At 43.9% G+C, this 208,661-nt stretch overlaps 1 protein-coding gene and 1 non-coding gene across 2 annotated transcripts; one reads left to right on the top strand and one right to left on the bottom strand.

Moving 5' to 3' along the window:
- Positions 1-18,617: 18,617 nt before the first annotated feature.
- On the bottom strand, positions 18,618-206,363 carry TSPAN5 (tetraspanin 5). Its single transcript, XM_066280732.1, has 8 exons — positions 205,913-206,363; positions 52,396-52,446; positions 32,813-32,959; positions 28,273-28,443; positions 25,955-26,080; positions 23,368-23,415; positions 23,156-23,272; positions 18,618-20,793 (listed from the first exon to the last, which is right to left on the bottom strand). Exons 1-8 carry the CDS (start codon positions 205,991-205,993, stop codon positions 20,728-20,730), a joined length of 807 nt encoding a protein of 268 aa, XP_066136829.1. The 5' UTR covers positions 205,994-206,363; the 3' UTR covers positions 18,618-20,727.
- TRNAV-GAC (transfer RNA valine (anticodon GAC)) lies at positions 118,067-118,142 on the top strand. The gene has a single exon. It is a non-coding gene; the product is annotated as a tRNA-Val (tRNA).
- Positions 206,364-208,661: the final 2,298 nt, after the last annotated feature.

Genomic DNA, 208,661 nt, shown 5'->3' with positions numbered 1-208,661 from the left:
TAGATTTCTGTTATCTTAAAATTATTTAAAAAGTTTTAAATTCTTAACCCACATTTTCAGTATTAACTTTGAATGTAATAATAGATATTTTAAAACTACATCTAACCTATTTTGAAGTTAAAATTGCAAGACATCACTTACTGTTACAGTGGTTGCTTTGTCACTGATTCCCAGGAATCCTGAAGAATCCTGAGGGAAAGAAACCTGGGTGTACCCTCAGATTACTGTCAGAAACATGTTCTTATATGAATGCTCCCTTTGAGTTTTATAACCATATTTACTTTAAAATAGGCCTCCCATCTAGCCAAAGGTAGTTTTGTCAGTCGGTTTGTTTCTAAGGGGCTGCCACATCCAGAATAGAGCCAAGCCCACGGGGATGCTGGCTGCGCCCCTGCCCTCACAGTGCTCATGCCCTCCAGGACAAACCCCTTCTGTTAGGGCATCTCACAGAGCTCTGACGGTCAGCATCGCCCTGCCACCAGGACCGGAGAAGGTCGCCCTCTTTGGCCCTTGCCCTCCATTCAGAGCTGTTCGGCTCAGCATCACAGTGCTCGGGCCCTCCCCATGTCTAGCACAGGCGCATCAGTTCATGTGAGAACCTAGGAACAATGAGTACCTGTAATTACCTAGAACTTACAAAGGTGGGGAAGGTTGTATCATGCTTTAAGACAGGGGTCCCCAAACTACGGCCCGCGGGCCGCATGCGGCCCCCTGAGGCCATTTATCCAGCCCCCCGCCATAGTTCCGGAAGGGGCACCTCTTTCATTGGTGGTCAGTGAGAGGAGCACAGGATGCAGATGTTGGAGTACTATATGTGGCAGCGCCACAAAGCATGGCGTCGCTCACATACAATACTACTTCCGGTGACACGGGATGGCTCCAGAAGCACGTCATATCACTTGTTACGGCTAGCAGTGACAAATATGGAACTGGACATTGACCATCTCATTAGCCAAAACAGGCCCATAGTTCCCATTGAAATACTGGTCAGTTTGTTTATTTAAATTTACTTGTTCTTTATTTTAAATATTGTATTTGTTCCCGTTTTGTTTTTTTACTTTAAAATAAGATATGTGCAGTGTGCATAGGGATTTGTTCATAGTTTGTTTTTTTTATAGTCCTGCCCTCCAACGGTCTGAGGAACAGTGAACTGGCCCCCTGTATAAAAAGTTTGAGGACCCCTGCTTTAAGATAATACAAAGCCATGTAGATTGCAACCGTACACAAGAAGACAGAGCTGCCCTAAGCAGAGTGAATAATGGGAGGAAATATTAACCAGAGTAACTGATTTCAGACCCATCTCTGCAGGGATCCAAAGTTGTCCCTGATTTCAAGTGAAGCCAACCATCAGTAGACAATTCCTTCACCTCACCCTCTCATTTTTAAGGCTCTAGACTGCAACCTACTCCCCACCGTGCCTCTCCTACAGTGACTTCCTTTTCCGTGCGGGTAAGAAAGTAGAAGAGTCATGAATGATTCATCCTCCACTCTTTTCACCCACACCCCTCACCCATTAGTGCCCAGCAAAAGTTAGGGGAAGTGACACAGCAGAGTGACCACTGAGCTTCAGAACACCAAGTCTAATACCTGCTAGGTCCTCTGCCTCCCCCTCTCCCACGTCGTGTCCTCTTGTTCCCCTACCAGGATACGTGTGGGAGGCACTGCCTTCCTGAGCCACAGTCACAGAAAATGTGCAGCGACCGAAGAAAAGCAGCTGCTGAGAAGGGAAATCGCCGGGACCGATGGGCGTTGATAACCTGAGATGACAGCGCCTGCCTCTGCAAAGTGCGAGCTCTGTTCAGCCTGGGACGAAACGCACAATGCAGGGTATCAGAGCAGTGTGCGGGGTGCTCTCCACAGCGCCGGCCTGTGTACCTGCACGTTTCACATGGTTGTGGCACTATGCCACATGCAGCTATACCCCCCCATTTATATAATAAGCCTTTCTTCCACATTACTAACTCTATTTCCCAAACTTCAGTTTTAAAAGTTGCATATTCTTCAACTATATGGATGTTTCATAATTTACTTGGCCGTTTTCCCACACATCGATATCAAGTTTTGATAAACAAAGCCCAAGGGCTAAGTTGTGAGCACGTGTAAGATTCCCAGGTAGTTCTTAGACTAAAACCTCTGACCTGTCCGTCACTCTGCTTCCTGACCCTAACCCTAACTCAGTAGCCCACTCCCTCCTCCTTCGGGGCCCCTGTCCGTGCCCCTGGGCAGCCTTGGCACCCTCATGATGGGCTCTGCCAAACCCTCCCTCCCTCATCTCCTAAGGCAGCAATTTTCAACCTTTTTCATCTCCTGGCACACATAAACTAATTTCTAAAATTCTGCAGCACACCAAAAAGTATATTTTCTGCTGATCTGACCAAAAAAGGAAAAAATTGGTATAACTTTGATTCATTCACACTGGACGACTATTGTTGTGTTGGGTGTTGTCATTTTTCAATTTGACAATCTAAGGAAAAGAGGTCAGTGACTCTGACTAAGCAGTCAGATACTGCATGTGTTAAAAATTCTTGTGGCACGCCAGCTGAAAATCGCTGTCCTAAGGGGACCCACCACAAGGGAAGGAGGGGTAAGGGGAGAGTGGCACACCTCTCTTCTGGGCATCTAGGCGTTACACCCACTCACTATTTACTGCTACCCCTTACTAAACGTACAGAGTGGGTCTCCTTAAAAAAAGGAGGCACAGAACACACCTCCAGGCACCCCTGGGGCTGGTGTGGAGCTAACTGGAGCCTATTGCCTCCCAGCGTCATGACCGGCAGCAGCGCAGTGCAGCTCTCTTGAAGCTCAAACGGCGCTGCGATGCGTGCCTCTCTGCCGGCACCACTCACGTGGAGAGTGGAGGAAAGGGGTGGAGAGCCTCTTCTTCCGCCAGCATCCTCATTAAACACTCCTGGGCCGCTATGGCCTGGCGAACCATGTCTTCCTATAGACCACAGTCAGCAAATGGGGGGGAGGGGGCATACATCTTCGTTTGGTATTTTGGAGAGAAAAAAAAAACCGGAGGAAAACAAACAGCTGTAAACATTTAAAATATGGATGATTTTGTGTAACAATCTAGTTGTCTGACTTTTAAAATGAACAGATCTGGCAGCCAGAGGTGCTGTATTTTAAGAGCAGCCTGTGGCTGTGGCCGCCTTAGGACAGGGCATGTGTCTGTAGGCCGTGGGAGTCCCCACCTGGCCCACCCTCCCCATTCCCCTAACTCCATAGCCACGGGGCAGCCTGTGTGTCTGACCCTGAGGAATGCTTGGGGTGTCGGCTGTCTGTGTCCAAAGCCGGAGGAAGAGGGATGGATTTGTAAGGGTGAGGGGTAGCACTATGGGAAAGGCCATGGCTCACAGGGATCCAAATATTTGACCCAAGGACATTTTTATGACTTGTGCAAACTTGCATGGTTTTTATCCCCTCAGAGAAAAGATGTCACATTCTGAGGGCCAGTGACAGCTGCAGTCTGGCCAATGTCAGAAACGTGGAAGAACCGACAGCTGCAAGCCACGTCCAGCTGCACCCACTCCATCCTGCCAGGAGGAGAAAGCTGGTGCTGGCCTTCCTGTCCCCTCCCAGGCTGGCAGCACCCTGTGGTGACTGCAGGAATTTAGAAAGCTCTTTCTTAGCTGAGTCAGGAACGCAGCCCTTCTCCTGAGGCCAAAAGTATCCTCAGCATCGCCTTTACCCTATGAGTCAGGAGTGCTTGCGTAATAGAGGACTGCTAACCACGCTGTGTACACATGCTGCTCTTCGGAAAAGTCTCCCTTTGGAGAATTCTAACACCTGCCAAACCCTCAGAAATGAGTCTCCTCATTTGAAAAGGTTCATACAATCACAAGTTACCATTCACTCTCGGCCAAGCCCCCTCTCGGGAGAGAAAGACCCCACTCCTGAGTGTTTCACTGACATCATGTACCTTATACCCCTGAGCGGTAAGCCCGCGGGCCCCAGACTGCCAAGGTCCACACAGACCAGGAGCTAAAATGCGACAACCGCACAGGAACAGTTGTCAAACGTTGTTTTCTCTACAGGACACTAACCCAGGACCCCAAAAATGCCAATACTCCCCATATCTTTGCCATATTTGAAGAGGAATATAGTATCAGTAAAAGACCCAAACAAGTAAACAACAAAAACTTCAGTTTCTGAGAAAATGAGGCAGAGCAGGGAAGAGGAAGAAGGAGGAGAAATCAGGGGCCCAGACATACGGTGCTAATGTCCACAAGCCAGCACACACAGGAACAGTGGACCTGGGCAAAGGGTCGTGCTGGTAGGACCAATAAATAAAGAATAATAAAAAGACAAAAACATTTTAAAAGATATTTTGTTTTTGTGACAGATATGCAAGGTAGTTGACGCAATATCCAACTCCCCCTTCTTCCTTATGGACAGAACATAAAATACTAAGTAACAGAGCTGGCGTGATGGCTCTGTGGAAGTCCCTGCAAAGGACATCCTTAGTGAATAAAGAGGCAAAGATCAGCCCTGGCCGGTTGGCTCAGTGGTAGAGCGTCAGCCTGGCGTGCAGGAGTCCCGGGTTCGATTCCCGGCCAGGGCACACAGGAGAAGCGCCCATCTGCTTCTCCACCCCTCCCCCCCTCCTTCCTCTCTGTCTCTCTCTTCCCCTCCCGCAGCCCAGGCTCCATTGGAGCAAAGATAGCCCAGGCGCTGGGGATGGCTCTGTGGCCTCTGCCCCAGGCGCTAGAGTGGCTCTGGTCTCAACAGAGCGACGCCCCGGAGGGGCAGAGCATCGCCCCTGGTGGGCGTGCCGGGTGGATCCCGGTCAGGCGCATGCGGGAGTTTGTCGGACTGTCTCTCCCCGTTTCCACCTTCAGAAAAATACAAAAAAAAAAAAAAAAGAGGCAAAGATCTGCAAGAAGGCCTTCACCCCTTCTCCTTTTCCTTTTCTTCCTTCTCCCTCCCCCAAACGTTGATGTGGGCTCCAGAAGTACAGCAGCCTTCTTGCAACCCTGAGGTCCAAACATGAGGATTCAAGCCTACACACTGAGGACAGGAGAACAGAAAGGTGGAAGGAGCCCGGATCTTCAGTAGCATCAGTGAACTGGAGAATCAGCCTGTGACTGAGGACCCTCAGGCTTAGCGCATGAGACATAACCTACTGTCTGAACTGCTACAGCAAGGTTTCCTGTTATGTGGAAAATAAAATCTTGATTCACAAGGCTAGTCATTAAAGCACCAAAATCTCCTAGGACAACTTGTTCTGCTTGCAAGCCCGGGCCACAGGACTCAGGAGAACAAAGCCCAAAGGATTAAAACAACTGGGGCTACCAGCTTTCGCCATCAAACTTCAGGAAAACCCCAAACAGCCTGATTCACTAACCTCACAGCCTTCCTTCTACACAAAGGCTTACTGAGCTATTATTGTATATGTCTGGCTTACTGAGCTATTATTGTATACATCTGACCCCACGCAGCGTCTCACTCCACGGATAGAGTGAGAAAGTAGATGGTCGTTGGAGAAGATGAGAAAACATATCAATCTTGATATTAAGCAAACAAGTTCAGTGTAACAGGAATAAACAAAGTTACAGGGGTTCTGCTGGAGAGGACTCTTCTCCGGGCAGCTGAGAAGGAGGGCAGGTGGGGAAGGATGGAAGCAAGAGGTAAGGAGGGAAATCTAAAGCGGACCAGGTGGGGCCGGTTTTTGACCATCCAGCTTGTTCTTATGTGATGGAAAACCAAAGTTTGTAAACCAAGGACTGGAATGTTTGCTTTATGTTTTGTTCTAGAGCCAGAACTACTGCTAACGAGAGAGAGAGAGAGAGAGAGAGAGAGAGAGAGAGAGAGAGAATGAGACTAAAAGCAAGGAGATCAATAGGTCATTGTGATGAGTTCCTAATGTTGGGAGACAGTTCCCCATGGGTGTCCTGTGTATTTATGCTTCTGTGAAGACCACTTTTGTCTCAAACTATCTCTTCAAGGACATTTATATAACAAACATCCTTGAAAGACAGGGTAATGTCATCCCTGGTGGGCAGATGATAATAAAAAGAATGTCCCCCTCAAGGGCCCAGGTGAGCCAGGATTGCTTACACACACCTTTATAGAACTAGGGTTTCCTAAACTGAGTGTCCCTCATTTCAAACCCACTGTATGTGCTTTATCTATCCGAGTCACTGTCCCCTGTGGGACTAGGGAACATGAGGAACTATTACAAGCACGAAACTCATGTCCCTGCAGGGCTGTAACGAAGCCCCCGTCTCTGACCCAAGAATCTCACGTTTCTTCTCGACATGGATGAAACTCACAAGGAGAGGAAAGCCTCAGGCGCACTGCGCCCTGACTACAGGAAACGCTCCATACACGACCCGTGCTGTGCCCATCAGCCTGCAATGCTCCTGAATTCAGCACTTCCTAAACCCGCACACACGTCACTGGGCAGCATCAGGGTCCCCAGGAGACACCCACAGCAGATCCAGGAAAACAAACAAAAACAGTAGAGGGTGCGCTTTACCCAAACTCAGGGCATCAACTCTCTAGAGCTGTAGCCTCGGCATCTGCATTTTTTGAAGCTGCAAGGATGACTCTGAGCTTCAGCCAGGGTGAAACAGTGTTGACCTGGTGGCACCAAGACAATCAAACTTTCCTTAGGGTCCTGAGAGAGGGGCTGACCTAGCCAATGCAAAGGTCATCATCCTGTTTGGACAAGCAGGGGGTCATTTACCACATTAGTGACCCAGGAAGATGATTCGATCTCCGTCTTTTTTTTTAAGTCACTGATTTCCGACCCACGGACTATGATCACTTGCCAAGTACACACTGCACTTAGAGCGAGCAGACTTCCTGAGCTGCTCCATCCAGTTCTGGTCTAAGGGGGACAGCTCATCCCCCAGGATAATCAGAGACCTGGCATCCTGAGCTGCCTGGACTAGCTATTCTGCTTGACAGATCCTGGATAGCCCCAGGCGACTTCTTTTTATTATCATCTGGGCACAACCACCCCCACCACAGCCTGTCCCCCATCACCTTGATGAGAAGCCCAGACACAGGAGACTTATCGACAGTCTGGGGCTTTGAGCCTCCAAAGAAGACAAAGGGAGTGACTGCCCCTAGAAAGCACGTAGCCTTCCTCTTTAGTTTCTCACGTGTTCATGTGTGCCTTTCAGCCCTTCCCTGTGATGACATGATTTTCTCTTATTTGGGAAGTGTCGCCCTTTCCCTCACAGGACAGCTGAAGGGTAGCCATCTAGTCCAGAACATGTACTCTCATTACTGTTTGAATCTAAACTCATGAGATTCATGAGAATCTCAATTCAGCCTGGCAATCCCACAAGTTTTTCTCAGTTTAACTTGATCTCACTTCTTGGTAACATAGCTATTTCAAAAAGTGGTTGACCCTGGTTAGATAACTCAGAGTATGGTTCCAATATGCCAAGGTTGTGGGTTCAATCTCTGGTTAGGGCACATACAAGAGTCAACCAGTGCATATATAGATGAGTGGAGAAACAAAATTGATATATCTCTCCTCTCTCTCTCTCTCCCTCCCTCCCTCCTTCCCTCCCTCCTTCTTTTTTTTCTGAAACCAATAGATAAAAATTTTAAATTGTTGGTTTGAAAATCCTTCAAGCCTGGGAGAAACTCAAAATTTATTAACAAAATAATTTCTTTCAATACTTTGTGTGTGTGTGTGTTTGTGTATGTCTGTGTGACAGAGACAGAGAGAAGGACAGATAGGGACCGACAGACAGGAAGGAAGAGATGAGAAGCATCAATTCTTCCTTGCAGCACCTTAGGTGTTCACTGATTGCTTTCTCATATGTGCCTTGACCAGGGGGCTATAGCAGACCAAGTGACTGCTTGCTCAAGCCAGCAACCTTTGGGCTCAAGCTGGCGACCTCGGGGTTTCGAACCTGGGTCCTCCGCTTCCCAGACCGATGCTCTATCTACTGCAGTGGTCCCCAACCTTTTTTGGGCCACGGACCAGTTTAATGTCAGAAAATATTTTCACGAACTGGCCTTTAGGGTGGGACGGATAAATGTATAAAATAAAATTATACGACCAGTGTAAAAACTGTGGTATTTTAAAATATAATTGTCGAACTTACGAGACAAGCGTCAAGAGTGAGTCTTAGACGGATATAACAGAGGGAATCTGGTCATTTTTAAAAAATAAAACATCGTTCAGACTTAAATATAAATAAAAAGGAAATAATGTAAGTTATTTATTCTTTCTCTGCGGACCGGTACCAAATGGCCCATGGACCGGTACCAGTCCACAGCCCGGGGGTTGGGGACCACTGATCTACTGTACCACCACCTGGTCAGGCTCTTTCAATACTTAATCCTCACCCCCATTTGTCTTCCCAGTTTGATGCTTAAACAAATTTGGGAGCCAGAAAGAGATGCCTTGGGAGGTTAGGCAGAGGGCTTGGGGAAGAAGAGCACTTTGACCCTTGTCATCCCATGATGTTAAGTATTACTGTATCCATTTTATAAGGAGGGCACTGAAGATGGGAGAGAGGAAATAACATGTCTAGGCCACACTGTAAGCAGTGGCCAAGCTCTAAGTGGCACTTGCTTCTAACTGGCACAGTCACAATCTGTGACTTTCTTACTTTATCACAAATAGGTTTCTTTTTTTCTAAAAGCAACCTAAGAGCTTTTCCACTATATATAGATTGCATAGTGTTAAAAGTAAGACAATAGACCCAAAATGGAGTCACTTATGCTAAGCCCCATTATCAAACCAAAACTTAATATTGCCGTTTTTTGTGGGTTTTTTTTTTAATCCTTTCCAAGACTTAATCTTAAACCAGTCTGTCAGGAATTTCCTGACCAGCACTAGTGAGCTCATCTGCCTGATAGGTCCCCCCATCCCCTAAAGGAAAGTGACCTTGCCACAACCAATCCACCTGTTGCCTAGTACATACTTCCTTGTTTTGTTTCCTTCTGCCTGTCAGTCTCTTTTTGCATAGCTCCTCAGAGCTCCATCTCATCTGCTCAATTCATGAATTGTTGAACAAAGCCAGTAAGATCTTTAAAATTTACTCAGTTGAATTTTTTTTTTTTTTTTTTTTTTTTTTTTTTCATTTTTCTGAAGCTGGAAACAGGGAGAGACAGTCAGACAGACTCCTGCATGCGCCCGACCGGGATCCACCCGGCCCGCCCACCAGGGGCGGTGCTCTGCCCCCCAGGGGGCGATGCTCTGCCCATCCTGGGCGTCACCATATTGCGACCAGAGCCACTCTAGCGCCTGAGGCAGAGGCCACAGAGCCATGCCCAGCGCCCGGGCCATCTCTGCTCCAATGGAGCCTTGGCTGCGGGAGGGGAAGAGAGAGACAGAGAGGAAAGCGCGGCGGAGGGGTGGAGAAGCAAATGGGCGCTTCTCCTGTGTGCCCTGGCCGGGAATCGAACCCGGGTCCTCCGCACGCTAGGCCGACGCTCTACCGCTGAGCCAACCGGCCAGGGCTGAATTTTTTTTTAACAACAATATCCTTCAGCTCAGCAAGTGACCAGCCTCCTAGAGTCTTTATAGAAACCTGGCCATGAAGGCATGTGTTCAGCAGTGGGATTCAGCCAGTACACAGTGGCTTGACAGAACCGATACCTAATTTTTTTGCTGAGTTCGGTGAACCGGTTGTTAAAATGGCACTTGTAATCAGGGTTCTCTCTAAGGTGGGCACCTGGGCGGCTGCCCAATGTGGAAATCACAATTACATGCCTGACTCTTTTTTAACATTCAGCTGCGCAACAGCGTATTCTAAGCACCTGTAGTAATGTTCATTCTGTCCATAGGTGAAAAAAATTGCAAGTGAGGATGCCAATCAAGAAGCAATAAGGAAATATCTTAAATAACAGTTTTATTGTTCTTTTGTCAGGTATTATTTAATATTTTTTCATTAATATTTTAAAACTCTTATGTTGGGCAGATAAAATATATTATGCTCACTTTGTTAAAGATGGCGCTGCCCACGTAGAGGCCGTTGCCCAGGTGATATTCATGTGTGTCTCTGTGGGCTGTGGGCAGGCAGAATCTTTGTAGCCTGGGGCTTGGTTTTGGGATTAAGCCTTTCCCACCCTTTTTGATGTGGGGTGGTGCAATCCCATCATGCTCCAGATAAGTGACTTTGTATTAGAGACTTCTCTATTTTGTATATTAGATTAAAAGGTTTGGATTTCTACACTATAAAATAGGGGCAGAAGGGGAGCTTGCGCTCTTGGTTCCTGAGATTAGCATTAGAGGAGAGAGCAGAGAGATCACAGAAGAGAGCAAAGAAAGGCCACGTGGAGTAGGCCAGGAGAAGCAGCCAAGATGGCGGAGTGTTGAGTGAGAAGGCAGTTTGTGCAGAGTTTGTGCAGGGAGAAGGAAGGAGATGGGGAACAGAGGTGAATAAGTCTGGTGAGCTAGAAATCTTTGATTCTAGGAAACTCGGATAAGTCAGTAGCTTTGTGAGCACTGAATGTGAATGGGTTTTGGAGCTCAGTGTGTGTTTTTACTTGCCTGCTGGGTGCAAGCTAGGATTAAAGATAATGGCCCATCAGTTTTTGGCTCCGTTGTTTCTTTACCGACTGTCCGAATCCAATGCGAACCTGCATGGGCCAGGCGGCTATAATGATGGCGGCCCTGGCAACTGGCTTTACATCTTATAATATCTACTTTTGTGTACTTTTTTTATTCTTATTTAAGTATTAAATGCACGAAATTATAAACTACCTTTCGGCATATCATTGTTTTTTGTTGTTTTTTTGGGGGGGGGTTATATTTTCTGAAGCTGGAAACGGGGAGGCAGTCAGACAGACTCCCGCATGCGCCCGACTGGGATCCACCCGGCACGCCCACCAGGGGGCGATGTTCTGCCCATCTGGGGCATCGCTCTGTTGCGACCAGAGCCACTCTAGCACCTGAGGCAGAGGCCATGGAGCCATCCTCAGCACCCGGATCATCTTTGCTCCAATGGAGCCTCGCTGCGGGAGGGGAAGAGAGAGACAGAGAGGAAGGAGAGGGGGAAGGGTGGAGAAGCAGATGGGCGCCTCTCCTGTGTGCCCTGGCCGGGAATCAAACCCGGGACTTCTGCACTCCAGGCTGACACTCCACCGCTGAGCCAAACAGCCAGGGCCTCGGCATATCGGTTTTTTTTATACTTAAAACAGTCCATAGGTCAGAGAACCAGTTGTTAAAGTATTTGAATCCCACCACTTCATGTGTTCCAATGTACAGTTTGACCCTACTTCTTTCCATAACGTCAATAAAGGAATCAACATCTCATAAAGGTTTTCCTCTGCACTGTGGTGGAATACACCTGGTCTTATTCTTTTACAGTATGTTGTAATCCTTACCTCTTACCCTAGAACTCAGTGGAATGCTCGATATACATGAGACTCAAAAATCCGTGTGTTGAGAGTCGTTAGGAATTGTTCAAGGAAGCAGTCCGATGAAAGCTTCAGCAGAAATTGTTAGGCCTTGAAGCCAGTCCTGAGATGATCCGTCCTGGGAAGGTGTGGCACGCCCTTGAGAGCCGTTCTCTTATTCCTGCTCTTGCACTCTAGGTGATGGGGAGAGGAGTGTAGCTCCCTGTTGATTGTCCTTGCCTTTCCAAGCATTGTCTGCAGATGACATCTGTGTCATCTGGGAGCCTGCTACAGCCACGGACTCCCCAACCCCACTCAAGACCGCTAAGTCAGACCCAGGTAATTCAAGGTGAACTGAGGTGACCCAGGATTCATGTACATTCAGGTTTGAGAAACGCTGGTGGCACATTAGAATGATGTGGGTGCTTAAACAAGGAGGAAGGATTGCAGGTGGGTTTTTGTTTAGTTTTGATGCTCCTGGCTGATTCTAACGTGCATCTAGCTATTGTTGAGAACGGCTGCTCTGTGCAAGGGCGCAGCTTCAACCAGAGAAAGAACAAGAGGGTCCCCTCTAACCTCCACCTGCTTTGATACAGTGTCCCTTCTGCAACTCGCTGGTGACCTCCCTGCCGGCACCCAGGTCACAGAAATTTCACAAGGACAGTGAAACTGGAGGGAGGAAACAGTTGGGTTCCAGAACAAGAAGGAAACATTCCCCATTGTTGTGCAGAGCTATAAGGCCTTTTGCTGTGCACAGTTGGTAAAGTTATACAGTGACTTCTTCAGAGGGCATTGAGTGCTGCCACCGGCACTTTATTTGCCTTCATTAAAGCACCACAATCTCCTAGGACAACTTGTTCTGCTTACAAGCCTGCATCACAGAACCCAGGAGAACAAAGCCCAAAGGATCAAAACAACTGGGGTTACCAGCTTTCGCCATCAAACTTCAGAAAAAGCCCCACAGCCTACCTCACTGACCTAGCAGCCTTCCCTCTACACAGGGTTTACTGAGCTCTCCCTGCGTATGTCAGACCCCACGGAGGGGCTATGGATAGAGTGAGGCAGTAGATAGTTCTTGGAGGAGAAAATGAGAAACATATTAATCTTCACATTAAGCAAACAAGTTCGTGTGTTAACAGGTATAAACGGTGTTCAAGGGGCTCTGCAGAGAGACGATTCAGCTCTCAGGTAACTTCCACACAACGCTTTGTGGGCAATTCTGGCAAATTGTTTGGAATGACTTTTTAAAATATTCCCATTAAATGGCAGGGTTTTTGTACCCACGGAGAGTCCAGCTTTACCCAAAATTCTACTTGGCATCAGTCATCTCTTCATTCCAGAATGAGGCGGCTACTGTTCACCTCACTTACCAGCCCTCATTGCTCAGCATGTTTTGGAGCATGTGGCACATGCTAGGGACTGGGCTACAGTTCCCGGACTCTCTGTCCTTGGCCTTCTCACTGCTCCTCAGCACTCTTGCCCACCCCCGCAGCTGGGTGCTCTGCGTCCCACCCCCCAGCCGCACTCACTCTCCCTCTGCTCTCCCCTGGGGCCAGGCCATTCTCCTGGAAGTCTCCTCAGTCAGCTCCCTGGGGAGGAGGTCGGTTTAACTCTTGATGAAGTCTAACTTTTCCACGTGGGCTTTTCTCTCCTTCAGTGTGTATTTCCTCAAATGTGCACGCAGAGGGCTTGCAGCCCAGGGCCTGGAGCACGGTCCACTTACAGTAAATGCGACCTGTTATCTCAAGGGACAGAGAAAGCATTCACCCCTGGCAGCCCGCATGGAGCAGGGAGTTGGTGAACCCAGGGGCTGATTCAGTGATGAAGAAATGGGACTAAAAGCAAGCACACAACATGGAAACGCAACTCCTTTATTTAAAAGATTATTACTCTAACAGGTTGCATTTAAGATCACTGAATTCTAATAAATATAGACTGCAGACCCAGTATTTTTTAATCATAATGTAATAAAGCATTCCTTATCTTTAAAATGTCCCACAAAAGGTGTCAAGAATGTTTTCAAGAGCTTAAAGCAGAAAAAGCGCGCCCCCTGCCATGTTCAGGGCAGCCATTCAGATCATCAGGAGATGCACACTCATCCTCCTTCCCGCGAAAAGTAGCACCTGGAGCTCAGAGCAGTCCTGCCATTTCAAGTCTGAAAACCAGCAACAGGGCATCAAACTCCGTGTCAGCTTCCTAGGACTGCCACAGCGAAGTACCACGGAGTGGGAGGGACGCTCCCACCACAGCCACCACCATCTCACAGTTCTGGAAGGTGAAGCCCAAGGACACGTGGTCAGCAGGGCTGGTGCCTCTGGGAGCTCTGAGGAAGAAGAGGCCCCACGCCTCCTGGACTCTGGCGGTCGTTGACCATCTTTGGCATCCCATGGTTTATAGACATACCGCTCAATCTCTGCTTTCATGTTCACACGGCATTCTCCATGTGTGTGCATCTGTGTCCAGTCTCCCTTTTTATAGGAACACTGGATATGACTTCATCTCACCTAATTACATCTGCAGCGACCCTATTTCCAAGTGCAGCCACATTCTGAGGCACTGGGGTTAGGACTGCAACATAGGAATTTTTGGAAAATGCAATTTAACCCATAACAACCTACAAGTTACACAAGTTACAATCCGTTATCCAGGCCACCCCAACACCCTACCAGTCTTCACCACCGTTAGAGTCAAGGTTGCAACTTCTCAGATCAAAGCAAACTCCCAGTGATCCATACCAGTGCTTTTGAAGAAAATCAATGGAATATTCTATTCATTGTTTCAGAAGAATTACCTGCCTGGCAGATTAGCAGTGTTAGATCATCCCCACCTCTTCCATAAACTGTGAGTCTAGGCAGAAGGGCAGTGCCTTTTAAAATCCTAGCAAGATCAGGATGTAGATTGTGAAGGGAGTTCAACACCCTGTTCCCTAACTCTCGAAAGCAAGCTATGTCATTTTTCAGGAGTGTATAAAAGGAATAAAATGCCTACCAACCCTAAGCACACAACATACCTCTGTATAAGCTTCAAGTTTTCTGCAAAGTGCAGGCATCTCCCATAGAAATCTTTTCAGCCCTGCAGGAACTTTTCAACACCAGTTTTACATGATCACCACTAGAGGGCAGGCCATTAAAACGTTCTGATTCAAACCAGTTGCCCTGCAAAAGCGGCATCTAACACCTGATAAACTCCAGATTTAAAAGGTTGTGTTTCTCCCACAGATAATGCAACTACATAGTCAATGAAGAGCAACAATATGGGAAGCACTATCTTGTCTGCACACTCCTGTTTTAGGAGTATATTAATAAAGTGTAAAGTTCGTGAACTCACCTGCTCTTCTTGCTGGTTTTCTTTGGCTCGGGAGTTCCTAGTAATGGAGGAATAAATTGTTCTGGCCAGCAGGGGTCCTGAGCAGGTTGGTTTGGGTTAAAGGATGACAGGAGTGGACTAACTCACGCATCCTCTCGTTGGTGCCCCGTGTACAAGAGAACTAACTATTCAGCATGAAGATGCTAAAGGAAGTGGTATTTAATTCCTCAAAATAAAGAAGTCCTAAAAACTGTAATTTTATAAACTCTACGTTTGTCTAAAAAGAAAGCCTAGAGATGGCTCTGGCCCCTCTTTGGAGTTCTGCTTCTCTTTGCCTCCTACCCCACCAGATACATCTGCCTTGTCTGCTGTCACTACAGCAGATTTTATCATGTCACCATAAGGTCTAGCTAGCCAATTTCCAGGTAAACAACGATGTTTTTTTTCTCATTCCAAGACTAGGCTTCTCACTCTTGAGAGAGCAGCACCTAGAAAGAGCCCCACAGACTCACTGGAGAATGCTGACCATGTAACCCTGTTGGCCAGGGTTTTATGGAGAGGTTCCCAGTTCTTTGGAAGTCTAAACAGGATTTCCCTAAAGAAGCAGAGCTTCATGGAATAAATGACCAAGAGAGCTGGGGAGGGCCAGCCAGGTCACTGGGCTCCAGCTCCTCATTGTTCAGCCCCCCGGCTTCCCAGGGCTCCAGTCCAAGCTGCCGGAAACAGACCCTGAGAGGAGCTCCACAAAACTGCAGACTAATCCATTCCTGCCCACACAAGCCCAGGGCATGAATGAGAAAACACTGTGCATAATGAGAAAAAGCCGAGACATTTTTCAGAATCGCCTTGAGAGAAGAATGGCTGGGACCTACGGCAGGAAGAAAGCTGAAAGAAGGGGTTTATTCCCTGGTAGAACAATGAAAAAACAATTTTTCTGAGTGTTTCATGATACAAAGTTCCACTTGTAAATTCCTGTGTTCGTTCTTTAAAACAGTGGTCTCCAACCCCCGGGGCCGCGGACCAGTACCGGTCCGTGGGCCATTTGGTACCAGTCCACAGAGAAAGAATAACTAACTTACTATATTTCTGTTTTATTTATATTTAAGTCTGAACAATGTTTTATTTTTAGAAAATGACCAGATTCCCTCTGTTACATCTAAGACCAGGGGTCCTCAAACTATAGCCTGCGGGCTGCATGTGGCCCCCTGAGGCCATTTATCCGGCCCCAGCCGCTCCCAGAAGGGGCACCTCTTTCATTGGTGGTCAGTGAGTGACGCAAAACGCAGCATCGCTCACGTACAGTACTACTTCCGGTGAGACCAGACACACGCATCACGGCTCCGGAAGCGCGTCATATCACTTGTTACAACTAGCAGTGATAAATATGGAACCGGACATTGACCATCTCATTTGCCAAAAGCAGGCCCATAGTTCCCATTGAAATACTGGTCAGTCTGTTGATTTAAATTTACTTGTTCTAGACACTTCTCCCAGGAAGAGATACAAATGGCCAACAGATATATGAAAAGATGCTCAGCTTCATTAGTTATTAGAGAAATGCAAATCAAAACTACAATGAGATACCACCTCACTCCTGTTAGATTAGCTATTATCAACAAGACGGGTAATAGCAAATGTTGGAGAGGCTGTGGAGAAAAAGGAACCCTCATTCACTGTTGGTGGGACTGTAAAGTAGTACAACCATTATGGAGGAAAGTATGGTGGTTCCTCAAAAAACTGCAAATAGAACTACCTTATGACCCAGCAATCCCTCTACTGGGTATATACCCCAAAACCTCAGAAACATTGATACGTGAAGACACATGTAGCCCCATGTTCATTGCAGCACTGTTCACAGTGGCCAAGACATGGAAACAACCAAAAAGCCCTTCAATAGAAGACTGGATAAAGAAGATGTGGCACATATACACTATGGAATACTACTCAGCCATAAGAAATGATGACATCAGATCATTTACAGCAAAATGGTGGGATCTTGATAACATTATAAGAAGTGAAATAAGTAAATCAGAAAAAAACAAGAACTACATGATTCCATACATTGGTGGAACATAAAAATGAGACTAAGAGACATGAACAAGAGTGTGGTGGTTACCAAGGGTGGGGGGGAGGGAGGACATGGGAGGGAGGGAGGGAGGGAGTTAGGGGGAGGGGGAGGGGCACAGAGAACTAGATAGAGGGTGACGGAGGATAATCTGACTTTGGGCGAGGGGTTTGCAACATAATTTAATGACAAAATAACCTAGACATGTTTTCTTTGAATATATGTACCCTGATTTATTAATGTCATCCCATTACCATTAATAAAAATTTATTATAAAAAAAAAATAAAAAATAAATTTACTTGTTCTTTATTTTAAATATTGTATTTGTTCCCGTTTTGTTTTTTTTACTTTAAAATAAGATATGTGCAGGGTGCATAGGGATTTATTCATAGTTTTTTTATAGTCCGGCCCTCTAACGGTCTGAGGGACAGTGAACTGGCCCCCCTATGTAAAAAGTTTGGGGACCCCTGGTCTAAGACTCACTCTTGATGCTGGTCTCGGTCACGTGATACATTTATCTGTCCCACCCTAAAGGCCGGTCCGTGAAAATATTTTCTGACATTAAACCGGTCTGTGGCCCAAAAAAGGTTGGGGACCACTGCTTTAAAACACTCAGGTATTTTTAAATCATGTTTGTGGTAACTGGTCAAACAGCAGAGATGTAGAGAAACTGAACAAGCATTCTCCTTCTAAGCAAGTCTACCTTCTAAACACAGAAGAAACTTCCCTAAGTTCTGAATTTTGTAGACATCCTTCTACATCTGAGCTGTGGTGTCTCTCTTCTGTTGGCCTAGAGTTTCCCAAGAGCAAGAAGGGCAAATGACCTCACATGCATAAAATGATCTCTACAGCACAGCTAAAAAAAACTCAAGAAATAGGGATTGGTGATCTCTCATTACCACTGATAAATTTCCCTAAAGTCAAAATAAACATTTTTGGTCTTAAATATCCAGGGGAATAAGGCAAAATGTTTCTCAAACAAGTCTTGGCACAGTGTAAGGGTCTAAGAATACTATATGAACCTTAAAATTTTGTTTTCCTTTAATCTTTGAAGAACATCTTTGATAGTTCTAAAAACAGAATTCTACAGTGATAATTCAAAGCAAGTTAATTTAGTTGGTATTTCTCAAATGGGTTAGAGATTCTTGCTCTGAGACTACTAGAAATTATTGTATTTTTCACTCCATAAGACTCACTTTTCCTCCAAAAAGTGGAGGGGAAAAAGCCTGTGTGTCTCATGGAGCAAAAAATACAGTATTTTATTAAATATTTTAACACAACCATTTGGTTCAGAATACTTTTTTATTTTCCTCCTTAAAACCCTAGGTATGTCTTATGGTCAGGTGCATCTTATGGAGCAAAAAATATGATATTTTCTTAGAAAAAGGTTCTGAAAATTAACAAGATTTACTGAGGCTCATGAGTCCTAATTCTCACTGTGCATTGGACTTTCTTAAAAATCTAGGTACTGGCTGCCTCACTACAGAATTGCTTAGGGGCAAGGCCTGATCATCTGTGTTTGCTATGGTCCCTGGGTGACTGACCAGCAGACAACCACCTTAGGATCAGATTTCCTACATACCTAGCTCTCTCAGTCAGCATCCAGTGTACAGGGACCTTTTGCTCTCAATCACAAAATATCCGTTCTCCTTTTCCCCCTTAGAGAATTGGACCAGAGCGGTGCCTCTCAAATTGTGCTTCCAAAACACATCACCACAGTGTCACCTGGGAACTAGTCAGAACTGCACATTCTCAACTTCCTCGTCCCAGCACTACTAACTGAGCAAGTCTGGGGATGGGGCAGACACAGTCATCTGGGTTTCGACAAACCATCCCATGCTTCTGATGTACGCTGAAGTTTGAGAACCACTGGATTCGAGAAGTTTTCAATTTCCAGAGAGAAGAAATGAAGAATGACACAACTCCATGTCAGGTAGAGAACCAAGTTTATTAATGACAGTCTTTATTACAACCACTCTTGAGTGTAAAAAATAAAGGGTGATTCATTGAAATTTAAAACTCCCTTGGACTTCCATTTGGCCTTTTCACTGGATGAGCCAAAGGGGCTGAACCTTGCCTGGTTCTGAGTCAACTGGTCAGATGGAGTTCACTGGAGAATGAGGCAGTAAACATAAAGACAGGAGTGCCAACCAGAGAGCTCAAGTCTTGCCCATGTTGAAATGACAGGACAGAAGGACAAGTGCTGTGGGCCAGAGATGGAATAAAACAACCTTACAGCTGGACTATGGAATCCACCTTGCTGACTAGAGACACAAAAACACACACATGCAGAGCCATACACACCCACACTCTGGAGACAAGATTTTCAAATAATTTTTGTCCCTGCTCTGAGCAGACTGACACATCTGTCAGCCACAGCAACACAACATGGGCTTGAAATGGGAAACCTTGCTCAATCTCCACAAAGTATGCAAGCTGGCTGCCCAGTTCCATGTTGGCAAATGTGTCATCACCATGAAGTATGCCTGTGGTTTTCCCAGCGTTCCACAGACTAATATCTGCTCCCCCGGGAGAACGACATCCTTGGAGACAACGGATAGAATAAAATCTGGGGCAAACTCATCCCTCCCCTGTGGTGTCAGGGCCCAGGAGGGTGGCAGCACCTGGAGGTGGTTTTCCACCTGTGACACAAAACAGCTGCCTCATCAGTGTTCTCCCCTCCAAAGTATTTGTGCTTTGTCACCATCCTGATAAGCAGTCTGCACCAAGAAAACAGAAGGAGTCCTGCCCATGCACTCTTTTTCTTTAATAAAAGAAAACTAAAACCAGAAGAGAGAAAGAAAAAAAACCCATTGGAAGCTTTTTGACTGTGTCAACATTGTTTTGGCATTGGGTTTAATTCCTTTCAGAGAGAGAGAGGGGAGGATGCCGAAGAGGCCATGACGACCAATACAACGGAGAGACTGAGTCCGGGAAGGTTTCGCGATGGCCCAGCTGGTCCCTTCCCAGGCAGGAAGGACTTGCCACGCCTCTCAAGGTCATGAAGCCATCAAGTAAACGCTGATCAAATCATACTTATAAACATTGCAGGAAAGATGGCAGAAAGAAAAGCTCGTGGATTCAGTCACAGGTCATGCAGGGAGGTTATGCACAAAAAATATTTGAGCTTATAAGAAAACACTTTCAAATTTAATTGAAACTGTAGCTTTCACCTTTGGGAGACAAAAAAAAAAAAAAAAAAGGCCAAAACCCCAGAGTATTCTAGAGTTTCCAAACAATCCAACAGCTAATTTGGTGGGCTGGGGTAAGGGAGAATTTAACTAATACCTCATCATTAACCTCATTTTCTTCTTGGAATTCACTGATAAATAAAGCTCAGGCCTACTTAGAAAAAAGATCTGTCCTGCTAAAATTCAGCATCAGGAAGTGAAGTGTTCCCATGTTCTTGCTCAGTGCACGTGAAATACACAACTTCTCACACAAGGAGACCACATGTGCCCACCCAAGTTACTTGTTGAATATGATCACAAAATCTGATCCTACAGACAAGCTGTTTTCTTCTTGGGATGAGAGATACCACCGTTCCTTGACACGGACAGCGAAGGGATCCCAGTGCCCCAGCCCTCCCAGGGAACAGGCTGAGTTTAGAAAAGATGGCCCCCTCAGGCCATGGAACCAAAGGCAGTCCCTTCGAGCTGTTAGGAAGCGCAAAGCTGCCTCTCTCAGCCCTGCAATTACTGAAGTGGAGAACAAGACTGTTCTCCACACAGTCAAGAACATCTGGGGTCGCTACCCTCCCTTTCTATCTTTTTTCGGTGAGTATCCAACCATCCATAACTTCATAGCTACAGTAGAGATTCACGGCGCAACAACTTTCATACTGGTTATTATAAAAATTCTGTCAGTAAGCAGCATTTCCCAGTGTTCCCTCCAACACAAGTTCTTGGCAGCTCCATGAGGTGGGACTGCAGGGTGCCACGGGGACTGGGGTCCGTGCAGCGTGGATTTGGCTGGGCGCCAGGTTCCGGGAGGCTGGGTCTGTCCAGTGTCTCAACAGCAGCTGCGCAGCGGCTCTGCTCTACCAGCTTGCCCTGACAGCTTCAATATCGCTAACCAAGTTCTGGGCCAGGCATATCCCAAAAATCTGAGAAAGGAAGAAAGAGTCAAACAGTGAAACTGAATTTCATCAAGCTTTTCCTTGGCCAGGGAATCCCATTTTTCTCATCTTGGATATTTGAAATTGAGATAGCATTTATATACCGTCAAAACCGTCCTTTTCAAGTGTGTAATTCAGTGGTTCTTCATATATTCACAAGGATCTGCAACTACGACCAGACCACCATTTCCAAAACATTTCATCCGCCCAAAAGAAACTGTTCCCATTAGCCGTTATTCCCCCTCCCCATCTCCACAGCCCTGGAAACCACTAATCGACTTTCCATCTCTACAGAGTTGCCCATGCTGGACAGGGCACAGAAATGGAGTTATATAATATCTGGCCTTTTGTGTGAGACTGCGTTCACAATGTTTTCAAGGTTCACCCAGGCTGTCGCATGGACAGGCCATTCAATCCCTTGACGGTTTGAACAATATGCCACTATATGGATAAACCACATTTTGTTTGTCCACTCATCAGGTGACGGACACTTGCAATGTTTCCTCTTTTTGGCTATTATGAACAGTGCTACTATGAACATCTGTGTACAAGTTCTGGGTGAACATATGTTTTCAATTCTCATGGGTACATACCTCAGAATAGAACTGCTGGGTCCTATAGCAACTGTTTAATTTTCTGAGGAATTGCCAAATTGTTTTCCATAGAGGCTGCATCATTTTCATCCTCTCAGTAATGTACAAGGGTCCCTATTTCTCCACACCCTCGACAACTCTTATCTTCCTTTTTAATTACAGTTGACCCTTGCGCAATGTGGGGGTTAGGGGTGCCAAACTCCCATAGAGTAAAAAATCTGCGTATAACTACAGCCAGTTCTCCCCATACTCAGAGTCCCAGCCAAGGAGTTTGAACCTTGAAAAACTCAAGTCAGTTGAACTACATAGGTCACCTGAACTATGGTCAGTTGGAAAAAACTGTGCTTGTAAGTGGACCCTCACAGTTCAAACCCATGTTGTTCAACGGTCATCCCTGTGTGTGAGGTGGTATCACATTGTGGTTTTGATTAGAATATCCCTAACAACTAATGACGATGAGCATCTTTTCATGTGCTTATTAGCTATTTGTACCTTTTTTAGAGGTACATCTATTCAAACTCTTTGCCCACCTTTAAACTGGGTTTGTTGTTTTAATTGTTGAATTGTTCTTTGTATATTCTACATACTTGATACTTATTAGATACAATGATTTGCAAATATTTTCTTCCATTTTGTGGTTGTCATTTCATTTTCTGGATAGTATTTTTAGCACAGAAGTCTTAAATTTTGATGAAATCCAATTTATCTATGATTTCTTTGGTTGCTTGTACTTTTGGTGTCATATCTAAAAACAATGGCCTAATCACTGTCATAAAGAGTTACATCTATACTATCTCCTAAGAGTTTTATCATTTTCGCTCTTATATTTGGTCTTTGATCTATTTTGAGTTAATTTCGTATATGGTGTGAGGGAGGAGTTCAAATCGTTCTTTTGTATATAGACATTCAGTCGGCCCAGCACCACCTGACGCTAGTCCACTGATCTGTATGTCCAACCTTATGCCACTATGTACTCAAGTCTGGAATTAGGAAACGAGAATTCTCCAAGTTTGTCCTTTTACAGGTTTGTTTCGCTATTCTGGGTTCCTTGACTTTCCATATGAATTTTAGGATCAACTTGTCCATTTTTGAAAAAAAAAAAAGTTGTCATTTTGATAGAGCTTGCACTGACTCTGTAGATCAATTTGAGGAGTGCTGCCACATTACAGTAGTAAGTCTTTCAGTCCATGGATATGGGGAGGCTTTCCATTTATTTAGGTCTTCTTTCAGTTCTTCCAGCCACTGTGCCCCATCTGTGCTCAAAGGAAAGTGTCATATCCCCACATGATGAAGCCTACCTCCCGGGACTGGCCGGGAGGAAAAGTGGGCTCTCCTTTCCTTCGCTAGCACTTTGAGAAGACGGTCCAGGGACGGAAAGGGCACAGCATGTCTGTGAACATCCGAAAGCCCTTAACCTCGCCACTTGGACCTCCTTCCGACCACTGCTGTTGGCCCGGCTGTCGTATGAAGCTTTATTAAAGCCCATGATTTAATGCTGGACTGTCAGCAGACAACTCCCGACCCAATTAATGTCTCCATCTTCAAAAGGAAAAAGGTTTCCTAAAGTGTTTTAGGATAGTAGTACCTAAAACCACAGCTTTATTAAAATACAAACCAAAAAAATTTGGGTCTGTTCCCCAGCCCTCCAGTTGTGTCTTAAAACTGTACCATTAAGGTGACTAAGCAAAGCTCCCGTCCTGGCGAAGGTTACCCCAGGGCACTGTTTCCCTGTGGCACCAGATGGAGCCTTGTCTTACCTGCAGCAACGCAATGCCTATGAATATACCAGCCACGATGGTTAAATTGTCCTGCAGCCACTTCTCAAACTGGGGCACACAGCCTTTCGTGTAGATTACAATCTGCTGATCGACTTCCTTCACAGGGAAGAGGAGAGTACAGCATCACCATGCAAGTTCAAAAGCTCTTCCAATACCCTTTGTGCTAAGCAACAAGATGATATTCCACTTACTGGTTTTTGCCTGGCATCATAGCCACACTGAGTGTTGATGACATCTTCCTGGTGGAGAAAGAAAACAGAATGGTGAAATTCATGCCTGTTAGAAAGCCAACCGAGGAGTTAGCAGAAGATCTCCATTAAATGTAGGTTAAAAAGTGTGTATTAGATAAGATGGATCAGGCTCCGTGGTAAGCACTTTTTTTTTTTCTGAAGCTGGAAACGGGGAGAGACAGTCAGACAGACTCCCGCATGCGCCCAACCGGGATCCACCCGGCACGCCCACCAGGGGCAATGCTCTGCCCACCAGGGGGCGATGCTCTGCCCCTCCAGGGCGTCGCTCTGCCGCGACCAGAGCCACTCTAGCGCCTGGGGCAGAGGCCAAGGAGCCATCCCCAGCGCCCGGGCCATCTTTGCTCCAATGGAGCCTTGGCTGTGGGAGGGGAAGAGAGAGACAGAGAGAAAGGAGGGGGTGGGGGTGGAGAAGCAAATGGGCGCTTCTCCTATGTGCCCTGGCCGGGAATTGAACCTGGGTCCCCCGTACGCCAGGCTGACACTCTACCGCTGAGCCAACCGGCCAGGGCAGTAAGCACTTTTATACATTATCCCATGTAATCACTAGAACAATCCTCAGTGACTCAGTGGATAGTGTTGTCTTGGCATATGGACATCCCAGGTTCGATTCCCAGTCAGGGCACACAGGAGAACTGACCATCTGCTTTTTTCCCCTATCCCCCCCCCCCCCCGTCCCCTGAAGCAAGTGCCTCGACTGGTTTGAGCATTGGCCCAGGCTGCTAAGAATAGCTCAGTCCAAGCATCAGCCTCAGGTGCTAAAAATAGCTCAGCTGATTCGAGCATGGGCCCCAGACAGGGTTGCCAGGTGGATCCTGATTGGGGTGTACATGGCAATCTGTGTCACTCTCTCCTCCTCTCACTTGGAAAAGGAAAAAAAAAATCCTCAGAAGTAAGTATTAAAATATGCCCTCTTTTCCAACTGAGGCTCAGTAAATAGCAGAAAGGAGAACAAGCCCATTATGTGGGAGGTACAAGACTCAGGGTTGATAATCTCAATAAGCTTATGGGCTCTAGGGAACTGGAGACATAGATAAAAACCATGACTAAAGGGCACAGTGAGTATCTTCATTTTTGCTTTCTTGGGGAGAGGGTGAACTACTAATTTTAATCTATATATTTCTGCATTATTTAAATGATTTTTCAATGAGAATACATTACTTCATTAAAACCGTAACAGCTTCCTAAACACATATCACATGGACAGATGCTCTGACACCTGACAGGTCTGATCAGAAATGAGGGTTCCCTTCTTTTCAGTTTATGGCTTCCCCTCTGCAGGGTATGGGTGGAATTCATTAGCTTAGCGCTTATGGAATGAGGTATCGCTACTCAGTGGGTCTGTAGCTGAAAGGAGAGACACAATGTCTTCTGAGAGTCTTCAGAATTCGCCAGGTGGAATGCTGACACAGGGCGCCCTGGGCTCTGTACCAGGCACTCCTGCCTGTGGCCTCGTCAGAGGACAGGGAGAAACAAACCAGCGGGAAAGGTCAGCTGTTCTGGCGCCACCCCAGGGCAGGAAGCACAGTCCTGACTGATCCTCAGTCTCCTTCAGAACAAGAGGAACAGCCCAGGCTGACACCCGCCCTGGGCAGTCTGCAGGGAACTTCCGCTTTTCCACCCCAAGACCACGCCCCCTTTGAAAGAGCCCACACCCTCTAGCTTGCAAGGGGACAAGGCCACTGAACTCATCCGCGCCCACTCGGATCCGCTTGATGCGGGGAAGGGCAGCTCTGAGGGTGCACACTTGGGGGAATGATAGGCCAAAGAGAGCCTAAAGAAATCCAGTAAAGACAAGTGCAGGAGCAACTTCCATGTGTCATTCTAACAATCAATTCTGGCTTTTCATTTAAAATAAGGGAGCTGCACTTGAAGTCATTCATTCATTATAGCAGGTGCATAATTGGACCCAAAATAATACTCTCAAGTCCACGGCAAAAGATAGATAGATAGATATAAAACAAACTGCAATTAATTGTAGTCATTACAGCTGAGAGTCTGGGCAGCTGTGTTCTTCCACATTCTAGCCCTATCCTGTCTCTAACTCTTCTATGCCAGTATGTCCCCCAGAACTAAATCAGAAGAACAGGTTTCCTAACCCCAAACCGAAGAGAGAGCTCTCAGGTAAGCCTGTCCTCATGCGGAAGGAACAGCAGGCTGCCTGCTCTGAGGCTCGGTGCCCACACTAGCTAACAATGCGCGCTTGGGATAGTAACTTAAACTGCACAGGCCTGGATGTCGCCTAAAAAGGGAGGATCATGGCGGTACCTGTTAGGAGGAATGTTCCAAACTTAAATGAGCCCAGGCACAAAAAGGACTTAGACTAGGAACCAGCATGTACTGCTAAATGAACGCCGGCGATGATGACTCCTACGGGGAAGGGCCGAGCGCTATACCCCCTGCAGGAGCTACAATTAAGACTAAGCAGGTAAGAGGAGGTTTCAAGGGAAAAAAAAATCACTCCGCTCATCCCACACAGCGTCCTGGGTGGGGCGGCGAGCAGGCCAGAGCTTGGCTGGCCTCCACTTACTGCGGGGTCTTTAGTGCAGCAGGAGAAGGGCACGCCGCATCGCTCCCGACTTGCATTGGAATCTGTGCAATTGAAGTAAATATTTAGGTTCCAATCATCAGCTCCAAAAGCCCCACAGCACTGCCACTAGAGCAAACAGGAGAGAATTAGAACATCTCGACTTGAAGGCCACCAGGCGCTTCCACTCACACCCGCCAAAATGACCGACACCCAGCTGCTGCCAGTTCTAACCCTCTCCTCTGTCTCTGAATTTATTTTTAAACCAAATTGAACCAAAACAGCCCCTGCAAAAGCGTCCAAAATAATTAAAACTGAAGGTTTGTAAAGGAAGTAAGTGTTGGCATGTGATTTAAAAGATTGATGAGACACCTGGTGTTAGGTGGGGGAAGGGCAGAGCCCGAGTTTCCAGTAGGGCCCCATTACAGCAAGATCGATCTGGTTTAAGTACTCATAGGAACATTCTAGAAGGATAAACAAGACACTAGCCAGTAGTGTCTGAAGGAGGCAGCTGGGGTTGTGGATGGGATATCTAGAGACTTCTTTTTTTATAATTTTGATCTCTACACCTTAACCTTTTAAAATCCGTTTTATTGAAGTATCATTGACATACAAGAAACTGCACATATTTAAAGGGTACTTTATAATTTTTGACACATGTATATATCGTGAAACATCATCACAAAGTCATGAACACTCCCCCCCAAAGTGTGAGGCTTACTTTCCATTATATATCTGTTAGTACTCTGAATTTGTTTTAAACAAGAGCATGTACTTATATTTACATTTTCAACTTAAAAAATTTCAATCATCCCATTAAACTATAATAAAACAAGCTGTTAAATTCTGTGGGTCTTAAGTGTGTCCTGATTCTAAAGCTGTTCCTAAGTCCCCTCATTACTCCCCAGGCCGTACTCCCATCCAATAAACATCACTCCTTGACCATTTTAAGGCTTTCAGGACCCACAGCTACATCAACACATTAGACTCCAGGGCAGAAAAAGAAAATCATATTTCCATATAAAGCAGACAGCACTGCAAGAGAACGTGGACACGCATGTCCCTCCGGCTCCCATCTGGTCCTCTGAGGGCTTGAGTTGTGCATCTCAGGGTTTGCCTACAAATCTCAATCAGATCTGTCATGCAAACTAGGCAGCAATCGTACTTGGCAGGGTATAAGCCTGCAACCATTAGGACCTAACCAAACAGTCAAGTCCATTGAGGAGATGAAACAGAGCTTAATTTCACACCCAAGGTACAGCTTACTTCAGGGCAGTCCTTGCTGCCCCCTACAAAACCAACACAACCAGGCTCAGCTCTGAGTGCTCAATGTGAGAGGGGGTCTCCTCAGGGCAAATGCTGGCACAGCCCCTCTTCTCTCTGTATCAAAGGGACCCCAGCTCACCCTGCCACATACATTAATATCATGGACACCACTGTCCAGATCTGCTCAGCTATCCAATTTCTCAGTGTATGCCAATAAACACCTATCAGTTTATAGGACAATAACACCTTAAGCCTGACATAAAACCATGCACATCTTATTAGAGTGTCATCATATTTCCATGAATTAAATGGTAGCATTTATTATTTCCACTGTACTGTTGGGGAAATAGGTCAAGGTCCTATTAGCCCAAGGTGACTTAGCTAATCAGAATTGAGCACTATACCTGTTTCTGAGCCCTGCATTTTGAATGAAACAGGGATTCTGCCACTTTATTTGCACAGCAGGGCCCTCACATGGAAATGCTCAGAAACCTGGGTGGGCAGCGGCTCTGCTGTGCAGGCTCTTCATCTGTTAGAGGCCACGGGGCTTAGAGCTTTCTCAACTCTCGCTATTAACTGCATGCACTTTAATAATACTCGAATAGGTATATTTCAGGTACTTTTGGACAAATATTCCATTGATAGTATCTTATTCTAAGATGTGAAGTGTGGAGGATGAGCAAAAAATGGGCAAGGAACAAGAAAGTATCCATATTTAATACCAAATTAAATGTTAAACCTATAGCAAAACAAGATTCTTTAAATGTCAACAGCAAAGGGCAAATGTGATTAGAAACTTCTTGCCCAAGAGTTTTCTTCTTTGTTCATCTAGGTAGAAATTAAGATAAGTGAAAAATAAGATATTTTCATTTAGGGCATAAGGCAGGTAAGTCATAGAATAAGTCAGAAAATAATAAAACAGACAAAGCAAACAAACCAAAAACCATGCAGAAAAGTCAGAGGTAGGTTCCAGCTGGCAGGTGCAGAAGCCAGGAGGATGTTCTCTGGGCTCCCAGAAGGCTTTCAACTTGAAAGTAAACCAAACTTAAACTTACATATTCCTGGGTGAAGTCTATGAGGTTTTGCAAGTCAATGTCATCCCTGTACGCTCTGATGTTGTTGTTTATAAAGAAATACAGCTGGTCTTTGATCCAGTCTTTGAAAACAAATGCCAGAACCCCGGCAGTGAGCTCCAGGAAGAAAATAATTCCCAGGAACACAGAAAACTAAGACAAAAGACACACAGAGAACAGTTATAAGGGCAATTTTCATCACATACAGTAAAATGCTTCCTTCTAAAATGGTCTATAATTACATTGGGTTGTTACAAATGTCCAAAGCAGATAACCTTCAGTTTCTTAAGATTCAGTAACAAAATATTACACCCCAAGAAAGGATTTTTAAAAATCGTTTCATAATTCCAAATGTTGGGGCTCTGGTTCTCCGTTTGGCAATTAACCAACAAAGCTCATAAGCAAATATGGATGTTAGGAATCTCTCATTAGACCTACCTTAAGGCCTAATGAATTTCTCCTGATTAATGTGCTGCCAAACACTGAACAATGACCTGCCCTTGCTTCTAGGAAGCTTTTGTGACATCAAAAGATAAATTCCAATAGTTTAAGATCACCTGACATTTGTTACTGTGGCCTTGACCCTGTATGCAATATATTCCTCTTACGGATGCAGACACTGCTTATTTGCCCTTTGCACTTGCTGGGCAGGGGTAGAACAGCGGACATGTTTGTCTTAGGTGAAGAGAGCAAAGAGGAAAAATGGGGGTGGCCGTGACATGAAAATAATTTCCCACCAAGAAAGCAAAACCAAACCATTGGGTTGAGGGCCTTCCCTTGGGAACACCAGTCTCAGAATATTTTAAATAACATCAACATATAGCCACTAGGAGACGTCTGGCTAAGGTAGACAAGGGTTAAAAAGGAAGGTGAGAACCCATGCTAATGTGCGAAGTACCATAAAACAGGAGAAAATTCCCTGCCATCTAGAACACTCAGAGCAGCCTCACCTTAGTCATATCAACATACTAGTCATACCCACGGTTCTTTCCGCTTTTCTCCATTCTTACCCTTTCAATTCTTTTCTTTTCTTTTTTTTTTCTGAAATAGATTATGAGAAATGAGGCGTGAAGGACCAGAGTACAAACTGCAAGCAAACTTCTGGCGACAAGGAGAGAAAGGGTGGCACCGGGGCCACCGTTGCTCAGCAGAGCTCCTGAGGCTGCAGGCCAGGCCAGTGGCTGGGAGGCAGAGGGGCTACAGCCGCCGCTGTCTCTATACTCAGCAAGCAGCCAGCCAAGAGACAACTATAGTGTGGGAGGGGTACAAAAGAAACTACAGTTACTTAAAATAAAGACAGCCCTGGCCGGTTGGCTCAGCGGTAGAGCGTCGGCCTGGTGTGCGGGGGACCCAAATTCGATTCCCGGCCAGGGCACACAGGAGAAGCGCCCATCTGCTTCTCCACCCCTCCCCCCCTCCTTCCTCTCTGTCTCTCTCTTCCCCTCCCGCAGCCAAGGCTCCATTGGAGCAAGGATGGCCCGGGCGCTGGGGATGGCTCCTTGGCCGCTGCCCTAGGCGCTGGAGTGGCTCTGGTCGCTGCAGAGCGACGCCCCGGAGGGGCAGAGCATCGCCCCCTGGTGGGAAGAGCTTCGCCCCTGGTGGGCGTGCCGGGTGGATCCCGGTCGGGCGCATGCGGGAGTCTGTCTGACTGTCTCTCCCCGTTTCCAGCTTCAGAAAAATAAATAAATAAATAAATAAAAAATAAAGAAAGACAAAAAAGTGTTTAATTAATTTGACAAATATCTACTGAATGACTTGTAACAGATCAGGCCCTGAGTTGGGTGGGCTCTGCAGAGAAGCAAGGATGAGTGGGACCACAGGCCTGCCTCCAAAGGGCTTACAGTCTTATGAGGGGACAGGAGCTGGGGGGGGGGCAGTAGGCTGGGGCCATTTCACATTGGATGTCAGTACATCTGACAGTGTTTATCCAGGTGCCAAGTGCTGTTCTGGGAGGGCGGCATGAGGAGAGGGGTGGAGGAGAGAAGTGCTCAGTAGAGCCTAGGACCCCGAGGTTTAGGCCCCACTCTGGGCCCTCTGGGAGGGCGGCATGAGGAGAGGGGTGGAGGAGAGAAGTGCTCAGTAGAGCCTAGGACCCCGAGGTTTAGGCCCCACTCTGGGCCCTCCGGTTCAGCCCCTCAGGTTCCATAGAGCTCCTGGTGATCTGCCCTTGAGGAGTTCACTAGCAATAGAATCTAATGAGTTCTTCATTATCATCAGTGGTACCACTAATTACAAAGCAAGCTTTCTTCAATCTAGAAAAAGGACAAAGAAATAGCACTTTGACTCGACGCCTGCCCTACAGCATCCAACTCCCCTCCCTTTATCGTGCCGCTCTCCACGACAGCCGTCACAGCGCAGGGACGAGCAAGGCAGCTCCCTCACCCGCGTCACAGGCAGAACACCAAGACAGACACCGTGCAAAGGTTTTAATTAGACTTTTGTTCTCACCTTTATAAAGGCTAGGCAAGCTCATTTTCTACTTACCCTGGTAAATTTTCTCATGTTATGCAATATGCATATCAAAAATTAAGCCAAAATTAAATTCTTATCAAATATTTGGCAGAAACCTGCATGCCCCAGGCCCTGTGAGCTAATTTCCCGAGAGATGGACTCGCAGGCTTTGTTCTAGGGTCTCAGCCGACAAGGAAGCTCCCTCCTATTCCACAGCACCTTTGCTCTTGGGTTTCTCTCAGCAGTTCTCCAGCCTCCCGGCAGCAGCGCATTGAGGCTGTTTGAAATGATGTTGATGTTGACTTCCTACTTATTTCAAAGACTTATTCTAGGCCAGTTTTTATTGTATGTACTAAATGGCAAAAAGGACCATTTAAAATATTCCCCAAGACTTAAAAAAGCCAAGAAACAACACAATTCTTTTCATTTCCAATATGGGACTTTATAAGTTAGGGCGACAATTTAGAGAAATGGATATATTTCTGCCTCTTCAAGTTAACTATAGTATAAAAGTAATAAAGGGATTACCCTTATACACTAACACAGTTCAAGTGAATCATATTAAAGGGGATCCCGCATTTAGGGGCATGGAGGCTAAAACTATGAAACAGTAGCAACCAGTAAGTATGATGGGGCCCAAAATGGCTACAGACAAGCTCAGTGAGATGAGCTCAAGCTTCAGAAATACCTCATGCCAAGAGGGCTGGCAGGCTGCGATGAGGGACAAAACTCTCTGGGGGGCTCCATAGCTAGGTGAGGAAGTGTGTGTGTGTGTGTGTGTGTGTGTGTAAGACAAGTGGAGTTTTGGGAATATATCTACTCGCACCAGAGATCTATGTATACAGAATGGAGATCCAACTGCTCATTAAATTGTACATAGGGCCAAGTAGCCTTTGGGTTGCCCTATAAGCATGAGCCATACGAGCATCCAGGTGAAACAGCCTCCAGACCTTGTCTGGGCCTGAGCTGCCCGAATTCGGCTACCCTGCATGGACAGTAAGTCTGCTCTTCTTAGGGATGGTCAAGAAAAAATGCCAGGAGAAGATGTGGCAGACGTGCATGGCCAGTTGGGACCAGTTCTGGTCCATGCTCTTGTTCTAAATGAAAATGGCCCTCAATAGTGCTGTGTCACTGAAGGTTGAAAATCATTTGAAAACCAGGTGATATTGCCCTAATCTGTTCTCTAGAACCCACCAGCTTCCCTCATCATAGGAGAGTGTGGTTTTTTTCCCAATCCTCTTTCTGCTTTTGGAAAGGGGAGTGGATGCTGCTGCACAGCGGACTGTGACCCGGCTGCCACCAGAACGCCGACATCCAGACGGGCACACTCGGATGACCCGTGGCCGCACTCACCAAACCACTTCACACACCACGCGGCACAGGCCACTCTGTTCTCCTTTGCCAGGAACCTTCACCGGAAAAGCTTTCACGTTCCCTTCTCTGCTTTTACATGTAACACCTATCTACCAATTGGGAAAACTCCTCTTCCAATATATTCATGCTGATACCAAATACCCTGCACGGATATAAAGATTATGCTGGTCATAAAAAGCAAATACTGTCTCTCCATATTCACCAAAACCTACTACTTAATGGATTTAATCTGGACCGGCCACAGCCACTGTGCTTATGTCTGCTTTCTCCAAAATAACCAGCTGAACAACTTACTGCTGATTCTATGCTTAAAAGAGAAAGCACAAATCACTTAAAAGAAAACTAAATATATATGTAACTATATATAACACTATATATATATATAAAACTATACAAATAAAACTATATATATCTATATATAACTACCTTACTCCAAATGGTATTTTAGGGACTGGAATGCAAAGTCATGACATATGTGTACAAAACCTCAATGGGTAACACGGGGCGGGGGTGGTACATATATTATTAAGGAGGCACGGGCGGGGAGAACAAGTAGGAGCAAGCCTGAAAGAAAAGCATAACCCAGGCCGTATTTTGGCCAGTGCTTTTGGTACGGCTTACTCTTGCCCTGAAGATAGGGTGTCCTCCTGATGTGGATGTGTTAGGTTTCAAACTGAGAGCAGCGCGTGATACTTACAAACTTGAGAAGGAAAGTGTTTTCCCGAAGAGCTCCAATGCACCCTGCAAATCCCAAAATGAACATCACTCCTCCCACCACAAGGAAGAGCCAGACTGGGTCGAAGCCGCCGAGATCGGTGATGGAAGAGATGTTGGACAGAACTCCCTGGAGGCAGAAGAGAACACACAACATGGCACCAGCTGCAGGGTTAGCTCTTCCACATGAAAAGATTATTGCGACTGTCTCTTCCCCCCCCTCCAAAGGAAAACTGTAGAGGTCATCTGATTAGTCAGTGTGATTAATACTCAAGAAACACTGAAAAAAAAGATGGAAAAACAGGAAACTACTTTCTTGTCAAGTCTGGATGAGTTTGGTTTTTTTTTAGTGAGAGGAGGGGAGGCATAGACAGACTCTCACATGCACCCAATCAGGATCCACGGGGCAAGCTCCTGGGCAATGCTCTACCCATCTGGGGCCCTTGATCTGATGCAACTGAAGCCATTTTTTAGTGCCTGAGGCGGAGGCCATGGAGCCATCCTCAGTTCCCAGGGGCAACTTGCTCTAATCAAGCCTTGGCTGCAGGAGGGGAGGAAAAGAGAGAGAAAGAAAGCAAGAAAGATAAGTGAAAGAGGGAGGGGTTGGAGAAGCAGATGGGCGCTTCTCCTGTGTGCCCTGATGGGGAATCGAACCCGGGACATCCACACACTGGGCCAATGCTCTACCACTGAGTGAACCAGCCAGGGCCGAGTTCATATTTTTTAAAAAAACTATATAAAGCAAAGAAATGACCCCAAGAAACCATCATTAGACCCTGTATGGAGAAGATGTGGAAATAACTTTTGCTTTCTATGTCCCCAAATATAAACGGTCTGTAGTAAAAAAACAGGTATATAAGAAAGACCCCTCCCCTGGACACCTGAAACTAATACAAAATCATACTGAAAATAAACTGTAATTTTTTATGAAGGGGAAAATAAAGAAAAACACCTCCCTGGAAGAGGAATCAATCACCCTTAAGTCCCAGCACACGTAGATGTCACACAAGTGCCTGCTTCAAGCCCTTGGCATTTCTCAGCAAATAGGGAATCATAATGCTAACACAGCAGCCAGGCCCACTGACAAACCCTAAAAGTTTTCCAGGGAAAAAGGACACCTCAAGATTCAGCCTTGAGCTTCACAGGAAAATCCTGTCAGGTTCAGATTCTCAAAGCTAAGATTGGGATTTAAATGATTTACAAATTCAAAGGTTACTCCCTGAGTCTCAACCTTTTTATTCTTCTACTAAAGGAACCCAGAATAATTTCATTTCTCCACAAACAATGCCATTTCTTTACTGAAAGCCTTTCTCCCTTAATGTGATACCATATCAAATATCACCCAAAACTATATTAGAAGTTATGAGAGCCTGACCAGGCGGTGGCGCAGTGGAGAGCATCGAACTGGGATGCGGAGGACCCAGGTTCAAGACCCTGAGGTCGCCAGCTTGAGCGCGGGCTCATCTGGTTTGAGCAAAGCTCACCAGCTTGGACCCAAGGTCGTTGGCTTGAGCAAGGGGTTACTCAGTCTGCTGTAGCCCCACTGTCAAGGCACATATAAAAAAGCCATCAATGAACAACTAAGGTGTCGCAACAAAAAGCTAATGATTGATGCTTCTCATCTCTCTGTGTTACTGTCTGTCTGTCCCTATCTATCCCTTTCTCTGACTCTGTCTCTGTAAAAAAAAAAAAAAGAAATTATGAGATTTTTTTTTTCCCCCTCTAAAACATAAGGTACAAATTTACTATTCTTTCCTATAGGGACCAGCTACTGTTATTTTGAAACTCAATGTCTGTAAGTGTTAAATGCCCAATATCATCAATATTTTATTTTCTTATTAAATTATTTTTGAACTCTCAAAAGAGCCACAGAGTATCATGGTATAGTTTGCTATAAAGCCTTAATATGAAATAGTTTGCTGTCACAGCATTCCCAATAACCTGGAAGAATACAAAGTATCCATCTGATTTTCTACTTGAGGAGAAGGGAAGCTAGAGAAGTTCAGTGACTTGCTGAAGGTCACTCAGCTATTAGTTTTTTGGACCCAGAAAAGGCGGTCTATTTCAGTGCTCTTTCTCTAGCACGTGGAAGCCAGGCACCTGCTTCCAAGGACTTGCCAGTCAGCACTAATCAACACCTGACTTAGGGAGTTTTAAGTTTTAGCTCATTTTAAGGTCACAGGAACACCTGGATAAGAGTGGGTTGTATGCTGGGTTTCTATTTCTTTGGGGTGGAGCAGAGCATCACCTTAAGAATAGGATATTAACTTAGACACATATGAGGAATTAAGAAGTCTTAAAATGTATAACTTAAACGTTATGAAAAAGGCCAAGGGTTTAAATAAATCACAGATGAAGGGTGGAGAGATTATTAAGGCACTTAGGAATGTAGGGTGTATTCACTAACTTCTGGGGTGACATCACAAAAGACAACCACACCCTTCACCAGACTGCAGGGACCAGTGGTTTGATGCTCTCTTGTGTTCTTAGACTGCCTAGATCTCAACTATCAATATTGGGTTGGGAATTGGGTGGGTAACCAATTTTTCACCTACACAAATGTGCTAAGAAAAAACTTCCAGAGAAGTCACACAAAATCTAAGCGACAGTGGTAAGGACCCAGTTTTGGAAATAAGCAAACCCCTGCCCTCAGAATGCCTTTAAACACAGGTGTTATGCTTTAGACCTCCTTAGCCAAACCAGGGGAACAGAGGTCTTTAGGGGTACATGACAACAGTCTTAAAAATTTTAAAGTCAACTTAATTATGCAAGAAGTAGACTCAATTTACTAGGCACCAAAGAGAAGAGGCCATAGAGGGGAAAGAGACAGAAAGAGATGTAAGTTCCACCATAAGGAAGTATTTCTAATACCAGCATGTCTCCAGCAATGGGTCAGGAAGGCTGAGAAGCATGGCTGCCCTCTGGGACCGATGCTGTGAGCTTCTGTCAGCCATGCTCCAGGAGGGGTTCCCAAACTGGAGGGGAGATTGAGACTTACTCACCTTTTGGTTCCTTCCAACTTTAAGATCATTCTATGGTTTCATCCATTTTTAATGGGCGTTTTATTTGTGACTTCACTCAAGCCTGAGCAAAGATCAGATTGCTCTCAAACACTCTTCCACGACCCATGGCTACCCACAAAGAGCTCTGTGAGCAACAAGGACAGTAATCTGGGCAACTTGGCAATCCAGGTGAGCTATAAACACACCTGTGCCTGAAACTCCGAGAGACCCTGCCCCGAAGCCCGGACAGTACGGTCCCAGGGGCAGGAGGCCCTCGGGCCATCGGGCCTCTCCAGGTTTCATCTGGGGGATGAGAATCTGGCTTCTCAGACAAACTCATTTTCATACTTTAACACTCCCCAGCCTGCAGGTTCGGTTTTAACTGCGAGGCCTTCCACTGTTTCCATGGAAACAACCATCACTGGGGGGCCCAGCTGGACTACAGATTCTACTCATTTAATCCTAAATTCCAACAAAAGACAGGGTGGGAGACAGACACTGAGCGGGTGTGGGAAATGACATTCTCAAAGAATGACCAAAAGCTTTATTTATTTTTTATTATTTTTTTTCTTTCTTTAGTTGGAAACGGGGAGGCAGTCAGACAGACTCCTGCATGCGCCCGACCGGAATCCACCTGGCACGCCCACCAGGGGGCGATGCTCTGCCCATCTGCGGCATGGCTCTGTTGCAACCAGAGCCACTCTAGTGCCTGAGGCAGAGGCCACAGAGCCATTCTCAGCTCCCGGGCAAACTTTGCTCCAATGGAGCCTCAGCTGAGGAAGGGGAAGAGAGAGACAGAGAGGAAGGAGAGGAGGAGGGGTGGAGAAGCAGATGGGCGCTTCTCCTGTGTGCCCTGGCCAGGAATCGAACCCAGGACTCCTGCACGCCAGGCCGACACTCTACCACTGAGCCAACCGGCCAGGGCCAAAAGCTTTATTTTTAATGGATTCAGAACATAGCCAGGTAGTTGTCAGTTGGAAACTAACTCAAACCTTAAAGTACGGAAGTCAACACCCAGTGCCCTGGTGGTTAGGACCACTGACCAGATGGAGATGAAAAAGCCTTTACTCCCGCACCTGAGCAATGCTGCCCAATATTCACTGAAGGGCAGGCATTCTTAGGGGTTCTGACTACGCGGGGAGCAAGGAGGACCTGAACAGACTCCTGGCAATGAAGATTGGATTACAAAGATGAAGGGGAGTTGACAGTTCAGCCCTCTGTTGTCTTCGAGATGCGGTCTCTCCTTGGACTTTGTAATTTTGTTAAAGCTAACTTTGACAAATGAATAAGAAGTGCTAGGACATGCCCACTGAAGAATAATTATAATTAAAGTTGAAGTTGACAAGAAGCCGGAAGGAACAATAAATCTAAGATTACAATTAAATCTGCCCAGTGATTTAAAACACATACTAATTCGTGCTAAATCCTCAGGAATGTGTAAGAACAGCACCGACAGACACCTTGTCTTCTGGGAACCTGTGGGCGCCACCCACTTCTTGGAAGAATTTCTTCTCCTCCAAATCCACTCCATGAGCCCCTCAGTGCTGCCAGTTCTCACATGACCCCACTGCCTCAGTGAGAGCCGGAAGCCTGCGTTCCCTTTCTCAGAAACCTGGACTTAGAACAGGCACCCCCCTCTCTCATGGCTGAAGCTGTAAAATGCCGAACTCAGGAGCCACATGCAGTAAGTTTTATACACTATGAGGAAAAAGTCAGTCTGATAAGCAAGAAACAGAAAGCCAGCACGTTAGAAGAAACAAAGAATTAGGGGAGGGAGAGAACATCCTGGCAGTATTATAATCCCTGGCCTGACTATGAACTCAGAGAGTGACTCCAAGACCCTTAGAATACAGACAGCCCCTTGAGTGGCCAGGCTGGTTCTATTCGGGTCTGCATTTGCATCTGGGGAGTCCTACACAATACAGCAGCAGCTCTGAATAAACTATACTTTAGTGCTGCATGCGTGTACACAGGCATGTGCTTGTGTGTGTGTGCACGCACACGACCAAAACTGGAACTCACACTTTATGCTGGAAACAAAGTACTGGGGGTAGGGTGGGAAGGAGGAAGGGGGAGAGGCAAGTGTTAATTGAATATATGGTGCCTCTACTCAGCTGGCTGAATTTCCAGTCAACATAACCATCAAGCCAGTGTAAACAGTCTTCCTTCATGTTGACTCCCTAGCAATTCAGCATCATTAATGACGTGAGTTCTGGACAGAACTTTTAGGTGCTTTGTCTATGTCACTGACAAATAATACATGATTTAAGCTCCAATTCTCTATGTCAACTTGAATGTTCACTTCTTAGGTTTAAATGTCAACTTATTAGAACTCAAATCTATTGAAAAATAAAATTTAAAATGTCATTTAGCTACTCTCTTCTGTACCCAGCCTGCTGCTTATGCGAGAAGTCTGCGCATAGAGCCTGGCCTTTGTATCCCAGGTGTAAGCGCCTCTCCTTCTCCACGAGACTCCTGCAGGCAAAGCGCTGGGAGGGAAAGATGACTAGGGCAGTGAACTTTGTGGAGGAAGTCTGAACATATCCTATGAAGCTGAGTCAAACTGAATAAGGACAAATGGATGAGAAGTAGAGCAATTAGCCGGGTGTACATATTCCTTTCACCATTACTCTTGGCTGACATAAAAGTAGAATTCTGAACAGTAGCAGCAAAGACAGAAAGGGAAAGAATAGGAGAGAGAGCCAGAGACCAAGACTGCAGGTCACAAGAAAAATATATTCAAATACGCAGACTCAAGAATATAGGAGGAATTCTTTCCCACACACATATTCTTTATTGATACATTATTAAGATTACATTAATGGGCCCTGGCTGATTGACTCTGTGGTAGAGCATCAGCCCAGTGTGTAGATATCCCAGGTTCAATGCCTAGTCAGGGCACACAGAAGAAGCAACCATCTGCTTCTCCACCCATCCCCTTACCCCATCTCTCTCTTTCCCCACCTCCTGCAGCCATGGCTGGATTGATTCAAGAGGGTTGGTACCTGATGCTGAAGATGACACTGTGGCCTCTGCCTCAGGTGCTAAAAATAGCTCGGTTGCCAAGCAATGGAGCAATGCCCTAGATGGGCAGTGCATCACCCCATAGGGGGCTTGCCGGGTGGATCCCAGTCGGGGCACATGGGGGAGTCTCTCTGCCTCCCCTGCTCTCACTTAATTAAAAAAAGAATATATTAATGAAAACTGATATAAATGAACATTTATAAGAACTCTTCATATCCATACCATATGTTCCTATATCTATATTCTTCTGCCCCTCCATCATCTAAGTCTACACCTGTTGCTACAGCAGGCACCAGAGGCAAAAACAAATCAACCAGAACATCAAGTAATGCTATAAAGACAAAATGAATACCAGTCAATTTTAAAAGTTGAGAGAAACAAACACATTCAGCAAATTAGCCATTCCACAAACTGGCATTTGGTCAACTAGCTCTTGACATATCAATTTGGAGCCTTGAAGAGTGATCCTCCAGTGAAAATCAGAGATTTCCATTATCTATTAGGTACTAAACAGTATCTCTCAGAACATAGCACATATCTAAAGAGGAATAGACACATTAATGGAACATGTCTAAAGCCATATTATTATAACCCAAGTTTAGAGAGCCGACTAACAAAAGTGTGGATGTGCGTCCATCTGGTAAAAGGGAGACTCCGCTACTCCAGCCCCTTGGACAGCCTGCTCTGCAGTGTGGCGAGAGCGCTGCATCCTGCACAAACCGCCCTGTATGCTGCTCAAGCCCACCTGGCTCACCTACCATTTACCCTGGACTCGCAGCCTGGACAGGGCCAGATTTGGGGCAGAGAGACTCTGTAATACAGAAACCTTGTCCTGAATCCCAGTTTCGCTTACAATCTGTGTGATTTGGGGTAAGTTACCAAACCTGCCTAAGCCTCAATTTCCACATCAGTGAAATGGTACCCTATAGCCCTGGTCAGCAAACTGCGGCTCGCAAGTCACATGCGGCTCTTTAGCCCCTTGAGTGTGGCTCTTCCACAAAATATCACATGCAGGCGCTACCTCGATAAGGAATGTACCTACCTATATAGTTTAAGTTTAAAAATTTTGGCTCTCAAAAGAAATATCAATCATTGTACTATTGATATTTTGCTCTGTTGACAAATGAGTTTGCCGACCACTGCCCTATATCATAAGGTTATTATGAGGATAGGAAATAGTCCAAGTAAATGAAAACATGCTAAGCTCCTGGCACATAATTAAGAATTCAGTCAAGTTTATCACCATTGTCATGAGCATCACTTGTATATTAGACCAACAAGAAGACATCAGCTCACAGAAGCACACAGCAAGGGTGTCTAACCCAACTGCACCAGAGAGGAATCTGTTTTGCTCTGGCATTTGCCCTGCCTGACCCACTTCTAGGAAAAACCCAGGCTACACCCAGTGATCGTGCCTAATGGAGATGGCGGTAACTGGGCGATCTTCTTTCTTGGTGAGTTGGAAGTCACCTAAAAGACACTCAGAGTAAAGGCAGACAGGAGAATTCACAAGTAAGCAAAAGTCAAGAGAAGAGATAAGCCATGAGTGCGTGGAAGCTAAGAGTACACTGAAGAGGAGAAAAAAGCAGCGAGAAGTCAGTCAGCAGCCGTGTCATTGTGATAGTGACACCCTGGACCAGGGGCCCAGACACTTCTGCTGTGGAGGAGCTGACTGGGTACACTGACCACTGAAGATTCATGCTCTCAAATGACCTGCCAGTCTCGCCGAACCATGTCCTAGCCACCCCCTCCCATGAGATTCTCTTATTCAATGGTTTGATGAACACTGCATGTTTCACAAAGAATGGAAAACCAATCCACCTTTCCTCCAGCCTCTGGCTCAAGAGCACCTCACGCATTCAGTTATCTCTGGAACTTAAGCAGCTTCTTCCCTGTGGTTCTGCAATAAAGACACACATTCTGAGCAAAACTATGTCTTCTTGGAAGAGGTTTCTACGCATGTGCAAAAACGAAAAGGCAAACAAAGCTCCAGAAGGGCTTCAAACCAATAAACCTCAGGAGTGTCTGTGGTTTTTTCCTCCACCAGCACAGAGCATTCTCTGTGTACCACCTGGCAAGCTTCAGTCCCCTCGCTCAACCCACACAGAAAAGAAATACAAAAATAGCAGTAGTAAGCCCCTATGGTCTGGGACTCTTCTCTGCTCTGGCAGATACAAACACATTCCTTCCACCGCAGGATGAGAAACAGAGACAGGCATGTGCTCAAAGCCAGACCAGATGAACCCCATTGAGATTTATGAGACCGGGTGTCTTGATCCTTCCCTCCCAAGACCTCACTGGTTTAAGGCAACAGTATTCCTAGAGGGAGAGAAGCATTCCCCTACTTGACACTGGGGGACAAACTAGGACATTTTAAAGAAAATGAGCTACTTGGAGAGGGGTGGTCCTGGAGCTGGAGATGAGACTTTCGACCAAGCTGAGACCACAGGAAAACATGCCCCTTAAAAATTCATCTAAGACCTTCAAAGGATGTAACAGGGCAAGGAAACCACTCTACAAATCCCAAAACACCCATCTGTCTAAGGAATTGCTGCAGAGCCCAGAGAAAGGGCTCGGAACATGAACCAAAGTGTGCTCGCTAGAACCTGAGCAGTCCAAGGAAGCGTAGGGGCAGGCGCAGCACCACTAGGGGCCCAGCAGGGAGGCGAGGTTCAGGGAAGATCAGCCGCTTTAAAGACACATGGTCTCCCTTTTTCTCTTGTCAAGAAAGGTCCCCAAATGAGTCTAAAAGTAATGCTTTCTTGCCACAAGTGGTTACCACCTGCCTGTGGGAAGAAGCAGGAGAGGAGGGGCCACCGTCCCCTGGGGGCCCGTGAAGCCTGCAGTCCAGCAGCGTGGGGAGCCACCGCACCAGGTCCCACCGCGGGCACCCTCAAACCGCGGGCACCCCGCTGTGAGTGACTGCCGCTGGGCATGGCAACACAGAGGCATGCAAGAGTGTCACTTTTCAGAAACCAAGCAGGTTCCTAGCCACGCGCCAGATATTTTCACCGGCACTATCAGAAGACACCATTCCCAGGAACATTCCTGTCTAGGTATAAAGTTTAAACTGAAATCAATGAGGCTCTGACCATGGTGCGCCCCCCAAACTAAAATGGACAAAAGCAAAGTCTTGTCTAGCGGCAGGTGATCATCGTGTTCTGGGGCCTCAGAGATACACAACTGGCTTAGCTCCTGGGCAAATATTTTCGTGGGGATCACCTGAGAGGTTCCAGGTACTGTGTTAGTCACGGGTATTCAGGCTGAAGGTGCGGTGACACCCTCAGCAACTAGACTAGGGGAAGACAAGTGAGTAGAGAGCGCTGGACAGAGGTATTATTAGCTCTGGGGGTCACGGAGGTCCAAGGAGAGGGGCAGAAGTCCTGTCAGCAAGCACAGAGACAAAGTGACAGTACCTGGCCCGCAGAGGGTCTATGTGTACATATGACCCGGGGCGAGAGGGGACTAAGAGGCTGGCAGGGTGAGGCTGGGTGGGAGTCTGAGGCATCTGAGCAGAAGAAAGCCCAGGTCATTAGTGCATGCAGAATGCTACCCCCTCGGGCAGCAGGTGGGTGCAGAGAGCAGCGGGTAGGCTTTGCAGTAGTGCAGCTGGCGATGCTGAGAGCTGAAACAACAGTGACATAAAGGCGATGCTACTCAACACGTGCTGTGCCAGGCACAGGGCAACCTGGCTTACCGCACCCTCACCATAAACCGAGCAAGTAGGGCTACTATTCATGGCAGGAAACAGACCCAGAGATGGAGTAGCCTGCCAGGCCACCCAGATAAGCAAGTGGAAGAATGGAGTTGAAGCCAGGCTGCCTGATCCCCAGAGCAGGGTTTTAACCACAATGTTCTGCTGTCTGAACAGAGTGAGCAGCTGTGGGAGTCTTACTTCCACTGCAACGTTATACACCTGCTTCTAAAATGCTGAGAAAAATATATAATGTGCTATTAGAATGATAGAGCACTACCTGGAGGACAAAGCCCTCCCCTACACACACACACACACACACACACACACACACAGCACAGGCCCAGAGCGCTGCTTTCTCTCGCACACCTCAGCAAAATCAGTGAACAGAAAGGGGTCAAGGGACCACTGGGCATGGCAACACAGCAGCAAGCAAGAGTGTCACTTTTCAGAAACTGAGCAGGTTCCTAGCCACGCGCCAGATATTTTCACCGGCACTTTCAGGAGACACCATTCCCAGGAACATTCCTGTCCTGAGTGAGGGAGTTGTAATTCTTCTGGACAAACTGGTGGCCGTGCCGTCTGACATGACTACCCGGGTCAGGGAGCAGCTTCCTTTGGACCCTAAACCTAATGGGGATTGTCTGGGAGACCACTGGAGAAGCTGGCACTTCTGCCCCGGAGCTCTATGGAGACAGGAGGGCTGCTCTGGTGGGCTGGCCTCGGGCAGCACAGGAGGCAGCTGGGGTGAGAAGAGACTCAGGATGCAGAGTGGAGAGGAGCCCCGGCCAGCTCTGAGCAGAGCCCAGGCAGCGGGTAAAACAGTGACATCCACCAAGTTCAAGGAAACCACCGGGCAGAAGAACCCTCTGCAGAGAGCTTCGAAGAGACCAGCCATCCCCCCCTTCACCACCCGCCAGGAGCAGAGAGCAAAGCCCCACCCCCTCTTCTGCTCTACAGGGAAGTGGGCGGAGAAGCACCTGGGGAGTGGGGGCGGGCCCACAGGAGGAAGCGGGGAAGAAAGGCCTGGCCCTGTTCCCCTCTTCAGGGCTTGAGGCCAGCGGAGCAGGAAGGGAGGGCATCATCGGAGCCCAAAGCGAGGCTCGGAGTTTTCACAGTTATCCAGCCCTGTGTAGGAACTTGGCTGGACTTGCACCTCAAACAAGGGTAGGACCGTGGCATCGGAGAGTGAACAACAAAGTCACTGAGTTTTCCACCCCACCTGATTTTCATTCCTGAGAACGCACTCTGAGTTCAAGTTTGGAGGCACACACCAAAAAAAGAACTTAGTAATTTCGCTGTTTCACACGCTTGGTGAGTGCAGCAGTGATGGCACGTGGGGTCACACGCTAGGACCCAGGCCCGCCTGCAGCCCGTTGGGTTCTGGGGTTCTGGCTGCCACAGGGAACCTGAGGGGATTACCTGGATGACCGAGGAAGAAAGACGCAGACAACCCGACACCTTTCAGTCAATAAAATAAAGTCTTCAAAAAGTATTTTCAGCAACCTAGAAATGTTTCCTTAAAGTAGTTTCAAAGAGGAGGCGTACCTTTTTCTGATCAGGTTACCTGGGGAAGCCCTTGCGCCTCCCAGGCACCAGACTCTGGACCCCTGCAAGGAGCTGCCTGATCACTGAATCTCATTGTCCCTAACGGGCCTTCTCCGGAAAATAGGGACTGTTTCCAAGGCGAGTCCACTGTGCCACTGTCAGGGGCAGCAACGGGAAGGTTCGGAGTGAGACAGTTACAGACAGGGGTCAGGGGGAAGGCCTGGAGGAAAAGAGCCCGCCTCACCCCCAGGGGAGCCGGGGAGCAGGGCTGCAGCCCCTCAGTGCGTCTCCCGCCCCTCAGTGCGTCTCCCCACCCCTCAGTGTGTCTCCCCGCTGAGGTCAGGACACAGCAGCTCTCCCCACCAGCCGCCTGCTCCCTACAGAGCCCACTGAGTGCACTGGGGGATGGGGGACAGCAGAGGGGACTAAGGGGGGTCACACTTCCAGTGTAGCCTCTCTGGGCCTCGGTTTCCCCACTTCCGAAACAGCCGGTCACCCTGCTCTAAAAGTTTAATCCTAGGGGTGCAGAGATCAAAGAAGCGAAAACGAAACCCCTGTGTGAAGAGCTATTTATCTTGTGTGGTCTTCCACAACGTATGAAGTTGGTCTTATTCAGTCAAAAACATCTTCTGAGCATCCACGGTCAGGGAGGCATGGTGCTGGAACCGCGCATAAGAGGGTGAAGGGGACGGGCTCCTGCCCTCAGAACCTCAGGCCAGACAAGCCAAGCTGGGGTACAGCCTCTGTCCTGGGCAGGGGGGCAGGAGGAGCAGCAGAACCTCAAACTCACGCTGAAGACCAGCGACAGGCACTCCGCTCGCTCGGAAAAGCCATGCCCCCCTGGCCTCAACACCCCTGCAGGCAGCACCTCACTCGCCATCTATCTGTGATACATCATTCTGCCTCTCGCCTTCACAGGAGAAAACTCAGAAGCATAAACGTTGTGCAAAATGGAGAAGGAAAAGTACCCCTAATTTTTCCACAAATGGAGACAATCATAGAGATTCTCATTTTGTGCCAGAAATAAATGGTTATTTTCTCTTGACATCTAGAATTAATGGATTTGCTGTTTCTACCACTGTACCACTATCAAACCAGGCATCAGAAACCACATGTAATTTTACTTCCTTTTATGCCGTTAATGTAGTGTGCTTACTAGAGATCTGAGGTAACTACTGACTTTATAAATTGACCATATAGGCCACAAAATAGGCCGGGGTTAAAGAAAGCTTTCATCATCCATTTGTTCACTGATTCTTTTTTCTTTCTTTATTTTTTTTATTATTAAGTGAGAGGCGGGGAGGCAGAGAGACTCCCACATGCGCCCGATGGGGATCCACTGGGGAAGCCCCCTACCAGGCGATGCTCTGCCCATCTGGAGATGTTGCATGGCAACTGAGCTATTCTAGCACCTGAGGCGTGGCCATGGAGCCATCCTCAGCAAGGCCAACTTGCTCCAACCAATCAAGTCATGGCTGCAGTAAGGGAAGGGGGAAGGAAGAAAGAGAAAGAGAAGGAGGAGGGAGAGGATGGGGTGGAGAAGCAGAGGATCTCTTCTCCTGTGTGTCCTGACTAGGAATCTAACCCAGGACTTCCACACACTGGGCCAACGCTTGAGCACTGAGCTAACCAGTCAGGGCCTCACTCATTCTTTCATAAGCAATATTTTTTGAAAACCTATTATGTGACAGTTAAGTTCCAGATACTGGAGGACAGAAGTAAACAAAAGCCTCCACCCTCACAGACTTTTTAGTGGTGAAAGACAGCAATAAACTTGTTAGCACGTAAGTGGTAAGTCCTATGAATACACAAAGGGAGAAACCCAGGGAAGGCGGGAAGGAAGGCTGAGGGTGGAATGGAGTGGCTACTTTAATAAGCCAGGAAGGCCTATGGACAAAGGTGGCATTTGAGCAGAGATCAGGAAGTAAAGGAAAGTGACAATGTGGATCTCTGGGGGAGAGCATACCATACCTTGAAGAGCAGGTGCAAAGGCCCTGGAGTGGTAAGTTATGTTTTAGATTTTGGAAGAATAGCAAGATGATAAGTGGAGGCTAGAATGTAGCAGGGACAGCACAGTGTGGAAAATAAGGTCCCAGAAGTAATGGGGCACCAAATGCTTCTTTGAGTGAGATGATAAGTTCATTGGAGGGTTTGGACTGGAGAAGTGACAGAACCTGCCTTACATTTTAAAAGGACCACTCTGAGTACTGTGAAGAGATGGGCCTGGGACAGAATTAGGGTTGCAAGAGCAATTCAGGCAAGATGTGGTGGCTATTCAGACCAGGGTGGAACAATAGAGAGGATGAGAAGAAATCATATTCTCAATTACACTTCCAAAGCAGAGCCAACAGTATTTGCTGATAGACTGAATGTAGCATAAGAGAAAAGAAAGAAAGGTGTCAAGTGGAAGAACAGAGTGGCTTTTTTTTTGCCACTGGGAAGAGCAGGTGGGGGTTGTTTTGGCTTGCTAAGTTTCAGAAGCCCATAGGCTATTTAAATTTGGAAGTTATTAGTGTTAGAGGGCACTTAAAGACCCAAGTCTGGATGAGAACTCTTAGAGCATGAATAAAAATAGGACCAAACCTGGGGCACTGAAAACTGTAGAAGTCAAAGAGGTAAGCTGAAATTGGCAAAGGAGTGTGAGGAGGCAAAAAAAAACCCCAAAACCAGGAGAAAGTGCAAGAGATCTCGGAAGCCAAGAGAGGACGGGGATGATAGACCATGCCTTCCTCTTGGCGTTAGTGATGAGGGCTTCTGGGTATCTGGGTGAGAAGACGACGTGCTCCAGGACCGAGATGAGTTCAAGAAGAAAGTGGCAGGCAGGTTCGTCTAAGTCCCTAGGCTGGTTAATCAGAGATGAAGCGAAGGCTACAGTCTTATTCATAGACAAGATGAGGAAAAACCATCTGATGTAATGACAAGTAGATGGATTAGAAAGTGCTTGACTGATGACACCCAAGGGTACATATAAGTGAATGAACGTCAACCCCAAAGGACATTTCTAGTGACATGTCACTGGGCTCTGTCCTTGGCCTGCTAGGCCTATCAGTGGCTTTGGGCAGTGATAACTAACCTGACAGCAATCAAAGCAATCTAAGAGGCCTGTGAAAACAGAACAGCCCGGTGTCCACCCAGACCTACTGCACCTGGCGTTCTCCCGGGGGTGCTGGGAGATGAGCCAAAGGCAGGCCTGAGCCGAAGGAACCGAGGGAGCGGGCAGAGCAAACCGTGCAGCTGAAGCCCAGCCGAGGGGAGCGGGGCGTGTGCCGGACGACAGCCCGCCAACGTGGAGTCCTGCACTGGACTCCCGAGAGTGTCACCCTAGTGGGATCTCGGACCAACTCGAATGCTCAGTGATCAGCAGTGTGATGTCAAACTGCACTGGCAGCAGAGGAGGGCAGAAGGGCCATGACACAGCCATCCCCTCTATGGGTCCTAAAGCACCCTCTTAGTGGTGCAGAGGACAGGGGGTCAGAGCAGCGTGATCAAGATGCTGAAGGGACGTCACCCAAAGAGAAGCAGGTGTTCAGCCAAGAAACACAAAAGAAACCAGGACTCCACCCTGAGAACCTCAAGAGCCAGCATGGAGGACTTACTCTGTGAGCTCCAGGAGGCTGGGTCCATCGCCAGTGAAAACTCCTAGGATGTGATTTTACATTGGTGGAAGGAAGGCCTTTGCAACAACAGGAAGAGTAACCCAGAGAGACAGAAGTGGTGAGTACTTTGCTGCAGGAATTGTTCAACTTAAATATACCACAAATTAGCACCGATTACAATGCTTTATGTGTATCTGTACACATTTTATATACTATGTGGGCACCCTTCCTAGACTGGACATTCCCTGAGAAATTACACCCCCAGAGTCCGGCACAAGCCCTGTCACATGCTATGTGCTCGATAAACGTTATTTGAACGAATAAACTGACCATGGCCGGAGGCCACCAAGCCTCTTGTACAACTGCAAGTCATGCCACATAGTTGTTCATGTTCCTTCTGAAACAGCAGAGCCTGTTATTTCTAGAAAACCGCACGGATAACAGTTTTCTCTGGAGACACTGTCATCCTCTGCATCTTCACAATCGGTTTGGAATTTAGGAATGAGTTATTTAATTATTATGTATTATAGTCAACAGTAATATTAGCCCTAGGTTTAAAACTCAGCCTGGTATGAAGTAAGGATGAGTGGTAAGAATTTTTGCCTCCAAAGTTTCTGTAGTTCACACAAAAATGTGTATTAAAAAATCTGATCCTTCCCACTGTGACCTGGTTCAGAGACTTACCCTCAAGGCCTTCTTTCAAGAAAATGTCACTGCATCTCTCTGTTGGGGGGGGGATTAATTTATTTATTTGCAGGCTGGAGTTACGGGCCCAGAGATGTATGCTGCCCACCACCCTTGGCGGGCTGGGCTTCGCCCCAATGTGTTCCTGCCCAAGACCTGCTCCAACCTAGAACTTAATTCAAAAGCTTCAACAGAGCAGCCTCTGCAGTTACCAAGGAGATCGATGCTCCTCCTTAGGAGCCCCCCAAATTAAACCAATCCTCTGGTCCATGAATCACAGCCTGGAACTCTCCTAAAACCTGAGGCAGCTTCCCAAGCCCCCAGTCTCCATGTAGGAGTGGACATGTGTGGTCCTGCATCCAGGGGAGGGAGCGTAGTTCCAAGAAGCATTTACTGTACTGCAGGCACTGTCTTGGGACATTTCATTTAATCCTCACAACAATCCAATGAGGTGATATTAGTGTCCCCATTGCACAAATGAGGCCAGGGTGTCTGTCTCAGAGAAGTTAACACAATTGCCCAAAGTCACACAGATAGTAAATGGAGAAGCCAGTATTTGTTGGTTTTTGTTTGTTTGGTTTTTTTGGGGGCAGAGACAGAGAGATTCAGAGAGAAGGACAGACAAGGACAGACAGACAGGAAGGGAGAGAGATGAGAAGCATCAATTCTTTTTGTAGCACCTTAGTTGTTCATTGATTGCTTTCTCATATGTGCCTTGACGGGGGGGGGGGCGGCTACAGCAGACCTAGTGACCCCTTGCTCGAGCCAGTGACCTTGCGCTCAAGCTGGTGAGCCTTGCTCAAACCAGATGAGCCCGCACTCAAGCTGGCGACCTCGGGGTTTCGAACCTGGGTCTTCTGCATCCCAGTCCTACGCTCTATCCGCTGCACCACTGCCTGGTCAGGCTAAATGGAGAAGCCAGTATTTGAACTCAGGTCTTTTCAGCTACAAAGCTGTGCTATTTTCCCACACAATAAGCAGAGCAGTCTTAAACCAAAAGCCAAGCCCTTGTCAAAATGCCCCGATGACTTCCTCTCACCCAAACTTCTGCAGGACCCTGCCTGCCTCTCTTGTCACATCCACTATCTTCCTGCCATTGTTCTCTCACCTCCAGTCCTCTCAGCCTTCCCCCTGTTCCTGGGAATCGCCAAGTCTCTGAGTCAGGGCCACCACACCTGCTGTCCCCTCTCCCCAGAATGCCACTCCCTCAGGTCTCTGCAGATCCCTCTTACTTCATCCAGCTCTCTGCTCCAAAGCCACCTCCTCAGGAGGCCATTCCCAACTGCCCTATCGAAAAGGGACCTCTTCCATCACCACTCTCTAGCCCTTACCCTACACCTCGCCTTTCTCAGCACTTCCCAGCACCTGAACACAAACACTCGGTTAGTTAACTGCTTGTTGTCAGTGTTTCCAACAGGGTCTCTGTGTCACTCACTGCCACACCCCCAAATCCAGGGCCCACGTGCGGCCAATGTAGACCACATTGGATTTGCTGCATGTCCACTCCCCTCTGCCACCTCCATCTGGTCCCAGCACACAGAGGTCTGCTACACAGTGGCTGGGTGACCTTGGCCAAGTAACTTCAGCTCTCCAGAGAAACTTTCCACTTGCTGATAGTGGCCCTGACAAAGAAGGGACTGATATTTCATCCCTCCCCGAAGACTGCATCGTCCCCTTGCTCTGTCATTTGCTACTTTTAGAATTTTTTGATTTTATCAGAGAAGAGACATTTAGTGCAACTGATAAAACAGAAAGATAATTATATTTCACAAAGAGAGGAAAAAAAACCTTTCAAAACAACCAATTGTCTGTTTACTGCTAGAATAGACAATTAGTTCATTTCATGCCTTCCAGCGTCTTTTCAAAGCCGAAAGAAATGAACTCTTTTCTTTTTTAAAGGAGAGTTATAAAAAGCTGTGTGATCCAGCACTGAACCAACCAGGGGGCTTCTACAGTTCTGAGATTCCACCAGTATAAATCTCTAGACTTCTAAAGGGACTGGCTAGTCATAACCCAAGACCAGCTGAAAACCAGTAGTCAACATGAAAGTTTCTAGAGATAACATTCTGTTTGGGGAACTTAATTTGCCTCCCTTCATATATAATCACCGCCCTAGAAAGTGGTTCATTTTCCAGTAAAACATTTTACATTCTGTAGAAGTATTTGGTAAGTAGAGGGCCATTTCTTCCAAAACTTGGGATTTACTTTGAGTTTTATTTGATGCAATCTATCTGAACATTGTTTTAGCTGTGGAACTTCCTAGAACAGCACCTGAGGAGCTTTTGTTTACTGGCCTTCCTTAGTTTCTCTCTCCCTTCTTAATACATATAACACTTCAAAGGAACTCTTGGCTTTAGGCCCTGGTCAAGCTCAAAGGGTGAAATACCAAAGAGATAAGAGAATGATGTTCTGGGAAAATTGGAGCTAACTTCTTAGTTTACAACTTTTAACCAATCTACCCACTCCCTCATGTTTACAAGGTGTGAGATGATAGAGCTTTACTGTGTAGCCAAAGACCAGGACAGGTAAAATGCTGCCAACGATTTCACTTAAAAAGAAGGGAGAAGAAAACAGTTTGTATTCATTTTTGAATTCCAGAGCCTATCCTCAGTAGGGAAAGCTCCACAGGAAAAATTAAAAGGTGTGGATGGGAAGTAAAGTGGAATGAAGTAGGGCGGTGGTGTCATGATTGTGTCACTCACAGGACACACCGCCCCGAACATTGTGTCTTCTCTGAGGCTCCTCCCTATTCCAGGTTGCTCCCTTTACGCTCCTGTATTTGATCATAAATTTTGAATATTCCTAAAGGCTTTCAATCAGTAGTCACGTATTCAAATTCTCATTAATGATAAGTGTTCATATTCTTTAGCATTAGTGATAAGTCTATCTAATATTCAAGTACAAATTATATCCAGCTTCCAGCTTCCTGCTTCCTTCACAGGACATGCTAACAGTTTATCATATAATGCTCACACTTAAAAAAAATCATCTTTATGGCCTGAGTGATCTTTCAAAAGATCAAAAAATAAATAAAAGAGAAAGAAAGCTGCAGGTGATTTAGTGATATTTATGAGCATTACTGAAATTCTTGTGCCAGAATGAGGAAATGTTCCATGAACATTCATATCTCTGGCTAACTGATAAAAGTCCAATACACAGTCTTTGCTGTACACGTGTATTGTTACTTCTGTATCGTTTTGATTTAGTAAATAAAGTTTAGACTCTATTCCTATAGAGCAGGGGTCCCCAAACTACGGCCCCGCGGGCCACATGCGGCCCCCTGAGGCCATTTATCTGACCCCCGCCACACTTCCAGAAGGGGCACCTCTTTCATTGGTGGTCAGTGAGAGGAGCATAGTTCCCATTGAAATACTGGTCAGTTGGTTGATTTAAATTTACTTGTTCTTTATTTTAAATATTGTATTTGTTCCCGTTTTGTTTTTTTTACTTTAAAATAAGATCTGTGCAGTGTGCATAGGGATTTGTTCATAGTTTTTTTTTATAGTCTGGCCCTCCAACGGTCTGAGGGACAGTGAACTGGCCCCCTGTGTAAAAAGTTTGGGGACCCCTGCTCTAGAGCCTTTGAAATATGTGTTTATCTTGCAAAAACACTTTCCTTAAAGTGTTTAAAATAACCATGTTATTTTTTTAAAAATTGAAGGTATTGAGGTGACGTTGGTTAATAAATGTATACAGGTTTCAGGTGTACAATTCTATAATTCAACATCTGCACACTGTACTGTGTGTTCACCACCCCGAGTCATGTCTGCTTCTGTCACCATTTATGCCCCTTTATCTTCTCCTACCTCCCCCCACCCTCTTCCCCTCTGGTAACTACCATCCTGTTGCCTGTGTCTATGCGTTTGTTTGTTTTTCACTTAATTGCTTCACCTTTTTGCACCCAGCGCCCAACCACGTTTATACTCTACGGTTGCAAAGAGGAAAAGGAGACAACATGTAGTATAATGTACAGCCTCTAACAGCCCAGATGTATGCACTTTCATGACATTCAACTTACTTTTTCATTCCATGCCCACAGTCCAATTCCAAGAAATGCTATTCCCAAAAACTGAAAAGAAAAAGAGAAAGCAGCGTAAATATAAGGGTAAACACTGTGTTTTTACTAATATAAATTAGAAAGTTTTCAATCCATTCTTTTGACACTTTAACTGGCTGAGAAATAGTTTTCTCTAAAATCTGAGTAACCATCTTTAACAAAAACAAGAAAAACAAACGAACAAAAAAACACACCAGAATTCCCTTGATTAAAGTTATTACAGCATTGAAAAGAATTGGGTTTAAAAAAATGTGGTGTGTATATACACAACAGAATATTATTCAGTCTTCATAGAGAAGGAAATCCGGCCATTTGAGATAACATGGATGAACCTGAAGGACATTATGCTCAATGAAATAAGCCAGCCGGAGAAACTAAATACTTTAGTATTGAGTTCTGATATTACTTACAGGTGGCATCCACAAATGAGGAAGTCACACTCGCAGAAACAGAGCGAAAAAGCGGTGCCAGGGACAGGGGAGAGCGGAAAGACTGGTCCAGGGATCCGCGCTGGCGGGTTCAAGGCGAATATGAACTGAGGAGCTAGTGTACGACATGGCGACTATAGTCGATAACAACATATTGTACGATCGAAATCTGCTTAAAGAGTAGAACTTAAATGTTCTTACCTCACCCCCTCACAAAAGGAGACCACGAGGTAACGGACGCGTTAACTTGATGAGGGGAACCCTTTCACCATGTATACGTGTATCAAAGCATCGTGCTGTACTCTTTAACTATCTTACAAGTTTATCAATTCTACAGCAGGAAAGCTGAAAAAAATAACATTTTTTTAAATTTAAAAATGGGTTGGGGACATGTAGGTGCTTAGAAGTCATTGAGGGTATGAATAATAAGTAGGTAGACTCTTGCACAAATCAAAGTCATCAGTATGTTTCCTGCTGCCTTTAAGGGTAGAGAGGGACCGTACTTGGCCCTCAAATCCAGGCCAGCGCTCACTAGAAACATGGAGAACCAGTGACCTGCATTTAGAAGAGCTGACGATTCTCTTTTCACCATCAAGCCATTCTAAACGGGCCAGGTCAGAGACGGCACGCAGAAACCCCGCTGGCCCTCAACAAGCTCAGCGTCACTCCTTCAAAAGGTAACATGAATCTGATCAAGTCCACTGTAATCCAAAGAAAATTCACAGATGCTTCTGTTTCTCAGAAACTTTAATTCCTTATATCATAGTTGAGAGGACTTCCATGACCTGGCCTGATGAATTCAGTGCTATAACTTCCTGGGTAACACGGAGTACAAATGACAAGAGACTGAGTTAGAGGAGAACACAAAGACACGCTCAGCCCTGAGGCAGAGGTGCCCCTCATATACACACGGGGTCTCCTGTGCTGTCTACCAGCGACGGTGAGTGTGGGGTGGGCGGTGGTGGGAGGGAAGCAACTGGTAACCAGGGGAACTTTCCATTTAAACTAATCCTTACTGTATTCCATCTGTTCTAAGATACGCATTCTCCCCTCCCAATATTTTCGTATCTCTGAAATTGGGATGCATCTTAAAATTCACGGTATCACATAGTTGTTTTGGTTTTTTTTTTCCATGATGGTACCAAAAATAACAGCATGGCTGTTAATCAGGGTGTCACAGGGTTGATGACACATGGTCCAGCACTGTCCACCCATTAAGGGCTCAGTGGTCAGCACTGGGTGTAACGGGCCACGAGGGAAGACTCACTCCTCATCTTCATTATCAATAGCAACTCAGAATTTCCTTTCCAGACCCTGAGGGAAAAAGAACAGGCAGGCTGATAAGCAGATGCAGTCTGTTTATTTTACTCATATTTTGGTTCAATGTCAGGGAGGCTGTCCACTGAGAGGGGTGCACAAAGCAAATAACAGTGAGGGTGGTCATTCTTCCCAGTTTCAGGGAAATCTGAGAACTGTCCACCTGGCGAGGTCATTCGCCGCCGCGGGAGTGACACTGTGGAGGGATCAGCTAACAAATCCGACCGGCCTGGGAAACAGCACGAGGAGAAGGAACGGGAACTGGAAAAACGCAAACAACTGACTGCCCTGAAAATGAGGTGGCGTGTTAAAAGCAGAACTTCCCAAATATCCCAACACGGACCCGACGCGGCAGCACGGCAATGAGTGTGCAGCCCGTTCGGAGCCCTACGCAGGAGAGCTCCAGCAAGTCCTGGGTTTGGCAAAAACCGAAGACTCTTTTCTTCCTACTTTTGCTCTTAGATGTTTGAAAAGTGTTTAAAAAGACTTCTCATTTTCAACATCCCAACAGAAAAACTAAGGTCAGCCCTTCTACTGCCCTGGTTAGAGCTCTATTTCACTTTACATTTCTGACCCAAATAATAAAAGGTACTGGTCCCCCAAAGGTACTTGAGATGCTCTAGTACAAAAATAAAGCAGTTCAGCATATTTCCCTTCCCCCCAACACACACACACTTATAAGTCCACAAGGTAACAGGTGACAGGTGTATACACAGGATCCCATCAGACCTAAAAATCATTGAGCCCTTGACTTCATCCATATTGCATCAAACTGCAGGGAGAACAGCTGTGCTAGGCTTGCTCACTTGCACTCTGCACGGTCAGTGCATGAGCATGTGGCAGAGCCACGTGTGCACAGTCTATGTAGGACAGGTGCTTTGACTCAGGGCAGATTGGGGACATCCTGCCCGCCACTGTGAGGGGGCATTTTCTGTTCATCTGCCTGCTGCCACGAGAAGCACTTTTCCCCGGCCTGCGTGCTTTGCTTGTTCGCAGTCAGGAGACTCTATTAAACGGGAATGGCCTACCGCTTTCCAGCTCTGCAGTGCCTCTACCATCTGCCCAAATTCAGTGTGGACCTGCCTGGCCTCAGCCACCGGCATTCCAAAACTCAACCCAGTGAAAGGCCTGACTCTCCAATGCTAACGCTCTCCATGGACAAATGTTCCCATCTCCCCGATACAGTATTTAATCACAGTGTCACACCAGATGGGGGATGCTGTGGCAGAGGACACTGTTGTCAACTGTCCTTGCTGCTGCACGGGGTGGACATATCACTCTGAAGGCTCTAATTGCTAACATTTATTTCCCTTTATAACTCAGCAGCCACGGTGCTTAAGCATCACAACAAGTTTATTTTGAAATATAGGCACAAGTTTAAGAAAGAGAAAAATGAGACTCACAGAGGCACCCAGCTTCTAAGTAGAAAAGCAGAGATTTGTACCAAGAAGAGTAACATTGAAGTACATGTCCTTACCCATCATGATAAATTCCCATTTCCCACACAGAACAGAAAGTTGAGGCATTCAGAGTAGAATCATATATAATAAACACAGGACATCATACATCCCTTCTCCAGAAAGCAAATGAAAATTGAAGTAGAAAGAAATGAAAACCTTGCTTTCACCTAAGAACTAGATGAAAACAGAAATGTCCCCTGCTGAGTTCAGAAAACAGAAATTCCACGCAGGTCAACTTTCTCCTCTTTGTATGAAGTTCTCCTTTCCTTGCCATTTTGAAAACCTTGGTTCTTTCACAAACCATATAAATGTGGACTGGAAACCAAGTTTTCCACAAAAAGAAAAAAAACCCAGGACTTAAAGAAGACTCACAGATAAATCCTTTATAATCTTGCTCCCATACTTCCTGCTTCAACTCTGACTCTCTAAACAATGGTTTAAGCACTGGAGAAAGGACGCTAGATTTAAAGTCCAGGAAAGCACACAATACCTAAGCAAATGGTGTGGGGCCCGGGCCTCAACATGCACATACCTTCGGCGCTACATCACTAGCACACGCCCCCCATTACTCTCAGCCCATATGTTTTGTTTTAAAATCAAGTTGTTCCAGCTCCAAATAATTAAACAGAGAAGAGCCAAAAAACAGAGAGAGGCACGCAGCACTTAAGGCACACCGAGTTTTCCCCTTCCCACCTCCCTAAGAAAAGAGGACCATAAACCACCAAACTGACCTCATTCGCAAACCTGGAGGCCAACCTGCAGGGAACAGCTGAGAACACTTAAAGGCAACTCTTTATTCCTTTGAAACAGAAAAACAGATCTGACACATCTTCCCACATGGCAGTGTATGCAAACATGTAGTACAAATGTCTGTCCACCCAACTTTTGATGTTCTAACATGAATAACAATTTTTCCAACATTGTTGAATGTAAGTATGAAGTAGGTACTTTGTTTTTTATGAATTAGCTAAAAGTGCACTGCCTAACACAGTAGCCACTAGCTACTAAGCCTCTGAAATGTGACTAGTTCAAACTGGGATGTGCTGGTAAGTTTAAAATATACACTGGATTTTGGAGACTTAATATGAATAAAAAGAATGTAAAATATCTCAAGTTATTTTATTATTAGCCCTTTGAGTAGTACGAACATTCATGTACGTATGTTCTCGTGCCTTCCGACCATCCAGAGTATGATTTATTTTAAAAATATGTAAGGCAACATTAAAAAAAAAAAGGAAAATGTATGTTCCTGTTTCCATAAATTGATTATCAAACAAACACAATTTTAAGGTAATAAAACTGGAACTGGAACTAACTTCATTTTTTGAAAAAATAAAAAACCAAACATAAAAACTCCCAGGGGTCAGCAAGCATGAAAAAAACTACTCAAAGGGTTAATAACTTTTCTTTTTTAACTGAGAGGAAGAGAGATGTGAGGCAGATTTCTGCATGCACCCTGACAAGGATCCACCTGGCAAACCCCAACTGGGGCCAATGCTCAAATCAACCAAGTTATTTTTAGTGCCTGAGGCCAACACTCAGACCAACAAGCTATCCTCAGCATCTGCAGCACTACTTGATTTGAGTTACCAGCTGTGGGAGAGGAAGAGGGGGAGGGGGAGAGAGGAGGGCGAAAGGAAGAGAAGGGGGAAGTGGGCAGGGAGAGAAGCAGATGATCACTTCTCCTGTGCATCCTGACTGGGAATGAAATCTGGGACATCCATACATTAGGCCAACACTCTATCCACTGAGCAAAGCACCCAGGGCCTAGTTACATGTTGAAATGACAATTCTTTAGATATATTGGGTTCAATAAAATATATTATTTTAAAAATTAAAAAATGTTTTGCCCTGGCCAGTTGGCACAGTGGTACAGCATCAGCCCAGTGTATATATGTCCCAGGTTTGATTCTCTTTCCGGGCACACAAGAGAAGTGACCATCTATTTCTCCACCCCTTCCCCTCCCCCTCCCCCTTCTTTCTCTCTCTTTCTCTCTCTCTCCCCCCTTCCCACAGCTATAGCTCAATTGGTTACAGCAAGTTGGCCCTGGGCACTGAGGATGGCTCCGTGGCCTCTACCTCAGGTGCTAAAATAGCTTAGCTGCTGAAAAACAGAGCAACGCCCAAGATGGGCAGAGCATCGCCTCTTGTGGGGCTTGCAGGGTGGATCCCAGTCAGGGTGCATGCAGGAATCTGTCCCTCTGCCTCCCCTCCTCTCACTTAAAAAAAAATTTCCATTGATTTGAGAATGAAAGGGAGGAATGAGGGAGGGAGAGAAGGGAAATGGAGGGAAAGAGGAGAAAGAAATGGGTGGAAGGGAGGGAGGAAAAGAGGGAGAAGGAGGGAGGTGAGAGGGGGGAGAGACAGGGGAGAGAGAGAGACAAGGGGAGAGACAGGGACAGAGAGAGAGAAGCATCAACTTGTTCCACTTAGTTGTTCCATTTAGTTGTGTACTCATTGATTGCTCCTTTTGTTCTCTGACTGGGGATGGAATCCACAACCTCAGTGCACCAGGAGGACACTCTATCCACTGAACCGCTCGACCAGGGCAAATATATAAAAATTAATTTCACTTGTTTCATTTTACTTTTTTTTTTTTTTTTTTTTTTTACAGAGGCAGAGATAGACAGGGACAGACAGACAGGAATGGAGAGAGATGAGAAGCATCAATCATCAGTTTCTCGTTGCAAGTTGCGACTTCTTAGTTGTTCATTGATTGCTTTCTCACATGTGCCTTGACCGTGGGCCTTCAGCAGACCGAGTAACCCCCTGCTGGAGCCAGTGACCGTGGGTCCAAGCTGGTGAGCTCTTTGCTCAAGCCAGATGAGCCCACACTCAAGCTGGCGACCTCGGGGTCTCGAACCTGGGTCCTTTCGTATCCCAGTCCGACGCTCTATCCACTGCGCCACCACCTGGTCAGGCTTCATTTTACTTTTTAAAATATTTGTCACTACAACATTGAAATGATATATGTGGCTTGTACCGTATTATTATTGAATAATGTTGTTCTACAGTATCCACAACAATCTCGTGCAGTAGGTAGTGATATTATCACCATTTTATAGATAGAGAGACTGAGATTTAAAAACTTGACGTAATTCTTCCAGGATCATTTGGGTGCCTGAGCTGGGATGTTCAGGAAATCTGACTCCTTCAAGCCCAAGCTCAAAACTATTTTAGTACTTTCCTGATATGCCTAAAATGTTTTTCCAGCCAAAAAGAGATGGAGAATTATACTCAAACTCTTGTCCTAAGACTCAAAATGACTCCTTTAATTCCAAGGTGTTCAAGGCAAAGATACGCTTTTCTGACAGGGAGAGAGAACAGCAGCAGGTGGAGGCAGAGCGGGCACGCTGAGGGGAGCTGCTGGGCTTGGAGGAACGAGAGCCAGCACAGCTGACGGTTAGGAAAAGCTGCAAAGGAAAATGGCCCCACGATGTGACTTGGGTGACTGGGCATCTTTGCCAGGAGGAACACATCGGCCCCCTTTTCTCTGGAAAGTGGATGTTCTCTTCTTCCTCCATCTGTTGTTTTTGCCTTTGCTGAGCCTCCAACTTATTGGAAATGAACCAGTGCTCTGTTCTAAATGGAACAAAAGTGGATACTTCAGGAAGCCGTTCATCCATCCATCCAACACTCCTCCACAAATATTCTTGAGCTGCTACTCTGTGCTAGTCACTACTTTTCTCTTGTGATAAACAAGGTAAGAAAACAGATAAAGTCTCTGCCCCCTGAGCCTGCAGTCCAGTAAAAGATAAATTTTAATGATCAAAGCATAAAAGACAAAATCACCCATGACAGTGCTATAAAGAAAATAAGGCCAAAACAGACTCGAAGAGGGGGGATTTGACCCAGAGAACATTCCAGTAAGGCTTCTCTGAATGAGGGATGTAGGAACTTGGGTCTGAAGGATGAGAAGACATTAACAGGCAAAAGAAAAAGGAAAAGGAAAACAGGAAGAGGGTTTCTGGCAGAGAAACAAGAATGTGTGAAGGCCCTGTGATGAGAGAAGCATATAAGTAAAAGGGTAGAAAAGGTAACTGGTGTGGCTGGTGCACAGATAATAAGGACAGAGAAGAACAGGGCAGGTATGCAATTAGAGATGCAAGCGTGAGCCAGCCCATGCAGGGCCTCGTAAGCCACCTTAAGGGACCCAAACAATACGCCAGAGTGGTCAGAAGCCCGTTAAGGGCCATCCATGTGTAGAGAGCTGTGGTGGGGTGAGAAAAAGGCAGGTCTTTATCAGCTTTGGGCTTTGGGAAAATGATGATCTTGACTCCAGAAAAGATTAGATCCACTAGGACTAGAAGGAGACAGAGTTTTGGTCATGCAGACAAGACCGGACTGTGTCCTGGACTGAAATGCGGCGGAGAAGTAAATGGAAGTGAGACTATTGAGAAGTAGAACTGACTTTTTCAGGGATAACTGGATATGATGAAGAGGGGCAAGGGTGAAGACAAGGGGGGTGTCCAGGGTAATGCCTGTGATTCCAGCAGCTTCTACACAGATGGCTCCTCAAAACCCACCTGATATCCTCTCCAACAGAAATAACTCTCAGGAGCTAATTTTATAACTACCTTGAGATCCAGTGGCATTTCTGAAGGACAGCTTTCTTTTAATGGGTACTTTGGCTGCCATGTGAATTCTCTTTGAAGCAAATTTCAGCTTGCCTACTTTAAAGAAAAATTATTTTAAATAGATATGCATGTTTACCACCACCTAACACTTTTATTCATCTAAGGAAGCAGTTATAAAGAAGTACATTAAAATTCACAGGCAACTCTTAAATACTTAAAAATAACAATTACATCAATGGTGTCTGCCCGGAATCCCATGAACAGTCTCAAAATCACAATGCAGCAAAAACACAATGGAGGAAAACAAAACTCAGCTCAGTCCTCTCACCTCAACTGGCGCCTCAAAAATATTATCTGAAATAACAATGGGTGGAATTGTTCTGCATCATTCTGATTAAGTTTATTTAAAAAAAAATAATTTTTTTAAGCTCTGCCTGAATAAACAGGAGAGATGCACTGAACACATGTGGAACAGGGGAGGGAAGGAGAGAGGCCGTGAGGGAAGATGTGTTTTCCTGACACTGCAACATGTGTGCTTTTTATTAGATATTTTCTGGTCCTTTTTTCAGTTCTGGCAGGGGTGGGTGAGGTGGGGCCATCCACTCAAGTGGATTATCATAAGCACACTTATGTTAATAAAATACATTTTGGCAGGGGCTGATTTCAGGAATAGAAAGCCTCTGGGCACAAATAACCCTTGCCACGTGTACGGAGTATGCATGGGCTGCTGAAAAATTCAATATACAGAAAGTCAATCCCCATTTTGCCATTGGGTCCCCGTGTCCCAGTTTATACATTCAAACTGTCCAGCATTCCCATGGTAGGACCATGTGACAGATAAAGCACCACCTTGTAAACAGGACATTCCGCGTCTGAGCTGGGTCGACCTCTCTCACTTCACCTTGCCCTAACGGCCTCCTTCCCGGGGCCTGAACACATGCAACCCTGGCTCCAGCGCAACGTGGTTCTGTGACCTTGAGAAGGACTCTTCATTCATTCAACACATAGCTAATAAGCATCTACTATGAGCTGGGCAGCCCACGAGAGGCTTGGGCAAACCAGGAAACCAAACAGACAAAGTGCCTGCTCCTATGGCTGACGCTCCAGTTGGGTGTATGAGGAGGCAAAGGCAATGAAAAGAAACATAAAGGAGCAGGTTACACAGACTCTCAGCAGATGAGAAGCTACTGTGGGAAAGGAGAGCCGCAAAGGGGACTGAAACGCGGGGCAAGGTGGAGGGCGCTGTTCCAATAGGAAGTAGAGCAGACAAGGCAAGTCTCCGTGAAGGAAGCTACATATATGTATATACGTAAAACAGGATGGAAATGAAGGAGTTGACTGGTAGCTAGCCGGCAAAAGAACAGGCCGGCTGGAGGAGGCGGTGTACAGTCGTGACTGGGGGAACAGCTGCCCGAGGGAGGGCCGGAGCACACAGGGCGGGGGCGGCAGGGGCCAGGCTGGCTCTGCCTCTGAAGGCCAGGGTGACAAGTGTGGTTTCTACTGGAAGAGTGAAAGAACCACAGGAGGGTTTCCCCACTGCCTAGAGCCCCCTGGTTGTCATTTGCCAAATGCAAATAATAAGGGCACTTTAAGGCAATGCACAAAACAACGGTAGGGGCAACGTGGTCACGTGAGGCCTGGGTGAGATCCGAAGAGCCCGTCTCATGCCTGGCACAGGCAGTCCTTCCCGCATATCAGCTCCCTCCCCCGTCCTCCAGCATTCCTTAGCCCGCCTAGCTCCCCACACCTGCCTGGGCCAGTATGAAGCCCGCCTCCAGCCCTGCCTCCTCCAAATAGAAGAAAACATCCCTGTCCTCAGGGATCAGAGGCCCTCTCTTCCCAACTGCCTTCCTTCCGAACCACTCTCTCCGCATTTCCCTTATTTGACATCTATGACTGTAAAGGTGGGATGTGACCTGGGCTCACACAACCGTGGTGGTAGGGACTGTGTTAACCAGAGGGCATGAGCCCATTTAAAGGGCAACAGTACCTGCCCTCCACTCAGTCATCTCCCTCCCCTGACACCAGCTTGAGGGATCCTTCCAGAACAGGGGATACAAGTATCCCCCTGCATTTAAAAGAAAACTATTAAAAGATATTCCAGTCAGAATATCAAGATCATGTTTAATTTCAAATCTTTTCTATTTCTTATTTTAGCTCTCTGGTTCAGGAATTCTGGATCTATTGGCCCCAGAATCTAAAAACCTATGAATTTTGAAAGTCTGTGTTAAAATAAGTTTCCTCCCATCAGGGCTTCTTGATGAATCTTCTAACATTATCGCTCCTTGTTTTTATATTACATCCTTTGTCAATAGGTTTTGGTTTTATTATACCTATTAAAAAAATCCAATTGGAGGAATGTGGAAGAATATTAACTGAGTTAGCATCTCAAACTACACTCCCCTTTCTGAAAACTGGCCCCCACCCTTAAGGGGAGCCTTGCAGCTGTTTGTAAAGGGGGCCCACCACACTCTATTCTCTCTAGAGCAGGGGTCTCAAACTCGCGGCCCGCCGAACAATTTTGTGCGGCCCGCAGACTAATCCACGATGAACTTCGTGGATTAGTCTGCGGGCCGCGAGTTTGAGACCGCTGCTCTAGACTGATGAATTAACTAAAGTGGGACATGTGACTCAGAGCCATTCCAGTAAAGACGAGGCTGGGAGAGAGTCTTCCCTCCCCAGGAATTGGGGAGTGGACACAGTGCCTTTTGTCAGCATCAGTCTCCCTTAGGCAATGACAGACGACAGACCGGGTGCTGAGGAGACAGCATACAGATGTAGAAGGCAGAAGAGAAACCACAAGTAACTCTATTCCTGACCACTCTCTGCTCCTTATCCACAAGACCCCTGGCCACATGTCCTGATCCTGGGTACCTATTTTACATCTCTCCCTGTTCCTATCTTGGCTCAAGCTACTTTGGGGGCTTTTTGTTACTTGCAATCAAGGTCATAAGACATAAATAAGAGACCAGATGACCTTCCTTCATGTTTAGTCCCATTAACAATAAAGCATGCAGAACAAGCCAGAAATTTCATGTCAGTCCAATTATGGACATAATAATAATAGACACAAAATTTCTGGTGGGCTGGCACCGTTCTGTGGACTGGGGATTAAAAACCACTGTTCTAGAGCCTAATAGTGATCTGGCAGAGGCTGTTCTTCCCAAGTAGCTGAGTAGAAACACTAGCGGTTCTGAACTACCCATAAGTTCTGTTGTTACTTGGTGTAAGAAAGAACACGGAATTCAGCCATGCTCCACCCAAAGGAAAGAGCTGCCCTCTGCTTGCTTGTGGAATTTTGGAAGAAGAATGATACAGCTAGAACCCAAGAAATGGTTTCCAAATCAAGACCACACAGCAGAGTCTAGGAAGAAAAAAGGGAGGAGGCTCGTCTGCATTCCCAAGCATTGCGGGACCCATGTTCTTTCCTCCTGCTTTCCTAGAGATGGTGGAAGGACGCTCTGGCTTTGAACTTGCTTTACATCAGATGAACGCCCGAGACTCCTTGAAGAGTGTCTACAATCCAGGGACCACCTCGTTCCTTTGTTAGAGTTTGGAGTTTTAACACTCAGGGAAGAACTAGTAATCTGAGATGGAAAGGGAGAGAAAAGGGGAAGGTTATGCAGGCAATAAAACCTATATTCTTCTTGGAAATTGTACAGACGATGCAGGCTCATGGAAGGGAACACGAGAGATCAGGTGATACAACTTGGGTGGAAACATGGAGGCCCACTAGTCTTTGTGTCACAAAAAGCAAGGCTTACCCTATGCAGGCTGTTCCATTGGTAACTCTTTGATTAGGTAAAACCAAGGCTAAGAACAAACCAGAGAGATGTTCTGATGGCCGAGGAGGACAGAGGGATAACTCAGGTATTTCAAACCACAGGCAAAGGACCTGAGTTATCTATGGACAAATGCCAGCCTCTGTGGGGATAAGCGCCTGCCGTCCACGGTCCACAGCCAAGCGTGCGGCTCCAGCTCACGGCAGGGCGCCAAGTGCAATGCTCTCAGATATATACAGTTTAGGGGTTGTAATATCTTAATGCTTTAAAAAAACATCTTGGGTAAAATTTAAAGGGTGATGCAAATAAAACTTAAAATAGGATTACTGTTTTTATAAAGCGCAAGTAGGGTTATATAATTCAAGTCATTTAGTAGGTATCTTCAATGTCTACTGGGCACGCATGGTGCTAGGTGCCTAGGACAGAAGGGTGAAAGATACAAGAGATGATCTCTTTCCTTAAAGGGCTAACTGTGGAGGGGCAGTGGATGAGGAACTAATAAGTAAGACCACAAGTGACTCACAGAGGAAGGAGCCTGCCCAGGGGCACGCTGGCATGGAGACAGAAAGCTGAGGCTACGGGATCACTGTGGGTCAGAGGAAGCTTAGTAGGAATTGACACTTGAACTGTGTTTTAAAGGGCAGGAAAAAGGAAAATCACTCCTGCAGAGGAAGCAGCCTGTGCAATAGGATCAAAGCTTGAAACAGCACGTCCCTGAGGACTAAGCGAATGCTCCCAGGGCTGCAGAAGGGACAGGCAGGCCCGCCCCAGGCGAGCAGTGCTCTGCACAGTGTGGGTCCCGCTCCAGCCACACCCAGGAGCTTGTTAGAAATACCAATTCTCAGGCTGCCTCTGGCATAGGGCTCAGCAAGCCCTGTGTTAATGATACCTGGTAAAGTCTGAGATCCTCCCGGCAGGGGCCTTGTCACAGCAGGCTGTGTCTGTCTGGGGGCCCAAGGCACCCCAAGCTACATGAAGCCAACCCAGGATTCTTAGCAAAACAATGACAGAATCAGACTGCATTTTAGAACAATCACTCCAGGACAGCTCAGAGAATGAACTGAGGGGTGGTGGGGTGGCAGGCAGTGAGACAAGTTGGAAGGCCACTAGCAACCCTGGTGACAATGACATCTGCCCAAAAAGGCAGTGGCAGTAAGATAAAGACAAAAGAGAAGACGGAGGAGGAGACCCCATGGGACCTGGTGACAGGAAGCAGAGAGTGTAAGGTTAAGATCATGGTTAAGATCTGAACCAGAATGTCTGGGCTTGGATCTTAAATATGTGACTGAGGGCAAGTCACTTACACCCTATTTTTCTCAGTTTCCAAATCTATAAAATGGGGATATTAATTTCTTCGAAAGCAAGCTCCACGGGAGTAAGGATTTTTGTTTGTTCAGTTCATTCTGAATCCTGCAAACTTAGAACAATGTGTACTTCACAGTAGGCCTTAGAAAGCTCTCTGTTGAATGGATGAGTGAATTACTTGGGGCAGGTGAAGAAGAGAGAGGAACCTAAGAAAATCCCAGGCTTCTAGCTTAAGCAACTTAGAAGGTTGTGGTGTCACTTTTGAAGTTGGGAAAGCTGACAAGGAAAAATGTTTTAGAAGAAGGATCAGTTTTGGAGTTCAGTTTTAGATATGCTGCCATTCAGATGAATGTCGGGCATGCAGGAGACAGTGCCCCGTCAAGTACATGTGAGGGCCCGGAGCTGGACAGCGAGGTAGCTCCAGAGTCAGACTTTGGTTAGAAATCAGGCTCCGCCACATACTGGTCGTATGACCTTTAACAAAGAATTTCACCTCCCAGTTTTCTATTTCTTCCTCTGTAAAATACAGAGGCTAGCAAGTATCTATCTACCTTTATGGGTCGTTGGGAAGACTAATGAGATAATGCATGTATGGTACTTCTTAAAGTGCCTGGCACACAGAACATGCTCCACAAACAACTGTTACTGAGGTTACTGTATAAAGAGCTTGCAGAGAAGGGGACCAAGGCATTGTCATAGAGAACACTCAGACTTATACACATAGAGAACTTGGAGTGGGCACTGCCAAGATAAAGGGGTAGACAAGTGTCCCCAGACTACAGCCCGCAGGCTGCATGTGGCCCTCTGAGGCCGTTTATCCGGCCCCCACTGCACTTCCAGAAGGGGCACCTCTTTCATTGGTGGTCAGTGAGAGGAGCACTGTATGTGGCGGCCCTCCAATGGCCTGAGGGACAGTGAACTGGCCTCCTGTGTAAAAAGTTTGGGGACCCCTGGTAGCAGGACACTAGGAAAGTGAGGTGTCCCCAAAGTCCACAGAGGGAGAGTCTATAACCTGTAATGATATATTAACACGGGAGTAATTGGGGCTGAAATTAGTGGAGACTGCTCATGTTCACTTAAATTGAAAATAAAACATAGAACAAAAAGAATTAGAGAAAGTAACTTTCCCTGTTTTAAAAACCAGTCCCTCACTCTGGAGACCATGGGCAGCAACACCACCAGACAATCCCCTCTGGTGTGGCTGGGCAAGACCCAGCATTAGCTGAAAGGGCCGGCAACCACCAAAAACAAACTCAGAACTGGACCAGGGCCACCCTTGTGGTGGCCAGTAATGTCCTTTGCCTTGTATAGGAGACAAAAGAGAGATAGCTAGGTGTTCTGAAGATCAACAGATTGGGTGCAGGAAACTCCAGGTTTAGTGCCACTGGGAACATAGTAACTAACCGGGTGAATTCAGTCAAGTCACTGAAGGACAAGTGTAAATGGAAAATACCACCACCTGGCCCAGCTACACAGCACTTGGTGATCCAACAGAAATGAAGGGGAGACATTTTAAAAAGGATATGCTCTATATATACTTGATGTAATTAAAATGTCACATTTTATCCATCTGTTAAAATGACAGAGTAAGATCATGCTGTAGCTACTGGCTATGTCATCTGGAACATACGTAGCCCTTAAAACTCAGTGCACATTAGTTGTTCACAGGATCTGTGCTTATATGGCGTCTGTTTCCAGAGCATTTTGTGTCGAAAGGTAATGTCCTCAAGTTTCTGAACTTCTATGAGAGAGGAACTGATTTAGAATTAAGAGTATGCTATTTGTTGCAGACAATCTTGTCAAAGAAATTTCTATAGCAGACAGTCCTGGAATGTAAAGGTAGCATTTCCTTACAAAAATCCTGGAAAGGGTCAGGCAGGCTTACTGCCCATTATAAAAGTTCTGGGTTTCCTAAACTCGGGGTTCCCCTCCTAGAACACAACTCACTAGTGTCAACTGGACCTCTCTGTATTGCCGTATAGAAACTGGGGCTCAAAGAAACAATGTGAAAAATACAGAGAAACTTGCTAGCTGGCAGGTAGGGCAAAATCTCAGACCCTTCCCAATTCTTGACATTTAGGTGACTGTTTTATAGAAGAGAGGTTGGTGCCTCCCTCCCACCAGCAGACTGTTCTCCAGCACCTACGGCTTGCTCTGGTCGGCCCTGTTGGAAGTCAGCTTGGTTAGAGCTGAGAAGGCAGAACAGATGTGAAGCCAGCTACTTCTGGTACTATTTTTTCCCCAACTTAATGTAAACACTCTGTGCCTGTGTGTCTGTGTGTTTTAAAGTTAAAAAAAAATTGTTTTAAAATGAGTTTGTTTGATCAACACCATCTTACATAAGGACACATTTTCTTGGGGGCAAAGTGTTCCTAATAGATATCTTTGCTATAGTGAATGTATAATGCTTTCATTTTAAAATGTCCTCATTTAACTGTAAATATGAAAATACTATGAAATAACTGCCTATTTCAGGTAAAATTTAGTAAACATGGTGCCTTAATTAAGAATAATTATAAAAAAAAAAACACACCAGGAAAATGTTACTTCAATTCTTCACACATTATATTGAATCAGTAGAATAGTGTTGCCTAACCTATGCGCCCAACACATACTCACTCACAGACACCAGTCAGGCAAAGCCACTAAAGAAAACAATAATCAGCGTCTGCTACACTGACTTGTTAGACTTCAGAATGTTTCTTTAAAATGAAATCTCATTGATAATATTAGTAACAAAGGCATCCAAGAAATCATCTTTGAAAACCTCAAGTTCCTACCAAAACAAGAGCTGAATTTTCTCCCAGTGGGCCTTTCGAAATGCTAAAGTCTAAGAGAAACATGCTACATCCTAGAAATACCACAAAGCCTTCATAGCTATCATAGAAGTTATAATGCTCATCAAATCAAGCAAGCACCAAAATACGATGGCAGATACCTTCATTTACAGCTCTTTTTACATGTCCAGACTCATGTTTAAAATCCCCTTAATATTTTCACTGAATTGACATCAACGTTTTGATGCTTTATATTCAATCAAGACCTAAAACATCTTGGAGATGAATGCAGAATACATGGAGCACACCCAGGAGATGCAAATCTATTGATTATCATGTGAAAGAAGGCCTGGAGGCAATTAGCTCTTTGTTGCAGGATGACAAATAAACCTCCACATAAAATGTTCTATACACTGAGGCATCTTTGATCGGTCTTACTGGCTCAATGACTCACAAAGGATGGGGAGGGGGAATGTCTGAAAACAAAAGGGCAGACTGACGGCACCATTTAGTTATTTATTCTGTATGTTCAGCTCAGTTTTTCCTCTTTCCAACTTCTCATGACACTATAAAAAGAAATGGAATGGATTCTTTTCAGCCAGAAACATCAGCACTGCATACTAAGAAGTATTGGCTTACCACAGAACCTGAGTAAACCACTACATACAGACTGCTCACTCTAGGTAGGTATTTTTAATAGGGGAAATGGATTCTGACAAATCACTCATTTCTATGTTCCTTTATATAAGAGTTTACTACACAGACTCTTGGAAATTAATTTACATGTAAGACAAGCTGTAGCCAAGCCATTCACAGCGTCAGGATGGAAGGCTGGGTTCTGAGCGGGCCTGCCTTGGAAACTAGCCATGTGCGTGCACTCTGGAATTTTCCTTTTCTAGTGGAATTGTCTGGAAGCCTCTCAAGATGAACAACAGCGTGAATAATGTGTGAATAAGGTGTTCCTATTTCCTCTGGTCCAAAGATGCCCACAACTTTCTCTTCTCTGCATAAAAGCTTTATGATATTAACATGACTTTAAAACATAAACTATGTTAGCGTGCTTCTAAAATTATTTATTAATTCAGGTGAATGTAAAAAATAATCAATATGGAAATAGGAATTGTATCTTAAAGACTAAGGCCATTGATATTTCTCTCCAGTTAAAAGGGATACTATAAAGGAACCGTATGAATTATGAATAGTAACAGAGTCAAATAAGTGTGGCCTTTGGTGACAATCATAGTTCAAATCTGGGCCCCAGCATTCACTAGATGTGACCCTGGACAAGCTGACAGACTCAGTTTGCTCACCTGTAAATGGAGGCAGTGATGACATCTACATAGTGACGTGGAAATGATGAGTAGGTATAGTATACAGAATAAATATACTTATTTCAATTTAAAATATGGAAAAAGCATGGCTCCCTTTTCCGATAACTAAAGGCAATTATCATGTCATCTGTGCGTTACTCTACTAAGCTAGCAGATTTTTACCGAAACAGAAATAGTTTCATGGTAATAAAGATTGCAAAGAGGATTTTAAATCTTCCTTTTTTTATTTTCATTGCAAGAAACTTCTTTTTATTCTCAATATAAGATCTCATTTAAAGCTGTTTAACCAGAGAGGGTCACCATGGTAGGTAAACCACTGACAGCATATATCAGGTTTACATTAATTTATAGAGGTAGCACAATGCTTAAGAAAAATAACCTGGCTGGAAGCCCACGGTTTGCCCTCGAACCTCTGCCAGCAGCCAAGTTCCATGTAACGTGATTAGAGAATGAGGAGACCCTGGGTGATTAATTAGTGTTCAGTCTCAATCCTATCTGACAGGCTTTCATCAGTAATGTTCAATAAGCCACCTGATTTTAACTTCCTCATCTCAAAACTGACTTTCATGGGAACATGACTTCGTCAAGCACTTTAAATATTGAAGGAAGATTTTCTCCAAATCTCTTTTAAGACAAATGCTGCTTCCTTTAACACATAGTTTAGAGCTAGTGAGTGGCAGACTGTATGTGAAGAAATCTATATCAGGAGGCTTGTCTGCCAATTCTCGGAGCGCCGAGTTAAACCAAACTCATTTCACAAGCCCCTAGAAGGGTTTGATTCCCAAGAGAAGAATTTCCCTACGGATGAACAGATTTACTATAAACACGTGAAGATCCATCACTCTCTTTTAAAAAAAAAAGGCATTATGAAAACTGTATATCAGTTAACTTTTATTCAACTTTACTGTGCACTTATCAATGTGTTTTTTACCTTTTCACTGTTTGCTTCATTAGATGTTAAGTAACTTGTTCATCTATCATTTCCTAGATATTTCTTTTCTTTATAAAAAAATATTTTATTCATTTTAGAGTGGGGAAAGAGAGAGAGAGTGAGAGAGAGTGAGAGAGAGTGAGAGAGAGAGAGAGAGAGAGAGAGAGACACGGAGGGGAGGAGCAGGAAGTATCAACTCCCACATGTGCCCTGACTGAGCAAGCCCAGGGTTTTGAACCAGTGACCTCAGCATTCCAGGTCAATGCTTTATCCACTGCGCCACCACAGGTCAGATTCCTAGATATTTCTGACATGTATTTTATCCATGTTATCATCCCAGGGTAGATGCTGCTGTATCTGGATTTGTTAGTTTATATTGCTGCACATGCTGTTCCCTGGTATCTATTACTACTTCAGTCAAGCTTCTTAAATTTGATTTAAAAGAGAGAGAAATAACTTTCCTAAACTAAATTGGTTCCTTTAAATGAGCTTGACTTCTCGGTAGATAATTTCTGTAAACATAAAATGGACCCTGCCCTGCTCTGAAGCTCTTTAGTCAGGATCTCAAAATTAAGCTCTGCATGTGAGATGGTGTGTCAAGCTATAAATATTCTATTCCGGTCAATATCACAGAGTTTCGTTGTGGATAAAGGCTTTACATGAATGAAATGCTGTGTATAAATACTCTCACCTCTAGCACTACAGAGCAGTACACACACACAAAAACATCTAAGAACATCTGATCCTATAAAATGTTAAGTTTCCTACAGTAAAATCATCTGTTTCATGATGCAAAGTCCAAAGTTCAATGATATCAGGCTGTGCTTACTCAGAGAGGAGGCTGTCACTGATCTTTGCTTACACACTGTGGGACCCGAAAGATCCTCTGAGATACAGCAAAGTCACATCAGGAAATAGGAAATTGAGACTCTCCATTTAAAAACTGGAATCCCAATCCCAACCTAACTTCATTCTTTCCCAGGAGTCCAAGGAACCCCAACAAATGAAAATGTCCAGTCTAGGCAAGTAGCTCCCTGCTCCCCAGAATTCACACACAAACTCTAACTTTATGGCTTTCAAATATCAGCACAAAGGCCGAGAAGCAGCCAAGACATCATGCAACTTCTCAGGACTGGACACCAGCTGGGCCCAGGCTGGAAAACGGCCCCGGGGCCCAGGTCCTGCAGGCACTTCAAATCCAGTCAGGAGATAAGGACTGTATCAATAGTTAACATAAAAGCCAATTTGCAGTAAATGTCATAAATAAGCTTGAGAAAAAAATGCGAAGTTCAGAGAAGGTGACAGGTGACCAGATGCTAAAAAGGAGGGAAGATCTTATGAGGGGCACCTGAGTCTTGAGGAATGGCTAGAATGTTAAGAAATGGTGATGGAGAGCCTTCTAGATCAGTGTTTCTCACAGTTTAATAGATCAGGACCCAGTATTTCTTCCTCAGTGAAAAAAAAAAAAAGATTGTATTTCATGTGGCCCGATGGAGTTCTGCTTCATGAAACTTTTGGTTCATATGTAAAATGTACTTCCTACTGAAGGACTTGGTCAAAGAGTCTGCAAGCTGCTGCGTTGTTTTATGGAAAACCATGTAGCCGTCTTCCCAGCTGGAAAACGATGAGTAAGGCCAGACTGTGGGTGCTCTAGAACACAGCATCAAAAACACCTGGGTTTGACGCTATAGAGACAAAAGGTCATTGCAGGTTCTTCACCTTTCTTTAAGTTTTATCAACACCTAGTGTGCTTAGTATCTCACATACATGACCTCACTGAATTGTAACAAGCATCCTTTGAAGTGGTATTATTATCTCCATTATAGAGGGGGAAAGTGAGAATCTGACAGATCATGTAACCACCCCATAAAATAAAGCCAGGTCTTTTGACTTCAAAGCTCATAACATCTTAAAAGAAACAGAACAAAATTATGAAATAATCGGAGCTGGCCTTTAGGAATAATAATCTTGCACTTTGAAACAGTGAAACTGAATAGACTTTAGACAACTATATTATTAGAAGGGCTTCTTTTGATCACTCAATTTCAAAAATTTAAGATCAATTTAAATATATTCCAAATCCTAGGCAAAAATCACCCCAAACCCAACAGTTAAACCTTCTATATAAATGATTCTAAAAAGAGCTGAGTAAAGGCTCTTATTTCTCAATAGCTACATTGGTACCCCTTTTACTGCATTACTGCAGAATGAAGCTAATGACTGTTATCACCTGAAAAATGCTTTGAAGAAAAAGATAGGTGTAAAAGCTTTAGTCTACCTAAAGCAGAAACGCTAACATGAAAGAAAAACCCCCACTGCTTTCCTCAGCCCCTCTGACTCCAGCCCTCTGTTCTCACAGCCAGACATTCTGTCTGATCCTACCTACCGCCGGGAACAACTGTGAGGGCCAACATAACCCGTGACAGAAACAGAGCTCCCAGGGAAGGAGGCTGAGAAAGCCCAGATATTATCCCTGGGTGGGGGGACCTGAGAACACGCCAGCAGTCAACTCCCTAATATAAAAATGGGACAAGGAAATAACATTAGACAGAATAACAGTGTGTCTAATTTAAAGGGGAAAAAATAGCAACTTGGAAGTGGCCATGTTTGATGAACAGAGCATGGGAGAGAGGAGTGTTGAACTAAGAAACAGATAGTCTTCTGCCTTTCCGCTAAAAGCACCTCTTCACACGAGTCAAGTCAAAGAAGCTCCTCCACATGCCAGAATAACCCGACTGCCCAACACTCAGAGAATCTGGGAGGGTAAAGTGCTCCTCTGTCCAACGTGTGAGCTGGACGGAAAAAATGTGCACTGAGTGTCCAGCAAATGAGAAATCTCAGCTGTGCACAAAATTCCGCCTTCTCTGCACACTCTGAATGCCGAGACCAGCTCAGCAATGGGTGTGCACGAAAGGAAGGTGCTGCTGGACTTAAGAAAAACACACAAGATACAACATTCAGAAAAGATGGGTACAGGGGACTCCCAGCGTCTAGGACTGAGAGCCCAGATCTCTGCAGCCTCATCATATTTATTAGTCTCTTTGCTCATCAAGCAAATGAGCAGAGCCTGGGTCAAATAAGTCTACAATGGATTCGGGTGCAGAGAAAGATGACCAACCAATGCCCCCCAGGCATGCAGAAAGACGGCTACAGGGATCAGCTGCTTCCTATAAACAATCATGGTAGTGCTGGCCGCAGCAGCGTTCTGCCCTGCAGGTGTTCCAAAGTCAAGTTTAAAGAGAGATTAAAGCCACAGTTTAATCTCTCAGCCATTTCCCCACATCTGAATGATCTAGTTCTTTCTCTTTTCTTTTTTCTTTCCTTCCTTCCTTCCTTCCTTCCTTCCTTCCTTCCTTCCTTCCTTCCTTCCTTCTTTCCTTCCTTCCTTCCTTCCTTCCTTCCTTCCTTCCTTCCTTCCTCCCTCCCTCCCTCCCTCCCTCCTTCCCTTCCCTTCCCTTCCCTTCCTCCCTACTTCCTTCCCTCCCTCCCTCCCTCCCTCTTTCCCCTTTCCTTTCCCTTCACTTCCCTTCCCTTCCTTCTTTCCTCTCTTTCTTTCAGTGAGTAGGAGACATAGAGAGACAGGCTCCCACATGCGCACCGACCGCAATCCACTCGGCAACCCCCCATCTGGATGCTCTGCCCATCTCACAACCGAGCTATTTTTGGCACCTGAGGCAGAGATTCCATGGAACCATCCTCAGTACCTGAGATTCACTGGGAAGGGAGAGAGGGAGAGAGAGGGAGAGAGAGGGAGAGAGAGAGAGAGAGAGAAGGGAGTGAGGGGGAAGAAGCAGACAGCCGCTTCTCTTGTGTGCCTTGAACCTGGGACTTCCACAAGCCGGGTCGACACGCTACTGCTGAGCCAACCTGCCAAGGCCTAGTTGTTTTTTGACTGACATATGAACCCTCTTTAAAATTATGACTTTCAATATTGATGTCACTTATTTTTATTAAAACATACCTCAAATGTGCAGAAACAGAAAACTAGTATAAAACCCCCAATACTTTTATAAGTCAACTACAAACACTATTAAACCAACAGAACTCAAACTAGTCACAATAATTAAATGTAACAGATGATGTTTTTTGCTGCCAGTAAAACACTGATGTGGCATCCAGCCTGGTCTACATTTCATGTCTTGGTATTTTGACTTTCATACATGTTTACATAGAGAACACTTATTTATGTAAGTATTTTGAAGAAAACAGCAAAAAAAAAAAAAAAAGAGAGAGAGACCAGAATGGAATGCTCAGACCTTATGCTTAATCCAAAATCAGCCAATTATAATGAGGTGACACATGATAATCTCTAAGGCTCTCGTACTTCAGAGGGAGCATTGCACCATCGTTGAAATCTGCCTTTTTCCAGATTTACTAAGGTGTAATTGACAAGTAAGAATTATATGTATTTAAAGTGTACAATGTGATGTTTTGATATACTATCTATATTGTGAAATGGTTGTCACAATCAAGCCAGTTAACCTCACAGGGTTAGTTAGCATTTGTGTGTGTGTGTGTGTGTGTGTGTTGAGAATACTTAAAACCTACTCTCTTAGCAAATTTCAAGTATCCCCTGGAGTACTGTTTACCTGAGCCACCATGCTATAACGTTAGCTCTCCAGGACCTAGCTAGCCTGCCTGCCTGTGTTCCCTTTGACAGACTCACCCCATTTGCCCCACCCCCTAGCCCCTGGCAACCACAGTTTTACTCTTTGCTTTTATGAGTTCAACTCTTTTAGATTCCACATATAATTAAGATGATGTACTAATTGAGTGTCTAATCCAATCACTGCTAATGTGAGAAACAGACCTTTTTCCATTGTGTATTTTCCAGCAAGGCTGCCTAGCAATGAACTAGACTGCAAGGTGTCCAGACAAGCACTGCACCTGCCCACATTCTGGTGGGAATGGGAGGCAGTGCTGGCTGTTTCCAGTGTGATAGGACCACATGGCAGATCACGTTTCATTGATCTCCTTCAGTCTTCACAGTTAACCCAGGTGGAAATGTACTTTACCCACATTACACAGATGAGGAAACAGTTAGGTTATGTGATTCACCCAAGGTCACACAGATTGAGAGTGGCGGAGCCAGGACGCAAACCAGAAAGCTGGTCTTACTCCAGACCCCAAGCTCTGAACCACAAACGCCTCTTGCGCACTGTAATAGCCACATGGCCCACATCTGGGCATTGAGTATACACACAGATTAAATGTAGGCACTGCCCTTACATCCACGCCCCTCGCTTAGGATGTGGGATAAGCACATGATCCGGAAGATACTGATGTTTCCATCTTCATTGGGTTATTCTGTATTCAACTAAGGGACATGCCTTCAAAGACATGAGAAACTTTTCCTGCAAACTGGTAGGATCGTATTTAGGATTTGAAAATGAGTACAACTTCTTCTAAAGGGTAAAAAACTGCCAGATGCGAGCAGTGAGTTTAAAAATATGCCCATTATAAATAGAAGCGAGCTAACATTTATTCGAGTTTTTAAAATGAACCTGGTGCAGTGAAGCACTCTGTTTGCACTATCTCACTGATATCTCAAGACAGTCCTCTAAGGCAGCAATTTTCAACTGTCTTCATCTCATGGCACACAGAAACTAATCACTGAAATCCTGCAGCACCCCAAAGAAACAAAAAACAAAACAGGGACTTCACCAGAAACTTACTTGTCCTACGTGGTCGGTCAAGAGTTATTCTGCCACAAAATAACACAGATCTGTAATAGTTGAGAAACTGTTGGCTTTGAGACCAAAAAGGGCTGTGATCATAAGAAGCAGCAGTAATTCAAGGTCTATGAAGTTTTCCCGTATGTTCGAGACATCTCCACTGACTGCCCTCGATGCACAGGACCCAGCTACGGGCAGAAAGCCAGCTCGCCGTTTCCTGAGCCTCCACCCAGAACTGCGAGTTGGGTGTCAATGTGGCACACAGCACCTGCCGGAAAAGGACTCATGAAACACCAGTGCTCGCCTCAGGCATGCCCACCCCTCTGTGGTCCAGCCATCTCCTCACTAATTAGGCAGATGTGTGTGATGGACGCATGCTGCCGGGAGCTGACAAGGCCACTGGATCAGGGTAGAAGACAGGTCCAAGGTGGACAAGGGTCACGAGCACATCCTGTGAAAAGGCCCGAGGTACCGAGGGTAAAAGTCCCCTTGATGCTCAGACAGTGGTAATAGCTCCCTCGTGCTGGTCACCAGCCTGTGCCAGGGCCTACCGGTGCCTTCTATACAGTAATGATTCCCATCACCTCTGCAGTAGACAATGTGCTCCCCATCGTATAAATGAGGAAACTGAGGCTCACAGGCCACACAACGCTAGCAAGCAGCTTGAGGCCAGAGCCCCCTACACTCACAGCTGTTTCCACTTTCCAGATGTGCTTCTGCTACACAAGTGGAAGCCAGGAGGTGGCTGGGTACCGGACTTGGGAAGACAAGAATGGATGCTAATCTGAGGAAGAAATATTTAGAACCAACAAAAATTTTAAAGATTATGAGATTCACACAGAATTACACAGCTTGTATGTTTTAATGAGAATCACTGAGCCCTTACTATGCACCAGAAACAGTCTGAGTATCTTTAAATATATTATCTAATTAAATCCATACCACAACCCCAAGAGGCAGGTATCCCATCTTACAGATGAGAAGCAAAAGCCTAAGGCGGGTATATGACCGATTAAAGGTCTTCACTGCCGAACGCTGTGCTCGTCACAGACCACGCTCGGGCCTCACAGTGCACTACTGACCGAGCCGACGTCCAGGTGCCGCTGCTGTCCCACACTGTGAGACGGGGCAAGGACCCCACACGGAGGTCTTCACAGCCACATCCCTCTGCACGGTCCCCCTGGTCTTGCTCTATTCTTTTCTGTGGCACTGTTATATGAAGCACTGCTCCCCATGGAGAGCGGTTGGGTTGACCTTCTCCCGCACTCTGAGCTGGGGTGGCTGGATTCCAGCTGATGGCAAGACAAAGCGGCTGTGTGGCCGCCTGTGAGAGGCTCAGCTGAATGTCCCCAGATGGGAGCCTGGGGGACCCTGAATCTTGTCACTGCCTGACACAGCTTGTTCTAGACCATGAGCAGCCACAGGGAAACACAGACTCCTAGGAAGGTTTGGCTTCTTTGCTCTCTCATAGGGGATAAATCCACACCCTGCAGAGGAAACAGACTGAGCCAACCCACAGAGCTCACCGCCTGAGGAAGAAGACGTGTAAGGGCTCCGATGTCAACCGTGCCTGTGAAGCTGCTCTAGTTTTACAACACCCCATGACTTGGAGGACTTCGCCTGTCAGGGTTCAGCCATGGAGCAGTGGTTACTTCATGGCTGTCCTGCCTTGGGCAAGGACAGGCCTGGCCTGGGGTGGGGAAATCCAGAGGCCTCCTCTGACTGAGGGAGGAAGGCTGGGGCGGTCATGCCAGTTCACTGCTCTAGCTCCTTATTCTGGCAGAGGGGCCCCCAACGGGCAGGGAGGGGGCCAGGTCTGGGCCAGCCCCCTGACTTCTAAGATTCATTCTGTACAGCTGTGGTTCAAAGCCAGCAGACACATGGTCATTAAACATTAGGTTCAAGCCAGTTAGGGAAAACTGATTCAGTTTCTCCCTGTTAATTGGTACGCACGTTACTATCCAATGAAATATCAGATTTTATTAAATGTACCAACATAGGAATTTCTTCAAAATCAATATTTTACGTTATACTTTGTATCAGCTTATATTGAAATACCTACCAACATATCCTGTGACTGCCTGTGCAGGAATTTATTCAAATTTATTCCATTTTGCTGCTTGTTGTGTGTTGGCTTTTACTGATAAATTTCCTTTCACTGTATGTACTATGAAAGAATCCATTCATATTTACTTGGTATTATAGTTAGCTTTTGCATTACTATTATTCACCAAAATACTATACAGGTATGTGCTATTTTTTTAAGATTAAAAAAATATTATTGATTGAGTTTCAGAGAGAGGAAAGAGAGAGAAAGGCAGAGGGAAGCAGCAGGAACCATCAACTCATAACTGCTTTTTTTTTTTTTTTTTTTTTTTTTTTTTTTACAGAGACAGAGAGAGAGTCAGAGGGATAGACAGGGACAGACAGACAGGAATGGAGACAGATGAGAAGCATCAATCATTAGTTTTTCGTTGCGCGTTGAGATTTCTTCTTAGTTGTTCATTGATTGCTTTCTCATATGTGCCTTGACCGTGGGCCTTCAGCAGACCAAGTAACCCCTTGCTGGAGCCAGCGACCCTGGGTCCAAGCTGGTGAGTTTTTGCTCAAGCCAGATGAGCCCGCACTCAAGCTGGCGACCTCAGGGTCTCGAACCTGGGTCCTTCTACATCCCAGTCCAATGCTCTATCCACTGCGCCACCGCCTGGTCAGGCAACTCATAACTGCTTCTTGTATGCGCCTTGACTGGGCAAACCTAGGGGCCCTCAGCATCCCAGGTCTGTGCCTTATCCATGGTGCCACCACAGGTCAGGCCGTGCTGTTGGGGGGTAGGGAAGGAAGAGAGAGACAAGCAGAAATGGAGAGAGATAAGAAGTAACAACTCGTAGTTGCGGCACCTTAGTTGTTCATTGATTGCCTCTCATATGTGCCTTGACTGGGGGGCTCCAGCTGAGCCAATGACCCCTTGCTCAACCCAGCAATCTTAGGCTCAAGCCATTGACCTTTGATTCAAACCAGCGACCACTGGGTCTTGTCAATGATCCTACGCTCAAGCTGGAGACCTCTGGGTTTCAAACCTGGGACCTCAGCATCCCAGGTCTTCACTCTATCCACTGCACACCACTGGTTGGGCAGGCTGTCCTATCTTATTAAAGCTCTGCATGTGTGATGAAAAATGTCAGCTATGTATAAAAGTACTGTATTACCTACTATGCACCAATTGGTTTCTCTTATTACACTGGGAAACAATTTTTTTTTCATTTTCTGTTGCATGAGGTTTTGGAACTGTTTGTATATATTTCTGCATCACTGATTCCAAATCTGAACTCCGTTTTTTGGTGCATGCTCTAGTTTTTATACAATTTTAATTTCTTTTTGTTACAGTTAATGGCACGCATTGGTTTTTCAATTGGAGTTAAAGGACAACGACTCTTGGATTGAACATAACCACAAGGCAATTAATGTTTTACAAACATCACTTTTACATATTTGTAGTTGTTTTTAAATGTAAAAAATTATTATATGATAAAACAGCCTCTTATATTTTTTTAAGATTGAATCATGGCTTCTTTGATTAGGCGTAAATGTAAGAATAGTCCTGACACCTTCTGTTATATATGTGACCATTACACACTTCAATGTCAAAGGTGCAATATTTCATCATTTGTGACACGTGCATATATTGCCTATTTTCAAATTCCCCTTGGTGATTAAGCCAAGAATTGGGTTCATCATATTGTGTGTCATAATTGTGAGAAAATGCTTCATGACTGGACAAGAGGAAAATGCAAAACAATGCCTTTTGGTATTCCCATGGTTTGGCGTGAACCTAAGGACCACAGCAGCAACTATTTTTTCTGTCTGATCCATACAAAGGGCATCGGCAGGAAAAAATGGCATATGATCGCACACACTGAGACACTCCCGGTTCCAGTTTTCAATGGTTTTATTTCTTCTAAGGACGAAGAACGTGAACATGGTGATCAACTGTATTTTGGTAAGATGCATGAGGAAATGGTTGTAGAATCTGAAGGGTCTTCTTCTGATGCCAAGCAGTCATTAACCCCTCAGCAGTTTAGCCAACCCGAATTGAGTGACTTAGTAAGAATGACATAAAAATTGTCCTCAACTTTCTGAAGTATGAGGAGCATAACTGGATCATTTGTGTGGATCTTAAAATGGTAAATTTCCTGCTGGGACAACAGAGAGGTTTCACGAAGTATCCTTGCTTTCTGTGTTTGTGGGATAGCCGAGCTCAGGAGAAACACTGGACACAGAAGGAGTGGCCGAAACATGAAGCTCTGGAAGTAGGGATGCAAAATATTGTGAATGAACCTGTAGTTAATCGAGACGGGATCATTCCCCCCCCCCCCCCACTTCACATCAAACTTGGCTTAATGAAGCCGTTTGTTCAGGCTTTGAATAGATAAAGTGAATGCTTTCAACATATTATTTCTGCTTTTCCTGCCTTGTCTTTCAAGAAGATAAAAGGTGGTGTATTCGATGGACCTCCAATTCAAACCCTCATACGTGACGAAGAATTTGCCAGGAAGATGAATAAGGAGGAAAAAGCAGCATGGCAGTCTTTTGTGGCAGTTACAAAGATCTTCCTTGGCAATAAAAAAGCAGAAAACTATGAACTTCTGGTTCAAAGGATGCTGTTGGCTTTCTGCGACATTGGATGTAACATGAGCGTTAAGATTCACTTCCTGAACTGTCACCTTGATAAGTTTCCTGAAAATCTTGGAGCTGTTAGTGATGAGCAGACTACTGCTGGAGCATAAATGTGATTGTCCTCAACAAGTACACAAACGCAAGAGCTACAAACACAAATTTTTACCTGAATAGAATTTAAATAAGTTTTAAACAAATTTTATGATTAAAATAGTGTTTTAATATGTTCTATTTCGAAATTGTAGACAAATTCTGATGCAATCATATCTTTTAGTGTATTAGTGTATTTACTGTGTTATATAAATTATTATATTTTCACAAAGATGATGCCCAAGAGGACATTCTACTTCATTATGTTAAAATAAATGTTGAAAATTTTACAATAAAATGAAAACCTAAAATCTTGAATTGCAAAAAAAACTGTAGCTTACAGAGAAAAACTAATGTCAGATTTGAGATCAGCACACTTGAATTAGTAAGAACAAGTGTTTTTGTGGATGCAACAAAAATTCTGTTCCCCAGTGTTATCTGTATGACTTGGGGCTATAGAATACTATTGCTCAGCCAGAGGTTATGCTTTCCTACTGGGCCTCATAAAACTGTTCTGGCATAAACAAAATTCTCCTCCCCCCCCCAAACAACCCACTTCAAGACCCTTTCAATACATTTATGATTGAAGTACATGATTTTCTTCAAATAATAATTTGTAAAAATTGAAATAACTCCTATAAATCTCTGTTTCTAAACCATGAGCCTTTCTCAAATGTCAGCCTAGATTGAATCCTAAACTCCTTACCCCATCTCAGAGGCAGTGGGGCCACTGGTTCCCCAAAACACAAAACAACCTCAGGACCAAGCACATCCAATTCAGTCCATCCACTCTGCTGCCACGAAGCCCCTCTGCCCCCCACCACACACATCTCAACACAGCAGACTTAGAATACAATCAGGACCTTCCCCTAGGATGCAAGAACCAATAAACAATTTATTGGGGTTTTCATTCCTCAACATTGCATTCCCTTCGGATTTTTTTTTCTAGTTATTGTTTATATTTTGTGATAATCTTGGGGTGGGGGGAGAACTGTGGAGAAAAACTTCCATAATTTATTCTAACAAAATTTTAGGGCCCTAGCCGGTTGGCTCAGTGGTAGAGTGTTGGCCTGGCATGCAGGAGTCCTGGGTTCGATTCCCTGCCAGGGCACACAGGAGAAGCATCCATCTGCTTCTCCACCCCTCCCCCTCTCCTTCCTCTCTGTCTCTCTCTTCCCCTCCCGCAGCCGAGGCTCCATTGGAGCAAAGATGGCCCGGGCGCTGGGGATGACTTGTGGCCTCTGCCTCAGGTGCTAGAATGGCTCTGGTTGCGACACAGCAACTCCCTAGAGGGGCAGAGCATCGCTCCCTGGTGGGCGTGCCGGGTGGATCCCAGTCAGGCGCATGCGGGAGTCTGTCTGACTGCCTCCCTGTTTCCAGCTTCGGAAAAATGCAAAAAAAAAAAAAAGAAAGAAAGAAATATACAAAATTTTAATTTACAAATTGTGGTATGCAGCCCTCAAGGTGGTTTCCGATTACCCTCACCTCACAGTACTTACACCCCTGTGCAGTGCCACCATCCTACAATATTACACTTGGGTTGGTTATGTGACCAACAGAATTCAAAAGAAGTGATGGAATGTCATTTCCAAGATTAGCTTATAAAGATTCTAGCTTCTATCCTAGTCAGCAGTGCGGTTTTTCTTTCTCTCGCATCGGCGTGCTGAGAGCTGCCATGTTGTGAACAGCCCTATGAACAGGCCTGCATGACAAGAAGTGACGCCTCCTGCCGACACCCGTGCGAATGAGTTTGAAAGCAGACCCTCCAGCCCCCGTCAAATTTCCAGATGACTACAGCCTCAACTCACAGCTGGACTGACACTTCATGACAGAACTAGCCTGCTAAGCCACTCTCAGATTCCTGACTTACGAAACCATATGAGATAATAAACATTTGTTACTTCAAACTGCGAAGTTTTGCGATACTCTGTTACACAGCAATAGATAACTAATACACAGAGGTTTTCACATTCCTCCTTCAGCTTTCTTCAGTTCTCAAAGTTTCTGTTATGAACATGAGAATGACTTCTGTCAAAAGAAATGAAAATAATTCCTGGGTTGAAAACCAGCTAGCACAGCCTAATAAAGATGTTTATCAGCAGATGTGAGCATGGCAAACCATGAGCTCAAACAGATTCCTCTGTCTGAGATTCACTGACACCCAAATACTCCCCATCTGTCTTCTTGTCACCCCTCAAGTAGAAAACCCATCCAAGATGCAATTTCACTCACAAAATGTAGGAATTATTACCCAAAAATACTGTGATCAATTGCTCCCGTTGCTGACGGAGGACTGCAGAAAGACATAAATTTAAGAGACATTTAGGATTAGCTTTAGGAAACCTGTGTTGCCAAGAAAAAACTATTGTTAAACAACTGTGCAGGATGGCGATTACTTGGCCACCGAGGGTGGCATCGTACAGTGGCACAAAAGACCACGGGCCTCAGATTCAGCATGGCGATTACCTGGCCACTGAGGGTGGCATCGTACAGTGGCACAAAAGACCACGGGCCTCAGATTCAGCATGGCGATTACCTGGCCACTGAGGGTGGCATCGTACAGTGACACAAAAGACATGGGCCTCAGATTCAGCAAGACTAAGTTCACATCCAGGTTCCATTTCTTTCTGGCTGTGTGATTTTGGATACATCACTGACCTCTCTGAGCCTACCATGTAGGTGCACAGCTGGCCTCATTCCTTCCTTCCCTAGACAGGATAAATAAAACCACATCGCTAGACCCTTTCCCGCCCTAAGATTCTCTGGTCTAAGCTTCATACTGGCTTGAGATATACAGACGTGGACTCATTAACATTCAGAAGTCCCTTTCTACTTGGCAAAGTCCAAGAAACTCTTGTTACCTGAATATTTCTCTCAGGAAGGTTCTATATTGGTGATACATCACTTTCTTCTAGAAGAAAGTGTGAAATAAGCCAGGACACTAAATCTCATGAAGAACATGACACTACTAGTTGGGTGCTTGTAAAGCAAATCATCTCAATAGGCCTCGCTTATCCTATTGGGATAAGTGAGGGATGAAATAAACGGTTATATAGGTTATTTCTACTGCTAAAAGCCTAGATCCTAGTTTTAGGGCACTATGTAGAATGTTTCAAAAGTGTTTGTTATGATAGGGATATGTATCTTTACATAGTTCCTTTCTCTCCCTTTCTCTCTCCCCCTCTCCCTCTTTCTCTCCCTACTCTTAATTTAACTCCATGTAAAATGCTCTCATTCCCTTTGTAAGACATACTGACTAAGCCCAAGGCAGGCTGAATGCTGGGAGTTAGCAGGTAGCATAGTTAAGCAAACCTCCTAACCTCACTGGGCTTCATATTCCTCATCTGTGAACAAGGAATAAAATCTTACCTAATTGAGGTACTGTGACAATTAGATGAGTCACTATTTGTAGAGAGCTTAGAACACACAGTAAGTCCCACATAAGTGTCAGCTACTGGTGATCATAGTGTCAACACACCTGCTCACACTGGCTCCCACCAACAGAGCTGTGTGCTTCTGCCCGGTGAACCATGTTTCCTTTGCAGGACTTTCTGTGCCCACAGTATTTGCTGTGCATTTATATTACTCAAGCATCACGTAAAAGCAATTAAATAGGAATGTCAAAAAAAATCAACTCTGAAAAAATTAAGTTAAATGGCCTGTAAAGGCTCTGTGAAGGTAAATCACAAAGTCCGCCGTTGAATTAGGTGCGGGAATGAAAACTAGAAAATTATGCAAGGATCCTGAACAAAGAGTAATTTGCAAACAGTATTGCTAAATTCTAGACCAGTCAAACAAACGTAAATGGATATTGTAGCCAATAAATTATATCTAAAGTTTATATAAGGAAGATACTTCAGTCAGAGGGTCCTTCCTTAAGGAAAAGGTTTTGGGCCAACATTGGAACATTTTTGGTACTAAAATTTTATAGCAAGTGACCGCTCCCTGGGAGAAAAATAGCAGGGTCTCCAGGTGTACATTATTGGCTTGGAAAAAACAAAATGCTCATCAACATGTTGCATAACAATTATGTTTTCATTTAAAATAAAATGTTTAAAGTATGCATTATTTGTCATGTGTCCTTGTCATTTCACCTGACTCTTTAGGGTAACCAATTTAGTTGGCCAGTAGGGCTTCAATTGTGCAACTGTGTGTGCACGTGTTCTCGCCCAAGTAGATGTGCTTGACGGGGTTACAAAGCTGTTATCAGATAATAAATTACACCTGTTCCTGGCCTAGTATTCAATATACTTATATAACACATATATACGTACACAAATATATAAAATTATAAATAAAAATGTTGAGACATCAAATATCTTTAGAGAAATTCCTAATTTTGCCCCCAAAATAATACATACTTTGGGAATAACTAAATTCATACATTTGTCTATACATGGACTTCACAAAATTTGGTTAATCAATCCTATATAGTCATCAAATATTAAGAGTATAATATTGAGCTTAGCCTGACCAGGCGGTGGCGCAGTGGATAGAGTGTCGGACTGGGATGTGGAGGAGGACCCAGGTTTGAGAACCCGGGGTTGCCAGCTTGAATGCGGGCTCATCTGGTTTGAGCAAAGCTCACCAGCTTGGACCCAAGGTCACTGGCTCGAGCAAGGGGTTACTCGGTCTGCTGAAGGCCCACAGTCAAGGCTCATATGAGAAAGCAATCAATGAATAATTAAGGTGTCACAACAAAAAACTGATGATATCTCTCCATTCCTGTCTGTCTGTCCCTATCTATCCCTCTCTCTGACTCTCTCTCTCTGTAAAAAAAAAAAAAAAAAAAAAAATTAAAGCAATAAAAATAAAAAAGGAGTATAATGTTGAGCTTAAAAATAAAGGAGTGTAATCAATAGATGACTGGATAAAGAAGATGTGGCACATATACACTATGGAATACTACTCAGCCATAAGAAATGATGACATCGGAACATTTACATCAAAATGGTGGGATCTTGATAACATGATACGAAGCGAAATAAGTAAATCAGAAAAAACCAGGAACTGCATTATTCCATATGTAGGTGGGACATAAAAGTGAAACTAAGAGACATTGATAAGAGTGTGGTGGTTACAGGGGGGAGGGGGGAAAGGGAGAGAGAAAGGGGGTGGGGAGGGGCACAAAGAAAACAAGATAGAAGGTGACAGAGGACAATCTGACTTTGGGTGGTGGGTATGCAACATAATTGAACGACAAGATAACCTGGACTTGTTATCTTTGAATATATGTATCCTGATTTATTGATGTCACCCCATTAAAAAAATAAAATTATTAAAAATAAAATAAAATAAAATAAAATAAAGGAGTGTAAATAATGGGCAAAGAATTTGAATAAATATTTCTCCAAAGAAGATATACAAATGGTCAATAAGCATATGAAAAGACACTCAGCATCACTAATCAATAGGAAAGTGCAAATCCGAAGTACAATGAGATACCACTTCATACCCATTAGGATAGTTACTATCAAAATCACAGAAAACAGCGTTGTTAAGGATGTAGAGAAACTGGAACATTTGTGCACTGTGTGTGAGAACAGAAAATGTTACCGCTACTGTGGAAAACAATATGGTGGTGCCTCAAAAAATTAAAAATAGGATTATCATATGATCCATCAATTCCACTTCTGAATAATGCCCAAAAGAATTGGAAGTAGGGCCTTGAAGAGATATTTGTACACTCATGTTCATTGCAACATTATTCATAATAGCTAAAAGATGAGAGCAATCTAAGCGCCCATCAATGAATGATGAATAAGCAAAATATGGTATACATGTACAATGAAATGCTAATCAACCTTAAAAAGGAAATTCTGCTACGACATGGATGAACCTTGAGAACATTATGCTAAGTAAAATAAGCCAGTCACAAAAAGACAAGGACTATATGATTCCATTTACATGAGATATGTGGAGTAGCCAAAATAATAGAGAAAAAATGGTGGCTGCCAGGGGCAAGAGGAAGGGGTGAATGGGGAGTTATCACTTAATATAGAGTTTCAGTTTTACAAGGTGAAAAGAGTTACAGGGCGCCTGACCAAGTGGTGGTGCAGTAGATAGAGCATCGACCTGGGATACCGAGGACCCAGGTTCAAGACCTCAAGGTCACTGGCTTGAGCACAGACTCATCTAGCTTGAGCATGGGATCATCAAAATGATCCCAAGGTCACTGGTCTGAGCTCAAGTCTCTGTCTTAAAGCCCAAGGTCACTGGCTTGAGTCCAAGGTTGATGGCTTGAGTCTCCCTGTCAAGGCACATGAGAAGCAATCAATGAACAACTAAAGTAACACAACTTGAAGTCGATGCTTCTCATCTCTCTTTCTTCCCATCTCTCTCTCTCTTGAAAAAAAAATCTTAAAAAAAAAAAAAAAGAATGCCCTGGCAGGTTTGCTCAGTGGATAGAGCATCAGCCCGGCATATGGACTTCCCAGGTTCGATTTCTAGTCAGGGCACAGAAGAGAAGCAACCACCTGCTTCTCTTCCCCTCTCCCTCCCCTTTCTCACTCTCTTCCCCTCCCAGAGCCAGTGGCTCAACTGGCTTGTGCACCAACCCCAGGTGCTGAGGACAGATCAGTTAATTCAAGCATCAGCCCCAGACAGGGGTTGCCAGGTGGATCCTGGTTGGGGTGCATGTGGGAATCTGTCTATCTCCCCTCCTCTAACTTAAAAAAAAGAAAAAGTGGGCCTGGCCAGTTGGCTCTGTGGTAGAGCGTTGGCCCGGTGTGTGGAAGTCCTGAGTTTGATTCCCGACCAGGGCACACAGGAGAAGCGCCCATCTGCTTCTCCACCTCTCTCCCTCTCCTTTCTCTTTGTCTCGTTCTTCCCTTCCAGCAGGCAAGGCTCCATTGGAGCAAAGTTGGCCTGGGCACTGAGGATGGTTCCATGGCCTCTGCCTCAGGTGCTAGAATGGCTCCAGTTGCAACAGAGCAACAGCCCAGATGAGCAGAGCATTGCCCCCTGGTGGGTATGCTGGTTGGATCCCTGTTGGATGCATGCAGGAGTCTGTCTGTCTGCCTCCCTGCTTCTCACTTCAGAAAAATACAAAAAAGAAAAAATGTAAAAGTTATAGGGATGGACAGTAGTGATAGCTACACAATTATGTAAATATATAAATATACTTAATACTACTGAACTATACACTCAAAAATGGTTAAGATGGTAAATTTTATGTGTATATTAACACAATAAAAAATAAAGGAGTGCTTACTTTGTTTCTAATTTAATTAGTGGGTTGACCATATCTTGCACATGGCAGATGAAAGGCTCTGGGATGTGTCTTCAACTTGGCTGGCTCGAGACCCACAATTCCCTTAAACCACCTGGCAGACAAAATTCACCATCTGGAGCCCCTACTGAAACCAAAGTGCCCATTGTCTACCACCCCATCTGTGTGTGTGTGTGTGTGTGTGTGTGTGTGAGAGAGAGAGAGAGAGAGAACGTGCATGCCAGGGGCTGTCCAACAACTCAAGAGACCCAACCTCCTATAGCAGGGGTCCCCAAACTTTTTACACAGGGGGCTAGTTCACTGTCCTTAAGACCGTTGGAGGGCCGGACTATAAAAAAAAAACTATGAACAAATCCCTATGTACACTGCACATATCTTATTTTAAAGTAAAAAAACAAAACGGGAACAAATACAATATTTAAAATAAAGAACAAGTAAATTTAAATCAACAAACTGACCAGTATTTCAATGGGAACTATGCTCCTCTCACTGACCACCAATGAAAGAGGTGCCCCTTCCAGAAGTGCAGCGGGTGCCGGATAAATGGCCTCAGGGGGCCACATGCGGCCCACGGGCCGTAGTTTGGGGACCCCTGTCCTATAGTCTGGTAAATCAGTGAGCATTTTTTGCTGCCAAAGGATGAAAAGGGCACTGTGTACATGACATGGTTCTGACACTCAGACTGGCCAGACCACAAAAGGGAAGGGAGTGACCACTGAGGAGGTGGGGTGCCACATCTCATCTAATCTGTGTTTTGTTATTCGTAATGAGATCAACCAGTGCCAGAAGTTTGGGAAAGCAGATTAGGTCTGGCGGAAGCATAAAATAAAATAGAAGGAAATAACTTTTAAGTGGCAACAAAAAGATGGGATGGCTGAAAAACAACATTTTTTAGCAGCGATCAGAAAATCACTTAGTATTTGACATGGCACACCTCTGAACACAACCCTACTATAAGAGTGAAACAGAATGCAATTTAGAATAAGAATACCTTCATGTTAACAATTCTCCCAGCGGATTATTCAAATACAACATCTCACACAGAAAGTCCTATGACATGAGAAGGAAAGGTAGCAGTATATAGTGGATATCTGCTGTATTGCAGCCCTCGCCCCACCCCCCAGCTTCTGTTCCAGTGCGTGCGCATGCCCGTGTGCCCGTGTGTGTGTGTGTGTGTGTGTGTGTGTGTGTGTGTGTGTATGTATGTTTTGGATGAGGCTGAGCCCGCAAGGTAGGAACATGACTGAGTAGACACTATTGCCTCTACTGGCTCAGCCACTGAGGTGGCAGAGGGTCAGGAAGGGTGACTTGAGTCCGTCAGAGTCAATGGCCCTGCAGTGCAGCACTAAGTTGAAGAAGGATATGAAACTAGAGCAGTTGGTAGCTGTTTCTGCCACTGCTTGGGGCAATCCCACCTGAAAAGGAAGCCAACAGGGAATGGCAGAGGAAGAAAATAAGAGAAAGGGATTTCTGATAACATTAGAGTAGTTGGATATGGCCAATGCCTAAAGCAATCCCCCTAGATTTTCCCATTATGTGAGTCAATGATTTCCTGTTTTTGATTAAGCCAGTTTGGGGCTTCTGTTACTTGTAACTGAAAGCATCCTAATTCAAGGTGTAAATGTCTGGTTGCAATACTGCTTCCATTTAAGCACAATCCATGCTTTGGAACATAAGGTTTATTCCTACACATAAACCCATAATTTTAAATGGGCTCGGTATGAATTATCCCATGGGCAGAAAGAAAATCCATTTGGGAGATACATGTAAGTACTAAGATAAAATACTAATAACATTAATAGGAAACATTGGTTAAACATACTAAGTGCTTACATTAAAGGTTGTTCATATAACCCAAGCCATAAAGGTAAGTATTGTTACTTTCATTTTAAATATGGAGAAGCTAACAAAGCACCAGAGACAAACAGTGATATCACAGTCAAGAGCAGAGCACTGTAACTATTGAATAGAATGCTCACATTTAACCACTATGCTCTACTGCCTCCAGATCACGAGTGCTTCTGGCAACACACAACTCAGTTCCACCGTGTCACATAAGGAGGCTGAGCTGCTCTGTGGTGCCCTGAGCTGCTCCTCACCACAGTGACACAAATGACAGTATGCCAGAAAGCATTCCTTCAGGAGGTGGCTTTCCAACTGCAGTTTGCAAACCATTAGGAGGTCATGAAACTGACTTAATGAGTGGCGACCAGAAGTCTTTTCCCCCACAGAACAGAAAATACACTATCAGGTTACAGAGTATAACAGTAAATGTTGTCTTGTGAAACCTTTTTACTTATACTGATACACATCTGCATATACATGTATTGGGTCATGGTGTAAAATAGATCTCACTGCATATTATTTCAAAAAAGTTTTAAGGACACTAACGTAGAACAAAAGGCTCTACGTGTGTTGAACCAGGACCCACACAATGGGGTAGGGACAGATGTATCCCTTAAAACCAAATGGCCTCAAAAGTGAAGGGAAATTAAAAGTGACCCACACTGCAACATTTTCTTGAGGAAATCCTTTCAGATAATCCATTTGACTCCCTATGAGAACTTTCTCTCCTTTACTAAATATTAGAGATTTTGAATCTTTACACAAAACTCTCAACATCTGATGGCTACGTAGGCATTCAAAACGGGGAAAAGCGATGGCAGTGATGTGAAAACAGTGTGCTGTGTGTGAGCTAACGAGGCCAAAGCTCTAGGCATCCCCGCAGGCATAAGGCTGAAGTTTAAACTCATTGGAAAAACTTGAATTTAGGGGAAAAAAATCAAAATGGACAAGCACAACAGCAGCCCTGACTGGATTATGAGAAATATCCGGCTCCTTGTCCCTCCATCTTTTCCTGGTGGTCCCAGGTAAATCAGCACCAAGAAACGCCAAGGGGCCGAGCGGCTGACCCTGGCCCCACCGAGCATCCTGGCTCCAGTCCATGCCCATACTTCTTAAACTTTTATTAAACTGTTGTGAAAAATTGCTTATGAGAGCCAAGCAGCATATTTTATCACTGTCCTTTTACTTCCAAATGGCAAGAGGTGAGCCTGTGCCTGCTTCAAAGCCCTGAGCCAGGAGCAGCTGGCAGCACATTTCCAGCCATTGCCATCTGACTGGCAGCAATGACAAAGCCTGTTTCATTACTGGCTCATCCAGAATAGCGTGTGTGTGAACTCTGTTTAGACTGAATTTGTTAACAGGAGTTAACCATTCACCCTAAAGCTTATATTCCTTTCTGTTTCTCCAAAGTTGCCCCACTCTTTAGCTTCTCCCTCCCCACCCCCACCCACAATAAGTTGTTTAACCTCCTAGAGTCAGGAACTATTTGTCGGAATATGAAATTTTTCATCAGAGGTCCTGAACCGTTAGTGAGTTAGGGATCCCCCCTTGAGCTTCTCATGGAAGCTACAGAACCTCTCTCAAGAAAATGCACACAGGTATACGGATGTGTGTGCAGACGCATGCACGCAGTTTTGCTAGGATTTGAGGGGCTTCCCAGACACCCAGAAAGTCCTCCCTCCATGGTCTCTTAGAAAGCATATGAACCCCAGGTTAATATTCTCAGTTCTAACTCCTATCACTTTTATAGTATTAAACATATTTTGTCAAGAAAAAGAGGAAGAGAGAGAGAAGTGAAAACGAAAGAAAGAAAGAAAGAAAGAAAGAAAGAAAGAAAGAAAGAAAGAAAGAAAGAAAGAAAGAAAGAAAGAATCTGTCCACTTATATAGTTAGGTATTTTCTCTTAAAACAGATAGCAAAAAATAAAACAAAATAAAACAAAAAAACAATGATGTCAACATCTCCTACTAAACTCTATTATACTTCAGAAATGGTCAATCAGATAAACATTTAGTGCTAAAAAGGGATATAAAAAATGTAGACGGCTCAGTCCCTCATCTTAACAAAACTACTGTGAAGATACAATGGTGGAAAAAAAGCAGTCCAGACAGTGATATGTTAAACCACATGGCACCAACAACAAGTATAATGGGAATTGGATGAGGCTCTTCATTGATCTTCACGGTGGACATCCAGGGGCTTTCCTGCCTGGTTAGAATCCACTTCCCTCCTTCTCGTTCCATCACCTTGATTTTTGCGGGGGCAACACGTTGGTGCTTTAGGTGAGATGAGAGAGATGTGACCTCACCTCTGGTAATCACAACATTCCACCTATCTTGCCACAACAGTTTGGGAATAGCAAGTGCTCAAAGCTAATCCAAAGAGACTCAATACTGGCACTTTTACCCAAGTATCTGGAAAGAGAAACTCTCATTTGCTCGAGTTATTAAACTGGGAGGACAGATGCTGGCAGCTGCTGGTGGCCATGTTGAAACCACATGGGGATACCCGGAAAGAAAATGAGGTCAACCCAAGGGGAAGCACATGCCATAAAACGGACATGGTTTGCTCACTGAATACAGCGATATGTGAAACTCTTTTCAAGTATGTGGGCTTCTAAACCCCAGCCTCATGGAGTACATCGATCACCATATCGAGTTCAGGTTCTGTACTTGTCCATCCCTTCCCCACCATTCATTCACTCACCTCTCAAAAAGCACTGGGAATTACTACATTGCTATATAATGTGAAAGATTTAAAATAATGGATGATCCATGTATTGTTACTTGATGCCATTACAATGCTGTTCAACAAAGCAATGATTTTATCTAATTAAGTGCATATATTTTCAACATTTAATTTAATATGTATACATGTTAAAAAAATTTTATGAGCAAAGATCTTAAAATACAACAGTAAGTAAAATATAATGTTAGGTAACTCCACTAGTATAAGATTATCTAATTTGTTGTCTAAAGAATTAGAGGAAATTAAATAAAAACTGAAACAATGTTATGGCATTTTAGGACCAACCTAAACCTCCAACAGGAAAAAGATTAAAGTCCAAGGCCAAAACACAAAAATGCATCTTGAAATGAAAACAATACAACAAGTACTAGACAGTTTAAAAATTGTTATCCGTAGGGGGCAGTATTACAGATAACAAGAACATAAATATCCCTGCACCTTCCTCAGATGGTCCATCCCGATCATATTTTGATAATGGGAAAAAACTGAGCTTTTAAAAATAAAAGACAAAATGATGTTACAGATGGAAAATAATATGCTTCTCTTTCAAAATGTTGTAAGAGTTCATTAAAAAAGTATTCATATACTTTTAGTGAAAGAACCTTTAAATAGTGAAATAGGCATTTATGTATTTTCAGGTATGTTTCCAGAAAGTTTCTCAGGATCACCAGATCAGAGGGTCAAAACAACTAGCCAATAGTTTGGACAAGACCACACCAAACAAAACTTCAGACTTCGACGAGTTCTCCGAAAGTCTTGAAATGAAATGTCAAAAGGCCTTTTGGGCGACCTGTTAAAAGCTAATAAAGTCTATAAATCAATAAGTTTTTCTCAAAGTGTAACTTCAATTCCATTTTATACTTGATACATTCAATAATAAAATTGTCCTTGCATTATAAAAAGAAACATCTAGTCCCAGCTCCCCAAAAGGAGATAAAATATCATCTGGTTACATAACTGCCTTTTTAACTTTTGAGCTGTGTTTTCAAAAGTTTGAAACTCATCTTGATTTGAAACATAAGCCTACTGATTCCAAAAGCCGTGCTACAATGGAGTGACCTTCAGCTTCACACTTTGTGTGTTCACAGCATGAACCATTTTGGAGAAAGCTTAATAAAAAGTTCTCATGTTACATTACAAGTCTATAATCTATCATACTAATTATATTCATTTAGTTACTGCACATCCATAAATGCCATAGATTCAATAACTATTAAAATTCACTGTGGAATAATAACTTTAAAATCTCATCTTGAACACAAATCTATTCAAAATCACTATATTATCTTTATTTCTAGCTTAAATTTGGTTAAATCTCCCCGCAGACTTTTTATAAAGAATCAAAGTATGATGAGGAAATAAAACCTAAAATATTCCATTACCAAAAAATATATAAACTCTGTTTAATATGCATAAATTCTTAATGAAAACAAAAGTTTCAGTTTGGTCTTAAAGGACAGATCCACAAATATTACGAGAAAAAAATCCTCTGAAAAGACAATTCTTATTTTCTAAAGAAAAGACTTGTGAAAACTCTCAGAAAATTATAAACTATTGATAAAAGAAATCAAGGAAGATACAAACAAGTGGAAGCCTATGCCATGCTCATGGTTAGAAAGAATAAACATCATTAAAATGTCTATATTACCCAAAGCAATTTATAAATTCAATGCAATACCGATTAAAATACCAATGACATACTTCAAAGATACAGAACACATACTCCAAAAATTTATACAGAACCAAAAGAAGAACATGAATAGCCTCAGCAATCTTGAAAAAGAAGAATAAAGTGGGAGGTATCACCCTTCCTGATACAAAGTTATACTACAAGGCCATTGTACTCAAAACAGCTTGGTACTGGCATAAGAACAGGCATATAGATCAATGGAACAGAACAGAGAACCCAGAAATAAACCCACACCTTTATGGACAATTGATATTTGACAAAGGAGGTAAGAGCATACAATGAAATAAAGACAGCCTCTTTAACAAATGGTGTTGGGAAAATTGGACAGCTACCTGCAAAAAAATGAACTAGACCACCAACTTACACCATTCACAAAAATAAACTCAAAATGGATAAAAGACTTAAATGTAAGCCGTGAAACCATAAGCATCTTAGAAGAAAACATAGGCAATAAGCTCTCCGACATCTCTCGCAGCAATATATTTGCTGATTTATCTCCATGGACAACAGAAATAAAGGACAGGATGAACAAATGGGACTATATCAAACTAAAAAGATTTTGCACAGATAAAGACAATATGAATGGAATAAAAAGACAAACCACACAATGGGAGAACATATTTGACAATACATCTGATAAGGGGTTAATAACCAAAATTTATAAAGAACTTGTAAAACTCACCACCAGGAAGATAAACAATCCAATAAAATGATGGGAAAAAGAAATGAATAGACATTTCTCCAAAGAGGACATACAGATGGCCAATAGGCAGATGAAAAATGCTCAACATCACTAATCATTAGAGAAATGCAAATTAAAATCACAATGAGATACCACCTCACACCAGTCAGAATGGCGCTCATTAACAAAACAACACAGAATAAGTGCTGGCAAGGATGTGGAGAAAAGGGAACCCTCCTGCACTGCTGGTGGGAATGCAGACTGGTGCAGCCACTGTGGAAAACAGTATGGAGATTCCTCAAAAAATTAAAAATTGAACTGCCTTTTGACCCAGCCATCCTACTTTTAGGAATAAACCCCAAGAACACCATAACACTGTTTCAAAAGGAGAAATGCACCCCCATGTTTGTGGCAGCATTGTTCACAATAGCGAAGATTTGGAAACAGCCCAAGTGTCCGTCCGTGGATGAATGGATTAAAAAGCAGTGGTACATATACACAATGGAATACTATGGGGCCATGAAAAAGAATGAAATCTTACCTTTTGTGACAACATGGATGGACCTGGAAACTATTATGTTAAACTATTATGTTAAGTGAAATAAGCCAGGCAGAGAAAGAAAAATATCATATGACCTCACTCATTTGAGGAATCCAATGAACAATGTGACCTGAGGAACGGAATTGAGACAGAGGAGGGATCAAAGGGACCAGAGGAAAAGACAGAGGGAAAGGGGATGAGAGGATGGGATAAACCTGAAGGGAAGGGGGGAGGGCACTATGGGGAGGGGAGGAAGGGAGATGTTCAGGGGAATACGAGGGGGGGGGAATGCATTCAGGGTGACACTAGAATCTATGTAAACACAATAAATTAAAATCAATCAATAAAAAAAAAAGACTGTGGAAATAAACACATGTTGTATTTACTAAACAGTTCCATGTACATGTCCATGGTGAGAGTTGGGGAAAGACCTGGGATTACTGTGAAACTCCAGAGAAAAATACCCAATGTGCTGCTGGAAGCATAAGACTTTGCATGGTTTTATATATACATATATACACCAAAAACAAAACAGCCTGGGAACCCAAAGCAAGTCCCTGAAATCCAACTCAACCAAAACCATACACACAAGTCTCTACAACCCAACTGGACCAACTGGACCAAACGGAGTAACAATGGGGGTGAGCTGTGGCTTCTAGCAGACCCCAAGCAATGCTTCCCACGTGGTAGAGATGTTCAGTTTTTTTAACCTGGATGCTGTTAACACAAGTATGTCCAATTTGTCAAAACCCATCAATATCAGCACTTCTCTGTAGGCACATCACATTTCTTGACTCATGTGGATCTCCACATTCTTCTTCCTGCCACTTCTCCACTGTCTTGTCACATCACCCTCTCCAGTCCTGTGGGCCTCCTTGACCACACCAAGCAATTTCCCACCTCAACCTTCATGCTAATTGAACACCCTCCCTCCACTCTTCACAAGGATGGACTATCACAACTCAGGGGCTCATCATTTGAGGTGATACTTCTTCCTTACCCACCCTTGCTAATCTCACTACATTCACCTGTTTATTTCTCCTTCCTCTCACCACCTCCTGAAATGATCTCTTCTATTTATATTTGTAGTTGTTTTCAGCTCTCTCCACTACTAGAAGGTATGCTTCATGGGAGTGGAAACCGTATACATCTTACCCATTGTGTTCCCCCAGCATGGTGTCTTGCACAAAGTAGGTGTTTAAAAATGAATTGGCTGAATAAAGGACACTTCACATCAAATTTTTTTTCCATTTATTATGCTAAAAGGTAGGTGTAAAAAAATAAGTAGTTATAAGAAATAGTTTGAACTGAGATAAAATAAAAACTGTATTTCCAGATGGCTTTCATGTATCTTGCTTACTCACCATCATCACAATGCTATGGACAAAATACTAAAATAACAGCCTCACAGTAACCTAACCTAGCTGTTAAATAAAAAGATCTACCACACTGTTAGGATATTATTCAGAAAAAAAGCACTCCCATTTTTTTTCTTTCTATAAAAAAAGTGGAAAAGCACTTTAGGCCTTTGCTATCACATGTACACACACACACACACACACACACACACCTTTGGTATCACATGTACACACACACACATACCTTTGCTATCACATGTACACACACACATACCTTTGCTATCACATGTACATACACACACACATGCCTTTGCTATCACATGTACACACACACACATGCTTTTGCTATCACATGTACACACACACAAACACACACACACACAATCACACATCCATATATTTCTGGCAGGAACAGCTCCCCAAAACCACACTGGTATCTCCACCCACAACCCAACCCACTGGGGATATCATAATCCTTACACATAATCCTTGGCCTGTGAAGCAGAGAAATGCTATGCCAAGTCTGTGGGCGGGAAAGCCCGCTCTATCCTTCCTGAAGAAGGAGATACAAACAATTATTACACAACTGCAGGATGACCCAGGCCTTCCTGCCTCAGGAAACTCCCAGAGGCTGCCTAATTGTCTCTCATTCGTCAGTGCAGTGGGTTTCAAACTGGCTCAGATCATGTAGCACCTGGAAGTTCTGCAGCCCACCACTCAAAAATATGTAATACTAAAATATTTTGTTTCTTCATCTGAACCAGGAACAATTTTTCTGACAGATGAATGTCATAGAAAACCATAGCCTAAAGTCATGTGTTCTCAACAAAATAATACAGAGACAGCTATTGAACTAATTGGCTGTATGACTGTTTTTGTTGATAGTATTTTGCTACCTATTCATCTATTCATGGCCGCTACTAATACTTACCAATTAGCACATGGCAGCTCGTGCCAAAGGCGTAAGATGAGCTGACAGGAGAAAAACTTGAAAATGAAAAAATCATTTCTATTAACTCATTTTTTCCCTCTGTGAATGAGCACAAGGCATTATTCATCTTTAACAATAAAATATATTTATTTATATATAATGAATAAACTTTTTATTCTTTAAAATCATATATATATAAATATAAGGAAATATATGTAAATATACAAATATATGAAAACATATATATATATATACACTGTATACTTCTATATAAGGAAGAAATTTCCAATTCTTACTAAGTTTATACTTAACAAAAATAAGTGAAATGGCTATTTTTAAATAAACTTGTTTAAAATAACAGCAATATTTTGCAAGAACCAAGAAACAACATGATCCCTACAATCACATTGTATTATAATGTTCACAAATGTTAAATATGAAGTAATCTGTATGCTGACTACACAGATCATCTTTAATTATATACTCTTCCTGGGAGTGTCAAACTCAAAGCCAGTTAATAGTCATGAAAGGATATCTTTAATAACTATGCCCTGAAAACACATAAAGGTGTTAAAATAGTTTTATCATAGGAGTACTTTTCTAAACAGGGTACATACTCAACACTAACATACACAGTACAAAAAGGTCCGTGGGCTCCAAACATGATACTAACGCAACTGAAACAGAAGAAAACACAAACAGGATTAACTCTTGACAGAAAAAGAGGGGCAGCATCTGGAACCCTTGGCATGCCACTAGGAACAAACACTGGCAGTGATGCAAATTTTACAGCCTCCAATCAATGCTGGGTGGCTTCTGTTTGGAAAGTTTATTTCACCTGCTCAGATATAATAAAACGCCCCTCAAAAAAAGTTTGTATATAACTAATGAATACAACAGTAACTGTTCTACCAGCCAAGAAGTTTTTAAAGCCACAGAATTAAAAATATGTTTGAGAACTCCAGATAGTGCAGCTGCTCTGCCCTCAGCGGGGAAAGAGTCATAACTCCTATTCTTTAAGAGTGGGTTGTGCACAGTTGTCACTTACTGTTATCAATAGGTTTTTGGAAACCATGACTTGAAGAGAATGACAAATAACAAAACCAATTTCACCACAGGCTAATTGATATAAACAAGAATAAGTGCCGACAGTATATTTCTGGTCACAAAAACATCACGAAACATCCAAATAAAGACCCAAAAGACTTCTAATATTAAACATTAAAGTAAATGTGAGCTATACAAGCATTTAAGAAAGATTAATAAACACAAGATAATTCTTTTCCAGCCCAATGATTCCAGTTCAAAGTTCTGGGTGGCCAAAGCCTCACTCAGCAGCTCAGGGCACAAGGTAGGACCCAGCTTGGACAGGACGCCCTTCCACATCAGGGCACTCACACACACCTAACTCGCTCAGACTGGACAAACGCAGACACGCCACTGTCACATGCACATCTTTGGCATGTGAGAGGAAACCAGAGGCCCTAGAGAAAACCCACACGGACACAGGGAGAACATGCAAATTCCACACAGTGGTCTCAGCCAGAAATCAGTTTATTCCCTCTCATCAACGTTATAATAAAACTATGTTGAACAAAACGACATTAGTTAAGGACCTGCTGTATAGTGTGGGAAAGGTGGCAGGGGAGTGGTGGGGACAAATAACTTTACAGTGGAGAAACCTGGCAACCCTTCAACAACTAGGTGATCAAGCCCAGCATCAACAGTGATAAGTCATATTGACAGTGATATAACAAAAATAGCATCTATGTGGTATTCCCCCCCAAACTGATAACACCAGTCTAATTATGAAAAAACATCAGACAAATCTGAACTAAGCAGCATTCTACAAAATACCTCAACAGTATTCTTTAAAACTATCAAGATCATCAAAAACAAAGTCAGTCTAAGAAACTGTCACAAACAAGAAGAGCCTACGAAATGATGATGATTAAATATACTGTAATATGATATCCTGGATGAGATCCTGGAATATAAAAGGGCATTAGGTTAAAAACTAAGGAAATCTGCCCTGGTTGGATAGCTTGCTCGGTTGCTCAGAGCAGTGGTCCCCAACCTTTTTTGGGCCACAGACCGACTGGTTTAATGTCAAAAAATATTTTCGCGGACCGGCCTTTAGGGTGGGACGGATAAATGTATCACATGATCAGAGCACACAGGAGAAGCTACCATCTCTTTCTACTCCCTCCCCTCTCACTCTTCTCTCTCTCTTCTCCTGCAGCAAGTGTAGCCCAGGTGCTGAAGATAGCTGTATTGGAGCGCATTAGCCTCAGGCACTAAAAATAGCTCGGTACTTAAGCATCGACCCTAGATGGAGTTGCCAGGTAGATTCTGGTCGGGGCACATGCAGAAGTCTGCTTCACTATCTGTCCTGCTCTCATCCCCCCAAAAAATGAAATTGAGGGTTAGTCACTTCAGATAAACACGGGATCTTTCTCAGCAGGCCTAAAGTTCCCTTCTAAGCTGATCTTCTGGTGACTTAATAAGAACAGCTGAAGAGGCCTGACCTGTGGTGGCGCAGTGGATAAAGCGTCGACCTGGAAATGCTGAGGTCGCTGGTTCGAAACCCTGGGCTTGCCTGGTCAAGGCACATATGGGAGTTGATGTGTCTAGCTCCTCCCCCCTTCTCTTTCTCTCTGTCTCTCTCTCCTCTCTCTGTCTCTCTCTCTCCCCTTCTCCTCTCTAAAAATGAATAAAATAAATAAATAAATAAATAAATAAAAGAACAGCTGAAGAGGTATGAACAGTGGTACATGGTGAAAACTAACGTTTTTCCACTTAAATGCATTTATTCTTAATTTCTTCACTAAGCAGTGTTGTTGTATGTCAGGGGTGCAGAAAGAGAGATCAGCAGACTGTTACATCCCAGGAGACAGACCACATCAAACCCAAAGTGAATTTTTATAAGTTTTATTGCAAACCTGCGCAGGGACTGCAGGTAACCCACGCAAGGGAACACTACAGCCCCGAGCTTCTAAAATGGCTCCTTTTTATAGGGTGGCTATCTAGGCTGAGCAAACAAGCAGCGTTTACAAGGGCAGGAGGGGTGCGGTTAGCTGACCTTATTCTTGGCTAAGTCTCTAGGGTAGGGGCTTCCTTGATCTGGGTACATAGAGTTCAGTGAAAAATATTGCTACATTTCTAATGGTTGTTTATCTTTTGCCTCCTAGCCATGTACTGGATGTACTCAGTTTTCATGGCTGGTGGCCTGCACCGCTTGTCCTAAGATGTCACACAGACGAAATCTTCGTGAACTAGCAAAGGGCCACCGCTCGCTCAGGCAAATGGCGCCGAGTTCGTGCTGTGTCCTATTTTTATTCACAAGACTTCAAAAAGCTTGTTTACTGAGAAATTGGCATAGCATCAAGTGTAACTTTTACTTAAAGATACATGGAATACATCTGCATGATAGCTTAATAACAATATAATATCAAAAGGCATTAATTGCTATTGCTTCTATGGTTCCCACAACATTCCTCTCTTTATCTCAAGGGATAACCTTGAAAGGAACAGAAATCTTATGAGAATGTTTTACTGAGAAAAAAGCCCAGCAACTGCCTTCAGTCTCATAGACCTGTTTCAGTGACCCACCTTCAAGTCACAAAACAATTCTCTTGGCAAAACATTCTTTTCTTGTTGGCTGTGTTCCCATACAAGGCCATGCAATGGATTATTCCACTATAAAACAGATTTTTATTTTTAAGAAATTAAATATGTATACAATGTGAAGTTTATATGGCACTCCAAAATATTAATTAGATTTAATTAATGTCAAAAGGAATCAACTTAATTCACAGCAGTTATATCTACAGTTACAACATAGTATAATTAGACTAAAATACATCAATCATCAGACATGGCTAAAGAAGTAAGGATTATATTTACCAAACTTTTCAGCTGCCTACATCTCTGAGGACATAGGGACCTACCTTAGAATCCTCTTTAAGTTGGGGCTATGTTATTGATCACTCTAATATCAGCTTTGAAACACAGCTGTTTGAAAGAAAGCTTACTAAAATAAAAGGTATGTTCTGTCACTTCTAGTAACAGAAAACATTTACTTTCTTAGCTATTATATGTGACAACTAGTTAACATTAGTTGTTCATATTAAACTGGTTCTTAACTGATGGGGGGGGGCGTTATGTTTGTGTCAGAGAACTGAGTATAAAAAAATCAAAAGAAAACCTAAAAAATTTCCCTAAAAATTTCATGCTAGAATAGTATAATGATTAAAAGCCACTAAATTAAAAGCATTTCAAATTTTACTGGGATCTAAGACTAAAAAACAAGAAACCCAAAAGAAAAGACTTGGAAAGTGCTTTTCAATGAAGCTAGCAATTAAGACCCATGTTTCACATTGCTTCTGGATCTCCATCTCCCGGCTGGCGAGCCACGCTGAAGGCAGACTGAGATTAGTAAGCGGAAAGCTGTATAAGCTGCAAAGAGGTAAGGGTACGTGGTTCTTGCACTGCTGCTGGCTAACACCCACAGTTCTCACCGCACCGGGGATTCAACGCGGGCAACTTCAGTCACCTGCTCTGCCGGCTCAGCTCCCAAGGCCCTTGTTAAGTTTACATGGAATATATTCCAAAGTGCCTATAAAGGGTCCCCGCCCCCGTCCTCTGAACACTCCAGAAGGCAGTTTCTGGATTGTTAGTATTTAATTTCAGCTTTTTCTTGCTTTCACTTGAGCCTTCCATGTTTATGATGATCCACTATTCACACTCAAAGAGCCTCAGAGCACAGGGGCTGGAAACCCACGTGCACAAGCTGATGGAGAGTGAATGGACCAGCATCTGGGAGAGAGTGAGTTTCTTCAGGTCGTCATTTAGATGACAAATTGGAAACGTTCAGTCCTTTTCTTTAGCAGCAGGGACAAGAGTCCCTGCCTACCCTGTGCCGTGCCATTGCCTTGTTTCATCGCCCAGCATCCTATGGGGTATGGTCCTCTAAATGTCCCCACCTTCATTAAGACACAGAATCAGTAATGAGAAATGACTCCCTCTGGGAGAGGCAAAACAGAATTTACCCATGCCTCTTTCTTTGTCCCAAACCTGTAGTTTTTCTGACTTGCACCTTCTCTTTCCTGCATACAATTCAACAACACAGATAGAAACAAGCCTTTCAAGAATTACAACAGCATCAGTAAAGAGAGGATGACAATGTCCCTCCTGTGTCCTCTTACAGCAAAAGGCCTCGCTGTTCCAGAAAATGTCTAACAGGCTAGCATCTCCCTTACCAATCTCTCAAACTGGGAAATCATATAAAGAATAACTTTAAACCTAATACAGTTGGCAAAACATGACCAGATATTAAAAATGAATGTTGGTGGCATTAACAATCTAATGGGGTGATACTAAAATGAAGGAGAACTGTTTTATATCTATCCTTATTTATCCCTGTTCTTTTCCATGAGAAGAAAAATTTACAAATCTGAGTAAAACAGGATAAAGAAATCAATAAGTAGGAGTTCACAAGAGAGTTTAAGCCTTTATATATGCTAAATTATTACATACACCATTTTCTTGAACCCTGTTTTCAGGTTTTTTACTATCATTAGATACTGATTTTGCTTGAATTACTTTCATAGCCACTAGTTGGAAATACTTCACAACATTAGTAGGCTCCAAAAGCTTTTTTTTTATTTGTAAAAATTGTAACTATAAACAAGCTATAGCGACACTGAGTAGCCCCTGTATCTTCAGAACCTGAGCATTCCGGTGCTCTTCAAATAAAGCTAAATTTTCACAATTGTTAGAAAGCAGAAATTTCAGTCAACCGACTGGTAGAGTGCATAGAAACTCAACAAGCTGTTTCAACGACTTCGCTCTCAGTGTAAATGAGCTGACTGTATGGCACTGTTTTTGTGTTTCCCTCCTGAGATGTCACCTCTTGAAGAATTCCTACCAACGCACAACGAATTCAAAGACAAGCAGTCCCCCTTAAAATTAATTTTAACTTTTTTCTAATCTAAAATATCTTAAGGTAGAAAGGGCAATTTTCCTCAGCAGAAACATACTTCCCTTTGTCCCCAAGTAGACTCTGAGTTCTAATCACATTGAGTCCAAATGCCACTCAATGATTATATGTTCCAACCCAGATAACAAGACATGTTGCTAACTTAGCATTTGCTGACAAATGCCTCTTTATTCAAGTTTCCCCCTCACTGGTGGTATTATTAGCAATGAAGAGAGTGACTTAGAGGCCGACTTTTTCAAAGGCTAAAGCAGAGCAAGGATAAATTTTCATCCAAGTTTAGCCCATGATCTGCAAAGCATTTCATTTAGATTACATTTCCTAAAACTGAATAACATGTTTACTACAGAAATTTTCAAAGTATGCTGCTAATAAATTTTTTCACTCCACAAACATATTTATTTTTATAAAGATTTTTATTTATGATTTTAAAAAGACAGGAAGGAAGAGAGAGAGGGAAACATCTGTTTGTTTTTCCACTTATTTATGCATTCATTAGTTGGTTCTTTTTTTTTAATTTTTTTATTTTTCAAGAGAAAGGAAGGGAGAGAGAGAGAAAAAACCCCATCAATCTGTTGTCCCACTTATTTATACATTCACTAGCTGACTAGCTGATTCTTTTATGTGCCCTGCCTGGGGATAGAACCCACAACCTTGGCTTATCAGGACAATGACTCTAACCAACTGAGCCATCCAGTCAAGGACTCTACAAACATACTTAAATGCTTCTAAATGCTAAGCGCACACACACACACAAAAAAAAAAACTTGAAAGAGATACTGAATAAACTATACATTCCAGCAGGGTAGGGGCCTAAATACCTTGTTCAGCATGTGTCTTCAAGGCCCGCCTAAACAAGGCACTACACATCAAATATTTGCTGAAACATGAATGACAAAACCTAGCTTTCAAGAAATTCATAATCCTTGAAGTGTCAAGCACTATTCTAGGCTCTCAGCAACAGCAAAAAGCAAAACAAAAGTTGTGCCCTTGAGGCACTTATATTTTACTGGTGGTGAGGTGGGGAGGTGAGAAGACAGTAACTAAAAATATATACAGTACATACAGTGTAGGTGACAGGCTCTAAAGAGAAAAACGGTGTAATGAACGGGAGGTGAGCTTTTCTTGTTTTGCAACCATATACTTGGAAGATCTTTCTGATAAGACTGGGATTTAAATGGAGTAAGGGAGCAAGTCTTGCAAACATTTTGGGTGAAAGTGTAACAAAAGAGAAATAACTAATATGTAGTCAACTGATGATAACACAATTCACAACCAGTGTCACAGGCATGTGGCTGGGTTTGCTAGCTACCTACCTACCAAACTCCACTTCTTCCCGGGCACCCAGTGAGACCGTGTGCCTCCACAACTCATGCAGTTTGGGGTGGCCTCAGGACTTGTCTCTGCCAGTGGAAGGTGAGAGCAGTGGTGCCTGTCACTTCTGCGACGAGGCTTTCAGAGCGGTGTGTGGACTCCACGCTCTCTTTCTTCCCGTCCACATACGGCAGAGGATGAAGGGTCAGCAGAGCCGTGTGGATGGGGCCTGGGACCCTGCGGCCCTGCATGGGGAACAGGCATCACTGACTGAGCATGCAACCGGCATAAACAAAATGCTCCTCTGTCCATTAGTCTGAGACCCTCGAAGACAAAGAGTAGGCCGTTTCCATCGTCATATCCCTAGAACCTGGCACAGCTCCTGGCAAACAGTGGGTTGCAATATTAACTGAATAAATACTACTGAACTAGTGAAAAGGGCAATTAGTTTTGTTAAAAGGTTACTAAGGAAAGGAATTAACAAGGGTTCACAGTCAGGACTTCTTAAGAACAGAGTGAGTGGTTTATAAGGGATGGTGGGGTGCAGGGGTAGATTCTTGGCAGAGGAGAGACCATGAGCAAAGAGAGGAAGAAGAGACAGGATGCATTTGGGGGAGGGGAGGAAGGAGACACCTCTCCACATATGCACTTCCCTGAACACAGTAACAATTCTCCTCTAGCCTTCAACAATTACAAGACTAGACTAAAAATCGCTTCAGGGCATTTTCAAATGGCTTTTCCAAAACCAGAAATAAACACAAGTAATGGAACACCTATAATGGCACAGAAAGCTGCTGACTTTTCATGTGAGATGCACTCATTGTGCCAAACCCATGGGTCTGAAATAAGGGTGATTCTGTTTCTCAGTAAGTGACATTTGAGGCTATGTGGAGACATTTCTGGTTGGCACAGCAGGGGATGGGGATCGGATGGGGTTCCACTGTCACTGAGTGAGAGGCCAGGGATGCTACTAAACATCCTATAATGCACAGCCCTCATCTCAAAGAATTAGCTGGGCCAAATGTTACTGGTGTCAAGGTTGAAAAAAAAAATGTGTTAAACTATAAGCTTCTTGAGGTCTGGGACCAATAAGGATTTCTTGACACAAAACAGATGTTCAAAAATGTTTCATAAGACAAAATTAAGTGGAAAACAATTATCACACTATATTGAAAAAATGGTCAACAAGTTCACTTATTTTTTTTTCCTTCTCCTTCCTTCTAGAAGGCTTCCAATTCAAATTATAAAAGAAGCCAATAAAAAGTGTTAGAAACCTAAATGATAAACACAGTTTAAGTACATTTTGATAAAGCAAATTCTGTAAGTTCTATCAAATTCTGCCCAAATTCTACTAAATTTCTGCCCAAAACAAAATCTTTGAAAAGACTATCTCTCCCCATTGAAAATTCCATTATTATTTTCCAAGAGCTACATAAATAACAAAAGTAGTAATGGTCTTCTATAAAAGACCAATAATTGTTCTACATATTGAGAAATGCAATTCTGTCAGTTAATTTAGACCAATGAAAAAGCAAACAGAATGAAATAAAACATAAACTAAATATCGGTGATCTAAGCTAATCTTACTGAGTCCTTTCATCCCGTCACTAATTACTGCTTCCCACGCCTAACCTCAATAGCCATTCATTTGTTTTCTCAAAATTTAAATGAGAGTAAATAACTTTCACACATTTCATAATGAGACATCTGATTTAACTTCCAACATTTGCTTGGGTTCTGACATTACAATGAATTATGTTCCTAGAATTTAAGGTCCTACTTTAATTTCCACTGTAACTAAATGAGAAAGGAACAAAACCTTTTTTTTTTCTTTTAAAAATCCCAGACAATTGTGTCCCTGCTCTTACTGGAAAATGAGACGGGATATCGCCATCCCAGAACAGCACCCTCCGGTAACTGAAGCCTTTTTGTCCCTTCAGAGTTAAGACAATGGCTCCCTTAGGCGTCAGATACCCTGAAGAGTGCTACCCGCTGAATGGATTTTCATGGAACATAAATCACTTTCCCACTACCTGCCATTTACAAACCTGCTTCTCATGAACCTTGGACCCTGTACAATATGACACGTCATGTCCCCTGTGACAGCGAGGAAGAAGGGGACTATTTGCATGAATGAATAAAGAGCATTTTCCCTTTTGACACTTAGGGATTTCCCCCCTTGTGCAATAAAATGTTTTATTAAAATCACAGGAACATCCAATTCCCACATGCCAATTAAATTTTAAAATACTTATATACTTGCATATTTCATAAAACTGTTGAGCATTTTAACAGGATTTTAGAAACATGCTTATCTGTTCATTTCCTAATATATTTTCCATGTGGATCAGATCTGCTCTTCTGATTTTGCATGAGAACTTTTAGGCAACATTTCATCCCATTGGGGGCATCTTGAAGGATTGAGGGTACAGACACACAGTAGATCCCACATTTAGTGGTTGAGAAATGTTTCCTCATATGTGGATTTCCTAAATTCATTTAATCCTCTTGAAACGGAACCATTAAAAAGAACACACTGTTGTCAATGTGACATCATTCCTATCCACTAATTCCATTGCTCTATATTACATTCAGCCTTACTTTAAAGTAGGAAAGTTGGAAATACTCCTTTAGGGATTGTGGTGGCCTGCTTTTTTGTAACCCTTATCACAAGCAGCTAAGGACCCCAAAGGCTGTTTGAAAGTCACACAAAAAACATCTCTGCTGAGTAAATCCCATCTGCCAAAAGTCAGCCTGGGCGTCTGTGTTCTCTCCTTTTCCCTGGCCCAGATCATCCACCGCCCCTGCGTGCCCAATGCAGACACAGGCAGATGCAATCACAGTAAAGGGGTCCAATCACAAAAGCAGCACTGCTCTGCATGCCAAAGGTTCTCCACACATGAAATACAAGCTGGATAAAAAGCCAAGGGGGGCCCTGGCTGGTTTGCTCAGTGGCAGAGCATCAACCCAGCATGTGGAAGTCCCGGTCAGGACACACAGGAGAAACAACCATCTGCTTCGTCTCCCCTCCCTCTCCCCTTTCTCTCTCTCTTCTCCTCCCACAGCCATAGCTCAACTGATCAAGCACAATGGCCCCAAGTGCTGAGGATGGTTCCATGGAGCCTCCGCCTCAGGTGCTAAAAATAGCTTGGTTGCAAGTACTGGCCCTAGATGGGCAGAGCATCAGCCCCAGATGGGATTTCTGGGTGGATCCCGGTCAGGGCGCATACGGGAGTCTGTCTATCTCCCCTCTTCTCACTTAAATTTAAAAAAATAAAAATAAAAATAGCCATGTGAGCAGTTTAGAAGCCAAAAGAAATACAAGGAGAAGCTGTTTGGCTTTAGTAAGAAGGAAATCAGCAAAGAGCATCTTGGATACATTTGAATGGGAAATGAGAGGAGAAGTGAGGCAACGGCTGTCAGCCCAGTCTGTTTTAGGGGAAATGGTAGAAACCAGTTTCTGTGACTGTCTGGCTCCTGGGATTATGAGTGCTTATCATCTGTACCAACAACTCCAGACGCTTTCTAGGGTCGGGAGAAGCAATGCCATTTAATATGACTGAAGAAGAACAAGAGTTATATGCGCCGATTGTGCTAAAAACAAAAAGAAGGCCCAGCATTTTTCTGAAAGTGACTGGAAATCGGTCTTTGACTTGGCAAGTAAAAGCTTGGGGAGGAAACAAGCCTAAACCAATCTCGTAGGAAAAACACGTCTATGAATGAAAAGACCTTTTGCATCAGAAAAAGATGGCAATAGGGATGTAGCCTGAGAACCTTGAGAATAATACCAAAGGCTAAAGCCAAACCATGTGATTTCAGTGTCAGACAAGCGCCCAGCTGGAGCAGCCAGGGGAAAGAAAGGTACCACACAGAGGAGAAGCCGAGTGAAGTGGGTGACAAATTGGTGCTGAGGCACCACAAGTGACAGGCTTGTTTCCTCCCGCCCGAAGGCGTGAGCTGTCCGAGGCTTTTGCTCTGGAAGCCTGGATGCTGGGGAGGAAGGCAGGCAGCACACATACAGCTGAGCTTAACTCTGAGGCAGAGGGAGGCTGTCAGCACCAGCACAGCAGGGAAACCAGGGTGCAAACAGCTACGCCAGCCTCTGGGATAGGTGGGTGAGTGGCGGAGCAGAGACACAGCAGGCAGAACGAGAGATTCGCAGTCCAACACAGCCCATCGCCCCGGGCCAACAAACGTGCCTTGGCCTGGAGAGGAGGAATCAAACACTGCAGCCAATTGTCACACAAACAGCTGTGCTGCAGCCCATACAGCCAAGTGCAAGAGGCCAGCGATGTCTTCAAGAGAGTGCGGGCTCCTGAGCACAGCAGAAACAAAGCTGCCCTCAGGGTCTTGCTGGATAATTCTTGTGAAGGGGCACTCAACAAATGACTGTGTAATTGGCTTAAGTCTCCCTCCCCCACCCGCCACGAAAATCCATCAACCAGAACTGACTGAGCATCCTAAACTGTTAGGGCTGTGAGGATACAGAGGATGAAATTCTCTTTCTGACCTCAAAGGGCTGTTGTCATACAGGATAGACAATTTTCTCCAAAATGTGGGTAAAGGGGTCAAAATTAGCATTGTTTTTAACACGCGCGCGCGCACACACACACACACGAGAAGAGAAAGGATAGAGTTCTCATGGAACTTTTGATTCAAATATGTGTGTTTGCAAACACCAGGTCATGACGTTAAAATATATTCCTCATTATGGGCAAAGTAAAAACAAATTTGAGAGTAGCTGACCTATTGAGGAACACAGGAACAGCCATTTATACAAAACTTTCACATATACTATTTTTTTTTTTTTGAAATCATCCAGCAACCAAATGAGGCAACTGTCATTATTAGGCTCATTTTTTCAGTGACTCAGAGAGGTTAACTTACTTGTTCAAAGCAGCACAACAGAGCCTGTATATAAGCCAGATGGCTCTGACTCGCATACATCCTCAAGTACCAGGGAAGTTCAGAGATGCTGGGGGCAGAGACAGCTGGAGCGGAGAGGAGAGGAAAGGAGTGAGAGAGAGTGTACAACCTATTGGGGGCTTGGAAAGGTGGGTAGCTCTTGGCTGGAATGGAGGGGCAGAAATGAGCAGGGCTAGTTTGGGGTAAGTTAAGAATCCAACCTGGCCCTGGCCCAGTAGCTCAGTTGTTAAGAGCTTCATCCTGATACAACAAGGTTGTGGGTTTGATCCCCAGGTCAGAGCACATATAAGAATCAACCAATGAATAAATAAATGAGTGGAACAAATTAATGTTTCTCTTCATCTCTCTCTCAAATCAATAAACAAATTTTTAGCCCTGGCTGGTTGGCTCAGTGGTAGAGCATCAGCCCTATGTGCAGAAGTCCCAGGTTCGATTCCGGCCAGGGCACACAGGAGAAGCGCCCATCTGTTTCTCCACTCTTCCCCCTCTCCTTTCTCTCTATCTCTCGCTTCCCCTCCCAAAGTCAAGGTACTGGAGCAAAGTTGGCCCGGTCACTGAGGATGGCTCCATGGCTTCTACCTCAAGCACTAGAATGGCTCTGGTTGCAATGGAACATTACCCCCTGGTGGGCATGCTGGGTGGATCCTGGCTGGGCACATGTGGGAGTCTGTCTCTCTGCCTCCCCACTTCTCACTTAAGAAAAATGTAATGATAATAATAATAATAATATAAACATATTTTTAAAATTTATAAAAATCCAGCCTGATGTAGCAAAGGCACTGGAAGTTCAGAGCAATTTAAAGGAGCTGAACAGACCAAAGCAGCCCCCATCGGTCCTGAGACTGAGGGCACAAAAAACTAACCTCTTTGGGCTTTACTTTTCTTCTTTGTAAAATGGGGATAAGTGAAATAATTCTGTAAAGTGATATGTTCAACTTACGATTGCTTTAAAACAAAAGTTGCTTCACCCATGCAGGATACTGCATGATGCATACCTGACAATAAACCTATGAGACAGACAAAACAAATTGTTAGAGTTCAGGAAACTCCAGCCCGGGCACAGAATGAGGGAAGCTGGGGCTTCCGCTCTGGGCCACTTATTCAACAGGGAGAAGAGCAGAAAATAAGGCTGGGTAGCTCCGGTAGGCTGACAGAGGACCTGAGGCAAGGCAGGGAAACTGACACTTCCAACCTGAGTCCGAGACTGTGAAAGGTTCCTGAAAAGAAAAGAACTACTGGGTGTGGGGGGGGTGTCAGGTAGTAAGGCTCTGAAATTAGGAAAATAATACTGCTCTCAGAGCTAAACTTTAAAAGTCAAGACAAGCAAAGTCATTGCAGAGAAACAGTTCCAAGGTCTACAAAATAGAAAGCATTAGTCTAAGGGCAAGAATGTCAGTCACACGGGCCTGGTCAGACCTGAAAGTGGAGGAAAGTCCAGATTTAAAGAGAGCCACCACGGCCTGGCTGCTCAAAGCAACAGACAGGGAGAGAGAGCCGCAGGCAACAGCCATAGCCCTTGGAGGTTCAGGACCTACTGGCAAAGTCAGCCCCTGATGGAGGAGACGCAGGCAGCCCATGCCAACTGCCTCTGGGTGTTCCCACTGGCAAGCCTTCCGCCCAGGAGTGTAATGGATGCCTCGGACTGAACCTGATGCCGTTTGACACTTCACTTCTCTGTATTTTTATTCCATGCCAGCCAACGAAGCATCTGATTATGATTTGGCTTTCCAGGGAACACAGGCCTGACTACAGGAAGAGAACGACGATGTCCTGGTTGTTCCCACACTAGCATCCCGGGCCATGCAATAATGGAAAACAAAAACAGTTCTCATCTCATAGTAAGTCAGTGAGCTGGCACTGTATCTCCTTCCTGAACTGGGCTGACACAGCTGAACACCTGTTACACTCATCAAATCTTTTCTGAGCCTACATAGCTGAGAGTCATCAAGCAACCAAGGATGTCCATTGGATTATGCTATTCTGCAACACTTCCCGGGAAAACCCACTTTGACCATCTACAGGATCGACTTAATGGAGGGATGCTGGAGGCAGCCCAGTCTGGCTGCAGCAGGGCACAGGACATAAGGGGACCACAGGGGACTCAGGCCAGCAAAGCCAGCTTGCAAGTGACCAAAAGTGTAAACTAGATAAGAGGCAATAAGAATGGGGGGGGGGGTAAGAATAACTTCAGGGAGCGAAAGAGATGCTTAAATGACTAAGATTTTCAATTTTGGGGAATCAGGGTGGGGCCTTCACCTCTAACACACAGGGAGCATTTGGATTTGACTTGAGATGTTCGTCTGAGACACTATGGTAGCTATTTCCAATGACTGGTTGGAATCATAAAAACATTATGTCGTGGGTCTTTTCATTCACAAAGATTTAATGAGTATCTATAATATGTCAGATATTACTCTACCTGTCACCAGGGACCCCTGCCTTCAAAGAACTTACTATCTATTGATGTTGACAGGTTAATTTACATTTTAGTAAATGTAGGTGCTAAGATGGGCATCTGTACAGAATAAAATGGGAACATCTAAAATAATGAACACTACGGGGGTAAAAGAACCAAACCTTTTCAGCCAAAAGAGAGAAATCATTTTTAAAGAGAAGAATTGATGTTATTTCTTTTTACCTCATTGAATTTCTGAATCTACAGAAATGTTGATTTTAAATCAGACAGTAAAGCATTTCTAATAGTACTTCCTTTCATTCTATAAGTGGTGAAAAAGGAATAGCAAGAGGACTGGACAGTGTGATTTTAGCTGAGAGACTGCATCAACATGTGTAGAAAACTCCCAATAATTAAATAAAGGTAGATTCTAGATGCGTGACAGCGCATGGAAAGACAAACACCGAATATTCAGGCCAAAGACACTCCCACAAGGCACCGCCCATGTCAAGACCACACACTCATCTAGTTTCATCATCTGGTATAAATTTCCAACTGCAATTCACTTTAACAACTTAATTTTCCATTCACTGAAAATTTGAGAGATCACAAAATCTCAGTTGATAAGAAAGGCAAAATTAGAATGCAAGACAATTCCTAGCTATTTTTATTCTGCAACCCAACAGACTTTCAAACAAGTAATAATGTCAAGTGTATAAACCAAAGAAAATATTCTAGAGCCATCAAAAATTGTGATTTTGGAAAGACACAGGATTTTCCTTAATCACCATGACAGGCTCAACAGAGGTACACAGGAAAAAAACAGAGCTAAGAGCACTGAATGACAAACATAAAAAAATGCAGAGATAGAGATCAAAACGCAGAAATAAAGACAGGCTTGGTTAGAGCTCATACCTCAGGCCTACATATTTTTCTCCCCCACCCCCTTTTCCACCCCAGCCTTAGTAAAATATTCTAGCTCTGTTTACCAAAGAGTAAGATTGAAAGACTTGGGAACATTTCCCTTGCACATTCTATAGAATACACCTTTAAAATTGTTTTGTCCCTGGTAAACTACTCTTATTGTGATGCCGTTTTTTGTTGTTCCACTGGCCAATACTGAAGAACATCGGAGGAAGCTGCCCTAAAAATTCCTTATTTTACGTACTGTAGGGACTCTGCCAAAGCTATTTCAACTTTTTCCCATAGTATCCATTTTACCAGGCAGTGAACTGTTCTAAATAGTATCATGTATTTTGTAACATGAAGCTGACCATGTTTCCCTTTTTGCACTGGCTAACAGGAAGCTCAGAAAACATTTGCACTCACTTTCGGCAAGTTCAACTGCCCACCGGTGTATATTTTGATCCCTTAGTTTCCCTTCACATGTTTTCCTAATTCACTTAAAAATGATAAACAAAATAAAAAATGTGTACTAGTTAATAGCAAATATTTGCGTGCTTATTATCATTCTAATGTCATAGTGTTCCCACATATCCCCTACCATATGACTTATTAAGCCATATAAGTGTTTTAATATATAGTATATTGTTTTATATAGATCATTACTTAAACATATTAAGTTTTGTTTTTGGAAAAGGTAAGAGTATGAAAAGATGGACAGATGGATGAATGAACTGACAGATGGGTGGAGAACTTGATCAATATCTCATATTTCTATGGTGGCTTTTCAACCAAATCATGGAGAAAGGGCACTAATGATGGCAAATGACTGGAGATGCAGTAGGTGGGACGTGGCCCACCTGGGCTGCAGTCTAGATGCCCTCCATTAACAGCAGCTTTAGTTACGATCTGTGTGATAAAGAATAAAAACAATAACAACTGGTCCCCTGTAGTAGAAAGGCTACAAATCACTGCAGCACCGTATCTGTACTCTAAATTTGCCTCGTTTACAGGGCACATATAAGACCTGACTGTAAGGTCCAACCCTCTGCAGGTCAGAGCAGGGAGAAAACATATTGAAAAGACACGGTGTCTGAACCAGCTCAGAGACGGGGTAGCTTGGGCAGAGGGAGAGGCACAAGGTAGAGAGAAGGGCTTCAAGAGCATCACCATGAAGCCAACTTTCCCCTCAGGACTCACTCTTCCTTAACAAGGTCAGTGCTCTTTCATTTCGACATTCATTTCTTTTTCTCCACTCATTCACCCATTTCTACCCCTCTTAAGACCACAACCTACCTGCCACAGAACCAAGAAAACCTAGCCAGTGCAATGACTGCCCAGGTGACACCTGGCAGCAGGGACTCTGAGAAGGCCCAAGAACTGTAGACATAATGGCCAACCTCCCAAATTTCTGCAGTCCGGTGAGGGAGAGAGGCAAGAAAAGGCATCAACAATGCACTGAGTTGAACACTAGAACCATAAGCACAGGGCCATCTGACCAGTGTGCAAACAAGAGAGGACAAAGCTTCCCCTGCACCACAGTCGAGAAAATTAATCAATTACAGGAGGTCCTCGGGTTAGGCCAGTCCTGACATACACATTTCGAGATTACGATGCTCACTCCCATAAAAACTTTAAGAAGATGAGACATGAGTGTTTCGGCTTACGCCTGTAGTGTCATAACTATGGATTACGTGGGCAAACTAGTTTGGTCGCACATGGTGGAAGAATACACTGTCCAATATTACAGCATATTTATGTCCTTTTCCTTTTTCTGTGACTCAGTTGTGTTTATATGTTCTAGATTATGATTTTACAACTGTGTGAGGATAGGTCAGTGGTCGGGAAACTGCAGCTCACGAGCCACATGCGGCTCTTTGGCCCCTTGAGTGTGGCTCTTCCACAAAATACCATATGTGGGCGCTACCTCGATAAGGAATGTACCTACCTATATAGTTTAAATTTAAAAAATTTGACTCTCAAAAGAAATTTCAATTGTTGTACTGTTGATATTTGGCTCTGTTGACGAATGAGTTTGCCGACCACTGGATAGGTAAGTAACTTAGGCTAGGGTGTGTTTCGACTTACACCAAAATTCAGGTTATGTCACTGTAGTAGGAACGGAACTATGTTGTAACCTGAGGACCCCCCTGTAACTATATCCACAAATATTTAAATGTCGCTGTGTGCCAGCTCTATTCCAGGGACCAATGTTGCAACAGAGAACAGTCCAAGACCCCTGCCCTGATGAAGCTTACATTTGGGGAAAAAACAGTAAAATAAATATTTAATTTAAAAATATATGTCAGTTAATTGAAAAGTGGATGAAGGAAACCCGTCAGGGAGAGGCAATGCCAGGAGAGGGATGTGATTTCACAGAGGTGAGACGGGTGGAAGGCGACTGTGGACTGTCTGCTCCAAGCACTCCAGGTCGAAGGAAAGGCAAGTGTGAATCTCCGAGGCGGAAGACAGCTGGCATGTTCATCCCAGAGGTTTACTCATGTTAAGGACGTTATGTTTTCAGAGGGCAACACAGACTGCAGAGAGACTTCCATTCAAAGGGATTAAAAGAGGAACCTTGATGTTTAACAGAGAAAACCCTCAACCCTCCAGAAAGCTAGCTAAAATAATGCTATCATGGTGTTAGCATGGGCAGCTAGTTAGATAGTAACAAAAGAGAAGAGAGGTAGACTGGGTGGGCCTGATTGAGTCTGGAAGTTACACTTACTCTGGCTTAAGTCTGGAAGTTACAGTTTTGGACAGCTGAAAAACTGGCTTCCCAATCTCCCTGGGGAATAACCGGACTGTCGAGGGGAGAAAGGAGGAAGACCTCTGCTGAGCACACGGCCAATAGAAACCAAGGTGGTGCGGGATGGGGGGGGGGGGGGGGGTAAGCGCATGTGCAATAGAAGCCAGGTGATGAGGCGAAACTTTGAGGCTCGCGCAATAGGAACTAAAACGGCACCATAAAGAGGCCGAGTCTAACCTGGGAAAATCTAGGGAAAGGATCAGATTGGATAGGGACACGGACCCCTGAAAGATCCAGAAAAGGGAATGGTTAAGGGGAGAGCCCAGCACAAGCCCACAGAGGATAAGGGAAGGGACTGGTTAGTTTGAAACAAAGCCTGCTCTCTCCCAGAGCAGAGATAATATAATCAAAGCTTAACAAGCGCTGGTCTCAGCAGCATGAGTAGCATGTGTTCTGTCTCCATAGCACCTGCAGGGGCCCAACCACAGTGCCAGCCGCAGTGCTGGTTGCAGCCAGCCGGGGCACCATCGGGCCTTGGTGGCAGACATGCAGATGGGGAAATGAGGCACAGAAGTTCTGCCTCTGGGCCCTGGCCCTCCTCCTGGGCTTGGTGAGGACAAGTGTGGCTCTGAGGCCGCAGGGGCTGGACTTCTTCCACAGTGGGACAGAGCTAATAAGCCTCCTGGTCATGGATGAGACATTGAGCACCTGGGGACAATTTGTTTTACTCCAATAAATCTTACTACTACACTTCACCCACCTATGTGTGGGTCCCCAAATACTTTTCTCGTGACTCTGTGGAAGAACCTTATTTCCATCGGCAACAATGGCTTCAGCCTGGGTTTTATTGTACTACCTCTTTTGATTTTTTTCTTCTCCTTTTTCCTTTAGGCACTAAAATGAATACAAAGATGAAAAGAAATTGTAAATAGATTTCCCTCATGTAGCACCTTACCCTCATTCACCTGTAACATGTTTACCTAGAGTGACAATAAACAGTTCCGATTGTCTAACTCCTCAGAAAGAGCCATGTCACAATTACAGTGATTTGTTTAAAGAATTCTGCCCACTGCATAATTAAGCCTACAGGCCACCATCTGTCACTAGGTCCTCATAAAACTAAACATATGTTGCTTTCATCACAGGCTGACCTGAAGTAACATACACTCCTCTCCACGAGAAAAATGCTACGAACCTATTTTTCCTCTGGTGGAGGGGCTGTGGTTGATATCTCTTTGTTATCACCAATCTTTTTTTATTTAAACATTTTTAAATTTTGTTCTGTTCATGTTTTATCCATAACTACCAGCCAAAAAAACCCTAACAATTTCTAGAAAATTCTGAACAGCCTCTCCTAGGAGATACTGGTTGAACAGGTTTAGAGTCCTAGTTCTCTCCGCTGTTGAACCTGGTGATAGGGAGAGAAGTGTACACAGCAAATGCATCCTACAAACAATTCTCCCTTCTATTGTCTACTGTATCAAAACTACAAGTCACCAAAGCAACTTTTCAATCACAGTAACTCCACTCTAATGTGGATAACAACTTCAAATGCACTAAAACCATAATCTGAAACAGTATAAAAACTGTCATCTAGTGCAATTTTGATTCATGATGACAAGAATTCTCAAACTGCTGAGAACTATTTTCCTCATCTCACCACCAACAACTAAACAATCTTAATAAGAAGCAGCAGTACAAAATGTTCTGGACTTTAGTTTGATTTAGTTTACTTTTTAAGCAAAATAGGAATAAAAATTATGCCAAAAAAATGTGCCTATGGCTTAAAATTACACTAAAGCATTTAGATAACTCAAGGTTAGACCCTCATGGTAGAAGTGGGTCATTAACACTCTGCTAAGATCCAAAAAAAACTAGTCCTCCATCAGTAGCTTCCTTTGGTCTACAGAGTCAAGCATAAACTATATTTATAAAACTGGCCACAATTTCTTCATTAAAAAAAAAAAAGCCAAGGCCCTGGCTGGTTGGCTCAGCGGTAGAGCATCGGCCTGACGTGCGGAGGTCCTGGGTTCGATTCCCAGCCAGGGCACATAGGAGAGGCACTCATCTGCTTCTCCGCCCCTCCCCCTCTCCTTCCTCTCTGTCTCTCTCTTCCCCTCCTGCAGCCGAGGCTCCATTGGAGCAAAAAGGTGGCCCGGGCGCTGGGGATGGCTCCTTCGCCTCTGCCCCAGGCTCTGAAGTGGCTCTGGTCGCGATGGAGTGGCGCCCCAGATGGGCAGAGCGTCTCCCCCTGGTGGGCGTGCCGGGTGGATCCCGGTCGGGCTAATGCGGGAGTCTGTCTGACCGCTTCCCCGTTTCCGGCTTCGGAAAAATACAAAAAAATTAAAAAAAAAAAAAAAAAAAAGCCAAGAGTTTCCTACCAAGCTAATGACTCCCTTTGGCCTGGGAAAGTACCTGACCTAATTTAATAATGCAAAGAAGAAAGATTATAACCTTGTAGATCTCTTGACTCATGCATCCTTAAGTGAATGCCTGTCACCAAAATAATCAACCTCTCAAATCTTTAAGGGTTTTAGTACATCATATTTCACCTCCTTATTGAACATGAGTTGCACTTATGTACTTTTTCTAAACTTACCAACTGTTAGCGATGGGCAGGTTACTCCACATAGATCAGATTTTGTTAAAGGCATGTTCCCTTCTGCACCAAAATCATTTACCTCACTCACACACATGTAATGTAAGACTGATTCTGGCTATAGTTTTAATAGTTACCCCTGAGAGATCTTGAACATTCTCCAGAAATCTTTTTAACTTAAAAGCATTTCAAGACTAGGTCTTATAATGAATATTTCCAAGGGCCTTGTTAATCACTAACATTAGCTGTGGTGGTTCATCAGATGCCCTGTCAAGATTCCTCCCCCTCCTCCCATGACAATGTCAAAGTGAGTCACAATTAAAGAAACAGAAGCATGATCTAAGGACAAGAGCATGAGGCAACTTCCAGTACTGGTTCACCTCTTATTTTACCTTCAGCCCTGATTTCATCTTTGTTACAATGAGAATGTCACCTCCCAACCAGAGTAACTGTGACTATTATGTAAAAACGTGAAAGGGCCTGACCAGGTGGTAGTGCAGTGGATAGAGTATCAACCTGAAATGCCGAGGACTCAGGTTCAAAACCCTGAGGTTGCCAGCTGAGCATGGGCTCATCTGGCTTGAGTATAGGCTCACCAGCTTGAGCACAGGGTCGCAGGCATGAGCGTGGGATCATAGACATGATCTCATGGTCACTGGCTTGAGCACATAGGTTGTTGGCTTGAGTCCAAGGTTGCTGTCTTGAGCAAGGGTCGCTGACTCAGTTGGAGACCCGGGGTCCAGGCACATATGAGAGCTAAAGCGCTGCAACTATGAGTGGATGCTTCTCATCTCTCCTTTCCTGTCTTTCCGTCGCTCTCTCTGTCTCTTTGTCTCTCTCAGTGAAGAAGAAGAAAAAAAGGAAAACATTGAGGGTGCCCTGCAAGAAGCATGACCCCCACAGGGCATACAATAATGATTAACATTAGTGAAGAAGGTAGAGATGGTTCTGCCCAACAAAGCTGAATTTCATAATCCAGCTAAAATGATCCTTGCCCACTTTCCAATGCATTAAAATCCATCCAAATAAAAAAAGAATAGCATAAAGATGAAGAGTTAGCTGGGGAAGAGGATGGAAGCCAGAATGTTCTAGAGCAAAGGAGAAGCACAGGGAATGCAGGAGCTGAGAGCTGCAAGCAGAGGACACAGTGGAGCTCTGCGTTCCCAGAAGAGACGGACAGATTGGGTTTCCTGAAGCCACGGAGTCATAGAGCTTACAAGTCCCCTTCCAAAGAGTATCTAGTGACACAGAGAAAAGCTCACTATACAGCAGCAAACTGAAAAAAAAATGTGCAACTAAATATGAAAAGATGTGGACACGTATCTACAAATATATGGAAGATACAAATATGGGAAATTATCTTTAAATATAAAAATCAGGACGGATCATCAAGTACACATACACACACTCATTTTTATATACAGGTTCTCTAAATTTAGGGAAGCTTTGAACACACAGTGTATCTATAACGGGGTAGTGCGAGTTTGTCTGTTTGTTTGTTTTAAAGAAAGAGCCCATACTGTCAGTCTCCTTCCCAATGAGATGACAGAAATGTTCATCTTTCAGATCTACACTCTTCACTATACATATTACCTGAGAGGTTGGTAACCCCCTCCTCCAATCCCCCCATGAATGCTGTTCCAGCTCTTTCTACTTCCTAAGTGTCAGTGATCCCTTACTGGGTGGTTTTGCCAGTCGGAGCCAGAGTGGTTTCTTCAGGCTGAAAAGGAGGGTCAGGAGTAATATCCAATCTCTTCTATATATCTCAATTAAAGAAAATGGTTTAAATTTTTTTCTAAATAATAAGCACCTTACACAATATTCACAGAATATTCTGAGAACTTTTTCTCTTTCATTAGAAACTATAATATCCTGAAAAAAATAAAATAAAATAGAAAGGTTATTGTATTTCCTTTCCCCATCTCTGAAGGATTAGTGTATTCTCTCACCTTCTGGAAAGTCACATTATTTACCAGAGGATTTTCTTATAAAATCAACCAGTATAAATTTTTTCTTTCTCCCTCAGTTTATATGCACGTATCCACTTTTCCAATGTTATTAAAACCTTAAATTATACAATCAACTCAAAACTCAATCTGTAATGCTACCAAACTTACTTACAGTTGCATTGCCAAGCCTATAATATTGTATATACAAATTCTGCCTTTTGTAAAAAGGGAGATATTAACAGTTGCACATCATCCAAACTAGGTTATCCAAATACATTGATTATCAATGATTATCTAGACACTTTGATTCAAAAATGTCATGACTAATAATGATGTCTTTTCTAGCATAAATATAGCTATTGCTTTTTATTAAATCTTCTATCCTGGTAGTCATGGAGATAGAAAAAAAAAACAACCCTATTTTATATTCTGCTTTAAAATAAAAGCCAAAATGTAAAACTCAATTTTAAAAAATTCACCCTCTTTTTTATATTTCTGTTAACACAGAAGAGTGATGAGGCTCATTCTCACTTATCAACCACAATGCTCACACATTATACGTAAGTATTGTGAAGTACCTGAAACTTCTTATCCAAAAATACTGATGTACTGGAGTTAAAATGTTTACTGCCCTTAAAATTTCCAAGAGACTGGCCAACCAGAGTCATTAATTCCCCTACCCCCCCGCAATTCCAAGTCCCCCCACTGTGTGGCTTCTCCCAGCCCAAAGGTCTCTGTCAGTGTAAAATCTACACCTTCCTCACCTAGTATGACTCCAAAATTGACCTCCAATGCATTATGGGATTATGACCTTCCATTGTGCAAGTGATATGATCTGCCCAAGCCTTTCTTAAGCAATGTTATGGTGTTGCGATCTACTGATCTGTACTAGACCCACTCAGTGTTGTTTATCACACCTGACAAGGGTGTTAGTATGACAGACAGCAGAAATGAGAAAGCACCAAGGAAATGAGACCTCCTGGGAGAAAAGAGGCAACACTGGCTGGCCTTTCAGAGCTGTTTCATTTCAAATCCAGTTCTACTATTTACTGACTGTGTCAACCTTGAGTGATTTCACCACTCTGAGAATCAGTTCTCACAGTGAGAAATGAAGATACTCATAGTGCTAATTCATGGGATATTTGTGATAAAAGAATTTTTTTTTTTTTAAAAAAAGCCTTCAGTACAATGCCTGGCTCACGGTAAACAATAAATATTAGCTATTTTCAGAAACCTGCTTCCCATTTCAGGAACTAAGAATGCCCTGAGAGATTTCAGATCATTAATTATACCTTTTCAAGGAGTTGGCTACATCATTTCAGATCACAAGATTCAACGAACATCCTGTTTTTTGGCACTTATTAATTCTGGAGAGTTAATTAGAAAATAAAATTTATTTTAGGAAAGAAATAAAAACAGCTATGCAGAGTTAATCAATTAGGCAAAGCTGTGTGTGTAGTCCCACAGCTCCCTGAAGCTCCCCGGAGAAATGAGTTTGGAACATGAGCTGGAAACGCCATCCCCTTTACTCCTGCAGGGCCAACCCACCTGCGAAGGAAGTTAGTTCACTCACAGCCCCTCCAAATGCTTATACTTAAAGAGAAAATTATCCGGGAATTATATTTCATTTATCCAAAAATGAATTCCCTTTTTAGCTCTTAACCCCCAAATAAACCCTGGACGTTTTCCCCCCTTCCTTCCACCAGTATTTATTAGCAGTTATTATACGCCAAACCCTGTGCTGAGCTGTGGGGAATCAGATGCAGCCAAAAGTCATAGTCCCTTCCCTTGTGAAAGGTCCAGAGGGTCCCCTTTGTCTAAAAAAAATCCATATCCACTGGACTTAAGCTTTTGTTTTTGTTTTTTAACTGACCACAGAGTAACACAAAGTTATGCCAAACAGGTAGGACTGCTGAGCCATAGAAACAACCATTGACACAAGGGTCCTGTCCATACTGCATCCAGAGGAATCAACATAACTGTAATCCACCCCTACCTGAACATTCTTCGTGAGTCTTCCCTGTGCGTGGGGGAATGTCTCCTTTGTCATGCAACCACTGGACTATGGAAGGTAACAGCAAACTGTCTCCAATACCATCGTCCAAGGTGGACAGCGCCACCTCCGTCCTTCTGGATCTGGAGCGAGCTCACACCTCCACCCCAGTCCTCCTGTGCCCATCTCGGGAATGCTTTCCTCCCAGCTGATTATGGCACTTCCTCTCCTAGCTTAGCTGAGGGGAAGCAAAGTTTTGCCCACCCCTCACATGTGTTATTTGGGATACTGATTTTCAGGTGCTCCTTAAGAAACACAAGACTCAGAGAGAGCCTCTGACCCTCCTCCTTTCCTGACGAACGGAACTCAGATGGGAAAACCTGCTTCAGGAAGGGAACCTCAGCGTGGTCACTGTAGTATATGCACCTTAGCCGATTTGAATTAAGTATGCAGACAGGAAGGACCCAAGAAAAACATCTGTTCCTGAGATTCCCCTCTGTGCCCATTGCTCCAGCTTGCCCAGCAAGAATTTGTTTACCATGAGTTATTTACCTGTGAACTGTGTTCTTTCCCTTTGAAATCCCAGGCCCCTGCCCCTCTTCTCCTCTGCCCAAAATGACATATAAACCTTAACTGCCTAAAAATGTGTCTTTGGGTCTCATATCTCATGACACCCCAAAAGGTACACCCGTAATAAACTTGGACATTTTCTCCTGTTAATCTGTCTCATGTTAATTTATCAGTCCAGCAAGAACTTGGAAGGTGGGAGGAAAAGTTCTATTTTGTGTGTCCCCATACCACACGCCCCAGCCGAGAGCGTCTAAAGCAGGGGTAGTCAACCTTTTTATACCTACTGCCCACTTTTGTATCTCTGTTAGTGGTAAAATTTTCTAACCGCCCACTGGTTCCACAGTAATGGTGCTTTATCAAGTAGGGAAGTAACTTTATTTTATAAAATTTATAAAGCAGAGTTACAGCAAGTTAAAGCATAGAATAATAATTACTTACCAAGTACTTTATGTCAGATTTTCACTAAGTTTGGCAGAATAAATCTTTATAAAACAACTTACTATAGTTAAATCTATCTTTTTATTTATACTTTGGTTGCTCCGCTACCGCCCACCATGAAAGCTGGAATGCCCACTAGTGGGCGGTAGGGACCAGGTTGACTACCACCGCTCTAGAAGGTAAGGACAGTCTATTTTCCACCTGTGTGTGTCCCCACATTCTGACCGCACTGTCTTGTGTTCGTGAGTGTATAAATAAATTGCCCTGACATAGTTATGAAGTTATAGGAGGCATGCCAGATGGAGTGGGGAGAGCAGGGGCAGTGTTCCTCTACAGAGAGCTGCTGAAGCAGAACAACTGCCACCCGCAGGTCCCCCCAAAGGGGACTGTCGACAATGGCACTGCATTGCCAGGGAGCCCAAGCCGGCCCTAGTCCCCCCAGTCTCTGGGCTTCATCGTGGCATTCTCTAATAGCCTCACACATGTTCCTCCTTCTGTGTCAAAACCACCATAAACTCAATCGAAGAAAGAACATAAATTTTTACCCTCCACGAACCTTTGCCCAAGGGCAGCACTTCACACATGAACCAGGCACAAGTGGTGGTGGGGGCACTAGCTGAGGAAATAAATATGTAACCAAGGTCCAGAGACTTGTTTTCTGTTAAATTTGATTATTTTTAACCACTTCTTTGAAATAACATTGTTAGTTTTCCCACTAAACTTATAGGAAAATAAGAAAGACAAGAAAGGTGCATTACAAGACTGTATTTCAACGCTGTTTTTCACCCCATTCCCAGTCTTGCTTCTCAAGAGTCTCTCTCTCTACTGCATGCAGCCTGAGGATGCCACTGAGGTTTAGTGACAACAGGCAAAAGCTCCCAGGTTCTATTTGCTCAAGTCAGATCTTCATAAACAATGTGAATGATAGCCATACGTGAAATTCGATGTGAGGCTTTATGTCAAATTTTCACACATTTGTATTTATATGTCAGATAAAGATTTTTTTCAACTATCAATCCCAAAGGATGTTTACATCATCCTTTAAAAGAATTTATATGCATATATGATGACTGGCTACAATATCTGCTTTGTTACATTTTGTGATCATGGTATCTCCCCTGCCAAGTAAGTATTTTGTTACATTTTAACAATACACAATAGCATTTCTTTGTTAGTGACTCTCCCCAGGTTTTTCTCTAGAAAAGAAATTACATACCTATTTGCCTAGAAAAAAACAAATATTTGTGAAAACAAAAATTTCCATCATCCTCTTTAAAAAAAATAAACTCTTTTGCCCAACCCAATTATAAACATACACATTTAGATGTAGGCTTTTCACACAGAAGTCACCAAGTAACTATCCCAAGGGTGACCACCAATTCTGATCAGGCTAGAACTGATGGGGGCTGATGGTGCTGGACGCACAGACAAACAGAAATTTCCACGTCTGATGCAGCAAAACAGCCCATGGAAACAACATTACCTGACCTAGACTGCTGGGCTCCAGTGAGGCCAAGCTCTCCAACTGACCTCTCTTACTCTGATGCAAAGTGTGGAAAGAGCTTGAGGATAAAATGCCCCTGGGCTCAGGCTTCCGGGGCGGCTGGAAGCCCCACCTCCACTGGCTTCAACCTTCCCGCACAGAGCACAGAGCACAGAGCACAGAGCACAGAGCACAGAGACAGGCAGCAACCCCACCTGGAGAAGGCTGCAGGGAGCCAGGCCCAGGCCAACACCAAGACCACGGCCAAATCGGCCGAGATGAGTAACACCGAAGGACAAAAAAAGGTCTTCTAAAATAGAAATAATGTCTAATTCAGTCATGAATAAACTGAGTTATTTGATTTTTCAAGCCAAACCATATAATTTTTAATAGTTTAATATAAAAGCCCACTTTTCAGTTAAAAACGAGAAACCTGCCACTTCGGAATGCTGGCAATGTCAGCCTGACGAAGACAGCTCCTCTCTGCTTCCTGGGCAGTCACTGTGCTGAAGGGCAAGGCCACCCCAATCTGCGTCCTAGTTTTTTCCAACTGTCATTTCTGTGGAACGCGAGATTCTGGCTAGATCTCTACTTTCTCCTCCTCTTCTCTGATCCCTCCTAGTTGGGTCAAAGTTAATGATTTCAACCTGGAAGCACAGGCTGAGCCTCAGAAAGCCCAGAGCCAATAAAAGGAGCTAGAAAAATTAACTGGACTGTTGCATGGCCCCGAAAGGACCCCCCTGCACTGATATAAAACCAAAGACTTGTTTGGAGGAACTCACTCCTGATTTGGCTTTCAATTTTTTTTTTTCTTAAGTGAGAAGTGGGGAGGCAGAGACAGATTCCCGCATGCTCTCAACTGGGATCCACCCAGCCAGATCCCTGTGGGGTGATCCTCTGCCCATCTGGAGCTGTTGCTCTGTTGCTTAGCAACCAAGCTATTTTAGCACCTGTGGTGAGACCATGGAAAGCCAACTTGCTCCAACCAAGCCATGGCTGTGGGAGAAGAAGAGAGAGATAGAGTGCACGAGAGAGAGAGAGAGAGAGAGAGAGAGAGAGAGAGAGAAGGGAGAGGGGGAGGAGTGGAGAAGCAAATGGTCGCTTTTCCTGTGTGCCCTGACCAGAAATCGAACCCAGGACAACCGCATGCCAGGCTGTCACTCTATTGCTGAGCCAACTGGCCAGGGCCAGCTCTGAATTTCTAAATGATGTCCCACAAGTCATTTTAATAACAAAAACATACAAATTACAGAGACAAGAAAGGCTGAGAACAAAGCCCCAGCTGAGGGCTGGTAACTTGAATGGAACATCTTGTGATCCATCTCAGAATGCCATCATTTCTAATACATTTTACCTGTATGGCCCAGTTGATTACCACTAGCAGATGTAAAAAGATCTAATAGAGGCAGGAAAGCAAAACATCACCCTGGGGAAATTCCATGCCTCGGCACTCTCTACATGGCCCTTGTCTGCTAGGCAACTCAGTTCCTTTCTCCTTGTTCTTCTATCTCAGTCATTACTGCTAATCCCTCTGTAGGGTATTAATTGCTCTGTCACAATTGCATTACCCCACAAACAAGAACAACACAAAGTCCAAAATGGATTAACTTTGTATTTATTGTATTAACTACTTAAAATACTGTAATTGCATCATTAGTGTATACTTTGCTGCACACTAAAAAGAAAAAAGGTAGTTCTTTCCCTTTGTCTTCAGCACCACTAACTTTTATGTTTTTCAAAAAAAAAAAGAGCACTAGAAATATTTCAAAATAACCTGTACAGCCAGTAACCTGCCTATAAATGTGATTTTTGTCTAATGAACCCACTGCACAAAACCAAATTATATTATTTTTCACAAGACTGACTAGAAATTGAGGTCACATAGAGGCCTGCTAGGGAGAAACTCAGGCACTGACCAGGATGGTTAGCCCCGAGAGATTACCACTAGTGATCAGGTTCAAATTGTGATGCTGTGTTGGATCAAATTCATGCAAACTTGCAAGGAAAATAAACTCACCTTACATATGCCCTAATGAAGAAGATGAGAAGGAGAAGCATGCAGAAGGGATTTGCTTTCAGTTGTGATAAGTGCAGGAAGGCACTCCCCACACAATACTTTGCCACACAGAGATCTGAACAGAAGCCTCATCACCGAGATCTCCCTGTGCTTAAAATCACAAGTCTTGTGGCAAACGGTTCTGCAGAACACTTATTTGAGGAGTTCAAGATCCTTGCAAAATGAAGTTCAAAATATCTTTCCACTCGCTTGTTTTGCACATTACTGAAGTTCAAATAGGAGTTCACACTGTTTTCTCTATCAGCGACTCCCACTACCTTGTGGTCCCAAGGCCTCCTCCTTAAACCACCAGCGCTCTGAAGGTGGGGCTTATGCTGGCTACATTGTATCAAAGGCTAGTCCCTAATGAAGAAGAGTGTGCATGGTACCCATGAAAGATGAACAATAACTACCATTCCTTGTAAATTCACTATGTGAAACAAAAACAAAAAGGGGGGGGCAGATCTAGTTGCACCTAGAACACAGACTATTGTATTTATCCAGAAATCACACCTCCTCCTCCTCCCACCATCCTCACGCTAACCCAAATTCAATTTCTCTATTGAAATAATTAGGCAAAGTGAGTTGGAAGTCAAAGCAATGTATGTGATTCACTTCCACTTCATTTTACCAGTTTGGTCCTAGGTTCTCTCCCTTTTATTCTTGATCCTCCAGCATAATTGTTCATTTCACTCCCCCTGCAGGACCCACACAGATCCCATTTTAATGAGTAAAAGTAGGAATTTAAAAAAAATAGCCCCATGTTCCTGACAATTTTTCCACTTGTTAGAAGAGGGGGGAGTGTTGTGTGAAGGCCAGAGCTGGTGGGCTGGGCAGCAGACAGCCCTGATCACATGCCTGCTGAATCCTGTAGCTACCAGGTCCTGTCCACGTTGCTGGTACTCACAGCATCGTTGTCCTCATGGGTAACATAGGAATATGTAAGTAGACCACCCTCATGGGGCTATTAAAACACCGTGTGAGGCAAAAGTAGGTTTATAGTTGTTTGTATGGAAAATAATACAATTAATGAATAATACAAGAATAAACTCTGTGTTTCATGTACTCACAACCGTAAACCTAGGTTTGCTCCACCCTGTATATAAAGGGCCTGGACCACGGCATGAGTTATAGTAAATTGCACCTGCTGTTGTTATTATTCATTGCTTCACCACTGTCTCTTCCCACCCGACCTCCACTGCATAGTCAGTAGGTCGCTGAGGTAGTACTTAACACACAGAGAGACTCTGGACCTCTGCCATGCTGGGCCCTGGCTCCCTCCCCGCCCCCACTTTCCAATCTCAAATAACCCCCATAGTCAAAGGCCATGGAGCCCACTAGGCCCTCTAGCACCAGAGCTTATTTTGAGGCAAATGAGAGGTGAAACCTTACAGAGACCTTATGAATTATTCATAGGATAACAGGGACACCTGAACTACTGCCATCTTATGAAACAAATATCCAATCCTTCACATTAAACGTATGCAGTCAAAATGCTCATCTCCTTTTATTGAAAATTTTCCTTACCAAACAAACATATATGTGTATTACTGAGACCAGAGATTTGTGTATAATAGTCAACTCTTCTTCCCAAACACCTTCACAGTACGTAGCACTTAATACACGCTCAGTAACTGTTGAATGAATGAACAAATAACAGGCAATAAAACATATTTACAAATGAGGAGCAAATGCACAAAAGATATACATGGTTCCTATTTTTACCTGAAGATCTTCCAGTTCAAAGTCATGACCAGCATCCTATGCCGTATTTAAAAAAATGATTTCCTCACAAAAATCTCTTTTTAATGAGTCTGTGATCACCTCTGGCTAACTTTTCCTTGTTCCAAGTTTTCAAGACAAAAAGCCTACGGGACATTTTATTTCCTCACATTACAGGTCTGTCATCACTGCAGAGCACGGTTATTGGGAAGTCCAGAAAAGAGGGCATTCCTGAGAGAATTGAATGTGCCTTGAATGGCAAGGCACAGATTTGACCATTCATCCTCAGAACACTCAAGGTTCCAGATTGGATCTAATCCCTTCTATGAACAACACATACTAATAAGAGGAGATTTAAAATGCGAGGACACGCTGCCTCCTCCTTCCAGCTTCCCAAGCAAGCTGACTCGGGGCTGCCCCAGGAGAACAGCAGCAATCGTCTCGTGCTTGCTTCCCTCAACTTCACCTGTGCCAGAGACCAAGCAAGTGACCCGTCTGGGCCAGGACTGATGGGAAAGAGCACACTAGACTTAAGAGTCAAAAATATGATTTTTAGTCTAGACTCTGCCCCAAACCGGATGTGCACCCTGGGTGATCTGTTCATTTCGCTGGGCGCCAATCTCCTCAACATGAGCTGAGACGTCGTAAGAGACCCTGAGGGCTCCTTGTGGCACCATGAGGTGCAGGCTGCACAATCAGCTTGGAAGACAGGCCAGTTTTGCTCTCCGGCTGCTAAGTCCTATTTTTACATCTTGCTTCTCCATCTCCTGGAAAAGTTGGCCTGAGAAAATAAGACACCACAAAGCAATCTGGAAGAACCAGTGCTATTAAACAAAGCAGTGAGAGTCGAGGCTCCCTAATGCTAGCTTTGGAAGTCAGTCAGTGGCAGCTGGTAGCTGATCCTTCCTCTGTCAGTGCTGCCAAATTTACTGGGAAAGTTCTTTAACGGCAGTCTAGACCACACTCTCACTTTCTTTTTAAATCTAGATAAAACTGCTTCTCATTAATTGAAAAGTAGTATTCTGGAAATATTACCAGAAGAATCAACCTATGTCACTTTTTTTCCTTCCTTTCTCCTTCCTACTAACTACTGAAGACATCCTGGGAAAAGCCAACCTTTCCCCAGTCACTGCCTTCTTCCTCGTGTGAAGAAACCGTACTGCAGCTCCGCAGCAGGCCTCATGCAACTTCTGAGCCAGGGCATCGTTTCCAAGGTAACAATGGGGAAAAAATGCCCAGATAGGTCTAGCACATTTAATATGTAAATGATCTAGGTCATCCAGTAGCTAGATGAAAGCCTTTTATTCTTTCTTCTTCATTTATACTAGGAGGAACTGATCTGGGGTTCTTACAAAAGACATAATGATTCTTCTCTGGAAACAGTTTCCAAAATACAAAACTCTAAAGAGAGTTTGTTACAGTTAATCAAGCGAAAGCAGCTTTTGTTTAGAAAGTCTAAATGGAGAAAGGAACGGGGGTCCTGGCACACTGAATTCAATTCTAGACACTTGTGCTCGCAGCCCCCTTGCAGGGAACAATGGCCCAGCACATGCAGGCCTGCCAACTCTCCACACAGCATGCTGATCTCCCCACCAAGCCAGGGCAGGCACAAGGACCTCACAATGTCCCAGCTGGACACGTGACTCTGGCCTGCGAACGGGAATGGGAAGCCAAGGGGGTGGAGCTCAGTCCTGCCCCTGGACAAAGGCAGGGGACCCAATGCACTGGCAGTTGGGAGGCAGAGGGAGCCAGAAGCTAGGGCAGTGGGGGGGGAGGGCTTTTTCTTTGCCGACTACCCTCCAATTGCCAGCATGCAGTGTGGCCACCACACATGCCAGAGGCTGCTTCCAGCCTTCCTTCAAGAAAACTGAAAGAAGCCAAAGAAAGCAGGGGTGAGGCAGTGGGGAGATGGGCTGATCCAGAATACTGCAGTAACAAAAACAAAGAGATGCTCTGGAAGGAGCCGGGCGGGGCCGCCGCGGAAGCGTTTGTGCGGACCAGCGGTCCAAAGAGATGCGGCGCCCCACTTGGCGAAGGCAGGCTCGGCTCCCCACCGCTACAAAACCTTGGAGCACTGGGTCATCGTGATTTCTAGTGTTCTCAGTTGCAAACAAAAACCTATTGTGTTTTCTTGGGCAGCCATGCTGCCAATTTGTCTCACACCTTCCAAAAAGGCCCAGTTATTCATCCTGTCCTCGGCTGCCTGCCTTTTCCTCGGCTCTGTGAAGAGTGACCACATATTTCTCCACCTAAAGGAGGTGGGCAGGGGCAGAGGAGACACGCCACTCCTCGGGGAAGCAAGGCACACTCTCCATCTCCGTAAAGCTCATGCACGACCCAGGTCCTTGAGGCCCGGCCATGCCCAAGTTTTCTAATAATACTGGGCCCTTCAGTATTTCCCAGGAGGCGTTCCCTCCACTTCCTACCCCGTCCTTTTTTAATTTTACTTTGAGTTCTTGAGTGAAACCCACGGCCACCCAGCCTCCCTCCGAGCACAGGCCTGCTCTGCAAACTGGGTCTTCCGTGTCCCTCTTCTGAGAGACCTTTCATTTTCTCGTTTTGTAAAAGTGGTTGTATCTCAAAAAGTTAAAAAGAAATTAACTGCATGATGGCCTGCAAGATGAAAAAATAAAATAAGGAGGCATTAGGCTTCCAAGATATCACTGTCCTTTAAATGAGCCAACTGTGCCAACGTCCCATGAAGGGTGACTGGTCATGGGGACCACAGAGGATGACAGAAACCCACTTCTGCCCTGCGCCTCACTGAGCAGAGGAAGGGCAGTGCTGAGTGCTAGCTTTAATCTTTTTTTAAGTTAATAACTCTTTTCCGTTCCGGAGTCTGTCACTTCTGAGAAAAAAAAATTTTAAATAACCCTCGCCCAATTTTTAAAGAATCTCTTCTTTCTACCCACAGGTCCTTCAACGTATTTTCACTCACTCTTTCTAAATATCTTCCGATTTTCCCATTACTCCCAATGCTTGACAATAAAGGGCAAAGAGTAAGATTAAGCGTGGAGGAATGAAGCCCAGGAAAGTGCAGTACGGCATCCACAGAGACGAGTCTGCCCTGCGCCACGCTTTCCTGCCCTCAGAGGCCTTTACCGAAGGGAAGCTGAAGCTCTGCTGTGTGCTCCCAGAAGACTTCAAATGTTGTTTCTCTATCGTGAGCACGGAAATAATCTCATTGAGTCTACATTTAATAACATCTTACATTTGTAGAGTGCTTTGTTTTGGAAGGTGTCTTCATTTATAATGTGCCATTAAAAATGTCACATTTAGTTTTGGATAAAAATCCTTAGAAGGTTGGCTGGAAAATAAGCTACCACTATCACAGATGAGAAAAATACTATCTACTACTATTCCACAGAAGAGAAAATTGAGGCCCAGAACAGGTGAGAGGCCAGGAACATGATACACAGCTATAAGGTGGCAGTGCTGTGACCACACTCCACCCCCTGCCACCTATTCCTGTGCTCACCCTGCAGAACCGCTCCCTCCACACTCTCGACATAGGAAGAAAGTTCACCCCAAACTGGTCCATGCTGGAAATGAGACATCCCTTATCTTTCATACCAGACAATTGCAGGCCACCAGGTGAGAATTCCTGCACAGCAAACATTGGTCAGAAAATGGGGGCCAGCATATTTGTGCACTACGATATTTCTTATGGGTCAGCTAATCCCCTAGAACTAAGGCCAATCCTGGCCTGGAAGGACAACTAAAGCTCCTGTAATGCGGGTGTTTAACAGCAGGATCTCTGGCCTCACTTAGAAGCCAGAAATACTCCCAGGACTTTAACTTGAGGCCTCTGATGATGGCTCTAGCAGACAAAGGAAGAAGAGAGTGGGCGATTACCAGGGAATTTAATTCCCTGTACACACCAATTCAGACCAATTGACAAGAGGGTGAGGCACGCCTTCCTTTCCTCCTTAGCAGGATTTTACATTAACAGGATAATTGCTTCCGGTCTCCAATTGCAACCAGGGGTCCCCAAACTTTTTACACAGGGGGCCAGTTCACTGTCCCTCAGACCGTTGGAGGGCCACCACATACAGTGCTCCTCTCACTGACCACCAATGAAAGAGGTACCCCTTCCGGAAGTGTGGCGGGGGGGGGGGGGGGGCGGATAAATGGCCTCAGGGGTCGCATGCGGCCCGGGGGCCATAGTTTGGGGACGCCTGCCCTAGACCCACAAGCAGGGACTGGCATGCCATCCACATACCGACAACACGAACGAGGCTCAGAACGGAAGCACCAATGATGTTATCAAGCTTTTTAGAAATACTCTTTACCAGAGCACAAAAACTTTCATTACCTTGTGTGAAGTGTTTTCTCTAATCGAAGTGTACCATGTGAAGCGATACACGACAAATGTTCTACCTGGGGTTGCAGCAGTGTCGGCAGAAGCGTTTCAAGGAAATGTTGCCAGGGAAGGTGTATGTGGTGGGAGGTGGGGGGAGACCCTCTTTCTTTTTAAGAATCTGCTGAGTTGTGCCTGACCAGGTGGTGGTGCAGTGGATAGAGCGTCGGACTGGGATGCGGAAGGACCCAGGTTCGAGACCCCGAGGTCGCCAGCTAGAGCGCGGGCTCATCTGGCTTGAGCAAAGAGCTCACCAGCTTGGACCCAAGGTCCCTGGCTCCAGCAAGGGGTTGCTTGGTCTGCTGAAGGCACAGTCAAGGCACATGTGAGAAAGCAATCAATGAACAACTAAGAAGTCACAGCGCGCAAGGAGAAACTGATGATTGATGCTTCTCATCTCTCTCTGTTCCTGTCTGTCTATCCCTGTCTATCTCTGCCTCTGTAAAAAAAAAAAAAAAAAAAAAAAAAAAAGAATCTGCTGAGTTGTTTCAGTAGCACATCAAGCTCCACTGGCACAACCACGCCTCCTCTCTTCCGCCTTGCTGTCACAGGGAAGGGGCCTCCAAACAGCAGGTTCACTGCAGTCATGTCGCTGCTCCCTGGGAGGCCAGGTTCACAACACAGACCAAGCAATGAAAACGCACGCACCACCCTCGTTCCAAAAATACCACGGATGAACGCAAACTTAGTACACGGTCTCAAACTCTCCTCACCTCCTTCTCAACCATCAAGCATTTTGTAAAATGACTATGGTGCTACTGGACATACAGGTATATGTAATACAGACCAGAGCCAGGAAGCTGCTGACAAAGAAGGAAACAAACTCAGGTTCACCAAGTGTATTAGGCACCAAACACTGGCCAATGGAAACTCACGTGGATATCCCCATTTAACAAGTGAATTAACTGAGGCTCAAGAGATGAATTAACATGCCCAAAGTCACAGTGCTGGCTAGTGTCATGATTTGAACATACATCAAAAGCCAAGTCTAGCCCTGGCCGGTTGGCTCAGCGGTAGAGCGTCAGCCTGGCGTGCGGGGGACCTGGGTTCGATTCCCGGCCAGGGCACATAGGAGAGGCACCCATTTGCTTCTCCACCCCCCACCCCCTCCTTCCTCTCTGTCTCTCTCTTCCCCTCCCGCAGCCAAGGCTCCATTGGAGCAAAGATGGCCCAGGCGCTGGGGATGGCTCCTTGGCCTCTGCCCCAGGCGCTAGAGTGGCTCTGGTCGCGGCAGAGTGACGCCCCGGAGGGGCAGAGCATCGCCCCCTGGTGGGCAGAGCATCGCCCCTGGTGGGCATGCCGGGTGGATCCCGGTCGGGCGCATGCGGGAGTCTGTCTGACTGTCTCTCCCCGTTTCCAGCTTCAGAAAAATACCAAAAAAAAAAAAAAAAAAAAAGCCAAGTCTAGTGCAATTGCTACTCATTCCCTAAACCAGGCCCCTCAAGGGTGAAGAGGATCCTTCTGCCTAGTTACTAGTATTAAGAAAGACTGGAGTGGATCTTGAAGAAAGCTTAGCCAGAACTGTCCGTGATCTACTCTTTTATCAGGATAGGAGAAGTCTAGGCCAGGGGTCCCCAAACTTTTTACACAGGGGGCCAGTTCACTGTCCCTCAGACCATTGGAGGGCCGGACTATAAAAAAAACTATGAACAAATCCCTATGCACACTGCACATATCTTATTTTAAAGTAAAAAAACAAAACGGGAACAAATATAACATTTAAAATAAAGAACAAGTAAATTTAAACCAACAAACTGACCAGTATTTCAGTGGGAACTACGCTCCTCTCACTGACCACCAATGAAAGAGGTGTCCCTTCCGGAAGTGCGGCGGGGGCCGGATAAATGGCCTCAGGGGCCGCATGTGGCCCGCGGGCCGTAGTTTGGGGACCCCTGGTCTAGGCCATAGTCTGCTGACGCAGCTGGACTTGCTCTTGGACTCCCAACATTCTATCTAAATAAACAAACCACATCCCCTTTAAAAATTCAACAATCCATCCTAAAGCACTTTAACTCATGTTTTACATGCCAAATATACAAAATTCTGAGTTCTTCAGACATCTAATTCCCTTTAACTTGGGTTTCATCAAATTCAGGTTTACCTTGACAAGATAATAGCTATGAAATATTGAGATGTTAAACGATGAGTTCTTCAAATAGCTGACTCTCCAAATAACCACCGTGAATACAGAAACCTCAGGCAGCAGGAAGGAACACCACGTTGGGTAACTCCGTAGGCCTCAAAGATCTGTGTGCGCATCAGCTAAGAAATCAGCTCCCGGCCCTGGCCGGTTGGCTCAGCGGTAGAGCGTCGGCCTAGCGTGCGGAGGACACGGGTTCGATTCCCGGCCAGGGCACACAGGAGAAGCGCCCATTTGCTTCTCCACCCCTCCACCGCGCTTTCCTCTCTGTCTCTCTCTTCCCCTCCCACAGCCAAGGCTCCATTAGAGCAAAGATGGCCCGGGCGCTGGGGATGGCTCTGTGGCCTCTGCCTCAGGCGCTAGAGTGGCTCTGGTCGCAACATGGCGACGCCCAGGATGGGCAGAGCATCGCCCCCTGGTGGGCAGAGCGTGCCCCTGGTGGGCGTGCCGGGTGGATCCCGGTCGGGCGCATGCAGGAGTCTGTCAGATTGTCTCTCCCTGTTTCCAGCTTCAGAAAAATGAAAAAAAAAAAAAAAAAAAAAAAAAAAAGAAATCAGCTCCCTAGTTTTTGCTTCAGGGATGGCCCATTAGGAACCCTGCCAGGCTTCTCCTAATGTGTTTTCCCTTAACTTTAGGTTTATGACAGGCTGTTTTTCTAAGTTCAAAGGCAGGAGCAACAGAAACTAAAGAGTTACTTAATATAAAAGAAACAGGACAAGAGGAAAATGTGCCAGAAAAGAATTCTGTTCTGTTCTTTGTTATACTCCTTAAACAATAAAAGTGCAAAGTTTGCCAAAAGATCTACAGGAAAATCCTGTTAAAACATGCACTTTAAAAGGTCTCTAAAATCTTTCTGAAAATAGCACATGATCCAGAAGGCTGTTTAGAAAGAATCAAAATGGACCAATAATACAAAAGTGCAAATAATCCCCAATTTTGTACAGATTATAATCTAAAAAAGTCACTTTTAATTGTTTTTATAACCTTGGAAATGTCTTTCTATAGACAAGGTCATAATTAGTAGTAGTATGTACAAGGAGCACCCCAAATGCTTTTACTTTTGACAGAAACTTAAAAAGCCAACTCTGAGATATAATTTACTTTAAATATACTCATTTTGAATTTACAGTTATGTGTGTTTTGACAAGTATATATACACCATGCAATCATCCCCCAAGATTTAACACATTCCCACCAGCCTCAAAACATTCCCTTGTAAATCACCCCATGCCGAGCCCCAGACAGCCGCTGATCTGCTTCCTGTAAACAGAGACTAGTTCTGCCTATTCCAGGACTTGATATAAATGGGACCATATAGCATGGATTCTTTTGTGCTCACTGCTTTGACTCAGCACAGTATTTCTTGATTCATGTGTACTGTGTATAGCCACAATTCAATCTTTTTTGTTGCTGAGCAATATTCCACTGCATAGATATACCACAATTCATTTAACCATTTACTGGGTGATGGATCCTTGGCTCATTTCCAGTTTGGGGCTTTTATGAATAATGATGCTATGAACGTTCACATACAAGTCTTTTTTTGTGGACACGTTTTAATTATCTTGGGCAAATGCTAAATGGTTTTCCAACATGATCATATCATTTTGCACTACAATTAATGGTAAAGTTGAAAACAATCCATACATGTCTTTTCAGTAGATGCTATATCTGCTACTATTATCACTGGGCTGGTAAAAAGCAGGTCTGTGGTCTAAGTAGGTGGTTGAGAAGAATTTCCATCCCATTTTTCTATTGGAAAAATCAGAAACGCCTATTTCAAAGTTTCTTTTTGACAAAGCCCCATTTAGGCACCTCTCCTTCACTCCCCCATCTCCCTAGATGCCTCAGTGCTCACAGCCTCCATACTAACCCTACTCTAAATCCCTGGTGAAGCCACAGAACCGGTCCACTTCTCTTTTCAAGTATTCCATTTTCCAAAGCTACATACTTCCCCTTGTCCCCCCACCTCCCAACAATTCAAAACGTCTGTCTCTCCATATAATTGCTCCTGTTTAGGTTAGGAAGGCAATCAGATTAAATGGATCTTTGCATGAAGGGCTGGAAACCCCTTTAAATGAAGATGTTCAAACAAAGGTTAAAGAGATGGTTGTTTCTAGAATTCTGCAATACTGCACTTATTCCAAATGAGTCCCTAACATGGATGACATACAGCAGTGCAAGGAAGTGAATGAATTAAAGATAGATATATGAAGTAAGGTAGGGAAAGATGTATTTTTCATCTCGGGATTGGAAGTTCACTGTGCTTATAAGCTAGACCTGCCAAGTCATATTTTCTGTCCCCCAAAGTTATTTCTGCTTTTCATAGTTTCTTTACATTACCTATACCTCTGAATTCTCAAATTCTCAGAAAGTCTCAGGTTCTTTTTGCATTAGAATCCACAGTAATGGCAGCATGGTGGTGGCAAGGGATGTCATTTGTATGTTGGACGTTGCCATTTACTAGAATAAGATCTTTAAAAGTCACTGTACCTACTAGTTCCTTCAGACTTCATCCTAGTGGGCACTTTGCTATACAGCATTCTCAGCCCTTGGAGCAAATACACACACACTTTGCTGAGCGATCCTCCAGCCATATCAATGACATCACACATTTTTATGATGTTGATAAAGAACATTTGCCATGGCCAATCATAAAAGATCAGATTTCAGAAACTCAAGCATAAAAGCAATCAAAATAAGCCTGGTGCCTGACCAGGTGGTGGCGTGGTGGATAGAGCGCTGGACTGGGATGCGGAGGACCCAGGTTCAAGACCCCAAGGTCGCCAGCTTGAGCGCGGGCTCATCTGGCTTGAGCAAAAAGCTCACCAGCTTGGACCCAAGGTCACTGGCTCAAGCAAGGGGTTACTCGGTCTGCTGAAGGCCCGCGGTCAAGGCACATATGACAAAGCAATCAATGAACAACTAAGGTGTCTCAATGTGTAACGAAAAACTAACGATTGATGCTTCTCATCTCTCCGTTCCTGTCTGTCTGTTCCTGTCTATCCCTCTCTCTGACTCTATCTCTGTCTCTGAAAAAAAAAAAAAAATGAGCCTGTTGTCAATAGAAGTTGAGCCCACAAACCATTCAGTGAGCTCACTCACAGTGGCACATGGAAGAAGAGCGAGGTCAGTGCCTTAGATATATCAATGCCAGGGTGCTTTCTGTCTTTCACTATCTCAACGCCCATGAAGAAAAGTTACCCCGAGAGCTCAGATATCATCCAGGAAATGGACAAAACACTTCTGGCTTATACAACCATCTGGAGTTCTAGTGAAACACTTCCAGTGGATCAGAACTGTTTCAATAAACTAATTTAAAGTTAGTGTCACAAGAGTCCAGCTTAATTAGACGGGTTGATCCGGTGGCCGGTTACAGACACAGCTGTCCTTCACGATGGAAAAGATGCTCACGTTGGCCCCCAGGATGTCTTAACTCTTCTGCTAACTCTGGAGTTGGAAACCATCAGCTCCAGTCATCAGGCTAGAAAAGCCACAAAACCCCTCTAATCACTTCAGAATCGTGCAGACTCTGAAGCAGCCCAATCCTAATCAGCACTTGAGAAACAATTACCTTCCTGAATTTCTGGAATTACTTGGTCATTCTGAACCAGCGCTCTGTTCAGCTGCCGTTCTCATGCCCTGCTGGGTGCTTGTTTAGCCTTTGGAGCTAAATGAAAATGGGGTAAGCCAGGATGAAAAAGAGAGAGACTATTAGTACAGGCATCATTAGAGATACTGTGGGCTTGATTCCAGACCACTGCAATAAAGTGCACCAGAATGTTTCTGCTGGTGGAGGGTCTTGCCTTCAGTTTATAAGAAACGCAACGTCTGTGCGGAGCAACAAAGCAGAGGGTGCTAAAACCAGGTGCACCCGCACTTTGAATCATCGCAGCGCAGTGAGGCCTTGGCGCTCTGATTCCATGCGCTGCACCACCATCCCTCTTGGAAATGAGGCCAAAACTCAATGCATACAACATCTCCCTCATCACCAATCACCCAAGCTTTAAAATGTGCTCGTCTTGATGCCAACAACCCTCCCCCCTAAAAAAGTTATTTTAGTCAGTGCCTGTGCTTCCATGAAATTTTCTTTCTACACAAATGCGTACTTTGTAATGCCAAGCAGATTCTTACCCTGAAACTATTCTAACGTCTTGTCAAAATGACAAAATCACTGCATCTTTGATACCCTGCCTCTCTGGAACTGAAGAGCTGAGATGAATCAGCAGTGAAATGTCTTATGAAACAGTGACCATGACATGAGGTGTACTAAAAGGCATAAATCACACAGAACTCTGAAGTGATCTCCCTACCGCAACCTAGGCAGCAGTGGGATTTGTACTTGAGTAATCTATGCAGTCTGAGGTTCCAGTTTTCAAGATATGTGAATAAACTGGAACAAGCCCAGGAAGCTTACATTTAGAAAAAGATGTGTTCCTAAATGTGTAAAAAATATGTTTTAAAACTATCCTCAAAATCCAATAGAAGGGAAATGGAAGACAGAATACTTATTGAGCATATACTGTGGTCTTAGTACTCCTTATATGACTCTTTATTTAATCTCTAACACAACCAAAAAACTAGTTTCTGTGCCTTCTGTACAAACATGGAAATCAAGGCTCAAGGACATGGAGCAGCTTGCTCAGGGAAGCCTTGCAGGATCCCTCCACCCTCTCTCCACTCACACTTCACTCTTACAAGGATGCACCCGCTCGCTACCAGGCACTTCAAATCCAATGGACCCAAAACTGAATTAACTTCTTATCTGCCCTACATTTTAAATATTGTAAAGAAATATTTCCATGAAAGACAATAGCTCACAATGGTTTAACAGGCAACTAATAGTTCTTACTTATGTTTCTTGTCTCCCTCTCTCTGGGTTTTTGTTTTGTTTTTTAAAAAAAGAACTATTTTAGAAAGTCTGGGAGGTCTACTGACATCATCCTAAACCTTAAGGTTTGGAAGAATCAACTGTAATGTAACCTTGAAGCCAGAACTGGATTATCAGCATGTCAAGGAAAAAATATACCAATTATCAAGCAATGAGTTGGCTCAAGTACAGCTGTGGGGGCGCTAATGAACTCATTGAAAAGCATGTTGCATCACCCTTCCAAAGTTGGTGCCAGGGCCCATCTGTGGACAATGCCACTGACTTACAGCTGGAGCAGGTGAGCAAGCGTGAAGGTGGGAACCTACCTTTGCCCTCTGCCTTCCTCCCTTAGCAGCTGCTACTCAGCCTGCTCTCCTGCATGAATCTCTAAGGCTTTGACCCAAAGAATGCCCAAAAGACAAATATTCAAATTTTTAAATAAAATTATATTCTGCAGATTACTGCAATCCATGTATAAAGCTACGGCAATTTTAAAATGCCTTCTGTTTACAAAGCCTTCAACTGTCAACACCCCCCCCCCAAATACTTCCTCCCTGTGAATGACCAGAAGAGGAGCCAACTTTTAATGATTTCTGAACAGTCTGAAAATGGAGATGTACACGTGGCTATTTAAAATCACCGATGTTTGAGTTATGGTTTTTTGTACTATATCCTAACTGTCTATCCAGGACTGCTCAGGAAAATCAGCACGTTGAGGTGAGCCACACACTTTGCCCAGCTCCTCTGCTGCATCTTCCTCCAGCTCAGCTGCAGCTCTGTCCCTGGAGTGCAGGGGTCACACTGAAACTACTTTTGGTTGCCCTGTTTATGGCATTTTTATATTACGGCCCATTGCTCCCAGAGAGCAGTTAAATACATGTCGCTGGAGAACAGTCTCAGCTGCTCTGGGCAATCAGGGCCATCTAAAATTACGCACATCACTCTTCCTGTAAGTAGCCTAAGATGACCTCTGAAAGTGTTTTGTTCTTCACTTGACCCAGAAAACCCCACAAAAGCATGCAGATCAAGAGGCTCAAATCTGCCTGACCAGGTAGTGGTACAAAAAGTAGAGCATCAACCTGAGACACTGAGGACCCAGGTTTGAAATCCCAACGTTGCTGGCTTGAGCGCAGGCTCGCCAGGTTGAGTGCATGGTTGTTGGCTTGCGCATGGGATCACAGACAGAACCCCCATGGTCGCTGGCTTGAGCAAGGGGTCACTGGCTCAGCTGGAGTCCCCCAGTCAAGGTACCGATGAGAAAGCAGTCAATGAGTAACTAAAGTGTTGCAACTACAAGTTGATACTTCTATTTCTCTCCCTTCCTGTCTGTTTCTCTCTTCTTTAAAAAAAAAGGGGGGGGGGGGTTCAAATCTTAGTGTTCTCAATATGAATGGAAAGTAAAGGTTTCACTTTTTTCAAATGACATGATCCTATATATAGAAAACCCCAAAGACTCCACAGAAAAGCTATTAGAAACAATAAACCAATACAGTAAGGTCACAGGATATAAAATTAATATACAGAAGTCTATTACTTTCTTATATGCCAACAATGAAACTTCAGTAAATGAACTAAAAAAAAATAATCCCTTTTACAGTAGCAACAATAAAAATAAAATACCTAGGAATAAACATGACAAAGAATGTAAAGGACCTATATACTGAAAACTACAAAGCATTATTAAAGAAAATTGAAAAAGACACAATGAAATGGAAAAATATGCTTTGTTTGTGGCTAGAAAGAATAAATATAGTTAAAATGGCTATACTACTCAAAGCTATATACAAATTTAATGCAATTCTCATCAAAATTCCAATGTCACTTTTTAAAGAAATGGAACAAAAAATCATCAGGTTTACATGGAACCATAAAAATCCTCGAATAACCAAAGTAATCCTAAGGAAAAACAATGAAGCTGGAGGCATTACAATACCTGACTTTAAACTATACTACAGAGTCATGATAATCAAAACAGCATAGTATTGACAGAAAAATAGACACACAGACCAATGGAGCAGAATAGAGAGCCCAGAAATAAAACCACATATATATGGTCAAATCATCTTTGATAAAGGAGCCAAAAACACAAACAGAGAAAAGAAAGCCTCTTCAATAAATGGTGCTGGGAAAATTGGAAAGCAACAGGCAAAAGAATGAAACTTGACTACAGTTTATCTTCTTGCACAAAAGTTAATTCAAAATGGATCAAAGACTTAAATATAAGATCTGAAACAATAAATTACATAGAAGAAAACATAGATACTGAACTCATGGACCTTGGCCAGATAGAACGTTTTATGAATTTGACCCCAAAGGCAAGGGAAGTAAAGGCAAAGATAAATGAATGGGACTACATCAGACTAAAAAGCTTTGGCCCAGCAAAATAAACTGATAACAAATCTTAGTATTCACTAAGAACACTTGTGAAACTGCCCAAGTAAAGCCACCAAGTTTATGTAAACCTGTAAAGCCACCAAGTACCTGAAAGATATCACTTTACAGAAGCAAAGTGCGCCATTCCGTTACTACAATGGCGGAGTTGGTAGGTGTGCCCCGGGACAGAGTGGAGCTGAACACACAGTTCGTGGCCCAAAAAGAGTGCTGAATTTTTGCTGCACCTGCTGAACTTAAGGGTATAGACATAGATTCTCTGGTCATTAAGCACATTGCAGTGAACAAAACTCCCAAGATACAGTGCAGAACTTACAAAGCCTGTGGGCAATGAAAATGGGCTCTCCCTGCACATGGAGATAACCCTTACTGAAAAAGGGCAGATTATTCCTAAACCAGAACATGAGGTTGCACAGAAGAAAAAGATATCCCAGGAGAAACTGAAGAAACAAAAACGAATGGTCCAAGAGTGCATTTGGCATAAAGTAAATGCTAATAAAAGTAAAAGATAAAATAAAAATCATGCACATCACAAGAGCCTACTATCACAACACTCTACACCTACTCTCCACATGGAGGGAAATCTACCAAACCATTTTTATGTGATGCAGGAACAATTCAAAGGGAACTTGACTTTCTTTCTGCAGATTCCTACACCCTCAAAAGGGTCATGGCTACATAAAGCAAGTCACCACATTCAAGTCTAGCTTTCCCCCCATTCAGAAAGGTCTAAATCAGTGGTAGTCAACCTGGTCCCTACCGCCCACTAGTGGGCGTTCCAGCTTTCATGGTGGGTGGTAGCAGAGCAACCAAATTATAAATAAAAAGATAGATTTAACTATAGTAAGTTGTTTTATAAAGATTTATTCTGCCAAACTTAGCGAAAATCTGACATAAAGTACTCGGTAAGTAATTATTATTAGATGCTTTAACTTGCTGTAACTCTGCTTTATAAATTTTATAAAGTAAAGTTACTTTCCTACTTTATAAATCACCATTACTGTGGAACCGGTGGGCGGTTAGAAAATTTTACTACTAACAGAGATACAAAAGTGGGTGGTAGGTATAAAAAGGTTGACTACCCCTGGTCTAAACTCACATCTGCACTTTTCAAATGATAACAGAACAAATACAAAAACATTCACACAACAAAATGCCCCAAAGGAATATTAGGTTCTCCTCAGGAGCTACTTAAGGAAGACAAGAAAACATCTGTCTGCACCACATGCTATTTCTAGAAAAAACTGTAATGGACATGTAGGCAAAACTATGTAACTCTTTAAATATTTTCCACGGGCCCCCTCATTCTCCACCTCTCACCCAGCTCAAACACTATTATTATCAAGGAAATATATTTTCAAGTACTACTTATGGATTGGGATGCTTGCTTTTAGTTTTCTAAAACAAAAGCTATTATCAGCAATGGATTAAGTGAGAAAGTTTATACAACTATTGAACACATATGGAAGTGAATGAGAATGTAAATAAAGACTCTTTATCCTGAATTTTTGGGGATATTTTTTTAAGGAGGAGAAAGAGAAAGCGTTGAAGTTTGGCACACACACAAAAAAAACCAGAATTTGATTCTAAAGAGACCTTACTGTGAGTCTCATTCCAAATTAAAAAATGATTTTCATCTTTATGAGGCATGTATGGACAGTCACAAAGTGAGCCTGCCTGCAGCTCAGCTCTCGGCAGACACTCTGCTCAGGGTCCTGACTTGCCAGCGCAGAAGCCCATCCCTGATCGTGGCAGGTCCTCATTATCCACGCTCTGGGCAGCTCCAAAGAGTATAATCTTGCACTGGAGGCTCTGACAATTCCTGGCAGTTAAGACAGCTGGATTCCCAGAAGGATGAGGAAGAAAGCTCAAAGAACCACGTGCCAGGATCCCATTAGCTAGGTGTCCCACACAAAGACTCATCTCCAAAGCAAAATAACGAAGGAAGAAAAGCAAAAACATAAAACCCTGCTGAAGTAGAAAGCAGTCACAGGAAAAGCATCTCCACGTTTGGTGAAAGTACAAAGGATAGCATCTACTGGGAGACACACTACTGAATCTTAGACTTTATACTTTAAGCCTAGAGCATCTCACCTACAGAAATAATTTTTTCTTTAGTTAAAAAAGAATGTGGGCCTGGCCACTGGCTCAGTGATAGAGCGTCGGCCTGGCGTGCAGGAGTCCCGGGTTTGATTCCCGGCCAGGGCACACAGGAGAAGCGCCCATCTGCTTCTCCACCCCTCCCTCTCTCCTTCCTCTCTGTCTCTCTCTTCCCCTCCTGCAGCCAAGGCTCCATTGGAGCAGGGTTGGTCCAGGCGCTGGAATGGCTCTATGGCCTCTGCCTCAGGTGCTAGAATGGCTCTGGTTGCAACAGAGCATCGCCCCCTGTTGGGCATGCTGAGTGGGTCCTGGTTGGGAGCATGCAGGAGTCTGACTGCCTCTCCGTTTCCAACTTCAGAAAAATACAAAAAAAAAAAAAAAGAATGCTAATACCTACCATGTTTCTCTTTTTACCTTGGTTTCCAAAAGCTGACACTTATACGTAATACTCATGTGCAATAACTTCACTAGCCTAAGTTTTGTAATACAATTATGTCCTTCCCCATCCTCTGTGAAGTTTTTATCATTTATTCGTATTTGATCATTCCTATTGTCCACATACACATTTTGTTACGATCTTTCTTAAGTACTTTTTGCATGTAATTGGAATATTATTTTAAAACAAAGTGGTAATGTCTTAAATAAAATTTATATACACTCTACCTAGCATTTTATTTTTTGAGAAATCTTCAGAAAAAGTTTAGCTTTGGAACCTTAGCCATTACAGCATAACATGCTAGAGAAAAGCTGCTAAAGTGTGAATGAACAAGGAAAAAAACCCTGTTTGAATTCACAGAATTCTCTACTATGTTAGGCGGTCGTTCCTTCCCCCAACGTATCTATGACAAGGAGCCTTCCCTTTCTTTTATTGTCACTTGACTCCCTCTAAGATTTGGACTTTAAAAAGCCATGGAACTTCTCCCCCCAGAAAAATGTGCAGCCACACATACACATGCACAATGTTGGACACAGTTATAAGGCATTCACAGACCACTTTGGCCTCGACTGGGCTCCTAGTTTCAGAAATGGCAGGGAAGATGGTACGTCCGTTGCCAAGAGGCACATGGAGTCCTTCCTGCACCCAACACAGCTATCAGTTGTAGTTCCATATGGAGCTACAAGTCCCTAACCACCTCCACCCATCCCCATCCTGGTCCCCAGTGAACTGGCACCGGGAGGCCAGTCTCCTGTGACAGTCCAGTCTCAACACTGGTGGGCAACAGTGGAAGAAAGAATAAAGGTTTTCATCATCTGTTTTATTAAGTAGCATAATGCTCCTCTCCAGGGGGGGGGGGGGGATCTGTGACCCTTTACCACTCTTATAGAAGAAACATTATATGAATCCAGTGCCTTATTTTTACCCATGAAAAGCATATGCTTCTTCCTTCAGGCTCTCCCTCCAATATTTGTCTCTGATTTGCACTTTTTAAGACTTCTACTAAATCCAAAACCTTTGACAGTGAATACTCACCATCAAAGACAGTCCCCTTTAAATTCTTTTCTCTTGCTCCCCCAGATAAAATTGCAGTTATCTATGAGGGCTGCTTATTTCTGTTGACTGAAAAGGGTAACTCTTATCATAAACCAAGGCTTATATCACTCCCTTGTGTAAAACTTACGTAGCAAATTAGGATCACAATAGGAAACCACAATGGTGTAGGGTAGTTAAAAAAAAAAAGAGGATGACCTGACCAGTGGTGGTGCAGTGGATAGAGCATCAGCCTGGACACTGAGGATCAAGGTTCAAAGTCCTGAAGTCACCAGCTTCAGTGTGGGCTCACCAGTTTGAGCACAAGGTCACCGGCTTGAGTGTGGGATCATCAACATGATCCAATGGTCTCTGGCTTGAGTCTAAGGTCACTGGCTTGAAGCCCAAGGTTGCTGGCTTGAGCAAGGGGTCTCTGGCTTTGCTTGAGCCCCCCCCTCACACACACACCCGTTAAGCCACGTATAGGAAGCAATCAATGAACAACTAAAGTGCCACAACTTAATGCCAGGGGAGGAAAAGGTGATGAGTGCCACCCTCCCAACCCTTACTACTCACTGCTGGACTATGATCTGAGGACCACTGTAGTGTCATAGGAGATTAGTACACACCCTGGCTATTTCCAGAAGGAAGAAAGAGTCCACTTTCTAGCCCTGACTCCAACCTTTGACTTATTTGAGGCAAGCCACTAATCTCCCCCACTTATATTGTAGTTTCCTCCTTTATAAACCGGGGATAAAAGTACCTGCTCAGTCTTATTAATAAGGAGAACTGAATGCAATATTAAAGTACAAACACTCTGAGCCCTGGCCACTTGGCTCAGTGGTAGAGTCTTGGTCCAGAGTGTGGACGTCCTAGGTTCTAATGCCTGGTCAGGGCACACAGAAGTGACCATCTGCTTCTTCTCCCCTCCCCCTCCCCCTTCTCTCTCTCTCTCTCTTCCTCTCCCCATCCCTCAGCCAGGGCTCAATTGGTTCAAGCACGTCGGGGCCCAAGTGCTGAGGATGGCTCTGTGGAGCTTTCATTTCAGGGGCTAAAACTAGCTCAGTTGTAAGCATGGCCCCAGATGGGCAGAGCATTGGCCTCAGACGGGGGTTGCTGGATGAATCCTGGTCAGGGCACTTGCGGAAATCTGTCTCTCCATCTCTCCATCTCTCCTCCTCTTAATTTGGAAAAGAAAAAAAAATAAAGTACACTTTGGAACATTATGTGAGATGACCTCTGTGCGTGTGACCTACAGGAATATAATGTAGCTATAATCCAGGCACCACACACTGGTGGGAAGTGCTGGCCCAGAACAGGACTAGGCTGGACTTATACCAAGAACTACCATTTCTGACCATCTCAAATGTGACTTCAGCATGATGATGAAAATAGTTTAAAATACAGCAAATGCTTACAAATATGATTTGTATGCACTTACTGCAATAACATGTCCATTAAAACTATTAACACATCAGGAGAAGAAAGCAAGGCAGTCCTGCATGGTGTGCAGAGGAGCAAACATGGCTCTAGTCACATCTGACCAGGTGGGAGGAGGGTACCCCTGGGCAGGAAGACATCCAGAACTCACCGAGGTTTCTCTCAGGCAGACCACTGCTAGCCATCATGGCATCTCCGGGGGATGTCAGAAATCGGCTCGGCTCGCTAAGTAGCTTTCATGAGAAATAGAAATGACGCCCGCTTCCTCCAGGCTCACCTTCCTTGCCTTGGAGAGCAGGCTGCATGCAGTCAGCGGATTCAACCCGCACTTGCCCCTCAGCCAGAGCCTTCTGCTGAAAAACACCTTACAACCGCGCCCAGGGCCCTGTCCCAAATTTAACGTGCACATGGCATTATCAATCATGTAATTAATTGTACTTAATGTTTCCCGGGCATCTTGATTCTGGGGTAGGGGGGAGTCCTGTCAATAAATCCACCAGGATTCCTTCATTAGAAACTGAGGCTTATTTCATTTCAAAGAAGAACCACTAAGCGAACTCTCCTTCTCATCTCACTTTCATACACTTCAAAAAACAAAGCAAACTGCAAGCATTCCAAAAAGACAGGTGGCAGGAGGTGAAGGGTGAAGGCTTACAGCCCAGTATTTCAAGCAGATGACAGTGAACAGGGAATGGAGAGGCCAGAAGACAATGGCCAAGCATCAAGGGATTTGCCAGAACAATGATGCACTCTTCAATTAAATCCTTTTGCTTAAACTAATCTTGCAGTTCTTGTCATGTTCTCAAGTGAAATCCATTAACAACTCCCCAAACAAAGCCAACACACACCCCAGAATTTGTTTAGCAGACCCAACAGTGACAACCACTGTAACTGGCAGGACTCCTAGGCCTTTACAAGGGACATTTAAGCAAGTCGTCCCGTAACCACACCCCTCAGGGAATGCAGAATAGACACAGCCATCTCTCAAGGAAACATACTTCTCTCTCACTCCCCACTCTCCAATACCGAGACTTCGGCCACTTCGGGGCCGTCCACCACCCTGTCCCCACCCCTGCCGCCCAAACCTCCTCACCCCCCTCACCTCACATGGCTAATGCTCTCCACCCTTCGGTTTTCAGCTGCAGTATCCTTTCCTCAGAGAGCCCTTCCCTCCACCTAAACTGTGTTCTTCCTGTTCTCTCTCATTGTCCCCTGTGGTTTGTTTCTCTCTCTCTACAGCACTCATCGCAATTTATAACTTTTTTTCCTGCAGAATTTATGTATTTATTCCCTGGGTCCCTCATAAATGAAAATGCCAAGAAGTCAAGAATCATTTCTGTTTTGTTCTTTATTGCACACCTCCCAGCTCTGTGACAGTCACCAGGCTCTGAGCGTATTCACTGCAGGAATGAAGGAGAGTGGGAGAGACGTAAGAACCAAAAGGGTGTGATGCACTCAGCACTGGAGATGAAGTCAAACAGCTCAGGGCTGAGCCCAGGGGCTGTCTCTTCCTTTCTAAATTCCGCAGGTGATTGAGATGCACAATGTCCTATTGAGAGTACTAACCTGACATTTTCCTGGCAAAACAATACACTGAATTACCAGGTCAATTGCTCTATAATAAAAAAAGAAGTCTGAAAAAAAAATGTACAGGAATGCCATAAAGCAGCAGGCTAACGAACGATGCCTACGCTCTATGTTCTGACAATATTTTCAGATATTGTGATTGTACCATAGATGACTGTAATAAAACCTACCCAGGGATATTAGAGTTTCAACAAGCACACAGAAAAGGTATTTTGTGAATGAACAACCATTTTACCCATAATCCTGTGTTCTCTAATCATACAAATGGGGCGTGTGCAAAACACCAAGGTCCAAAATCCTTCCTGTCATAAGGCAACAGGGCCTCGGATTGTTTATAACAACAGTTGTTAAGATGCCAACCTTTTCACATAAAATTTTCTAGACCCTTTTGTAGACATCAAAGGTTTGGCCAAACAACAAAAATGGTGACTCATGCAATCCATCCTGCCTAAGATATCTCCTGGTGGTGGTTGCAGCGCAAATTAGTACAGTTTGATAAAGATAAATGGGGGGTAGGGATTTAAAATGCATGGTCTTGTTACTACTAAATGCCAGTTTTCATTGCAAAGTTCCCCCAACAATGACTTGAGCCACATTTTCACACTGCTTTCCAATTTTATCCCTCCCTAAACACAACCAACGATCTCTTCAGCCTTCATCTAGCTGACTAAACGGCCCCTTGCATCTCTTTATACTCTCCCCTAGCTCTGGAACCATTTTTCTCATAGAGCTGCTCCCTCTGCGTTTTACCAGAATGACTGCCAACTGTCTAAACAATTATTTCATGTTTGAAAAGTATTTTAGCAGTGGCTGGATATCTCAACAGCATAAATGAGTTTTACAGTCTTCACAGTTTTACCAAGTCATCTGGAGTCATTCATCTGTAATTTACCGGATTACAGGAGAGCCTAGACCAGCAGAGAAAGGACTTGAGTATGAGCAACCTCAGGGCTAACTCAGAGTCCTTTCTGCTGAGGGCCGGACTTATATGTCAGACTCCCAGGTTCCCTGTCTGCAGTTCAGCCACAGCCTGCCACACACACAGCGCTTTCTGAGGGAAAAGGTCCCGGGCTGTTCCACGCACCACGGGAGCCAAGTTTTCTATATCATGGGATGGCCACACTCCCAGCTGACTGGACCAGCAATGAACACATAGGCCAGAACAGCCAATGCAAGGTGGTTCAGTAGGCCCTTTCGGAGGTCAAGAGAGACTTGAGCCACTCTTAATTTTAACACTTCAAATTATGGGGGTTTTTTAAAAAAAAGAAAGAAATGACAAGATATTTTAACATCTACATTAAACAAATTAACATTTCTAACACCCAAACCCTTATGATAATTATGCTCTTCATAAGTCAGTTCAAGATTTATAAAACATTAATTCACAGTACACTACAGGCAGAATGTCTGTTAATGAGAAACAAATCTAAATTTGGATGATGAATGCTGTCTTCTTTCAACCCTGCCAGTCTGTCTCTGTGACCGAATGTGTAAGTTCATGTGGAGATAACACTGAAGAAATCAATCTAAGACACTTCCCCTTCATCAGTGTGCATCCCAAGCTAACAGGCCTTGTTGTCAACCACCTCCACCATCCTAACCACACACAAACTCACTGCCCTACCGGCCAACAACACAGGACAAACTGTCCCATTAAAAGTTCAACTTACACGGACGTGATGGTAATTAGCTTGACCCATGATAAGTCATCGTAGCAGGTTACAACAAGGAACAGTAGTCACAAACTCCTGCTGGTGACATCTCCAAAGCTGCCCGGGGTCTAGAACAATCTGTCACCGTAGTACGTGTGAGGCCTGGCCATCACACAGTTCCTAGCCTCTTGGGAGTCCCATCTCCCTTGCCACATGTAATCTGAGTTATAACCTCTGCCACAGAGTTTTTGTGACCTTAGGGCCAGGAGAGCCTAATGCCACAATTTTCCTGAAAATTCCTAACAGGCTGCCTCTGTGCAAAATTTACACAAGCCTGAAAATCTCAGTGGAAAAACAGGATACAGTTCTTTCCACCTCACTTAGCAAATTGTCCCCAACTTTATGGTTTCAGTTGCCCTTTCTAATCGTTTTTGCTCTCAATCTGTCCTCTCCCCTCTTCACTAAGAAAAGTACACAGCTTGCCTGACCAGGCAGAAGCACAGTAAACAGGGTGTCAGCCTGGGATGCTGAGGACCCAGGTTCAAAGCCCTAAGGTTGCTGGCTTGTGCGTGGGCTCATCAGCTTGAGCACAAAGTCTGGGATCATGACGTGACCCCATGGTCGCTGGCTTGAGCCCAAAGTCGTTGGCTTGAGTAAGGGGTCACTGGCTCAGCTGGAGCTCCTTGGGCAAAGCATGTATGAGAAAGCAATCAGTGAACAATGAAGGTGCTGCAACTATGAGTTGAGGCTTCTCATCTCTCTCTCTCAAAAAAGAAAGAAAAGCAGCAGCAGCCCTGGCTGGTTAGCTCAGTGGTAGAGTGTCCACCTGGCATATGGGTGTCCTGGGTTCGATTCCCAGCCAGGGCACACAAGAGAAGCACCCATCTGTTTCTCTACCCTTCCCCCTCTCCTTTCTCTCTATCTCTCTCTTCCCCTCCCACAGCCAAGGCTCCACTGGAGCAAAGTTGGCCCAGGCACTGAGGATGGCTCCATGGCCTCCATCTCAGGTGCTAGAATGGCTCTGATTGCAACAGAGCAACGCCCCAGATGGGAAGAGCATCACCCCCTAGTAGGCATGCCAGGTGGATCTGGTTGGGCACATGCGGGAATCTGTCTCTCTGCCTCCCTGCTTCTCATTTCAGAAAAAAGAAAAAGAAAGTATACAGTTTAACTCTTGTTATTCTCAGAGGCAGAGATTTCCTAACAGCGCTTGTACAGAAAAGAAAAACACCACTTTAAATGTACACATTGATTCTTAGACTTGAAGGAATCTCAGATATGTTTTTAAAAGGTAACATCTTAGAATGAAGAAAATAAGGAGGGAGTGCTATTGCAATTAGGGAGAAGTGATGGAATTAGGGCAGAAATGGCGAAATCTGGCTGGCACTGGAGTCCTAGAAAACATTATATGGGGCACTTGGTGGCTATCCAATGCAAGAAAGAGAACAATGACAATCAAAGAAAATAGATAAAGATGCTGTAACACTAGAAAATGCACACGTTATCCCTAGAGAGTTTCCAGCTTTCCAGAGCTCTGCAGAAGAACCTTATTCAAACACTAGGAAGACTTGCAAGGACTTCTGGCTTACACTTTTCCCTCACAAGGTTTCCAGTTCCACTACTGACCCAGCCCATTCAGCTATTGCTTCTCTTGCATTCCATAGATTCTGCACCACTCCTGAGAACTGTACCTCTGCTTCCCTCTTACAAATTTTTTTTTTTTTTTTTTTTTTTGCATTTTTCTGAAGCTGGAAACAGGGAGAGGCAGTCAGACAGACTCCCGCATGCACCCGACCGGGATCCACCCCGCACACCCACCATGGGGCGATGCTCTGCCCACCAGGGGGCGATGCTCTGCCCATCCTGGGCGTCGCCATGTTGCGACCAGAGCCACTCTAGCACCTGAGGCAGAGGCCACAGAGCCATCCCCAGTGCCCGGGCCATCTTTGCTCCAATGGAGCCTTGGCTGCGGGAGGGGAGGAGAGAGACAGAGAGGAAGGCGCGACGGAGGGGTGGAGAAGCCAATGGGCGCTTCTCCTGTGTGCCCTGGCCGGGAATCGAACCTGGGTCCTCCGCACGCTAGGCCGACGCTCTACTGCTGAGCCAACCAGCCAGGGCCCCTCTTACAAATTTAAACCCACAGAGGATGAGGAATTGTGGGGGTGGAAGTAATCAGAAAGAACACTTCCCAGCCCTGGCTGGTTGGCTCAGTGGTAGAGGGTCAACCTGACATGTTTATGTCCCAGGTTCAATTCCTAGTCTGAGAACACAGGAGAAGTGACCATCTGCTTCTCCACCCCTCCCCCTTCTTTCACTCCCTCTCTCTCTTCCCCCAGGGCTCAACTGGTTCAAGCCCATCAGCCCAGAGCACTGAGAATGGCTCCATGGAGCCTCCACCTCAGGTGCTAAAAATAGGTCGGCTGTGAGCATGGACCCAGATGGGCAGAGCATTCTCCCCAGATACGGTTACCAGGTGGATCCTGGTCAGGGCGCATGCAGGAGTCTCTCTGTCTCCCCTCCTCTCACTAAGGGGGAAAGAAAGAAGAACACTTCCGGAGCTGCACCCAGCTGCTGAGAAGCAGCGCATGGTTACACAGATCGTATGGAAGAGGAAACCCAAAGCTCTCAGAGTTTATTCTATATTGAAATAATTCTTTAGAACATGGGTGACTTGGCATTTCAGAACCAAATGGGTCAGAGCGGGGTGGGGGGAATAATGTGAGGCTTCTTTACCTAAGGTTGCTGACCACCACTAATAAAGAAACTAACTGGATCTGAAGCCCAAGAGGCCCTGGGGAATGTCAAGATTTACCAAGCACAGTCCCAGTTCTCACAGAGTCTAGCTGCACAGCCTCACACATGTGGTGAAAACTTTCTGGGCCTTAGTGTTCTCTCAGTGTGAAAAGATTGACCAGATGGCCTCTACTACTATGCTTCTATAATTCTATGTCGTGTAAATGATTCCATGCTTTACCTGGCCAACAGTAATTGCAATCAGTATTTTCGCAATAACAAATAGTACAATATCATTTCCAGGCTTCAGAAGAAGATAAATTCTGGGTCCCTCTCATCACAAAGTAATGGTATAGACTCTAATTTCCAAACTTTTGAACACTAGATATGGGGAAGCACCACCTGAATCTTTAAGAAAGAATAGAAGAGCAAAAGGAAGGTTTTACATTTCACTTTGTCTAGAAATAAATTTGTGCTCTCACTATTCAAAGAAAAAAATACTTTAAAGATATATAAAATGTTTTAATCAGAGTTGAGCATTAAAGTCATCTCATACCTATGGCATCATCTACTCAGGCCCTCTTTGTTTTATAGATAAGTGAGACACAGAGAGATTGAGTAATTTGCCCAAGGACACCCAGCTAGTGAGGTGCAGGCCAAATACTAGCACCCTGCCAAGGATGATTTCATTATTTTTAAAAAATTATCGGAGGATGTTAAAGCCTGGAATAAGCTCCTAGCCTTTAGAAGCTGATTATCAATGAGGACAGCTGAACCCAGTCACAGAGCATCACCTACTGCTCTATATAAGCCAGAACACCAAGCTGACCAATATAAAATGCATATATCTTTGGCTCCCACATCTATGCCAAAGGTGGCACAAGCCCCACAAGGCACAGTAGCTGACATCCCATTTAAAACAGGCCAACAGCTCCAAAGCTGTACGACCATCTCAGATTCCCGGCCGGGTTTCCTACTTCCTTGTTATTATTGAATCACACACAAGCACCTCATCAAATCCCAGGAAGCCCAGGCTACTGGTGCCAGCCCACCAGCTGAGCAACAGCAGCTGCCCCAAAGACATCACCCTCGGACCTCACTAACTATGCTGGCAATCAAACCTACATCCGTGCCAGATGAGGGACGAGCCCATCATTATCAAAGCTGAGAGCTGGACAGGCCCCAGAGATCCAAGAAACCATCTGTTACAAAACCCTCTCGCCTCTGACTTCACTTCACTTCACAACAGACCACAGCATCTGCCACCATTTGTGGTTACATAAGTACAAGGGAACAAGAGCCTTCAGAACTGAAACTGTGGAGCTCTTGCTGGCAGCCTGAGAGACGACTCGGCCCCCTGTCCATTCTGACCCTGTCCAGAAACAAGGAAACCACCAGTTTTAAATCACACATCCTGAAACAAATACCTTCATGCATCCCATCTGATGGCATTTGCTATGCTAGAGTTTAGAAAAATACAGAAGGTCCTTGGGTTCCAACAGTCTCGACATACAACATTTTAAGTGTACGACACTCCCATAAAAATTCTAAAAAATTGCACAGTGAATGTTTCGGCTTACACCATTAGTGTCGTACTTACAGACTACGTGGGTGAACTAGTTTGATACCGTGGCAGAATACGCAGTAACGTGGTGTAGGAGTGAGGGGCTTGGCGTCCCCCAGTACTCTGACCTACGCCATTTTGGACCGCTAAAAGCGCAGTGTTCCATTTGTGTTGCTTCATTGGGCGCTTTTTGGCCCTTATCATGGCTCCTAAACGAAAGTCAGTCTTCACATGGTAGTGCTTCAAAGAAGAGGGAAGCCATCACAATGGAAGTGGAATTAGACATTGTAAAGAGATCAGAAAAAGGAGAATCAGCGACGAACATCGGCCACGTGCTAGGCCTTAGCCACTCTACCGTAACAGCAATGATCAAGGGTAAAGACTGTATCCTAGAGCATGTAGAGGGATCAGCCTTTATGAAACTGACTGTGATTACTAAACAGCGAGGTGGCATGATGACTGAGATGGAAAGAGTGCTGGCTTTGTGGCTGGAAGACCAGCAGCAGCGGCACATACCAGTTAGTTTATTGTGGTTCAGGAGAAGGCTACACTCATTTGTCATTTTTTTCTGTTACTACAGTACAGTGTACAGTATAGTATATCTATGTCCTTTCCCTTTTTCGGTGGCTTAGTTGTGTTTTTACGTTCTAGGTGATGATTTTACAGCTGTGTTGGATAGATAAGTGACTTAGGCTAGGGTGCGTTTTGACTTTGGGTTACGTCACTGTTGTAGGAACGGAACTGTGTCGTAACCCAAGGACCCCCGCTATACATTCAATTTGCTAAAGTCCTAGAATTTTGAACTATTTCCCCATTTCAATTTATACTTATTCTGTAGCAGACAGTTTCCAAAGCAAAAATCACAGTGCTAAAAACAAGGTAGAAATAATCATACTAATAATACAGTAATATCCCAGCCCTAAAACATCATAAACTTAATTTCCCAATTAAAAGCAAAACCAGAATAAGATCAACATTCTTTGAAAGCTGTTGCAATATATCTATATTTAAATTCCAAGTAATAACCAAGCAGTTACATTTATATAATAATAGTCATAATAACTAGCATTAAGCATTCACTGTGTGTCAAACTGCACTAGGATCTTTACATGTAAGATCTCACTAAATTTTTCTAACAACTCCATTATATCTCACACACACTGTTTTGTTTAAGTGAATGAGGCTATGGAGGGTAACTTGCCTAAAGTCACATCAATGAAAAGTAGCAGGATCAAGGTTCAAACCTAGGTACCTGTGACTTCTAAGCCAGCGTTTTAACAAAATCCCACACTGCCTTGGGGTCTTGGGTATGAAGAAACAAAAACTACAACTGCCTCACTGCACATTTTAAGAGGTCAGTGCAGCCCTGGCTGGCTAGCTCAGTTGGTTAGCATCATCCCGATATGTCAACGTTGCAGGTTTGATCCCCAGTCAAGGCTCATATAAGAATAAACAAGTAGAACAACAAATCGATGTTTCTCTCTTTCTTTCTCTCCCCTCCTCCTCAAATCAATTTTTTTTTTAAAAAAAAAAGGTTTTTTTTAAAGTCCTGAGTAAATAACTTCCCTAAAATTCTTACTGGCCAGGAAAGGAAATCGGCACTCATCTACTGAGTCCGCAACACGGATGTCAAGCAGTGCAGGAGCCAGGGGACAAGCGGACCACGTGCCCAGCAAGGTCACATGTGCATCCATCTCAGACTTGATACTTTTTAAAGGAATTAGGAGCCGAGGAGATGGGAGAGAAAGTCTCAGTCTAAAATTCTGAAGTGTGCTTAAATAAACATGATCAGTCCCATATAGCTCTGATAGAGTTTGTTAAAATAAAACAAAAAATAGTATCCCTCACCACCTTCCCTTCTTCACCTAACAAGTACAGAAATCCATAAGCACACACACAGCAACCCTATTAGTAGTAACTAGTCAATTTTTAATACTGTTTATTCTCTTTCGGGGAATTTGTTCTGCAAACATTTGGCTTCACTTATACTTATGTTGCTGAGTTTTATTGCAAGCATCGATATGACTTCCTCTTGGGCAGCTCTCAGATATCTCATGCAATATCAATAGCCACCAGGCAGCTGCGGATTTACTGCTGAACAACTGAGGTCTTGAGGATGAAACAATAAAGCCATGACCAGTGGGCATATTTACTAGATCCTGCCCAGATGGGCGGCACAAGCTTGTGATGCGTACGATATAAGAGAATGTCTTTCCTTGCTCCTCCTCTTCTCATTTTTCACAACCTTCATTTCAGAGTCTCTTACCAAGTGCCAGCCACTGTATTTGATAATGGAACTACTATGGTGAGTAAACTAAGCTTATCATGTCGTTGGAAAGGCAGAAATTAATAATGTCACAAAGGAGTAAGTGATTTATAAAGGAGCCCTGTGAAAGAACAGACTGATGAGTATTGTGGCAGAAACATGGCTGCCAAAACTGCTCCCACTGAGAGGTGAGATCTATGTCCCCTCCTTGTGAATCTGGGTGGGCCATGACAGCTGCCACCATCAGAATACGGTGGAAATGATGCTATGTGACTTCCAAAGCTAGGTCACAAGAGCCATAGAACATCTTGCTCATTCTTAGTTACTGTATACTCTCTCTCGGAGCTCTGAACTGCCGTGTAAGAAGTCTGACTATCCAGAGGCTACCCCGCTGTGAGACTCATGAAGAAACCATGAGTAGGCACATGGGCTGAAGCCAGACCATGTTCAGGCCCTTGGGAACACTCAGAAGTTCCTAGAGAGTTGTTTTTTGCTTTGGGTTTTTTAAAATTGAACTAAAATTCACATTAACATAAAAGTTGCTGCAATGGGTTGAATTACGTCTTTCAAAAAAAATTCATACAAAGTCAAAACCAGCACCTCGAAATGTGAGCTTATTTGGAAAGAGGGTTGTTGCAGGTGTAATAAATAAAAATGATATATTTCAGGTAGGCCGTAATCAAATAGGACTATGTCCTTACAAAAAAGGGAGATCCTAGCCCTGGCCTGTTGGCTCAGTGGTAGAATGTTGGCCTGGCGTGCAGGAGTCCCGGGTTCGATTCCTGGCCAGGGCACACAGGAGAAGCGCCCATCTGCTTCTCCACCCCTCCCCTCTCCTTCCTCTCTGTCTCTCTCTTCCCCTCCCGCAGCCATGGCTCCATTGGAGCAGAGTTGGCCCAGGCACTGAGGATGGCTCTATGGCTTCTGCCTCAGGTGCTAGAATGGCTCTGGTTGCAACAGAGCAACACCCCAGATGGGCAGAGCATCGCCCCCTGTTGGGCATGTCGGGTGGATCCCAGTCAGGCGCATGCAGGAGTCTGTCTGACTGCCTCCCCATTTCCAACTTCAGAAAAATACAAAATAAATAAATAAATAAAAGAGGAGATCCTGACACAGCCATGCAAACAGGGAGAGCGCCATGTGAAGGTGAAGGGGATGGGTATGCGAGCCAAGGAACACGAAGATGGGCCAGCAACCCACCAGAAGCTAGAGAGGCAGGAGCAGTTCTCCCTCCCTGCACGCAGAGGGGACCAACCGAGCCAATGCCTCATCTCAGACGGGAAGCCTCCAGAGCTGTGAGACAAAAACTGTCTGCTTTTTACATTGCCCTAGTTACAGTGGCACCTAGTTACAGTGGCCCTGGGGAACCAATATAGCCAGTCACCATTTGAACCACTTTAAAGTGTACAGTTCAATGATTTTTGGTATCTTCAAAATTTACTGCAGTAATCACCACTATTGAATTCTAGAACATTTTCACATTCCAAAAAGAAACTTTTCTCCTCCCAGCCCAAGCAACCATCTGCTTTCAGGTGCTGTGGATTTGGCTGTTCTAGACATTTTATATGCCTGGAATCACAGAGTATATGGCCTTTTGTGGCTTGTTTCTTTCACTTTGCATCCTATTTTCAGGGTTCATCCATGCTGTAGCATGTATCGGTACTGCATTCCCCTACAAAGCTAAATAATATCCCCTTGTGTATATAGACCACAATTCATGTATCCATTCATCAACTGGTAGATGTTCGGGTTGATTCCACTTTTTGGCTATTATGAATAACATAGCTATTGAAGATTCCTGTACCCAATTTATGTGAACACCTGTTTTCATTTCGCTTGGGTATACATCATAGGAGTAGAATTGTTGGTTCATATATTAATTCTATGTTTAACTTTTTGAAGAACTACCAAAGTGTTTTCCACAACGGCTACACCGTGTTCATTCCCGCCAGCAATATCTGAGGGTTCCCTGGCACATTTCAAGCAAATGGGGTAAAAATCAGAATTGTGCTTTGAAAACAAAGATTAAGCAGCAGCTTTTATGAAAGAACATCAATTAGTTCTGGATCAATGGGTTTGACATGCCTTTTAAAACCTTCAAGTGGAGATGTTAGGTGGGAGAGGCTTGAGAAGAGGATCGTAGGCTCTGGAGTTAAAATTTGAGACTCAGCAGTCACAGGCATGGACAAGATTCCTCAAGAGGAAGTACAGACAATAGGAAAAGCGGCTTGGGAGGAACTCTGAGGACTTGCAATGAGGGGTAGAGGAGATGGAGAGGAGTCTGTGAAAAGGAACAGGGTCGGGAGATTGTGCAAAATTATTAAACTGGTGGAATAAGAAAGGAAGGTGACTGAGCAAAGACAAAAGAGATTCACCAAACTCTAATAAGAAACAGATCTCACCTGACCTGTGGTGGCTCAGTGGATAAAGCGTCAACCTGGAAACGCTGAGGTTGCCGGTTCAAAACCCTGGGCTTGCCTGGTCAAGGCACATATGGGAGTTGATGCTTCCCACTCCTCCCCCCTCCTCTCTCTCTCTCTCTCTCTCTCTCTCTCTCCCCCCTATAATGAATAAATAAAATCTTAAAAAAAAAAAAAGAAAGAAACAGATCTGAAAAGGGTTCAAATTCTGACAGTTCAACAAAGATATGTACCATTCCATTTCTTTTTTTGGAAGGGGGGGTAAAGAGAAATGGTTTTTCATCCCCTCTATTTTATGTGTAAGATGTAAAATATTTTGACCTTTTATCAGAACTGGTGAAAAAGTGCTTGTTGGTCTAGACATCAAACCTATCTGATATAACAGAGGCTTCCTCGAGGAGGCTGCATGGAAGAATCCGATTATGTACTTTACAAGTTCCTATTGTTTCATCAAAGCAGCTGACAGCTGGGAGGACGGTTGGACACCACTTCAAAGTATCACTAAGAAATCAACAGCGATTAAAGCAGAATAATCATTCATCTACATACCCTCCCCGCCTGGGTATTTAATTACAGAGGCAAATCAAAGATGAGATTCCTATGAATAAACCTATAACAACATCCTTTGTCCCACCTCAAAATTATAGTTTAGATTATTGTGCTGCTCCAAAGCCACAGTTCCAGAGATTACAAAACTCTCTTTACATATCAATCAAGTGTGTAGCTAATCCTTTCAGGCCTACATTGCAAGGAATTGCATTTTAACTATGTAATTATGTGAATAAAGGACTCTTGTGGTCCCGTAAGCATTGCCTTCAGAAGAGCACAGGAGCCCTGGCCGTCTCTGGACACAGAGCTGGTCCCTGCCCTTGGTTAGCTGCAACATCGGTACAAAATCAGGAAACGTAAGATTGCATTACACTCAATTACTTTATTTGAATAAAATACATGCACAATCCCATCCTGACTCTAAATCCACATCCTTTCAAAAATGTAATATTATCTATTAACATAAGAGGTATCCTCCCAGAATAATTTGGAAATTAGATATTTCAGGATAGTCTACATCAGGCAGAATCTCAATTGACATTAGGACCATAAAAGATATCCTCTTTTGCTTTATATGAAAATTATGAAATTGGTTCCAGTTACACTACCAACCTGAATCACAATGGCAAAAGTAATAAAATCACTGTATTAGCCACAGTCAGCCACATCGCTGGCATTTGTGCCTGGTATTTGCCATACGTTATTCCAAAGGTATTACTATCCATGTTTTATAGATGAAGGTCCTGAGGTTCAGAAGCTCAGTTATTGCCCCTGGTGACACAGAATTGAAATACAAACCTTAAAAACATTATTACTAAGTACAGGTGTAACTGTTGCAGACTGTCAAGAAAATAAAGTAGAAAATGAAAGAGGGTGATATTCTAAAAAAAAAGGTAATTATTTTATACTTATTAAATAAGTAACATTTGGTCCTGGCACAGCAAGTTCATGAGTTTGATCCCCGGTCAGGGCACATATAAGAAGCAACCAATGCGTGCACAACTAAACAGAACAACTAACTGGAACAGTGAGTTGATGCTTCTCTCTCTCTCCATTGCTCTCTCTCTCTCTCCCTCCCTCCTTCTGTCTCAAATCAATGGAAAAAATAAATAAGTAATATTTTTATACTAAGAGTTCTTTCTAAAAGAAGTTATTTAATTTAGTTTTTGTTGGAGAGGTAAAAAAAAATTTTAGAGATGAGGACTAAGATTTATGTTGTTTCAGATATGGGAGTAATAAAACAGTAAATGTGTTGCAAACCCCATTCCCCACAGTGCACAGGCAAAATCTTCTCAAAGCCCCTGGTGCAGAGGATCAGTTTGAAGATGGTACTTGGACAGACTATAACTAGTAATTAGAACTTAATGGGATAGAGCAGTGGTAGTCAGCCTGGTCCCTACCGCCCACTAGTGGGCGTTCCAGCTTTCATGGTGGGCGGTAGAGGAGCAACCAAAGTATAAATAAAAAGATAGATTTTAACTGTAGTAAGCTGTTTTATAAAGATTTATTCTGCCAAATTTAGTGAAAATCTGACATAAAGTACTTGGTAAGTAATTATTATTCTATGTTTTAACTTGCTATAACTCTGCTTTATAAATTTTATAAAGTAAAGTTACTTCCCTACTTTATAAATCACCATTACTGTGGAACTGGTGGGCGGTTAGAAAATTTTCTACTAACAGAGATTACAAAAGTGGGCGGTGGGTATAAAAAGGTTGACTACCCCTGGGACAGAGTCACGAACATTAACATTTTCATTCATTCTCAATGCATGTCTCTAGAAAGCAAGTATGAGCACCCCTCTTTTACAGAGGAGACAATTTGTTACTTAAGTGATAGCAACCAACTTCCAGAAAGTGCTGGTCATAAATACAAAAGACAAACACTACACTGAAGACTTGACATTCCTCAAATATGCAAGGGATAAATGAGCATATGTTTATTTTCTTACTTAGAAATTAAATTTAATGTAATCATATTGGTCCATAGGTACACATAGGTTTTCAGGTATTTTTAGACACAACCAATAACTACATTCATCCCAAAACAGCAATCATTAAAAATCTGTATTCCAGAGGGAAAAATATGATTTGAAAGCACTGAAATATAATAATAATAATAATAATAACAACAACAACAATAATAATAACAGGAGGGGAGGAAGAGAAAAAGCTAATAACTGTTTGAGTGCTTACAATATGCCAGACACTGTTCTAAATACCTATGGGTATTAACTCTCAACTCTCAAAATGAGCTTGTGAGGTGAGTGCTATTACTTCCCACCTACATAGAAACTGAGGCATATGAGTCGCACTGAGTTCAGAGGAGGATTCGTAGCCTGTCTGGCTCCAAAGTCCATGCTCTTGACCACGTTACATAGTTAAACAAGGCACAACTTGTTTTCATGTTCCACCCAAGATTACTCATGCAAGACTGAATGTACTCCACCAAGGAACAGAAACAAAAGTCCCTTAATGTGTTGCACTTCATCCCCTTTCCAGGGCTCCTTCTGAAACACATCTGAGGACAAGCCAGATCTGGTCTACTCTGGCTCTAAAATAGTCATTTGTACCTAAATATTCACTTGTAACTATAATACTTACTTGGATGTTTAATGGTTTCATCCAACCTACTCCCTGAATCCAATTTTCCCTAGAGTATATTTAATATATAGTTTCTTTGTGAATGGAAGAAGCATTTATTCAGTCCTTCTGAAATCATGTGTTTAGAGGCAGGAAAATTGTATCATTTTGTTTACTTCATAAACATACACATCTTTTAAAAAAAAAAAAAACGAGGAAAAATCACCTTGCCTAATTTGATCATTATGTACTAGATAACTTGTAAGAGAAAATTTATACTACCACATATATTTTTTCAAGTTGAGTAATATGAGTGATCTGTTTATAAGAAATAAAGCACTAAGAGTGGAAACACTTCATATCTAAGTATCTCTAAAGGAGTTTTCATAAAGCAATTACTCACTCATTCCAAAATCACCTGTTCCTGTATTTATCAACCTATGGCTCAAGGACCATCCTCATGAGCATCACCTGGAGCTGCCTGTAAACAACACAGGTGAGATCCAATGAATGTTACTTGTTAGTGAAGGAATCTGCATTACTCACAATCAGCCCGTGTAGGCCTCACGTGAAGTTTGAGAACCACCGAGTTCCTTCTAAATGCCATATAGGACAAACAACTGTGCAAAATACTTATCACAGCTCCTGCTTCTACTTCTCCCTGTCCCCACACACCTGCTATTCTCTACACAATTCAGGGTTCCTTTTTCAACCACAAGTCAGGTTATATCACTTGTCTTCTCAATACTCTCCAAGGGCGGCTTCTCACGTCCTTCCATGGCCACAAGCCCTGGATGATCTCACACGTTACTGTCCTACCACACTAACCTCCCTTCTGCTTCTCTCACACTAACTAGGCCAGCCTGAGGAAGAGCCTTCGGTCCCTACAGGTTCCCTCTGCCCCTTCCACTTTCCTGCAGATACCTGCATGGCCTGTTACCACACTGCCTTGAGAGTCTTGCTCCAGAATTACCTTTATGAGAGGCCTTCCCTGGCCACCTATCAAGAACTATCACCTCTCCCCTTTCCTGCCCAATTTTATCCTCTTTAGCATCTATTTGACATACTTGCTGGTTTCCATACTTATCCTATTAGTGGTTTGTTACTGTCACTAAAGTGTATGCTTCTTGCCCTGGCCTGGTAGCTCAGCTGTTAAGAGTGTCATCCAAATTCACCAAAGTTGCAGGTTCGATGCCTGGTCAGGGAACATATAAGACTCAACCAATAAATGCATAAACAAGTGGGACAATAAACCAATGTTTCTTTCTCTCTCTTCCTCCCTCCTTTCCTCCCTTCTTCTCTCTTTTCTTCTTCCTCTAAAATAAAATAAAATGTATGCTTCATAAAAGCAAGGACTTTTTTCAGTCTGTTTTGTTCTTAAATGTATCCCACCTGGCACACAGAAGTCAAAAAATATTTACTGAATGAATGAGTGAGCATATGAATATAAAGATATTAATGGAGTGTTAAAAGGAATGTAGAGGCGAGAGCAACCAATTCCTCACAGGAGCAGCCCAGCTCTCTTCACAGAAGGTAACACAAGCTGGGTTTTGAGGGAGGAACAGAGAACATCCTCTAAGAAAAGGAAAGACAGTCTATGTAACAACTAGCCCGCAATCTTCCAAAACATCATCATCACGAAAGACAAAGGAAGAGGAAATCCCCCGGATTGAAGGAGGCTGGGAAGCTGTGACAGCTGGGCATACTGCACGCTTCTGCACCGGGTCCTTCTGCGTCTGGGGCTAACTGGAGCGACCCAAACAGTCTTTCAATAAAAGTACATAGGAGCTTTTAAAAATATTCTTACAACTTTCCTGTAAGTCTGAAATTGTTTCAAAACAAGAAGAAAGGCGGCAGCGGTGGGCGTGGGGGGTAGGAAAACACAAAAGGAACTAGAATTATATGAATAAATGTAAGGCATTAATCTGTAAATGAAATTCCCAGTGAAGAACACAGGGAGGAAAAGGACTATTTATTTCCTTACTCCCCCATTCTGCCAAGAACTGGGGGCCTATATCATCTTGGCTTGGAGGCAGCCCAAATCTGGTCATTTTTCTTTAAGTGTAACACAAATAAGCCCCCTGAATTCCCGTGGAAACACACCGGGCAGCAGCACATCTAGCTGCGCCTCTAGTAAATGGCATCTCTCTTCTCCCTACAGAGTAGAAGCTTGAGCCCCAGGAACTGCTGTAGCTAAAAACATAGTTTTTACATAAAAATAATAATGGAGTTGGAAATTGAAAAAGGAAATCTTTGGACTGGATGACTGTTGTGAGCCAAAGCGAATGACTAAATACAAAACAAGCGTGGTCTGGGTATGGGGGGATGACATAGCAATAGCGCTGGTTATAAAGAAGCAGATTGACATAGATTTTTTTATTTGAAACTGGAAGTTACAGGCAACATGCCTAGAATTTAGATACAAGTATTAAGGACTGAACACTCTTCCAAGAGTCCACAGTTCCCCTGACAGGTCCAATCTCATTACAACAAACACCATAACGTAAGAATCTGAGTAACCCAAAGTGTGCTTAGCTAATGACCTCCTAACTCAAGCTGGATACAATATCTAAGAGTGGCCCACAGTTTGAACTCAGAAATACAAACATACAAAACAAATGCACTGGGTTATCTCTCAGTGTACCAAGGGTTCATCAGAAGTCCTCTGATTTCCCACTATAAGGAACAAGGCTGGTTTTAAAATATAGGAAAAACAAATGAGCTTGCATACTTCTTTTCAGGGATTCAGCTACAGACTGACCAACCAAAAAGTCAACAAGCAAATGTAAGCAGGAGTTAATGCCACACCACCAGGGATTAAGTCTACGGACAGATAGAGAGAACTCCTTCTAAAGCCCCTACTCTCTGTTTTATGTGGGGTCCACCACACTCTCTGGTAGTGGGTTGTTTGAATTTTTCCTGCAAAGCATTGAGCTGAGGAAAAAATTTGAAGTTGGCCTGACCAGGCAACAGTGCAGTGGATAGACTAGAGCGTTGAACTGGGACGCGAAGGACCCAGGTTAGAAATCCCGAGGTAGCCAGCTTGAACGCAGGCTCATCTAGTTTGAGCAAGGCTCACCAGCTTGAGCCCAAGGTCGCTGGCTTGAGCAAGGGTTCACTCGCTCTGCTGTAGCCCCCCAGTCCAGGCACATATGAGAAAGCAATCAATGAACAACTAAGGAGCCACAACGAAGAATTGATGCTTCTCATCTCTCTCCCTTCCTGTCTGTCTGTCCCTCTCTGTCCCTCTCTCTGACTCTGTCAAAAAAAAAAAAAAAAAAAAAAAAAAAAACCCTGGCCGGTTGGCTCAGCGGTAGAGCGTTGGCCTGGCGTGCAGGGGACCCGGGTTCGATTCCAGGCCAGGGCACATAGGAGAAGCGCCCACTTGCTTCTCCACCCCCCCCCTCCTTCCTCTCTGTCTCTCTCTTCCCCTCCCACAGCCAAGGCTCCATTGGAGCAAAGATGGCCCGGGCGCTGGGGATGGCTCCTTGGCCTCTGCCCCAGGCGCTAGAGTGGCTCTGGTCGCGGCAGAGCGTCGCCCCTGGTGGGCGTGCCGGGTGGATCCTGGTCGGGGGCATACAGGAGTCTGTCTGTCTCTCCCCGTTTCCAGCTTCAGAAAAATACAAAAATAAAAAAAAATAAAAAAAATGAGGTTTATTGTCTCCTGGAAAATGGTGAGATATAGCAAGAGAGGTGCATATTTTCTAATCAGCCATCAGCTGCAGGGAAGCAGCTCCCCCTACACAGGGCGGACGCACGGCTGACCCTCTACCACCCTCCTTATTGCTCCCTATCCCACTCCCACCTCTGACTCTGTGGCTTGGTTTTCTGTCTGGTTCTTCCAAGCACAGGAGTTGGCAACCCCAGCATTAAAAAACCAATAAAATACCCAACTTTCTAGAATACAAAAATTGAGCTGCATCTTACACATTCTGCCGTGTAAAATTTCAGAGAGGAGGGACAGAGGGCGCACGAAGCAGTGTGCAGATGACACTTTATTGACTTGTACACTTGAAACCTGTATGGTCTTGCAAACCAATGTCATCCATTAAAATAATAAAGTCAATCAATAATAAAAGAGACTTCAGAAAGAAAGTCTGAGTTAATATAATTATGTATAAACTACATTTGCATTTTTCCAAAGGCATTCTCACAAGCATCAATGACAAGGATGCAAAGTTTATCATTTTTAGTGGAAACTACTTTGTTTGGAAAACTAGAATACTCTGAAAGTCTCTTATCAAAATATTAATTTATTTGCTTTAGAAGCCCTCTAAATCAGTTCAAAACTAACCATCATAGTTAAGTATATTTCACAATTTTTTTAAGGGAGAGAGAGACAGACAGGAAGGGATAGAGATGAGAAGCATCAACTCATAGTCGTGGCACCTTAGTTGTTCATTGATTGCTTTCTCATATGTGCCTTGACCGGGCAGCTCCAGGCAAGCCAGTTACCTCTTGCTCAAGCCAGCGACCATGGGGTCATGTCTATGATCCCACGCTCAAGTCAGCAACCTTGGGGTTTCGAACCAGGGTCCTCAGTGTTCTATCTAAGCCAATGCTCTATGCATTGTGCCACTGCCTGGTCAGGCTATTTCACCACAATTTTAAAAAGAAAAACTATCATAAACACACATGTACTGTAATAGAAACAATTAATAAACATAATAGCCCTAAACTGTCAAAAGGTGACTATGAAAACTTCTTTCTGAAAAAAACAATCTTGAAACTCTAAGAATGATAAGAAACCGCTATGGGGTTATACAATTATCTAAGAAAGCAGCCTGACCTGTGGTGGCGCAGTGGATAAAGCGTCGACCTGGAAATGCTGAGGTCGCCGGTTCGAAACCCTGGGCTTGCCTGGTCAAGGCACATATGGGAGTTGATGCTTTCCAGCTCCTCCCCACCTTCTCTGTGTCTCTCCTCTCTCTCTCTCTGTCTCTCCCTCTCCTCTCTTAAAAAAAAAAAAAGCAGTTATTCTGTTTTAGTCACCTCAAACTTTGCTCTACTTGATCTGTAACAGTTAATAACAGAAATTTTTTTGTAAATTGGCACTGCATCTTTTGACCTTGCTAAGCCCACATGTTATTTTTAGTAGCTAGTTCATCTACTCATTATTTTATGTGATTAACTGTGTGAAAATAAAGACAATTTTATTTCTTCGAGTTCTACCTAAATGCTTTTAATTCTTCCCTTTTTAATTATTTAATGATTCACTTTTGCCAGTTGTACTGTCTAGAATCCCTAGAGCAGGGGTCCCCAAACTTTTTACATAAGAGGCCAGTTCACTGTCCCTCAGACCGTTGGAGGGCCGGACTATAAAAAAAACTATGAACAAATCCCTATGCACACTGCACATATCTTATTTTAAAGTAAAAAAACAAAATGGGAACAAATACAATATTTAAAATAAAGAATAAGTAAATTTAAATCAACAAACTGACCAATATTTCAATGAGAACTATGGGCCTGCTTTTGGCTAATGAGATGGTCAATGTCCGGTTCCATATTTGTCACTGCTAGCCGTAACAAGTGATACGACGCGCTCCCGGAGCCATGACACGTGAGTCTCGCGTCACTGGAAGTAGTACTGTACGTGAGTGACTCCGCACTTTGCGGTGCTGCCACAACAGTACTCCAGCATCCTGTGCTCCTCTCACTGACCACCAGTGAAAGAGGTGCCCCTTCTGGAAGTGCAGCGGGGGCCGGATAAATGGCCTCAGGGGGCTGCATGTAGCCTACGGGCCGTAGTTTGGGGACCCCTGCCCTAGAGCAATGTTGATTAATAAGAGTGGTCAGAATGGACATTCTTGTCTTATTTCTGATAGCAAGTGGGAGAAATACAGTCTTCCACAATTAAGAATAATGTTAATTATGCTTTTATTACAGATGCTCACTAACAGTTTGTGGTAAGTACATACTCTTCTTAGTTTGCTGAGAGTTTTGATTAGAAAATGAATGTTGATGGCCCTGGCCGGTTGGCTCAGTGGCCTGGTGTGCAGGAGTCCCGGGTTCGATTCCCGGCCAGGGCACACAGGAGAAGCGCCCATCTGCTTCTCCACCCCTTCCCCTTCCTTCCTCTCTGTCTCTCTCTTCCTCTCCCGCAGCCAGGCTCCACTGGAGCAAAGATGGCCTGGGCGCTGAGGATGGCTCTGTGGCCTCTGCCTCAGGAGCTAGAGTGGCTCTGGATGCAACAGAGCGACGCCCCAGAGGGGCAGAGCATCACCCCCTGGTGGGCATGCCGGGTGGATCCCGGTTGGGCGCATGCTGTAGTCTGTCTGACTGCCTCCCTGTTTCCAGTTTCGGAAAAATGCAAAAAAAAAAAAAAAAAGAAAGAAAATGAATGTTGAATCTTATAAAATTTTTTCCTGCATTTATTGCCCAAAAAAGGAAAACTTCTTTCTGAATATTTCTCGATCTTCCAGTTGCATTTATCTTGTAGATAATCAGAGTAGCTTCAGTCACAGAGGGGTTGTTTGTGGGCACATGACCACGTCCATGGGCCAATATACCTTTCGTTGCCTCAAAGTTATCAGTGAGTGTAGACTGCTCATGTGATCACTGGGAGGACTGAGTGTGTTAATGTACACAAGCAACTTTTAGAACAGTGTCCACCACATCATAATTGCCACATATAATTAAAATGAAACAATTCCTACTGTCCAGCCTTGTATTAACTTGATACACCTACGGAAATTGCAGATGTGACTTCATCTCTGTCCTGCTTTGCAGAGTGAAACAGTCTTACAGTTTTCTACTGAAAGCACATTCCATTACCATCAATTTTATATGCTGCCAAATCTCAGAAGTCATTAGTAAAAGTGGTGATTTCTCAAATGGTTTCTGGTCAACCACTCTAAGTACTTAATAAAAAAGAATTAGCTCTAAGTCAGTATCCAAGAGAAACAGATTTATCAAAAACAATTATCAAGTTTAAGAATAAGATCCCCAGTGCAGTAAAAATGCAACATTCAAAAGAACTCAAGGCAGAAAAAGACAAGTATAATTCCAAAAGGTAAAGGCTATCAGTGAATGAATGTGAACATCAAATTGGTGACATGCTGATTACAAACTTACGCTTTCCTTAAAATAAAAAAGTCAGACACTTTCTATACTTAAGAGTCTCGGGGCTGAATTGTCTTGTCTTTCTTATAGAGCCAAGTAATAATGACATATAAAAATACTCAACGAGCCTTCCCTAAACACTTGCTGTATGCACTGGCTGCATCTGTGCTTGATGTGGGTGGGGTGGCCCACTCTGACTTCACCTGTAATTGGGTAGAGCTTCCGGAGGCAGGGTCTGGGGAAGGGGCAGCAGGCACATGTCCCAAGAGAAGGTGGCAAGAAGCAGGCTGAGGAGTTGGATAAAATCAGGCACTCAAGCAAAAGAGGGAAAGAAACTCCAGGAGCTAAAAGCGAAGGCCACAGGGAAGGGGTCCCTGGCCACAGGGGGAATTAAGAAATCTGGTGTTGTGAGCAAAGGAGCATCTCTAAAAGGACTCACACACGTTTGTATGTTCCACAATGCCAGGTGTATCAAAGAAGGCTTCCCCAATAAGCCAGCAGATCACACGTAGGTTACACAGAGAGAGGGGGAGCTTATATGATAGAAGCAAGCAGAGCCAGCATTTGGTGCAAACAAAGTCTAGGTTACTGGCAGTGTCCCCAAGTCGAGAGGTAGGCGATAGTCTCAAGACAGGTGGCTGTGGTGGCAACACACATCCAGTGGAGTGAAAGTCCAGGACAGCTCCAAGCAAGCCCCGTGTTGCAGCCAAGCTCGAGCACTGAGTGGTAGGAGCTCCGAGTTCTTATAACCTGCAATGGGCAGAGGTCCTACTCCTATCAGTGTCCAGATACAATCCTTATCCAAGTGTGCTCACTTCTGGCTTTGGGTATTCTAGGCCCCTTCTAAGGGTATTTGTTATACCTTATTACAGGGGTCGGGAACCTATGGCTCGCGAGCCAGATGTGGCTCTTTTGATGGCTGCATCTGGTTCACAGACAAATCTTTAATAAAATATAATAACGTTAAAAATATAAAACATTCTCATGTATTACAATCCATTCATTTCCTACCACTCACATTCATGGTTGCGGGTGGCTGGAGCCAATCACAGCTGTCCTCCGGGAAAACACCAAATTTTTATTGGATAATGCCTAACGTACATGGGTCATTGTATGGCTCTCATGGAATTACATTTTAAAATATGTGGCGTTCATGGCTCTCTCAGCCAAAAAGGTTCCCGACCCCTGCCTTATTACTTCAGTCTTTTTTCTTTATTGCACTTTATTGCACTTTGCAGATATTGCTTGCCTTATTTTTATTAAATTTATTGGGGTGACTTTGGTTAATAAAGTTGTAAGTTTCAAGTGTACAATTCTATAATACATCATCTGTATATTGCATTGTGTTTTCACCACTCAAAATCATGTCTCCTTCTACCACCATTTGTCCCCCTACCCTCTCCCCCCACCTCCCCCTTTTTCTTCTGGTAATCACCATACTGTTGTCTGTGTCTATGAGGGGGGTTTTTTGTTTTGGGTTTTGGGTTTTTTGCTTAATCCCTTCACCTTTTTTGCCCAGCTCCCTAACTCCACTCCCCTCTGACAACCGTCAGCCTATGAGTCTGTCTCTGTTTTGTTAGTTCATTCTGTTCATTAGACTCCACATATAAGTGAAATCATATTTCTCTGACTGGATTATTTCTCTCGGCAAATATACTCCAGATCCACCCATCTTGTCACCAAAGGTAAGATTTCCTAATTTTTTATGGTCGAGTAGTATTCCATTATGTAAATGTACCACAACTTCTTTATCCACTCACTGACTGATGGGTGCTTGGACTGCTTCCAGATCTTGGCTACTGTAAATAACACTGCAATGAACATAGGGGTGCATATATTCTTTCAATGTTTTGGGTTTCTTGGATAAATTCCCAGAAGGAGCATCACTGGGTCATTAGGCCATTCCTTACTTAATTTTTCGAGGTAATGCACTCCATACTGTTTTCCACAGTGGCTGCACCAGCCCACATTCCCACCAACAGTGCACGAGGGTTCCCTTTTCTCCACATTCTCACCAATAATTATTCTTTGTTGATTATTTGACAATAGCTATTTGACATGTGTGAAGTGGTATCTTATTGTGGTTTTAATTTGCATTTCTCTGATAGTGACATTGAGCATCTTTTCATATCTTTGGTCATCTTTACATCCTCTTTGGAGAAATGCCTATTCAGATCCTTTGCCTATTTCTTATTGAATTGTTTGGTTTTTAGGTGTTGAGTTATATAAGTTCTTTATAAATTTTGGATATTAATCCTTTATCAGATATATCATTGGAGAATATGTTCTCCCATTCAATGGGTTGTCTTTTAATTTTGTTGAATTCCTTTGCTGTGCAAAAACTTTTCATTTGATGTAGTTCCATTTATTTATTTTTTCTTTTGCCTAAGGAGCTATATTAGAAAAAATATTGCTATAAGAAATGTCCAAAATTTTACTGCTTATGTTTTCCTCTAGAATTTTTATGGTTTTGAGTCTTATATTTAATTATTTAATTCACTTTGAGTTTATATTTGTGAATGATGTAAGTTAGTGGTCTAGTTTCATTTTTTTTTTTTTTTTTTGCATGTATCTGGACAGTTTTCCCAAGAGCACTTATTGAAAAGACTGTCTTTATCCCACTGTATGGTCTTGCCACCTTTGTCAAATATTAATTGGCCATAAAGGCATGAGTTTATTTCTGTGCTCTTTATTCTGCTCCATTCCTCTATATGTGTTTTTATGCCAGTGCCATGCTGTTTTGATTACTAAGGCCTTGTAGTATAGTTTGCTATCAGGTAGTGATTCATCCAACTTTGTCCTTCTTTCTCAAGATTGCCAAGGCTATTCGGGTTCTTTTTTGGTTCCATATAAATTTTTGGAATATTTGTTCTAGATCTGTGAAATATACCATTGGTATTTTAATATGATTGCATTGAATCTATAGATCACTTTGGGTAGTATAGACATTTTAATGATGTGAATTCTTCCTATCCATGAACATATGCTTCCACTTATTTGTATCTTCTCCAATTTCTTTCTTCAGTGTCTTATAATTTTCCAAGTACAGGTCTTTTATATCTTTAAATTTATTCCTAGTATTTTATAATGTAATTGTAAATGGGATTGTTTTCTTAGTTTCCCTTTCTGATAGTTCATTATTAGTGCATACTTTTGTGCACTTTTATGCACAACCAATTTCTGGATATTCATTTTGTATCCTGCTAATTTACTGAATTATCAATTCTAGCATATTTTGGGTGGAATCTTTAGGGTTCTCTATATACAGTATCATGTCATCTGCCCCATTATATCAGTCTTGACATAGCACTTGACATAACTGTCATGGCTGACAGTGACTCTATATTGAATTGTCAAAGTTGTCCAAAAAGTCTGCTCTGCTCTTGCTCTACACAGTTGGCAAAAAGTGAGCTGTCCTTTGTGCCGGGGGCAATGCTGATCCTCAATTCTATTCTGTTCTAACATCTGGATTCCCTGTCATAATATCTGTTACCACCTATAGCTAGAACGACTGTTGTCTTGGAGACTGTTGTACATTCAAAAATAACCTTTTGTTTAAAAAATCATCATCATTATCATCATCATGCACTGGCTCATCACTGTACTACTTCTCACTCAGCCATTTCAACATTACCTGTGAGGTCAGAGTAAATCCAGTCCAGAATCCTGACAAAGTGTGTTCTTTAGTCTTTCTTTGTTCTCTCCTGAATTCTGTACTGCCTGAGATTAAACTCATTTTAGAAAAAAAAAAAAAATCTAGTTTTTAACAGAACTAGATTAAATCTAGTTTTTAACAGAACTAACAGAGATAAACTAAGTGGTAACCGCTGAGTATCAACTAGACAAGTTTAATTCAACGGAAAACACACCCAGGGTAGGCTGTCAGCACCCTCAGAGTGAATGGGCACAGGATAGAGAGGAGGAGTCAGAAAAACAGCACTGTAGCCATCACAGTCTACCAGGCTGTGTGCAGCAGAATGTGTAAGGACCAGTTCAACTCTGCATCCTAGAAAGTTGGGTGGGTGTCTTGCTGTTGTGAAAAAATACAGCAGCTGTTGTTCTATTCAGCAAATCCCTAAACCTCCTCAAAACACAGCAACTTCAACTGCTTGGAATTGTTCCCTGATCACTGCATCTTCAGGCTTCCGAGCTGCTTCCCTTTGATGTGCCTCTTTATGTGCATCTGTCTTTCCTCCAAGGGACTGAGAGCTCCCAGAGTCCAAGAACGATCTGAAGAAAAACCATCTTGTAGTCCCCCAGGCCTGCGTGCTCAGCAAACAGCCCCAGACTGAATGAGTCCCAGGGAAGTTCCTGGAGTCAAGGAAAGGGTTCCATAATTACAGTTGGGAAACTGAGGCTGTATGCATGACTAAGAAAAGGTGGAACCCTGGGAATCCAACACCAAGCTTCCCTGCGCATCAGTGTTCCTATCAGAGGGAGAGCCTCAGTCCTCAAGGAATTTAGAGTCCACTCAGAATACAAAGAGTGTTCTAAGAAAGCATTTTAAGTGCCCTATTGAGACAGTCATTTATTACTAGAAATGTGAAGATGTCCTCCCACTTAAGTGGGGTGTAGTGTTGTTGTTTTCAGGCTAAGGACTTCAGCATTACATTCTACTGGAGCTCCACACAAACAGCGAATGAGAGTTCACTGGGTCACACAAACGAAGGGAATAACGTATCGTAACATCTCAGACGCTCCCTCGTTTGCTCGCTAGCTGAGAAACTGCCATCTGGGAGTCTTAGCAGATGAAAGGCATTATCAGGGTGTTACTGGAGGGTTTCTGGTAGGCAGAGAACATAGATGCCAGAACTTTAAAAAAAAAAAAATCACATAATTCTGATTACCTCATTTCACCTCTTTTCAGTTAGTCTAAACTCAGCCTGCTGTAGATTTTTAACTATTAAACAGAAAAGCCTTGCAAAGGCTTTGCTGAATCACTCAACTGGCAAAGTCTCCATGAGGCCTGCAGGTCCCCCACACACTCATGCTCTGACCTGGGCCAGGAGTCAAGCAGAGAGCAGCGCTGGCACACAAGCTGCAAGCTGAGACGGCAGCGGGAGGAAGAAGGTATCAGATGCCACCGAACCCATCGCCGCACTCTCACCAGGTCCATCTCGGGATCTCAGAAGCGTGTGGCCTTCACACGCATGTCCATCCCTGACTCGGGTGGGTGTGCCTGTGCCCATGCAGTGAACACACCTGCGCTCAGGCACGCACAACACAAGGTCTGTTTTCATTGCCTGTTTTGTTTTCCGGCCTGTCTGAGGCTCGCAAGAAGGAAACCACCACTTCAAGGCTCCACCCAAGGGCTGCTCTCAGAAGCCTGGCCTGAGAGGGGCTTTTTGCTGTTGTTCTTTTGAAACCTCAGGCAATAGACTCTGATAAAAATTACCTTTCAGACTAGTGTCACAAAAAGCCCTTTTCTCCTGGAGGGACCCAGCAATTTGAAAGTGCCTTGCCAAACATGTTCTTGCTCCATTCTTCAGAGCCTTCCCTGAGGCAGGTGCAGGCACCAGTCAGAGAGGAGGAAACCGAGTCTCTGGGGTCCTGGCCCAGAACACGCCTTAGAAGCTGGGGCCTCGTGCTGCCTTTAGATTATTTTCTTTTTGAACTCAGTAAGATCACCTGACACATCACCTTCTTTCAGTCCAGAGATGGACAAGGAAATCAAAGCACAGATGATTCACATGCTCACACAAGACCCCCCTAACCCTCCCCCAAAAAAACCACACTGCCAACTAGAGACCTGCTCACCAGGAGGACAGCAAAGGTCGTGTTTGCTGGTCAAACACAACGTAAGAGCATCCTCGACCCCTTCCATTCGAGTGTGTCAGCCTCCGACTGGAGGAAGTGCCTACCTACTGAGACCCTGCGTGCATGTTCCATTTCTGCACAGCCCGGATGCCTCCCACTCTCATATTCTAAAATCCCAGGTGCACGGGGAATGTTGTTAACTCTTCAAAATGTTAAAAACATTCACGCCAGTAATATGCTGTCAGGTTTTCAAGAACATAAATTAAGTTCAGGCAGAATGAAACAGCGCCTCACCACTCCCACCTTGCACTAGGCTCCCTGCTCCAGGGGCCTGACAATGGAATCCTAACTGACTGATCTAACATCCTGGGGATCTTTTAAAGAAGATCACTTTACATATCCTCATCCAAAATGAATAATTTTCCAAGTGAAAGGGAAACATTATTAATCAGTCACGGCGATGACAGGGGGCAACCAAAACTGTCCTGGAAAACTAAGACCTACTGAGCACTTCAAAGGCCTGACCCTGGGTGCCAATAGGACCATCTATTCGCATTAAATGAGTAGCCCCACCCTCTTGAAGCTGAATGATTAGTGCAAAATACAGACAATCAAGTCATCACCCAAATGGGAAATCATAACCTGACCTAATTACGATGGATGCTCACAAGGAAAAGTCTTGGGTGCTATGACAAAATATTCCACAGCTTCATCTATTTGGGGGAGAATCCCATGTATTCTGGAAACACCATGCCTAGAGGCTCTGAAGTAGGAAGTATTCCAGGAAGAAACAAAACAAAACAAACAAACAAATAACAAGAGGGCTGGAGTGGGAGAGGAAGAAAAAAGGGAAGGAGTAAGGACACAAGGTGGGCACTAGGAGACACACAACAGGGGGATTCTAGGCTACACCAAAGACAGGGCAACGCCGGGAGAGCACCGTGACATGGGCCCGTCGTGACCAGGCAGAGCCGGGATGGGAGAACCCTGGCCCAGGGTGAGAAGGGGCCTGCTGGAAGCACAGCAGGAGGAAGAGAGACAGCAGGCAGCCAGTGCAGTCAGGAGGACGGAGGCTCCAATCAGGGCCATGGCTGTCCAGATGGATGAATGAGGGCGAGTGTAAGAGAGATTAAGAGGTGACTCAGACCCCGGTGAGGGGTGAGAGAGTTGCTAAGATCCTGGCTCAGCCAGAAAAAATGGGACCTGAACATAAGCAGCAAGGCCAGTTGCCCTGGGGTTGCCTTATAATCTTGTTCACACAGCCTCAAAACACTCCTTGCCTAACGTTCAAATGAAATGCAAATGCTGAAACAACCCCACCACAGTTTTCTCTCATGCACAAATCAATGAATCTTTCAACAATCATTAAGTAAGACAGATCACCTAAACAATTCAATATTCTTAGCGTTCCCTGTGACCTCTTTAGTAATACCACCCAATAAAAAATTGAAGAAGTAATTAGAGTGCTGAGTGACACAAGAAGTTTGCCTTTCATCTTCAGCGATGATGCTCAAATCTCAGATCCTTTCTAGGATTGAACATCTGTAAAATCAGATGTGGTCTCCATTTATTTCTTCAATCAATGAAAAAAAAATAGTTTTTTGTGTTTTTTTTTTATAATTTTATTTTTTTAATGGGGCGACATCAATAAATCAGGTTACATATATTCAAAGATCAACAAGTCCAGGTTATCTTGTCTTTCAATTATGTTGCATACCCATCACCCAAAGTCAGACTGTCCTCTGTCACCTTCTATCTAGTTTTCTTTGTGCCCCTCCCCCTCCCCCTTTCCCTCTCCCTTTCCCCCCTTCCCCCGTAACCACCACACTCTTAGCAATGTCTCTTAGTTTCACTTAAAAAATAGTTTTTAAACAGACTTAAAAATGATTGGTAGTCACTCTTCTAGAGACAATCTGATAAATGGAACGGAATCATTTAGGTTAGGGTTTTCATGAAATATATCACAAATAGAAAATAGAACAGCATCCAGCTTCTTCAGTATGTCAAGCCAAGAATTCCCACGCACTTACTTAAAAATGACCAACCACAGTAAAAATCACTAACAACTTATATTCTAATCACATTCTTCAGTTCGTAAGGCTTTGACTCTTTCAGTGACCTTGACAGTACAAGCAGGCAACATGCACTCAAGTACAGTATTAAGATCTGTCACAGGGCTCAAGTGGTAAGGAGTGACAGAGCTCTTCCACAATGCCATCTCTGTGACAGATAGGTACAAAGGGCTTTTTGCCTTGCCCCATATAAGCCAAGAAAAAAAACTGTCTGTGACCCAAGTCTGGATTACAGTCTACAAAGTTGTCCTACCCAAGAGTGTCACGTCGCACATTTTCTAGAGAAGTTTTCATCTCAAATATTCAAATACTTTAAATTGACAGGCAAATATATGTACAATTTTCTTTTATATGCACTTTTCTGAGTAATAGTATTTGCAATAAAATGTATCTATCATTAAATGTGGTTTGATTTGTACGCTATTATGAAATATTTAATATAAAAGAATTCCATAATTGGTGGGGGAGGGGAATCTTGTGTTAGATGCTTTGTCCTAATTTGAATATTTTAAAATATATAGTCACCGTCACCAACTTGTCTTACCAGATATACCCTAACTCAAAGATGGATCCCAGAAAGTATCTAGGAAACACAAAAGAGGGGTTCTGGGAGAAAAAAATGGTGTACAAGATAAATCTCTACAGATGAAGACCAGAACAGAGCTGGTGAGAACAGGTGGAGAGGACGGAAGGGATGATAAACCTATGGTGAAGAGGCAAGAAATGCCCATTCTTTGGAAGGCCCTCTAGGTTTGATCTAAAATGAATCACAGAAGTCGGGATGATCCGCTACTTAGGACTGCATCCAAAGCCAGGCGTGACGACCTTCCAGGGAGAGGTGGAAGAGGACTGAAGCCCAGCAGAGAGGAAGCCACACGGAAGAGGCATTTTCCCTCCGCCAAACCTCCGCTGTCAGCCCCCACTCCTGCATCAGCACACTTTCCACCTCAGAGATGGGGGAAACATTAGTTCATATCTGGCTAACACTTTACAGTTAACTAAACACTCACAATTTCCTATTTAGTCAATCATGCATGCAAAACCATTTATGGAAAGCCTTCCCGGAGCCAGGCCCTGCCAAGACCCAGGATGAAACCCCACGCATGTCCTATGCCTTAAGGATCTCAAAGACTAGGGGGAAATGGGTGCTCTAACTGAGCCAGCATCCAAAAGGCCCCGGTGGCCAGCATCCTAGGGAGCTGCGGCTGCAACAATGTAATCCCTGCATGAGGGAGGGGTTTATTGACTCATGTCTTCATCTTGTCATCATTGTTTAAAATGGTTCCAGTGGTGGACCTAGCTAAACTGAACACAATCCGTATGCTTTGACAGCTTGTAAAACCATTTAATAGCCAGCTTGTACGTTAACCTAGATCCACCTTTGATTTATCCTTTAGAAAACAAACAATTTGTTGTAAATCAAATACCATCAGGTAGAAAGAAAATAGGGTGTTGGTGGAAGAAGGGGGAAGAGACTGCAAAACAAGTCTACGGCCATATCACCCTGAACGCGCCCAATCTCGTCTGATCTCGGAAGCTAAGCAGGGTCGGGCCTGCTTAGTACTTGGATGGGAGACTGCAAAACAAAACAGACTCCCAGAGCCACTCCAACTGAAAAAGACAGTGTACCAGGCCAGCACACTTGTAAGAGCATTCCACAGACCCCTCCACAGACGCCCTTCACCTGGTCCGAAGAAAATAAACTACTGTCCAGTATTATCACAGATTTTGGTGGGGTTTTGAGGATTTGAAAAATATTTCTGAAAAAGAGCTATAAGGAATACTGAAAGGACTAAGAGGCTAAATGGGGTATACCTAAATGATGGGGAGTGGTGAGGATGGAGGAAGCAGAGCAAAAAAGTTCTCAAAGGTTGTAATTCTGGAATCAACGCCTGTAAAAATAACTGCCGCAGCTAACCAGGCCCTGAGCTAAGTGGCCAGAGCCCACACTCGCTTTATACTGGACAGCTTTTTATGGCAGATATCATTCTTCTGGTAGAAGATAAGACAGAAATGAGAGCAATGTCATTGGAAGCAGAGGTAGGCACCAAGGTACGGTCAAGAAACACAAGTTCACACTATGCCAGTTTCTAAGCTCCAGTTCCCACAGGGCAATGGGAAGAGGACCAGGTAGGATCGGCATGCACAGCAGACCGCATCACAGCGGGGACCCCTGAACCTAGGGAGCCTGAATATTTTATAATGGACATTAAATATGCTCCACACAGGTATCAGTGGGAAAGAAAAGTTGGGAGGTGAGAAACAGGCCAGGTCCTTATAATAGCTTCACTTTAATCCTGTCAAATTAAGAAACATTTAAAGTCTTTAGAGCAGGGAAGTGTAACACAATCAGATTAGCCTTCAGGGAAATCTCCCTGTGGAAGAGCGGAGGGAACTGAGTGCTGGGGACAGAGGGGGTTACTGCCATAACCCAAGTGAGAAAAGGTCACAACCTGAACCAAGGCAGGGACAGGTGGTGGAAAAGAGCACACGAGAGCAAGCATTATTGCTTGCAGTTCTGTTCAGGGTGGAAGATTTTAAGCTACTTAGAAGGTAACACCTTAGCGGACCAGTTTCACAGATGCTGGCAGGGGACATGAAACTCCTGAGTCAAAGACAGAGGGGCGGTTCTCGTCACATCGACAGCAGTAGCCACAGTGTCAGCATTTGTGCCACTTCCTCCAAGTAACAATTGCCACGGGACATTACAAAATGGGCTTACACAGTGAACTGCATTACTAGAGAGGACCCCTGAATTTTATTTTATTTTATTTTTTGTATTTTTCCGAAGTTATATAGAAACTGGGAGGCAGACAGACTCCCGCATGCGCCCGACCAGGATCCAACCAGCATACCCACCAGGGGGCGATGTTCTGCCCATCTGGGGCGTTGCTCTGTTGTGGCTGGAGCTATTCTAGTGCCTGAGGCGGGTGAAGGGTGGAGAAGCAGATGGGTGCTTCTCCTATGTGCCCTGGCTGGGAATCGAACTTGGGACTTCCACACACAGGGCCGGCGCTCTTAACACTAAGCCAACCGGCCAGGAACTGAGGACTCCTGAATTTATGGAACACAAAATATTTTCCCCAAGGGCATCTACCCTCCAGGGCCTTGAAAAGATGGTCCAAAACAAAGACAGTCAGTACCTCAGCTTGTAAGATGTGCAGAAACATGAGAGCTCTAAGGACAACTGTTCCCCAACACACTCACTTCACCTTTGAGGAAACTAAGACTCAAAAGGCTAGAATGAGCCAGGATAATAGCTAGAAAGTAACAGAGGTGGGATTCAAACCCAGACCTTATGATGCCAAATCTCACTGTCTTCTACTATTCAGAATCCTATGACATCAAACATAGCTACTTCTGCTCAGGGTACGGAGTATGACAGTGATACACAGGTCCTCCGGGCTTTCTTGAAGGTTGTCAGCTCACCTAAGTAGAAAAAAGAAACATACTTGAGGCTGGTAATTCTGCCTAGCTGTAAGGACAGAAGGTCTTGTGCTCTTTGTATCTAAATCCAAATAGTGGGCACACGAGGCTGTTGGAGAAGGCTGTTGACGAGGCTGGTGTGTCTCTGTGATGAGGCAGAGGCCCAAGCCCTTTGTATTCACCTAAAATCCTAAATCCACCCTGCAAAATTTTAAGTGTTAGGTGAGATTGCCTTCAGAATGGTGAATAAAAGTTTGCATGTTAATACTTGGCTTTTATTTCCTAAAATTACTTGCAGAGGTATGCATTAAAATAACTTTTCATATAAAAGTGATCTTTATTAATTTGTGCATTTAAACTAGCTAACTCTTCACATATATAAAAGAAAGTAAAGAAACTGAAAATATTTGGTTGGCAGTGTCTTTACTTTGATAACAAATAGAATGGTTTCAAGAATCAATGGCAATTGCAGACAATTACTTACAATGAGGGTTAATTATATTGAACATGAGTGATCAAGCTTATTCATCCATTAACACATGGTTTTTCTTGGCTACCAGGGTACAATAACAGAGGTCAGGCGACTACAGGTCTTTTGAGCTCCTTGGGCCCAGTGAAGAATGGACTGAGGTTTCTTGGCCTTGCCTGAAAGGCCCCCAGGCACCTGAGCAGTCCTCAGACTGAGAACCCTCTCCCTGGCAGGGAGCTCTCAGCCCACAATCTCACCACCCTCACCACCACCAGGTTCCCCTTCACGGGGGTGAAAGGCACAGGTGGTACTTATCACACTAACAGCAATACCTGAACCCATTCAACTTTAAAAGATCACCCCATTTGTATGCCATTTACTTCAATTTTTGGAAGACTGCCCAATGCACACAAAGCTGCCACAGTGCACGACTCCAGGGAGTATCACGTACATCTCAAGAAGCTGTGTGGCTCACAGCCTGCGTGATGGTGCACAGTCACGGCTGTCAGGGAGAGAAGAGAAAGTATTTCCTCAGGTATTTCCCCATTAAAAACCCACTTCTGCCTGACGAGGCGGTGGTGCAGTGGATGGAGCATCAGACTGGGATGCGGAAGACCCGGGTTCGAGACCCCGAGGTTGCCAGTTTGAGCGCGGGCTCATCTGGCTTAAGCAAAAAGCTCGCCAGGTTGGATCCAAGGTCACTGGCTCCAGCAAGGGGTTACTCGGTCTGCTGAAGGCCCACGGTCAAGGCACATATGAGAAAGTAATCAATGAACAACTAAGGTGTCGCAATGCGCAACGAAAAGCTAATTGATTGATGCTTCTCATCTCTCCATTCCTGTCTGTCTGTCCCTGTCTATCACTCACTCTGACTCTCTCTCTGTCTCTGAAAAAAAAACAAAAAACCACTTCCTTTTCAATTCTTTATTTAAGTCATGAATCATTAGATTCCAGAAGTCATCATGGATCTAAATTGATGGCTTCAGGCAGTGAGTAATTTTCACATATTATTAAACAAATGAAAAATATTTAGAATTTGGTTCTGACTGAATGCCAGTAAGACTCATGCTGGAAACAACGGGAGTGGGGCTTTAATATCTCGTATATTTGAGCTCAGAGAGTCCTCTCTCCATCTAGAATCTTAATGTCCAGCTTAATTACCAGAGAGACTTATTCTTTTGATGGGGGAAGGAGCAAATACCTATTGCAGATAACAGGTAAATACACTTTTACAGATGTATTACAAAAAAATAAATAAAATAAATTCTGTTCTGAACAAATGTTCTTACTTGGCTTCCACCCATGGCACGGCTGTTAATTATAAATGCTTCTCTAAATTGCCAAAACCAGCTTGGAGGTGATCTCAGTGTCGTTTTCCAATAGGCTGGTTAACTGATTGCTTGAAAACAAATTCATTCTGCAAATATCAAAACGCAAACAAATTCTCTTCCCTAGTCCAATGTCAAACAGAGCCAAACTGTTCCTGAGGCGGGCTCTTCCAGCCCCTTCTTAGCTCTGGCCCGCTGCCGTGCCCCGCCTTCCCCACCTCTGTCGGTTCTTCAGGGACAGATGTCTGGCAGCCTCTGCATCTTGACCCCCCCCCCCCGGTGCCCACTGGGGCTGCCTAGGCTCCCAGCCTTCTGTGCTGTTCTCCCACCGCCACCAGCAGTCGTGGAGGCTGTGGCTCTGTATGCTCCAAATCAACCACTCACATGGGTCAGTTTTATACCTTACCTGTAACTCAGGATCCACCGTGCTTGGCAAAGATGCTTTGGTTCCCTGGAGACACACTGGCCGGCACCATACAGACAACATTCTCGGGAAGTCCTCATCAGGTCTTTGAAACCTGAGAAGCTCTGAGGAGCCACTCACCATCACCTTCTCAAACCTCCCCCCCACACACACTATTTGCAGGTCAGTCCCAGGTGACTATGTTCTAAACAGGACACGTCTGAACAAATTTAACTGTGTATTCAACTTTTACACGGTACGCCTGAGTCTGGCCGTGATTTGCTTTTACCCTACCTACAAGATAATAAATTAACCTGTCACTGCAGGTATACCTCGATTTATGGTGCTTCATTTACTGCACATCACAGGTGTTGCGTGTTTTACAACTGAAGGCAAGGTGTTCCACCAGCAAAAAATTACGACTCACTTGATTACAAGACTCGCTTTATTATTATGGTGGTCTGGAATAGAACCCATCATATCTCTGAGATATGTCTTCATAGAAGCTGGCAGAAAGCATAAGACACCTGGGTCAGTGACGAAGGACTTTATTATTCATAGGAGAGCAGGCAACACAAGCATCACGTTTGTCAGTTCTTCTGGCCCCCAAATTCTAAGGAGGTGGCGTGAAGAGGCCCAGAGGGAAGCCGCCCGTGCTGCTACATGTATGTTCACTTCACAGCTGGGGAACCTGTGCTTAGGGAACCTGCTGCTTATACTAAGCAGTGAGATTGCTCTTTGTCCCCAAGAGAGACGTGACCTCATCCTTCAAGGCTGCTCGCTGCAAACATAACCCTAAGAAATGGCCCAGTAAAGAGCATTCTTGGCACACCAGCAAGACATAAAAAAAACACAAGAGACCTGCGGAGGGAGGTCTCCCAGCAACCTGTGTGTATTCCTAAACTGAGACGACCACCCTTAGGGGCTCCATGGTCCCAGCAACCGCTCCATATGCAGTCTTCACATCATGAGCAATAAAAACAGCAGCATAGGCCCTCACTGGAAAGGTACTTTGAAACACCTGTAACTGAACCCTTTCATCCAACAGACAGTCTGCAACCCCCCAAATATATCTCCCCTCAATGCAGGGGCCCAACACAGCCTTTCCACCTCCTCCTTTCTCTTTAACCCCTTCTACCTTGGAAACTTACCTATGTTTGGATTTTTTTTTTAATTTAAAAACTAATAAACTAACAGTGGTGAGGATAGAAGCTGGTATCAATCTGAGCAAAACGTTTGTTCCAGAAATCTTTGTCCACAGAGTGAAAGCAAACTTCCACTCGGCAAATGTTCACACTCGGAAAGCCACTGACTTCGGAGAAGCAAGCAGCTTTCTTTTATTATAATGTCAGTAACTTTTCAGAATTATATTTTTTACTTCCCATATACTGAAAAACAATTTAAAATGCCTGACTGCTTAAAGCACAGCAGCCCATAAGCGTCATTTGCAAGAAAAACTTGTAAGCATGTAAAGATAAATTCAATTAGAAAATATGTGATTATCACAGAACAAATTACATATTAATAAATTAAACATCATAAAAGTATCTACTTTGCATAACAAATTTTTGCAGAGGGGCCTAAACGGATGCTAATCTTGTTCCTGATGAAAATTACTTTAGATTCACTAACTTATTTCAATAATTATTGAATATCTACTATACTTAAGGTGTTTACTAGGCATATGTTGGGAAAACAGCTGTGTTAGGCTTGCATGCTGATTTCCTAGCTGCAAGCACTTCGCACAATTAATGCATGAGCACTTGTGCATAGTGTATGCAAGGCTACGAGTGTTTGACTCAGGTGGATTTGGCGGATCGCTTGCCCGCTACTCTGAGGGGCCATTTTGCTGTTCGTTCACCTGCTGCTGTGAGAAGCGGTTTCCCCTGCCTGTGTGCTCATCTGCAGTCGCAAGAATCTTTTAAGCAGGAATGACCTGGCGCTTTGGGCTCCACAGTTCCTCTGCTGTCTGCCTGAATCTGATGTGAAACTACCTGCCCTCGGCCACCAGCATTACACCTGGCACTGTGAGCAGGGTTCGGATCAGATCGATATGAAGCCACCAACACCCTTGAAGAGTGGGATAGAGGAGTGGCCACTGTTCTCCCACATCCGGTTTCCTGTGGCTGTCCTGATGGGGGTGTGGTTAGCCTACTGCCTGCCTGCCACTCTGCGGGGGCCATTTTCCTTTCCTTTGCCTGCTGCCATGAGAAGTGCCCGTTTGCTCATCTGCCGTTGGGAGACCCTATTAAACAGCAATGGCCTACTGCTTTCTGGCTCCACAGTTCCTCTACCGTCTGCCCAAATCCAATGGGAACCTTCCTGGTTTCAGTCACCAGCATTACAGCATACTTATTTTTATTGAAACTGTAATGTTCTGCATATACTACCATTTGAACAAGAAAGAAAGAAAAATAAATAACAGAGCCCTGGCCAGGTAGCTCAGTTTGTTAGAGCATCTTCCCAATACACCAAGGTTGCGGGTCAATACAAGAATCAACAGATGGCCCTGGCCGGTTGGCTCAGCGGTAGAGCGTCGGCCTAGCGTGCGGAGGACCCGGGTTCGATTCCCGGCCAGGGCACACAGGAGAAGCGCCCATTTGCTTCTCCACCCCTCCGCCGCGCTTTCCTCTCTGTCTCTCTCTTCCCCTCCCGCAGCCAAGGCTCCATTGGAGCAAAGATGGCCCGGGCGCTGGGGATGGCTCTGTGGCCTCTGCCCCAGGCGCTAGAGTGGCTCTGGTCGCAACATGGCAATGCCCAGGATGGGCAGAGCATCGCCCCCTGGTGGGCAGAGCATCGCCCCTGGTGGGCGTGCCAGGTGGATCCCGATCGGGCGCATGCGGGAGTCTGTCTGACTGTCTCTCCCTGTTTCCAGCTTCAGAAAAATGAGGAAAAAAAAAAAAAAGAATCAACAGATGAATACATAAATAAGTGGAACAACAAATCAATGTTTCTCTCTCTCTCTCTTTCTCTCTCTCTCCCATTCTTTCTCTAAAATCAATGAAACAAACAAACAGAAATGACCCTCTAGGCAAGACATGAGAAATGCTGGCATCTGTGATAGGGAAACAGGGCTGGCTGGTCAGGCCATGCCAGGGGTGCTGGACAGCTATAGCAAACATGAGAAAAAGTTAAGGTCCAAAAGAGTGGGGAACAGCCCTAGCCAGTTGGCTCAGTGGTAGAGCATCGGCCCTGCACATGGAAGTCCCAGATTTGATTTCCAGTCAGGGCACACAGGAGAAGTGACCATCTGCTTCTCCCCTCCCCCCCTTCTCTCTCTCTTTCTCTGTCTGTCTTTCCTCTCCCACTGCCATGGTTTGAATGGTTTGAGCAATTTGACCCAGGCACTGAGGATGGCTCCATGGTCTCGCCTCAGGTGTTAAAATAGCTCAGTTGCCGAGCAATGGAGCAGTGGCCCCAGATGAGCAGAGCATCGCCCTACAGGGGCTTGCAGGGTGGATCCCAGTCAGGGTGCATGCGGAAGTCTGTCTCTGCCTCCCTACCACCCGCCTCTCACTTAATAATAAAAAGGGGGGGGGGGGGTGAATGGACAGCTGCCCTGGCTAAAAAATTCTCAGTAGATCCAGTCACCAAAGGAAAGCATGGGGATCTCCTAGAGTGAGTGAAGAGCGGGAAACAAACCAAGCTTGGCATGAGTGAGAAGTCCTATCATACAGAGTGCACCTCCCTGACATGGAAGGTTGCAGTCCCTGGACACCGATAACCTCTCCCAGGCGATGATGCCCCGAAAGCCTGCCTCCGTGCCGAGTCATCATCTATTCCACACCTGGTCCACATTCACAGAGCGCTCCCCTCCCTGGCACTGAGCTCAGGGCTGTGCGTCCCTAATCTCACTGAGTCTTTACAATTTTTCTAGATGCAGGCACTACTACTATTAACCATTTTCTGCCCAAACCAAACAGGTCAGAGTGATGAAGTAATAGTTCATGGTTACACAGCTTAGAAGTGTCAAGGCCAATCAATATCTGACCCCAAGTAGTCTCTAAATCGCTATCTTATATTTGCAATATTCTGTGCCTAGCTTTGGGAGAGGGGGTCAGGAAAGGTTAGAAATAAGAAGTTAATGCCCCCCCTTAAAAATATCACCTCATACTCTCTGGAACTCATCAGTGCAAAACAAACAACAAAACCAATTCTGTGGCTGTATGCATTCAGTAATTTTAAAAAATAAAGAAATAGGACATATGTGAATTCATAGATGAAGTTCATCACCACAGAATCTTCAAACACCTAATAGCTTGTTTAAGTGAAATATGAACAATATTAGAGATGACAAAGAATCTCAAATAATACCTATGCCATCAAGCTTAATCTATTCAATATGGAACTTTATGTACAAATTAATTGGAAGCCTTTGCATTTCTGCTAACTTAAAAAGCCACATATGGAATCCATATGAAGCAGTTTTTGAGACTGTTCATTCCAAAGCATGAGAGTAATACATAATAAATAACCTGAATACTTACTCAACATAAGCAAGGTTGATGTTAATCAAAATGACTACGCCAAAACTGCTTAGTAGAACTAAATGGCGTCAAAGTGCTGGAACCTGGAAACTTGGGCAATTGGCATGCTCACTGCCCACAGACTGACAGCACAGGCCAAACGCCGACTTCATCCCAGTTTAATGCACAAATGGTAAACAGATGCCTTCTCTCCGGCTGTCCCCTCTGCACACTCTCCCATACAGCGAGGCCGAGAATGGCTGAGCCCACTGAGACACTAAACTCCCAAAATAGCAGCTGTTCCCTGCTCTATAAATTGGGAGCTTTGCATAGACTTTTGCTTGGAGGGTAATAAAAAGAAGGGGGGGTAGGGGAGAGGTAAACACTAGAGGGCCAAGTGATTAGTAAGGTCTCTTTCAACATAAAAGTTCTAAGATTATATTATATAATCAGGACTGGAAAAGACCAATTAAAAGATAGTTCCAATTCACGGGCACTAACATGACCCACAATAACACTGAATTAAGTATTTGTATTCCTGTTCAAAATAATTCCAACCTGCTTTTCTTTCAGCAGCAGGTTAAACTTATAAAGAATGAGAAAATGATTTAGCTTTCCTAAAAGCAAAAAGCCCTGTCTTCTCAATTTGGAATTAAAATCACAGAAAGGGAGAAGAAAAGGGGAAAACTGAATAGAAAGGATGCTTAAAATTTAAAAACTGCACATGAAAGGTTCTTAGCAATAATTTATGATCTGTTAGTGCCTCCAGCTAAAATGTGGTAATTTCATAGTTCAAAGAGTTTATTTTCTAATCTTCATCTAAGAACAAAAAATACAGTAATAGCCTTTTTTCTGTTTGTGTCTTAGATACTAAAACTGATCTCCTGTTTTTAATTTAAACTTAAAAGAAATTTTCATTTAGTTTGCATATTTATAGTACACACTATGATAAAATTTTAGTCTTTTTGGCAAATGAAACTGTTTAAAGGTCATAAAGTCATTTAGGTGGTTTTTCTTTCTCTGAGAGAGCACATATCTCCTTTAAAAAAAAATCCAAGGATATAAATCAATACATAATGTTTCATGAAGGATATATATACTGAATATATATTTTAAAAATCTAAGGATATATATCAATATTTAAATGGAATATGTTATTCACAAAATAGAAAAGATATTTCAAACCTCGTTTTAGTGACCCCCAGTAATCTCTTTTCTAAAATATTGATTCTGCATTTTTAAAAAGAGATTAGTAAAACACTATTTTTGCAGCTTTCATAGAATAGTTTCAAATCCTCACTAGAGAGCAACTTTAAAACTCTCAAAGCATACAGTAAAAATGTTAGAAATTATTAAATCTTGCAGACTCAGGAAAAAATGAGAATGCCACATATAACACTATTATCTAGCCATCTCTTCATTTAATTCTTTCAAAAACCAATAGATGATGCTAAAAGAACTGTTATTAAAAAACAAAAAACCGTTTTCCCTAAAATTCCAGTTATGGGGTTAAAATATATATCGTATATATACTACTAGCATTTCTCACATGAGTTGTCATGTAGGTACCAACAAAAAAACAGGTGTGCAGGCAGTTCCCAAATACATTTTTCTGCCTACCCGAAGGTCATCTTAAAAAATATTTAGAGCTAGGAGTCAGGTTTTTGAGTTTTTGTTTTTCAGTTACTTAACACTAACTCTTTCCTTTAAAAGTACAGGGTTTCTCTCAAATGTCTAAAGCAGATTTATTGATTGATGGGGTGGGGGGGGTTGTGTGAAATTGTTGTTTACTCACAAGGTATTTGTTCTGTATGTTGAAAACACTTACTTTAAATGTTATCTTAAGGGAGAGAACGCCAGTAAAGTCAGAAGAGACGCTTAAAAGGTAATGATGGAAAAGCACATTTTCCCTTTACGAACCGAAGTAGCTGAAGTTTGCTAAATTCGAATCCTTGTGACTACAACTGAATCCCTAAAATGTATTTTTTGGTTGTTTGTTTTGGTGTATTTGTTCACAGCTCTCCAATTTTACCACAACTGAACCAAAAGAAACTATCATTGGGGTTGTGGTGAATTTTTTCTCCTTAAAATAAGGTATACTGATGATGTTGCTGAACTTTTGTTTCTACAATAGAAAAGCATAAATAAAGTGTCCTATTCTAAAAAAACCACATCAAATAAATGGATTCGTTCTAAAATTAAACATAATCTATAGTAACTTAAAGGAAGAGAGAAAGGAGCAGAGAACAACAATCACTGAGATAGATTTCCTAAGTATTTAAGGTTGACTTCTTGTTAGCCTGAGATATAATTTTCCAAAGTATTTTTCTTTTTATACTTAAGATGTAGCTAACTACTCCCTGGGCCTACGGTTAGCAACATTTCCCTGATAGGAAACAGAATCTGGAGTAGGCAAAAATTTCAACACCCTCCCCCCCCCACTTTACCTCTAGAGATTCATCCATCTCACTAATAGGTTTCAGTTTATAAATGCACGCCTTCCTGCAAATTACTTAAAAGCAATGTTCCCCAAAGTGTGATTCCATGGTGACCTGGGTTTCCAGAAGAGATTACTTTAGACTATAGCATTAAATAACTTTGGATAAGAAAGTCATTTCCTGTTGTACTCTTTTTTAATCTTCTGGTCTAGTCAAGGAGAAAGTCACCATTTGATGCCAGGATGTGAACACTGCACACCTGTTAACCTCCATGGTGACAAAGGAGATATATGCCTGAATCAGGTCCGCCAGCAGGCACCAGTAGCTACTTAGAAGTTAATAAGCCACATTACTATCATTGTATGCATCGGAATAGTTAAAAGAAATGTATTTAGGCCTGACCTGTGGTGGCGCAGTGGGTAAAGCGTCGACCTGGAACACTGAGGTCGCCGGTTCAAAACCCTGCACTTGTCTGGTCAAGGCACATATGGGAGTTGATGCTTCCTGCTCCTCCCCCCTTTCTCTCTTTCTCTCTCTCACTCTCCTCTTGAAAAAATGAATTAAAAATAACCGGAGGACCCGGGTTCGATTCCCGGCCAGGGCACATAGGAGAAGCGCCCATTTGCTTCTCCACCCCTCCGCCGCGCTTTCCCTCTCTGTCTCTCTCTTCCCCTCCCGCAGCCAAGGCTCCATTGGAGCAAAGATGGCCCGGGCGCTGGGGATGGCTCTGTGGCCTCTGCCCCAGACGCTAGAGTGGCTCTGGTCGCAATATGGCGACGCCCAGGATGGGCAGAGCATCGCCCCCTGGTGGGCAGAGCGTCGCCCCTGGTGGGCGTGCCGGGTGGATCCCGGTCGGGCGCATGCGGGAGTCTGTCTGACTGTCTCTCCCTGTTTCCAGCTTCAGAAAAATGAAAAAAAAAAAAAAATAAAAAAAAAAATAAATAAATAAATAAATAATAATAATAAAAAGGAAATGTATTTAAGCTTAAAAACAGAGTCAATTTAAAAGAAGAAAAGTTCAAAATGATTTAGATCCTTGCAATACAAAATGAGATGAGTGAACCAGCAACTTCTACCTGAGCTGGGAGCCTGATCTCTGACCTTCTCACACCTACCGACTGAATGCAAATCCACAACTTAAACAAAATCCCAGTGTGAACTGGATGTACATTAAAATCTGAGAAATTCTGGGGTGGCACAAGAGTTTGTCCAAAATAGTGCAGGCAATTTGCAAGTGAGCTCTGAGATGCACTGCTTTACTCACAGGTGGCTCTCCTCCAGACGCTCCAGGAAATCCACGGCAGAGGTCGGTCAAGGAGCCAGCCCGAGTGCTTTCCCCTCAGGGTGTTACAAGCCATCAAAGGATTGTGAAATGAATGAATCTAAACCAGCAGTGTTGGGGTCGTGGTGGGTAAGCTAAAATTACTTTAAATACGCCCCTAAAATATCTTCTCGTGCTACATACATCATCGTTTTTACCAACAAAGACTACAGTAAAATTCTACTTAGTCCTCCCCTTCATCCTTTCTCTTCAATTTCAAGGGCTGCAGCTTTCTGCACACCTTCTGCAAGAGAATGAGTGACAAGGCTCCTTGCGCCAATTAAATTAGCATGCTCTGGCTTTTTATCCCGGAGTTGAGCACAGTTAGAAGATTATGCTTGAAAATAGGACAGCTGGGTCTTCTGCGTCAGGTGACAGTACTTGAGGCAAAAGAGCACAACTCTCAGTGTATCCCATTAATACTCCAGAGGAGAAGCCAGGCAGTCACTCGCTCCCCAAGACGGGTGACTCATTTAGTCATGATCCAGGTAGTTCAGCCAAAATCCTGGCTGTGCATCAACAAGAAGGACACACAAGGAGAAAACGTGAGTTATCTATCACACTGACTTGGTGATCATCTTCGAAACCTAAGGAATTTGTCTGAAATACAGAGTAAAACAAGACCAAAAATACGTAAGACTTATAATACCACAGAAGCTATCAACATCTATAGTTACAGCCATCTAGATATTTCCAGAATATCCAGATTTAATAAATGTTAATGGTGTGAGGCCAAAACTCACTAATATAAGCCTGACTAGTGGTGGCGCAGTGGATAGAGCATCAGCCTGGGATGCTGAGGACCCAGGTTCGAAACCCCGAGGTCACCGGCTTGCACACAGGTTCAACTGGCTTGAGCGCAGGCTCTTTTGGCTTGAGCGCAGGGTCACCTGCTTGAGCATAGAATCATAGACATGATCCCATGACTGCTGGCTTAAGCCCAAAGGTCGCTCGCTTGAAGCCCAAGGTCACTCGCTTGTAAGCTTGGAGCCCCCTGGTCAAGGCACAGATGAGAAGCAATAATAAACAACTCAAGTGCCGCAGCTAGGAGTTGATGCTTCTCATCTCTCTCTGTCTCTGTCTTGATGCTTCTCATCTCTCTCTGTCTCTGTCTCTCTCTCTCTCTAGCTAAAAAAACAACAATAACAACAAAAAACACTATGAGTTTGGTTTTGCAAAGAAAATGAAGAGTGAATCTACCTGGGTAAAGAAAAATGAGAAAATTAACAACAAACAATAGACAGGAACTCAGAGTCTTGTATCCATAAAAATTACATGCCATTCATTTCAATGAAAAGAACACTGAACATCTGTTAGATCTTTTTTCCCTTTAGTTATCTTGAGAATGTACTTATGTAAGCAGAACATTACAGAGACCAAACAAATATATGTTACAATGTAAGATTATTTTTAAAATTCTGAAAGAAGAAAACTAACCGAAAGAAATTATGGGTGTTGAAGAAAATAGAATAATAATTATTAATACCTCTTGCGTATTCCAAGCAGTTTATACACATTAACTCCTCTAATCTTCATGACTCGGAGATAGTTGTTAGGTCTTAATACTACCATAAATAACATTAATTAACACTGCAGCTAAAAATGCTCCTTTGCAGCTGAGGAAGAGACAAACCACAAGGTGAGTAAGTAACCTGTTTAAGGTCACAAGCCTGGGAAAGGAGCGTGGTGAAAATCCAGACAGGCTTGAAGTCCAAAGTCCTTCCACCAGATTCCTCTGCCTGCCTACCACGGGGGTACTGGGATGCCCACATCTGGATGAACCTTTTCTCACTCTCTAATACTGTACTCCACAAAGAATTTTCCTAAAAAGCCCAAGGACTTGAAGTCTTTGTCAGGCTGGGTCATACTGTTACAACTATACCTTAAAACATGAAAATTAAGTTTTGGCATTAAATGCTTCAACAGTGATTAGAACCGTAGTACTTCCTTCGCAGAATTAAGTTTTAGGGCTGCTTCGGGGGGAAATATTAACAGTTGGGGGAAATTTTTGTTGGAAGCAGAACATATACTTTGAGAAATGCTAAGTCAAGTATTCCTTTTATTAGGATTACTTAATTAAGTAAAAAGCATTAGAATAGCTGGCCTGAATATTTATTAGAGCACCAGCTGTTCCCTCCAGATTTTTAGAAATTTGAGCCTTAGTGCCAAGTATAATTTAGAGAAAAAAATTTCAACAAGACCCCCTATGCCTTGTAATGCTTATCTAAATTGTAAATAGTAGCTGGAAGAGCTATAGAGCATCACGGTATGTTTCCAATGAGGGTAGCCAGTGTGTTTTGTCATCCATTTCCAATACTATTTTGTTATTGTGGTTGGTAAGTATATTACTTAAAAATTATACACTGCACTTCATAATTAATGGTCCTTTATGTACATACAGGTAATATCACATTGCTAACCACAGGATTCATGTGCCATTGGGTTTATTTATTTATTATTTACTTATCTATATTAGTAGTGATGATGATCGCCTCAGTAAAACATCTCACAGAGATATTTTAGATTTTTATTCAGAATTGTATTTCTTTCAAAAGACTTCACTTTAGGAGCCCAGCTGTAATCAAATGCCTAATCTTTTTTTAAGGAAATAATAACAGGAAAATTCATTATACACACTCCGAATAGTCTACATTGAAACCTTTCTTTCTAACGAAAACTGACAAATATCAGGGCTGGTTCTCCTGTATTTGCTTTACTGTCAACTCTGCACATGTATATATGAGGGAAGAAACTCCCTCCTGCGGCACATTACCACAGTGACAGAGAGCCCCGGGAAAAACAGGCTACGAAGCAGAGCACCGTGGACAGAGAGGCTGGGTTCTGAAGCAAGTGGCTGTCTGGCGTACGCAGTTAGACCCAGTTCACTGCGCTGAAGCGTACAGGACAGCAAGTCCGAAAGGACAAAAATGTCTATTTCTTCCTTGTTCCTGCTGAATAAATAACAAGCGTCTATCCCTATATGATGCTAATTTTTAGCATCATATTTTTAGTAGAAATTTTTCTCATTGTTATTAGGTTTGCTTTCAGGTTTAAAAATAAACTGGCATTTTTTTGGATTAATAAAAAAATTCCATGAGGGCTAAAGTGGGCCACATTATCTTTTTCTCATACACAAAGAACATTAGCTTCACATGCTGGTGAAATCAGCCAGCCTTTCCTCAGAACTTGACACCACCCACTCCCAGCCCCCCCAGTGTCCCCTCCGGAGAAAGATGGGAGGAGATGTCGCAGCTTGCCAAGAAAAACAAGCCAAAGCTTCTCAGCCTCAGCTGAGCATCAAAACTACCTATAGGGGTTTAAAAACCAAACCCATAAAAACTGAAATGTCCTGACTAAAGACTTATTACATATGCTGCCATAACGATAAAGAGGTGAAATATCAACTCATCCTACGGAAGTCCCCCTAGTCAGTGAGAGGGCTCGCCTATGCATGAAGGCATTTGTTCAGAGGAGAAAAATTCATACCAGTGATAATTTTTAGACGTGCTTTGACAATCAAGATTCAAAAACATCTGGTCTGGCCGGTTAGCTCAGTCGCTTAGAGCGTCATCCTGGCACAACAAGGTTGGGGTTCAATCCCCAGTCAGGACACATATGTGAAGCAACCAATGAATACATATATAAGTGGAATAAGAAATAAATGCTTCCCTCTCTCTGGCTCTCTAAAACCAATCAATACATTTAAAAGATTCAAAAATGTCTGACGGATAGAATGGTGGTTTTCAATTGTATATTTAAGCAGTAGATATCCCCCCTTTTTTTTCCAAGCAAAATCCCAAAATATCAAACCAAATGGCTGACTCGGGCCTGTGCACACCTTAAGGAAGACAAGGCTGCTGGTAGCACAATTTGAAAACCACTGGCCCAGAATAAGACATCTAAATGTTTAAATATACAGTTCTAAATTCAAATAATTAACTGGAGGATTTGGGGTTCTGATTAGCACTTAGCCTAGGGAAAAGAGTTTAACAGAAGTTCAATTGTAAGAGCGGAAGGTTTCATTGCACTAGAAATTCAACTTCAGCCAACAATGTTCTCCCGCTGCCAGGAAAAGCATGTGTACAGCAGCCTGGGTTAATAACTACTACCTGTACTGAGTTTACCTTTTACAAAGCACCGTCACACGCACCATCCCACTGGGTAACAACTCTGCGAACCACTGGAATTATTTTCCCCATACTGTAGGTGAGCAACTGGAGGAACAACTTTGTGAGTGAGAGTACCTTCCTCAAAGACAAACCAGGCAGTGGCAGAGGCTCTAGCCTCCAGGTCCAGCACAGCCTAGAGACTTAAGGGAGTTGGAGAGTATTAGCACACAGCTCTCTGGATGGTTGGAACAGCAGGTGAAGAATGTGTTCCCTTCTGATTGCTCCATCAATGGAGGTGTATCCAAATGGGACCACAGGCAGAGTACCATGACTAGGGCCAAGAACAATCTGGAAATCATAAATGAAAAACACATGGACAGACTCAGAACTTTTAAAGATATAAAAAAAAGGTTTAAGAATGACATAATGGCTATTTTTAAATAATGAAGAGCTACAGAAAAGGGGGATTAGTCTTATTTCGTATTACACAAGTGTAACCTAAGCCATTCCCGCTCTCCTTCCTGAAGAATTCAGTCCTAAAGTCAGGTTGGGGACTGAGCATGGTGGGCCTCTGCTCAGGGACGGGTATGGGGAGGTCTGTGGAAACCCAAAGCAGGGTATCACAGCCTGATCGGAGTGAAAAGGGTGTTCACAGTGGGCAGTGGGGTTATGGCAGGGAATGCAAGCACCAGCAGGTGAGCAGGGCAGCCACGGGAGGGGCAGCAAGGGAAGACTGGAGACATACAGGAGCTTTACCAAGTAAACAGCTAAGAGTAATGGGAGCCAGGAACCTCACTGTCAAAGAAGGTAGTGATAAATATGGAAAAAGTAAGAACCTAGAATAAATACTGTGGTATCAGACAGAGGTAAGAATTAATCACTGTGAACTATGGTTTCCAAAATGTATAACTAGACATAGAAATGAAGATGTAAAGGTGTGTAGGTGTGTATATGGATATATGCATACACCGAGTCCACTGTTCTTTCCACAGAGAGGTCCCAGAGGTAGTGATACCCTCACAGAGATGAGCACAAATAACCGGATCTTGGCTTCTAAATACCATTCTCCACTCAAAGGAACCAGAGCTCCTTGGAAAAATGGCTGATACAAAACAGAGCTTGGAATATCCTGTTCTGCCTGAAAACAAAGAAGTCCTCAAAGAATGATGGGAGTTAAAGGACACCAGAGGCCTCCTGAGAAGACTGCCACTGAAGCCAAACTTGGAACAACAAAGTAAGTACTAAGACTAACAGTGTAATTAAAACACACTGAAGAAAAGGAAACAATAAGTTCTTACTGATGGAAATAAATAAATTAAGCCCTAGCCAGGCAGTTCAGTTGGTTGGAGTGTCGCCCTGACACACCAAGGTTGTGGGTTCAGTCCCCAGTCAGGGCACATGCACAAGTCAACCAATGAATGCATGGATGATTACAGCAACAGTTCAGTGTTGTTCTCTCTCTCTCTAAACAGTAAGTTTAAAATTAATTCATTAATTGATGAAAAATTTGATAAGAAATGGACTATTTACATAGCTTCAAAGTAACTTGTCTTGCACTGGCCAGGTAGCTCAGTTGGTTAGAGCGTCATCCTGATACGCCAGGGTTGCAGGTTCCATCCCCAGTCAGGGCACATACAAGAATCTGCCAGTGGCTGACCTATGGTGGCGCAGTGGGATAAAGCGTCAACCTGGAACACTGAGGTTGCCGGTTCGAAACCCTGGGCTTGCCTGGTCAAGGCACATATGGGAGTTGATGCTTCCTGCTCCTCACTCTCTCTCTCTCTCTCTCTCTCACTCCTCTCTCTCTAAAAATCAATAAATAAAATTTTAAAAAATTAAAAAAAAAGAATCTGCCAGTGAATGCGTAAATAAGTGCAACAACAAATTGATGTTTCTCCCTCTCTCCCTTCCTCTCTCTCAAATCAATAAATTCGGGTAATTTTTTAAAAAGCAACTTGCCACAGAATTACAAAATTAACAAAAAAGAATAAAAAATAACTTTATGGTGGAGAAGCTTGGCAGACAACACTTGAATCAGGTGACCATCATCTGTAGTGGGACAAACAATAATCAGTGCCACCTGATGGGATGCAACAATAAGAAGAACACAGCAGCACTTCTGTCATTTTCCTGCCAAAGACACACGGCCTGAATCAAAGAATAAGGAAACAGCAGACAAGCCCAGACTGAGGGACAGGCTACCAAATAACTGGTTTATAATCTTTAAAAGTATCAAGATTCTGACAAGGAAGGACTGACTGAAAGAGACTAAAAAGATTTAATATGATATATGTTCCGAACTGGATTCTTTTGCTTTGTAAGACACGATTGGGACTGGGAAACTTGAATGAGATGGAAGGATTCAGGGGTAGTCAACTTTTTTATACCTACCGCCCACTTTTGTATCTCTGTTAGTTGTAAAATTTTCTAACCGCCCACCGGTTCCACAGTAATGGTGATTTATAAAGTAGGGAAGTAACTTTACTTTATAAAATTTATAAAGCAGAGTTACAGCAAGTTAAAGCATCTAATAATAGTTACTTACCAAATACTTTATGTCGGATATTCACTGTTTGGCAGAATAAATCTTTATAAAACAACTTACTACAGTTAAATCTATCTTTTTATTTATACTTTGGTTGCTCTGCTACCGCCCACCATGAAAGCTGGAACTCCCACTAGTGGGCGGTAGGGACCAGGTTGACTACCACTGGATTAGATGATGGTAATGTATCAATGGTAATTTCCTGGCTGTAATGGCTGTACTGTGGCTATCTATCTAGGAGAATATCCTAGTTTACAGAAAATATTGCTGTGCTATCATGCTGACAACTTTTTCTCAAATGATTCTGGATTTTTAAAAAAATGTACCACTTGCAATTTTTCTATAGGTATGAGATTATTTCAAAGTAAAAATTAAATCAGCAACACTATATTGGGAGGAAAGAAGTTGCAGGGAAACAGATTATATCTGTTTTGAGGATAAATGAACTTCTATAACCATTAAAGTGGTACTAAAACAGATCCATTCTTAGAAGAGTTGGCAGGATGTTAAACAGAAAATGCTTCAGCAAATAGGAATTTAGAGGAAATGACACCTATGTACTTTCTAATGATTTAATAATTCCTTCATTCAGCAAACATTTATTAAACATCTACTGTGTTTCAGACAATGTGCTAGACACTGGATTTATGAAAATGAATGACACAGTCCCTTCCATTGAGGCCCTTATAATCCAGTGAAGTGTAATTATTTGGAAGTTAGAAATTTTAAGACGTCATCAGTATTCGTATAGAAAGAAGCATGTGACTCAAGAGCATTGTCTTTAATACTCCAATCTGCTTTTATGAATTTTTAATAGAGGACACAATAGTTTATTTTTCTAACATATTCCTTATAACTACATTTTCATCCTAACATTTTTGTGCTTGTAGGTGGTGCTAATTGAGGCATATGCAAAAACTTTATCACTTTTCAATTATGAACAGATGTAAGTAACTTGATGTTTTATTTTAAAATAGCAAGCATCTTCTAAAATAAGTTTCAAAGGAGAAGCTAGGGCTAGTTACTGGAAGAGACTTAACACACCAAAAGTGAACCCTGACATGTTCTTCAACGCCTCAAATCACTTTACATCTATCTCTGTGCTCCAACTTCTTCATCTGTCACAAAGATGTCATAATATGCTTGTTAGACGCTTTGAGATGCTTAGATGAGAGACATAATTATAAAGCTCTATTCAAATATAGGCACCTTTCACCTTCTGCCAGGGACTATGACTGTAGCCATATTAAGACAGAGTGACCTACCTAAATGAGCTTACGTTGGCAATTTTATGGTGAGTAGAACATTATTTTGTTTTCCAACTTTCCCTCTTGGCTTCATTTCAATCTTCCAGCCATATCATCAAGTGAGAATGCTTCAGCACCTTCTCCCTGACCCAAGAGTGAGCGACCAGACGAAGCAGGTCAGTGTTCAATTACTTCTCCCACTGAGGTCTGTACACCCACTTTTCTTACACTTTTCCCATATGACACTTTCATAACTATATTTAGCTTTCTTCTTACCATCTCCCTGTAATTCAAAAGGCAATTTAGACTCCCATATGGTTGCCATCGAAGCTAACAGATGTCTAGCAAATTAAAGCAAAAATTATGACTTATAAACTGCTGATGTATCATCATTCCAGAACATCTTACAATTTATAGTGAATCATAAGCTAAGGCTTCCTATTTGATGCCCCCCAAGTTTCCTTAAATCTCTCTCTTCTCCGCATTTAAGCCCTGTGGAAACAAATTGGGCACAACATGCTGCCATCAACCCAGGAGAAACCTACACTTAAAGATGCAATGTAGAATTTGCAAGCACATCAAAGAGAATTTGGCCCCAAGTATCCAAGGCTGTTCTAATCCTTGTTCAGCAAAGAGAAGAAAAACATGACTTGGTTCTTCCAAGTCATGCAAGGCTTCCACTGATCTAATGAAACTTTTTCCAATTAATGACGGTGACAGTCAAATCTATAGCATTCATTCACCTCAGCTCCTTTCGATCCAAATGGTATCATCATTACTTTGTAGTAATGATGCCAATGTACCATGAGACTGAGGTACTTTAGAAATTGTAAAGTCCAGGCCTCACCAGGCAGTGGCGCAGTGGATGGAGCGTCGGACTGGGATGCAGAGGACTCAGGTTCGAGACCCCGAGGTCGCCAGCTTGAGCACAGGCTCATCTGGTTTGAACAAAGCTCACCAGCTTGGACCCAAGGTTGCTGGCTTGAGGAGTTACTCGGTCTGCTGAAGGCCCACGGTCAAGGCACATATGAGAAAGCAATCAATGAACTAAGGTGTTGCAACGAAAAACTTATGATTGATGCTTCTCATCTCTCTCTGTTCCTATCTGTTTGTCCCTATCTGTCCCTATCTATCCTCTGACTCTCTGTCTCTGTAAAAAAAAAAAAAAAAAAAAAAAAAAAGAAAGAAAGAAATTGTAAAGTCCAGGATGTAACTAGTATGAAATCTGGAAATAATAACAATAATGATATTCACCATTTTTTAAATACTGAGACACTGTGCTTGGTAATACATTTTCTCATTGAATCCTTCGCTCTATTAGATAATGTTATTATTCCTTTATTAACAAGAAGTTAAGACTTAGTAGAGCAGGCCCTGGCCAGTTAACTTAGTAGTAAAGCATCAGCCAGCATGTGGATGTCCCAAGTTCGATTCCTGGTCAGGGCACACAAGAGAAGTGCCCATCTGCTTCTCCATCCCTCCTCCCTCACCCCACCCCCCCAGCCATGGCTCTATTGGAGCCAGTTGGCCCCAGCTGCTGAGGATGGCTCCATGGCCTCCCCCTCAGGCGCCAAGAAGAGCTGGTTGCTGAGCAATGGAGTAATGCCCCCTAGTGGGCTTGCTGGGTGGATCCCGGTCGGGGTACATGGGAGAGTGTCTCTCTGCCTCCCCTCCTCTCACTGAATAATAATATAAAAAAAAAGACCCAGTAGAGCAGACTGTATTTTTCAAAGTTGGCCACAAACCACACCTCTCCATAAAAGAAGAAATTCCGTTCTTCACTCTCTTGAAACTGAACAGGCACCATGCATGGTTTAACCAGTGAAACAGATGAAAGGGACAATGGGCCAGTTCCAGGTATAGGGTTAACTGGTGAAAACCTTCCTCTTCTACTCTCGGAGACAAGAGGCCATGCATAGGTACTCCAGCCTACCACCCTGGCTGAACTCTCAGCAAACACCCCACCCCAACTGAGTCTTCAGATAACTCCAGCCCTGGCCATATCTCACTGCAACAGCACCAGAGATCCCAAGTGCCAATAGCTCGAACGAGCCTGGTCAAATCACAGAACTGAGATAGTAACAATGGAGTTCTGTTTTCAATCACTAAGTTTGGGGGCTTTGTGTTATATAGCCATAGATAGGGAGAATACTGGGATCATTTACTTGCCTAGAAACAGTTGAGAATTACAGCCAGATTCCAAAAAGGTCCAAAGTAAAACATCTAGTAATGGTGGGTGATAGGAGGTGGGGGTTCAGTAGCCAAAAGAAGCAACTGCCTTGAAAACAAAACTTCCTTTTTCTGCCCTCTCCCATCCCTAAGCCTCAGAGTTTTCTGAGAAATGTCATAGAATGGTGACACCCTCAATAAAATCAATTCCCTTCTGGCTTGAACTCTTCCAATATAAAATAGAGAAAATAAGATTCTCCCCACCACCCTGTGATAACTAATGAGAAAGGAATCTGTACAAGATGTTGACTTTGTTACTCAGACTATCATTACAACTGTTATATAAAAGGATTCAGATTTTACAAATAAAATGCTAACTAATAATAAAAATGTCTTTAATGACTCACAGGACTATGTTCGAGGTTCACAATAGGTAGAGGGAGAAATACATACTATACCAATAAGTGAGTAAGACAAGAAGAAATGTGTTAAAAGATTTTTTAAATGAAAGACCCTTCCAGGAAGAAATGAAATAATAAAATTGATCTTCAGACAAGTCTCAGTAAGAGAAAAGGCCTATAATTTAACAAACATCCCAACATATGCTACTTTCATTATATTAGTGCCCATCTCTAGTATTTTTTTTTTATTCATTTTTTAGAGAGGAGAGAGAGAGAGAGAAAGGGGGGAGGAGCAGGAAGCATCAACTCCCATACGTGCCTTGACCAGACAAGTGCAGGGTTTTGAACCGGCGACCTCAGCGTTCCAGGTCGACGCTTTATCCACTGCACCACCACAGGTCAGGCCATCTCTAGTATTTTTCTTCCCCAGCAAACTGGAACTCAACAGACTCATTCTTTTTCAGAACTAGAAAGAACCTTACAACTTGTTCAATTCCTTCATTTTTAGTGAGAAAATGAGGCTCAGGGCTGTTAACTGAGTGGCAAGGAGTCAAACTACTTGTTAGTGAGAGAAACAAACTCTTAATGCTGGTGCTCCTATATTTTCAATTTTTATTTTACCTCCAAATGTCTTCAATGTACTTCAAATTTATTCTAGGATTTCACAGCGTGTACATGCAAGATTAGGAAACCATGCTCTCTACTATCAATCTCTTATTCATAACTGTGTAAGAATCACACTGAGCCTGTTTTCTGTTTATTGTTTTTGATTGATTTTAGAGAGAGATGAGGCGGGAAGAGAGAGAGAGAGAGGAGAGAGAGAGAGAGAGAGAGAGACATTGATTTGTTGTCCCACTTATTTATGCGTTCCTTGGTTGATTCTTGGATGTGCCCTGACCGGGGATCAAACTCTCAACCTCGGCAAATTGGGACCACACTCTAACCAACTGAGCTAACTGGCCAGGGCCCAAGTCTGCTCTTCCTGACATTCACAGAGTGGATGAAGACTCTGTAGAGTGCCAGGTGTGCAACTTTACAGAAACAGACTGCCAAGCTACCGACCCCACTTTCTCAGTCATTAACCTTTTAATCTGAATTACTTTCATCAAATATCATGCCTGCCTTCCTCCTCATCACCACTAGAGACCAGAGTACTGACAAATGGGTGACTTCAATATGAGCTAATTTTGAAGCAGAAAGCAGGATGGGAAAGGTATGGGGGTGGGGACATATCTGAATGGAAAACTTTAGGCAGAGAAAGAGGGAAAAGGGTGAATAGAAAGTAGAGTTAGGGCCCTGGCTGGGTAGCTCCGTTGGTTAGAGCATCGTTTAGGGGTTGCAGGTTCAATCCCCAGTCAGGGCATATACAAGACCAGGCACATACAACCAATGACAGCATGAATGGGTGTAGCAAAAAATCAATGTTTCTTTCTGTCTCTGTTTCTCTTCATCTCTCTCTCTCTAAACAAAAAACAAAAACAAAATTAATTTAAAAAAAAAAGAAAGAAAGCAGAGTAAGAGAAGGGCCCTTATAACAAAGGCGTCTACCTAACAATTCTACTTTGGGCAGCTCGTTTAGTTGCAAAGCTTACATGGCTTTCCAGCTTCCTAGAAAACTTCCCCCACAGATGAACACTTCAAAATCAGAGAAGATGTGGCTCTATTCTGGAGCTCTCTATGCAAGCACTCTGCAACTCTGAGAAGCTCCACAATTCCACAGGTTTTGCTACAACCTAATCCACAGAAGATACTAAATTTACCTCTGTACACTGGACAAAATTATACCAAGCTCTCGGGAAAAGAGGCCCAAATTCCTTTTTTTCTTTTCCACCTCCTGCTATGAAGCTGCAGACAAGTCTCTGGGTGCTTTCTGTTGCCTGGCAGCTAAAAATGTGCAAGTTTTGGAAGTGTTCAAGTGGAATCAAGAGGCCTCGGCTCACTACCCCGAGGTCCAGCCCCAGTTCTATAGTCCCGGACTCTCCAAGTCACAAAGTTTCAACTTCAGATAAAATCAAAACACCTCATTCCGAAATGTCACTATCCCACACTTTTAAGCACTCCAAGCAGGGGTGGGGGGAAAAAAAGCAAAGAAAATAATTTCTTCTTCCTATGTGTGTAGTGGTGTTTGTAGGGAAGGGAACTTCTACTAACAAAAATTGTGTATAATCACTGGCAAAAAAAAAAAAAAAAATGCCTGTGAATGACTGCATATATTTATTTGTGTGTCCCTCTCATTATCAGGTGACATGCTGACACAGAAAGTGGTCTCCAATCCTTTCCATTTCCTTTTGCAAAACATGTATGTCCAATGAAAGATACTCCTATAGAAAACAGAAAATAAAAATGAAATAGCCTGGTAATTGTGTGATTGAAAGAAAATATACAAAGAGCTATACTGACAACTATTCTCATAGATGTATACATACAGCAAATAGCCAAAATTAAAGGGAATAAAAATAAATACACCCTGTGTCAGACTGCTGTGGATTATTTTTGATCCCGCCTTTGCATTATTTTTATATCACACTGAACCTACATGAAACAGCAACTTGAATAACCCCCAGACAGCCACCATCTTTACTTTCCCTGGGTGGGGGGAGTGCCCAGTAAGGAAGAGGATGGGATGGGATGGAACGGGAAGGGACTGGACGGGATGAGATGGGAGGAAAAATAACACGGTCTTTGAACCGTTTCTCCCTGGTCCTAGTGAACTCTTTGTCTGGTTTACTGAACACGTTTGTGAGATCAAAGAAAAGAATCCAAACAAAACAAAAGAGGAGGCGAGGCGTCCCAGCCTAATTACACAGGTACCCAACACAGTGTAGTGCCAGCAGACCATGGATTGAATCTTCCATTCAAGCATTTGCTCTCCGATACCCCTCATAAAACATGTCTCGCACCCCTTCTCCTTGGCATTTTCCCCAAACAGCCCGCTCGATGTCACTCCTTTAAAAAAAGGAGGACGAGAGGCACAAACACGGGAACAAATTTTGATAGCGTCTTATTATCCTGACAGTAATATATATAGAAATAAATCTATCCACCTTATGCGCCCACTGGCTGGTCCATTATGCAAAAGGAGCGCTTTCCAGCCGAAGGGGAAGAGCTTGCAGGCAGCGTTATATACGTGCACAGTACAGAACCATATACCGCCGCATCTGCATCCTACACAAAGCCCGAGATGGTGCAAGAAGCTACACGCTGAGCACGGCACAGACCAGCCGCGGCAACACCGAGCCAAGCTCTCGTCCAATCAGAGCCTTGTTAGAAGATGGACCTCGGGGTCGGCTCTGACCGATTAGCCTTCCCTATTATGACAGCACGTTCTGCCCAACATCCATATCCTACCGGGCGAAAATAAAATTCGTGTGGCTGCTCATTTCTCAAACTGCTGAGCCCTTTCTTTCATCTGCATCTTCTAGTCGTCAATTAAAAAGCCCCCCCAAGGCCTGGGTGCTCCCTCTCCGGTTCGGTCTCTCTTCTTACCTCTTCCCATTCCTAGAAGGATGAAATGTTTCTCCAACACACACGCTGGAGAGGCGGAAGGCAAATGCCTCTCCTTGCTCCAGCATGCGCCCGAGGGGCTGCGAAAAGTAAAGGCAGCAAGCAACGCAGGGGAAATCGCGAATCGATCGGCCACAATAGTTGAAATCCCAAAGCGCTCCAACTTACCCAAAATATGACATTGAAGCCAAATATGAAATATTTGATGCAACAACTGACTTCAGGACCCTTGTAGTGCTTCCCGGACATCCTCTGGGTTCATGAAGACACTTGCCCCGGCAGCCCGAGTTTGGAGCCCCGGAGCACTGGTGCTCGGAGCAGCCCGGCTGGGAGTGGGGACTCGGGGCCGCGGCGCGGCGCGGCGGCCCGAGCTGATCCGCGTGGGGACCGACCGGCAGAGAGCGGCTCCCGCACCTCCTCCCGCTGGCACGCCAAGGCCGCCGGAGCCGGGGTGTCCACGAGCGGGCGGGGAAGCTATGCCCTGCAAGCCCGGAGCCTCGCCGAAGCTGACCTCGAGTACCAGGCGAGCGCCCGCGTCCGTCCGCCAGGCGATCTATCTGTTGGTCCGTCTGCGGGCTTCAGGCAAACGCGACCGCGGCAGATGTTGGTGGAGACGCTCCTCGCCCGCCCGCCGGCTCGCGCGCGCCCTCCCACCCTCGCTCCTCCCGCCGCTCGCTCCACCCGCTAGGCCGGCTGCTCCTCCATCCGCGCCGCCCGCAGCTCCGCCCGCCTGCTGCCCAAGCCTCAACGAGACGCGCGCGCGCGCGGGCTCGGGCGCTCCCGGGCGGCCGTGGCACCACGTAGCCTCCTCCCTCCACCGCTCCGCGGTTCGCCTGCTCCGCCCGCCCCCTTTCCCGCCCCTTCCCTGGCGTCCCGGAGCACCCACGACCCCCGAGCGCTGCGGCGGGTAGGTGGGGGAGACGGCAAAAGGAAGGAAAGTCGGAGGGCGTCCGGAACACGCTGATTACGAGCAGCCTGGCGGAGTGACCTCGATTGATGAGCAGTGGATTCCGGTCCGCCACCCGCACCAGCAGACAGTTTCTGGAGGCACGCGAGGACTAGGTGAGTGAGGACCTAGCGAGCCTCAGGACAAGCACCCTTCCGGGTGTAACCGCACTCGCGCCCCTCCACCATCACCGGTTACCGTTCGAGAGAAGACACCGGGACACTGAGGCCGAGAGAAAGGGGTCGTAGACTTCGCTTAAGGCAAAGAGGAAAGGTAGGGTGTTGGGCAAAGGAGAAAAAAGAGAGACGGAAAATGGGGGCAGCGAATGGGGAGGATTGCCAAGGAAAGTCTCTTGAATCCCAGTGTGGCTCTAGCCCAACCTCCCCACCTGCCATAGAAGTGAGCTTTATCTTATATTCAATAAGACGAGGAAGGAGAAATGGGCCAAAGGAGTCCTGAGCCGGCACACGACCCTCGTCCAAAGATATATTGCAGCAACACAAATTCACTAAGCAAATGCCCCCACAGGACGGAATAGTGCCCCAGGAACTTGACTGGTTCCTAACTCTTAAGAAGAAATCCACAAGGAGTTTCAGGATGGCCATCTGAGGAATCCGAATAGCCTATAAAGACCATGAACCATTAAGCTTTTGACCTCTGGGGAAGGATAAGAACGTGTGTCTGGAAATAGTTTTAGAGCACTACCTGACAAGATGTTGCCTCTGCCCTCCTCCTGGAGCACTTTCATAGATGCTAGCAACAGAGATGAGATCAGGAAACTTTTCCAGCACCAGCCCGTGTAGCCTCCTACTGGGAACAGAAATCTGCACGTTGCCTAACCTGTGCTAGCTTAGTGGATAAAGCCTCCACCTGGAATGTTGAAGTCCCTGGTTGGAACCCCCCCACCCCGGCAAGATCAAGGCGAATACCAGACGCAACTACTAGGCATTGATGCTTCCCACTCCTCTCCCCTTTCTCTCCTCTCTCTAAAATCAATAAATAAAATCTTGAATGAGAGAAAGAAAGAAAAGAAAAGAATCTTCATGTTCCCTAAGCTCCCCAGGTGATACTTAAGATACGCTTCTGCTTGAGAACCTTTGGCAAAGGGTTTCTCTACTTAAACCACCTCTCCCTTTTCTCAAAAAGTAGCTAGCTAGTTGACAACCTCCAGTCCAACTTTGAAGGGGCAGACGTTACTTTTTTTTTTTTTTTTTTGAATAAACCACCCTTTGAGATAGGCTTGGCCTTGAGAAGCATTGATGCTGCCTACATTGTCACAGGTAGGAGCTAGGGTACTTAAAAAAGGTGGGAGATCCTACCCATCCAATACTACAGAACTATAACACTGACAAACTGGATGAAAATAACCAGCCTTTTGGATGACATAACTCTCACTCAGAGTACCTTCCACGCTTGCAAAACTCACAACATACTACCCCCAGTTTGGTAGGCTTCAAAAGTAAGGTCTGTTTTCAGCAGCAGATTCCCTATTAATAGGAAAGCACTAATAAGCTTTACCTAAGCCTGTTTGTGCTATATTGTAATTCTTCCCATATATAAATAGAACAGTTGCTGCACAGTCCTGTATAAGTCAGAAGAAAGATCTCTATTAAACTGATGTGACACAATTCAGAAAGGGACTAGAAATTAGGTCCAATTGATAATGAGCTGATCCTTAAAACAGGATCTATCTTTGAACTAAAAATCAACAGAGAAGGCCTGACCAGGCGGTGGCGCAGTGGATAAAGTGTCGGACTGGGATGCAGAGGACCCAGGTTCGAGACCCCGAGGTCGCCAGCTTGAGCGCGAGTTCATCTGGCTTGAGCAAAAAGCTCACCAGCTTGGACCCAAGGTCGCTGGCTCGAGCAAGGGGTTACTTGGTCTGCTGAAGGCCCGCGGTCAAGGCACATATGACAAAGCAATCAATGAACAACTAAGGTGTCGCAACAAAAAACTGATGATTGATGCTTC

This window comes from Saccopteryx bilineata, chromosome 5 (genome assembly GCF_036850765.1).
Source record: "Saccopteryx bilineata isolate mSacBil1 chromosome 5, mSacBil1_pri_phased_curated, whole genome shotgun sequence".
In the NCBI taxonomy this organism is placed as follows: domain Eukaryota; kingdom Metazoa; phylum Chordata; class Mammalia; order Chiroptera; family Emballonuridae; genus Saccopteryx; species Saccopteryx bilineata.
Note: the sequence above shows the minus strand (reverse complement) of the source record. Positions and strands in the feature narration are given on the sequence as shown.

What these genes read in the sequence shown, in the direction of transcription:
- TSPAN5 (XM_066280732.1), bottom strand. Translation starts at nt 205,993, where the DNA reads ATGTCCGGGAAGCACTACAAGGGTCCTGAAGTCAGTTGTTGCATCAAA. An exon ending in GCTTCAATGTCATATTTTGG is followed by an intron (nt 52,447 to 205,912) that starts GTAAGTTGGAGC and finishes TTTTCTTTTCAG; the next exon opens with TTTTTGGGAATAGCATTTCT. An exon ending in TAGGCATTGCGTTGCTGCAG is followed by an intron (nt 20,794 to 23,155) that starts GTAAGACAAGGC and finishes TTCCTTTCTCAG; the next exon opens with ATTTTTGGGATATGCCTGGC.